Below are 271,551 nucleotides of genomic sequence, written 5' to 3'. Positions count from 1 at the left end.
AAGAAGTTAATAAAATTGAAATTTAAAAAATTATTGAATTAATAAATAAAATTAAGAGTTGGTTTTATGAAAAAACAACAAAATAGATAAACCTTTGGTAAATTTGATTGGAAAAAGAAAAGAAGAAAATCAAATTGTTAGTCTTAAAAATGAAAAGGTAGAACTTTCCTTCAATGAAGAGGAAATTAGAGCAATAATTAGGAGTTACTTTGCCCAACTTTATGCCAATACCAATGCCAAGGTTTTGATAACCTAAGTGAAATGGATGACTACCTTCAAAAATATAGGATACCCATATTAATAGATGAGGAAATAAATTGCTTAAATAGTCCCATTTCAGAAAAAGAAATAGAACAAACTATTAATCAACTCCCTAAGAAAAAATCCCCAGGACCAGATGGATTTACATGTGAATTCTACCAAACATTTAAAGAACAATTAACTCCAATGTTATATAAACTATTTGAAAAAATAAGGAATGAAGGACTTCTACCAAATTCTTTTTATGACACAGACATGGTACTGATACTTAAGCCAGGTTAAGTTGAAAACAGAGAAAGAAAATTATAAATTTCCCTAATGAATATTGATGCAAAAATCTTAAATAAAGCATTAGCAAAAAGATTACAGAAAATCATCCCCAGGATAATACACCATAAACAAGTAAGATTTATACCAGGAATGCAGGGCTGGTTCAATATTAGGAAAACTATTAGCATAATTGACTATATCATTAACCAAATTAACAAAAACCATATGATCATCTCAATAGATGCAGAAAAAGCATTTGATAAAATCCAACATCCATTCCTATTAAAAACACTTGAAAGTATAGGAATAAATGGGCCTTTCCTTAAAATAGTAAACATCACATGTAATGGGAATAAACTGGAACCATTCCCAATGTTGAAACAAGGAGTGAAACAAGGTTGCCCACTATTCAATATTGTATTAGAAATGCTATCTTCAGCAATAAGAGTTGAGAGAAAGAATAAAGGAATTAGAGTAGGTAATGAGGAAACCAAATTATCACTCTTTGCAGATGATATGATGGTATACTTAAAGAACCCTAGAGATTCTACTAAAAAGCTATTAGAAATAATCTACACCTTTAGCAAAGTTGCAGGATACAAAATAAACCCACATAAATTATCAGCATTCTTATATATCACTAACAAAATCCAACAGAGTTACAAAGAGAAATTCCATTTAAAGTAACTACTGATAGTATAAAATATTTGGGAATCTATCTGCCAAGGGAAAGTCAGGAATTATATGAGCAAAACTACAAAACACTTTCCACACAAATAAAGTCAGATCTAACCAATTGGAAAAATATTACATGCTCTTGGATAGGTCGAGCGAATAAAAGAAAGATGTTAATACTACCAAAACTAATCTATTTATTTAATGCTATACCAATCAGATTCCCAAAAAACTAATCCAGGAAAAATAACAATAAAATTCATATGGAAGAACAAAAGGTCAAGACTTTCAAGGGAACTAATGAAAAAAAAAAAAAATCAAATGAAGGTGGCCTAGCTGTACCTGATCTAAAACTATATTATAAAGCAGCGATCACCAAAATCATTTAGTATTGGCTAAGAAATAGACTAGCTGATCAGTGGAATAGGTTAGGTTCATAGGACAAAATAGTAATAACTATAGAAATCTAATGTTTTGCAAAAACAAAGACCCCAACTCTTGGAATAAGAATTCACTATTTGGAAAAAACTGCTGGGAAAATTGGAAATTAGTATGGCAGAAACTAGGCATTGACCCATACTTAACACTGTACACAAAGATAAGTTCAAAATGGGTTCATGATCTAAGTATAAAGAATAAGATTATAAATAAATTAGAGGAACATAGGGTTACCTTTCAGACCTGTGGAGGAAGCATTTTGTAAACAAAGAACTAGAGATCATTATTGATCACAAAATAGAAAACTTTGATTATATCAAATTAAAAAGCTTTTGTACAAACAAAACTAATGCAGAGAAGATTAGAAGGGAAGCAATAAACTGGGAAAACGTTTTTACAGCTAAAGGTTCTGATAAAGGCCTCATTTCCAAAATATATAGAGAATTGGCTCTAATTTATAAGAAATCAAGCCATTCTCCAATTGATAAATGGTCAAAAGATATGAACAGACAATTTTCAGATGAAGAAATAGAAACTATTTCTAGCCATATGAAAAGATGCTCCAAAAGTCATTATTAATTAGAGAAAAGAAAATTAAGACAACTCTGAGATACTACTACACACTTGTCAGATTGGCTAGAATGACAGGGAAAGACAATGCTGAATGTGGAGGGGATGCAGGAAAACTGGGACACTGATTGGTGGAATTGTGAACACATCCAGCCATTCTGGAGAGCAATTTGGAACTATGCTCAAAAAGTTATCAAACTGTGCATATCTTTTGATCTAGCAGTGCTACTACTGGCCTTATATCCCAAAGAGATCTTAAAGAAGGAAAGGGACCTGTATGTGCAAGAATGTTTATGGCAGCCCTTTTTGTAGTGGCCAGAAACTGGAAACTGAATGGATGTCCATCAATTGGAGAATGACTGAATAAGTTGTGGTATATGAATGTTATGGAATATTATTGTTCTGTAAGAAATGACCAGCAGGAGGATTTCAGAAAGGCCTGGAGACTCACATGAACTGATGATGAGTGAAATGAGCAGAACCAGGAGATCATTATATATACTTCAACAACAATACTATATGATGATCAATTCTAATGGACGTGACTTCAACAATAAGATGAACTAAATCAGTTCCATTTGTTCAATAATGAAGAGAACCAGCTACACCCAGTGAAAGAACTAATGAGTATGAACCACAACATTGTATTTTCACTCTTTCTTTATTGTTTGTTTGCATTTTTGATTTCCTTCTCAGGTTATTTTTACCTTATGTCTAAGCCCGATTTTTCTTGTGCAGCAAAATAACTATATGGATATGTATACATATATTGTATTTAACATATACTTTAACATATTTAACATGTATGGGTCTACCTGCCATCTAGGGGTGGGGGTAAGGGGAAGGAGAGGAAAAGCTGGAACAGAAGGTTTTTCAAGGGTCAATGCTGAAAAATTATCCATGCATATATCATGTAAATAAAAAGCTATAATAAAAAAAAAGAAAAAATCAGTCATTTTTTATAAGTCTTTTGTATTCCAAATTTTTCTCCCTCTTTCCCTTACCTCCCTTCTCCCCAAGATAGCAACCAATATGATATAGGTTAAGAATGTTCAATCCTTTTAAACATATTTCCATATTTTGTCATGTTGGGTAAGAAAAATCTGACCAAAAGGGGAAAAACTATGAGAAAGAAAAAAAAAATGAAAATAATATGTTTTGATCCACACTTAGTTTCTACAGTTCTATCTCTGGATATGGATGGTTGTAGTTTTTTCAATAAAATATGAGTTTTTAAAAATGAGTAAAAAAATTACTGAGGGGCTGAGAGGGTGGGGAAAGGAAGAATCATGGGAGATTTGAAGAGTGATGAAAAGATTTGAAAAAGCCATTGTGGAAAATGAGATAATGAATCATTTATAGAAGTGTAAAAGAATTGCTTTGTCAAAATAAGTTTATATACATAAAATTGTAGTAGACCTGTTTGCATACTTTTTGATTTTACTTTGGTTTGGTTCAGTGGCATATATAGCAAAGAAGGTGGATAGTGAGAGTAATCCAAAACTGAAGCTTGACAGTGTAAGAATGGTTATATGATAAAGCAATAGATTCAAGAGAAAACCTTGATGTAAAATTGAATTCACTCACTAAGATAAAGAAAGGACATAACTGCTCAAGTATTTGAAGGTTATAGAAGAGACTTTGGTTTCACAGCACAAAAAATGAAGGAAAGGGTAGAAACTTCAGTATCAAATTTATACAGTAACAGTAAAAACTCAACAACCCAGAAAGACTTAAGAACTAATTAATGCAATGACAATCATAATTCCAAAGTATTCCTAATGAAACATATGCTGTCATGCTCTCTTCCTCCTGACAGAGGGGGGCAACTCAGGATATAGCTGTACAAAATAAAATGTTAATTGAAAAACAGTTTTGTCTAAATCAAAACAGTCTTTAACACTAGGACACCTTCCCATTCTCCCTATTTCTTCAAAGATAATTAACACAAATTAGTAATCACATCTATAAATTATTTCCATTCCTCTAGGTTTTGTGACTTGAACTCAGTGAAGGAAGTTAGGTGTTCTTTCACAATCTCAATTTTCATGAGTTCCATTTCTCTGGTTAGCCATTTAACCACTTTTGTTCTGCCCTTTCCAGGTAGATTATTCTCCTTGGTAGTGTTAAACAGAAGTAAAATAGTTCATTAGTTTTGCATTCTTTTCATTACCTATTATCATAATCTAACCTTCCCCTCCTTCCAGACTTTCTATTTTCTTTCTTTATTTTTTTGCTGAGGCAATTGGGGTGACTTGCCCAGGGTCACACAACTAGGAACTATTAAGTGTCTGAGGTCACATTTGAACTCAGGTCCTCCTGACTTCAGGGGTGGTGCTCTATTCACTGCACCACCTAGCTGCCCTGCCTTATTTTTTAAATTAATTTTTTTTTCTGTAACATTTTAACTTGTTCTATCCCTTTAAAATTTTTTTCCTCCTGGCCATCATATACCTAAAAAAAGTCCTTTTGTTGTCTTTAGCATTTTTTTTTTTTTTTGCAAGATAGAACATCTAAAAAATGTCCTTTAGGTATTTAAAAATATGAAGCTTGAATGGAAAGCTAAATTTGGAATTAGGAGGTTTGGGAGCTATTAATATAGAGATAATACCTAAATGGGATAAATTCATCAAAGGAAGCCACTTTGAAAAGCTTCAGAATTCTGATCAATGTAGCGATCAATCATGATGTCAGAAGAGTGAAGAAAGAAGCCTCTTGCCAAACTTCTTTTAATCCTTATGCTTTCCTTTTTTTTTTTTTTGATAATTTCTTATTTATCCCGAATATCTTATTTGTACAGATTTGTTTGCTTATTGTCTTCCCCAATAAACTGTGAGCTCCTTGAAGGCAGTAGCTGTCTTTTTTTGCCCCTCTCCCTTTTTTTTGTAACCACAACACTTGGCACTGGACAGGTACTTAATAAATGCTTATATAAATAAATGCTTATATATCTTATATTAAAGTTATTGCCAGTAGCCTCGACTTTTGTCTCACCACTGAACTATGACTCTGTAGGAGAGACTGAGATTAATGACATTTTCAGCTCTGCCTCACTTAAATCCAATTCATTCCTAAGCCAAAACAACACCTTCATGATGTCTTTGGTCCTCCTCTCTGAGAACAAAGGACAAACAACAACAAAAATCAGCTAACAGTCAGAAGCAATGGAGTAGAGTTGCAGAATGAGATGTACCTTTTCAGACAAGACCAAAATGTTGACTTATTTTGCTTACCTATATTTATTTGTTTCAAGGAAAGTCTAGTGAGGACTTGAGGAAGAGGAGAAAGTTAGTAGAAAGTAACAGGCAAAAAAGAAAAGTAACAGGCAAAAAAGAAAACAAAACATCAACAAAACAAAAATTCAAAGAAGAAAAAAGAGTTCAGAAGGAGACACAAATAGGACAATTTTATTATTAAATTTAGAATATACATACAAATCTGTGTGTGTGTGTGTATATATATATATATATACACATATATTAAATTATATAATAACTTTTTTTAAATATTCAGGGTCTTATATACAATTTTCTTTTTTTGTTTTCTTTAAATTTTTTTTTCTTGATGTTTGCTAAATTAAAAACAAAATTTTTTTTTTTAAAGAACATGGAAGAACAACAAAGAAGAAAGCAAGAACTAAACCTGATTAAAAGCATTAATTGATTTTCCTGGTCTTCCTCTCAGGCTACAGGTTCCAGGAACTGAACCTGTTTCCTCACTTATTCCCTACTTGGTTCTTACAGACTCTATGTAAAACAAATTAAGGTGTATTTAAACACAGCTTGATCACTGTGACTAAACTGTAGAATCAGCTCAAGAAAACTGATTAATCTAGTTTAAAAAAAAATCAATAAAGTCTTTTGATGGATGAAATGAATTTCCACTCCAAATGCACAACTTTTCTCCACCCACCCACTCCCACCCTAAATTCCAGCTCTCCCTCTACCTTTTCCCCAGTTCAGTTTCTCTTAATAAACCCTATTGTTTGATGTGGAGGTTAAAATCAATATGGACTAGCAACAAAAAATCAAGCAAATAAGTAATTCGAAATTCTATATAACTTGCACATCTAGTAGTGAAGGTGAAGGTAGGCATATTTTTAGGTTAGGAAAACTCAATTGGAGCCCTGTCTTCAATATAAAAAAACCTTGTCTACACTAGCTTATCAAATGTGGTTGCTGCTAAATCAAATTTTTTGAAATGTAATCTTTTCCTCTTTCCTCATTACCAACTTAATATTATATTCACAAATCTGCCTGCAGCAATCTTCCATGCACCAGAAGACACACACACACACACATACACACATACACATACCCCTTGGTAGCCAGGCAACACTGACTTAAGGCAAAGGGAAGACAATTTCCAAATAAGTAAAACTCAAAACTGTACAATTCCCAGGCTGCTATTATTCATTAAAAATGGACTCACACTAAAATAATATACAATGATTATTGTTTTATTTTTAAATAAGAAAAACTCCCAGATCTGTTTGTTTGGGCTGTTGTTTGAACTTGTATTTTAATAATAATAATATAATAATGAGAAGTGAAGAAAACATATATCACAAAAGATAGATTGAAACAAAACAGATGTCCTTGAAGAAAGTACATGTTGCTTGCTTCTGAGACTTTTATGTTTCTTAGTACCTTTCCAATTTTTCCTTTTTTGGCTCATAACACTGTATTCTCCAATCTCTCCCAAAATCCACTGGGGATCAGCTTCTGTTTAGCTATTGGCTCCTATCCACTGTCCAGAGCCATTAGGACAATTCCTAATGTTTTATCCGTGGTGTACATAGGATACCAACAAAGCCCACAGAAAAGTTAAAAGAGAGTCAGCTTACAGTTCAATCTACACAGCAGCAAAAACTTGGTTTGACTTGTTAGCCCCACTCATGTGACTTTATTAAGATGATCTGTTTTGCAGTTATCCAAGTGGGGGTGTAGGAGTTAAGAGGGCTAATATGACACAGTCAATACTTCCCCTGTTAAGTATAAGGCTAATAATCAGAGACAAAGCAAAGCTTCCACTGATCCCACAAAGGACACAAATAGTCACCTCTGATTTATATCCAATTTGGGAAAAAAAACTTTCTCTCATCATCTTGCAATATTGTTGCCCTCTAGAGACTTGAAAAGAGATAACTATGTAGAATAAAATAACTGATGGGCTCAGGACATAAAAATACAATTCAAGGACTTAGGAAGAATGAGTTTGAAGAATAAATTTGACATTTAGAAAACAACTCTCAATGGGCAACAGTAAAACCAGGCATGATCTAAAAATAAAGGTAGGCATGTGTTACAAAATAGAGTAAACTTTTCTTCGTGTTCAGAGCAATCATACCCTCTAATTTACACAGAACTCTCATTCAGCCAGGGTCAAATTTTTTGATTGCAGCTTATCCGTTTCTTGTCCAATATTTCTTTCAACAGTGTCACACTGAGCTAGGAAGGCCTGTAAAAACAAAAAGACAAGGCAAAGTGAAACTAAATCAGGTTAGTCTATGTTTGGTACCAACTATTGCCAGCTGAGATCTCTGGTAGGCACTATCGTAGTCAGAGAAGTAACAAGAAATGATCCTCACCCTCAAGTATACATCCTAGTTGGAAGCCATAGTTAATATACATTAACAATATACCAATTAGGTAACATAAAATGGTGCAGGATTAAAGTGGGTCATTGTGTGGTATGGACTCCTAAATAGCACAAGGAGTTTTAATAAAGACCAACAATGGAGAGAAGAGAGATCATTCCAGGTTAGAGAAACAAAACCAAGCCTTGTCATGGAAGTACCAATTAAAATAGTAACACAAACTCCCAGAAGAAGGCTAGGAAGAGTCAGTCAAGAAGCATTTATTAGGTGCTTATTACACGTTAGACTTCATGCTTTATGCCCTGGGAACACACCCCAAAAAAGGCAAAAACACAAAACTTGCCCTCAAGCGGCTCACATTCTAAAAGGAAAGACAATTGGTAAATAACTATGCACTTAAAGATGTCCTCGTAAAGGTGGTGTAAAGATGTACATAAGATGTAAGGTGATCTCAGAAGGAAGGGACTAACAGTGGATGGGGGCAGGAGAAGATTGGGTAAAAGAGGAATAGGATTTCATCCAAGAGAATATCAATAATGAGGCAATATACCAAAATCTATGGGACTGAACCCAAAGCAGTACTTAGAGAAATCTTTACTTATAAGGAGTAAGTTCCAAGAGGGAGAAGAGAAATCTCTGTGTGTGTATGTGTGTCTCTCTCTCTCTTTTTCTCTCTGAATCTATCTTTACTCTCTCTCTTATATCTATTTCTCAACACCTATATATACATAATGTACATATATTTATATATGTCATAAATATAATATTTACTATTTATATATAAACATGTATATAGACATTCACACACATATTTTAATGTTATATACATGTTACACATATTAATATATGTGAGTAATATATACATATAGACTTATGTATATATAGGATAAATATAAGGAGAAGAAATAAAACTAGCACTTATCAGGACTGTTGTCATGGGGGCCTGTTCAGGTAGGGGCTGGACCAGATGGCTTTGAGATCCCTTCCAACTCTGAGGTTCTATTCTTGAAAGGACAAAGAAAAACAGAGAAGGGAAACCTTAGACTGGTAGACAGGGCACATGTTGGGCCCCGCTGCTCTCTGCCTGGCCTCATTGTCTACTACCAACCATGAGCCTTCAAGCAGTGCTGAGTCTTGCTGTGGTACAACACAGAGCATACTCTTAGGATAAACAACAAATGTGGCCCCAGACAAGTAGTGAAGCTCTGGGGAGACAGGATGAATCATCCAACAGTTAGCTTTTCAACAACCTATTTTCTTGCTGACCTACATCCACAATTCTCTGTTCCTGAGTGCCCTGCACATATCAGGTGGACACTTCTAGTACCTTTTGAATTCAGTTGTAACTGATTTCCTGCTTCCATTTCCGCCCTTTGAACCTTGGTGCTCCAAAGATATCCTGCCAGGTTGGCCTGGTCTTTTAACTGATGCTTCCTTGGGCCCTGCTTGGAAGCCTGCCCCTCTGCCCTCGGATTCCTTAGTCCTTTTTGGCACATGTGGCCCCACCCTACTTTCTCATCAATTAAATTTGCCTGGAAGACTGTGCCAAGGTCTTGTCTTCTATGAAGTTAATTCCCCTCCCTTCTCCCAGGGTAGATGAGAGCTCCTATTTCTCAACTCCCACCTCACCGCACTGTCTACATTTCAGGCGCTGGCCTCTATTAATAGGACAATAGATGAAGGTTTGCTTTTTTTTTTTTCATCATAGCTCCTCTGCAAAGAATTTTGTATCTGGAGGATATGTTAATCAAAGTAGCTCCATAAATTAGTCCGGTATAATAGATGTCTGGATTTTGAGTCAGAGTATGTGGATTCAAATGTCAGTTCTGCTGCTTGTGGGACACTGAGCAAGTTTCCCCGTCTCTAAAATGACAAAGACAGATTAGCATTCCTATAAGGTTCCTCCTAGCTCTAAATACATCCGTGACTTGTAAACAATCACGATATGTGTGAATCAATGAAAATGTCTCATCTTTTGGGGTCGCAGTCAAATCTCAATTAACTAATTATAAAGGGTAGTAACCAAAAAATGTGGATATTTTTCATAGGTTCAGGAAAGTTTTCCTTCCTAATAGGAGTCGGGACACACACCCAAATCATCTCTGTAACAGAACAGCTAAGAAAGAAAGAAATAAGCTCTAAGGAATTGGGTTTCCCTTCAGCTTCTCTTCTTCCCCACATAATTAACAAATCTAAGTATAGGAAAGTTATTGGCAGGTGTTTTCTAACATTTGCCCTGTGGCTAACCTTGAACAAAAGTCTTACTGAATTGTCGTCTTGTCAAGCATACAGAAAATGCCAAAGAAATCTGTTATCTTCTCCACAACTTACCTGAACCTTTTTCACCAACCCCTTTCTTTTCAGTCTACAGTCTCTGAAAGCTTCTGGAAGAGTCTGCAGAAATATAAAGTGACATATGAATAATGCTCAATAAAATTACCACAAAAAATAATAGTGTGTGTGAAAACAACCACTATGGGTGTTGAAGTCATGTGGTACAGAGGAAAAAGCACTGGTTCTCAAGTCAGAAGTCTCTGGATCAATTAAGACAACTCTGAGATACCACTACACACCTTTCAGATTGGCTAAGATGACAGGAAAAGATAATGACAAATGTTGGAGGGGATGTGGGAAAACTGGGACACTGATGCATTGTTGGTGGAATTGTGAATGAATCCAGCCATTCTGGAGAGTAATTTGGAACTATGCTCAAAAAGTTGTCAAACTGTGCATACCCTTTGATCCAGAAGTATTTCTACTGGGCTTATATCCCAAAGAGATCTTAAAGGAGGGATGTGTAAAAATGTTTGTGACAGCCCTCTTTGTAGTGGCAAGAAACGAGAAACTGAGTGGATGCCCATCAGTGGGAGAATGGCTGAATAAATTATGATATATGAAAGTTGTGGAATATTATAATTCTGTAAGAAATGGCCAGCAGGATAATTTTTGAAAGGCCTGGAGAGACTTACATGAACTGATGCTAAATGAAATGAGCAGAACCAGGAGATCATTATACACGGCAACAACAAGACTATATGATGATCAATTCTGATGGATGTGGCTCTCTTCAACAATGAGATGATTCAAAGTAGTTCCAATTGTTCAATGATGAAGAGAGCCATCTACACCCAGAGAGAGGCCTGTGGGAACTGAGTGTGGACCACAATATAGCATTCTCACTCTTTCTGTTGTTGCTTGCTTGAATTTTGTTTTCTTTCTCAGGATTTTTTTTTCCTTCTTGATCCGATTTTTCTCGTGCAGCAAGGTAACTGTATAAATATGTATACATATATTGGATTTAACATATATCTTAACATATTTAACATGTATTGGACTACTTGCCATCTAGGAGATGGAGTGGGGGGAAGGAGGGGATAATTTGGAACTGAAGGCTTTTGCAAGAGTCAATGTTGAAAAATTGCCCATGCATATGTTTTGTAAATAAAAAGCTTTAATAAAATAATTTTAAAAAGAAATCTCTGTATCTATTTTGGATGATGTTGGCAAGTCCTTTTATTTCCCTCAACCTCAGTTTTCTCATCTATAAAATGAGGGGAAGTTGCAATATAGTTGGTCTCTAAGGTTTCTTCTAATTCTACACCTCTGATCTTATGATTCTATTTTTAACAAACCTAGTTTATGTTAAAGGGTTTGTCATTTCATGAGGTGATAATTTTCTTCACAAATGTAAACTGCAACTATCTACAGTCTCTAAAAGTTGCCTATGTCCATACATATGACACACCATCTACTTGGCTACTCCAGCCCACATGATAAATCCCTTTTCTTGCTTTGCCTATACTATATAGGCAAACCCTATTAATACATGTCTCATTCTTCAACTGTTTTGTCTAGATATCTACACTATAAGCTCTATAAGTGCACTCCATCTTAAAACTATTTCAGGTTATTACACAATGATTCTCTGGGTTTCCACATTAACACCGTGACTTGCTTGACAGAACAGACTGTTACTGGTCAGAGCTGTGAGGAAAGAGTGAAAAATGATCCAACAGTCCCAGAAGTAGAGCAGGAGTAGTACCGAAGATGTGAGCCAGAATCCCATGTATAGCATATGTTGCTACAGAGCATGGGTAATTGTCACACAGAAAGCTGACTCAGGATGAAGCTCATTTTCCTAAAAGTCAATCAGTTGCTGCAACTGACGTTTCCCTTTTAATATCCTGTGGATTTCTTGGCTCCTGACTGCTCAAGTCCTATTACATTTTCTTATTTTCTTGGTCCTGTGTCTTTTTGATTCTTGACTGGTTAGCTGGATTCAATATACTGTTGTACTCTTTTTGTCAAAGAATCAGAAGCATTTTTGTTTAGAGGGGGCAGCTAGGTGGTTCGGTGAATAGAGAACCAGCCCTGGAGTCAGGGGGACTTGAAGAAGAAAGAAGAAGAGGAGAAAAAGAAGGAGGAGGAAGAAAGAAGAAGAAGAGGAGGAAAAAGAAGAGGAAGAAGAGAAGGAGGAAAAGGAAGAGGAAGAGGAGCAGAAAGGAGAAAGAGGAAGAAGGAGGGGATCATAAGGAGGAAGTCATGAGGAGGACAAGGAGAACATGAGGACAAGGAAAACATGAGGAGGACATGAGGAGGAGGACATGGATATAAGGAGGTCCAGGAGGAGGACATGAGAAGGAAGAGGAAGAAGAGAAGGACATGAGGAGGAAGACGTGAGGAGAGGAAGGAGAGGAGAAAGAGAAGAAGAGGAAAGAAACAGAGGAGGGGAGGAGGAATAGGAGGAAGAAGAATGGGGAAGAGGAAAAAAGAAGGCTCCAAGTATTGCTTTGGCTTAGGTCATTCCCATAACTGGCCTCTAATTTTCTGCTCTCAGCCTTATCTTAAATCTACCAAGCCCTGTACTATTATTGCCTCCATTCACTGCCACTCATTATCTTAATATGGATAGGCAGAAAAGAGAATGTCTTTTCTTTATTCCTTATTGTGAGATGAAGAGAAATTGTGTAGAAAAGAGGCTGTGGAAATAAGAATTTGACCAGTGGTTGGATATGTATGGTGGAAAGAAAAAAGTCAAGGTTGAGGCTGAGGCTCTAAACTTAGATGACTTCAAGGACAACAGTGAACTCAACAGAAATAGAGAAATTTGGAGGAGAGACAAATTTAGACCCCAAAATGGAGTTCTATTTGGGACATATTAAGTGTGAGATGTCCATAAGGCAGATGGAACTCTGGTTAGGAGAAATTCAGACTGAATATAAAGATGTGGGAGTCACCTACAAAAAGATGATAGTTTAACTGGTAAGAAATATGATAGTACACCAAGGGGGTATAGAGAAAGCAAATGAAAAGAATAGAAAGGATAGAAGAGAAGAGAATATTGAGGGCTACTCAGACTTGTGGAAAAAGAATTAGGTGATGAAGCAGCAGAAAGGACTAAAAAGGCATGGTTGTAGCACAGGAAAAAAAAAATCCATTTTTTTTCTCTGACATATTTTTTCTCTTGTGCAACAAGTTTGTCTGTTCTCCAGCTGTACCCTATCCTTCTACCTGATACCCCCTTTTCTCTGCTGTACTTCTTCTCTGGAATCCTCTGTATCCAGAATCTTCTATTCCAGGTTAGAAATTTGCAGTTAACTAGCTAAATTGTCAACTTCAACTGTGACTCCAGGCATGGGAAATGGATCAGGCCCACTATCATTATAGCTGCCTGCCTCCAATCCACAACTCTATTCCCTCTCAAAAATGAGCCTTTCCTTTTAACAAAAATAAGTACTGTCAAGCAAAACAAAGTTACACATTAGTTGTATCTGAAAATGTATGTCTCATTTTGCAGCTACAATCCACAATCTTTCTTCCAAGAGTTGAGAATCATGCTTCATCAAAGGTTTTCTGGTAACTGTTTTGAGAGTTCTGAAAATTATTTCCTTTTAGAGTACCATAGTTATTGAATGAATTCTTCTCTTGATTTTGCTCCTTTCACTCTAAATCAGTCCATAATCATGTTCTCAGGTCATGTATCTGACCCTTTTCTCATTTCTTAAAGTGCAATAATGTTTAATGATACTTTGTTCAGCTATTCCCTAATATTTTCTAATTGTTTTTTTTTTTTTGCTTACAATAGAAAATATCCCTACAGCCACTCCCTACTGTGTTTCTATTTTTTTGCTATAATAAAAAGAATTGCTATTTAAATTTTTGTACATGTTGGTCTTTTTCCTCTCTTTTTCTGATCCCTTTGGAATATATATCTAGTAATGATGTTGCTGGATCAAAGGGTATGCACCCTTTAACGAATTTTGGAGCATAGTTTGAAATTGCTTTCCAGAATGATTGAATCAATTCAAAATTCCACCAGCCGTGCATTAGGCCTTCCTTGGCTCCTCCAACAATTGTCATTTTCCATTTGTCTAATTCTCATCAATCTAATAGGTGAGATAGAATCTCAGAAATGTTTTAATATGATTTCTCTTACTAGAGATTTGGAACATTTTTTCAATTCATGACTTATAGTTTTCATTTCTTCTTTTGAAAATTGTCTTTAGGGATAGCTAGGTGGCTCAGTGGATAGAGAGCACCAGCCCTGAAATCAGGAGGACTTGAGTTCAAATCTGGCTTCAGATACTTAATCCTACCTAAATGTGTGACTCTGAGCAAGTCTCTTAACCCCAAATGCCTCAGCAAAAACAAACCCAAAATCCCCAAAATTGTCTGCAGTGATTCAAGGCAATTCCAATAGACTTGGGATGGTAAATGCCATCTGCATCCAGAGAGAGAATTATGGAGACTGAATGTGGATCAAAACCTAGTATTTTCACCTTTTTTCTTTTGTTTTGTTCTTGTGGTTTTTTTCTCCTTTTGGTCTGACTTTTCTTGTACAACATGACAAATATAGAAATATGTTTAAAAGAATTGCACATATTTAATTACTATTAGATTGCTTCTTGTCTTGGGAAGGTAAAAGTGGAAAGAAACAAGATTTGGAACACTAAATCTTAAAAAAGTGAATATTGAAAACTACATGAATTTAGAAAAATAAAATACTATTGGAACAAAAAGAAAATTATCTATTCAAAACCTTTGACCATTTATCATTGGAGAATTGATTTACATATTTACATCAATTCTCTACATATCTTAATAGCAGATTTCTATTAAAGAAATTTGTTACAAAGATTTTTTTTTGCCAGTCCACTATTTTCATCCTAATTCTAATTACCATTGATAACTGTTTCTACAAAACCTTTTCAATTTTATGTAACAACATTGCCTATTTTATCCCTGTCCCTTGAGTTAAATTTTTTCTCCTCTGTGTAGCTCTGAAATATGTCCTCCTCTTCTCTAGTTTGCTTATGATATGGCCTTTTATATTTAGGTCCTCAAATAATATCCTCAGAGATATGTACTATTATACAGCAAACTGTCTCCTTTCCCTGCATTTATATATCAAACTAATTCTTTATAGTTGGTTCCTTTCTTCATCCTGTTCACATATCTGGGCTGTATACTCATCTTGCCAACCCACGTCATGTACCAGCTCCCTTTCACTCCCAGTGCTTTGGTATTATATTTGTTTTTCACCAACACCTCTCAATTACCTTGAGTTCTGATCTCTGGATACCAAAACTATTAATGCAAAGTACACTATGACCATGGCTGGTTCTAGGATCGTGGGCCATTTTGGTTGGGCATTTACTATCCATATTCCACTGCTGTGTGGCAAAATGATAGAATGGACATTAGAGATAACCATTTCACTTTATAGTTGAGAAAACCCAGAGTGGGGAATAGGGGATGAAAGGAAAGGAACCCTCCTTAGGTGACTCTCTTAAGAGTTTAGGATGGAGTAGGTGATGTTCTGAGTCAGAGGAGTCAAATGTGTGGTCCCAAGTCAATCCCGAACTATATTAAAATGTAACTGAGAGATATTTAATAACATAAAGACAATAAAATATATATTATATTTGAAAAGGAAGTTGATATGCAATCTGCAGGGATCTTTATGTATGGAACAGTGCCCCTCTGCCCCATTTCTATTTGAATTTAACACCTACTGGCCTTGGTGATGACAGCTATTGGCAACATTATATGTATTATAGGTCAGCTCTAATAGTTATTTTTTAAAAAAAGTTTTATTGATTTTTTTTTTTTTTTACAAAGAAGAATCCCTCATTCCCTAATTGATAAGTGGTCAAAGGATATGAACAGACAATTTTCAGATGAAGAAATTAAAGCTGTTTCTAGTCATATAAAAAAAATGCTCTAAAAAATTACTGATTAGAGAAATGCAAATTAAGAAAACTCTGATAGCACACCGCTCAGATGTATGTCAGGCTAAGATGACAGGAAAAGATAATGTGGAATGTTGGAGGGAATGTGGGAAAACTGGGACACTGATACACTGTTGGTGGAGTAGTGAACAGATCCAGCCATTCTGAAAAGCAATTTAGAACCATACCCCAAAAGGCTATCAAACAGCATAGCCTTTGATCCAGCAGTGTCTACACTGGGCCTATATCCCAAAGAGAAAAGGAAGGAAAGGTACCCACATGTGCAAAAATATTTATAGCAGCCCTTTTTGTAGTTGACAAGGAACTGGAAACTGAGTGGATGCTCATCAATTGGGGAATGATTGAATACATTGTCGTATATGAAGGTAATGGAATATTATTGTTCTATAAGAAATAATCAGTAAATTGATTTCAGAAAAGCTTGGAAAGACATAGGAACTGATGCTGAGTGAAGTTAGCAGAACCAAAAAAAATTGTACATAGTAACAATATTAGGTGATGATCAACCATGATAGACTTGGCTCTTTTCAACAACGAGGTGATTCAAAACAATTCCAAAAGTATTGGGATGGAAAGAGTCCTCTGCATCCTGAGAGAGAACTATGGATCCACTGAATGTGGATCAAAACATAGTATTTTCACTTTTCTTTTGTTGTTGTTGTTTGCTTGTTGTTGTTTTTTTTCTTTCTTGGGTTTCTTCTCTTTTGGTGGTCTGATTTTTCTTGCACAACAAGACAAGTATGGAAATATGTTTAAAAGAAGTGTACATATTTAACCTATATCAGATTGCTTGCTGTTTGGGGAAAGGGAGAGGTAAGGGAGGGAGGGAGAGAGAAAAATTTGGAACACAAGGTTTTACAAAAATGAATTATTAAAACTATCTTTACATATATTTGGAAAAAACAAAATACTATTTTTAAAAAAGGGCTCCTCCCCACTTTGAAATGTTATGATTTCATTGCTTCTTAGAAAATCCATCTCATGGAGGTTGGAGAAAGCAAGAGAAAGTGGAACTAAAATCATTTTCATTCCTCAATGACTGTTTTCTCTTAAGTTTTATAGTGAAGCATTAAAGAATCACAAATTCATATATAGAAAGACCCTTAGAAATTCCAACCATCTCATTATAAAGAGAAAGAAATGATTTAAATTCCTCCTTCAGTTGCTGCCTTTGTACTTTCTGGACAGACCCTTTCAAATGCCCTATTTTATTGATGCCAATTTATATACAAAAAAACACTGGCAATTCTTATACTTAGAGAGCTTGTTTCTCCAGGAATGTACTCTTCCCTGATAACTGATATTGTAAATACTCTTGTAAGTTCTTCATGCTCACAATATTGAGTATAGCACCTAATATAATATAATGAAGTCATTTTTTAGTTTCTAAGCTCTTGATAAAGTTGAGAAGGGAAGTAACTTGTTAAAGGAAATCAAAAATCTGGGCAGCTAGATGGTACAATGGATAGATCATTAGTCGTGGAGTCAGGTGAACCTGAGTTCAAATCTGACCTCAGACATTTAACACATCCTAGCTGTGTGACCTTGGGCAAGTTGCTTAACTTTAATTGCCTCAAAAAAAAAAAAGAAGAAAAGAAAAGAAAAAGGAAAAAGAAAAAAATCTAAGATTATAGATTTAGACCTAAAAGGGAACTAAAAAATCCATCCAGTCTAAACCCTTCATTTTAGTTGGAGAAGTAGCTTTGCCCATGCTCATACAGGTACTAAGTGGTGGAGTTCAGATTTAGATTCGTGATTTCTGATATCAAATCTAACAACAATCAAATGGCTCTGTGGTTGGAGAGCTGGGTCTGAAGCCAGGAAAACCTGTGTTCAAATCTGATCTCTGGGAAGTCACTTAAGTAAGTTTGCTTTAATCTACTGGAGAATGAAATGAGATATTCCAGTATCTTTGCCAAGAAAACCCCATGGCCAACAGTGGTGTGCTGTAGTCCATGGGGTCATGAAGAATTGTTGTACATTGTTCCAACCACCATGTATGGCTCTAAACCTAGCATTTTTTCGACTATTCTAATCTGTATTTCATAGTGGGAAGAAAAAAAGAACTTTGCAACACCTGCCACAGACATGTCCTTGGAGAAATAGGCTTCTTCCAAAGATGGAAAAAAAGTCATAAAGTGATTTGTAAACCTTCCAGTGCCATATAAATATCATCAAGCATAAATGATATGATTATTATTATTATTTCTGGCAGCTGGTAACAGTAAGCAGTTATTTCAATAGTTGTCAGCTGGTGGCTGGACCCCCGAGGAGTCAGAGAGTGAGATCAAATATAGAATAGCCATTATCTGACTTCAAAACTGAGCTGAGATTCTCAGCAGGAAGCAGATCAAATAATGGTACTTTATGAGCACATGGAAGATGCCTTGAAATATTAGTGAAGTATCAGCTCTAAAAGCCACCACCATAGCTGACCTTCCCAGGATAAGCACCTCCAGTAAAATAAGGAAGTCCACTTTTCTAATGACAGAAAGGATACCTACCGTTGGGTATCCAGGTGAAACGCTTTCTGTCACTTTGGGACATATGCAGCAACGGAAGAAAGTTGGACAGGAGGGAGTTGAGGACTGCAAGTCCTGCTCAGCAAGAGGGGCCTGGCAGATATTGTAAGTCTACAAAGGCAGAGAAGGGATCAAGGTATGGGAACCTGAACCTTGGGGCACAGGGATAAAGGACCAGAAGCCTTGCAGGCACTCTGGTGGTTGGTGACCAGGAGCTGGTAAAGGCAAGATTATAACTAATAAGTTATAATCTTATTCCAGTGAGATAAGTGATTGATAGGACTACAGCCATGGTCAAGTGCAGATTCATTTTTGAAAGCTCTTAATTTTGAATATAATTTTTTGAGGGGCTCTAAAAAACAAACATCCCCAAATCCTTCACTAGCCCTTTAATTTGACATTCCCTCTTATCTGCAAATGTTTGCAACTGCTTAAGCAATAAATGTAGCTTCAGGTCTGCACAATAACTTGGTAACTGTTTGAGCTCCCTCTTTCATACCAACAATCAAAAGTGGGGATACAGACCTGGGATAGGGAATGAGGGGCAGGAGGATTGAAATGAGGTGGGCAGCATAAATTCCTTGAGGCTTGCTATTCATCCCTGGAGGCATTCATTATGGGTTTATAGTGCTATGACCAGGGAATGGACAAAACAGAAAAAAAAAAAAAAAAAAAAAAAGAATTTGAGAGCTATAAGGGACACGTTAGCCCCTTCAAATAAATAATAAGGATGAGAGAGAGAGGGTGGGGCAGGGAAAGGAGAAGGTGTTTTCCCTTGTATTGTTTGTGTCTAGACACAACTCACATTTTTTCTCCTATAAGCCTAGAAAAATCAAAAACATCTCATTTATGTTGTCTCATATATAAACACAGTCATTATCAAAATATTGCTGGAAATTACAAATCAAAAATATGTCTCTAACAATATTTACTCTGCTTATGTAACTACTCACTAATGAATCAATCTGTTCCAAGATCTTCATAAACTGCTCAACAGTTCCTTTTACTCTCTTGTCAAGTTTGTTGAGAGCTTCAGCTCGCAAGTCCTTGGCTAGAAAACCCTGCGTGAAGAAATATATTATTCCTAGGGATTTGCATGACTGTTTTAAATATACAACAGTTGGACAAGTCACTGGGCCAAGTGAAAGGCGATAACACCGGGCTTGATGAGAGTCAGAGAAGCTAAAACTGTGTCATCAGCAACCCTTCATTCTGACCCCAGGGCCTCTTCACACCAGGACCCAGGAAGCAAGTCAGTGAAACCAGTGTGGAAACCAGCCCCAAGGCACTGCAGGCTGAGAAATGGTCATGATCCTTTGCATCTCAGAATCCTTCCTCTTCAGGGAGGCTGTGGACTGGTCTCTAGGATGGTCATCCAGGAAGTTCAGAGGTTGATATTTGATTTGTCAAGGTGACTCTGAGATCTGTGATGACACTGACCCAATGGATAGACAAGAGTGCTAGACCAGAACTCAGAAATACCCAGGAGTCAAATCCTGCCTCTGATACATATATAATATGCCTCTGGCATATATGTGTAAGCTTTGAGTTTCAGTTTTCATAGTCATAGAAAGGAAATCGTAATAATTATAGCATCTACCTCACTGGATACTTTTAAGAATCAAAAGAGATGATGTATGTTAAGTACTTTGTAAGTTCTTGTTATTATTAAGAAAGTATATTATATAAATGATGGGTATTAAAATTCATATTTATTTCGTGACATGTTGGACTGATACCATCACCAAGTGAGTAAATCAGTTGAACCTGATTTGGTCATAGAAATGTTATTGTCCAGGCCTGTTCCCCACCTATCATGCTTTCTCTACTAAGTTAGCTAGCTGGTTGCAAGGGCTTTTGGAGTCAAGAAAACCTGAGTTTGAATCCTATTTCAAACACCTATTAGCGTGTGATCCTGGGCAAGTACCTTAACCACTCTCACCCTCAGTTTATTCATCTGTAAAAAATGGGAATAAGAATCAAATGAGGTAACATGTAAAGTTCTTCACAAACCTTAAAATGTTATAGAAATGATAGTAGTTATTACTACTTGAACCAATATCTCCATCTTCTCCAGGTAATATGGATTTCACCTCTAGGCCCCTTGGCTCTAAGAGATCTTTTTCTGGATCTAGCCCTCCCCATGACACACAATTCCTTCCCCTTCCTACCATATCCTTGCCCCTGTCTTTATTCCTCTTTATATGTGGTTGTCCTCCATTAGAATACAACCTTCTTGGTTATAGGAATGTTTTACTCCCTGATGCCTGTATCCCCAGATCTTAGCACAGTGCCTGGAATACAATAAGAGATTAATAAGTGCTTTTTCTGTTTAACCTAGATATCTATTATCCTAATAGATAACCTAATAGATAAGATAGATATCTATTTATCTATCACTGTTCAATTTTTTAGAAATTATCATACTAGTTCAATATAGTAGAAAGTGCATTGAAGCAATTGCCCCAAATGATCTCTAATCTTGCTTCCCCAACTGACTTTCAGATATCTCAAATTGCACGGCCAATAGACATCTTAAACTCAGTATGTCCAAAACAGAACTCAGTTATTTTTCCCACTAAATCATCCCTCTTCCTCCTCCCTCCTTTCCAATCTCTCTATACCTTACTCCCTTGGCAGATCCTTTTCCATATCTAGTAACACTGGCCTCCTAGCTGTTTTATACAAACATGGAGGTCCATCTCTCAGCATACCCATGTCTGTAATGCCATCCTTCCTCAGCTCTGCCTCCTAGCTTCCCTGACCACCTTAAATCTCAACTAAAATCCCAACTTCTACAGTGTACCTTTCCCAATTCCCCTTACTTCTAGTGCCTTCCAGTATTAATTATTTCTTCTTAATTCTGTACATAGCTAGTTTGCATATATTGGTTTATATGTTCTCGCCATTGGATTGTAAACTCTTTGAGGGCAAGGACCTTCTTTTGCCTCCTTTTATATCCCTGGTACTTGGCACAGTGTGGTACAAAACAGGTGCTTAGATGGAGTTTATAAATGCAAAAAATGAGACCTAGAGAGATTAAGTTACTCAATACTTATGGTCAAGCAGACAAGATACAGGATATAAATCTAGATCCTCTAATACTAAACTCATCCTTCTTTCCTTGCACCATTCTAGACTAATTGGGAGATGTTTTAGCCTGAAGAGGAGAGAATTTAGAGAACCCATCATAGTTATTTATAAATATATAAAGGCTTATCAAATGGAAAGATTAGACTTATTACAGGTGATCTGAGAAGGTAGAGCTAGGGCAAATGCATGCAAAATGTAGGAAATAACATTTTTTTCCCCAATATAAGGAAGAATTTCCTGAAAACTATAACCTTCAAAGACCCTTCCAATGGAGATTATCCTATTCTGTGAATTAGTGTGTTGTTTGAAAATGAAGTGAGCTCCCTATTACTGCATGTACTCAAGCAAAGATGAAAAGACAACCTATCTAAAATGCTGAAATGGGAGTCCCTACAAAGAGAAAACGTTTGAATTAAGTTACCTCCTTTCCAGTTTCTCTGAGATCTAACCCTCTCTACGCTCGTAGTCTCTGAACTCTAGGTGGCGCCAAAGACCGCCAGACTTCTTCCCCCCCAAGGACACACAGGAGTACCATTATCTCTTCCACTTGGCAGGGAGTGAGGAGTACCGGCCTCCGTGATCTGGAAAATCTGCCTAAAACTTTTGGGTCCTCCCTTTATAATAGAAGAAATGTGCATTTTTATGGTATTAAATGATAAAAGGTTTATATTATACGCTGTTATACATATATTTTGTACATTTCTGGGTTTCTGAACTTTTTCTCTGTGGTCTGCTGACCTTCCCATGTCATCTTTGGATACCAATAAACTCTCCAAATTCCCCCCCCCCCCAATCTTTTATGCTAATTCGTGATTATTGAAATCATGATGAGGAAAATCGCAATGTAGAAGGGATAATTGTAAGCTTAAGGACAGACACCTCCATCTCATCTATGACTGCTGACTTCCAAGGCAGCAACCCTACCATGTTGTTTCTGTCTGCCTGATTGTCTATTGGTCTCTTGGAATTTTTAAACTTCTTCTAGTCTACTTTTGGATAATACTCCTCAGAACTGGTATATCTTAAAATTGAACTCTCCATTGCAACAATAAAGGACAGTTAAGTAAAAATAACTGTTTCTACTCCAGTGGATTAAGGCAGCATGTAAGTGATTTGCCCAGGGTCAAACAGCTAGTGAGTGTTAGAGGCTGAATTTGAATTAACATTTTCCTGACTCCAGGTCCAGCACTCTATACACTAAGTCACCAAGGTGCCTCCTAATCTAACATCATATAATCATTTAAATAACTACCCCAACCCTAATTACCTTTCTCTAGATCTTGTTTCCTCCTCTTCTTAAAGCCTTCCTCAAAAAATATTTGACAAACTTTCACAAAATCTCAGAATTTCAGAGTTGGAAGGGAACTCAAAAGACTTCCAGCCCAAACTATACGTCTTATTGCTGTTACTCAAAGATTTAAGTGAGGCAGGAACCTATTACTTCCTAAAGTATCCTATTTCCCTTTTAGGCAGATCTAACTGTTTAAAGTACTGAAGTTAAAAAAAAAATTTTTAATTCTTCTTATATTGAGCCTAAATTCAACAACTGTCTCATGCTTAATTCTGAGCTAAGAAAAAAAAAAACTCATTTAAGCATAATAAAACCAACAAAAATAAAAGTTAGAATGGAGCTTTAGGCTCCCATGGAATTTGTGGTTACCCACTGAATATACAAGGAATGTTAGCCCCATATCAAAGGGATAATGGAAACTAATGTCCCTGAAGTCAAGTCATGGTAGAATAGGGGGCTACACTATCATGAATCTGAAAATCTTGGTCTAAGTCCCAATTTTGACACTTAAAAGCTTCATGATTCTGACTAAGTCATTTAACTTTCCTGAGTTTTAATTTCCTCATCTTTAAAACAGAGATGATAATACTTGCCCCAGAGGATTCCCTGGGAGACTCAAATGAGAAGCCATCCATATGGCTCAGGGTCCTTCCCTATTTGCTCTCTGCTCTTTCCCTGCCACTCAGACCCTCAGGCTGCTTCACTGCTCACAGAACTTGGGTAAGATGGGAATTCTCAGCTCTATTCCACATTTTACCATCTGCCCTGCTACTGCCCCCCAAGGTCCTCCAGATCTTAGCATGTACTCCACACAACTGTGCCTTCCAGACCTCCTGTATTTTCAAATGACCTCCTGACGATCTAAGGACCCCTGGTCCTTGGCATCCATCCTAAATTTTTTTTTGTGTTGTTTCCCTGTTAGAATGTGAGCTCTTTGAGAGCAGGGACTCAGTTTGTATACTCAGAACATAAAGCAAAGCTTGGCACAGGGTAAGCCCTTAACGAGTACATTTTCATTCATTCATTGACGAATGCATGCTGTGGTGGATTTTGTTTCCGCAGTCATTTCATCTTTCCCACACCACAATGTATGCATACAGTCACCCAGAGTTTAAACAAAAGTGCTTTGAAACCTTAAAGTCGTCTTCCTCCTTGACTCTATTAAGAATAAGCTTAGCATTTCTTCCCTCAATTTCAATTAAAAAAATTGATTCAAAAGTTCAAAACAAATGAATTACTTGGATCATCAAGTCACTTAATATCAACCTAATCCAATCCAGAATTTATTAAGCACCTAACTATGTGTGTCAGATCACTAGGTCACCAAAAAATTCTAAATGAAAATAAAAAACCATTCCAGCCCCCAAACACTTTCCATTTTCCTCAAAGAGATACATAGCAAGACATGAAAACAGATCAATATATGCATCGTTGTTTGAGGAGGTGTGAGAGAGAATGCTAACATCATCGAGATCAGGAAAGACTTCTGGAAGAAGAGGGCCCATAAGCTGAGACGTGAAAGAAGCTAGGTCCTCTAAGAGGTGAGGGGTGGAAAAACAGCGCGTTCCCAAGCTGTAGGAGAGCCAATGCAAAGGCTACAACACTGAGTTTGGGGAACACAGTGTGTGGTAGGAGATGTGGGGAGAAAAAAGAGAGAATGAGTAATGACGGTTCCAGATGAGGAAGAGTTTGAAAGGACAAAATGAGATTTTATCTTAGAGAAAACAGGAAATTGTTGAAGGTTCCAAAGCACAACAGTGACAAGGCCGGCTCTGTGCTTTAAGCTGATTTTGGCAGTGATGTCAAGAATTGTTAAAGAAGGAAGAGAATTGGGAGTTGGGATGGTGACAGTAAAGATGAGTCTCTGATCTGAGGTGAAGTGGGGGAAGGATGCCACATGATGCTAGAGGAGGAACATCATTAAGATCTGGCCACTGAGGGGCTGTCAGGGGAAGGAAGAGAGCCAGAATGAGTTGGAGGCTTCAAACCCAGTGACCGGAAGTATGAGAGTATCCTCAATAGAGAGAGGGGCATTAGGAGGAATGATGGGTTTGGAGTGAAGATAATGAGTTCTGTTCTGGACTCATCAAGTCTGAGAGTCCTAAGAGACATCTATTTTGAAATGTCCAATTGATAGATGATGAGACAGGACTGCATTTAGAAAAAGTAACGAGGACTTGATTTCTAACTCTGAGAACTGTCTATAGGGTGAGAACTGAAATACTGGTGGAAGCATGGAATGGAAATGAGATGTTCATTGGTAAGTATAAAAGGAAATGATAGGGTAGATTTTATCATCCTGAGATTGCCTCTCTGGAGAGTATTGATCAGGACATGGGCAAGAAAAAATGGGGATCTAAAGGTTTATTCCAAGAAGTTCCATAAGATCTAATACACTTAGTTCTAGAACCATCAAAGTCTACCTTTAGGGCTCCTCCCTCTTCTGGGAATAGAGGAAAAACTCCACAGAAGTCCCCCACAGAAAACACTTTACAGTGTTTTGCTGTTTCAGTCTAATGGGGGAGACTCCCCCATTGCTGTAATTGCTCAGGTCTGGGCAATTCCACAAATTGACTCCCCTGCTCTCATTTTTTATCATCCTGAAATTATGTCCCTCCACTCAAGATTCCTGCCTTCACAAAGTAGTACCTCAATACTCTGAGAAATGACCTCTAGCAGAATCCTCTGCCAGCCACAGTCTTTCAGCGATCAACACTCCCATAGGATATGTCATCCAAAAATGAAATGCTCCTCAACTCCAATAATAATCAAAGCGTGAGGGTATGCCTTGTCCAGAAAAGAATCCCATGTTTGTAGGTTAAAAACTAGCTAAACTCCATTAATAAACAATCAGAAACAAAAACACCATCATTTAACATAATAAGAAACAGCATTATGGAAATACCAAATTTGGAATCGAAAGACTTGGGTTTAAGTTCTACCTCCCCTTTATTTTCTGTCTGTATAATTCTTGGCAAAAATTTTATCCATCCTCAATGTCCTTGTCTTGAGAATGGGGACAACAAACACTGCACTGCCTCATGGAGTTAATGTGAAGAAATGATATGACATTATATGAAGTGCTAAAATCTTATGTAAATATGAGTTATTATTACCTGTTTCCTTATTTGGATCCCAAGACAGAGATATAAAGAATCTAAAAATGCTGGAAGGTAAAATACAGAAGCTGAAGCTTAAAACACTTTGGTCACATAATGAGAAGACAGAATTCATTGGAAGAGACCCTGATGTTGGGAAAGATTGAAGGTAAAAGGAATAGGAGGATGAGATAAGTGTCATGGAAACAATGAACATGAACTTGGACAGACCTTGAAAGAGTAGAGGATAACAGGAAGACCTGGTATGCTATGGTCCAGAAGGTCATGAAGAGTAGAACACAACTGAATAACTGAACAACACAAAAGCCAGATAAATCATAATAAAAAGCAAAACAACTTTCACCTACTGGAATTCTTTAACATTCAGTTTCAATAATTGTAGACTTTAGGCACCCAAACAATGATAATTTGACCACACAGAATTCTGTGAGAGATTTGCTAAATCTGACTGTTTCATGAAGCATTTTACCTAAAACATGTCGAATGGGCTGCTACTAATTTCTGAAACATAGCTCGAACAATATTAAGAAGTGACTGATATAATCCAACCATAAGAGGGTCTGTCTCTCTCAGTCTCTCTCTCACTCTCTTTCCCTCTCTATTCTCCATTTCTCTCTCCCTCCTTTCCCTCTCTTTCTTCCTCTCTCTCTCCTCCTCTTTCCCTCCCTTCCTTTCTCCTCTACCTCTCTCTCTCTTCTCACCCCTCCTCTCTTTGCTTCTTATTCTTATTCTCTTTCTCCTTCCCTCTTCTCTTTCCCTCCCTTTTCTCTTTCCCTCTCCTTTCCCTTTTTTCCTCTCCCTCTCTCCGTTCCCTTTCTCCCTTCCCTCTTTCTCTCATTCTGTCTCTCTCTCTTATTTGTTTGGGTCTGCTTGCCCCTCTCTCTCTTACTCGCTCTCTTTCTCTCTGTCTCTATATGAGTTTTTATTTGAACTCCTAACAATAATAATTTGGCAACATAAGGACTAGTTACACATCAATAAATCAAAGACCTATGATGTAGGAATTCTTTCCACTGATACAGATGGCAATCCAGTCTGTAAGTCTTAGAGGACTGCCTGAGGTTGAGAGATTAATTGGCTTACCTAAACTCACCCAGCTAGCAAGCATCTAGAGTTGGGAATTTCAACATAGGTCCTCCCAATTCTAAGTCTGACCCTCTAACTACTATGCCCTGCCAACTCTTTTTTAAAACACAGAAGTCTATGTGTATATATAAATTTATATTTATATGTGTATTTATATACACATATGCCCAATACATGTATATGCATACACATATACGTGTTTTCTCCAATTTCTCGTGTATACATTTTGTTTGTACCTAATTGTTTTCATGTTGTCTCCCCCATTAGACTGAAAGCACCTTAAGAGCAGGAACTTTTTGCATATATCCCCAGTGCTTGGTACAGTGCCTAGTACATAACAGGTGCTTACTATATGCTTATAGAATGATATGTGGAAACAGACAGATGCAGGCACAACTTAACTTTTTGATTATAGGTAGATAATCTATAGATGTAAAGAGCTAAATCTAGTTCTAAGATGTATATGGATAAAGATCTATAAATCAATAAAGTGCAATCTATAGATCTACCTATCTATAAAATGTCAAGCTGAAGCTACAAAGAACAATGGTGAGACATGTAGGTAGGAATAGGCTGCAATATATGACAAAGAAGAATGCATTTACATATATATTTAAAGAGGTGATTAACTGGCAAATGTTCTAAGAAAATCTGTAGTATAGATATTGAAAAGTATCTTTGCAATTTTGCTTGCCAAGAGTGGGAAACTTCAAATAGATAAGCTATATCCTTGTGTGTCAAATGCATATACAACGCTTGCCTAATATAAAACTGGCCTTTGTATTTCACATGTTATAGTCATACCACAGAACACAACTGAATGTTCATTGCAAAAATACAAAGACAAGAAACTTGTACTAAGAAAGTTTAATGAAAAATAAGGAAAGAGATTTACCTTCTGAATACCAAGGAGTTCTTCATTAACACCTACAAGTTGGTCAGCAATCTTTTCCACTGATTTCTCCAAGTCTCTTAATTTCTTTAATTCAGCCTCTTCCTCAGGACTGTTCTGAAAAATATTTAAAGAGAAATAAAGTAATTGTCAAGGACTACATACTTCATTGGAGGGACAATTCCAAGTGAGCCTGATCTAAACCACTAAGCTTCTAGAGGGAGGATCCTCCACTCTATGGCCACTTTGGAAAAATAAGTGTGACTAATGAAAAAGGTAACATTTGGAATTCCATGTGTAAAGATTGTGATCTAGAGAGGAAGTCAGGAAAACGTAGGGAAAATGGTTTAACCTTTCTAGGACAAAATCCAGAGCAAATCTCCAACAGGTATCCCATGCCTTAATCAGATCTGAGTAGCCTTCAGAAAATGAAGTTGTTTGTCAATAGAGAGCTGCTACTGTCACAAAGAGACAATCTATGGACAAATGGATTTGTGCATGTAATCATTCCTTCCAAAAACATTCATCAACTATTTCTATGTATACAGCACTGGAAAAGAGAGAGAGGTGAAATGAAACAAAGTGCTAATCCTCAAAAGACTCAGTTCCATAAGAGAATAAAACAGATAGAGGTAAAAACAAACTCAAATATGAGAAGTGCTTGGGGAGAGTACAAAGCTACATGAAATCAAATGAGGAAGAGATCACTTCTAGCTGAGTGATCACAGAAGACTTAATAGAAGAAAGGTCATTTGTTAAATGGGTAGGATTGTCAATAGATACAGATACCAGTGGCTGGAATGGTAGAAAAGAAGAAAGAGTAAGGGAGAATACTCCATAGATATTTTTTAAAAATCAAGCACTGGAGAATTCTAACATTTCTAAACAGATAGACATCAAATCCCTCTACTCTGCTTCTCCATCTTTACCCAATAGGAGATCTTCCTCTCTCTCTCCAGGAAATCTCCAATGAGATAGCCCACAATCCTATTCTTACATAAAGCAGATCTCTTTGTCCTTCCCAATATGCATCATTACACCTTGTACCTAAAATGTCATAGATGTTTATCTTTGACTCTGTCCCATACTTAGTAGCCAAAGCCTCCTCTACTTTGCTTGTTTTGTGATTTCATCTGTGTGAGCAAACGCCCAATGTGAAAACTCCCTCTATCTACATAGACTCATACTTCTACCTACAATTTGGGGAATCTTAGAGAATTGCTTTGAGACACTGAAAAGTTACATGATTTGGCCACAAGCACACAGATAGTATGTTCAAGGGGAGGACTTAAAATCCCCAGGAGGGGGGCCTTCACCTTTTAGACCCTCCCCTCCATCCACCATGCTTTCTTATTTGTAAAGTTTCTCAAATTCATTCTGGACCAAGATAAATTTCACAACTAGACTATTATAACCTCCATATTGCTATTACCTAGCATCTTCTAAGACACCTAGATGGTACTGTGGATAGAGCACTAGGCTTGGAGTCAGGAAGATTCATCTTCCTGAATTTATTTACATTTGGGTTCAAATACTTACTAGATGTATGATCCTGGACAAGTCACTTAACCCTGTTTGCCTTAGTTTCCTCATCTGTAAAATGAGCTGGAGAAGGAAATAGCAAACCACTCCAGTATCTCTGCCAGGAAAATCCCAACGGGGTCACAAAGAGTTGAACACAACTGACATGATCCAACAACAATAACAAAGCATCCCTCCCTACTCAAAGATGTTCTGTACACTAGAACTAAAATAATTTTTCATTCTCAACACTGTGATCATGCCATAATGCTCAAATATCAATAGATATTTGAAACAGGCCTCTTAAAAAAGATCTGCATATTAGTCTGCATTCACCTTTCCCTCTACCAAAGACACAAAAACACAAGACACAGAATACTATGCTCAGAAAAATGAGTCTCCTGGATTTGAATCCCAGTTCTGACATTTATTGTATGATTTAGGTTAAGTCTCTAAAGCATTATGAGCTTCAGTTTTCTCATCTGTAAAATTATAGTAATTGGATATATTAATACATTTGTGATCTTATGAACTTAGGTATTCTCACCAATGATACAGTTAAAAATACATTTAAGTATTTTCAACTTGTGTGATTCTTGACTATGTCCTGCACAGGGCCCCTAACCTACTGGAAGCCTTTCTCCAGATCTATTGACATATCAAAAGAATACAGTGGCCATTTCTAACTATTTGATCAGACCACCTTTTTTTGAAGAAATTCATCTCTAAGCTGCCTTTTATACTTATTCTGTTGTCCTTCAGGCATGACATAACTTTAATTTTCAAGCTACTGTATTTTTCCATGAATCACACCTGTAGAGCATAATTAAAAGACTAATAAATTTTAAAAGATGGGGATTTGTTTGAAGAAGAAACTCAGGGGTTATTAAAGGCAACAGGGTCCAGGACCTGGGATTTCATTACAACATACTAATTCTTGGACCATTAAAAGCACTGCATCTCAAAAACAATTCAGCCCTTCAATTCTTGACAGTTTCATTGTCTATCTGCATTTCATACTAATGAATCAGTTTTGAGTCTGTCTCAAGACAGCCCAATTGAATGGACTGTCCAACTATATATTTAATGTCTTGGACAACTCTTCCAACTTAATTTTTCCTGAGGGATGGGTAGGCCTGAACTCTGCTGAGTGATCATGGATCTCATTTTATAGGATCTGTGATGTTTCTGGACTTGATGCAATCAGAACAATGTCATTTATTAACAAGATAAAAAAAAAAAAACTTGTAAATATCTATCTAATGGGTTTGTAATGAGGGAAAAGAAAATCACAAAACTAATTCTACTCCACAAAATTACTCTAACTTGACAACTTTATTAAGTAAGAACATCTCATCTGAATCATCCAAACAATGAAAGGCATTAAATAAATATAATCCCTGTAGGTTTTTTCTATAAAATGGCAAGCCAATTTAAAATCTAGAGACTTCCAGCAAGAGAGAGAGAACCAATTGTTGGGGGCTGAGAAGAAGATAGAGAGAGAAGAATAATGCTTCCTCTCTTCCCATCCTGACCAGAGAATGACTTTGTGAATTTTGGAGGATTGGAAGATTTGGACTTCTCATCAGAATCCTAGCAGCGTCCCAGGAACGTCAGTGTGTGCAACAGGAGTCTAGCACAAACTAGACATACTAAGGATAGACAGGTTTAGGAGTCTACAAGGAGACCAGTAAGAAGCTATATCATACCCAAGAAGATCATATAAAGAACTTCATCTAGAGGATTTCCAGGAAGTAAGAGACGAATTATCCCCTTTGCCACATGTGAGCCCCATTTTCTTCTGTTCTCTATATGCACTGGTGGGAAAATGTAGCACAAATGGGGAGGAAGGGGTGGTATTTTATGTTCACTCCTCTTACTATACCATATAAGTAAACTATCTTTTTCTAAAAACTAATTAAATTTGGCTGACAGATGTCACTAACAATCATAGGGAGAAACACACTACTAGAAGCTAATGAATTATAGAACTTTTAAAAAATTACAACAGAAACACCCACAACCCTTCAGGGCTACCCCTAGACTCTAGGACCTAGAAGCCGAAGGGAGAAGTAGAAGCTGCCCTTTGGGGACTCAGGCTGCTCATACAAGTAGCCCCTTCATAAGTGGTTCCTTAAGCATGGGGTTTTGCAAGAATGAGTACTGAGGGTTATCTATGCATATGTTTTGAAGATGAAAAGCTTTAATAAAGGGGAAAGAAAGAAAGAAAAAGAAAAACTAGTTTCTTATAGATAACATGTGTTTTTGGAGAAACTTTGGAGAAATCGTTTCAACATAGGAGACATTCACAGTGGAATTCACAGTGATAGAGATTTACCTTCAAACAAAAATATACAAGCAAGGGCAGCCAGGCGGCGCAGTGGATAGTGTACCAGCCCTGAAATCAGGAGAACCTGAGTTCAAATGTGGCCTCAGACTTTTAACACTTCATAGCTGCGTGACCCTGGGAGAGTCAATTAACCCCAACTGCCTCAGCCAAACAACAACAACAACAAATATATAAACAAAGTTTAGTTATTCAATCATAAAAGACTCTTAAGAAATGTAAACCTACCTTCTTCCCAATCAACATCACTCTGCAACCATTTTTCACTCCAAGTGCTGACAATGGCTGTTCCATTTCTTTTAGAGACTTTCCTGAAAGGGAAAGAAAACTATTCCTTTGGCAAATACAATTTAAAAACATATTTTAGTAGTTATATAAATCTTCAGGAAGAAAAACTTTAGATGAAAGCAGAATGATAGTCCTAGAACTAAAAGTCAGAGTCATAGGATCTTAGGACTGAATGGAAAATTATAGAGCACAGTTACCATAGATATTAATATAGAGCTGGTGAGGGTGTGGGGAGGGAGCCAATGAATTTGAGTCAAATTCATAAAGAAATCTAACTACATGGAGTTGTGGGAGAATTCTAGTTCCCCTAGACAGCAAGCAATCCAATATAGGTTGAGCATATGCAATTCTTCTAAGCATTTCCATATTGATCATGCTGTGCAAAAAAAAAAAAGAAAGAAAAAGAAAAGAAAAAAGAAAGATCAAAAGGGGGGAAAAAACACGAGAAAAAAAAAAAGCAAACAACAACAAAAAGGTAAAAATACTATGCTTTGATCCATATTCAGTCTCCATAGTTCTCTCTCTGAATGCAGATGGCTCTTTCCATCTCAAATCTGTTGGAATTGCCTTGAATCTCTCCTCATTGTTGAAAAGAGGAGCAAGTACGCTAAGTCTATCTCACTTATCAAGGTTTGGGTTCCAATCCTATTCCTCACCAATTACCTGTGTTACTTCCTAGTCCCCTTCTTACCTTTCCAGTCCTCTTACACCTTACTCGCCCGCCATATACTCTTCCATCCAATGATACTGTAACTCCTGGCTGTTCTCCAAAAAAGTAACTCCAACTCTCAGCTCCTGGCATTTTCTCTGGCTTTCCCCAAGCCTGGAATGTTCTCTCTTCTCCTCTCAGCCTACTGGCTTTCCCTAACTTCTTTTAAGGACTAGCTGAAATCCCATTTCTTACAGACCACCTTTTTCCTCACCTACCTGATCCTAATGTCTTCCCCCTCCATTAATTATTTCCTATTTAACCTGCATTTAACTTGTTTGTACAAATGTCCTTGTTGTCTTCCCCATTAGATTATAAGTTTTTTGAGAGCAAGATCTGTCTTTTGCCTTTTTTTGTATCCCCAGTGTTTTGGCACAATTCTTGGCACAAAGCAAGTGTTTGACCAATGTTGACTGACTTATCTTGGACAAGTCAATCCCTATCTGCAGATCTGTTTCTTTATCTCTAAAATAAAGGGGTTGGATTAGATTTCAATGGACTCATCCAATTCTAAATCTGTAATTATGTGAGTATGCTTATTCTACAATAGGGCTTACTCTCCATCTCCCAGACAAAAACATTCAAGAGTGAGAAATTTACAGGCTTTATCATAGAAGATAGCTCTTTATAAATACCCAAATGTTATATAATACTTAAAGTTTGAAAAACATCTTACATACATGATCTCATTTGATTCCCATACCAATCCTTTGAAGTGAGTAACTGATCTCCATTTCACAGATAAGGAAACAGAAGCTGAGAATGGTAAAGTGGCCTCCCCACAGTTATATTAATAATTGTTTGAGGCAGGATTTGAATCTTTATCTTCTTGACTCCAAGACCAGTAACTGATTAGTTATGTTGTGCTACTTTTTAAAGGCTTTATCAAAAACCAGAGATAATTCCTTACAAATTATCTTGGAACTACAAAAGCTGCCATTCTTCACTATGACTTCTTCAATGCCAATAAAATATTGACTCCACTTGATTCTACCTTAATCAATCAGGCCTACAAAAGCCTTGAAATGCAAGGACTAATCAACGTGTCAACAAGTTTTTGAGCAACAACCTCTAATTTCCTAACTGGCCACCTTCAAAACCTAGGAACTCAATGTCATTGATATCAGCATGTCCTCTGTCTTCCAACATTTTATGAATGGAATGTTCCAGGGATTCCTGAACAACTGGATTCATCTTTTTTACCCAGATGACATTATAATTTATTTCTATAGCCCCCAGCAATACACCCTGCACACATCCAGTCTGTTAACCCAGCCACGGAAAAAACTTGTCTTTTCTGTGATATCCCATTATCTCCAGACCTTCCCTTTCTACCCAAAGCATCTGATAAGAGATTTGAAGCCTAAATGTAATGTTTTATTGGCCACACCCCAAAACTCTTTGTAAACCCATTTCACTTAATAATAATATAATATTCTTCATTTGAAAAATAGCAGTAGTATGGGCCTCCCAAATAGAGCAGTGGAGACAGGAAGACCTGAGTTTAAATCCTTCCTCCAACACATACCTGCTACTGACCACAGACAAGTCACTTATTTCTCAGTGCTCTAAGGTAACTCTATATAAGTTTATATAAGTCTATAAATTACAAATCAGTTGCTGAGCTTTGTGAATGAAGGGAATTTGCTTACTGAGGAGCTCTCCTCATCACTCTACATACAAGCCAGGATCAAAACAAAAACTTAAAAGCATTACCGCCCCCCCCTTCAATACACCACCTTACCAACCTCAGAAGGGGATATTCTCTCCAATTGCCTATTAAATGTATGGGGAATTCCCCCTAGAAACATGAATATCCAGGTCTCTAAGTTATGTCACAATTCATGAAATCATAGAATGTCAGCAATGTAAGGGCCTCTAAGATCATTTAGGGCAATCCCCCCATCTGATGACAAATGAACTGAAACCAGGTGAGATAAAGTGACAAACATAGAATTAAAACTCAGATCTTTGGTCTACTGCTCTTTCTGTCACTGCCATACCATGGGTCTAAACCATTCCTCCCTATGCCTGTCCACCATGGTGTTTATTTTGATTTAATTGGCATTGAATGGCATTCATGGCCGCCAACCTGATAATTCCCAGTGTCATGTTTCTGAAATAACTAACTTTTTTTTATTCCTTTAATTGGTCTGAGTAAAAGTGACTGATAGCACAAATCTCATCCATCTTTTTCTTTATAGCCTTTCTTATTTGTCATGTAGAGGGGCCATTAGCAAAAATGGACCTAAGGACTAAGGGAAGGTTTATTTCAAAGAATGTATTCACCTTCAATTTTTAGAGAATATAGTAAACCTAATCTTGTAGATAGTTCTAGGCAAATATAAAACAGACTTTCAGAGACTCTGATCCAAGTAACTAATGGGACCAGGGTAGAGAGCTATACTGTCTGGTCTGTGGTTTGCATAGTTAGAATAGCTACTAAATCACGAGATTATAGAATTTTAGAGTTTGAAAGATATTTTTTCTAGTCCAAACCCTTCATTTTACAGATGGAGAAAAAAGCACAAAGAAATGACATGACTCATCCTTATTTGTTCTGACATAGAGCTGTATTGGGAGAGGGAAGAACAGTTAAGCAGCACAGTGGATACTGGGCCTGGAGTCAGGAAGAATTATCTTCCTGCATTCAAATCCACTATTAGACAAGTACTAGAGCTGGGTAACCTTGGGCAAGTCACTTAACCCTGTTTGCCTCCGTTTCTTCATCTGTAAAATGAGATGGAAAAGGAAATGGCAAACCCTCCAGTATTTCTGCCAAGAAAATCCCAAATGGGCTCATGAAGAGTTGGGTACAACTGAAATGACTCAACAACAATTGGGAGAGGAAAATCCTCAGAAGAAATCAGGACCCATGAAATTATAAGATCAGTCAATTATGTGTGTATTTGTGCATATAAAATATGTACATATAACAAATGATATTTAATACTTTGATATATATATACATCTACATGCATATATATGCATATACATATCAACATACAGCATAATATACATATACACATAGATTCATGAATATGTTGCCATAATACTAGACATAATACACATACTTCTAGATAAATGTGTTATATATTCATACACCCAAATATATATGAACATATGTATATAGGCATGGAATCATATTTGCTGAAGTAGGCAGTTAATAAAAGAATCAAGAAATATATTAATTCCTAGTTCCAAATTCAGAACTGAAGAACAACATGCTAGGATCTTTCTGAAGACATATCTATTAGTAAATTGCCATAGCTATCTGCAAAAAGGCAAATGAGTCCTACGTAAGGAAGAATAAATTTCTTCCCCATCTTAGATCTGCCTATCCATGAATGGGAAACCTGCTCAAATGTGAACAACTTCTCATCTCTTGCTCAGCAGTTGTACTGTCTGTGTTAAGACAAAACAGCTTAAAGGTGGTTTTAAGGGAGGAGTTTATAAAAAGTTTTTATAAAAGAAAGCCAAATACCGCCCCACCCCCACAACATTTTCAAAGGATCATTCTAAGAATCTGGTGCATAGGAGAAAAAAGAAGGCTGGCCAATACTTACTCTATTATCTCCTCATGGCTTTTTTCCCCTCTAATTTACTTCTGTCTTTACCACTCAAGTAAAATTTTTATCAGTCATCAGTGACCTCTTGTCTTCAATATTCAATGTCTTTTTCTCAAGCTTTATCCTTGATTTCTCTGTATCATTTGACAGTAATGAGTCTATCTTTTTCTAAATTCTTTTTCCTCCCTTCCAAAGTGACAGGTAGGTCTTCATGTGGATATCTAGGCACTCAAACTTAAACTCAGCTAAATTTAAACTCTACTCAAAATCTTCAACTACTCTGACAGACCTATGATCTCATCAATGTGAGTATTGGCTTCAACAATGCAGAACATTACCTATTCATGCCTGCTCAGATGTCCATGTCTCTCCCATAACCACCATTGGTATCCAATCCTTTAGGAATGATGTTTGCTGAAAAAGGTGTGAGAAGGGGCCTTTGTATTCTCCCCAAAAAGATGCCAAAAGATGTATAGATCAAAGCCCTAGATGTTCTATTTGAGGTTCTGAAGCCCTACAGACTTGGGATCTCAGCTTTTCTAAACACAAGTTTTCCTTGTGGTTGCATGAATGAGACTTTTATACAAGATATTAAAGCTTATTAGAAAGCAGTTTCTATCACAGAGATCTCTCCATGCGTATTGGATAGAGTCATACTGTGACTCAAGAGAGATGCCAATATTCATGAGGATATTATACCAGAGTCTGTCCTTTCCCCCTATGATTGATGTGGTGCTGCATGATATGTCACCAAAATTGGCTGAAAAGCAGGAGATTGTTGGTGCCTTCAGGGAGACCTTGTGAGCCAGGGTTTGGTTTTTTAAATCTTCAAATTCTTTAGAATTTGAAGAAATACTTTCTCAAATCTCAGTTTCCCTTATAATGATCAGGAAGATACTAAATTTGGGGAAATGAAAATCCCCAGGAGCAAAGGTCAACTGCAGAAGCTTGAGATGGGCCTAAATCTTGCTCAGCCCTAAACCTTTTGTCTTGTTAATAGTCATCATTTAATTGTATTAGGAAGTTTACTGAATTGGGAGAAAGATCCTTCAAGCTTGGGAAATCATTTGTAATACATATTTGACTATATGATCTTAACAGATTAAAGGGGAATGGCTTTTTTGGGAATCCTTAAAGCTTCTTGTGTTCCAATAGTATCTTAACAGCTTTTTAACCTGGATAATGGAGCATCTTACTCATAAAGAACCAGTCATCTACAGTCAGCTATTAGAAATACCAAGGTAAAAAAGTAAGATCTTGGTTCCATATGTAGGTTGTAACACTTGCTGGAATTAATGCAGAGGTGTTCTAAATGAAATCTAAATCTAATACACACACACTAATATGGGGTTAGAGAAACTCAGCAGGTCGATTTACTGAGTACTTTTACTGTAACTCTGAATGACATACTGAATTAATTCCAAGAAGCAAAAAAAAAAAAAATATGAATGCAGAATGGTAGGTTAATTTTACCAATTCTCTGTGAAAGGAACAGTCCTGACTATTGTAGATTATAAGTACACCTTTGAAATTACAAAGACATAACTGTACTGTATTTGTTATTCTAGGTCTAAACTTAACCCAGGCTCCAAAAAGCATTGTAGGAAACTAGGCCCAATATAATTATGTATTTCTGGGGAGGCTCTAGCAACTCCTGAGTAAAAACAGAAAGCCTTCAGATAAAGAAACATGAGAAACTCCCAAAGAGAGAGAATGAAAATGAAGGTAGATGATTAGGCAGTTTCAGTGATATAAAATGTTACTTTCATCACATTATGCCCATGCCAAAAAACAACAAAAACTTCAATGGCTGCTGACATGATAAAATTTAGATGTTTTTGTTTTATTCAAATCCCTCTACAATCAAATTTCTACTTATCTTTCCAGAATCATTAAAAAAAAAAACAGATTTAGAAGGTCAATTTGTTCACTCTTTAGTTTGAATCTCTTTCATAATACTCATAATATTCCCTCAGCAAGTCCAGTGTCTGCTTGAATACAGTAAGAAGGAACTCATTTCCTAATGAGGCAAGCCAATTTCCTTTCACAGCTCCACTATTTGGCAAGTTCTACTGTATATTCTCTGCCAAAATCTGCTTCCCTATAATATCTATTCATTGGCCCTATGTTTTCCTTTTTTAATAATACATTTAATGGTCCTCCTATTGAGTGGTCTACAATAAGGTCTTCTAAAAATATCATTTCAGTCACAGGCATTAAATTTAGCACTAACATTTGTAATTCATATCTAATATTCTTTGCAAAATTTATATCGATATTTACAATCCTAGCTTGAGAATTGGAAAAAGAAAAAAAAAAGAAGTGACACACAACTTAAGTCTATACTTTTAATACTAGTACTCAAACTTGAACTTTAGGATTCTTTGAAAATATTAAAAGAAAAATTTCTACCTTTATATATTAATTTCTGAAAAGCAAGTGGAACTCCAGTAACTTGTTCAGTAAGAAGAGCCATGTCCTGAAGAGTAGGTTCACTGTTTCCTTGCTGTGCTACAACTTGAATGTTATGTTTTTCATTGTCTGAAAAGAAAGAATAATTGTCTGAAGCTAGAAAATAGTAATTCTTTAATGACAAAGTTCTAGACATCACACAGAAATTAAACAAATATTTCCAATTTCAAGAAATCTTATTTAAGTACTTACCAATGGCTGAGAACTTTGATGGGTAACAATAGAGGTGAAAAAATTAAAGGATAGCGCCTAACTCCCCAGGAATTTATTAGAATCATAGAATCTCAATTTCAAAAGGCTGCAGAAATTTAATTAATCTCCTGTCTAATTCAGTAATCTATTTTATAATACCGCCAATTGGAGCCTTTTCTGCTATTAGGTAAGTCTAAATCCTAGGAAAATATTGCCCAATGTTGAACTCAAATCTACTTCATTTTCATTATGATTTCTACTGATTATAGCTTTTCCCTCCAAAATTACACAAAATGAATCTAATTTTTCTTCCAAGTGCTACTCTTTTGAAATATTTGAAGACAGTAATTCCTAAGTCCTCTTCTAAAGATAAAATATCCCCCAAGAAACTCCATTCACTTTTGCATTTACTTTTTTTGGTGCCATACTCATGTTAACTCACTTGAGCACAAAGTTCATTAAAACTTCTAGATCTTATATAAACTAATTTCTTGCTATATATTCTCAGCTTGTATTTGTAAACTGATTTTTTTAGATCACAGATACAAGACCTTCAATTTGTCTTTATTAAATCTGGCCCTATTAGATTTAGCTCAACACTGTTAAGATCTTTTTGGATCCTGACTTTTGATCTAATATGTTAGCTATCTCATCTAGCCTCATGTCATATGCAACTTTGATAATACAGCCTGCAATCAATACTTTTATTCAAGTTGTTGATTAAAATGATAAATAACAGTACACAGATTCCTGAAGCAGCCAGTGGATGACATGTAGTCTTGAGAATTATACTTTGTGTATTCAGCTACCTGTTGTTCATTCATTTCAGTCACGTCTGAATCTTCATGACCCCATTTGGAGTTTCTTGGAAAAGATACTGGTGGGGGAGCAATTTCCTTCTCCAGCACATCTTACAGATGGGGAAACTGAGGCAGAGGTTAAGTGACTCACTCATGATCACTCAACTAAGGTCTGAGACTGTAGAGGGCCAGGAGTGAGTGCAAAAGCAATAAGAGATTGTTTTAGGTTTTACTTGAGACCAGCTCTCTCTTTCAGGGCTACCTCAGACTTTTGGCTCACCATTTCTTTCCAATGAACAATTGTAGAGACCGAACTGCCCAAAACTTGATAGAGAATGCCTGCGACTGGAACAAAAGCATTCTGGGCTGGACAATAAATCAAAGACATACCTGATGAACTTAGCCAGGAAAAGGCATTCCACTAGACAATAAATCAAAGACACTTTGATAAAATTTAGGACAGGAAAGAATCAAAGACATACTTGGGGTAAATACCCTGGTGCAATAATTTCTGCTCTGTAGTGATAAATGTCACAACTGCTTACAATTCTGTGGATAGGCTTTGATTGTTAAGGCAGATACAGGAATAGCAAAGTGTGGATTGTGTCTTGACTCGGAAAAGCTAGTGACAACAGACTCAAAGTATAAAGTACTGGCTCTCAGGTGAATCAGCTTAAAGACTGCACAGCATGTCTTAACACCTGGTCCTTGGTTTTTCATTCACAGTCTGAGCCTCTCACTGCAGCTGGACCTCGACATAAGTCATAAAAACTCAGGAAGATCCTCACTTCTGTATTGGACTCTTATCTACTGCATCCCCAAGCTGCCCTTTATTTCAGCCATCTAAGCAGGACTAAATGTACCCAGCAGGCCTATCTTTCTTTATCTTTTCCAAAAGGAGAATATAAAAAAATCTGATAAATGCTTTGCTATTATCATAGCAAATATCTGCAGCATTGCCCTGACATAGGAAACCTGACTTTTCATTTTCTTAAAATGTTTTTATGGGTATCTGCTGTTTCTCATATCCTCATAATGATCCCAAGTTTTTTGCCCTACTCCTACCAGAAAAATCATCCTATTTTAAGAATAATACTTTTTGGAGAGAAAAAAAAAATCAGCACAACTGATCTATACAGCAAAGAAATCCAAAAACATGTTGTGTAACACCTCTCGAGCTCCCTCACTCATAAAGGGAGGAGAGTATCTCTTCTCTTTATTTGAATCTTGCTTGATTTTCATATTTTGTTACATTACTCTTGATATTTTGTATGTGGCTGTTCTTTTCATTTACATATAGTAATTATGTATATTCTTTTCTTGGTTCTGCTTACTTCACTCAGCATCAGTTCATCTTTCCATGCTTCTCTGTTTTCATTATACACATCATTTCTTACAACACAGTAATATTCCATTATGTTCACATACCACAATTTGTTTTGTTCCCCAATGGATGTACATCTACTTTGTTTCCAATTCTTAGCTATCATAAAAAGTGTTACCATAAATATTCTGGATTTCTTCTTATCAATAGTTCCTTTAGGGTATAAACCCAGTAATTCAATCTTTAATTCAAAGGGTATGGACATTTTAGTCACCTTATTTGAATAATTTCAAAATGCTTTCCAAAATAGTTATAATATTTCACGATCTTAGTATGCCTATCATCCCACAATCCCGTCAACATTGAGCATTGTCATTTTTTGGTCTTTTATTTTTGCCAATTTGCCAGATAAAAGGTGAAATTTCAAGGTTGTTTTGATTTGTATTTCTCTTATTATTAGTGATTTGAAGCATTCTTTCATGTGATTGTGAATACTTTACATTTCTTCTTTTGAGAATTTAAGAATATTTTTAAACAATTTATCTACTGGAGAAACACTATTAATTTTATATCTAATAATATGTTTTGATTACAGGCATACCTTAGAAATACTGTGAATTTGATTCCACATTCCTGCAATAAAATGAATTTTTTCAATAAAGCAAATCACAGGAATTTTTTGGTTTCCTGGCACATAGAAAATGTTTATACTAAACTGTCTCTATTAAATATGCAACAGTATTGTGCCTAAAAATAATGTACATACCTTAATTTAAAAATATGTATATGTGTGTTATTTACACTTATGTATATATGTAAAAATATACACATACATGTTTACATGTTATTTTAGAATGCAAACTCCTTAAGATTAAGGATTCTTTTATTCTCTTTTGCCTCTTTTTGTAACCCCAGTGCTCAGCATAGTGCTTGGCACCTAGTACAGGCTTAATAAATCTTTATGACTGATTACTGATGGATTTTCTTCTGTTCAAGGTCTTTGAGTTGTTTTTTGTCCTTCATTCTTGAAGAGAACCATGACATGAGGGAGGTAACGCCTTGATATGCAAGTGAATTGTATTTAAGTGAGGGAGGGCTGTGCAGAGTCACCTATCTCACTTTCCCCTCCAGAATCATCTGGCAACAGTGTCCAGATATAGATCAAGAGGACTGAAGATTCATTGGAAACCCAGATGGATGTAGGAATGGGTTTTGTGGCAGGTCTGTGAAACTGGTCCTTGGATCCAATAGTGCCGGCTGCTGATAGCCTGGGAGGCTAGGGAGATGGGTACTGAGGTCAGGATAAGTTGAGTGTTAGCTCATAGGTTTGGGGGACTTATTTTTTTAAACCTTTTTTGGATTCTGGCTGGGCAGATAGATAAAGTGACTTTGGTGCATAATTTCTGTTTCTGGTTTGAAAGGTCACAGTGATCAGAGAAAATATTTAACTTTCTATTTTGTTGTTCACATGACCCAAAAGTCCCCCACCTAGTTTTTGATGAAAACATGATAGTTCTCCATAATGGTTACTTCTGGATATACAGAAGAATAAATATACTACCTTTTCCCTAACAAGTTCTAAAATTCTGATCTGAATTTGCCAACTTCTTTTTGAAAATTTGCCCTTGTGCATAATAGTATTTCTTGCCCAAAAACATAAGCAGAATTATGACCAAAACTTAGTTCTTCAGACTCCCAATCCAAATGTTCTTTTCCTTATGCTATCCTGCCTCTTATAAATTACCTCCAGGCAGGGATTTTGAATTCACCTTTATGGCAAATATAGTTCCAATACATAGCAGATTGTTGGATAAAACAGACCAACTTATATAGCCATATAACCCAAAACTTATGGCTGTCTAGAAAGCTCCCTGTAAACCTTAAAATTCACTACAACAGAAAACATGTAGTTGCCTCATTTTGTGTGAGGACCATATGAACACCCTGCCAGAGTCAGGATAAGCAAAAATCCTTAGTCTTTAAATAAAAGGAATGGACACAGGAATCTCCTCTTCCTCACTCCCGCCAGGCTCACTTATCTTACTCCACCCTCTAACCCCTCCTCCAAATCCCTCAATATACCAACAGATCAAGCCAGCACAGAATAATGGGGCAGGCCATTTTCCAAGCATATGCTAATAGAGTATTGTCCAATAAAGTAATTAGCCTTAAGTGCTTGGCTGTCCAAGTGCATCTGCTCTGCAGTCCAAGTGCATCTGCTCAGTTTCAGCCCATTACAATTCTGGAAGGGTAATAAAACCTAATCTCCTTATTGTTTAATTCAGTATTATAGCTCAATATTCTAGGAAAAAAGTATTTCACTTTGCAATCAAAGAACCGGGATTCAAGTCTCATCTCTGAAGGGTAATAAAACCTAATCTCCTTACTGTTTAATTCAGTATTATAGCTCAATATTCTAGGAAAAAAGTATTTCACTTTGCAATCAAAGAACCCGGATTCAAGTCTCATCTCTGAAGGGTAATAAAACCTAATCTCCTTACTGTTTAATTCAGTATTATAGCTCAATATTCTAGGAAAGAAGCATTTCACTTTGCAATCAAAGAACCCGGATTCAAATCTCATTTCTCACTTTATCTGTGTGACTTTGGGCAGTAACAACAATGATAGCTAACATTCATCTAGTGCTTGACATATACATAATCTCTTTTGATTTAACCTCTCTAAGACCCAGTTTACTCATTTATAAAATGAGGGAGTTGGATAGCCTCTGAGATCTCTATCAGCTCTAGACCTATGATCTTATAACTTTTGTGTGATAGTCATTTTGTAAACTGTTCCTGCTAAATAACTTGAGAAATTTAATTACTTTCCCAAGAAAATTAATTAATGTAGATCGTGCAATATCAAGTTCGCCTTTTTAAAGGTTAAGACTTCTTTGAAATCAGAACATCCTTTTTTTGGGGGGGGGAGTAAAGGGGATTGTCCGATTCCACATTCAGATTTGATTACAAGAGATCTGGTGGCATGGCGAGTTCCTGGCTGCTTTGGGACAGAATCACAACAGTTAAACCTAACTTTTTAGAAAGTGTAACTAAAAGAGGAGGCTGCCATGTTTAGGAATTTAAACCCTCTCAATATCCTTCCAGAAACCAAGGTAGTGATACTCAAATAGACAAATAAGTGGTTTATATTTAAATGTAATTACTGTTGTTGTAAAACGGAGCAATCTATAGGAAGCTGCTAATTCACGCAATCATGCGATCTCAGAGTTAGTGGGAAGAGATTTGTGACCCTTTAGGACTATTCCTCTTTATTCCTCCCAAACTGCCAGAACTGAGACAAAAGTCCCTAAAGTGAGGAGAAGGGAGGAAAAAAAGGAAAGGAAAATAAAAATACGAAAGAAAAAGGAAAAAACAAACTTAAAATGTATAAGTAGTACATGGCACATGGCTGAATCGGTGCTCGATGACTGCCTGACCTGGGGGTAAATAACAAGACTCTGCTCCTGGGGAGCGGCCACCGCAGTCCCCATCCTAACATGAATTTCAATGAGACCCTCCTCCCCGACTGTATCCTTGCCCAGGGAGAGTCAGGAGTCCGCCCTGCTCCCCCGACCCCGCTCACTTACTGTAGGTGACAGTGACGCTCACTGAGGGCCCTGACATTGCTGCTGAGGCCGCTCCCTCGGACTCCCCGAACCCCAGGCCTGACGATCATCCACCGGCCCCCCAGGGTCTGCCCCCTCCCCACGCTGCAGGGAAGAGACCCAACCTGCCAGGCGCCCAAACCTGTCCAGACTGCTGAGCATGCTCAATACAACTGTAAGAAAAGCCACGGACCAGAGGGCAAAGTCCGCCTCTCCGCAGTTTAGCAGCAGCCGGGGACCGTCTTGGACCCCAGTGGGAGGGAGGGTTGGAGAGAGGAATCACAACCATCGCTAATTTTTCTGTACTTTTCCACTTTTTTTTAATTTTTTTTAATTTTTTGCATATGTTCATTAATACCCTAGTCTTTATCCCACCCCGTTCCCTTGTCTATCTCCTGATCAAAATCCTAGCCATTCTTGGAGTCCCAATTCAACTGTCATCTCTTTAGAGTATTCTTTGAACATTACTTTCTCCTCATACCCACCGAATGGTTTTCCTGGTCTCGGCTAAAAGTCCATCTTTCTCAATCCCTTTAATGCTAATCCCTTCTCTCTAATATTGCCCTTACTTGTTTGGGATATATTTTTGTCCCTATATAGCTGTCTCCTTCTTGTCTAATCCATTCGGATGACCAGATTCATGAGAGCAGGGATTGGTTTTTCTTGTGACTTGGGGTCCCTTCTCACTTCTCTGGGTCTCAGTTTCCCTATTTAATTCAATAATACTAATTTAACTTAATAAATGATTACGCTCATCAAACACTGTGTCAGGTATTGTGTTAAGCAATAGGTATAGAATTTTTTAAAAATTACAATCAATGTTTTCAAGGAAGAGTAAGGAATAACAGGTACATTAGCAAATACCTTCAAATTATTTTTTTAAGAATTTATGTGCAAAAGAGGTAGGCCTTCTTCTCTTTCTGGGTCTTAATTTTTTTCATTTGTAAAATATAGGAAGTGGGAGAGGATGGCAAACATCTAAAGTTCTTTCCTACTTTTAACATCCCATGTTCTAATAGGAAACTTTTTATACCTGTTTATAAAATTTAGCTGATTAGGACCAGGAGATCATTATATACTTCAACAACAATACTAGATGATGACCAGTTCTGATGGATCAGGCCATCCTCAGCAACGAGATCAACCAAATCATTTCTAATGGAGCAGTAATGAACTGAACTAGCTATGCCCAGAAAAAGAACTCTGGGAGATGACTAAAAACCATTACATTAAATTCCCAATCCCTATATTTATGCACACATGCATTTCTGATTTCCTTCACAAGCTAATTGTACAATAATTCAGAGTCTGATTCTTTTTGTACAGCAAAATAATGTTTTGGTCATGTATACTTATTGTGTATCTAAGTTATATTTTAATATATTTAACATCTACTGGTCATCCTGCCATCTAGGGGAGGGGGTGGGGGGGTAAGAGGTGAAAAATTGGAACAAGAGGTTTGGCAATTGTTAATGCTGTAAAGTTACCCATGTATATATCCTGTAAATAAAAGGCTATTAAATAAAAATAAAAAAAATTAAAAAAAAATAAATAAAATAAAATTTAGCTGATTTATTTTATTTTAAGATTTTGAATTCCAAATTCTCTCTCCCATTCATTAAGAAGGGAAACAATAAAATGCCCATCATATATGGGAAGTAATGCAAAATATATTGCTTTGTTAATTATGTTGCTAGGGGAGCAGCATTTTCGTTTTGAAGCCTTTGGAACTTGATCAGAGGGACTAAAAGCAAGAATTTGTAACCTAGGATCCAGCAAAAAAAAAAAAAAAATTTGACATCCAGCAAAAAAAAAAAAAAAAAAAAATTAACATTTGGGCAACTAATATAATTGCTTTACTTTGTAATGTTCTGCAATTATTTCATACATTTAAAAACATTATTCTGAGAAATCTACAGGTTTCACCAAACTGCTAAAGGTGTTAAGGCATAAAAAGGTTTAAAAAAAAAAAAACAAAAAACTCCTGTCTCACGGGATGACTAAAGGTCTTTTCAGAGCAAAATTCTCTGAGCCCGAGACCAGGTGGAAGGAAGGTTTCATCTCTTCCAAGTTAACTTCTCTCTCCGCAATTCAGTTGTTAGCATCTCCAGGACTAGAGACGCCCAGATTCTGAGTAGCCTCGAAAACACGGACTAGAGAATCTTGCGGCTCCTGGATCGTCTCGAGCACTCGTACTGAGCATGCGTAGTAGGCACCCGGCGGGGCGGAAGCCCGAAGGAGGCGGGCACAGGGAGGCCGGAGTGCGGTGGGTGGAGGAAGTGTTGTAGTTTCGCTTCCGGTTTTGCCAGGAATTCTCTGTTGCCCCCAGCTTGGCCCGTCGGTAGCCGAGAAAAATGAACCGATTCTTCGGCAAAGCGAAGCCCAAGGCGCCGCCACCCAGCTTGACGGACTGCATCGGCACGGTGAGTTAGCGCTGCCCCTGGCAGAGCGGGACCCCCGATCCCCGCTGCCTTGTTTCCCCCGCCGGGGACCCCGGCCCGGCCCCCTTCCCGGGATTCCCGGGCGTGAATCTGCTGGAGAAGCCTGGAGGTCGGGCGGCGTTGAGGACCGGAGAGGCCGGTCTGCACCCCTTTCCCCGCCCCCCACTTAGCACCCGGAAGCGAATCTGCGCAAGGGTCGGGGAAAGGGGGGATACGACCGGTAGGAAGAAAGAGGCAAGAGCTTTTACATCTTAATGGTGGGGACCAAAAATAATGAGAGGGAGGGGACGAGGGGGAGAAGAACCCAGTGCCCCCGTGGGCAGTTGGTTGGAGATGCCATCCTGTATCCTCTCCTCCCATAAGGTCGGTGGGAGAGTTTTCTAGGTGCCCCCCACCGGCTCTTTTGGGAGCAGAAACCCGACTTGTCCTTCTAGAACGTAGAACCTTTCGTGTAGAATCTGATGACACTAATAGCTGATGATAATACGCATTTAGGTGGATGAAGACTTTCCCAGTGATTAATGCATTGAACAGGAGGACCCTGGGAGGAAGGTGTTATCCTCTTGCTACAGCAAAGGAAAACCGAGACGGACAAAATTTTAAGTAACTGGCCACAAGATTCACAGTAAATTATCTTAGACCCAGGTCTTGACATCAAGGCTAGCCTACTGTCCTTGGTCTTACCGATTCCCTGCTGCTGCTAAGCAAGAATTATTGTTTTCATCATTGGATTTCAGGATCTGGCCCACAGCACTCGCAGTTAAAATGTAGTAAGGACATATTTAACAAATTAGGTAAAAATTTAACGGAAACAAGTAATATTATACATAAAATAACAACAGAAATAAAATAAAACATAGATGATGTTGAAACTTGAGGCAGATGAGCGGTTATATGACTTGTCCCAAGAGCCACCTAGTAGAGTGTTGGATTTAAACTGTTCTTGCAAGATGAATACAGAGAAGCTTGGAGAGAATTACATGAACTGATGCTAAGTGAAATGAGCAGAACCAAGAGATCATTATATACGTCAACAACGATACTGTATGAAGATGTAATCTGATGGAGGTGGATTTCTTTGACAAAGAGACCTAATTCAGTTTCAGTTGATCAAGGATGGACAGAAGCAGCTACACCCAAAGAAAAAACACTGGGAAATGAATGTAAACTATTTGCATTTTTGTTTTTCTTCCCGGGTTATTTTTACCTTCTGAATCCAATTCTCCCTGTGCAACAAGAAAACTGTTTGGATCTGCACACATACATTGTATCTAGGATATACTGTGACATATTTAACATATATAGGACTGCTTGCCATCTAGGGGAGGGGGTGGAGGGTGGGAGGGAAAAATCGGAACAGAAGTGAGTGCAAGGGATAATGTTGTAAAAAAAAAAAATTTAACCCTGGCATGGATTCTGTCAATAAAAAGTTCTGTTCTTGCTGATCCTAAGTCCAGAGCTGGCTATCTAGCTGTCACTTAGAATCTAGAGTAGTTCTTAACTTAGAGCCCAAGGATTTCCCCTTCAATAAATAATACTTTTTAATTAATTAATAATAAACACTTATTAAATGCCTACTATGTGCTAGGCACTATGTAATCGATGGGTGTGTGTGTATATATATATATATAAAGTAAACAGTACCCGCCTTCAAGGTTATTACAGTTAATGGCCTACCCAATGTTGGTCATAGTGGAAAAGTTTGAGAAACCCCAAGATGTAAGCTAGGTGAGAAATGAAAAGATGTCTGACCTGAACTATCACTTCAGATGCAGGTTTGCAGTACAGACCGCTTGTCTCCAATCAGAGAGGTAGAAGGTAGTGGTGAGGTTTCCTGTAGAAACTTCAAGGGATTCCACCTTTAAGACTTCAGGGGATCAGTGAAGGTGGATCGGTGTTGGGGAAAGGAATAACATCTTTATTTTCACTTACCTCTATCTAACAACTATAATTCTTTTTTTTTTTAAACTATTTATTTATTTTGAAGGTTTGTGAAGCACTTTATTTATTTATTTATTTATTTATTTATTTATTTATTTATTTATTTTATTATAGTAACTTTTTGTTGACAGAATCCGTGCCAGGGTAATTTTTTTTACAACATTATCCCTTGCACTCACTTCTAACAAGTATAATTCTTAAACATTTTTTGTTTTTTTTGAGGTTTTTTTTCCTTTAAAAAATTTTTTTTCAATAGTATTTTGTTTTTCTAAATACATGTAAAGATAGTTTTTGTGTTCCAAATTTTTTCTCTCTTTCCCTCTGTACCTCCCCTCCCCAAGATATCAGGCAATCTGATACAGGTTAAATATATGCAATTCTTTTAAATGTATTTTCATATTTGTCATGTTGTGCAAGAAAAATCTATCCAAAAGGAGAAAAAAACCATGACAAAGGAAAAAACAAGCAAACAAAAAGAAAGTGAAGACATCATACTTCAATCCACATTCAGTCTCCATAGTTCTTTCTCTGGATGTGGGTGGCATTTTCCATCCCAAATTAATTGGATCACCAGTTTGTTTAATAGAGCCCAGTCCATCACAGATGATCGTCCCATAATTTTATTATTGTGTACAATGTTAAACAAATTATTCTAAGAAAGAGTCCATAGTTTTCACCAAAATTGTCAAAAATTGTATATAGTATGTCTCATGACATACTAAAAAAATTCAGAACCTTTGCTCTTACTACTTCTGGATAGGATCTAGAGTTCATCCCTTTTGATAAAGGAAGAAAATTATGCTGAGAGAGTGGATGTGGCTTTTATTGAATGGTAGTGCCAAATATAAATGCAGGTGTTCTGGCTTCAGATCTAATGCTAATCCTATGGAAAATATGATGACAATTGTTTTTCTTATTTTTGTACAAAGATCTAATTTCTTCAGTGTAGGGAACTCTCAACCAATGCAGATTAGCAATTATTTCTGTTTGAGTTTGACCCCACTGGACTTTTATAATACTGTTCATACACTTAAAAGACTTGTGACCCCATCAGGCTGGGTGGATATTACCTTCAGCAGATCTCAGTCTATTTATACCTTCTCATTCTGTGTCCTATGTCCAGGTCTTTAAATATTTCCTCCATTGAGGGGGACTGAGTGTTTATTAAGCTCTTTATAAATGGTTGTTTAAATGGGAAGGGTTAGTTATTATTGTATTCCGGACAAAACATATATTGTCTATAATCAATAATAATACAGTTATAACAAGGCTTTTGCAAAGGTGAATATTGAAAACTATCTTTGCATTTTTCTTATTTTGAAAAATAAAAAGTAGTATTAAAAAGAAAAACCTGAAAAACTTAAAAAAAAAAAAAAGCAGAGAACATGGAGGTTCAGAAACAAGATTTTTGTATTATTCCAATTTGTTCATCTCAAACTACTCATATGTTGTAATGATTGTTTAATTCTATAAACATTAAATTTCTTCTACCTGCAAAAAAAATCAATAAAGTGAGAAATTGGCCAAAAATATATAGTTGTGTATATATATATATATATAACATAGTATTACATTTTTTTGTTTTATTATAGGTTCATAATATTTAGCAGTATAAGGGATCTCAGAGGTCTAAATCTTGTTTGACATATGAGGAAACTTAGGTTTTGAGAGACCTGAATAGATAATTAGTAATAAAGTAACAACAAAAATTTGTACTCAAGATCCTTGATTCCAAATTCAGCCTTCTTCCTATTATATCTCACTACCTTCACAATAAACCTATAAAGTATATAGGGAAGAGATTTTTGTTACTATTGTTTGCTTCCTATAAGTGAGAAAATTGAGTCTTAAAAAGATGAAATGATTAAACTAGTTGGCTAAACAGAAATAGCATGGTCAGCTCTGGAACTCGGGTTTTCTGACTCTTGGCTATCATCTTTTACAATATAGTATGTTACCATTCATCCTTCTGAGATGTAATAATTGTACCAGTGTTCATTGAGAACCTCCACTAAAGTTCTACTCTCTGATGCCTTTTTGTAATTTGGAAGTTACTCTGTCTGGATTCTTAAAAATGACTGATCAAATGTTATGTTTTGTCACTTTCTACCAAGTTGGAAGGGCTTTAGCTACGGGCTTGATATCAGATTGAATGTGTTATGCCAGTATGAGTCTAAGCTCATGGCTACCATGAGATGATATTTTTCAATCACCTCAGTTCACAAAAACTGTCCACTAAACTTTAAAGGGTTTTACTGAACTGTAAGCTAAAAATTATTTAATCGAACAATAAAGAACCATAGACTTCCTTGAGAGTTCTCCTGTAGAAATCAGGAAAATAACACTCCTATTGTACTCTGATCTGGTCAAACCAAATTCTTGGGAGCATATTTAATTATGAATGCCTCATTTTAGGAGAGATGTTGATAACCTGGAGGGGTACCTGAAGTAGAATGATCAAGGTAGTAAAGAACCATGAGACCATTCCATATAAAGAATGTTTGAAGAGAAAACTTAGGGGAATAATAACTATCTACAGTACTTAAAGGGTTTTCATGTGGAAGAAAGATTTACAATTGTTCTGTTTGCCCCCTGACTAGAAATAGGAACCCAGCCATAGGACAAAGAGACATACTTAGTCTTGATATTTAGAAAATCTTCTTCACTATTAGTGCAATCCAAAAATGGAATGGGCTACCCTAGATGGTTGCCCTCAATGATCATCTTCAAGCAAAGGCAAGAAGACGGCTTATTGGGGATGTTATTGATGGGATTCTTGTCTATATATGGGCTATAGATCTTTCTCCTCATATTGAGATTTTTTGTTTCACTTCGTATTAGTAGATGAAAGAGCCAATTAAATAAAGCCTTTGAATCTTTAAAATATTGATTGACAATATTTCATTTGCATGACCTCTCCATAAAATTAGGAGGATTATCCTTGAATGCCCTAGTTCAAGTGTAGGGGTATAGCATCAAGGCAATAAAATGATAGCTTCATAATTTAAACAAATTATCTGTGGCTCCCTAGATAGGGAGAGGGCATTGAAATGGGAAGCAAAAAGCCGAGGTATCAGTAGTACTTTTGGTACTTAACTAGTCAATGTGGCCTCAAACAAGTCATTTAACTTATAAAATGGGCATAATAAGACTGGTCCTGCCTATCTCATTGAGTTGTTGTGTGGTTAAATGAAATGATATATGTGAAAACCTAAGGACTATACCAATATAAGATATTATTTACCACTCCTCACTAAAAGTACATGTTTTCTCGTCCCTTTTTCCTTTTCCCTCTTCTCTCCTACCTATGTGTGCCTGCATTACATAATTATGTATTAAATTGAAATAATTATTCTTTCTTTTTCCTTCTAAAGGTTGATAGCAGGGCAGAATCAATTGACAAGAAGATTTCTAGACTTGATTCAGAGCTAGTAAAGTATAAAGATCAGATAAAAAAGATGAGAGAAGGACCTGCAAAGGTAAGATGGAATGTACCTTAGAAGTTGCTTTATTATAAAAACTTTTAAACACTAAAGTGACTTAAATACCTTGTTTGGAGGGGAGGGAGGGAAGCCAGAGTATTGCAATAGGTGATATTGAAAATTACAATAGAAACACTATAAGGAGGACACAACTAAGTAAAATTTAGCATTTATTGAATGCCTATTAATGTGCAGGGAATTTTAGAGGCATTTAGCAGTGGATAAGATTTGATATATTCTGTGAAGGTGTTTGCAACCTAATAGTGGAGAAGTTAAGGGAACATAAATATAATAATAAAGTTCAAAGATAAATGAGCAATATAAAAGTGATGTTCTCTTGAGGTTCTTTTTTAGGCTTTCTTCTCTCCATACTCGGTAACCTCATCAGCTTATTTGTCATCTCTCTGCAGATAACTCCTAGATCCAGCCCCACTAACTTCATTGAGCTGATTCCTATCCCTTTTAGCCCTCATCTCAAAAAGTTCCAACCCAAATACCACATACTCCTTCCACTTTGCTCTCTGGAATGCCTGTTCCATAGGCAACAAATTTCTATTTGTCTCAAATCTTTTCCTTTCCCACTCCTTTGATCTTCCATTGTTTGTCTTTCATTCTCAAAAAGAACCTTAACATGAGGAGCTAATGTCATGACATGCAAATGAATTGGATTTGAGTGAGGAAGGGCTGTGCAAAGTCACCTACATCATTTTTCCCTCAGAGCCACCTGGGTAGATCAGGGTGACTGGAGATGACCCTGAATGCAATGGGAGACCTCGGCCTTTTTAAAGCTAAGGTCTTCCACAGGTCTCAACTTGACTAAGGCCCTACCCATTCTGTTTAAGGCTGGGTAGCAAGTGAGACAAAGAATCTCCTCGTTCATCTACTCCCCTCCACCCCCCCCCCCCCCCCCCCCCCAAAAAAAAAAAAAACAAACTAAATAAATAAATAAATCTGGGAGGGGAAGACCCTCATGGTTTCTGGCCAAAGCTGGAATGACGACTGTTTACATTCTATCTGAGTCAGTCAGGAGCAAACAATGATTAAATGAGGGGTTGGCTTAGGATCTATTGGTGGCCAATTAGAATCAGATTGGTTTTGATTTAAGGCCTGGTCCTTAGCCAATAAACCCCAAGATATTTTGGGAGGGTTCAGAGGTACAAAAAAGAGGGGGAAAAGGTGCTTTTAAAGGGTATTGAAACCTGGTTCCATTCAAATGATGCAGCCTTCCTTGGTCACCCTTTCTAGAAGTGGCTCTTGGCTCACTTGTCAAGGCAGAGGAGTTGAAATACTCTTTGCTTCCAGGTTCTTATCACTGCCACTTTCTTTCCTTTCCCCATTGCTCAGTAATTTCTCTTTTTTTTTTTTTTTGAGGAGAAAGAGGAAATATGCTATTCATATTTTACTACCCAATCAAAATAAAAGCTGTTAACCTACAGACTTTCAGGTCACTCCTTTTTCTCTCTTCCACAACTTTTTCCTTCATACTAGGAGATTTCAACATACATATTAACTCTCACTCAAAGATCCTAATTGTTCAATTCCTTAACTTGCTGGCTTCCCTCCCCCTAACCATATACAAAGATAATCATACCTTTGAGATTTCTATTATCTACAAATGTATCATCTCCATTTTCATGAATTCTGAAATCCCTTTATTTGACCATAATCTGTTGACTCAGCTCTCCCTACTGAATCCTACTTTTCTTCAACATTGTAATCTCAATCTCTTGACTCTTCAGTTCTTTCCTGGGCCATCTTCTGCACACTGTCAATCAATCTCTACCTTATGGCTTTATTGACTTCCTTTAAGTTCCTTATTTTCTATAGGAAGCTTTTCCCAACCTCTCTTTAACTCTAGTACCTTTTTTCCCCCTCTTAATTATTTCCTATTTATCCCACATATAATTTGTTTGTATATATTTATTTACTTGTTGTTCTCTCCTTTAGACTGTGACCTCCTTGAAGGTAGGGTCTGACTTTTGCCTCTTTTTGTATCTCCATGCTTATAGTATCTGGCACATATAAGCACTTAATAAAAGTTTATTAATTGAAATTTCAACATGTCTAAAAATGGATTCATTACCTTTGCTCCTCAACCCTCCCTTCTACCAAACTTCTTTTTTTCTATTAAAGATACTACCATCTTTCTGCTATTCTAGCTTTACAACCTCCATGTTATCCTTGATACCTTACTCTTCTTTATCCCACATATCAATAGTCAATAAACATTAAGCATCTGCTATATGCCAGGCTAAGCACTGGGGATACAAATTTTAAAAAAGGAAAGGTAGTCCCAGCTCTCAAGAAATTTAAAATCTAATTGGGAAAGAACACATATAAAAAGAAGGGAGAAAGGAGGAGAAGATAGCAGCTTGGGGCTGAGTATTGTAGCCAGGTGAGAAATAAAATATCAGAGCTGAAGTTTCTCCTTAAATGGAGATTTGAAGTTCCTGGCTCCATCCTCCAATCAGAGAAGCAGATGGTTGTAATGAGATGGAATACTAAGATTAGTGAGATCTTTCAGGATAATGAGCTTATCTCAATTATGGATCTCTTGATAGAAAAGTCAGAGAAGTTTTAAAGGACTGCAGCCAGATGAGAAATGAAGAGAAATAAATAACAACCTAATAAACTGTTAGAACAGTATTTAGGGAAGATATAGTTTAATGGGATCAACTTGTAATTTTGATTAGGAAGGTCCAGACACCATGCTGTGGGGATATAAAAAAATGAAACAATTCCTGTTTATAACAAGCTTACATTCTATTGGGGAAGACAAATACATATATATGTATATAGAAAATAAACATAAAGAAGATGAATTTGGTTTGGCGTCATGGGATCCAAGAACATTTAGAGATAAATTCCAGTGATAGATCTGGGCTGGAATCATAGCTTTCAACCTCTGCAGCTTAAGAAATGATAGTTGAACCTATGAATGGACTAATTCCAAGTATAAAGAGAGGCTATAAAGACATAGTCTTGATACAGCCCCAGGTTTATTGTGGAGAAAGAGCGAGGGTCACCACAGTTCTGCTAACAGAATGGGAATATGCTAAGTGAGTAAAATTGGGGCGTTTGTACCATTTAGGTAGATAAATTTTCACCTTCTTTAATTAAAGTATAATTTTCTTTTTGCTTTCAGAATATGGTAAAACAGAAAGCCTTGAGAGTGTTAAAGCAAAAGCGAATGTAAGTTATTGACATAATCTCCCTAAGTCAAACTTATATTTTACTTTCTATGTTTTAGCTAACATTTTGTGAACATTCTCAATTTACTAAATATTTACATACACAATTATATGAAACTAGTCACTTTGTTATCGTGCTCAATTTTCTTGTAAAACGAGAGGTTTGCACTAGATGATCTTCTGAGGTCCCTTCTAACTCTAAATTTTATGTTTCTATGGCTTGGTTGTTTTATTTCCCTGCAAAATTGTAAAGTGCAGAAAGTTTACTATCTCCATAATATTTGCCATTGTCTATATTGTACAAATCTTTACAAGGATTTTCTGCATTCCAAATGTATAGAATAGATATAAAATCCCCATATCTTCCTTATTTTCAGTAATGTCAGCATTTTATATAGAGTTAATTTTTAATTATAGTTTGAATGGATAATGCAGTTTATAAAAAAATTGTCCTTTCTTATCTTCATGTTATTGAACCTCTTTTGTGCCTGCTTTTTTCTGTTTAGTACCAAACAATGAAAAAGTGAAGTAAAATACAAAATCAGTATTACTCATTGTTAGCTAATTTCATATAAAAATTTCAAGAATACAATTGATGCAGAGAGTTAAAATAAAATAAAGATTGGGGATTATATAATGTAGCTTTTATTTTTTCCTGTGCTGTCCTTGTCTGCCTTTAGCATAAAGAGTAAAAAGAAAAAAACAAGAAATGTGTTTAGCTGATTGAATTGAAGTATTTGATAGTTTGAAGTTGAAGCGTTTTGTTCACAACTTACATGAACTTTTGCATTCCAAAAGTTCTTGTGTAAGTTAGTTGGTTGAAACTAAATAAGTGAAGTGGCAGTGAAGTGCCACAGTGGATAGAGCACAAGACAACCTCTGTTTGCTTCATTTTCCTCATTTGTAAAATAGAGATTATTGTTGTGAGAAACAAATAAGATAATTTTAAAATGCCTGACAAGTGATAAGCATTACATAGATGTTAACAGTTATTGTTATTAGAGTGAGGATTGATGGATTTGGGTAGGGTATTTTAGCAGTTGGTCGTGCATTTCAAATACTTTTTAGGAAGGGCCAGTACTCCATAGATGACAAAAGTAGGGAATAAGAAAGAGCCTAAAGAAGTCACTCCCACTGGATATGAGAAGAGTGAGGTAGGGACTTGAGCAAGGCACTTAAGTGGGCCAGCAGCAGTTTTTAAGGGCATCATTTTCCTTGGTCTACAGCAGTTCCAGAAATAGAAGGCAAAGTTTCCTTAAGATTCAAGGCAGGAGTAGAGAGGAATAAGATTGACTTCTGTGATTCAGGTTGAAGCTATGCAGACTATGAATTTGATGAATTGGATTATTTGATATATCTGACAGACAAGATCCTTTGACATTTGTGGGGAACTTTGCCAAATCTTATTGAATAACCTAGATAACCTGATGATTTCTCTTTCCAGCTTTGATGATAGCTGCTTTCAGCAGCATTCATTGTGATTTTTTTTTCTCTGTATCAATATTCACTCATGTTTAACATTCTCCCTTGAATGTGAATAGGTATGAACAACAACGAGACAATCTTTCACAACAGTCTTTTAATATGGAACAAGCAAATTATACTATCCAGTCATTGAAAGACACCAAAACAACGGTAATAAATAAAAATCCTGGTTTTTAAGTTTTAAAATCTATCAGAACCATCACATATACTTAAAATTTTTTTGTTTTTCTAGGTGGATGCTATGAAATTAGGTGTAAAAGAAATGAAGAAAGCATACAAGCAAGTCAAAATTGACCAAATTGAGGTGAGATCATATTGTTTTCTGTCAGAACATTTCAAACTAATGTTGAATATTTATATTTTTAACAAATTACTAAAATCAGATTTTATATCAAAAGAGATGGGGGAATTATGTTAACTCAAGTTGCTCTCAACCTTTTTCAGTTATTTTTCTTATCTGCCTGTAGGTTCCTTAACTATAGAGCTGCTGATTAGTTATTGGTACCTTTCCTGAGTGTTTGATAGATCTCTTTTCTAGCTTTCTCTCTATAATTTTCTTTACACAATCTTTTTCTTGTTCTTCGGCTTTGGCTACTTTGTTTATCTTTGTTATTAACTGTCTCTTTTATTTTTTCTCTTTCAATTTCTTTTACTTGGATGTTAACCAGTGTTTTTTTTGTTGTTGTTGTTGTTGTTTAGCAGACTTACCTCTCAGTAAAGGTGCAGAAATGTGGCTCTAGCAATTTTTTTTAAGTTGGTGTGTATTAATTTCTACCTTTTGAAAATTAAAAAAAAAACAAACACACATAAAAAGAAGCTTTGAAATATTTTGTATCACATCTCCAAAGGGTTAAACTGTCATCAGTTTCATACTTTTGATGAGGTCCTGAATGATGCGTGGGTTAAAGAGAAACTAAAGAATTGATCTCTGAAGCAAGCAGCAAGAAAGTACTGATAGAAATCAGTGTAGCTCCATGGTCCCACCCTCTGGAGAAGTCGTACATTCTGAAACCCACCCTCTGTGGAGGTCTTGAACAGTCTCACCTTGCCATATCCTGTGAAAAAATCTCATTCATATCCCTGAAGCTAAATTTTCCTTATAAAATCTATTTATGAGCCATCCCATGGCTGCTGCCTTCCTTTGATGTAATGTTCTTCTCTAAAATGTAATATTCTCTAGGAACAGGTTTCTTGGGGGGGGGGGCCTTCTGGAGGCAGCCTTTGTTTCAATTCTGAGTAATCACTCCAAATGCAACCAGGAGTTAAAAGTCCAAATTCTTTATTGTCTCCTTCAAAGTCTTGTGTCCTTCACTTGGGGTTTGGCTAGTTTTTCTTAGAGGCCTTCTGTAGTCTTGGTTCCGAGAGCTTAAGCTGCCTTCTCTGGCTTTTGAATCTCCTCGATTGAATCCTGGCTGAGGCTCCGAAAGCTTCTAGTGGGCTTCTCCTTTCTGGCTCTGACATCTCCTTATATATTCCACACTGACTATACACCAATCATTATATCACTAAGAAACCATTATTTGTTGTAGGATTAAATCATTGCTGAACTAGATTTAACCATTATGTCCTCAATTCCACTTACTTAGCACCTTGTAAGAATCCTAACACTTTGGGTCAATCCATCATGACACTGCTTTGTGGAGTCTTTCTTCTTCTCCTTCCCTTTCCCCATGCCATGTGGTATCTTCCCTTACTCCACTATGCTTCTCAAACCCGCTTTTCAAACCCACTTCTTCTACTTATAGCTAACTTAACTCTTTTAGGGTGCTAAGTTCCTTTCAGGATTTAGCCTGCCAGCTAAGGACATGCCCCAACCTCTTGGGGTACTTCCTTTCTACTGGAGAATTGTGAGTTCCACTGAGAAACTTGTCTTTTATATGCTCTCCCATTCTGTTTCGTATTTCCCATTCCTGGTGTCTGTTGTATCCCTTCACTTATTTATAACTTCTTCCCTAAATAAATCTATCTTTTGACAAAGAGAATGGCCATTGTGAATTCTTCTCATGACCAAACCTCAACTTTTGGTGCTTACCCTCATCTGGTGGCTATATCACCCACATCACTTTGATGTTAACAAGCATCATTGGAATTGGATAAATTAAAATAGGAAATAAGAAAGGAGTTTATGGGTACTCTTAAAAAGCTTCAAGATTGTATGCCATTCTTTTGAGCATAGCTACTAAAAACTTTCAGCAATTCTTAGTCTCTTGGGCAGGTTAAGAACAGATCTTAATGGAATAGTTCTTACATGTGTGGTATTCTTTGCTTAAATCTAAATTCAAGGACAGGTACAGGAAGGCTGTATTGTATGATCTTAAAGGGAATTTATTTTGCTTATTTCTCGAGTTCAGTGTTAAGAGTACTATCAGCTTCTGTATACACATACAGATCATTAAATTAGGGGTGATTCATTTCCTCTCAATGTTCATCACTATACCTTTCCTGCACCTGTTTATATCTATCCATCCAATATAGTTTTTCTTAACCTTGGGACTGTGATGATTTTCAAGGAATCTATGAATTTGTTCTTTTTGTTTTAATAACTATTTTAACACAATAAGTTTCCTTTGTAATCTTATGTATTTTATTTTTTGCATTTAAAAAAAATTATTTTGATATGGGGTCTCTAGTACAAAAAAGATTAAGAAGGCTTACCTAACAAGAATCTCACTTTCTGTCTTTTATAGTGCCATCCAGTAGAGCTTCATGCTTCTCCTTTGTCCTATAAAACAGGACTAATTTCCTTTCCTGATGCCTTCTCTAGTAGTGTGTGACTTTTTAGATTATTATTCACATCCTGCTTTCATCCATTAACAAAGATAATCAAGGGTTGCCAGTAAAGATGTTTACTTAATTTATATGTTTAATCTAAATCTGTTCTCCACATAAAGCTTGAAGAGGACACTTAAGTCTAAATGAAAAAATTACTATATTCACCCACACAATTATTGCCATTTTAAGTAGCTCTTTGTTACTAAAAACAGGGGGAATTAAGTGAATAAAGCTCTCTGCTGCTATTGTTTGTGACATTTCTTGCATTGTTAACAACTCTCTTTAAGTGTTTTCCTTTTTACTTTCTACCAACATCTTTTTCTGGGGCCTTGCTTCTCCCGTTTTCCCATTAAATATTTTCTTTCTTGACCATTTAATTTCTCTGAACAAACTGTTAGAATAACTCCTGTTTTTGCTAACATCTAAAGAACCCACTGGCAGAAGAAAGACTTGATCATTTCCTCAAAATTGCAGGTGAACAAAAAAAAAGAAAAAAGTAATATTTGAGTAAATGCTTTCTTAAAAAATTCATTTAGGATATCCAAGACCAATTGGAAGATATGATGGAAGATGCAAATGAAATCCAAGAGGCACTGAGCAGGAGTTATGGAACTCCAGAAATTGATGAAGATGATTTAGAGGCAGGTGAGTAACAAGAGAACTATGGTCCTTTACATACAAATTTTGGGGCTGCCAGTTTTCCATTAACAAAAATTATGAGATAATTTAAGGGAAAGAGAATATAAAACAATAATGTCAGGAATTTGAGTTATCTTTTCCATTTAGCAGCTTCTCATTAACTGAAACTCAAGAATAAGAATTAAGGAGGCAAATGTCTGAGAACCGTCAGGGTTGTTGTTTTCATGCACCTTCTATGGTTAGTCTTTTCCTGGCTTTTCTGGAACACATTTCCTTTTTCCTATCTCTTTTTGTTTGTTCAGTTCCCTTTTTTTTAGAATCAGTAAAACAGAAAGAAAAAAAAGAAATATTATGGAAAAGGCCAGGATGACCAGCCTCAGTCAAAGGGATCCCTCTATTGGACAGATGGTAAAAACTGAAATACTAGCCCTTTTGAATTCTATTATTTTAATGACTATTTTTCCTTCTCATTTCTTTGGATTCCCTTATCTACTTTACACCTCATTATTTCTCCTAACTTATTTTCCATAATTATTTTTTCACCCTTTCTTTATTCAAAACATGGAAAGTATGGAGTAATGGAAGGAATGAATGCTGTATCTGAAGGAAGAAAAGACCTGGATTTGAATCTCAATTCTAACATTAGCTATGTGATCTTGGCTATGTCACTTTATCTCTAAGCTTCAATTTCTTCACCATAAAACTATAAAATGAGGTGATAATAATACTTACGTTAACTGTTTCACAGGTTATATGAAGAAAGTATTTTATAAAATTCAAAACATTACACAAATATAATTTGTAATCATAGTTACGTAACTGTTACTTTTATTTCTTTCAAATGATTTTACATTTTCTTTATTCTCCTGAACCCTCCACCAGCTTCATGATCCCTTTTGCTGTCTCAGTTCATTTTGTTACCAGTAAATATAAAAACTTGAATTTTATTTAATCATATTTCAGTATTCAAACTTTTTAATTCTCTAAAACACAAATGAAGGAAAAGGTATTAAATCAATGCATTTAGAATTTTACAGTTTTGAAAACTATTAACAGTGTTGACAAGGGACAATGTAAAGCTGAAATTACAGTAGGATTTTATTCTCTTTTCTCTCTCTGTATAATATACCTGTACATATCTATATATATAGCACCTTTTTTTCTGAACAATTAAAAAAATTGTTGTGATATGGGAGCTACCTGCCAGTGGCTGCTGGAAGTCTAACTCAGACCTGTAGAATGGATCTCTTCATGTGAGAGGATGATGATGATTCAAGGAGACTGAGAGGCAGTCGCATTCTCTGATCTTTCTCCTCTTCCTTCTTGCCTCCAATTTATTTCATTCCCAATCCACAAGGAACATCTGTATTAATAAAAGCTGCTTTGCAACTCCTTCAAGTGTTATAATTCACAACTGTGGAGGCTGTCTGAGAATTGACCTGTCCCTTCACGTAGGCATGGTCCTTAACAAAAAATAATCACCATAAAGGAAAAAAGAAACTTTACTGATTATTTTTTCTTCTTTGGATTCTAATCTAAATCCAGTTCTAAAGAATAACAGTTGGCATTTTGCCACATATATAATAGAAACAATGTTCAGTGAAGTACCTTTTGGAAACCTTGTTTCCTTGTGTAATGAGTACCTTGAGGTGAGTGACAATTTAATGGATGATAACAAATCAACCTAGTACATGCATAAGTATTTGTTGTATTAAATTCGCTTAAATACTTGCTGTTTCTTAACTTAATAGAGCTACAGACCAAAAAGGGACTTTAAATTCATCTAATTTGAAGCTCATTTTATAGAAAAGAAAAGGTTACACAGCACAGTGGTGTGCAAATGAGCTTGAATAACATAAAATAAATATTATTGATATACAATAGACCATATAGTTTAGTTCTTAAAAACCCTTTCAAATGAAATTTAGCCTCCTTTTGCTGTAATCCCTTGTTTTACTTGATTTGGCATTAAATTCATAATATTTACACACTCATTATCAATTTCAGCAGTTTTATCACATTGCATATTAAATTTCCCTTTGACAAACAAATCCATTTTTCAAAGTCTGGCTTTGGATTGTATCCCAATGCTTTTGTTTGTTTGTTTGTTTGCTTTTTGAGGGAGGATTAACTTAATTGACTTGTTGTATTAGAGTGCTACATGATTGGTAGAGATTGGTTGGTTTCAAACTTTCTGACTCTTGCTTCTTTCTTCTTTAGCTTCTGTACCTCCTGGAACACCTTAATACAAAAAGCCTTCTTAGCCACCCACCTTTGGTGTGTGGGCCCATAATAGAGAGGGGGAAAGGTGTACTCAATGCCCAGTTCTTTACACATTTTTTCAAACACTTCCAAGTTTGTCTGCTGAAGTTTCTTCAGGAACTTCTTTCTCTGGTCATTCATGATAAGCAGGAATCGCTTGTGAGCCTTGTCCTTGTGATGCTTCTATCTGTGTTCTTGATAATTTTGTATCTGACTGTCAATCTTATAACTCAGATGTGTTATCTTCTGGGTTTATTGTGATCTTGTTTAACAACAGCTGTCTTTTATCCTCATTTTCTCCTTCTGGTTGGTCATTTTCAGAGACAAGTCTTTTTATAACATCATCAACCTGGGATTCCTGGGAAATTTTGATAATCTTTCAGCAGCATGGAGAAAGGCAGGTCATCCATCTGGCTGGACTGGGTGACTAGTATCTTATCTGATGCATAGTTTCGGGCTGCCTGCAGGAAGAGGCCATTTTCTGGAGGTCGCAGGGTGCATGGAGGACCTTCAGCTGCTCTGGCTGTCGGCCCCCAGGCCAAGGCTGAGGCCTGAGCTCGGCCCCACAGAAGTACCCTTTGTGCCATGCTCAGCATTTCGACCCCTGTCACTCCTGTTGCTCCGTGGCCTGGCCTAGAGCCTCATTCCAGCCGTCGCCAAATGCCCTAGCCTTTATGCTTTCAAATTGATTTAAATCAGATCATTTTCTAAGGTATTGAACTAAGTTTATCTCCATCTCTCAGATATGTTTCTTAACTTTTCCTGATGTGTAACGTGCTTCAAGGCTTTTTAGCAGTATTTGGTCTCCTTTTGTGAATTTCTGTAATTCTTAGACAGTTCTATTTCCCAGTGCCTCATCAACATATTTTCTCAGTAGAAACAAGATTTCCAAGTCCCATTGGAAAATTTTTTTAATTTCTTAAACTTTTTGTGGGGGTTGAGGGTGAAAGTTGGATTATATTTTAAAAGTTGCTTATACAGCTGCTCAGATCTCATAGTTTTACCTGAACTTCTTTCCCACAGCAGTTTTACTGTACTCTTGAATTAAAAAGTTAATTCAGCAGCAAAAATTATCCTTTTTTCCTTTCCTCTTCAAGATTTTGCTTTTTGTATTGTTTTGCTTACAACAAATGTTTTTTTCTTCATAGAAGTGATTAGCACTTTTTTTTCCCCCAATTTCAAGAAGCTTATGCCATACTTTAGAACTCCAGTTTTTACCTATTTGGAGCTTTTTGGCAACATGATGAAACTTATAAACTCAGAAAAGTGTTTTTAAATTCATAAAATAAGGAAACCAAATATACTGAAATTTTAAAATAATTTTTAATCAAATTTTAAAATTAAAATAATTTTTAAAATGAGATAATGGGCCTCAAATTAAGAAATTATGCTATAGAGAAATTAATACTCGTCTTTTTAACTTCTAGGCCCTTCAGAAAGGCCTTACTAGTTTTCTAAGGATTAATTAGACTTTTCGGCAACTTTTTTATTAGGTTTTGACATTGTTTCTGATCACTTTCTTTGTATTTCAAATGGTACTGTTTTCATCATAGATTTGATCTTTGAAATATTTGAGTTTATATTGAAGATATTTAAAGCTGCTGTAGAATCCTGATACAGTATTGGCTAAAAGTTGGAATGTGCTCTTTAAGTACTACAACTTTTATATGTTTCCTTAGTATGGTATCCATTCTTAAAGATCGTAGAATTTAAAAAACAACAAAAGACTAATGAAATACATGTATGGTACAAAATCCAACATTTGTCTAAAAGATAATTAAGGTGCAGAAACCAGCTTAATGCAGTTTCAATTGGTTCAGATATTGGAAGTAAGCCTAGTGTCAATAGAAGCACACATATATGATCTTTGTCATTATAAAATGAAACTATATCACAATTATTGCTTATTCCAAGCAATTCACACAGCACAGTAAGTGGCAGAGCTACACATTTAAATTAAAGTCCTGATTTCAAATTCCCAAGGTACTCACTATAAAAGATTACCATCTACTGGGGAGAGGGAAAAAATATACATGAAAAATAATCACAAGTGTAAAGATAGCCTCACTGACAATAATGACATCAGTTGAAACAATACTACAATGATTATTACTTAGTTCCATAAGAAATGTTATAAACATGAAGTACTTTCTTAAAAAATACAATCTTTACAAGAAACTTATATAAATATCTCATTCCTCCCCATAATTTTTCATTTCATTAGATTGGCAGATGAGAGTATTCTTGAGATCAGTGATGTCAAACTTGTACAGAAATGGAGGCCATTAAATTGTTTATAGCAATCCTCTTATTTATAATTGTTATATATTTATAGCAATCCTGCATATTAACAATTTTGAAACATAAAGTTATCCATGTTTTGCTGTATTTTTATTTTGTTAGATATTTTCCAATTACATTTTAATTAATTAATATAGTACAAACTGTATATATGGCAGTTTTGCTCAAGACTCTCCCATTCATCTCCTACCTTTGTAACATGGTCCCTCGCTGGAAAAGTGAGCAATATCCAATATGGAACACTTGTTTCAAGTCCTCTTTACTCAGGCAAAGAACAGAAAGGATTTGTATTTTCAATTGTATTATAAATGCATCAGTTCAGAGTTTAGTCATAATGTATGTCACATTGTGACTGGGCATACCATGTAATCTTCATGTCCTCAGTTTCCTCATTTGTAAATTGATTGGATTGAATTAGATGAAGTCTGAGGTCCTGCCAGCTATAAAATTGTGCTTAAGATCAACATGAATTATAATTTCATAGACTTAGAGCCCAAAGTAACCTGTTTGTCTAATATAGTGGTTCTGAAAGTTTTTGATCTCAGGACTCCCTTTACATTCTTAAAAATTATTAAAGAACTTCTTCCCTCCCCCCTCCCCCCTTCCTAAGAGCCTTTGTTCATGTGGGTTATATCCTGCAGTATTTACTATATTCAAAATGAAAACATTAGTATTATTATTAGGTTGGGGTTTTTTTTTGGTGAGGCAGTGGTGTTAAGTGACTTGCCTAAGGTTACATAGCTAGGAAGTATTAAGTGTCTGAAATCAGATTTGAACTCAGGTTCTCCTGACTCCAAGGCAGGTGCTCTAGCCACTGTACCATCTAGCTAACTTATCTTAGTATTATTATGAAAATAGTGTTGATGTCTCACATCTTCTGACAGGGTCTCTGGGACCCATAGGAGTTACCTGACCACACTCTGAGAACTTCTGGGCTAAGGTAACCTCATATTGCAGATGAGAGAGCAAAGACCATGTTAGATAAGTGAATTGTCTAAGATCACACAGAGAAAATGAGTTGCAAAAACTTGATTTGAACCTATGTTCTGTGATTCCACAAAGAACTCTTCCAAAAATGACTATATTTTCTCCTGTGTAGCTCAACTGACTGAGAGAACAAATAAGACAAAAGACACACACACAAACACAAACTGCTTTTAAATTCCGTTTCTTACAATCTAGTACAGAATTGTTCCTTCCTGGAAAAGAACCTCTTCTCTTCCAGAACCCCACTTCTTTCTGCTTCTTTACTAGAGCTTCTTATAAATATCTCTTGTGCAGATCCTTCCCACTCTCCAGCATGGAGATCTCCACACTCCAATGATCCTAAATCACTAATATTTACTCAACTCTAGTTTCCCTGACATTCCCTCTCTTGCAGGACTGCCTGAGAGGTATGTCCCAGGGGTTCCGACTCCTTAGTGCCATTAAATTCCCATTTTACTAATCTGTCTCACACCTCAGACCCCATGAGATGGCCCCAATCCCCAAAATCAATATTAGATAGTCTGCGTCCTTACCTTTAGTCTATGCATACATAGAGTTGTCTGGCTGCTGTAGAACCTACTGTTTCCAACCTTTCCTGGTTTCCTGGATTCATCAGCAGCCTTACCAACATGGTCCTAGGATCTTGGACAGTGTATGAGTGGGGGATGCTGGAGCCAAGCTACAAGGCTATTGAAATCAATGGGATGTGCCCTCTTGTCCTTCAACAGAGGCCACAGTCAACTCATAATGTCTGGATCTTGGATAGAGTCCCCATTTGTAAGAAACAAAATATCTTACCAAGAACTCCACTAACTCACTGATGAATGCAGAAAAGATTTATTTTACATTTTTGCAAGAACAGGTGTCTAGGTTATTAGATTCCAAATCTATATCCATAGCAATCTGCTGCTGGCCTCTCCATGGCTTTTTAATTTTTTCTCCTAAGAAGAAAGGTTTAACAAATTAATTGATGTATGAGTCAAAGGAATTTCTTATGGCTTTCCACGCTTTACTTCACACTTGCCAAAATGTCATAATTTTCTTGGCATTGGTTGTCTAATTTCTCAAATATATTATTCCTAGAAAACTGACCAGTTGATACAAAATTCAATGTTTGTTTTTTTCTTGTTGTTGTTACTGTTTTCAGAATTGGATGCACTGGGGGATGAGCTCTTAGCTGATGAAGACAGCTCTTACTTAGATGAGGCAGCATCTGCACCAGCAATTCCTGAAGGTGTTCCTACTGATGCAAAAAACAAGGTGGGAAGGTTGTTTTTTGATAGGAAAATAAGGTTTTATTCTTGACATTCAGCCATGAGAAAAGTACTTGGGGAGTATCTAAGCTCAGGTTCAAATTAATCAAGTTTTCCTACAGTAAAATATAAATGTAATCTAATAGATGATAGCACATTGATACAGAAGTACTCCTATCCAGTAAACATTGCAGTCCATATTATTGTAATGATTACACAAATTTTATAAGTTAACATAAAAGAGATGGCTGTGACATCTATTTTTATATTTTTCTCCATCTATTGATAAAATTTGTTTTAAAATACAATTGACTTTGCTTATTATTTCCCCACTATTCACTCATTCTTTTCATTATTTCCCCACTATTCACTCATTTTTCTTAACTGCAAATCCTTTACATAAGAACATAGATTTAAAGTTGGAAGAAACCTTAGGGTATCATCTACTCCTATTTGCTCATTTTGTAGGTGAGGAAATTGGCTTGGAGAGTTTAAATGACTTTCCCAGGCACATACAGATAATAAGTAGGAGAACCAAATTTGAACCTCGGGTTTTTGTCTCCAAATCATTAGTTCTCAAACTTTTGTTTTCAGTATCTTTATCCTATTAAAAATTATTGAGGATCTCTCCAAAGCGTTTTTGTTTCTCTGGATTATATTTATAGATATTTACCATATTGGAAATAAAAACTATTTTTGAATTTGTAGACCCTCTAAAAGGGTTTCAGAGATCTCCAGGATTCTCTCGACCATACTTTGAGAACCACTACTCCAAATCAATGCCTTTTCCTTTATTCATTATGCTTTCTCTTGTTTTATATCAGCCATTTACATTTACTGAATAGTGAAGAAATCCATTTAAGTATAAATGAATTCTCCATTAAAATGCTGTTTGTATGTGGTCTTTAATTTCTTACTGTATATTAAAAGGCTTTATTCCATATTGAAAGATGTCAAGGCATCACTCAGGTGGTGAAAATTGAGAAGGGGATAGAACATAGGAGGAATCTAATGTACTTTTTGAGTTTATTGTTTATTTTTTCTCAAGGGAAAGAGCCAAGAGGTCAGAAAGAATCTGTTTTTGAAAACATCTCATTCCTCCTCTTTAGATAGGATGAACTGGGGGGACTGACCCAGCTATGACTTCAAAAGACTTAATTCTTAATTAGGGAGAGAAAGCTCTGTCCTGGCATTTTCCAAGACCTAAAGCTTCCTCTGTTCTGGTATATGGATATCACATGCCTTCCTCCTCCTGACCTTTCCCGTTTCAACATTGTATACACTGGAATCTATGCTCATTAATAGAAGCATCAACAACAATATTCTCTACTGTGGTGTGTTAGTGAAGATAGCTTCAGTTTGAGTTAAGTCAGAATAATTCAAGAGACCCAAAAAAGAATATGCTTCATTTGCGAGTGGGATGTGTGTGTGCATACATAAAATATACTTATCTTAATATATACACATACATATATTTAAATTAAAAAGTATTACATTAGAAAAAAAGACTCTATCTCTCCCTAGTTTTTTCTTTTATATTATTATGCCGTCTTTTTAAACTATATCTCTTTTGTTTTCCTGCTTCCTTCTTTTTTCTCCTTTTCTCTGTTCTAACTTTCTCCATTTATTCTCCATCTTATTCTCCATTTCTCCCTTTATTCCTCATTACTTTTTTCCATTTCTCTTGTCATTTCTTTAAAAGCTTTCTCTTTTGTATCCCTCTTTATTAATAGATGGAGATTGTTTTATTTGATGAACTTTGGAAATAATTTTTTTAATGATTGGTTACACATTTTTTGTATGTGTGATAAAGAAATCTTTTTTCCCCAACAGGATGGTGTACTGGTGGATGAGTTTGGATTGCCACAGATTCCAGCTACATAGAGCTGTCTTTAACAGTATGTTATGTATAATAAACACAAATTATGGAAAACTGGGAAATATTTTGCCTTTACAAAGTCATCATAATGAATTTGCATATCCTTGTTCCTTTCCCTGAAAAAAAGTTTAGTACACTAATTTTTTTTTCATTTAGAGGACAGTTATTTAATAGGAACTTTCTTTACATAAGATTCTAAAATTCTTCCATATTTAAAAAAAAACTTGTAAAATTTTGGTGGTCATATAGGACTTCTGTTTTCATTTATTTGTATTATATTTCTGAAATAATTAAAACCAAGGATATGTGATTTCTTTAAATTCTTCAATTCCCTGATGGCTTGATAAAAGAAGTGATGCATTTATAACACTCCTACTTCCTTATCAAGATTACTAAACTATTTTGGACCATTCTTGTAATTCTTAAAATAGTTTAAATATATATACTATTGTAAAATCTAACACTAATTTAAGATGTCTTTAAATGAGATATAGGTTTTCTTGTGTCTTTATGTCAGTAAATCATCATTATCTTTAACATTTAAATTGGTTTTCTTTCTATGCTTTTTGTCTTAAACCTGGATAAAATTTTAATTCTCAAGGTTTCCTCCGTATTACAGTGATTACAATGAGTTGTAATCAATAATGAAATTATATCCTAACACTAAAAGTGTATTTATACTTAAATATTTTTCAAAAGGATATAATTTAATAACCTTTCCTTCAACCTAAAGACTCCACTAAAATACAAAATTTGCCAATGGCAATGTGTCATGGACAGTGAAAGTATGGTAGAAAGTGCACGATGTTGGGTTCTAGAAGACCTAGATCTTAAGTCTGTGTTTGCCAGTTGATTAGCTGGGTGACTTTGGATTAGTTATTTTATTTATATGAGCCTTTGTCATCTTCTTTGTAACAGAGTTAATCATAGTTTTCTTGCCTGTCTTACAGGGTTGTTGCAAAGATTAATATAGAATTGTAGGTTTTAAGCTGGAAGGGATCTTAGAGATTTTTTTAGTCTAATCCCATCATTTACAGATGAGAAAACTGATGCCTACAACAGTGAAGTGAGTTGCCCAAAGTCTCAGAGGTAATAATAAGTAGGAGAGTTGGAATTCAAATCTGGTTAAAGAGAAAGCTTTAACCACAATCCAGTATTCTTTCCATTGCTCTGTGTCACTTCACATATGTTCAGTAACATATGGACATACTCTTTGTAAAATACTATATAAGCATTATGTTTTTACACATTATAGATGCTCAATAAATATTTGTTGAATAAATATTGCTGGTGCGAATTGCATGTAATGTTTATCATTGAGGTATTGGTTAAAAGTTTTTACTATACAGTTCTATCTCATCTTATGTATTACATTACCTTAATCTCATCTCTGTTGATCTTTCCCTGATGCTTAGTAACAGAGACACGGGCAACAAAAAGTGACATTTTAGTTTTCTAGTCCTCTATTTTGGAAAAGTAATTATAGTACAACATTACTAACTAGAACACATGTATAGCAGCTTGCTTATTCTGTTTCTTAATTTTTCAAGGTAGGTATTGTGTTCTGAAAACATTGGATTAGCAATGACTTTCACACTGTCCTACATGTAAGTGGAGTTAAACTAAAATAGAAATTAATTGACTTAAAAATCACAAATTACCATTATGTTGTGTTGTATTTTCATACACATACATACATACATATATACCTTTATTTATTTATTTGTTTTGATTGGGGCAGCAAGGTGGCACAGTGGATAGAGCATTGGCCCTGAAGTCAGGAGGACCTGAGTTCAAATCTAGCCTCAAACACTTAATACTTCCTAGCTGTGTGACCCTGGCCAAGTCATTTAACCCCAATTGCCTCAGTTTAAAAAAAGGAAAAAAATTTATTTTAATCAGTTGAATCTAGCAGCAAATTTGACACCTCTGCTATACATAACCCAGAGAAGCCTTAGAATTAAATTCAAGATAGTTATTAAGTTTCTACTTATTATGTGCAATTCATTGTTGTAGGTGATTGAAAGTATACAAAGAAGAATGAAACTCCATATTTTTAGGTTATTTATATTAACGGGGGAACAGACAAGTATATAAATAATTATAACATTAAAAGGCCAAATACAATATACCATAAGGTGAGGTACACATAAAATCTTATGGAGATTCAAAGGGAACGAGCCTACCTAGTTAGAGAATGGATCAGGAAAGATTTCATGAAGGAAATGGCACTTCGCACAAAATAGCAGACACAGCAAAGGAACAGCTCTATCAGTATAGAGACCCAATAATTCATTGAAGACTATCAAGAAAAAGGTCAGTAATAATACTTACAGTCTAAGCTGCCTACCCAAAAAGAATACATTTGTAAATGAGTAATAAGGTAAACTAGAGACCTCAATGCAAAAAATTGCACTTCACAGCTATTCCAAAAGAGGGGGATATATCAAATATTTAAAAGAAATTGTGGCACCTCACGCCTCACCTCCTGGCATGAACTCCCAAATCTCTACGACCCTTGCCAGCTCGAAGCAGTTAAGAGGAGATCAGCGCCCCTTTTCCCACATGCCTTTAGAGGTGACTGCTTGAGGGGGGGATGAAGAGGGGACCCCTGAACTTGGAAAATCCTGGAAGGAGAAAATCTTCAATTCTGTCTCAATAACTGACTTTGCCCCATGTCTTTTTCCTTAAATGAATTTAAGTTCCAACTGCTTGAGGGGGGAATGATGCTGCGGGAAAGATTCCAATCTTTGATTCCCAACCCCCCTAGCTAATGTAAATTACCCTTTGACTCACAAATCCTGGTCCCTTTGAATTCCAATAGAAGGTCCCAGCCCCACCCGAAGCTGAGCCAACTCTGGGGCTATACCCCAAAGCCCCTTGAGCTAAGTCTCCGACTTAAAAGGACCACACTGGGAACCCCTCTTTGCAGAGATTCCAAACATGGTCACCATGTGAGGACCCTCTGTCCACTGGACCCTCTGTCCAGTGCCCTCTTTATCTCTACCTTCACCTATCTCCTACTTCTAGACTCAATAATAAACCTCTTTTATTTAAAAAAAAAAATTGTGGGCCTTTTTATCAAAAGAAAGGTACCAAGAAAATTCAGTAATTACAAAGTCCTGTGCCTACTTTGCCATCTTTGTAAAGTCTTTATAAATTTGTATTCATATGAAGTCATGTTTGAAGAAAAATTGAAAATAAGCAAACCTTTGCATACAATGTTCTATAGCAGATTATATCTTTATAGTCACAACTGACTGAAAAATAGAATATAAAGTCTACTGCTTCTTGATGACTTTTTAAAAATTTATTTGATTTGCAGAGCAAATTTTAAGGCTTTCCCCCCCAACAAAGTGTCTCTCATTAATATAAAAAAAAATCATAAAAATTTCTTGAAACGTTTTTACCTTTTAATATCAAGTGATGTTAAATGGAGATATATGTTTACCAAAGATGTTTGTAACTGTCATAAAAGCTGTTCAGCACAAAATCCAAACAGAAAAGGATTCCTTGTATAACTGATAATGGTTTTCTAAATGCTCCTTTTCACAAAATATCAGCACATCCTGAAACAGACTTCTTTTACCATTAATTGCCTTTCTTAGTTTCAACTTCACAAAAATTCTACCCACACTCTGGATACCATCTAGTCACTCCCCTCTCCCCTTCAGCTTCTTTTTCTGTATTGTTTTCCATTAGACTGTAAGCTTCTTGAGAGCAGATTGTCTTTCTTTTTTGTAGGTGCTTTGTGAATATTTATTCACTTCTATGGCTCATAAGTTCTCAGCCTAACTAGTCACACAAAAGAAATCTAATAATGAAGAATGAATTAATGTCAGCAATAAGCATCTAATAACCACATATGAATATGCCAAGTGCTATGCCATGCACTTGGGTTACAGAGACAAAAATAAAATAGTCTGCTGTCAAGAAACTTACACTCTGTTGGGAGAGACAATGTATAACTCTATAACTATATATATAACAACATATAAATATGTACAAATTACATTTTCTATAAATCAGGAAAGGTCTCAGGTAAGAGACCTCCATCTGAACTGAGCTTTGCAGGGAACTAGGAATTCTAAAAAATGAAAGTGAGGAAAGAATGCATTCCAGGCATGAGGAGCAGTCTGGAAAAGTAAAAGAAGGATCAATAGTCTCATGACTAGACCGAAGAAGGCATGGAAAATAATGGATAATGATGACTAAAAAGAGTTTTTAAGTCAGGTTGTGAAGAAGAGGATTTCTAGTATCAAACAGAAGAGTTTATATTAAAGCCTAGAGATAATTGGGGGAAGCACTGAGGAAGGGAGGGATAAAGTCAGACCTCTGCCTTGAGAATATAACTTCCATAGCTAGGTGGAGGATGGATTGGAGACGAGAGAGACTATTGTAGTGGTCTAGTTGAGAGGTGATGAGGGCCTGAACTAGGCTGGTGTCCGTGGGAGTAGAGAATATGGTTGGGAAAGATGTTGGGGAGGTGAAATCAATAAGAGAATGCATGGAAGCAATGAGGGGGAACAGCCTGTGCAAAGACCGGGAGGCAGGAAATAAAAGACATTTATTAAGCTCTTACTTACTTTGCCAGGCACTCAGAATACAAGAAGTCAAAAGAATTCCTGGTCTCAAAGAGTTTGTAGTTGAATGGAAATACACATGAAAGATGGTTTGGCTGAGCCGTTAAGTAAATAACTTGCAATGAAAAATTTCCATCAAAATGTCAGAATATAACTGGCACTTGTGACTCATGGAATTACAGCAGTAAAAGGGTACGCTTTATTCAGAAGCTACAAATTGGGTAAAAGGATTATTGGGAGTAAGTAGTATTGTATGCAAAAATAGATTATAGTTATCTATCTATCTATCTATATGTCTATATTTGTATATATCCATTGCTCTAAGGAGATGAATACCTAGGAGAGGAAAGGTATGAGTATTTCTCTCTCTTTCTCTCTGTGCTAGTAAATTCTTGATTTGTCATGAAGACAAGTTCTTAAAGTTCTTCCATGTTCTTAAGGTGAAGGTGATAAGAACTACTGCTCTGGATCCAGTTCTGACTAATGTGAAGCAATCAGTAGCCAAAGTAGAAATAATGGGACTCTTTAAGAAGAGCATAGAGTTCTTGGTAGAAAAGAAGAGGAAAAGTTAGACCTAGTTGAAGGATGAAAAATTTCAAAGGATCTTAGACTACCGTGGGCTAAGGTTCTACAGAAGATAGCTTAGGAGAGTTGAGATACTCTTTTTAAATATTAGAATTTTGGTGACAAACACAAACAATTCTAATGAAAAAAGTGGAATCTTGTCAAAAGAGACACAGGGAACTTATCAAATTAACTTTTTTTTTTCTCGGTAATATTTCATTTCTGCAAGATCCTGTATTCTCTTTTAATCCTCACCCCACACACACAAGACAACAAGCAATCTCCTACAGGTTAAACATATACAGTCCTTCCAAACATGTCCCAACACTTTTTATGTCATGCAAGAAAAATCAGACCAAAAGGGGAAAAAAAAACAAGAAAAAGCAAACAAACAATAAAGGTGAAAATACCATGCCTTGATCCACATTCAGTCCCCTTATTTTGGATCCAGTTATTTCTGGCTGTGGCACCTTCCATCCCAAGTGTACTGGAATTTCAACTAACATTTTTTAAAGGACATACCCAAGAGACAGAAACAAGGACAGGTAAATGAAGATGAACACTGTCCCATAAAAATAATGTCAAGGGCATATATAAAGAAGCCAGGAAAAAAAGATAGTTAAATGAAAATGAGCTTATGGGTCCTGTAAGAATAATATCAGAAACACTAAACCCCAAAATAAGGTGAGGTTTAAGGAAAAACCTTAAATATAATAGGGGCTAAGAGAATTTCATAAAAGAAAAAGAATCACTGATTGTGAAGAAAGTAGAATTACTTAATTTTTTTTTTTAAGCAAGAATGATCTTCATATTGGGAAGTACAAAAAAAAAAAGAATTACAGGGACTTGAAATCTAAGAAAAATGAAAGGCTAAGAATCTACTTGTGGCAGCTACATGGCATGTGGATAGAGTACTGGCACTGAAGTTGGGAGAACAGAAGTTCAAATCTGACCTCAAACATTTAACACTTAGCAGTTGTGTGACCTTGGACAAGTTACTTAACTTCAATTGCCTCACTAGAAAGACATATTTTAGGAAGTATCTACTTGCCTTCAAGTCATTGCCAGACAAAATAAAAGATTTTAGATATGTGATTGCCATCACTATCTTTCAAAAACTGGAAAATTCTAAAAGCGTAAGGACAGGGAAATGTCCCATCTTTTGTAATGAGAAAAAAAAGTTGGATGCTTTTAAATTTAACTTAATTCATAGCCAAAAAGTCTCATTCAATCCCATGATTTATAAACACTGAGGAAAGTGATATTCTATAGAATCAAAAATAGGTTTATCAATACAATAATATCAGATTGATAATTGTGATCTTTTTTTATTACTCATTGTTTTAATCATAAGATTACAAACAAGTTATTTAGGCTAAGTGGTGGCAAATGCCCATAAAACATGTAAGCAAAGACAGAGTGGTACTTTTCTGCTAATCTGACCTATATTAACTGTCAAATAGTTAATGCTTACTGTTTCTAATTGTGACCAATTGTGGTAGTCTCTCGAGTCACATTTCTTCTTTTTTAGGTAAGTCAACCCAAACCTTCTTCTAGTTTTTAATCCCAATAAAGAAACTTTTCCCCTACCTAAGCCTCATCTAAGCTTGTTATAATCAGTGATTCCCTCAAAAAAACTTCATCATATGTCTCCTCTCACATTTGACACTGATTATTCACCAACCTCATTTTTAAGATATATAACTTCACTACTTGAACTCTCAACACTGAGTGTTTTCTCCCTGACACATCTTCCTCCCCCTTGTGCTAGGTAAGTTTTTTCCTTTGGGAAATGAACTTCTGTTTAATTGTCATATGGGGGTTGTGTGTGTGTGTGTGTGTGTGTGTGTGTGTGTGTGTATTTTGCCTTCTTGTTGCACCACAGAATAATAAAGTATTCTTGGTTGTATCAGCTAAACATCCATTTCCTGTAAATTCCTGGAACTAGGTGAAAGATAAAGGTATAAGGATAAGATACTGTAGGCCTCAGCCCTTAGCTTCCCTCCATGTCCATAGGATAATTACAGTATAGTGAACTATTATGTTTTGCAGCTGCTGAATAACCCTGGAAACAAATATAGTTTAAAGAACACCATCCTGGGTGGATTCCAGCCAAATCCACCAAGGACCTGTTATCTATATATTGGAACTAACCACTGCAGGAATAAAGCTTCACTCTTGACAGACTCTAGCAGGACTGGCTCCCCTTCTGGATTCACTCAAGAAAGTGAAGTCAGTATTGCTGGCAATTAGCCACCTTTGTTTCCTGGGCTAGATCAATACCCAAATTGGAATCTCACCCATAGAGAGAACACTCTGCCTGGGACCCTCCCAGTCAGACTTGCAGGGGTGTGATCCAGGATTCCCCAGCCTGAGGTCTACAATGTTGGTGCTTCCCCAAATTGGTGATGCATTCTTTCTTCTCTCTTCCTTTAGTCTATCTCTGTATTGTACTAGTTATCCTATTCTTAGGATGCATTAAGTGCTTTTGTTATAAGAACTGCACTGTCCAGTTTTGTTTTCCTTTTTTATAATTCAATGTTAATTAAACATTTACACACAACCTGGAATCTCAGGTCTTGTGGGAGTGAGCCATTCTGTAGGAGCAAATCAATCATAAACCTTAACCTAACACTAGGTCTTTGCTTTAATCCATAAGATTGAAGCCAGATAAAGCACAGAGCATTTTTTTTCTCTCTTTTGACTGATAGAGCAGAGAGGGGATGCCATAAATATAGTGTACTTGGAATTCATCAAGGCATAATGACAATCTTGCAGTAAATAATCTGATAGACAAGATAGAGAAATCAAAGCTAGATAATGGCATAGTTAGGTGAATTTAGAACTGTTTGAGTGACCAAATCCAAAGGGTGGTTGAAATTAACCTAGAAAGAAAGTACTTAATACACTGTCACAAGTACTTTGTCACTGACCCTATTTTATTCAGAATTTTTTTATCATTGACTTGAATAAAGAGATAGGTGTTATGATTACCAAATTTATTGATGACATAAAGTAGAATAAGTAACATTGAGTAACTAATGTGTTGGACAAAAGAATTATGGTCTAGAAGGACTCTACAGACTAAAATCCTAGGCTGAATCTAAAATGCCATTTTATATGGATAAATATAAATTTGTATACTTTGGTTCAAAAATTAATCTCACAAATACAAGATAGGAGAGGTGTGGCTAGATAACATCTTGCTCATATAAAAAGATCCAAGGGTTTTAGCTAAATTACAAGCTCAATATGAGGCAACAATGTGATATGGAATCCAAACTCATGTAATCCCAAAATGCATGAATGGAAGTAAAGTATCCACAACAAGCAACCTATATGCTTAAAATAATAAAATAAGGCAAATGAACTCAAGTATTCAAATATGTCTATAATTTCGTTGATTCGGAAATTTCTCCCAACAACAGAGTTTGCAACCTTTTGTGTCTATCATTCCCGCATGATTCTTGTCTTATGTTCTCCCATAAATTTGCTACAGAGGCCTCACCCAGTGTGCCAAAGACCTTCTATTCTTCTGAATACCAGTGAAATACTCTGGCTGTCAACTTGTCATCCCTCACCATGTGATTAATACATTTTCTCTTCCTAGCATACATTTCCCTGATATTTCTTAGTCTTACTCTTCTTAGAATTTCCTCATTGGTTATATGTTATAATCTTTTTACATCAAGTACTTCTCTATTATCCTCTGTATGATATTTAATTCAAGAATTAATGAATCATGAAAGCATGTGCTTTTCTTTTTTAAAAAAAGAATTCACACTTTCTTGTTTAAAGTACACAAAAATCTCACATGAAGTCTTTTTAAAGTACCAGGCCTTTATCTCTTCCCTCTGTCCTTCATTATAGTCCAGATGGCAAATCTGAGTGAAGCTTGAATATTCTGGTGAAAACATTAATGGTGTTATTTATGAACACTTTTTATAACATTTTACCACTTGTGGGTTTTATGCCTGGGCGATGGGAAACAGCTTCTTTAATGGAAACTTGGAAAATAATAAAAATGTCTTTATGAATAGCTTTGCTCTGTCAGTAAAGCTGAAGAGGCTGATAGAATTTTAAAAAACAATGACACATTTGCATATGCCTAAAGTTTTCTGAGTTATTGGCACTTGGTCAGAATCTTCTCAATGTATAAATAACTCCATGTGTCACCACCATACAGTAATACTGGTAGAATGTTAGTGAAAAAGGATGCAGTAAAATTGCATGACTTTTAAGTATCTGGGTCTCTTTCCATGGGAAGGTTGGTATCATTAAAGGAACTCTACAATATCCATAAGATAATCCAGAGATCTCTCTTCCTGTTCAACTTTGGGTGTAAATCATTGTTCATTTATCTGTATTGCGTGTTTCAAATACACCTACTGATGGACAAACGTCATAAATTGTCCACAAATTTTCCTGTCATAACTAGGCCACAGATATTTTTCCATTTACTTGAGCTCTCCTATGTAGATGGTTATTTTTTGAGTGTTTCTCACCTAGGAGGTTCTGCAATATTTCAGGGCTGCTTGTAACCTGCACAATATTATCCACAAATAGGAGTATGGGGAGGACATTACAAAATAATCCTCTTCAACCTGTATTCTGTACTATCTTTCTAAAAATGTGGCAAGCATAATTGGAATGTATTTCCTTATTATATACTTTGCCTCATGTTTATGTTATTACCAGAAAGGATTATTTCTAATCATGTGTCTTTCAAGGAATTTTGAGTGATATTGACATATGACTGACTTTTTTTGGAAAAGTATTTAAAGGAAATATTTTATTAAATATTTTATCATAGTCAACAAAAAATTAAGTACAATGAGATTATATATTCTCTTTCAGTTTATTGTGAATCACTTTGACATATGAAGTAAAAAAAGCTAGGTAACTTATGCCACAGTTTCCTTTGATTGTTCTACCTCAGTTTCCCTAATTGTTCTACCTCAATTTCCCTAAATGGTTCTGCCTCAGTCCCCTTGGTTGCAACACACATATCCCCTCCTGACAATTAGGACTGATATAACTTAAGGCTGGCTACTCTAAGGTTATAAATTGTAAATGTTTAATCCCAGATAAGGAGAAGACCTTTCTTAAACATCATGACTCCAAACCTTCCTAACTTATCAGAATAACCATTGTTCTTCTTTATCACTAAAATCCTATAAAGAATCTCTGGAATCTCACATTCAATACTGGATACTTGGAGATGAGAGTCCGATCTAGTCAATTAATTAAGCTCTCCAATAAATAAAATGTAATTCTAATCTCTGTCTTGCCTCAGCTTCTTAGGCATTACAGTAACAGGCATTTATTAAATGTTTACTATTTGCCAGGTATTGTGCTCAGTGTTGGGGATATAAACACAACCAAAAAAAAGAGACAGTTCCTGCCCTGAAGAAGGTTACATTCTAATGGGGGAAGATAACATACAAATGGGAGAAGGGGTGGGATGGGGTTGAAAGTGGAAAAGTACCTACATAGGAACTTAGGATCAAAGAGTTAGGAGTAGAACTTTGGAGGGGAATGAAGAAAAGCTGCCTGGGTCTCTCCCTGAAAAGAAGGCCCAAAAGGAAATCACTGTTAGAAGTGACCAGCGTATTAGAGAAGATTATAGACACTTAGGAAAGTTCCAGGATGATATGACATCTGAGGCAAAGTTTGGAGTGTCAGAAGAGGAGGTGAGAGGTGAATGAGAACTAGCCTAAGCCCTTCCACAAGGTGGAAGCCCCAGGAAGAACTCACCAGTGGAATTGGAGAACTTCCATGGTGATATGGCAGCAATGAGATAAAAGAACTGTGAGAAGTAAAATTGTGAGGTTTTGTTTCCACAATTGAAAAGTTTCAGAGTCTTACAACTTCCCGTTCTGTTGCCATGGTAGAAAAGAATGTGATATAAATTTTAGGGTCAATACACCCTGACTGAGGAAAATTAAAAAATGTCTTAAAAGTCAACAGAAGTAGCTAAAAGTAGTTTGTTGAGTGCAAACAATCAGGGTTTATGTCCTGGACAAACAAAATTTTTTAATTGAGCATGTTTAATAAGCCTCATGTATATTAACTTCTCCCTAAAGAAGACATCCACCATTTTTGAATATATGATGATGTGGCAAGGGTAGGGGGGAACCATGGAAACATATCAAAGTGTATATATATATAGAGGGAGTGTCATGAAATACTAGATTTTGGAAAAATCTCCAATGAAAATTCTAAGGAAAGGTATAAGGAGGCAGGGTAAGATTATGGAATAAAACTGTAGGTTCTGGCTTCTGTAGACTGCGTGTGTGCTGAAAAGTTTTTCAAGAGTGAAGGGTTCCTTCAGGGAGCTTGTATTCTAAAGAGAGAGATAATATGTCATACACATTGTATATGCACATGTGTACACACATAAATGTATATGTAACGAGTAATTTTGGAGGAAAGACACTAGCAGCTGTTGATATTAGTAATAAATTAGTAAGATACCTCTTTCAGGAGATGTCCTGAAATTAAAGGAAACTAAGAATTCTGATTAGAAAAAGTGAGGATAGAAATATATTGGACTTATGGAACCTAGGTTCTAAGTGGGGATCTACTACCAATTATGACTCTGAGCAAGTTACTTAACCTTTCTGGGCTTCATTTTCCTTATCTTTAAAAGGGAACGGCCACATAAATCATCCACATTTCTATATGTTATCAACCAAGTCCAACGGGAAAAAATAAAAAGAGAAACTGTATTTACAATTACTTGAGACAACAGGAAATACTTAGGAATTTTCCTGACGGACAAACCAGGAACTATATGAACTATACTTTTCACACAAATAAAGAGATTTAAACAATAGACATATTTCAAAGGTAAACCAAACCAATTAATAAAGATGACAATTCTACCTATGTTTATTTATTCCATGCAATACCACACTACCAAAAATTATTTTATGAACCCAAATATAAAATACTTTTCACAAAAATAGAGATATAAACAATAGACATACTTCAAAGGTAAACCAAACCAATATAATAAAAGTGACAATTCTACCTATTTATTTATTCCATGCAATACCATACTACCAAAAATTCTTTTGTACATTTAGAAAAAAAAAATAAAATTAATCTGGAAGAACAAAACAGGAATATCAAGGGAATTAGTTGATTCCCTGGTACTGGCTAAGAAATAGAGTAGTGAATCACTGCAATAGATTAGGTACCCAAGACATAGTAAATGACCATAGTAATCTAGTCTTTGATAAACTCAAGGATGCCAGCTTCTGAGACAAGAACACACTATTTGACAAAAACTTCTGGGACAACTGGAAAAAAGTATGACAGAAACTAAATATAGAGCAATCACTTATACCATATACCAAGATAAGTTCAAAATGAGTGCAAGATTACACATAAAGGATGATATCCTAAACAAATTAAGAGAAGCAAGGAATAGGTTACCTGTCAGATCTATGGTGAAAGGAAGAATTTATGACTGACAAGAGCTAGAGAGCATTACAAGACGTAAAATGGATAATCTTAATTATATCAAATTTAAAAGATTTTGTACAAACAAAACAATGCAACCCAAAGAGATTTGGGGAAAGAAAGGAAAAGGACCTATTTGTACAAAAATATAGCAATTCTTGGGGCAGCTAGATGATGCAGTGGCTAGAGTACCAGCCCTGGAATCAAGAGGACCTGTTAAAGTGTCTGAGGCCAGAATTGAACAGGAGGACCTGAGTTCAATTCTGGCCTCAGACACTTAACACTTCCCAGCTGTGTGACCCTGGGCAAGTCACTTAATTGCCATTCCAAACCAAAAAAAAAAAAAAATCAACTCAACAAAAATATAGTAACTCTTTGTGGAACTGGAAATTGAGAGGATATCCACCAATTGGAGAATGGCTAAACAAGTTGTGGCATGCAATTATAATGGAATACTATTGTGTTATAAGAAGAAACAGGCAGATGGATTTCAGAAAAATCTGGAAAGACATACGAACTGATGCAAAATAGAGAACACAGTAAAAACAACAATGTGCAATGATAAACTATGACTTCATATTTTCAGCAATGCAAGGATCCAACAAAATTTCAAAGGACTCATAATGAAAAATACTATTCACATCCAGAGAAACAACAATCTGGATGCTGATTGAAGCATAAATTTTTCACGAATATTTGTCTTTTGGTCTCCTGCTGCTTCCACAACATGACTAATTCAGAAATATGTTTTACATCTTCTTCTTTTTGTTTGTCCTTTGTTCTTGAAGAAGACCATGGAATCAGGGAGGTGATGCCTGACATACAAATCAATTGAATTTAAGTGGGGGAGGACTGTGCAAGGTCATCTGCTTCATTTCCTCTCCAGAGCCATCTGGGTTCAGTGGCCAGATATAGATCAAGACCATTAGAGATGGCCCTGAATGCAGTGGGAGAACCTGGCCTTTTTAAGCTAAGGTCTTCACTAGGTCTCAGTTTGACTGAGGCCACACTTTTCAGTTATTAAGGATAAGAAGCAATTGAAGCAAAGAATCTCTTTTTTCATCAAATTTTTGTCTTAAGAATGGGAGGTGAAGAAAGGGGAAAATTTGAAACTCAAAAAAAAATTTTTAATGAATCTCAAATCTTGTTTTTACATGTAATTAAAAAAAAACTTTAAAAAAAATCAAAGCTAACTATAGTCATATAAAATTCTATATTGCTACTGATTAGAAAAATGCAAATTAAGACAATTCTGAGATGCTTCACATCTATCATATTCACTAATATGACAAAAAGAAATTGACAATGATGGAAGAGATGTGGAAAAAGATATTAATACATTGTTGGTGGAGTTGTAAACTGATCCAACCATTCAGGAGCGTTATTTGGAACTGTACAAAGGGTTATAAAACTGCATAACCTTTGAATCAGCAATATTATTACTAAGTCAATGTCCCAAAGAGACCAAAAATAAAAGGAGAGTAAAGGACTTAAATCTACAAAAATAGTTATAGTGGCTTTTTTTTTAAAGTGGTAAAAAAAAGTTGTAGTTTATGATTATGATGGAATACTATTGTACTGTAAAAAATGATAAGCAAGAAGGTTTTAGAAAAACCTGGGAAGACTCGTGTGAACTGATACAAATGAAGTAAACAGAACCAGAACACTGTACATAGTAACAACAATACTGTAAGGAAGATCAACTGTGAATGAGTTAGCTAGCTATTCTGATCAATACAATAATCCATGACAATTCTGAAGGACTCATGATGAAAAATGCTATTTATCTTCAGAGAAAGATCTAATGATATATGAATGTAAATTGAAGTATGTTTTTTCACTTTATTTTTCTTGGGTTTTTTTTTTCAAACAACATGATTAAAATGTGTTTTGCATGATTTTACAAGTGTAAATGATGTCACAATTATTGCCTTAGTAGCCAAGAAAATTAGGTTTAGTATACATTATAAAACTGAATCTGTCATTCTATGTGATAACTTGATATTATGTGTTTTTATCTCAAGTTTGGTAATATCCATGACAAAACTTGACCAAATATCACTACTATTCTTTTGGTGGGTTGTTATGGCTGTGAATCATGAACCACTATAATCTCTCGAGAACTGAAGTTGAGGATCACTCAAAGGGCAAGAGAGAGATATATGATGGGTATAAGTAGGCTCTAATACATTAGAAAGAGAACAATGCAAAAATGATAAGAGGCCATCAGAAAAATAAAAAATCAAAAAAGTGCTTGGACATGTGGCAAGAGGGAAGGATAAAATATGAATAGCTTGTGTTCTCCATTGCTATCCTTAAGATACAAGTAGAACTTAATCAAGAGCAGGGTAGGATGGATAGATCTGTTGTGGCAAACTTATTGTAGTGTTGAGGGTTCAAGGGGGATTCCCAAAATATTGGGGTTCTGGACCTGCATCACAAGGTGTAACAAAAGAATTTGCAGGCTTGGACACATCTCCAAGTCACAGGGCAAAATTTATTATAATTGTAATGCCAATTAAAGCAAGCTAAGTTCCAAAAGAAGGAGCAAAGAACCAGGAACAAGAAGATAAATTTATAGGGAAAAGTTAGAGAAACCAGGTGCTTCATGTCACTGATAAACCAATTTTATGGCTTAGAGGTGGAGCTGAGGAATGGTCTGGTTCTGACTTTATGTGCAAGTGCAGTACCCATAATTCTCTGGGCAGAACTGGGGGGTAGATAGAGGAGAAGAGGACTTTCCAGAGGTGTGTTTTTAGGTTTGAAACACTAGGTCAAGTGGTGAGCACCCAATTTTGTTCTGTGCCTGTATTAACTTTAAGCATGTTATTATTGTTGCCCTTTAGTCTCAGAAACTTTTTTTAATCACTGACCAACAGGTTGTTATCTGACAGCTAGCAATCTTTGTGGCTTTAGAATCCTGGTCATATAGAGTAAACTAGAGCAGGATATGTTGCCTAAGGGAAGAAATACATCATTTCCAACTACATCACTCCCAAGGCCTTCGGATTATTGCTCCTTAGGAGCCGCACCATATCACTAGGGCATAAACAAGTGTTTCATGGGATAGGTAGGCTTGGGTAAGCTATTATATACATTATTGGAAGGGATACCTACCTTAATAAGATGATCCACCAAGATATTGGAAGACATTAAACACTTAGAACAAAATGTTATATCAGTGGGGTAAAAAATGCTCAAGATGTACCAAGACATATAGTAGTATATAATTTGGCACTTAATTTTCTTTAATTGGTCTCTGTAGTTAATTCAGCAAACACTAAGCATCTCCCAATTCAAGATACTGGAGTAAACTGCTGGAACTAAGAAGATGAAAAATGATATAGAGCCCTCTTCTAGAAGAGCCTAAAATTTATTGGGAGTATTAGATATAACAATGAGACTAGTTTGTGTATATATAATAACATCTTACAAAGTAAGTCTTTCACAACATTTTGTGAGGTCAGTAGTACAATATTACTATTCCCATGTCAGAGAAAAGGCAACAGTCTCTGAAAGTAATTTGTCCCTGGTCAACAGACTACACAGAGCCAAAAGTTAAATCTCTGGTCTTCCAACTTTTGAAGTTCATCATGTCATCCTGAGCAGGGAATTGGACTTAATACAAATTAGGAAGTTCTGCACCTGGGCAAGCACTTTAACCTTTCTGAGCCTCAGATTCCTCAAATGTAAAATGGAAGGGCTGCACTCTTTGTTCATTAAGATCTCTTCCAGCTCTAGATCTATGATCCTATGATTCAACGATTGATGTGTTTTATATAAAACCACACTATCCTTGCACATGCAAAAACATTAACATTATACTGGCTATACTATATTATACACGTATAGACTTGCAAAGGCACAATCAAAGGGAATGATATGAGATTCAAGAAAGATGGGGTCTCTTCTCAGGAGAGGGAATCAAGGATAGCTTCATGGAAGTGAAGGATTTGCCTTAAAAGGTGAAGAGACAGGGAACAATCTGCACAAATATATATGTGAGGACAAAGGAAGCAAGGAAAGTGCAGGAATCTGCAAATTAGATGAACCTGGGCAAGTCATTTTACTCCTTTAAACTTGTTTTCTCCTCTGTGTAAAATGAGGACATTGAATCCTAGAGTCTTATGTGGAATTTGTATTTTATTGAGCATGTTAATTCTCTTAGTTCCGGGGAATAAAATCAGAACAGTGGGGTAGTAAGGGCAAAGAAATAGATTAGGTTTGATGTAATTGATGAAGATTAGTGTTCTTTTTTTTTTTATTATTATTAAAGCTTTTTTATTTTCAAACTATATACATAGATAATTTTTGACATTCACTCCTACAAAACTGTGTTCTAATTTTTTTCCCTCCCTTCCCTCACCCAATCCGCAAGTGATCCAATATATGTTGAACATGTGCAGTTCCTCCATACATATTCCTACAAATATTGAGGAAGATTAGTATTATAAAGGATACAGTGGGCTATCCTGCAAAAAGTGAGATACCCTAGGGTTGAAGTCTTCACAAAAAGGGTGAGGATGGTGTTGCATTTGGTGGAGATGGTGCAGAGGAAATTCTACTCTAATAATCACTTCTACAACTTTAATTCCTGGAATATTCAGCTTTAGTCTCTCTCCTGACCTCCAGTTACAGATCACCAAGTACTGTATTAGATATTTCAAACTGTGAACCACTCAGACTTAATCATGTACAAAACAGTAGTCACTATCTTTCCCTTCAAATCTTTTTTTTTTTTTTTTTTTTTCACTGCTCAATTTCCTTTAGGATTTATTAGTTTCTTTTTTTTTTTTTTTTTAATTTAATAGCCTTTTATTTACAGGATATATACATGTTTCCCTTCAAATCTATCCCACTTCCAAACTTCTCATCTTTCCATTCACCCAGGTTGTAATTTTGGAATCCCCCTAAACTCTCCATATTCTTTCTCCTCCTACTTACCCAAGCAATTTCCAACTTTTGATTTTACCTCTACAACATCTCCCATAATTCACCCTTTTCTCCTTACACGCAACTATTACGCTACTTCAAGCCCCCACCATCCCTTGCACTGCTATTTGTCATCCTTTCTCTTTTTTTCCTTCCCCATCCATCCTTCACAAGCTGCTAATGATATTCTTAAACCACAGACCTGACCCTATCATCATCATACGCAACAAACACCAACAGCTCCTTTTACTACCTGTAAAATTAAATAGAAGTTCCTATTTGGTAATTCATGGCTCTTCATAATCTACCTCAACCTACCTTTCTAAGCCTAACCTCACGTCAAATCACGCCCTCTCCGGCCTGGCCCAACTCCGTCCTCACCCGTAACATTTCATCTCTTGCCTCCTTGCCTTTGCACAAGCCGTTCCTCCCTTCCCCCCCCCACCCCCCTACCAGAACTCCTTCGTCACTTCCGCATTCAGAATACGGGGTCTTCCCAATCTGAGCGCAAACATGACCTCATCTTTCCCAGGCTTCCTTTAAGCTTCCGCGGAAGTCTAACCTCCTAAGAAGGCTTTCCTAATCCACCTCCTAATCTTAATGTCTTTGTGCTGACATCATCCATTTAGACCGCGTATCTTGTTTGTCCCGAGGTAGTTAGTTACACGTTGTCTCTCTGAGTCACTGAGCCTGGATTTTTTCCCCTTTTCTTTGCATCTCTAGCGCTCAAAGGCCCAATGACTGCAAATCATCAGCATTTAATAAATTCTTAACTCGCGAATCCCTATTAGTTTATTTTGTTCAGACTTCTTTTTTTTCCCCTGTTTGTTTGTTTGTTTGTTTGTTTATTCATTCATTTATTTATTTATTTTAAATAGCCTTTTATTTACAGGTTATATGCATGGGTAACTTTACAGCATTAACAATTGCCAAACCTCTTGTTCCAATTTTTCACCTCTTACCCCCTCACCCCCTCCCCTAGATGGCAGGATGACCAGCAGATGTTAAAGAAGTGTATTTAGTTATTTTTTAGTCCAGCTTAATTCGGGAATCTGTGAGCCCCAAGGGGAGAAACGGCAAGAGCGCCACTCGGTTCCGAGCCTGGGAACTCCAGATGAATCTCTTTTCCCTAAATCTCTCAATGGAACCAGAGAGTGGCAGAAAGGGCCGTCAGAGGCACGACGTCACACCACGCTTCGTCCTCATTGGTCAGGAGCCTCCCCCTGCCTCCCTTCCGTTCACTAAACCCGCCCCGCTCCGGAAACTTGGAGCCACGTGACGGGGCCCTGCCTCGCTCCGCCGTCGTCAGTGTCCGCTCGCGAGAGGGAATGGCGGAGGCGCCGCCTGTTTCAGGTAGAGTTCTGCCCGGGTCCGCGAACTTTTCCTTTCCCACTCTCATCCCTCCCTCCCCCCGCCTCAGAGCGTGGGGCTGCCCTGTTTGTGCTTCTTTCCCGAGAGCGCAAGTTGGGTCGCAGAATCTGACCGAATTGCTCGCTCGGCTCGCGGCGGCTCCAAGCGGTTAATGTCGCGAGAGGGGATGGCCGGGTCCCTGGGGACAGCTCTTGCTGGGCTCAGGTGGGGGTTGGGGACGGAGGCTTGAGTTGGCAAGCGGAGCCAAGGTGGGCTTTCATTAGCGTCCTTCTTTCCCTACCTGGAAATCCCCGGACCTCTCTCACAGCTCAACCTTCTCAGCCCCAACTCTTAATGCTGCCTCCTCCACGAAGTCCTCTCAGATTTTTTCGTTTTCTCACCCCCCCCCAAAAAAAAAAATGCGATTTTCCCGTTCTCTAGAATTTTCGTGCGGTACAGTTTTGTTTCTATTAGCGTTATTGCCGGAGTGCAGGGACTGTCTTAGGCTTTTTAGTAACTACTAGCGCAATGCTTGTCACCAGGTTAGACTCTTAGCGGGTATTTTACTAATTAGAGGAAAGGGGAGATATTTAGGCAGTGATATCATGGAGAACCTGCGAGATAAAGCATGTACACGGTATGTATGTGCTTTTTAAATATTAAGGAGATTTCATAATGCCCCTTTGCCTAAAATAGACGCTGCCCGTTCCATCCCATCCCAGCTCCTTGAGAGCAGATAAGGTTCCCTTCCCCCACATCACCTTTGGTTTTCAGTGTATATTACATTGCCTTTCATGTCGGTTCTTAATATTTGTTGAATTGAATTTGAATCCCCTCCCTTAAATTCCCCAGTTTAGATGCTTTCTCCATGACAACTTTTTCCTGATCTGATCTTTTCTTTTCTCCTACCTGAAAGTAAGTGATCTCTTTATTCAAGCCCACACCTTTGCATTTTTCACTTCACTTGTCTCCAAATTTTGTGCCTGTCTCAACCCTCATCCTCATCCCCATTAGAGTATAATTGAAAGCAAGGTTCTTAGAAGCACATCTATCTTTGTATGCTTCGCTAGTTCTTAATAAATATTGAATTGAATTGAATCCTAATGAGTATGTCCTTTTCCTCATCTGTCTTTTTAATATCTTTCTGGATCTGTGCTTTGAGGCATACCATTAACATGCTCTCCAGTGATTATGATTTTGTTGTTTTACTAACTAGATCATTTTACAAATTATTTCCTTCTACCTGATTTTCCCTTAATCAGGTAATTCTGTTCAATACTCTTTGGCCCAAAACACTAATGGATTTTGTCAGCCCGTTTTGGTCTCAGGCTAAACTTGATCATTCTTTTGGCTGCATCCTGTATTTGTCAAACTGATTGTCTTGTTCTGGCAGCTCCTGGAATCTACCCTTGTAAAAATTTCCTTACCTCTCAAGGCAGCCCATTCCATTTTGGATCAAACTCTAAGTAAAAATCTTCCTCCATCTAGTAGCTTTTATTATTATTATTGGCTGGTATTATTCTTTGGAACCATGCAGAAGGGATTTGATACCTTTCTATTTGACAACTTCAGATACTAGAAAATAGCTTTCATATCCCCTGGTAAGCTGTCTTTTTCAGGCTAATAATTTATATGTTCCCTGCATAACATAATTCTGAGTTCCTCATTCCCATGTCACCTTTCTCTACCTCCCCCCACCTCCCCCAATCTGTACTCCACTATGTTAATATCTCTTCTCAATTGTGGTGTTCAGAATTGGGCATGGAACTTGAGACTTGATCATTTTGAGCATTGAATGCAGCAAGACCATTTCTTTTTCTTGTTTTGGATACTATGTCATAATGCTGCCCAAGATTTCAATAGGTCTCTGGCTGCTGCATTTCACTGCTGATTCATTGAATTGGCAGTATACTAAAACTCCTGTATTTCTTTAATGTGAATTGCTTTCTAGATGTCTTCATTTTATGCAGTGAGTTTTTTTTTTCTTGTATGCTAGCTATGCCTGTTAATTTGATCATATTTGCTTCCATTCACCTATTAGGATCTTTTGGAAGCCAAATTCTGGCATGCCATCTAGTTCAGCTTTGTGTTACCTGACATTTCTTTCTTTAGTCAGATGTCTTTATCCAAGTCATTAATTTTTATTAAATGCTTACCAAATGGAAAACATTATAATGGAGATACAAAGGTAGATATAAAGAAAAACAGTCCTTCCTGTTGAGGAACTTGCATTCTACTGGAAAATTTACCATGCACATAAATAAATATAAAATAATTTAAGGAGAAGTCAGAGGGTTTTGATTTAGAGGTGGTCATTGAATCCAACTCTCTAATTTTTACAAGAGGAAACCGAACCACAGAGAGGTTAAATATTTTGTCCAGGCTCACAAGCTAATAAATGCCTGAGATAGGACTGGAGCAAATTTTTCCTTATTTGAAGTCCAGCACTCTAATTACTTATATTTAGATTACTTCTCTTATAGGGAGAAAGCACTGATGACTGAATTAGATGAGAATTATGAGAGGTGGAGTTGAGGAAGAAGTGTATTCCAGGATGGAAAGCATTCTTATATAAAACAGAGAGCCAAAAAACTGAATCCTAAGTTCAAGGAATAAATAGCTCATTATTCATTTTGGTACAAAGATAATATGTGTAAAGAGGATTTACATGAAATAAAGTGGGAAAAGTATCTCGAGCCAGTTTGTGGATGACTTTAAATTTTAGACTGAAGAATTTATATTTTATAGTTGGGACAACAAGAAGCTTTTAAGTTGAACCAAATAGGACCAAAAACAAGCCTTTAGAATTCAATTAGAGGCCTCTGTCCTCATAGACATCTATTATTAACCAATAGTCTTGGAGCTAGAGGTTCAACCATTTCAAAATGACTTTACTGCATTAACATCCATTTGTATTTCTTCATCTTCTTTATGAGGAGACTTTGCTAGATACTATCCTGAAATTTAGGTTTATCATGTTCCTGATATTTCCTTGATCCACCACTATTTGGCAATGGGAGGGACTAAAAGGTTAGAATAAACAAGGATGGGATAAGCTACTAATGTCACTGAGGCACTATTACATGATAAGTATAGTTGAGAGACTACAAAATGACTTTCTGGAGGAGGTAGACTTTAAAGGATGGATAAGTATTAAGTAAGCAGAGATGTTGAGGAAGGACATTTCAGACATAGAAGACAGTCTAAACCTTAGGGTTGGAAGCATGCAAACACTGCATAATTAAGGTCTTGGAGTATGGAGTGCATAGAAACTATGGGAAGGCATTAGGGAACCACTGAGGACTTTTGATAACATGATGGAGAGGAGAATTATAGACAGTCTGATTTTTGATTTGTTGAAACGAACCAACATTTCCCAGCAGAGAAGATAACATCCATCAGACTGGATATTCAGAGAATGTTGTGGCAGTTCTCAAGAAATACTGAGTAATAATATATACGTGTGTATTCATTTATTAGGACCTCAAAAAATACCTGCCCTATTAGTTCACAGAGATTTTGTACCCAAAATATGACTTGTATACAAGTATGGCCTGTTGCCATACTCTTAAATTCAACAAATGTGTCTTAATCCTTTCCAGTGACCTGCTGCTCTTGTTGCCAAGGGAGTGAGACAAATCCTACCTACCATTTCTTCCCCAAAACCTAATGTTTACCCATCAGCTCTGCCATTTTCCCCTACTCTACCCTCCACCCTCTCTCAGAGGTGGTGTCAGAGTGGAAAAGGGTAGTAGCTGAGAAGGTATCCCCAGGAATGTTCAATTGGAAAGAGTGTGTACTCTGTCTTTGAGCTCAGGTTCTGGTGTAAACTTTTAAATAGCTAGCTTCTTAGAGCTTGATGTCATGAAGGAAAAAAGGCAGCAGAAAAAGAGACTTAAGCTGATAAATCCTAGCAGTAAGTTGTTTTTCCAAACAATAATCCTGTGAGGAACTGCCTAAAAATTGAGTGGGGAAAATGGAAATTGTTAATCTATTCCCTATCCTTGGGGGAGGGATCTAATTGGTTAGTTATTCTAAAATGTCTTATTTTCATAGATTTCCTTTAATTCATTCTAATGCCCTACATTATTGTTTAGCATTTATTTATTTTTTGGTGGGAAGAATCATACAGTAATTTTGTGTAATTATTTTTCAGTTTATACATATATATATATATTTTTTCCTTTCAGAGACATCTCATTTTAGGGGTATGGCCTATATTCAGACCAGTATGGCCTGGCTCAGATTCTCCTGGACCTTCACTGGTAACTAATTTAGTGACTGACATGTCAATTTTTCATCTAATAGGTACTTTAAGTGTCAGTACAGACACAGCTGATTTCATTCCACATGAAAGACAAAATCCTGAGCTAAATTGCAGAATTCAAAGAAGACTGGAATCTAGTAGAATTCACAGTAGAAGTAATAATTCATCACCTTTTTGTCAGCTTTCTAGTCAAGATCTTCACCATGATGATTCACCAAATCAACATAATTACAATAATCAAGGAAACAAGTATAAGGGCAAGCAAAGTTCTTTTCAGACTTCTAGTAAAACACCAAAGAACCATGGCTTTCAAAACCAACAGTGGCATAAATGGAGAAGTGACAGGAATTATACCAGAGCCCAGGCAGTCCAGGTTTCTTCTGACCAAGGAACAGGAAGAGGAGTCTTAGAAACAGCAGGGTCAGAATGTGAAGCAAACCCTAGTGAACCCAGCAATGTATACTCTTCAGAGAGTGAGAAAGAAGTAGCTAGTATGGATCACAAAGGTGCAAAGCCCAAAAAAATGGCATATATGACATCTGTTTCAGGACGGGGCCCAAAATCAAAGGGAGGGAAACCAAGGTATGAAGGGACTAACAGAACGACACCTAAACAGAAAGATAGGGTGTCTGAGAACATGAGACCTGTAGGTGCTATCCAGGCTGACTCTTCAGAAACAGTCACAGAAAAATTGGCTGTTGATGTATCTAGAAACAATGAACATAAAAGATATATAAATAGAAGTTATCCCTGGGAGGCTGTATGGAATAAGCCACAGCCAGATAGAGAGAGTCAGAAAATACATGAGAGTCAGAAGAATAAAAGTACAAGACTTAGAAATTCTCTTTCCTATATTGCAAAAGACAAGCTTAATGAAAGACCTAAAAAATCTGGTGGTGATGATCGGAACTTGGCAACCACAAGCAAATCTCATAAAAGGTTTGAAATGGAGAAATGCTCTGGAAGACGGCTCCAGAAAGAATCTAAAGCAGCTTCTCCACTCATTTGGAACAAGCAGAATGATGTGCCAAAAAATAAAGAAACACATACAGGTAATTCAACTAAAGGAAGTATGTTTTTTTTTTTTTAATTAAATTTTATTTTTTTCCAGTTTAAAAAGTCTATTTAATCTTCCTCCCATCCTTCCCAAATAGAACAAAAGATCAGTTTAGACATTTAGCTTTGCAGTCTTTATAGGGCCTAAATTATAGTGACCATAGAGGAACAGGACAAGCAGATAAGTCCATCAGGAGATGTTGTAAAGGCAACAAAAGGGAGGAGGTACAGGGAAATGGATGAATCATTGTATCTTACATTTACATAGTATTTTAAGCTTTATAAAACACTTAACATGAAATTATTATTAGTCTCATTTTATAGGCAATGAAACAGGCTCAGAGAAAGTTATTTATATAAGGTAACATGACTGACAAATGGAAGAACTAGAATTCAAACACAAACCTAAAATCTCTTGAGATTGAAAAGTCCTCAGAGGTCATCTAGTCCATCATTTGTCTAAACAAAAATTCCTTATAAAGATTCTCTGTCCAATAGCCCTTCCCAGTCAAGTGAACAAGCATTTTATTAAGCACTTACTATAGTTGGTGCTACAGTGTTAAGAGCTAGAAATACAAATATAAATAGAACCAAGAGGTCTTCCCTTCAGTGAACTTGGTTACTATAGGGGTAAGATAACACAAGAAGGGAAAGAGAAGGTATCTACCTCTGGGCATTGTAGAGGGCAGTGCAGCATGAAGACGATTGAAGATGTGTTTGGCCTGAGCCTCTGAAATGGAGGTTTTAAGAGAAACAAACCAATCAGAGGGAGAGATAACAAGTAAGAAAGTATTTCCAATGTGAGAAGTAGTCCTTTTGTCTTCAGTGGTACAGAACCTTATACTTCCAGAAACAGCTTATTCTCTTTTGTACAGCTCTGTTTGTCAGTAGGTTTATCCTTAAACTGAGCGTAAATTGCCCTCTTTGTAACTTCTGATTGACCTTGATACTCTCCTCCCTATAATTAGAATCAGTGAGAGGCTTTCAAAGATATGACTAGCCCTTAGCTTGAAAGATTAGATGTTCAGTTACTCCTCACACCTGATAGTTCCTGACAATAAAAAATTGTCATTCAGTGTAACCCAAAGTCTAATTTTATTGTTATATGTAACAAATTTTAGCTTTGGCTTCCATGACTGCTAAGTTCTCTTTAGTAAATATAAAGTGCTTTCTATGTATAAGGCACTAGTGCTAGATGTTGGGAATACAAAAGACAAAAAATTCCCCAGCTCAGAAAATAAATCTTTCTTACCCTTCTAGAGATCCTCTAGATGTCTAGCTGAGAAGGCCTCTTGAAGTCCACCAAGCCAATCAAATATTTACTGATAATTATAATTTTACAACCCCCCCCCCCCCCCCCCCCCCACCCCCCCCCACACACACACACACACATTCAGTTACAAGACCTCATATGAGGTTATGAGCCATAGTTTGAGAAGCTGGGCTCTGAGGACCTATAATTTTAGGGTAGTTTCAGAATTTCCTATTCTCCTGAGATGGGGGTGGGGAATCCCTATAGTAGCTAAGTATTACAATAAATGTTCTTTTGCTGCAGGAATTGCTTCAGCCTTGCCACTAAATATAAAAAGTGGTTGGTTACTAAGCAACCTCTAGGCAATGTTCATTTAGCCATGAAAATATATACCTGTGAGTGTCCTTTTTCTAAAAGCTCCATTTCAAAATATTCCTTGGCTTCATATTCTTGCCACCAAATTTGGAATCATTTCATTTTCAAAATACCTTAAATTTATTTGTTAATACCTTCAGATTGAATTTTATGTAATTTAATGTTTGGAACTAAGATACATTTAATAACTTGTTCTCTATATGTGTATGTGTTTTTTAAGGGTCTTTAATAGAACAGTTAACCACAGAGAAATACGAATGTATGGTATGTTGTGAAGTTGTTCGAATGATGGCACCAGTTTGGAGTTGTCAGAGCTGTTATCATGTATTTCATTTGAACTGCATTAAGAAATGGGCAAGATCACCAGCTTCACAAGCAGAAGGTCTGTTTTCTACTATGACATTGATTTCACCACTTTGTTTATATTTGCAAGTCTGAAATTCAAACTACTTTATTTCCTCTTAGGTGTTTTGCTTGCAATTAGGAGTATACCTGGTGGTTGTCCTTCATTCTCAAAGAGGACCAAAATGACATCACTATGTTAGAGTCAAATTACAGTTGCTCAACTGTGGCTGATCAGATCAATATGAGCTTGCAATGCTCCGCCACAGGTCTCACACAAATAGTCCTTAGGAACATTTGGGGTAGAGTCTCTTCGTTTGCACAGCCTTCATTTCTTCTGAACTAATTTCATCTGCACTGTTAAGATTAAATCAAACCAAAGTATTGATATAAATCTTGATTAAAATGGTTAAACATAGTAACATTAGCAAATATTTTATTAAAAGATGAGACTAATAGAGATTTAAGGAAATTAAAGCCTTGCCTAGGTATTATTTGGTACCTTTCTGATCGATCCATAATTGGAAAATTCCATCTTAATGTAATCCCTGGTCCTGTTCCCAGAACTGATTAGATACCTCTTTATAATTCATTTCAAATCTTTATTTTGAAATTAAATTCCTTCTGGGACCTAGCACAAGCTACCAAAGTTTTAGGTTTCAAAAGCTCTTGAGCTTTATTAACTGCCAGTGTTCTTCCTGTCTCTGGTAGCATCTGAAGTGGTTGTTGTTAAGACTATTAGAATTAAAGGGATACCCTTCCATTTTCCATCTTGAATGAGGTTATTTTTCTTCCAAATGCTTATATCAAGAGAGCTGAAATTCTTGTAGTCAGATCTCCATTTCAGCAGCATGAAACATGCACAAATGTCTTCCAACAGAAATATTTTCTATTTATTAATAAATTGAGAAACTCCTCCAAACATCTTTCTAATTGTATTTAGTACTTGTTTAAATTTAAATCTAGTAGTAAGGGTTACACTTAAGTGGTAATTTAAACTTACAAACCTAATTCAGAATCTGCTTTCTTTTATAAAATTTCCAGATATACTTGAACAGATTTAAAATGTTTTTATGTATGACATTGATCACATCTGTAGGAAAGTAAGTTTAATTATTCTTAGAAGAAAAAAGTTGATTTTCAGTCATACAGAATTGAATTATCCCTATAGCAGATGATTATTATAGAACCTGGCTTTTTAATTAGAAAAGGCTATTATTTTTCTATACTTTCAGAGAACCAATTTAGTTAGGGATTTATTTTGAGGTTGACTACAACAAGATTATGTCTTTTTTTTTTAGCATTTTATTTTCAAAATACTTGCATAGTTTTCAACACTCTTGCCAAACCTTGTGTTTCAAATTTTTTCTCCCTCCCTTCCCCCACCCCCTCCCTTAGATAGCAAGTAATCCAAAATATGTTAAACATATGTAATTCTTCTATTCATATTTCCACAATTACATGCTATACACACACACAAAAAAGAAAAAACAGATCAAAAGTCAGATCTAATCAATTGGAAAAATATCAAGTGTTCATGGGTAGGTGAGCAAATATAAAAAAGACAATACTACCTAAATTAACCTACTTATTTAGTGCCGTACCAGTCAAACTCCCAAGAAATTATTTTACAGATCTAGAAAAAATAGTAATAAAGTTCATCTGAAAGTACAAAAGGCCAAGCATTTCAAGGGAATTTATCAAAAAGTTTATAAGAATTCAAGCCATTCTCCAATTGCTCTAAGAATATGAACAGACAGTTTTCAGATGAAGAAATTGAAACCATCTCTAGTTATACAAAAAGGTGCTCTAAATCACTATTGATCAGAGAATTGCAAATTAAGACAACTCTTAAGATACTACTACAAATCTCTGAGATTGACTAAGATGACAGGAAAAGATAATTATGAATGTTGAGGGGGACGTGGGAAAACTGGGACACTACTGGTGGAATTGTGAACTAATCCAACCATTCTGGAAAGCAATATGGAACTATGCCCAAAAAGGCAATCAAACTGTGCATTCCCTTTGACCCAGCAGTGTTTCTACTGGGCTTGTATCCCAAAGAGATCATATAAGAGAGAAAGAGACCCACATGTGCAAAAATGTTTATGGCAGTTCTTTTTGTAGTGGCAAGAAATTGGAAGCTGAGTAGATGCTCATCAGTTGGAGAATGGCTGAATAAGTTATGATATATGAATGTTATAGAATACTATTATTCTATAAGAAACGATCAGCAGGATAATTTCAGAGAGGCATGGAGAGACTTACATGAACTGATCGTAAATGAAATGAGCAGAACCAGGAGATCATTGTACATGGCAACAGCAAGATTATATGATGATCAATTTTCATGGATGTGGTTCTTCTCAAAAATGGGATGATTCAGGCCAATCTTAATAGACTTGTGATGGAGAGAGCCATTTACACTGTGGGGACTGATTGTGGATCACAACATACCATTTTCACTTTTGTTGTTGTTTTTTGCTTGATTTTTATTTTCTTATTTTTCTTTTTTGATCTGATATTTCTTGTTCAGCAAGATAATTGTATACATATGTATGCCTGTATTCGATTTGCATATGTTTTTACCATATTAAACATATATTCGATTACTTACCATCTAGGGCAGGGGATGGGGGGAAGAGGAGGAAAATTGGAACACAAGGTTTTGCAAAGGTCAATGTTGAAAAATTTTCCCTACATATGTTTTGAAAATAAAAAGCTGAAAAAAAAAATCAAATCAAAAAGAAAAAAATGAGAAAAAACAAAAAGCAAGCAAACAACAAAAAAAGGTCAAAGTACTATTATTGTGATACACATTCAGTCCCCACAGTCCCCTCTCTGGATTACAACAATTCTCAAAAACCATTTACTGAGTTACAGAAGGGGTGCAGTTGTCACTGGTGGAAGTTGTATTCATACTAAAGAAATTATAGTTCCTTGAAGTACTGTAATACTCTGTGTAAAGGATTCATTATAACCAGATCAGGAAATACTGTTGTCAAAGAAAGAATCCACATAGCTAGAGCAGGCAATGTTTCTTTTATTAGTTATATAGGAGAGACCCACTGAAGTTGGGGGATGGGAGGCTTAGCATTTATATAGTTTCTACTATATGCCTGATTACTTGATTCTCCAATCCTGTGGGATAGGTATTATTATCCCTATTTTACACTTATAGAAATTGAGGCAAATAACAGTTAAGTGACTTATTTAGAGTCACATAGCTATTGTCTGTAGTTGGATTTGGACTTCAGTCTGACTCCAGACCCAGGACTCTATGCAGTATAGCCAAATCTGATCTGGATAGAACTCTCTTAATAAATGCTGTAAAGTAGAATTTTTTTATATATTTTGGAGAAATGGTAGATATGGTACAGAAAAGGGAAAGCACTGGAATTATGGAAGATTGGTGAATCTGTAGAACTATACATGAATCAGGTTTTTAGCAGACTTTTCCAGCATATTCAGAGAAAGGAAAAATAATGATAAATAACCTTTTTTTTTTTTTTAACATCTAAAGCAGTATCACAAATCTCTCATTTTTCTACATGAAAGTAAAAAGATTTTCCATAGTTTCTTCATGTGAACAATACTCAAATCTAACCATGGACTTGTAACTGGATTTTTTGGTGGGAAAGGGGAAAGGTTTGATGAGGCACTCAGGGTTAAGTGACTTGTCTAGAGTCACACAGCTAGTAAGTATCAAGTGTCTGAGACAGAATTTGAACTCAGGTCCTTCTGACTTCAGGGCCACAATGTCTAGCAAATTCTAACCATAAACTTTTTCTGTAAATGTCAAAAGCTCTCTAGATGTACAACAGAAGTGAGATAACTACTGGGATTTTGGAATTCCTTTGTTTTATTAGAATGCTTTATTGCAATTAAAAGTTATAAAATATTTTCTCAAAATTTGTTCACTTTTGTGCATAAAGCAAATCCTATTGGTGTTTGAACTGTATGTTCTTCAATCACAAATTTTAACTTTTCTACCTTATTCAATCGCATTCTGAAGATTGTTCTTGTTTTTTTACTTTGATAGTAAAAATAAGATAGAAATTGATGCTTACTTTGCATTTTTACTGTGCTTCTGAAAAGATAAATGTATCCTTTACAAATATTTGTATATTATATTTTATGAATATTTAAAATAAAACACATTTAATGTGGAAAATGTTTTAATTAGTCACAGTTCAATTTTGTGATTTATTAAATACTTTTGAAAGAAAAGAAATTAATTTTACTTAATACTTTCTTTGACAGATGCTCATAGAGGCTGGCGATGTCCAGCTTGTCAGAATGTTTCAGCACAAGTTCCTAGTACATATACTTGCTTCTGTGGTGAGTATTGATTATATATAATACACGCCTTTGAATAAGTTACACCTAAGCCAGTTTTGTAGCCCAGACTATAGAACAATATTCTCACATTATCCAATCAAAGGAAGTTCATGGACTTTTTTGGTTTTGGGGATCCCTACAGTTCTTTTCAAGATAGACCTGAATATGAGGAAGTGGTCCCAATGGGCCAACCTTGATTTTGTTCTGATTATTAAGCACATGCAACTTCTTGCTTCTTAGTTACTATTTTTATTCCTAAACATTGGCACAGTTCTGACCTGGGTTCTAGAGGGTGGTTAGGTTTATTTGCCCACAGTGCTAGCCTATATCCTGAAGTTAAAGAATTCTGGTTGTTGTCATAATTCTTCAACTCATCAATACTTAGGACTAATGATAGATTGCCTTGAAAATGCAGGAATGGTTAATTAGCCATTGTAATGAAGAAAGATTATACCTACTGTGATGCTGCAAAACCAAAACTTTCAAAGGTGACCAGTAACTTAATTGCCACTGTCTACTCTCTCCAACTTAATAGCTCCATCTTCCTTTTCTTCAGCAGTATCAAACTCAGTGATTCTCCTCTAATTGCTTCTTCTCTAGTCTGTTGCCTACTTTCTGACCTAATATGACTATTCTTATACATAATCATCTTTTCTCGTTAGACAATGTCATTCCTTCCCATGGTTTAGCTGTCATCTTGATATAGCTTTTTACATATAAACCATATTTGGAAGCAAAGGAAATAGTAAAAGGTACTTTACTGTTTTACTTATAGTTCACCTTACTTTTTTCCTGGGCATTTAAGAAAAGTTTACTGAGCAACTACTACATAGTAAGCATTGGGCTTAGGGTGTAAAATGGTAGCCTCAAGGAATCTGCCTATTATATAGGAAACATTGTATCATTCTGCCTTGAATTCCAATTGTTTGTAACTGATTAAAAGGTACTAAACATACAGTATTACTTCCACCTGGGATGGTCAGGGAATGCTTTGTGAAGGAGGTAGCATTTGAGCATGACTTTGAAGAACAGGCATAAATTTGGGAGATGAGGACGAGAGAGCATGAATAAAAGTACAGAGGTAGGAAAATTTGAGGCATGTTGGGGAATAGCAAGAAGCTTAATGTGATTGGAACGTTTATAATACAAGTTAGGGCTACAGTAGGAGAAAAAATTAGAAAGATATATGGGCCATAGATGTCAAGGACCTTGCTTACCAGAGCCAATAAGTTTATACTGAATGTACTTGGAAAGAAGAGTACTTGAAAGTTTCAAACAGCAAAGGGACATCCTTTCCCTTTTAAAAAAGATTAATTTGGCTATGTTGTCCAAATGAAATGACAGGCAGGGAGATTGTTAAAAGGGTAATTTAGGCATGAGATGACAGTAGGGTTGGGAGAATGGAGGGATAGAACAAAACTTTAAAAAGTTTAAAAGAAAGAAATGGGAGTGCCCTGGTGACTCATGGCAGAGTGGAAAGGAGGAACTGGTTCAGGAAAGAAGATTTATTTTGAACTTGTTTCATGTCAGGTTATGATCCAGGTAGAAGTGCCAGGTAACTCCCGAAACCTAGCCTACATAATAAACTAATGCCTAATATGCATTAGGATGAAGATGTGTTTTCTTCTTATAATAGCAATCTAATTAATTGACTATTATAATTCATAGCTATGAATAGGTAATAGGCTCCTAGAAATTTAAAAAAAGAAATTCCTCAACCCAAATGAATCTCTCATTTGTAAGCTATGTTTAGGATTTTTTTTAAGATCTTCCCCCAAGTCTCTTTGCCACTGGGCAGTATTTTGGGACTATCTCTTACCTGGATTTTCCTAAGAGAACAAAACTCCTTTTTTTCTTTTTAAAGATCTTTGATTTTTGTTCACCATATCATTTCACAATTAAACTTCTAGAACATTGACACTTCCATTTCATTTCAACTCCTCATAAATTTGGCTTCTCCCTTGCTCATTCATTTGAAACTGCTTTTTCATAGTTCATGTAATTGTCAATGTATTTGGCCTCTGTTTCCAGTTTTAACCTTGACCTTTTTGTAGCACTTGATATTTAGAGACCACTTTATAAAAATCTCTCTCTCTTTGACTTCCCAGCCTATTACTCAACCTTGTTCTCTCTCTTTTTTTTCCCTGAGACAATTGGGGTTAAGTGACTTGCCCAGGGTTACACAGCTAGGAAGTGTTAAGTGTATGAGATCACATTTTTTTTTTAATAGCCTTTTATTTACAGGTTATATGTATGGATACTTTATAGCATTTGACAATTGCCAAACTGAGGTCACATTTGAACTCAGGTCCTCCTGACTTCAGGGCACCACCTAGTTGCCCCACCTAGTTGCCCCACCCATCCTTGTTCTCAACTTACTTTAGACTGACTCCTCTGTTAGTTCTTTTTGCTGCTACTAAATATTGCTGTTTGCCAAAGTTCTCTGTTCCTTTCTTTATCTGTGCTCTTTAATCTCATTAGCTATCATGGCATTGACCATTGAGTCCAAAGAGAGTACTTCTAATCATTATTATTATTATTATTAACAACTCCATTTCTTTCCTTTTTTTGTGTGTATGTGTGTAAAGCATTTGGAGTTAAGTGACTTACCCAGGGTCACACAGCTAAGACAAGTTAAGTATCTGAGGATAGATTTGAATTCAGGTCCTCTTGACTAAGGCTGGTACTTTATCCACTGAACCATCTAGCTACCTCTATTTAACTCCATTTCTAATCTCTCACTCAAGTACCAGGTATATATTTTTAATCTGTGTACTAGACTGCTTCGTTTAGATTCCCCACTAGAAATTCAACCTCGGTGTATTTAAAACAAAATTTATTGTCTTCTTTGTGCTCTCTCTTACTACTCCTACCAAACCATCTTTTAATTTCCCATTAAGCCACTTCTTTTCATGCCTGCTGCTATCAGATTAATCTTCCTCATACAAAATTTTTCATTGGATCACTTCTCAAAAGTTGAATTCCATTTTAAAATTTCTTTTTTTATGACTAATAAACACAAATATTTCTTTATACAAATAAAATAAGCCAAAAGGAATGGTATACAAAATGGTAAGTCTCTATGATAGCTAGTTTTGTTTAAAGTATGTATTATATTGGACTTGATAATACCAATACTGCTTTGCTTGTCTGTATCCTTTTCTGAATTTTCCTCTATTTTTAAAATACTTCATTGGTATACTTTTCTTTCTTGCATCAGTGTCTTCTATATTTCATGCAAGAAAACTTTTTTATTTCCAGTTTTTCAGTCCCCAAATAGTGATCTGAGTTTCAAGAAGAGCATATCCTTTTCCAAGTATTCCTATTTTTTTCTCCCTTATTCAAATATTTCCCTTCCTATAAATTTGTACCTTCCTTCTTTGAGTCATGTCTTTTTTTTCTTGGAAGCATGTTGCAATGTAAGGAGCATTGCACCATTTTAATGTAGATCCCTCTTCAAATCTGTATGACTTTGGCCAAGTTAATGGGTCTCACTTTGTTTATCTGTTAAATTCTGAGGAAGGAGTAGTCTCGGTGGCTTCAGAGGACCTTAAGGTCTTAGGATAAATAAAATTGGTGGTGAATCATGTAGGAAAAGGCTATGGGATGTATTAAACAAATTGGATACTGTTTTAACTTTTTAATCAAATATAACCATTATTCAAAGATGGCTGTTGCCTGAATAAATATATTGTCCTGGTCAAGGGACTTTATTTCATGAATATAATTGCATTAATCTACTTTTGAATCTTAAATGCAAAAGTATTTAATCAATGAAAGCTAATGCCAATGTTTCTCATTGTTTCCATAACTGCTTTGTGATGTTAAAAATGAAAGTGTTTAAATTTCTGTAATTTATTTTATGATCTTTAATTTATAGGTAAAGTAAAGAATCCTGAATGGAACAGAAATGAAATACCACATAGTTGTGGCGAGGTTTGTAGAAGAAAGCAACCTGGCCAGGACTGTCCACATTCATGTAATCTGTAAGTTTAAATTATAGAAATCCAAAGAATATTAAGGAGTATTTGTGGTTGTTAATCTTAGATCTTTGTGTTGAGGAAATAGAAATCTTCTATTAAGTAAAATCAACCTGTTTGACTTTTGGTTTGCAGATGCTATTGGGTTTTTTGTTTTTGTTTTTAAATGAGGACATTTGTCCTTTTTCACCAGTACCACTCATTATTTTGCTGTATTCCTTCCAGCAACTCTTATAAAACTTGGAGCCAGGATATTATTTTTTTTTTTTGAAGCTGTATTTGTATTTATTATAGAATTATTCTTTTCTTTATTTACTTCTTGGATTTTATTTAACACAGTTTTCCTTTTTCGTAGTTGAAATTTTCTCCCCTCAACTTATATCTCTAGTCTTGGTTCTTTAATTAGAATTTTGTTTTAGGACTAGGTTATGCCTTTTCTTCCACACATGGAGGTTGAAGTTGCTAGCCCTTAATCTTATTCCTTCTACAGTCTAGATACTTCTATGAACTATAGTTTTGGAAGGGACTGGCTAGTTCTAGAGACCAAGGGACTACCTACATCCCTACCTGTCTTCTGCTTCCATGTTCTATTGTCTTAACAGAGCTACTAGGCCCTGCTCCATCTTTCTTCTTCACAACTGTCCTCAACTTAGAATTTGCCTTTTTTCCTTTGTCTCCTGACAGGTACAGGACTGGATGCTGAACAGCTAGCTGGTTTCAGGTCTCTTGGAGGACTGCTGGGCATGTCTGGCTCACTTGTCTTCTTGATCCCTTGCTTCAGTCACAGTATCACAATGGCCCTGCCTTCAGACAAATGCTCCTATCATTGCGCTCGAAAGCATGAGCTGCTTTTGAGAATGGATTATTTCCTTTTCCTTGTATCCCCAGGGTCTAGCACAGTGCTTGACAAATAAGCGTTTAACATGTGCTTGTTGATTAAGTACTTCTGCCCTGTTTCTTTTTTCAGACTTCTGTTAAGAACTGATTTTTGTCTCCTGCTGGATTTTTGACAGATGGGCATTAAACTCTTGTTGGCTTCAGACTCTTTACTAGTGATTGCATTGGTTTTGGGCCCATAATCCTTTAACTATCTTGTACAACTCTGGATGGATATACAGATGGAGGAACTTGTTAGTGTTTCTCTTTCATTTTATTGATTATTGTTTGGTGTGGCACTCTTTAAAATTTATAGTGTAGTGTTTTAAAGGAAATGGGCTTGACTGTAACCCTTCCTATCTTCATCTTTATTGGAAGTCTGCTCTCATCCTTCAGGATGAGGATTTTACCCTGAGTGGCTCCATGATTACATTTACTCAGTAGTCACATCTACAATGACTTTGAGAACCCAAAGATGTCATTTTCTGGTCCTGGGATTGTGAATTCATCAAGGCTGTTTTCTGTTTTTCTCCTTATCCATTGTGGGTTATCAACTCTTTAGTAGTCTCTTTTGTTCTCTTTCTCTTTCCAGTGAAGATCATTCTTCTTGATAGATAAAACAGAAGCAGTATAAGAATTGGACAGCTCCTCATTTTTTCCATCATATCCTCTCCAGGGATTTCAGTTCTTTTTTTCCCTCAAGAAACTTTTTTGAAAAACTTTTTTTTTTTTTTTTTTTTTTTTTTAAATCTTTCCTCTCCAGCTCCATGTCATTTTGGTCTTTAGAATTCAAGAATTGCTTATTACAGGACAGTGCCACCCTAAGGTCTTTATCCTCCTGACTCCCACCTTTTGTGTCTTTCAAAAATCTAAATTGGTTGGTAGTTCCCTCTGTATAGACTTTATTCTTTTTAAAGAGTTGCCCTTTTTTTCTCATGGAAATTGTTTTTCTTTATGTTCTTATAATATCATTCTTGAGAAATCCCCTTCCTTCCTGATGTGATCTCCCCAACAGAATTTTTTTTCATTGCATCCTATTCTATTTTTCTATAATCTTTGAAATCTGTTTTCCTAATATTTAGGCAGCATGTCCATCTGTCATTAGCTTACTCCATTTTTACTAATTCCAAAATGTGTAGCCACTATCATCCTGACTTCTCACCATTTCCAACATAGTATCTGATTTATTCTTGTTGATGAGAATTTGATTTGAAAGTCCACTTCATTTGTTTCTTTGCCTTTTGAAGGAGGGAAGTATTAGCAAAATGATGAAAAAATTACTTACTTTTATGTTTTAGCAAAGCACCAGCATTTCTTCTAGATAACAAAAGTCCCTGTTTCTGTTTTGCTATGATTCTGTACCAGTCTTATAATCTGTTCTTCATACTCTTCATCTTTTTCTTGTTTTATCAAAGTGGTCAATAGTATGCTCTGATAACTGTTACTTTTCTTTCTACAGCTTTTATCTGTCACATATTCTCCATCTTGTTTACCCCATTTTGGTTTCTGTCTTCCCTCACATTAATGCTACTACTCCTCCATTTTTAACCTCTCCTGTTGGTAAAGGAATAATATCATGTAATATATTCTATCCCAGAAAGCCTCAGGTAGCTATAAGATCAAATTTGCTTCCATTATCAGGATGTTTAGTTTCTCTTGTTTGTCATTCATACTTTTGTGCATTTTGTATATTGACATGGGTTTTATTTTTATTTCTTTTCTTGGATTTGTTTCCTGTGAACTTCTGGAGATCTATATTGGTATTCTTCTTACATTGTAGCCAGTCTCTATGGTATCTGACTGACTTGGATATATGTGGGAAGCTTTTTCTCTTCTCCTTCCTTTTTAGTTTAAAACCCTTTTAATTAGTTTTTCAAGATATCAGGCAAATATATTTTTAGATATACTTCATCTTTACCCAGAAGCCTGCCATTTCTATATTTGTCTAGAACAGGAGTTCTTAACCTGGGGCCTCTAAACTTTTTTTTTTGTTGTTGGGGGGGGGGTGGAGTTAATAGCTGTATTTCAGTATAATCAATTTTTTCTGTAATCCTATTTATTTGATATTATGCATTTACAAACACTATTCTGAGAAGGACTCCATAGGTGTCACTAGACTATGCAAAAGGTCCATGACATAAAAATGCTTAAGAACCCCTGCTCCAGGACAAGCCCCACATCCAGACTCAGCTTCTAAATTAAGCTGTTCACTTCCCAAATTTGTGTTTATATTTTGAAATTTAGACTTTGTATGACAACAGTAAATTAATTTTTAGCTGCACATCATATTTTTAAGCAAAAAAAGACTATTAGACAAACTTGGTTCTTATAGCCTGTTTATAAAAATCAAAGCCACCTCAGAGGACAAAGATCCTCCTATTTGGGAGGATATTCAGAAAAAATATTCCAAGACCAATTCCAAAAAATGTGTTTTGAATAATTATAATCTTGATGTTTCCTATTTAGAAGAAGAAAGCATAGCATATCCTTGAGCATATTAATTTTAGAAATCATTCTCATTTAGTATCATATCTCATATGTAAAATAGTTAAACTAGAGGTTCAAATTTTGATGTTATAGCATAATAACACCAGTCTTCTTTCCTTGAGCTCTTTTTTCCCCCCCACTATGACCCACCTGTTATTGACCACTGTTGTCACTTCAACTATTAATCCCTTGTTTGGTCTTAGCATCTGTGGTAACAACTCATCTGTTAAGTCTTCCCTTCACTTCCTGGTTGAGTTAATGACCAGTAAGAGGTTTTATGTTGTATAAAGTATCCCCAATTTTGAACAGGCTTAAAATGATTCATTGATCACCCAGAAAGCTGAGAGAATCTTGTTTTTATGGTCACGGACCTCTGTGATATTGACAATGCATTTCTTGTTTAAACAGGAATCCAAAGGAGACAAATTCTGATTGATTTGTGTGATTTGCTAAAAGGATATTGGGAGAGGGGGAATTGTTATTGAGTTAACTATATGTGTATAATCCTTTATTCATTGAAGTGTTTCTGTTTAAGTCTTTGTCATCCAGGACCTTGTCCATCATGCCCTGCCTTTATGACTAAGACATGTGAATGTGGACGAACAAGGTAAGATTAGAACTTTGCTTTATGGGGGAAAAAAATTGCTACTTGTAATTTTAGGCTATATAGTAAAATATTAATGGGTAATGAGGGCAGTCTGCTTATAAAGAGTAAATTGCTTATTCGTTTCACTCTTAATTTTTATAACAGCAAAACATACTTTGGATGTTTTTGAGCACTGGTTCAGTAAGCCAGCAAAAATATGTGGACAAATATATATATTCATACATATTCATAAGTAGTCAGTAAGTTGGTCTGTTTTTATGTTTTTATACTCTTGTTCACAAATCATTTGAGTATGTCTAGGATCTGTGATTTTATAGTTATAGGAACTTTTGGTTGGGGAATTGTCTCCAGTACTACACTTTTAACCTGAGAATACCTCACTGGAGGCTCAGAGATTTTAAGTGGCTTATCTCTAACTGTTAAGTGGGAGAGGAGTATTTGAACCCAGAGCTTTCTGACTTCATGTACTGCACTTTTCTTCCAAGACTATATTATAAACTATTCATGTGTAGTACTTTTTAAAATGTCCCCAGTGTTAAACACCAGTAATAGTTGACTTTGGAGTATAAAATATTGTCAGAATGATTGATCATTTTCCTATGCATATAACTCACATTTATATGACATTTTCTGATTGTATTATCTGACTCAGTACTCTTGTGGGTGAGTGGTACAATTATTATCTGCATTTTACAGATAAAGAAATAGGCTCAGATAAGTGACTTGTCTAGGTAAATGGCAGAGCTTGTTCTCAATCTCAGTTATTTCAAGTTCATATCAAAAGTAAAGTTTTTTTCCTATGAAACTGTGTTATCTCTAATAACTATCAGTTGATTTTAACAAAATCCATGGATACAAGTATTGTTTGCTGAGGCTTTTTTTCCCCTTATCAATAGACATTAAATAGTTGACAGATATTTGCTATAAGACCTGAAGGACATTAAGCACATTTAAATATCATTTTACTCTTTATTCAGTAAAAGGATACATCCCTATGATCCTGGTCTGAATAAGTTTTATCCAACAACACCTATAACAGATTTAATTGAGGGTATCTTCAAGATCTATAAGGATATGTATCCTTTATAACTTTGTTGAGAGTGAGTACATATGGTTCAAATTCAGAAGAATAATTAAATCTTTGAATGAGCACTTTCTCTAGCTCTTTGAAGCTAGGTGAGTCATTAAACCTCTGTGGGCCTCACGCGTCCTCCTGAGAGTTATATGTTAGGTCCTGTTATATAAGCATTATGTAAGCCTTATACAAAGTAACATCCTTACATGATATGTTATAAAGGGAATTCTTTACAAAAGGATAATAACAAATAGTTCACTGGGGAGGTTAGATATTGTGAAGATGGAATTCGAGGAATTAAAAATAATTAAGAGCTAAAGTATCTGCAATCTCTAAAGCAGGGGTCCTCAGATTTTTTAAATAGGGGGCCAGTTCACTGTCCCTCAGACTGTTGGAGGGCTGGACTATATTAAAAACAAAAACTTTGTTTTGTGGGCCTTTAAATAAAGAAACTTCATAGCCTTGGGTGAGGGGGATAATTGTCCTCAGCTGCTGCATCTGGCCCTTGGGCTGTAGTGTGAGGACCCCTGCTCTAGAATATTTCATACAAGCAGCATTCAGATAATTGGTACTCACAATCCTATCTCTTTTATTTATTAATTTTCTCAAAGATTATATATCACAAAGAAACTTTGACTGACTCAGAATTGAGTAAGGAGAAAGTGCCATCAATGTAAATAACATAGAGGAGCTGCCACAAGCATCTGCATTCTTTGAGCCTGAAGAATTTGGACTGGCTAAAGGAACAGTTTGCTGTAGTTGAACTTCCCAGAGAGTGATGAGAATCAGGGCTTGACTTGTGATTCCATTGATATAAAGAATTTTTGTATATGGAAATCTTCTGTAGTAATACAGGTCAGCACCTTCTCTGCAACATACAGTCTTAAGATAATTGTTTACTGAGAGGTTAATTGACTTGCCTAGGGTCAGTCAGCCAGTATGTCAGAGGTCAAACTTGAACCCAGCTCTTTTCTGGCATTTCTTCATTTATTTCACCACACTGCCTCTTCACCTTCACACAAGACATTTTAAATACATGTAGCTTAATTTAAGCAAAACTAATACACAAAAATCCAAACATGAGATAGATTGATTAGGGAGTTATTACTTTAAGAGAATTATTTATTTCTCTGAAGAATCAGAAAATCCCAGAATTGGAAAGGGCATTTGGATCTGTCTCTTAGCAACTCTACACTTCAATATCTTTGCCAAATTGTCCAACTTCTACTTAAACACTTCCATTGATGGGGAAATATATTTATGAAGAAATGTACAGTTTTTTTGGACAACTCTAATTCCTATCTTATATTGAGCAGAAATCTGCTTCTTTGTAATTTTTACCCATTGTTCCTAGTTCTTCTAGAACTAAAGAGATTGTTCATCTTCCAAATTATATTTCTTAAGATATTGGAAGTCAACTATTAAATTTCCCTTAAGATGTCTTTTTTTTTTAAAGCTTAACATCCCTATTTCCTCTAACTATTCCTCTAACACATATGATATGGTTTTAAGCTCCTTACTATTCTAATGGGCCTCCCAGATAAAATTTACAGAACTGAAAAATAATATTCATTACACAATATAGTGGTATTCTTACTTTCCTTTTGGTGGATAGTATGTCATTTAATGTGGCCTCATTATTCCTTTTAGCAGCTACTTCATACTGCTGACTTTTTTAGATTGCTATCAAGTCAACAACACACATACATTCTTTTCTATATAAACGGCTTTCTAGTTATATCTCCCCTTCCCTGTGCTTTTTTTAAGTTTAGAGATATTCTGTATATTAACAGTTATCCTTTCTAGCAAACCAGGACTATTTAATTGGGAAAGTATGTAGTCAGTACCTTCATTTATTGAACCGAACATTTAATAGAGTCAAAAATAGTATCTTATATCATGGTTACTAAAAATCTCTGTCCAGATGAACATCAGTTTTCTAATAAGTACAAATCAACCATTTTCATTCATTTTTTTTAACTGTGGCCATGAAGATATACAAGACTTGCCAAATGCTTTGCTATAATACAGGCATTATAAGCATGTGGGATGCCCACCCTGATCATCTTCAGTCTAGGACTTAAGGATGGACTTATTTTGGGCAGGGTGGACTTCCCTTAACCAGAACAAATCACATCCTTCATACCTTCTCTAGGCTTTTCATCTTTATTGCTGTATCCTCTTGCAAAGGAGAACCATCCAACATCCTGGTTCTGTTAATATCTTAGGAAACCCCCCCTCAGGCTATTTATTTGGTACCATGTGACTAACCAGCCTCCTTTTCTAGTCATACATGTTCTTGACTTAGGCCACTTTTTAAACACATGTTCTTGTTAGAACAGGCTGCTGCTTGCTTTCCCCCATGAGGGACTGACCTTTCTTCTAGTAACTCTTGGTTCACCTGCAACTTTTAGGTTCTAGATCCTCATGTTCCATGATTCACATTCATACAGCTTTCCTTGAAAACTAAGGCAGCAAGTGTTTACTTAGGCTACCTGTTGGCTATTACATCCTAGTTGCTTCCCTCCATGGGAATGCTATGCTATCATGGTTACAAGTATGGAGAAGGTATACTTTTGTAGGTGCAATTAGTATTTGGTGTAAAAACACAAAAATATACAATTTAAAAAATACATATTGTGTAAATTACAAGTTCACCAAGAGATAGTTGGTGCTATGGGGAAAAGTACCATGTTAGCTGTCAGAGGCTTTGAGTCAGTTCTATTATTTACTAACCTTTTGGCTCTGGCATATCACTAAAGTCTCTTGGAATTAAAATTGATGAACTCTCAGGTTCCTTTCAGTTCTTGATCTGTGGTGTATTGATCTTTTAAGTTGAATAATGAGATGTGATAGGGTAAGTTGGTAAAGAGAGAAAATGCAGACATGGCAAGACTCTAAAGACAGGATTAGGAAGGGAGCTGCTAAGATTTTTGATAAATGCTACATCTTGTTCACTTTGTAATTCTTAAGTGGTATCAATCAGATATGAGTTGTCTGCTAATGTGATATTTGTTATATTCACAGTCATTCAGTTCGTTGTGGTCAATCTAACTCAATTCACTGTTCTAATGTGTGTGGCAATATTTTGAATTGTGGTAAGCACAACTGTGCCGAACTTTGCCATGCAGGTGAATGCCAACCATGCCATCTTATAGTACGTCAGGGTAAGCATTTTTATTCTCTTACTATCTTAATATTAATAGCACATAATTTTCTGAGAATGCCACATAATCATTGTTCTGTTATTAAGGTTTTTCCATTACTTTCTGTCAAAAATTTGTCAGGATTACAAAATAGAATGAATTCTGTTTATTTATCCAGAAAATGCTATTTATGGCTTTTTATTTTTATCATATTCTTAATCGAATAATATTTGCACTTTTTCTTTATTAAACCCAAAGAATGAAATTTTTTTTTAAATTCTTAAAGTCCCAATAGCCACATTTCTTTAAAAAGACATATAAGCTGTTATTACAAATTTGTATATTAAATTTTTAAAAATATTAATATTTAGGATCAGAACTTATCAGGTTCATGTACTTTTTGTTGAGACAGCTAGATTGAAAAGGTAGATAAGTTGATGGAACAGATTAATTCCCAGTAGAGTCACATAACATTATATCATGTCACTATATATAATATCATCAGGAACATAAGTCCTTTAACATGAAAAAATTAATTGCTAGATGCAAGAAACTGAAATTTAATTTCTTGAGTCTATAGCATTAAAAATAATTTTAGACTGGATTCATATTATTATATGCAACTAGGAGCATTTTAAATTTTTTTTTAATTCATTGGAAACACATGTGACTATGTGAAATTAGGATTTAATAAAGTAGAAATGAATGAGATTTTATATCAGTGTTTAGTATATTTATCACCATAATAACATGATTAGAACATATTGTCATGAGTGATGTGTTGGCCTCTTACTGTATTGCTGTCCTTGAGAACTCTTTTATTGATGAAAGTATTATGTAGCATGGCCAATTTAATATTGCTAGTAATTTTGTTCTTAAACTAGGCCAGTGAGTTTATCATTGTAGAAAGTTACTAAAAAGTAACTTTCTTTACCAAAGTACCTTCTGTGCAACTTAAATTGTATTTCTAGTTGTGAACTCTTTAAACACAGGAGACTAAGAACTCTATAGTTCTACTGTAAAAAAGAAAAAAACAATAAATATTTCTTATGTGTTTTTCTGGGTAACAAGATTTTCTGCATCTGCTTTAAAATTTTTTTTCTTGTTCTATTTATTGTATTTTTGAACTTATTTTTGAAATTATTTTGTTAGTGTGTTACTGTGGGGCCACTTCTCAAGATGTATTATGTGGAACTGATGTAGGACAGTCTGATGAATTCGGAGACTTCAGCTGTTTAAAGATATGTGGCAAGTAAGGCTTTATTTCATCTTATATGTAAATACTAAGAATGTATCTTATTAATAGTCTTGTAACATTTTGTTCTTTTTCTTAACAGGAAATTGAAATGTGGGAACCATACATGTTCACAATTATGCCACCCCCAGGCCTGCCAGTTATGTCCACGACTTCCACAGTTAGTGCAAACTTGCCCTTGTGGTCAGACTCCACTTAGCAAATTGCTAGAGCTTGGATGTGTTGAACGCAAAACATGTTTGGATCCTATACCATCATGTGGGAAAATATGTGGCAAACCTCTGTCTTGTGGCTCCTTTGGTAACTAAGTGAAATTCATTTAAATATGTGGCAATATGAAATATCCAGGGGAAATAACACATTTTAGTAGATAGATGTTTCTATAAGTATTTGAAAGAAATTGTCAAGGTATCATTTTCTTTCCAAACACACGATTTTCTAAGTTGTATCCCGTTTACTCAAATAATTTCCCTTTTTTATTCATCTATGTTTTACCTATAAAATTGAGTACTTATGCTATGATAATGTTCCAGAGTGAACCAAAATTTCCGCAAACTGCATTGTTATAAGCTCTTCTGATTACGAGACCTCAAGTTTCCTTGGTTAATTAGTCTTTTAGAAGATTGAAGATAATTGAATTTTGGGCAGAATGGCTCTGGACATTTTTTGAACAAATGTAAATCCCAGACACTGTCTGCTTCCAACAGAGACATTGTAAAAAGATTCTCAAAGTCAAGGTTGATATAGTTTGTGTTCTGTAAATCATAGAAAAGATAGATAAGAGATACAGAGTCTCATAGCCTTAGATTTCAGCAAAGAACCACATGCTTCTTTTTTTCTTTTTTTTTTTTTAATTATAGCTTTTTATTTACAAGTTATATGCATGGGTAATTTTACAGCATCGACAAATGCCAAGCCTTTTGTTCCAATTTTTCCCCTCCTTCCCTCCACCCCCTCGCCAGATGGCAGGTTGACCAATACATGTTAAATATGTTAAAGTATAAATTAAATACAATATTAGTATACATGTCCAAACAGTTATTTTGCTGTTCAAAAAGAATTGGACTTTGGAGTAGTGTATCATTAGCCTGTGAAGGAAATCAAAAATGCAGGTGGACAAGGGTAGAGGAATTGGAAATTCTATGTAGTGGTCCATAGTCATCTCCCAGAGTTCTTTCCCAGACCTTTGTTTTTATTGCTGTCTGGACTACATCAATAAAGTACATTTTGTTCTTGTGGAAATTCTCTGCAGTGATGCAAGACTGTCAGTTCATCTATAATTTATAATCTTAGAGAATTATAGAAACAGTGTAGCTGTTTCAATTCATTACTGCTCTATTGGAGCTGATTTAGAACCACATGTTTCTTAAAGCATTTCCAGGGGAGGTAAAACAAATTGAATTGGGAGAAATAACTGAAGTGTTATCCAAACTTTTCTTTATGTGTCATCCTGATAGGGAAATAGAACAGGTTTGAGATGGATATAGGTAAGTAAGTTTGTGGGTGTATGAATAGGATTTATTTTTAATTGTGGGGTATTGAGGTTTGGGGGAATTATTGTATTCTATAGGATTATAAAATTATAGATTTAGAGCTAGAAGAGATCTTGTAGTCCTACTTTGATTTTACAGAAAACTTACATGAAAACTTAAACTCAATAAAAGAAATTGATTGTCTTAGGTTTACACGCATAGGATTTATTTATTCCTAATGTTTTATTTATTTCCTTTGTCTACATGTTGTATCTCTTCTCCAAGAACCTTTATCTTGGTAAAGAAAAAGATAAGAAAAAAAAACTAATGTAGTGACTTCATCTATCCATGAAGACAGTATTTTCTAATAATCCCTCTTATCACTATGAAGGAATAGGCATTATTTTTTCTCTTTTTTTGAAAAAACAGTTTGACTTCTATACACAGCAGTTAGATGACTGAACTAATAGTTTAAAAAGAAGTTTAATGTGAGATTTTAATTTTTATTAGATTTCATTCATACATGTGAAAATCTTTGCCACGAAGGAGAATGTGGACCCTGTTCTCGCACATCCATTATTTCCTGCAGATGTACTTTCAGAACAAAGGTAAATTCAAAAGCACTAATTTCAGATTATTGCTGCAGGTTTATTTTCAGTCTTTGAACCAAGGTAATGAGGAATTTATTATTTTTCAAAATGTGATTTTAAAATAATTTTTAGGGTATCTTATCAGCAAAACTTATTATCATTTGCTTTTTACTATATCAATAAGGAATAGGATTTGAAAAGTCCTGTCAGAATTTTCAGATAATCAAGTCAGTATTCTTTATTATTGAAATTTTTACTTTTTAGTGTTCTTTTCCAAGGGAAATATAGTAATTTTTATTTTGTATATAGAAGAGAAGGTAATGGTTGTTTTCTCATTTTGCTATATGGTCAAAATATGTGGGACATCTCAGATATGGTGAATGATTATAGGAGATGCTCCATCCAGTTTGTGTCTTGGGCAGTCCTCTTAAGGTCTTCCTGCTACTTACACTACCAGACTGATACAGAGGTAAAGACACAATTTAAGTCTGTTGACTTTGTCTTGTTCAAAAAATCTGGTGCAGTAGAAAGATTAACTAAAAAAAGTAGTAGTTGATACTAAAAGTCTAGGCTTATAAGATTATAGATTTAGAATTGAAAAGAGGAATCTCAGAAACTCACATTACATATGAGGAAATAAGGAACAAAGAGATTAAATAGTTTGGTGGAATGTCAGAGATGACAAAATCAGGATTTACATTTAGACCCTTTCTCTGTTCCAGTTCCTTAGTAGCCCTGAGCTATTCCTTGTTACCACCACTAATCTTTTTTTTTTTTTAATGCCAGACCTTTGTTTTTATTGCTGTCTGGACCATATCAATAAAACGCATTTTGTTCCTGTGGAAATTCTCTGCAGTGATGTAGACTGGCAATTCATCTTTAATTTATAATCTTAGAGAATCAACTGGGAGCATTAGCATTTTATTGTCCTTGCAATTACCAAAGTTCAAAACCTTTGTGTAATCCTCAATCTTTCTTCCCCATTATATTTCAGTCTGTAAATATTGTATTCTACTCCTATGATGTCTCCCATTTACTCCTTTCCTCCACTTACGCTGTTTCCACCCTAACTGGGGCCCTTATTACCTCTCAAAATAAGGTGGTACAGGGCTTAGAATACTAAACCTGAAAGATGTGAGTTCAAATTCAGCTTTCCTCAGTTCTGGGCATAATAATAGTGCCTGCCTACCTACTTAATAGGAATATAATAGCACCTACCTCCCAGAATTATTTTAACAGTCAAATGAGATCATATTTATAAAGCACTTAGCATTTGTAAAGCACTGGTATGTAGTAGAGAGGTAGCTTAGGTGACTCAGAGGATAGAACACTGGCCTACAATCAAGAGAAACTGAATTCAAATCCAGTCTCAAACATTAGCTATCATCCTGTGTCACCCTTGGCGCAAGTCACTTAACCTTTGCTTTAATCCACTGGAGAAGGAAATGGCAAACTCCACCGGTATCCTTGCCAAGAAAACCTTATGGATAGTATTGGCCTAGTAGGGTCCAAAAATTTGGATGACTAAATGACTGAATAGCAATAACATATCCTTGATATAATATAATATAGTTGACATAATAGATGCTTAATAATTGCTTGTTTCCTTTCTCCGGGCACCTCTATACATCTTTGTGAGTCACAATCTTTATCATTAGAGTATTCTCGTAGGTAGGGACTGACTTGCCTGCCTTTGTGTTTCTAGTGCTTGACACTGCCTAATGTATAGTAGATGCTTAATTCATGTTTACTGACTGGCTGCGTATTATAATTATCTTCTTATTGACCTCCCTGTCTTACATCTATTCTTTATGGGATTTCATCTTTCTCATTTTTGAAATCCACCTTTGTCCATATCACTCCTGCTCAGGAAGCTTCTGTGATTTTCTTTTTCCTCTGACTTAAATGCAAAATCTTTTTTCATTTAAGGCTCTTCATGACCTGGCTACAGCTTGTTTTTGTAGCCTTATTTCACATTCTTCCCTTTCACATACTTGATGATACCATGAGAATCCATTGTCTTTGTTTAGATTGTCTCTATGTGTGGGGAGCACTGCTTCCTTACTTCTCTCCCATAGAATTCCTAATTTCCCACGAAATTCATTGATGAGGTCATTTCCTATATGAGATGTTTTCCTGATCACCCTCCTCAATTCTGCCAGTTCTCAGTTTCTTCCATATCCTGTATGCTTATAAATTTTCTGGGATGTGAGAAAATAGGAACACTAATGCACTGTTAGTGAAGTTATGGACTGATCCAATTCCTCTGAAGAAAAATATGAAACTGTGCCTACAGATCTAACAAACTGCATTTAGATTTATAGTTCAAGGAGATGAAAGAAAAAGGAAAAGGATTCCTATGTACAAAAATATTTTTAACAGTTCTTTTTCTGGTGTGAAAGAAATGGAAACTTGAGGGAATGTCTGTCAATTGGGGAATGGCTAAACAAGTTATGGTATATGAATGTGATAGAATACTGTAAATAATGTAATGAGTAAGTATGATGAGAGTGATGCTTTCAAAAAAAGACATGAACTGCTACAAAGTAAAGTGAGCAGAACCAGGAGAACATTGTACATAGTAGCAGTAATATTATTAAGATAATTAATTGTGATCATCACAGTGATCCATTTAACTCTGAAGGATTCATAAATCTCAAAGTAACAATTGAAGCATACTTTTTCCCCTTTTAATATTTTCCTTGTTTTTTTCTTGAAGGGAGAGACTCTTGCCTTTTTGTTTTTGTACCTCCGTCTATCTAGCACAGAACTTGGCACATACTATGCTCTTAACAAATACTGACTGCCACCAAGAAAAAAGTTGCTATAGATACTTATTTACATGTGAATCCTTTTCTTTTTTTGATCTTGTACTGGTATTGTTGGATCAAAGGATACATAGTTTAATGACCTTTGGGGCAAAGTTCTAAATTGTTTTCTAGATTGTCTGGACTGATGCAGATTAATGTCTGCATTAATAATATATTCTTTTTCCCACAGCCCTCAAACATTTATAATTTTCTTTTAAGGGATCGTACTTACAACATCTTCCCCAGAAAAACAAACTTTCAAAGCATATCTAAAAGTGTCATCAATTGCATCTATGGAGGAGTCTCATGGCTTAGTAGCTAGGGTGCAAAGTCAAAAAGACCTGGGTTTGGATCCTGTCTCTGACATTTAGCAGCTCTGTGAGATTGTAAACAAGTTAGTTAACCTCTCTAAGACTCAGTTTTTATATGATATGCAAAATGGTGATAATACCTCCTTCCTTACAAGAGAGCCTTTACCAAAATAAAATATTGTACAAAAAGCATTTTTTAAGCTTTAAAATGCTGTATAAATTATAGCTGATTGTTAATAAAGTACATGAATTTTGTAATGTCTACTCTGGCCATTTTAGAAGATTTTGGGGGAAGCTTATTTTCTGGTTTTTACCTATGCTCTTGTTTATTGAAAGTTCACATATAAATAAAATGTTTAGTATTATATATCTTGTTTCAAATATGACTACCAATAATTATTATATCTTTATTTTCTAGGAGCTGCCGTGTGCTAGTCTCAAAACAGAAGGTAAATAATATAATGAAACACTTTTTACTACCTGAATGGGCAGGAAAATTCTTTTTAGGTTCAGAGGCTATTCAGTTTAGATTAAGTGTCATGAATCAATCTGATCAATATCAATAATAATTAAAATTTAAGGTGAATTAAATATTCTGTACCTAGGTGTTTGGATTTCTTGAAATCTTGTTTTAAATTGTCTTTTACTAATACATTTCTAAGAAAAGTTTGTAGTTAGATTCTAAAATGAATTTGTCTTCTCATCAAGTTCTTTTCATTGATACAGTACATAAACTATCCTTATCTTACTCAGCTATTGTTTAAATTCACCATAATGCCTTCATCCAACATGTCAGAATCCTGTCTCACTTTCTACTGCCATTCTGAGGGTACAAGAAAATGTAATGGCTGCTGTGTATGTGACAGTTTATCATTTGAGATATATGACCAATTTGTCTTTTCTTCCTTTGATATATTGTTCTCCTCTAAAGTTCTTCTTGGTTATGTTTCATTCCACTCATAGCCATCTTGTGCCTCTCCATTGTCCTGTGTATAATATTCATCTTAAATTCTTCAAAGACTATGTAACTATATTGTTTCACCATGATAGAGGAGCTCATTAAATCTTCTAGGACATCTTTTATTGCAACACAGATAGATTGTTAGTATTTAATAGATTGGCCTTTGTTTTCTTAAGAATTTGAGTCATTAAGAGAGCTTTCCAGTTTGCTAAGATTGTCAATCTGCTGTTTTTGTCCTATATTAACATACTTATGAAGAGATGATCTATAGGTTACATCCAAATGCATGTTGTAATCTGGGCAATATATAGTATTTTTTTTCCCAAATTACATAGAAAGATAACTTTTAATATTCTTTTAGAAAAATTTTGAGTTTCAGGTTTTTTCCCCTCTAAAACAGTAAGCAGTTTAATATAGATTCTATACATACATACATATATATACACACACACACACGTCATGTACATACAGTTTAATAGATTTATATATATATATATATATATATATATATATATATACACAGTCACATTGTAAAAGAAGAAATAGCAAAAAACGAAAAAAATAGTGAAATAATTTGAAATTATCAAGTGAAAATAATTTGCTTCAATCTTCATTCAGACTCCCATTGGTTCTTTCTCTGGATATGGATAGCATTTTCCATCATGAATCCTTGGGAATTGTCTTGGGTCGTTGCATTACTGAGAAGTACTACATTATTCACAGTTAATCATCAAACAATGTTGCTATTACTGTATTCAGTGTTTTCCTGGTTCTGCTTATTTCACTTTGCATCAGTTCATTTAGGTCTAAGTTCTTCTGAAATCCTTGTATTCTTTGTGTTCATCATTGCTCATAACACAATAGTATTCTCTTACATTCATCTAACACAACTTCTTGAGCCATTCCCCAATTGATGGCCATCTCTTCAATTTCCTGTCACAAGAAGAATTAGGCAATACATATTCTTCATCCACTTGGCCACATCCATTTCCTGTGTGGATTGTCAGATCTATCTCTTTTGAGTAGGTATGAACTTCTTCCTGGCAACTTCATAGTGTTCTGGGACTTACACAACCAGCATACTGCTATTTGCAAACAGGGTGCATTGAGGAGTTTTTCTTCAACTTTGACTTTATGTTAGATCTCCATCACAGTGATGAATACCTTTTGTTTTTTAACTCCCTTGATATTTAAAGGGATATCCTCCCTTCTGTAGCTCTTATGTATTGTTTGTCCGAACATCTTTGTAGTTGTTACCTTTAGCACGATTATACACTTAAGTAGTCCAGTATGTTGTTTTTTAAAAATGTGTCACACTAGTGCCATTTCTGCCTATAATCCTATAATCATGTCTAGATCTGTAAGGTTAAGGTGCAGACATGTTGGTTCTACTGTTCTTGATGCTGAAAAGAATTTTATTTAAATAATTGTTGCAGATCTTTTCCATGTGTCTTTTATTTGTTTGTTCTAGTTGGACAAAAGTCTTACTTACCAGACTTTCCCTACTGTGATTTTGCCCTTGCCCTTCATTGCTTCTCTCTGGTTTATGAGATAATACTGCTTATAGTCATTTATATTATCATTTTCTGTATGATTTTACATATTTTAAATTGGTGTTGCCTTTGGTTATCTTTCTCAGCTTGTCAAATAAGTCATAGGCTGAATGTGGTGAGGTGATTTTCGGGGCATTTTTGTGGATTTATTTCAGTTGAGCTTCTGAATAAAATTTATAGTAAATCAGTATTCATGTCATTTCTTGTGTTCATTTTCCATTTGTTTTAATAAAGTTAGTTTAGTATATAGTTTAAGAATGAATTTCACTTATACTATCTGTTTTTTTCTGATTATTACTTTGCTTTCTCAAGTCAGTGGTCTGATTATACAGTTGCTTTTCTGTCATATTAGCCAATTTGATAGGTATGAATCAGAGTTGTTTAATTTGCATTTCTCTAACTAATAGTAATTTAGAGCATTTTTTCATATATTTATAGGTAGCTTTATTTTCTTCATCTGAAAACTATTTTTTCATATCCCTTAGCGATTTATCAGTTGGGGAATGCCTGGTAGTCTTATAAATTTGACTCAGTTTTCTATATATTTTGGAAGTGAGATCTTTATCAGAAACACTGGCTATAAAAAATCTTTTACATCTTTCTGCTTTCCTTTTAATTTTGGTTGTCATTGGTTTTGTTTGTGCAAAACCTTTTTAATTTAATGTAATCAAAATTACCCATTTTGTATTTCATAATGTTCTCTTTTTCATGTTTGGTCGTAAATTCTCTTCTCAATGGGTCAGATAGGTAAACTAATTTGCTTATGGGATCAGTATTTATGTCTAAATCATGTATACATTTTGACCTTATCTTGATATAGGGTGTGAGATGTTGGTCTTTGCCTAGTTTCCTCCAGTTTTCTCAAAAGTTTTTGTCAAATAGTGAGTTCTTAGCTTATGATCATTTTTTAGAAGTGTTTCAATTGCCTTTTTATTTTTGGCATCACTGTTATAAAATCCCTACCTCCCACTGAAACCAAAGGAAAAGTTTTTTTTTTTTTTTAAAAAACAAGAATAGTCAAGCAGAATGAATGCAAACATCACTGACAATATATGTCACTTAGTGCACCCTATGTCCACTATTTATCGGGAGTAGGTAACAATTCGTTGTAAGAAGTCATGGTTAATTGGTCCTTATGTTCTGGATTCTCAAGTGTTTCAAAGTTGTTGTTTTTTTCCATGTGTTGCTATCCTTAAATTGATATCCTGGTTTTACTCACTTCAATTTGCATCTCTTCATAGTACTCGGAGATCTCCCAAGTCATCTTCTAATTCTAATTTCTTGCTGCATAATAATATTACATAAGTTACAGTTTATTCAGCCATTTCCTGGTTGTCGTAAGGTTTAAAATCAATCCAAGGCTTCCTGTTTGGAGATTTGTTCATTTCTTTTATTCCCTTTTTACTCTTCAGTATTGGAAGTTTGTTTTGCTTGTAATTATTTTCTTCCTATTTCCCTTCTTTACCCTCTTGCTTCTCTATTGAGTTTTTATGTATTTTAGCATCAAACTGTGTTGCTTGTGTTTGATCCTCCTTTGTTCATTTCAAAGAAGAGTGAGTTCTTTTATGTCCCTTTTCTATTCCTTTATTAATGTTTGCATGCTTTTCTTGCACATCCTGATTATGAAAAAATATGAAGTAAATCAATATATATGGTGGGAAATATGAAAAATACCAAATTCTATCTCCTGTCTATACTTATACATACCTTTCCCCTTCTCTTCCTTTCATTTTTCTCTATCCTTTTCTTGTATTCACACTCTCAGCACAGAACCAGTTCACCTGCAGGACCTTGCTTTTTCTTAATTTCCTCAGTACCCTTTGAAGATATTGGGTTCTGAAAGGATCCTTGTTTCTTCTCTTCCTGTTAGAATACTAATTTTATATCATTGCGTAGCTCCTTCCCATTGCTGAAATAATTTAGTTTTCTGATTTTCTCTGGACCTCTTATATAGTTCAAATTCCCCACTGAGTTCTGATCTTTTCATTCAAATGGCTTGAAAGTCCTCTGTTCCATTCTATTTTTCTTTTGGAATATTATACTAAGCCTTGCAGAGTGAATGTGATTATAAATCTATCTCTTTTGCCTTTTGGGATATTGTCTTCCACAGTTTCCTCTCATTCCTAGTAGAAAGTTTCAGGTCTTATATAATGCTGTTTCAGTTTCTGGATGTTTAGTATTTTTCTTTTTCTAAATTTGGGAACTCTGGATTTTGATTATCAATTTCATAAGATGTTTTTTTTTTTTCCTTTTTTTGCAATTTGGGATTTCTTTGAGGATGTAATTGGTAGTAGTCTGTCTTTACTTTGTCCTCTGGTTCTTATTGATTTGGGCAGTTTTAATTTCTAATTTTGTAAAATATAGTGTCCAGGCTTTATAGTTTTTTTTAAACGATGGTTTTCAGGAATCTGACAATTCTCTTAATTATCTATCCTTCACCTCGTTTTCACATCAATTTTTAAAATATCATCAAGTTTACATAATATTTTTTCAGTCTTTTGATTTTATTCTAGTACTTGTTGCTATCTCCCAGAGAAAATTGATTTCTATTTAGTCTGTTTTATTTAATAGGATTCCATCACTTGGTAAAGTTTGCCACTTACTTATAAACTATTCTTCCAATTCTTCCCTGTATAGATTTTTTTTTAAAGAGGTTTTATTTTTTAATCTCTTTTTCCATTTCTTCTAGGTTTATGCAGTTATTATGGAAAATCCATTTTTTTTTTTCTTTTAAGTCACTGCTTGTAGTTCTGACGGTTACTACAGCCATATATTAACTATGTGATCCTGGGCAAGTCATTTAACTGCTATTTGCCTCAGTTTCCTCATATGTAAAATGGAAATAATAATAGCACTTATCTCCCAGGGTGGTTGTGAGAAACAAACAGAATAATAATTGCAAAGCACTTCCCACAGTGTCTGACCCATAAGTAAGTGCTAGGTAAATGTTAGCTATAATTTTTAAATACTTGGTGGTAGCCACTAAAATTACAGAAAAAGGACACAGAGGAGATAATCACTGGATCAGGAAATTCAGACCATCTGGTCCAACACCCTCATTTTACAGATGAAGCTCAGGACAAGTAACTGACCTGTCCAGTGTCACAGTAGCTAATAAGAATCAGAGAATTGATTTAAGCACAGGTCTTCCAGAGCTCTCTACTACTCCATTCTGCATCTACTCATATGCTGTAGTGCTATTCTGTTTATTTGTGAATATAACTTAATGTTAATCACTATCCAAATGCAGCATTTTAAGTATTAATAAGTGACTTTTTTTTCTTTTTAATTTGACAATAGCTGACGCTACATTTTTGTGTGACAAGCGATGTAATAAGAAACGATTGTGTGGAAGACACAAGTGTAATGAAATATGTTGTGTGGTAAGTTTACATAATTGTAAAGTATGATAAACATTTTACTAGGAGGTCATAGACATCCATTCCAATAAACATTGTACTTCCTATATGCTAGGCACTGTGCCAAGTGCTGGGAATCCAGTTAAAAATAACAACAGTCCCTGTCCTCAAGCAGTTTAAAATCTAAGCGGTGGGTGGAAGACAATACACAAAAGGAGGCAGGAAATTAGATGGAGGGAAGGGGTGACAAGGAAGTACCTTGCTTGGAGGCCTTATCTTCCTTGGAGTTGAAACAAGGCTACAGATGAGCTAAGAATTGTTTTTCCCCTGTATAAAGAAAGGCATTGGGAGTAATTTGGTACTTTACCCTCCAGGCCTCTGACCTGAGGGGAAGGGGTGGTGAAAGTGATGTCAGTCAAGGCTTACCACTATGGTGGTAAGATTAGAGGTGAAGTGCTCTTCTTTGTAGTTCAGCAGCAGATGCAGACTGGAATGAGCAGACAAAAGCAATTGATACATTAGCCTTTTGTTGAAGACATGTCTTCATGTTTTACCACATGTTTACATGTCTTCACTATTTTACACCACAGTGGACAGTAATAATGATTGCTGCATTAAACAAAATTCTGAAATTTTTAGTGTTTTCCCTTATGTTATTATAGACACTGTGAAATGTTTTAGTTCTACTTTTATTTGGTAAATTTACAGAAATTTGCCCATATTTTTCAAAATTCTTCTTATTCAGCTGTTTTTCTGAGGTTATATTTATTAGTCAGATACCACAATTTGTTTAGTTCTTCTATTGATTGACAATTGGTTTCCAGTTTTTTTTAAAAAAAGATCTAGTTTATTTGTAATAGTCTTAGGTTTGTTCATTAAGCATTTATAATAACAATGACAACTTTTGCTCAAAAAGATCTATAAATTAAAATTTATATAATTATAAAATACATTTTATTCTTCTGATAATTATGAAAATTCTGAATATAAAATTATAAAACCAGTTATAAATACCCATGAAAACTTTATTTTGGATATTCTGTATACAAATTTGAATAAATGTTCATTTGAATGAAGATTTATAATTTATGGTGCAATCACCAAATATCGTTAAATCTGATTCTATATCAAGCATATATAAAACAAGAATAAAGCAAAAACGCTCATTTGCACAAATATGTCATAGAAAATAGTATTTTGTAAATTCTTTTGAGAATGAGGATATATGTCTGATCATCCATTGCGAAATACTTTGTACTCAAATATTGAACTTTCGGTTTTAGTTTGTAAATATTTGATTATAGCTTGAGAAACTACACGAATGTTGCAATTACTAAGACAGTGGTTAATTGGTTGTAATTTCTGCATGAACATCAGAATTATGCACATGATCATGACTGTTTTGAATTGCTGCAGAAATAAACTTGCAGTGTTTCAATCATGTATGGACTTTAAAAATACTTATATTTAGGCAGCTTTTTTTTTTTATTACTTAAAATGTCATTAAAGAACTTTTAGTGGAATCCCACCAAATGAGAACCATTTAAGTCGAGCGATGTAGTCAGACTACAGAGAGTTGAAATGTGAGGCAGAGAAAAGTGGAGGCAACTAGTATAGATAAATTTTTCAAGGTGTTTGGCAATGAAAAGAAGAATTTAAGAGGATAGATTGAGAGAATGGCAGAGGAAAAATGATTTTTTTTCCTTTTAAAAATTTTTTCTGATCTTAGCAAGACCAAATTAAGACAGAGCATTTTCATACAAAGCAGAATAAAAGAAAGAATTTTATGTGAAGCCACTTACCTGTATTATGAACAGCTTGCTTTTCTCTTTAAGTAATACTTGTTTAAGTATGTAATAACCTGTTTTCCCTATGGCTGTTATGGTTGTCTGTTCTATTACCATCATTAACCCTGTAGCAACTAGTTCTCGGTTAGTGAGAACTAGAAGTAAAATAGAAATTCTTTTTGGTCCTTTTCCCATTTTAAGAATGAAATTTTTGCTAATGTAAGTCAGGAAGATACTACCAATTCTCCTTTAGGCAAAGAGAGAACTCTAGCAGACATCTGAATAATTAAAGTCCACCATTACAGCTAAATCTTGGCTTTCAAGTGCACATTTTTAATCTACATTGGATTGCTTGCTGTCTAGGGGAGTAGGGAGAAGGGAAGGAGGGAAAACATTTTGAACACAAGGTTTTATGTGGGTAAATGTTGAAAATTATCTTTGCATGTATTTTTGAAAAATAAAAAGCTATTGTTATAAAAAAATCATATCTTTGCAAGTCTTTTTTCCCTTTTTTCTTTTATCTTTTGTATAAGATATACCCATCTACAGTCACATTCCAAGCATAGTTTTAATCCTACCCAAGTCTTGGTGAAACCTCTAAGATCAAATTTTGTTTTTGTAGTTGAATCATTTCTGTTTTGTTTGACTCTTTATGACCCCATTTGGGGTATTCTTGGCAAAAACATTGAACTACCTTTTTATTAATTGCAACATGTTATTGCTGTTCCATAAAATGTTAATAAGCTATCACCCAAGGTTCAGTATTTGAGTATAAAACATTTCCTCATGGGTGGTCAGGCACATGCACATACCCTCATTTTCAAATGAACTTATAAAATCTTTCTCTTGCTATTTTCTTTGATATATATGTGCAAGTAAGCATTTTCACTTTATTCTTGTTTTATGTAAACTTAATGTAGAACCAGATTTAACTATGTTTGTCTGGTATTGTACAAAACATTGCAGTTTCCTTCTCCAGCTTATTTTATAAATAAAGAACTGAGGCAGAAAGGGTTGAGTGATTTTCCCCAGGTCATACAACTAGAAGTATCTCAGGCCATATTTGAACTCCGAAAGATGAGTTTTCTTAATTCCAGGCCTGGTGCTCTATCCACTGCATACCTACCTTCTCAAGATTAAATTTGCTTCCTTGCATATTAGATGACTTCTAAGGGTTTATGTTGCTTGATATCTATGCTTTTATTTGCCATGGATTTTACTGTTTATTTTTTATTGGAATTTATTTTTTGTTTTCTGGTCAGTTCACTCTTTTTTTTTTTCCTTTATTGTAACTACCCTCTATTGTATCTAACATAAACAGTTTTGTCCTTCTCTCATCCTCTTTAAGTGTTCCTTGATTAAGGATACAGTGCACCAGGTATTACTGGTTTTTGCTATGTGCACTCCATCTATGACCAGGAGCATTTTATTATAGTCAGTCTCAGACACCTTTGTTTATTTCCTTCTGTATCCCTTAAACTTCAGTAACCAACAGTGAGAAAAATGCTACCTGTACACTTGTGATTCCTTACAAAAGACTTTGTAATCTTGACAACTGCTTTCTAGGTTCCTTCTGGTACCATCCACTGTTAAGTTACCAGAGTGTAAGTAGTAGTCATCTATTTTTATAAGTCTTGGGAGTTCTCTGTTATATCTTGAATATGTGAACTCAGAAAACAACAAACCTCTCTGTTTTTATTTTGGTAAATAGCTTTAAGCAAATTTACTAATTACTACTTACTCACTTTTGCCTTTATTGTGTATTTTCTCACCTGAAAATTTCTGTAGCTCTGCTTTATTGCTTTTTTAAGTATATTCAGTTAGCTAAGTGCTTCTCAACCTCATGACTGTCTGTTATTTGGCCATGTCAATCTCAATTCTAAATATCAGTGCCAGTTCATATAAACGGTCAATTTGTGCCCCACAATATATAGTATTTCTTAAAATTCTTCAATGATTTTATACAAGAAATAGAATTTTCTTGTTTCTTTTTGTGCACTTAAAGCCCTTTACAATCATTCTGTAGCCTATTTTTCTAGACTGATTTAGGTTATTCCATATCACATGCTGTGAATTCCAGGAGCCAAATTGGCCTATTTGTTTCCTATATTTAATGTTTCACATTTTTGCCCTATGCCTTGGCATGTGCCTGAAATACTTTCCTTCCTTTCTTTTTCCTGATGGAGCCTGTTGCTTCCCTCTCAAGGCTCAGTTCAAATATTTCCTCCTTCCTATCAGTATGTATTTGTTTTGTATATATCTAGAATTGGCTTATCTGTGTACCTATTACTTTTAATACAAGTTTTTCAAAACATATGCGTACATAATTCTGAAACATTAGCCCTTGTAAAACCTTGTGTTCCAGCCCCCCCCCCCCTTTCTCCCACCTCTCCCCCTAGATGGCAAGTAGTCCAATATATGTTAAATATGGTAGAAATATATGCTAAATCTAATATATGCATACATATTTATGCAATTATCTTATGAACAAGAAAAATCAAATCAAACCAGAAAAGAAAATGATGAAGAAAATAAAATGGAAGGAAACAACAATAAAAAGAGTGAGAATGCTATGTTGTGAAACACACTCAGTTCCCACAGTCCTCTCTTTGGGTGTAAATGGCTCTTTTGATCACAAGACTGTTGGAACTGATCTGAATCATCTCATTGTTGAAGAGAGCCATGTACATCACAATTGATTGTCGTATAGTCTTGATGCTATGTACAGTGATCTACTGGTCCTGCTCATTTCACTCAGCATCAGTTCATGCAAGTCTTTCCAGGTCTCTCTGAAATGATCCTGTTGGTCATTTCTTATAGAATAATATTCCATAGCATTCATATACCATAACTTATTCAGCCATTCTCCAATTGATGAGCAACTACTCAGTTTCTACTTTCTGGCCACTACAAAAAGGGTTGCCACAAATATTTTTTCACATGTGGTTCTCTTTCCCTACTTTAAGATCCCAGTAGTAACACTGCTGGATCAAAGGGTAAGTACAGTTTGATAATTCTTTGGCCATAGTTCCAAATTACTTTCCAGAATGGTTGGATCCATTCACAATTCCTTTAACAATGTATCAGTGTTCCAGTTTTCCTTCTGTGGACCTGTTTTATGCTCTAGGAAAATGTAAACCACTTTAAGACAAGTATTGTCTCATTTTTGTCTTCATATCCTCAGTACTTAGCATAGTACTTCCACAGATTAGGTAAATAATAAAAACTTGTTGATTCCCCTGTGGAAAGTATCAGTTGGTTAATTTAGTTCATTAGAATCTAATTCTGTCTTTCCTAGGATAAAGAGCATAGGTGTTCCTTAATTTGTGGACGAAAACTTAACTGTGGACTTCATAGGTGTGAGGAGCCTTGTCACCGGGGAAACTGTCAGACATGCTGGCAAACAAGTGAGTGCTGCACTAACATTTCTTTTTTTTTTTTTTTAATTATAGCTTTTTATAAGTTATATGCATGAATAATTTTACAGTATTGACAATTGCCAAACCTTTTGTCCCAATTTTTCCCCTCCTTTCCCCCATCCCCTCCCCAAGATGGCAGGTTGACCAACACATGTTAAATATGTTAAAGTATAAATTAAATATAATATAAGTATATATGTGCAAACAGTTATTTTGCTGTACAGAAAGAATCAGACTCTGAAATAGTGTATAATTAGCTTGTGAAAGAAATCAAAACTGCAGGGAGACAAAAATAGAGGGATTGGGAATTCTATGTAATGGTTCATAGTTATCTCCCAGAGTTCTTTCACTGGGTGTAGCTGGTTCAGTTCATTACTGCTCTATTGGAACTGATTTGGTTCATCTCATTGCTGAAGATGGCCTGGTCCATCAGAATTGATCATCATATAATATTGTTGTTGAAGTATATAGTGATCTCCTGGTCCTGCTCATTTCACTCAGTATCAGTTCAAGTAAGTCTCTCCAGTTCTTTCTGAAATCATCCTGCTGGTCATTTCTTACCGAAAAATAATATTCCATAATATTCATATGCCACAATTTATTCAGCCGTTCTCCAATTGATGGGCATCCACTCAGTTGCCATGCACTAACATTTCTAATTCATCATTTTTATAAGTGGTTTACTTGAATGTAGACATTGGAAACTTGATTTTTGACTTTTATTTAGTTCACATTCCTTTAGGTTGAATTTTGCTGCTCTGTGTGTGTGTGTATACATGTGTTTATTTTCACTTTTTGGATTTTTTAATATCACTTTTTTTTTCAAGATCAGCTTCTTTTTTATTTTATTTTTTTATTTTTTTATTTAATAGCCTTTTATTTACAGGTTATATGTATGGGTAACTTTACAGCATTAACAATTGCCAAACCTCTTGTTCCAATTTTTCATCTCTTACTCCCACCTCCTCCCCCAGATGGCAGGATGACCAGTAGATGTTAAATATATTAAAATATAAATTAGATACACAATAAGTATACATGACCAAACCGTTATTTTGCTGTACAAAAAGAATCAGACTCTGAAATATTGTACAATTAGCTTGTGAAGGAAATCAAAACTGCAGGGGGGCATAAATATAGGGATTGGGAATTCAATGTAATGGTTTTTAGTCATCTCCTAGAGTTCTTTCTCTGGGCGTAGCTGGTTCAGTTCATTACTGCTCCATTGGAAATGATTTGGTTGATCTCATTCCTGAGGATGGCCTGGTCCAACAGAATAGTATTGTTGCTGAAGTATATAATGATCTCCTGGCCCTGCTCATTTCACTCAGCATCAGTTCGTGTAAGTCTCTCCAGGCCTTTCTGAAATCATCCTGTTGGTCATTTCTTACAGAACAATAATATTCCATAATATTCATATACCACAATTTATTCAGCCATTCTCCAACTGATGGGCATCCACTCAGTTTCCAGTTTCTGGCCACTACAAAGAGGGCTGCCACAAACATTCGTGCACATACAGGTCCCTTTCCCTTCTTTATGATCTCTTTGGGATATAAGCCCAGTAGTAACACTGCTGGATCAAAGGGTATGCACAGTTTGATAACTTTTTGATCAGCTCCTTTTTTAATAACAAATAACTTACTTGTCTTTATAATAGTTCAGTTTTATTTTTACTTTGTTCAATTGTTTCTTATTGTCTCATGGAATCATTGAACTCCATTTGCACCTTACTGTTTTTCAGAATCCCCAACTTGGGTAAAAGTTTCACCTTTTGTTCTAGGCTAATGATTCCCTCTCTGATTCTTTCCTTGAGTGCTCTAACTTTATTTTTGTATCTCTTATTAATTTCTTAAGGATTAGGAGGAAGAAGAAAGGAAAGTCCCTACTATGTATCAGTTACTGTGCTAATTGCTTTACAAATATAATTTCATTTATCTCAATCCTCATTTCCTAGATAGGAATTTTGTGCCAGGGTTGTACTCTATCTCTTGGTGGAGGAGTATACATGTTCTTTGCAGTACTGTCCTCCTTAGTCTAAAAGTTGCTGAATTGCATTATTGAATGAGGTGCCTGGTATTAGGGACTGCCTGCCCTCTGATACCATTCATGGTTTTGACTTCCTCTTCTGGTAATCTGATTTATTTGCTGGCCTGGGCCTCATTTCCATCTGCTGCTTCTTGCATGATCCCCGGTCACAGTTGATTCCATTCCTTGCTCTGGCTCTGACTTTCCTTAATTCTAATTCTGGTATTTCCTTGGCTCTGCTGGCCAGAGCCCTGGGTTCTGGATGTAAGGCACCGGACTAGTTTCATGTTTCTCTGGTGTCTTTCAGTTCAGTGTTTCCACAGTTGTTGAAATCACCTGTCTTTGACCTCCCCTAGCATGAACTTTCTCCGAATCTCTACAGGCTTTTGACCATCATCTTTCTCTCCCACCTATCCCCCTACTCTGAAATAATTGAGGTTAAATGACTTGCCCAGGGTCACAGAGCAAGGACATGTTAAGTGCTGAGGTCAAATTTGAACTCAATTCCTCCTGACTTCACGGCTGGTATTCTATCCATTGCACCAACTAGCTGCCCCTTGACCATCATCTTGCCAGAGCCCTGGGCTAAGTAGAGGAACTTACGTTCCATGAGTTAGGCCAAAACGAGAAGAGGTGATGTTTATAAAATATTGTTTTCAACTTTTGTAGTATTGTGTGGTAGAATAATTTTGGCATGGGTCCTTGCTTCTGTAGCTCTAGTAGGTTCTCCTATCACTTTAATTAAAGACTTTACTAAGGCCATGAATTAGAGAACTGACTTTCCCTAAGTTGAGAAACCGCGTTCAGACTGTAACTTTTCAAAAGAAGAAAAGGCTTAAGTGAGTGTCATTATAGGCAGGTAACAGCTTTACAATTTTTTTTTTTTTTTTAAATTTAATAGCCTTTTATTTACAGGATATATACATGGGTAACTTTACAGCATTAACAATTGCCAAACCTCTTGTTCCAATTTTTCACCTCTTACCCCCCCACCCCCTCCCCTAAATGGCAGGATGACCAGTAGATGTTAAATATATTAAAATATAACTTAGATACATAATAAGTATACATGACCAAAACATTATTTTGCTGTACAAAAAGAATCAGACTCTGAATTATTGTACAATTAGCTTGTGAAGGAAATCAAAAATGCATGTGTGCATAAATATAGGGATTGGGAATTCAATGTAATGGTTTTTAGTCATCTCCCAGAGTTCTTTTTCTGGGTATAGCCGGTTCAGTTCATTACTGCTCCATTAGAAATGATTTGGTTGATCTTGTTGAACAGCTTTACAATTTGGCAATAATGCTTCTTGAAGCATATGTGTGTTTTGATCTGAAATATACTAAATTAAAATGTCATTAAAACTGAGAAATATGGTTATACTTCTCATTTCTGCAATAAAAAAGTAACTTTTATATTTCAAAATTTAAATTGATGCAAAAGTCCAATCTCAAATGTGATTTGTTTATTAATTACTTCTCAAAGAAAATAATATTATTTCATGTACTCCAGGCAAAAGTCTGTCAAGAACAAATTTTTTTAACATTCTAAATCTATGGATTTCTGACCTAGAGAGGAAATGTCCAAACTGACATAGTCTTTCCTGATGTCCTCAAACATCTCTCTACCCCAAGACAATTTGAGGTAACATTTATAGAAATCTTAAACAAGGAAAAGGTCACAATATATTAAAATACAGTTTTGGGATCATCATTCTAGAATAATATTCACTTAATCTTCTACTAAAATAATTCTACCTACTGAATTCCCTTTGTATTTGATAGGACTTCCTCTTTATGAACAATATTCTAATCATTTCTGAATATGGAAGGGTATTGCCCTTAGGTAGGTCATACGTATATTCAGATGGTGAAGAGATTAATCTTAATAAACAAAATAACAACTTTTGATTCCAAGTTTGGTTACCTCCTGGAATCCATTTTTCTAAAGACTTCATTTGTTTTTTCATTCTTGGTCTACAGTTTCGTAAACTCCATATACTTTCACTGGAAAAGACTTATTTCTTAATGTTTTCAGTTGAACAAAGGAAGTTTTTTTAAATGCTTCTGTAGTATGATTTGAATTAATTATTCATCATTTTTGTGGAGGCCTCGTTTTACCGTGTTTATGAAATAATTTAGGCATACATTTATTTTTTGCCAAATACATTGGAAAGAATGATTAATTACCTGGATAAAATTTATGATAGAACACATTTTTAACTCAGTCTGCTGGTTGATTTATTCCCTTAACATTCAGAACACCCTTTAAAAAAAAAATTTACCACAAACTATATGAATCACGCTGTCATAATAGTTGTTTTATTTTTCTGCTGCTTCAGGTTTTGATGAATTAACATGCTATTGTGGAGAGTCTGTGATTTTCCCTCCAGTTCCTTGTGGTACTAAGCCCCCAGAGTGTAAAAACACATGTACAAGATTACATGAATGTGATCATCCTGGTGAGTTCCTATAAATTTATTTTTTTTTAACTTTATGAACTATAAATGAATTATTTTTCCCTATTACCTTTATGTGTTAATTGCTCTTGACAATTGCCACTTAACACAATGACAGATTGTGTAGTCTATTCTACATTAGACATATTTAAACATTGTTGTTTATTTTAGAACTCTAAAATGTTGTTAGTGGAATATGTTGAAATTTATTTCTCCCAACTCTTAGGCTGTCTGAGTTCTACTGGAAAAAAAAAAATTGCCAGTCCTTAAAATGTTCCTTTACAAGTTGGTCTATGCTACTATAGTTTCTCAGTGGACTGTTCCTTTGCTATCATGTTTTTAAAAGATGGTCAGCTTTAAAATGTTTTTGCTTTCTTTCTATCAATACTTAAACTCTTTCAGGCTAGTTTATAGAGCAGAATTTAGTATATCAGTGGTACTGGTTTGGGAGTGAAAACACCTATGTTTCAGATCCTACCTAGTTTTTTAGTTACTCTAGATAGTCATGAAGACTCTTTATCCTCAGTTTCCTCATCTGTAAAATAGAGTTGATAATACTTAAACTACCTACTTTGTAGAGAAGAATATGCTTAGTAATGATGAGCTACTCTCTGTTCTTGTCCCTCATAGTCACCCTTGAGAAACATTTATATAAGATGCATTTCTTTAAATTAAAAAAAAAAAAAAAAAAAAAAAAGATGCATTTCTAAAGCTTGAACACACAGCCCTGCTCATAGGTCCACAATTTAACTCTTGACTAGGATTCTTCCACATTAATCTTCCTAGTTAATCTACATGGTAAGAGAAGAATACTTTGTGAATTGTTTTGGTTTACTCTTTTTTCTTCAACTATTCAATAAGATATTGAATGAAATACCTAATCTTGTGATAGGTATACTTAATGTATACCTAGACTTATGATGGGCATTGAATTGGAAAACTTAAAAAAGATACTGTGGCCCTTGCCCTTGAGGCCAGCTCAGTCTTCCTTGGGTAGAGGGGTACAAAATATATACATATCATTTGACAAAATTTAATAGCATGGTACAGTAAAGAAGAATAACAGATGTGGAGTTAGGCATTCATTTTGGAATTTATCTACATACTGACCTATTTGACTTTGAATAAGAGGAAACTTTCCTTTCCTCATCTATAAAATGAGGCATTTGAACTCTGAGGTCCCTTCCAGATCTGAATATGTGATTTTCTGAATACATTAAGACAATTTATATGTAGCTGAGAATTCATGGGGCACAAGCTAATAAGAATATTCAAGCAAACAGCAAAAATTTATTAAGTGCCCAATGTATATTAAGCACTGCGGACACAAAGACATCATCTCCTTTCCCTTCCTTTACTCCCCATCTCCTAGAAACTATCTCCAACTAAATTCCCTGTTACTATTGAGTCTCTCAGCCAAAAAGTCATTCTCACTCACCACTCTCTCACTCTGCTAGTGTCACTCACTGGTTAAGCCCTATCCATTTTACCTTCATAAGATCTCTCACATATGCCTCCTTCACTCCTTTGAGTCTGCCACTACCTTTGTGTAAACACTTACCACTTCATGCCTAGATTATTGCAGTATTCTCTGGCTGGTCTCCTTGCCTCAGATCTTCCCCCACTCTAATCCATGCAACTTGCCTATCAGATTGAGCTTCCTAAAATGCTGGTTTGACCTTCTTGCCTCTCCTTTTTGGTAAATTCCAATGGCTCCCTATTACACTCTCAGAATAAAATCTGGGTGGTTTTCAAAACATTTCCTAATCTGATTTCATGCTACCTTTTCAGGCTTTTTATCATTCCCTGTTTAGTAACCTGATAGAGAGTTGGAAAAGAGGAAATGGGAACAATAATTCCTTCATTGCCTTATTTTTTCATCTCTCCAGATAAATTAGAGTGGATGTTGTCTTTCTCTGTACTCCTTTCCCCTTTAAAGTAAGGTTTTTTTCTTATTTATATGATATTTATTGGTAGCTTTATATAATTATTCTTTTATGAGAAAATAACTTAAAACCTGTTTTTAAAAGCTATAAAACTATGTACAGGATTTGTGTGTGTAATTCTTTTTATAAAAATCTTTTCTTATTTTCTCTTTATTTTACTACAGTATTCCATTCTTGTCACAGTGAGGTGAAATGCCCCCCTTGTACTTACCTTACTCAGAAGTGGTGCATGGGCAAACATGAGGTAAGTTTTATCTTCCCAATTGTTGATAGTAGTTAATAATGGTTGTTGCCAGAAACACTGATCTAAAGTCCAATTATTTATTCTAGCTCAACTATTTAAAATCTGTGTGGTTTTAGACAATTCATTTTTATGGGCCTTGTTTTTTTTTTATTTTAAAAAGCATGACTTCTGAGGTTCTTTTCAACTATAAATCTATGATCCTTTGATTTATTCATATTCTATATTTTATCTTCTGATAGTTCTAGCTGCTTTTAGGTTCTCTCTTCAAATTGCTGTCCCTTCCAGCTTGTGTCATGTGCAAATTTGATAAATATGCCACCATCTGTGATGTTTTTTTTTCCTGAGTCAGCAACAAAAATGGTAATGTAACTCATGGCTAAAGACATAGAGGCGTCTTTCTATTGTTTGTGCAAAACATAAGAAAAAAGTATATTATTCTTAAGCACCTCACTATAGTGCTAAATTTGGAGTCAGGAAGATCTAAGTTCAAATCCTGCCTTACACACTTCTTAGTTATGTGAATCTTGGCAAGTCACTTAACCTCTCTCAGCCTTGGTTTCCTCCACTCCAAAGTGAGAGTAAGAGTAGTGCCTACCTCCGGTTGTTGGAATATCATATAAAAATAACATGTAAACATTTAGCAAACCTTAAAATGCTTTATAAATAATCACTATTAGTAACCTTTCCAAAAAAAGTTATGAGGTTGTTTTGGTATATTCTTGATGAAAGCCATACTTACTCTTTTTGAATTTACCAGTTTCTTTCCAAACTTAGAACTCCCCTAAAGTCTTGTCATAGCAGTCTTGGTCTATAAGAGAGAGTGTATAAAACATTCTAAAATGTTTGCCCCTTGCTCATGGTGACAAATTTTTTTAAAAAGCATTCTAAGTAATGCTTCATTGCTGGTCACTTCTGCTACAACCATATGGATCAGACTACCACCACCACATCCCTCAAGACCTTAGTGGTGATGCCTTGGATGATGTATCTAAGAGCCCTGTAAATAGCAGCCCTCCCCTAGCTAATGTCCATGCTTGAGTCTTATGTCTACAGCTTTCATTCAAGGGAGCTGCTCTTGTGGAAGCATGACCTTGGTATCTGCCTTCTCAGCAGCCACAGCTTTGGGCGACACAGGGAAAAAACCCCACAAAATTCCTTAACATTGTCAAGATTTTCAGCATCAGAAACTGATATGGTTTTTATCAGTAGTAATGATACCTATGAAGATGCATTATCTCATGCTTTGGCAGTGTTCCATAAGGACCTTTTTATTCTTGTATTACTTGCACATATGAAAAATTTTAAATCTTTTAAAAATTTTTATCCATTGAAAAGGAACAGAATAGCTATTCCTAAAGGGGAGTGATAGAGCAGTATTATAATTTATTAAGGGGGCAACTAGGGTAGTGGCAGTGACAGCAGTGGATAAGAGTGCCAGGTTCAAAGTCAAGTCAAATTCAGCCTTCGGCTCTAGCTGTGTGAATCTAGATAAGTCACTTAACCCTGCTTGCCTCAGTTTCCTCATCAGTAAAATGAGTTGTGGAAAAGAAAATGGCAAACTACTCCCATATTTTTGCCAAGAAAACCCTAAATGGGGTCACAAAGAAGCAGACATGACTGAACAACAAATGTTAAGAGGATATGCTTAGCTCAGGGCATCTAGGGACTCACCAATCTTAATTTTGGCTTTAGCTTTCTGACACTCTTCTTATAGAACACTGCCATACTTCTCTGTTAATTTTCCACTACTACCCACTACCCACACATGCTTCTGTTTTTCTTACGTGACAAGACTTTTAAAGTGTAAGGCAAAATTTAAAGTGCATCAAAAGCAGTCTTTCTAAACAAGTCTCTTCATCTTTGTGTCTTTGTAAAAGGTTTCTATTTGAGAGATTTCTATTCCTCTTGATCCGATTTTTTTTTTTCCTGTAGAATTTTAGTCCTTAGGTTTTTGCTTATTCATCTACCAAACCTTTTAAAATTTGCTTTCTTAAAATTAAGAATGCCCAGATTTCCTTCCTTCTATCACAGTTTCTAAAATGGCATAGTAACTTTTTTTTTAAGTGTCCAATCATTTCTTTTTCAACAACCAGTTCTTCCTTGAATGTGAGAATCAGATCCAGAAGTATGGAGGAAGTTTTTAAGGCAAGTTATTAATTCAACTGATATGCTTTTGACAATAAAGTTTGAGAAGATGTTGAAACCAGTACTCTTCAGACTTTGAGGTTGCATCCCTATCTGTAAAACAGTGTTTGTGTACATAAACATTTCTTCCCTACCCCCAGCTTCCTTCACACCACTTCTTTCATTTTTGTCTTTTAATTCCCAGAGTCTAATATAGTTCTAGGGACATAGTCATTTAATAAATGTTTTTTGATTGATTATCATCTTCCACTAACCCATGGGACCTAATGCCTTGGGTTTTAGATTCTTTTTCCTGAATTTTAGCTTTCATTTGTCCCTGCCACTATCAGGTTGCCCTGATGTGACTCCCTATACCACACTACCAAAAATGGCCACCATTTTTTCTTTAATAATATCAACCTCTTTCCATTCTTTTTATCCTCCTCACACATGTTAAAACAATTTGATAGTTTAAAAAAAAAAAGTTTTGGGGCAGCTAGGTGGTGCAATGAATAAAGCAGTAGTCCTGAAGTCAGGGGGACTTGACTTCAAATCTAATCTCAGACATTTAACATTGTCTAGGTGTGTGACATTGAGCAAGTCACTTAACCCCAATTACCTCAGCAAAAAAAAAAAAAAAGTTTTGAGTTCTAAATTCTACCCTCCTCTCTTCCTTTCCTCTTCCCTCTCTAAGTTGAGAAACAATCAAATATAGTTTATACTTGTACAGTTATGTAAAACATTCATGTTAATCATTTTAACCAAGAAGACTCACATAAGAGGAAAAAATGAAAAAAGAAGTGCAAAATATCATGCTTCAATCTATTCAAACAATATCAGATCTTTCTGTGGAGATGAATATTATGCTTCATCATTAGTCCTTTGGGATTGTCTTAGATCATTGTATTGCTGAGAATAAGGTACTAACAGTTCTTCATCAAACAGTATTGATATTACTGCATATTACATTCTATTGGTTCTGTTCACTTCATTATGCATCAGTTCATATCAGTCTTTCCAAATTTTTTGAAATCATCCTGCTTTGTCATTTCTTATAGCACAATTTTATTCCATTATATTCATATACCACAGTTGTTCATCAGTTCCCTGGTTGATAGGTATACCATCAATTTCCAATTCTTAGCCACCACAAAAAGAGCTGCTGTAAATATTTTTGTACACATAGGTCCTTTTCCCTTTTTGGGGGGTGTGGGGGGGGTTGTCTTTGGGATATAGACCTAGCAGTTTTGCCAGATCAAAGGGTATATCTAGTTCCAAATTGCTTTCCAGTATGGTTGAATGAGTTCACAACTCCACCAACAATGCATTAGTTTCCCAGTTTTTCCACATCCCCTCTGTGTTTAACATTTTCTCTTTTTGTCATATTAATCAAACTGATAGGTGTGAGGTGATAACCTCAACTTCTTGAAGACTCCCACAAGCCCTGAACATGGTGGTTTTGGTTGTGCTGTTGTTTCTAGGCAGTTTTTTCCAAGCTCCTGGCTCAGCCCTATTCTGTTCATACCTACTTAGGCTCTATTTTCTAAACCCTTCATCTCTTTCTTCCTTCTGTTCAGATGTTCTATAGTAAAATCTGATGTTAATCGCTTCTCTTCCTCTACTTATTTTCATTTACTGTCTTCACACCATACTTCAGCCCCTGTGATTCCTAGATACAAGGGCTTAATAAATGCTTATTGATTGACTTGAGTATGTCATATTTTTCATCTTGTGTCTTTTGAATGAGGTCTGTCTTTTTCACAGTCATAATCTAGTCACGGAGCTAATCCCACTGAGTCTCAATGATAATTAGTAGGAATTACTTCCTTTCCTTAGAATCTTCAGTTACTTCTGTTACTACTGTTTTTTCATCCTTTGAATGTGGATATCTGAGGCCATGGGTTTTATTGATGGCTTCTTAGATTTTGTCTTCTATGAATTATGGAGCATGTCTTCTTGTACATTTTAATTGTTCCCTATATTATTGAGCTTGGTAGATATTTCTAATCAGTTTTCTCCTTTATTCTCCCTTTTCAGTTTTTTAAAGTACCTTTGTTTATTTTTGTCAGACACTAAGCAAAAGTTATATGCATTCCCCTCCTTGAACTCATTATTCCTTTATTTTAAACTATGATTCCACTGTCTTTCTTTTCCTGGTCAAAACAGATTGATTTATATCACTGTGTTATACTATGTTGAAGGATGGTGTTAAGATATCTGTTTGTTTATGTGAATAGACAAATTGTTATTTCCTCCCTAGCCCCCTAAGCCACCTCATTTTATAAGTAATGGAAGGATAGGCATGTCATATAATAATATTACAGATAGTCTTGGAGATGGATACCTGTACTAACTTTAGATACCATTAAGTTGGCCTTGCTGAGTATTGGAGCTTTTGGTCTGTCTTGGCAAATAGAAAAGAAAGAAAACATTAACCTATTGTTTATCTAGGTTTATATTGAAATGGGAGATTTGCTTTGGTAATGGCAATTCTTAAAGTCTCAAAAAATAATTTCTTCATTCAGCCTTGATAATTGGTCCACTTTTGAAAGATTATGACCCAAATTACATGGACTTTTCTTTTTAAAATTAATTTTCCATTTCAGCATAACTTTTGTGTCCTTTTTAGATACGCTACAACATTCCTTGTCATCTAACTGAAATCTCTTGTGGACTTCTCTGCAATCAAATGTTAAAATGTGGAATGCATAAATGTAAAAGGATTTGTCACAAAGGAGAGTGTCTTATAGATGAAGTCTGCAAACAGCCTTGTACAATCGCTAGAATCGACTGTAATCATCCTTGTATGGCTTTGTGCCATCCGTCATCACCTTGCCCTATGAATTCTTGTAAAGCAAAGGTGGGTAAGCCAATTAATAGAAAAAACTTTGTTAGCAGTTGTACTACTACTTTATTATCCTAAATTAGTCATCCACCATAACACTATCTATTTTGGTGTTTTTTTAAACACCATTTTAAATGGTGACCATTTTAAAAATGCTTCTGTGTTTGCCTACTTCCATCAGCACACACTTATTTAGGTTCTTCTCTTCCTCTTCTAGTTTGTAATTTCCCCAACTGTTTTTTGTCAAAATTCAATGTCTTCTTGTCTTTCCGTATACCTGAATGAAGATGTCTTCTTTATACTTGATAGGCATAGAAATGGGAATGAGCAGGTTTTATGGGTAAGGACACTGAACTGAATAAAATGAAAGGGATGCTTTGGAGAATGTCAAAAGATAAGTTAGAAAAACTATGGGGAAAAAAATCTCTTCATCTTAGGATTTTTTTCTTTTTTTCCTTTGATGAGTCACAGGGTTATGTCAAGTCCAACATGTCCACAGTTAAGCTTCTTATTTTTTTCTGCTAAGCCACTTCTTTTAACCATTTTTTCCCATTGCTGTCAGTGATACTACTATTTCAATCTCCCAAACCAAACATTTGACTCAACTCTTCCAGAATTGTGGACCATTCTGTTGTTAGAACATGATCTAGGAAAACTTGTTCTGTCTAAAACAAATGGATGATCCATCTAGTTAACTAGTCTAAATTTTTTTCTGATTATAAATAAATTTCATTTCGGATTTGATGGAGGGACTAGATTAACTATCATTAGGACCTTTCAGCAGGCGCAGGAAAGATCAGTATTTTATAGACTGAGGATCTAGTTTCTGAAATTCATGAGCATCTTTGCCTTCTAAAAGAAAAAAAGGAAAGTGCTGAATAGGTTTGAACTGTAAATTAGTGGAGAAAGATTCATTCATATTTTAGGGAAGAACAAAGATAATTGTATCACTGCAGGGTTAAGATTGCCGATTCTTACTATTACCCCCTAATTGTAAAAATTGTACTATTACCCCCTAATTGTAAAAACCTTTAGAAAATTTAATTGAGAATTGTTGCTTCTTTAAGGTCAAAAGGGCTAGAAGAGAAGCAAAAAAATTATTGGGCCTGGGAGGAGAAGAACTTAGATAGGCATTGGGTGATCATTGACTCATGGGCTCATCTCTCTTCCTTTTTTTAATGTTGTTCAGATTTGCTCATTTCCTTTTATTCTCAATACCACTACACTAATCTAAACTTTGATGATTAGATCTTTCACTACTGTGACATTTCTAGCTAGTCTTACTACTTCTTGTGTCTCCTTTTTTCAGCTTATTACTCTTCTGCCCAAGAACCTATGGTGGGTGGCCTTCTGTATCAAGTTCCAGTTCTTCCTGACTTTCAAAGTCTTTTATAACCTATGTATCTAACTTTATCTTGTATTCAGGTTTTTATAGTGTTGTAACAGACCTTAAGGGTCATAAAATCCAGTTTCTTCACTTTATAAGTGAAGAAACAGAGGACTCAAGAGGTAAAGTTATTTTTCCAAATATTTACAGCCAGTTAATAGCAAGCTTTCAGATTTCTTATTCCCATTGTTTTTTCTACTATATCAGACTGTCTTCTTTTATTTTATTTATAGCATCTTCCAGATCTTTTTGTAACTGTCAGAAGCACTGCCATCCTTAACAGTAAATTCATTTTTACATCCTCTGATTCATCCTTATCTCGCTATCACTGTCCCTCACATCATATAGCTAATTTTCATTGATTCTACCTCTCCATCATTTCATTCAACTCCTCTCCTTCTAAAGTATTGCTGTTTCCTCCGTATTAGCTTTTGTGCCACAATTATGATTCTGTTTTCATCAATCTAGCCTCTACGTATCTGCCAAAATGGTATTTCTAAAGCACAAGCATGAGAATATCACTCCCTTGCTGAAGTAAACTTCAGTGGCTCCCTCTTGCCTCTTAAGATCAAAAACAAATTATTTGATATTTTATAGCTTTTACAACTGTACAGCCTAGATTTTAGCAAAACTGGCCTTGCTGTTCTTCATTTATGGCATTTCATTGTCCATCCTTATACTGTTGCACAGATTTTCTTTCTTTCTCTCTCTCTCTCTCTTCCCCTCCTCTCCCCCCCCCAACCTCGCTTCTCCTCCCTCCCCTCCCCTAATTATTTCTGGAGTGCACTTCTTTCTCACATCTGTGCTTCATATTTGTATGTTTCCCTTCCAAGCTTACATTCTGCTAAAAGCTACTAAAGATATAGCCACAAGTGTCTCCCATGCTGAAGTTAAGTTGCATTTATATTGTTTGTATTTTGAATTTGCTGTTCTATGTACATTATGTTTCCCTTGTTAGATTGTAAGCAGTTTGTGAGCAGGGATAGTTTCATTTTTGTTTCTGTATCCCCAGATACCTAACATAGCACCTTGGGCTCATAGTGGGTATTTAATGCTTGTTGGTTGATTTGTTTACATTTGTTCATCTTATCTTACCAGTTAAATGAGATTTGGGGTCAGTGACTATCTTTTGTGTGTTTTCCATGTTCCATTCCACAATATTGGGAATTACTCAGTATATATGTATAATGGGAGTTTCATTTACTGATGTGGAGTGAACTAAAGTTAAAATTTTATATCAAGGAGATTTCCTCAATCCAGTTATTTTTAAAGCAATTTTAAATCTTATAGGAAGTGCAGTTTTCCTTAAAATCATCAATCCCCATTTTGCAAGTGAAGAAACTGAAGATCCAGGACAAGGAGATTTTGCATGGTTAAAAACGACAAATGTAGTGTCTTAAAACTAAGCTAGAGAGGGGTAAAGTCCAAAAACTGTGATTACAGTGTTCAGGCTGCTGCTGATGTCAACTCTGGCTTTGTGCTGACAACTGATGAGTTGTAATATAATTATAGGTGGAACTACAGTGTGAATGTGGAAGAAGAAAAGAGACCATGGTTTGCTCTGAGGCATCTAGTACCTATCAGAGGTTGGTGCTGTTAAGCTTTTCTTTCTCCCCAAATTTTCACTATCTGAATAATAGCTCTCAGTTTTCACAGTGGTTTCTATCATTTCATTTTATTGTCATAAAACTGATAGTATCCTACTTTACCAATGAGAGTGAGGGCTAGACAAAATAAGTGACTTTAAAATCCCACTGCTCTTTGGTGACAAAGATGGGACTGAGACTTTGGCTTTTGGACTTCACACTCTGTGTCATCTGCCATATTAAAGCCCCAGCCAGCCATGGATAAAGGGGAAGAGGCCTTCATTCTCTCTCTCAGGCTTTAGAAACTTTTAGGCAAGGAAGATAAAAATGATGAAAGTGAAGTCCTTGAGCAAAGCTGGAGAGACAAGTGAGGCAGGAATGGGATTGGCTGGATAAGGCTTCAACATCTAACAATAGACACCAATCTTTTGGCTAATGGTTTGTTGTTTTGTTTTTTTTTTTAACTTAATAGTATTTTATTTTCCTAATTATATATAAAGATAGTTTTCAACATTCATTTGTGAAAGATTATGACTTCCAATTTTTTTTTCCTTCCCTCCTCCCCAAGACAGCAAGTAATCTTGCTTGGTTATAGGATATACATGTACAGTAATTTTAAACATATTTCCATTGTGAATGTGTGGGAAAGAGTGGGTCTGTGCATGATTTTTGAGAGTTGAGAGTAAAAATAATGTGGAATATAAGTTTGTAGTGTATTATCTTTGTTATTCTAATGAAAATGAATCATGACCTCTGTGTATGAGATTGACTTGAAATGGAAATATTTTCTTTAAGCCGACAGCATTTTTTTAGGTGTCCTTTACAAATACACAGTTACATATTACTAATCTTTTTGCTTCTCTACCTGACTGTTGAAACATGGAAAGTCTAGAAAGAGAATTTTAGTTAGAAGGTGATTTTGAAATAACTTAGTCTACCTTTCTTGCTGTTACATGGATCTATTACATCCCTAGCAGATCGTCTCCAGCTTTTAAAAACTTCCAATAATGTTTTGCTCACTACCTCACAAAAGTCGCTAATTTCATTGTTTCATAACTGTACTTGTTAGAAATTTCTGTTTTTTACTAATTCTTCCTTTGCCTTCTAGAAAATGTCTAATTCCACTACTGCATAAAACAGGAAGACCTGAGTTCAGATCCTCACTCAGACACTAACTAGTCATGCAGTCCCAGACAAGTCACGTCACCTCTTGGCCTGAATTTCCTTATTTGTAAAATGGGGATAATAATAGTACTCACCTCAAAGAATTGTTGTGAGGATTCAGTGAGATATATATCACTTTGTATTGTACAAATGTAGGCTGTTATTATGTGAAGTTACTCTTCTGCATTGATTCAGTTAATTTTGAACTTTTAAGATTTTACTTTTGACCTTATTGGTTTTCATCTCCATAAATCTGATCTTATAATTATTTCATTCATTATATTAGCCATTCTTCTTAGCTTGGTGGCATATGCAGATTTGATGGATATATCTTTAAGATCCATCCGAGTTAGTGATTTAAAAAAAAAGGCTGAACAGGAAAGGATTAGGAACAGAACCTAGCGGCATACCCTAGTGCCTTTCCTCTAGAATAACATTGTTATTAATCAATATTCTTTGTTTATGGTTATTCAATTAATTAAAAATCTCTCTGTATTATCATCTGTTCTTTCCCCATCTCATTCACAAGGGTATTTTGGAAAACTATGTTACATAAGTTTTTATAATCAAGATTCAGTAGAGAGACAACATTCCCTTAGTATACTAAACAATATTTACTCTCAATGCTTCAGGGATCCATCAATGTGAATATTCTTATTAAAAAAAATTATTTTATTTTTTTCAATGAGCAAAAAATCCATCTTCTCTCCCCCTCTTTTAACTGCTCTTCTCACTCCATTTCACCATTGAGAGTGAAGAAAAGACAAAAATCTTGTTACAAACACCTAAAGGCAAATAAAATAAATTTCTAAATTGACCATGACCAAAAAATATACGTCTCATTCTGTATTCTCAATTGAGTTCTTCACCTCTCCATCTAGAGATAGGTAACCATATTTCATCATTACTCCTCTGGAACTGTGGGCTGGTTATTACATTGATTAGAGTTTAGAGTTGTTTGTCTTTACATTTTGTTGCCTCTGCATGAATCATTCTCATGATTCTGTTCACTTCATTCTGCATCAATTCTTATAAAGTTTTTCCATCCCTATTCTTTCTTACAGCACAATATATTCCATTACATTTATATACCATCACTTATTCAACCATTTCCCAATTGATAGGTGCTTTTATTTTGGTTCTAAGTCTGTGACCACTCCTTGCCTTAGTTCATAGCATCTTTCTGGATACCAGTGCATGTTGCATAGGTCCTGGTATACTGTTCCCAGTGTCCTCAAATCTCTCTAAATCCCTATGCTGACTTGGGCAAGAAAGTAACTCATGACTTTTTCTTGGATTTCTCTGTCAGGATTCAGTTTAATGTATTTTCTAGATTTGTTTGGGGGCATTTTAAATTGGTGAGGGGTTTCTTGCTGCATTGTTTCCTACTGCTGCTGCACTACTCCACCATTTTGTCTCCATCAGTATTCTTTCCTTAGTAGATAATTTTGGTGAATTTCTAAGACCAGAGACATTTTTTATCTAGTCTATAACTCTGTGGTGTTGAAACATTCTGCACTTAGTTTTATCTCCGTAACACTCTGCTTAATTACAAGGCCATAGCTGAAATTTTCCCAGCTTGGCACATAACTTGCCAGAGTTTATACTCATTTGGCATAGCCTTTGAGAGCCAAGATCAGCAATAAAGCATAAAGGTTGCACTTTAGTGAAAGATCAGGCTTTAATCTTATAAAAATAGGAAATGTAGTTAATTTGGCATAACTTTGTTAATGAAGATCATATTAGGCATGTGATCCCAGAAGATTTCCTATAATTTAGTTCAATTCATTCTGGCTACACAGTGCCAGAACCAAAGTCTCCAGGCTTTTTAGATGTTTCATCTTTTGAGTCCCCAGAATTGCACACTAAATTCTGTCCTTATTTATCATATCTAGGTTTTATTTCTTTTTTTGGATTGAAATAGGAAATGAGTTTTAGTATCAAGGGAAATTATGATATTGAACAGAATAAATATTAGCAACCAAAATGATTTTCCAAAAGTGCAAATCTATTTGTCAAGTTTTTATTTTCAAAACATATGCATGGATGATTTGACAACATTGATCCTTACATAGCCTTGTGTTTTAGATTTTTTCCTCCCCCCCCCATCCCCTCCCCTAGATGGCAAGTAATTCAATATATGTTAAACATGTTAAAATATATGTTAAATCCAATATGTATAAACATTTACATAATTCTCTTGCTGCACAAGAGAAATCAGATCAAAAAAAGAAAGTAAATGAATAAGAAAACAAAATGCAAGTGAACAGCAACAAAAAGAGTAAGAATGTTATGTTGTGATCCACATTCAGTTCCGACAGTCTTTTCTCTGGGTGTAAGATGGCTCTCTTCATCACAAGATCATTGGAACTGGCATCAATCATCTCATTGTTGGAAAGAGTCATGTTCATCAGAATCGTATAATACTGATGTTGTCATGTACAATGGTCTCCTGGTTCTGCTCATTTCATTTAGCATTAGTTCATGTAAGTCTCTCCAGGCCTTTTTAAAATCCTCCTCCTGGTCACTTCTTATAGAACAATAATATTCCATAACATTTATATACCATCACCTATTCAGACATTCTCCAATAGGTTTTATTTCTAAGCATCTGGAGATCCAAAGACTATTGAGCTGAGAATCACAAAGTTGGAATGATGATAGGAGCTCTGAATTTTCCTTTCCTTTCAATGAGATTTACCCCCTTTAATTATATCTCTGTTTTTAGACCTGGTTTGAAATATTTGTTTTTGAGCTATCATCTGGCAGACTTAGCAGGTTTTTGCCATATGTTGCACATAAATATGAGAATGTAATTTTGTAATAAGGCATTTTAGGACTATATAAATGATGAAGAGAAGCACCATGGCATAAAGAATACAGAGATGGCCTTGGAGTGGGTAAGACCTGCATTCACGTGCTGCCTCTGACACAGTTACTGGGTTTACCTCTTTTTCCCCAGCTAACACTTTTAAGGCATTAAGTTGCAGATCTGCATTTAAAGAGTGACTTTTCCTTATTAGAAGTTTTCTATATCAATGAAGTAATAGATCTGGTCCTAAATAAATAAATTATCAATAAATAAACAAATTGTACCTATTAGGGAAGATTTTCTAAAATCATTAATTTGGTCAAATTCCTTTTTTTTTTTTTTTTTCCTTATCACATTAATATTTTTTCTATTCTCAGGATTGCTGCTATTTCTATGGCTACTAAAATAACTGATTTACAGCTTGGAGACTCGGTGGAAATAAGCAATTTGATTACTAAAAAAGAAATTCACCAAACCAGGTAATTTTTTAAAAGGAAATAAACATAGAGACAATCTCAAATAATTTTCAAAAGTAGAAAATAGCTTAATGCTACAAAAATTGTGAAACAGATACATTAGGTGAATATTTTTAGATGCTTTTCTTCTTTTGACTTTTTAGTCAGATTGTTTTCCCTCTATATTACTGCTGAGATTAGCATCACATTAAGAAATTGATATTTTTGGTGGATAAAAAGACTGTAATTTTGAAGCATGTGGTATAATAAATGGGAAGGAATAGTTTTGATGGGAAGCTACAATTAAAGACTTTGGATAACATTTGAACATTGGACATTGGCAAGTAAAGCTGGGAGAGAGCCAGATAAATTTTTTCTCAATGCGCTGTGCCCTTTCTCTTACTTCTAAGGACCAGAAAAATGAATTCCACTACTTTGACACACCCTACTACCTTGACTTATCTAAGAAGACAGAATAAATTGGTTTCTCTAATCTGGGGACATTCCTGCTTCTCAATGAAGGATCTGGATCCCGGATTCCATGATTAAGGGGAAGGTTGTACAGAGAATGACTTAAGGATACTAAGACATGCTTAGATGGCGACAGATCAGTTATTATATTATAAAACTTAGCCCTTATGAAAAACAAGATTACTATTTTAAAAGTCTTTTGGAGCAGAGTTCTTGAATTCTACTTTTAAAAAATATACTATATCGATACACTTCATGGCTTAAATAAAACCTAAACTTTGTGAATATTTCACAATATTTAATAGCTACATTAAATTATTTGTACTTTGCACTGTTTTTAGTTTTCATGATAAAAGTATACTGAGAAGCATTTATTCTGTTTTTTTTTTTTTTTTTCTTATGCTGATCAAGGCTTCAGTGTGATGAAGAATGTTTAGCCCTAGAAAGGAAAAGGTAAGTTATATGTCTTATCTACTTGAAATAGGTTTTATGGAATTAACATTTAAATCTTTAAAATAGGGATGTGGGAAAGGAGTATACTAGATCATGCTTTCCCATTTTAAATCCTATAAACTCTTTAAAGAAAATAGTTATCTATCAGATCATCAAGTATTTTATTCAACAACTCTTATGTGCTTAACATTGTTGTAGGCATCATAGGGGCTACAAGAGAAACATTGGTAAACTCTGTATATTTAAATAAGCAATAAACATGACTTATTTCCTTAATGTAGTCCAGCTGTCCACAGTATAGTAATTTCAGATGAGCACTCTTGATTCCATCTGAGAGGTTATATACAAAGAAGATAGCTAATTTTGCAGCAGACTTCTACACTGTGTGTGATCCACCTCCCCAGTCTATATGCTCCACTGAACTTCCAGAGCATTGTTGAATATTCCACAGAGGAAAAATCAAGATGCGTAGCGATAAATAATAATTCTCAAATTGTAAACATGTTCTATGATGAATTTCACTTGGATTAATCCTTCCTCATAGTTTAAAAAAAATATATAATTTTTAAGTTCAGCATCAGTGTCATCTCAAAGAACAGCTGGCAACATTAGAAATTATTAACTTTACATTATAAAAAGGAATGGGACATGTTCAGAGAAGCAGTAGGGAGAGTATAAACCATAAACATAATATTAGTGAATGAATATTTGCCCTAGATAAAATACTATTGATTTCATTTGTATTTCCATTTTTATTCTATTTAAATTCACCTTAATTATTTAACTCTTCTCTCAGCCTTAGACATGATTTAATACACTTCACTGCACAACTATCCTTATACTTGTACTTCAGCGTAATTTAAACTGCTCTCAATGAAAATGAACAATTCAACCCTTGTTACTTCCTTAGCCTTCTCTTTTAAGCTAAATAAGTAATTCATTTTTAGCATATATTTTGCGTTTTTCATTCATATTTGCAAAAAAATTATTAATCTCCATTTACTATTTGTCCTGTATTTTCCCGGGTTTTGTTTGTTTATTTTTTGCTTATATTTAACAACCAGTTACTGTAATTTCTTTCTTAATTTCAGGCGACTAGCAGAGGCTCTTAATATCAGTGAAAGTTCTGACCCTTTTAATGTACGGTCTGGTTCAAGATACAGTGATAGCCTGAAAGAAGATGCTAGGTATGTGGCTTGTGGTGCTTTGGGGCAAGTACTTTACAAAACAAAAGATCTATTAGATCATTTAAAATTTATGATTATTTGTGAAGTTACTAATAAAAATTCTGTTTAATTTCTTTTCTAACAAATTCTGTTATTTTTAAAATATTTTTCACTGTCTTAAAATTGTTCAGGAAAGTGACAAGAGATTAAAACTCATTAAATTTTACCACATTATCTCAGTTAAGTTACAAGAGGTATGGGAGTCATCCGTAACTTCTAGAAACTAAAGAATAGAGAGATTATAGCTGTATTAGACACAACAGGATTCTTAAAACTTCATTGTGGCATTTAAAAATGGCAGAGAAAAAGCTGAATGAAGAAAATGTCTTCTCTCATCTTGTAAAGATAACTGTAGAATGATTCTGATCTTCTCTAATTCTGAAGGTTAGCCCAGAGGCAGTTAATTCAGATAGTGTTTATAAACTAGTTAATTTTTAGGTGCTTACTTAAATAAGTTAATATCTGTAATTTCTCATCTATACAGAGATTTCCCTCAAAGATTCATTTTGTTAGCCTGACCATACCTTCTCATTTTATGCTACTCTTGTCCATAAAACCTCTATAAAGAATACATTGGTTGCTAGATGCTTTTCTTGGTTTCTTTTAATATTAAGGTGGGCATCAGTGAATACAAACTCTCTCTCCATTGATCATAGATATCTTTTGTGCTGATTTTTGCAAGCAGTTCAACTTAGGTAATGTGCTGCAGCCTGTTAATACACACTGGTATATATTGCTTGATTAATCCATAACTTTGATTCTTTGAAGTTGTCAAGGAATTTGAAGAATATTCTAAAAAAGATGATTTTCTTGTTTCAAGGAGAAGCCTGGGATTGTTGAAAGCACTCTGCAATTTCCTAAATACAATTTGACCTTTTTCACTCTGGGAGTTTTTGTCCATCTACATTGTCTATCCAGTAGATATATACTAATGGGCCATTCAGTGTCTGTCCATCCAACTACATTGTATAGTTGACACAGTAAACCTTGTTTATTCATCTATTGTTTTTTCCCCTTTTTAGATTATTAGGCTGACCCTCTATAGTGATTTCAGATCTAATTTAGGCATCTCTCTAAAATTATAGTTCTTGTGCAATCAACAAAATGTTTGAAAGGACCTCACTATCCCTAGAGAAATTCTTTTTTTTTTTTAAATTTTTATTTGTTTTTAATAAATTATTTTATTTCTTTAAATATTTCCCAGTTCCATGTAAAAACATTTTAACAATTATTTTAAAAAATTTTACTTTCCAAATTTTCTCCTCCTTTTCTTGAGAAGGCAAGCATTTTGATTTCAGTTATACTTGTGAATTCATGTAAACCCTATTGCCATATTATCCATGTCACAAAAGAAAACAATAAAAATAAATGTAAAAAACAAGTATACTTTCATATGTTTTCCATTTATTCATTCAGAGTCTTTCTCTGAAAGTGGATAGAAATTTTCATCATGGGTCCTTTGAATTATCTTGGACAGTTATCTTTTTTTTTTTTTTTTTAGGTTCTTTTAAAAAAGTAAGTTTTTTTTTTCCTGGTTATACATGTATATTAACTTTTTAATGCACATTTCTTTATGAATCATTGGGAGAGAAAAATCAAAACAAAAGGAAAAAAACCACAAGAGGAAAACAAAAACAAAATGAACTATAGCATGTGGTTCATAGAATATGTTGATTTATATTCAAAATCCATACGCTTTCTGAATGCAGATGGTATTTTCTATTGGACAGTTGTCTTAATCAGAATAGATGAATCTTTCACAATTGATCATCCTTGCAATATTGTTGTAATTGTGAACAATATTCTCCTCTCGTTTCATTTTGTCCAAGTTCATTTTTCTAAAATGTTCCTGCTTGTTTTCTTATGCTAATATGTTCCATTACAATCTCATATACTACAACTTGATCATTCCTCAGCTGATGAACGATCTGTCAATTTTCAGTTCTATACCACAAAAAGCTCCTTTAAATACTTTTATACAAATGGGTCCTTTTGTCTTTTCTTGTATCTCTTTGGGATACAAATCCTAAGTCAAAAAATATATATAGTTTTATAGTCCTTTGGGCATGGTTCCAAATTGTTCTCCATAATGGTTAGACCAGTTTATAACTCTACCAACAGTATATTAGTGTCCCAATTTTTCTATATCCCTTCCAATATTCATCATTTTCTTTTTCTGTCATGATAATCAGACTGATAGATTTGAGGTGGTATCTTAGAGTGCTTTAATTTGCCTTAATTAAGGCAATTTAATGCCTTAATTAATCAACTAATGATTTATTAGCTAATAAATCATTATTTGTTAATAATGATTTATTATTAATCAATAGTGATTTAGAATGTTTTTTCATATGTAGATATGAATAAATAGCTTTGGTTTCCTTCTCGATTTTAAAATTTTTTAAGTTTTATTTTTTCAATGGTATTTTATTTTTCCAAATACACATAAAGTTTTCAACATTCACTTTTGTAAAACTTTGTGTTCCAAATTTTTCTTCTCCCTTTCCCAAGACAGCAAGTAATCTAATATAGGTTAAATATGTGCAATTCTCTTAAACATTTCTACATTTCTGTGATGCAAGAAAAAAATCACACCAAAAGAGGAAAAAAACCATGAGAAAGAATACAAACAAAAAGGTGAAAATAACCATGTTGTGATCCACATTCAGTCTCCATAATTCTCTCTCTGGATACAATTGTCATTTTCCATCCCAATCTGTTAGAATTACCTTGAATCTCTTCATTGTCCATCACAGTTGATCATTGCATGATCATGTTCTTCCGTTTCTGCTCACTTCACACAGCATCAGTTCATATAGGTCTTTCCAGGCTTTTCTGAAATCAGTGTGCTAATCATTTCTAATAGAACAATAATATTCTATTACCTTCATATACCATAACTTATTGAGCTATTCCTAACTGATGGGTGTCCATTCAATTTCCAATTCCTTACCATAACAAAAACTGCTGCTACAAACAATTTTTGCACATTTGGGTCCTTTTTTCCTTTTTTTATTATCTCTTTGTAATACAGACCCAGTAGTGAGACTGCTAGATCAAAAGTTATGCCCAATAGCCCTCTTTGTAGTGGCCAGAAACTGGAAACTGAGTACATGCCCATAATTGGAGAATGGCTGAATAAATTGTGGTATATGAATATTATGGAATATTATTGTTCGGTAAGAAATGACCAGCAGGATTATTTCAGAAGGGCCTGGAGAGACTTACATGAATTGATGCTGAGTGAAATGAGCAGGGCCAGGAGATCATTATATATTTCAACAACAATACTATGTGATGATCTCTTCTGATGGACCTGGCCATCTTAAGCCATGAGATGAACCAAATCAGTTCCAATGGAGCAGTAATGAACTGAGCCAGCTACACCCAGTGAAAGAACTCTGGGAGATGACTAAGAACCATTACATTTAATTCCCAATCCCTATATTTTTACCTGCCTGCATTTTGGATTTCCTTCACAGGCTAATTGTACAATATTTCAGAGTCTGATTTGTTTTGTACAGCAAAATAATGGTTTGGTCATGTATACTTATTGTGTATCTAATTTATACTTTAATATATTTAACATCTACTAGTCATCTAGGGGAGGGAGTGGGGGGAAGGAGAGGAAAAATTGGAACAAAAGGTTTGGCAATTGTCAATGCTGTAAAATTACCCATACATATAACTTGTAAATAAAAAGCTATTAAAAAAAAATTATGCCCAATTTTATAGTCATTTGGACGTAGTTCCAAATTGCTTTCCAGAATGATTGATCATTATAATACTCTACCAGTAGTGCATTAGTGTCCCAATTCCTTCTATTCCTTCTAGCATTTATTATCTTTTCCTATCATCTTAGCCAATCTGAAGAGTGTGAGGTGGTATTTCAGAGTTTTCTTAATTTGCATTTCTTCATTCAATAGTGATTTAGAGCATTTTTTTCATGTAACTAGGAATTAATTTCTTCATCTAAAAATTGTTCGTGCCCAATTGTTCTTTGACTGTTTATCAGTTGAGGAATGATTTGTATTCTTATCAATTTGAGTCAGTTCTCTATATATTTTAGAAATGAAGCCTTTATCAGAAACACTGGGTATAAAAATTTTTTCCCAGAATATCTTTGATTTCTTCTGAAAACTGCCTGTTTATATCCTTGACCATTTATCAGGTGGGGAATGGCTCTTTTATAAATTAGACTTGGTTCTGTACTCAGTATATATTTGAGAGGAGGCCTTGAAAAACTTGCTATAAAATTTTTTGATATTATTTCATTATCTGTCCCACCTTTTTTAACCCTAGGTTGCAATTCAATCTAGGATTTTATAACTAAATGTGGAGGTCTCAAAATTATGATTTATTATCAGTAAATGTTTGATTTGTATACCTGTTTTATATACCTATATACTCAGGGTTGCTTAAAAATTTCTTGGATGAAAAAGGGTCAGTAGTGGAAAAAGTTTTAAAAGCTATTGATACCTTGTAGCAAAATGTAGTTTCTCTGATTATCCTTTTTAGTTAGGTTGATTTTTGTTTTTGCTTTGTCAGAGATCGCAATTGTTACCCACCCCCTGCCTTTTTTAAATAAGTTCAGCTGAAGCATATTAGATTTTGCTCCAGCCCCTTATTTTGTGTGTGTCTTTCTGTTTCAAGTCTCTCTTGTAAACAATATATTACTAGATTCTATTTTCTAATCTATTTTGCTATCTGCTCTTAGTTTATGGATGAGTTCCTCCCATTCACTTTCATAGTTATGACAACTAACTGTGTATTTCTCTCCATTCCACTTTCTTATTTTTATCTTGTCCCTCTTTGAAAGTGTTTTGGTTCCAGCTCCAGCCTTTGTTAATCTTTCTTACCTTTTGTCATCTTCTCTGCCCTCTCCCCACTTTTCTCTTGTACCCTTCTCTTCCTTTCCCTAGGGAATAAGTTATATTTCTGTACAAAACTAAGTATTTACACATTCTTCAATCCTTCAAGAAATTCAGCTAAGAGTGAAGGTCAAGAGTTGGCATCTACCACCATTTTCTTCTTCACTGTAAAAGCTCTTCTTTGCTTATCTCTTTTATGTGAGAAAATTTTTCTCATTCTACCTTTCCCTTTCTCCTTTTCCCAGTACATCCCTCTTTGTTAACCTTCTTTCTTTTTGGAGATCATTACAATATAATTGTTGTACATGCATGCCACTATCTATGTAGAGTCCTTTTAACTATTCTAATAATGATTAAGTTCTTAGGAGCTGTATGTATCATCTTCCCATCTAGAAATGTAAACATTTGAAACCTTGTGATTACCCTTTCATGAGTTTTTTTTTTTTTTTTTACTATTCTTGAGACTTGTATTTGAAAGTCAGATTTTCTATTCAGCTATGGTCTTTTCATCAAGAGTGTTTGAAAGTCCTGTATGTCATTAAAAGTCCATGGAAAAATGCCCCTTGAACTTTTGCTAGGTAGATTATTCTTGATTGTAATCCTAGTTCCTTTTTTCCTAGGATATCATAATCTCAGCCTTCTATTCCTTTAAGATGGAAGCTACTAAATCTGTGTGATCTTGACTGTGGCTCCAAAATATTTCAATTGTTTTTTTCTATCTTGAAGTCATTTTCTTTTTAACCTGGGAGCTCTGGAATTGGTCTATAATATTCCTGAGAGTTTTCTTTTGGGAATATTTTTCAGGTGGTGATCAGTATATTCTTTCCATTTCTAGGACAAATTTTGTTTTGTTTTCTTTATAATTTCTTGAATGGTGGTGTCTAGGCTCTATCGGGCTTTCAGGTAGTCCATTAATTCTTAATGTTTCAGAGTCAATAGTTTCCATTTGCCAATTCTGATTTTATCTCTTTATTTAACTCTTGCAGAAAATCTTATTGATCCAATTAGTATTTTTCTTTCAGGTTTTATTTGTAGCTGTTTTCACATTGTTCTTTTCTTCTGTTTATATATCTTAATTTTCCCAGTCACTGTAATAGCTTTTCATGGTAGGTTCTTTTTATTATTATTTTCTTTTTTCCCATTTGTTTCTCAACTTTGAACTTTATGTTCAAGTTGGACTCTGCTCACACTGGGGGTAGAGAGGCACTATCCCGAACTTTTGTCTTTTTGAGGCTACTTTTTGAGTTGTACTATAACTACATATAGGCAGTAGAGTTGTCCAAGAGTGCCAGCTGAACCCAATGCCAGTAGAGTTGTAATTTCTTTCTGACCAATTTTATGACCCCCTTAACATCTCTGAGCTGAAAGCTCCTGAAGATGGTGCTGTGACAGCCATTGCTGCAGTGGCAGCATGTGTAGGCTCCAGACATCCTTTTACTCTGTTGTTACAAACTTCTGCTGATCCCCTAAGTTTTCTTAGGCTAGAAAAATGTCTTGTCTTGACCCTTTTGTTAGCTTTGCTGCTCCAAAATTGTATTTGATTGATTATTTTAAAGTTGTTTGGTGAAAGACAATGTTGAGAGTTCAGCCAAGTTGCTGCTAATCCACCATCTTGGCTCTGTCCCTTGCTTTCTGCTTTTCTAGGAGTCCCCTAGACAATCAAGTCTGAGAAAAAGCTGAGAAAAACCATGGTAAAGATAGTTCTTTCCTCAAACTCCTCCCTACACAGCTGTCTACATTTTACTGAACCTTTGCACCCTTTGCCCTCTTTGCTCTGCACCTTCCTCTCATTTTTCCTCTTTCATTCTATCCTTTCTCCAATCTCCAATAATTCTCAAGTATCTGATCATGTAATATTCAGTTTTTCCCTCTTAGTTTTCCTTCCTCTTGTCCTTTTCATATATGTTGGCTAGGGTTGGGAAGGTTATTGTAAACAAAACCACATTTGTTAGAAAAAATAAATGGTAAGATAATTAAAATGATTTCTAATTGCAGGAAAGACTTAAGATTTGTCAGTGACGTTGAGAAGGAAATGAAAGCCTTGGTGGAAGCTGTAAATAAGGTTGGTAGCCAAAAATGTGAACCAGTGCCAAAACTTCAATTTGTAATGCAAAAATAAATTTTACCTGCATGGGAAGTGATGCAACAATCTTGTAAAAAAAAAAAAGTGGAAATAGAGAAGGAATGATTCCATTGCTAGTAAGCATTTATTAAGTTTCTACTATGTGCCAGGCACTATTAGTCCTTCGGGACACAAATTCAAGGAATGAAACAAGTCCTGCAGTAACAACCAAAGTGTGGACCGGAAGTTGCCGTTTAAAAAATTATAAGCAGCCCTGAGGATCAAAAGACAAAACATAGTTTTGTATATGTAGTATTTAACTCCTGATTTTAAAGTTAATTATACAATCTAGATTTCTTGGTTAAATATAAGTAATTTCCTGAAATCTTAATCAAAGGTTATTTATTTGCATTAGGAGTAATATTAAGAGTTTTAATATATGAGTGATTTAAATTCTCTCTCTTCCTTTCTCAATACAGGGAAAAAATGTTAAAAAAAGTCATTGCTATCCTCCTATGAATAGAGACCATCGAAAGCTCATCTATGAGTTGGCCCAAATTTATGGTATTGAGAGTGTGAGTTATGACAGTGAACCAAAGCGTAATGTTGTTATCACTGCAGTGAGGTATGTTATGTTTTGCTTTCCTGTTTTGAGTTGTAGAAAAACTAATAGTAGTTTTAAGGTTTTGAATATTTTTCTCAGAAATAGATTTGCTTTTGCATGGCAGCCTTATTATGTAAAAATTCTAAATTCTGATTTAGCATTTTGCTTCACTTAGTGAAACTGAATTACCCCAGTATGTTTGAATGCTTGGAGAAATAGTAGCAGTTTGAAACTGTAGTTTCTGTTTTAATCAGATGTTTTCCAGTGTCAGATGGGCTTTCCTGTCTGGAGGTGTACAGGCACATTTAGATTTGGGAGGATGCACCTCCCAACTTTAACCCAAACCTACCCTAAATGCCACACAGTGGAATGCTGCTTTGCAAACAAAGAGAACATAGGACTACTCCCACTTAGTCTTCCAATCCAAGATTTTGCAAAACAACACTGTTCTTATTATATATAAGCATATATTTCCCCAAGGCCTACATCTCTTTTGAAATTTAGCTTAGATGCAAGTAGTTGTTTATTATTTCTATGGAGAACTGGGATAGCTAGGTAACACACTGGATAGAGCACTGGACCTGGAATCTGAAAGACTCATCTTCCCGAGTTCAGATCTGGCTTAAGAAACTAACTAGAGAACCCTGAACAAGTTACTTAATCCTGTTTGACTCAGTTTCTTTATCTGTAAAAGTGATCTGGAGAAGGAAATAGGAAACTACTCTGGTGTTTTTGCTAGGAAAATCCTAAAAGGGGTCACAAAGAATTGGACATGATTGAAAATGACTGAACAATAAGAAAGAATTTACTACTCAGAGACTCATAGATTGCTTCTGACTTGAAGGTATATGGTCTTTCTATTATGGCTAATAGAAACTTTCTCTCTGCAAAGAGATTATTGTTTGGTGCTGTTCAAAGATATCCTGGCCTATGTGGCATGCAATTAATAATTGTTCCTTAGTCACCAGTCTTTAAAAAAGTCAGAATCACCAATGAAGCAATTAATACAGTTTTTGTTCATCCTTAAATCTTAAATTATAGCTTTACATATTCAATACTTGTTCAAAAACATTAATGGTAACAATTGCTCATTCCCTAGTAATCTTTAATTGGATACATTAAAATCTTGTGATAATATATATTCCAAAATTGTAACTCGCAATTTCCCTTTCCCAGCTCACCTTTTTACCCCAATTTTATCATATACTTCTTGTTCTTGTGGGTTGATTGATTTGTTTTTAGCAGCTTGTTTTCCTGTCATCAGTAAGTCAGAATGACCTTTGCAGATATTACCTCATCTGCCATACCTTCAGCATCTAAAACAAATTCTCTTGGAGACTTATTTTCCTGTCTTACTCTTCTCTTTGATATCTTAGAATTCATTTCAGGCCATTTCAAGGCATTAGGAGAACCAAAACAAAGTGTTCCCTTCTTATTCCATTTCTTACTGGCATTTCCCCAAGAAATTAGTCAGGAAACCAAAAGAGAACCAAAACTTATTAAAAAGGAAACTGAGTCAGTGGTTGAAAAATCAAACAGAAATACGGAATGCCTAATTTTGAAGTTAAATTATCAATCTTTAAGTAATTAGAATGAAGAAAATGGAAATTTTCAGGTGAATAAACATTAGGTATAATAGTCAGACTGTGTATTTATTAGGCAACTCCTTTGAGCCAGGTCCTGGGAATATGGAGACAAAAATGCCCCTGGAAAACTTAAATTCTATCAAGAGAAATATGTGCATACATGTGTATATGTATATACATATATGTGCATGATTTGTAAATTTTAAAACCAGACCTATGATTTTTATCAGTGTAGGGAATGTGCAGTGTAGAACTTCCTCTACCAATGAAGATTAAGACTTTTTCCCTACAGTCTTTTTGTGGGAGTGGGCCACTGGAAGCTTGAGTGATTTGTCCAAAGTCATAGAAGGTAATTTGCGTCAGAGGGAAAACTCGATCTGAGATTTCCTTGATTTGCATAGAAAATACATACATACACACATACACACACGCTAAACAAAAAGCAAAGTCTAAAAGGATCATGAAATACCTTCGTTAGAAAACAGGTAGTGTTGAGGGGGATATTTACATATTGTCTATCCTATTAGAATATATGCTTTTCTTTTTTCTTTTTTTTTTTAGAATATAAATATTCTGAGTTCATTTATTCAGTTCAAAAGCTAACCATATAAATATATACACACACAAACAGTGGGATGGCAAGAGTCAAGATGGTTTTTACTTTAACCTCACATCAAGACAATATATTGGCATATAATAGATGAATTGATTTCTATATTCCAAATAAAAAGATCATACATTGACAAAATTCACAATTCCTACCAATACTGCCAGAATCTAAAGGATAAGCAATTAGAAAAGAAACATTATTCTAATAGCCAGTAATTATAAGCATATGCAAAAGTACCTTTTCTATTTACATTGCTTTACATAAAATATATAAATTTTCTATGTAATTTTTGTCCTCTAATTACATGATGCTATATTAATGGTGATTTTAGTCAAAATCTAAATAAGATCATGAAAAGGATCTGCAGACAGTTGACTTTTAAAACAAGATGAATATTTATAAATTACTGGATATAATACTAACCATAAAGATTCAATCAAAAGCAATAAAATATCCAGGAGCTAAGGTGAGAAAAATACCAAAGTCAATGAGGGTCATTTAAAGACTGAATAGAGTAGACATGAATCCATGCTATTACACTAAAGCCAGAAAAACACACACACACACACACTCTCACTCTCTCTCCCTCTCCCTCTCCCTCTCCCTCTCCCTCTCTCCTCAAATTTACATCATTTAATGGGAAAAATAAAGAAGGAAATCAGCCAGAAAGCATTTTGATAAGAAAAAAATTGCTGAGCTATAGGTGGTATCCAAAACTATAATGATACTTTTAAGTGGAAAATTACATTTAGAGTTCTAATTCAGATTATGTAAAATATCTAATAAAAACCTAATAAGAAAGATTGGGACTCCTTTGATATGAACCCCCCAAAAAATGAATTAGACTTTAGAAGGCAAAGAAAAAGCAACTGTTAATCTCAAAATAAGAACTGTTTTAACAAGAGCCCATGTATTCTTTAATAAAAAAAAAAAAAAAAACTGAGAATGCTGAATATTGATGACTTTTCTTTAGCAATTATTTAGAGCACACCTACATTATAGGTATGTACGAATACTCTGCTAAGGTTTCTGAGAAGGGATATATTATTTCCTAAGAAGCTTACAATCTTATTGATACAAAATATGCTTAAAATGAATGTACACATATAACCAGAAAAAATAAAGCTATGATTAAAAAAATGGAAAATGCTTGATTATATGTATTATATTTGTTGTATTGCAAAATTTCAGAAAAGAACAGTTAAGTCTGTGGGTTAAAATATGGTTTTTGGAGAAAACTAAATCATGAGCTAAATTTTAACAGGGCATTTGGATTATAGATGAGAATGAGATTCTTGGCCAGAGGATCAAAGTAATGATGTGCCCATGGAACCATGGTCATAGTGTATCTATATGAAGAGTAGATTTGTCAGAACTGTGTTATTAGCATAGAGAAAAAAATTGTATAGGTAGGATGGCAATAGACTATTGCTATATTAAATCATTTGCATTAGTAGTGTTATTCTCAAGTAGAAAGAGGGGCTACTATTCAGTACATAAGGATAACTACTTTTAAAATGTAATGTTATCTATATTTTATTGTGTTTTTGTTTATTTTGTTAAATATTACCAAATTACACTTTACTCTGAGAATATATGCTTTTCAAAGGCAGAAACAGCTCCTTCATATAGTAAGTACTGAATAAATGCTTGCTAACTAACTGCTTTTTAATATTTTGTGTTTTCTTTTATTAGGGGGAAGTCTCTTTGTCCTCCTACCACTCTCACAGATATACTGGAGAGGGAAATGCAGTCACGCCCACCACCACCAATTCCTCATCACAAACAACAAACAGATAAGTAAGAATTCTTTATTTGTGCTAATAGAAGTAAAGAATTATACAAAGCCTTCTAAAGGTACACTTCAGTTTTGGAGTCTGATGACTTTACATGTTTTTGTTCCACTATGCCTACAACATAAAATAGCTATTGTCAAGAGAACTGCAGAATGTTAAAGCTATAGAAGACCCCAAATATGTTTTGACCTCATTTGTATAGATGAGGAAACAGTGGCCCAAAGAGGTAAAAAGAAAAGCAGGGATTAGATTCCTAGTCCACTTTGTTATGATGTTATTAGAATATTCTAATTATTAGAAACATATTTAGAATGGTTTTTTAGAAAAATTATTAGAAATGTTTCAAAAAGAGACCATTCTTTGTCCACATCCTTTTTGAAAGAACTACTTAATGTGGTAGGGCTTTCCTCTTGATCTCTGAATGTTATATAAATACCAGTGGAGTTTCTGAACTCCAGTTTTCCCTTGCTCTCACTATATAGCTCCTTGATAATATCCTTTACACTACATCCAAGAAATTCTCACTGGTAAATGTTGCAATAACACATCCTCTCCATTAACCTTTAAGTGACCCATTTAGAGATTAGCATTTTGTGATTTGAAGCTATACAGCATCACTGAAAGAGTATTGATTACATATTTATAAATGGACCATTGTTTCATGGAGAAGCTGCACAATTTTGAAAAGTAACACAAGTCACTTTTTCTTGCTTTTATTCCATTCTGGGCCAAGCTCTTTGGGTATCTGCAGCCATTGTCCAACTGATGGACCACTTTCATGGTCTTCCCCTCCTCCCCCCAGTTGCTTTTGTCCGAACTTCTTATTCTTTATCTACTTAGTGTTTCTGTTGAATTTTTAGGCCACATTCTTAACTGTTTATCCGTTAGTAGGTTTATCATTGTTCCAGGAATTAATACAATCAATCCAGTGTCTTAATGCAAATACGGGCATACCTGCTGATGGTGCCTTCTCTTAGAGTACTCTTCTATCTATGCTGTATATTTCTTTGGAATTTCTGTAAATTTCCTTGGAGTACCTTACTAAATATAGGAAAACCCATTTCCATTTGAACTCAGCACTGGAAAACATCTACAGCTCTAGCAAGTATATTTACTTCTCTCTGATTTCCTTGCTAGGTATTAATAATTAGTGAGTCTTCAAAGTCATATCTTTTAAAGGAATCTTAAGTGATTTTACTATGTATACCAGTAGACCCCTTAAGGCAGCTTTTTCCTGTACTAAATCGAATGTTTTTATAATCAGCAAACAATAAGCAGTGAAAACTGATAATTTCTGCGTCTTTCAGGCAATGGTGATCATGCTATCTCCTGAAGGCATCATTAAAAAAGCCTCTGTATCATTCCTTCATCAAAATGTCCTAAATATATATTTTTAGATTCCTATGTAGAAATAGAATAGTGAGAGTATAATTACTGATAATTTCTCTGCCCCCTTTCTCCTCCTCTTCCCCCAAACAATATCTATTTTTGAAGGAGTATCATCCCTTTTCCAGGTATGGAGAAATGAGCCCTCAAAGGCTCCAAAATGTTACATCTCCTAATTGTATATATATGTAGTCTAGTCCAGCTTTTCTCATCCTTTCTTTGGTGTAATTTCTGCTTCATCTTATAGAAAGCAGGACTGTGATGTTAGATTTCATATATAATGGTTCTTTTGTCACAATTTGTTATAGACATCTTGACAATCTTTTCCATTTTTCATACATTCTACTGTCTTTATCTTTAATGATTTAAAGCTTTATAGTTTAATTGGGTCCATCAATAAGCCTTCTATAAGTCATTTTCTGTCTACTACTTATTTTTTTATGAGGCATTACTGCTTATAATCTTATATTTCTTCTGTAAGATTTTACAAACTAGTTTACATTTTGAACTGATACAGTCCCTAGCTACCATATCTTCTCCAGTTGGCAAGGATATCAGTGGTTCTCAACTAAGATTATTGTCTCTTTTTACCCCTTCTTAATTGGCAGCTGATATATGATGGTTAAACTTAACTTAGGAAATACTGTTAATGTTGATTAAGTCAGGGCAGCTAGATGGCTCAGTGGAAAGAGCACCACCAGCTCTGAAGTCAGAAGGATCTAAGTTCAAATATGGCCTCAGACACTTAACACTTCCTAGCTGTGTGACCCTGGGAAAATCATTTAAGCCCAATTGACTTAGCAAAAATAAAATAAATTCTTAAAAAATATTGATTAAGTGCTGGGTGTTTTTTTTTAATCAGTTTCCCATTTTCCTTGTCCATTGTTCATAGGTTTAAGTTGCCTCATTTTTATGCTATATTTTATTTTTCTTCTAATTTTAGATGATTCTGATCTTTTTCTATCAAGTCTTCCTGTGTAAAGAGCAGTTTTAGAAGTGACTCCCACATAGAATTTTCCTGTCATTATATAATTAATTTTATTTTTTATGATATTAATGTGATATTTGCTGTGTCTAATACCTCCCAGTGCTTTTTTTTTTTTTTTTAAATTTAATAGCCTTTTATTTACAGGATATATGCATGGGTAACTTTACAGCATTAACAATTGCCAAACCTCTTGTTCCAGTTTTTCACCTCTTACCCCCCCCCACCCCTCCTCTAGATGGCAGGATGACCAGTAGATGTTAAATACATTAAAATATAAATTAGATACACAATAAGTATACATGACCAAAACATTATTTTGTTGTACAAAAAGAATCAGACTCTGAAATATTGTACAATTAGCTTGTGAAGGAAATCAAAAATGCATGTGTGCATAAATATAGGGATTGGGAATTCAATGTAATGGTTTTTAGTCATCTCCCAGAGTTCTTTTTCTGGGCATAGCTGGTTCAGTTCATTACTGCTCCATTGGAAATAATTTGGTTGATCTCTTTGCTGAGGATGGTCCCAGTGCTTTTCTTGAAAAGAATATTCAGATCCTTGTATGGTCCACAAAATTATGGCTTTTCTCATTTCTCTCTTAAATCATGTTTTCCAAGATTGTTTTGTTTTCCCCCATGCCTGCTTTTGCACTTAAGTTACTAAGTAATTAGGTGGTTCGTTATGTAATAGAATACTGGACTTGGAGTCATTAAGACCTGAATGCAACTGAGACTCACGTGCTTTGAAAATTTTAAAGCATAATATAAATGTTAGCAAATATTATTGTTGATGTTGGATATATTCATATAATGAAAAACCTTACTGAATTCTTGATTTTCTCTTCCACTTTATTCTCTACAATATATATGTCATAAAAGTCAGATATTTTCTTGATAGGTTTTTTTTGCAAGTGTTTATCATGAACCCTGCAATATAAGATAACCAAGTATCTCACTAAATAAAGCTAATTGTTGCCCTTGGATCAATAGAAAACTGACTCCATCGGCTCCTCTATTTGTCTTTCCAAGGAGAATGGGGTTAGCCATATTTCCATTTAACTCTAATTCTTTTGTTTAAATACTTGAAAAGATATAAAATGTGAAATAATTATCCTTTTTTTAAAAGTGCAGTCATTTGAGCACTGGCCCTAAAGACAGGAGTATCTGAGTTCAAATCCAGCCCCAGATACTTCCTAGCTGTGTAACCCTGGGCAAGTCACTTAACCCCAATTGCCTCCAAAAAAAAAAAGGGCATTCATTTGAGATTTGGGAGACATTTTGTTATTAGTTTTTTTAATGCACATTGCATGCTGGAACATTGATGTTTTATATCCTTTGTTTACATTGAATTTAATTTTTATTAAAATACTATGGAGTGGGAGCTATATTTTCTTCCTGCCTTTCCCTCTTCCCCTCCCATGACTTTAGGCAAGTAAGTTAACTTTAGAAATTTAGTTTCCTTAAAGGTAACTGGGCCTTGCCTCTTTGGCAATGTGGTGTATAATTAAATGAGATAATGGATTTTAAAAAGCTTTGTTATTATGCTAATATTGTTACCATTTAATGCATTAGCCATGTAGTGTGGTTGTAAATTGATGAAACAATTCTCATAAGTCATATACAAATATCTTATAATCATATTTTGTACATATTAAATAGTCTAGTGATTCTGATATATTGAAACCATTTTATAAAGTTTGTCAAATAATAAATTAATAAACTTCCAGAAAATATACAAATCTTCCAAAACATTATTTTTCTCTAAAATGTAATTCTCATAATATTATCATTTTTATTGCAGGAATTCTGGTAGCAGTGGATTGCACAAAGTAGCAAAGGAACCAGTGATTGACTACTTTGATGTTCAAGATTAAGGAAAATAATGAGCCAGTCAGAAGTGTAGAAGTCTTTAGGTGTAATGCAAAGATTGATTCATGTACCAACTGACACAATCATCGTGCAAGTTTTTAACTCCCATATAATCAGTGTTTAGCACACTGTTTTGTACTGCTAAGAGCATGAGTGTGCTCAGAAATTTGTTGACTTTTATTCCTGCCTGTACAGAGTTTCAATGTAATTTAAACTGAGTACCGTACTATCCTCCCCACAACCGCCTTTTCTTTTCTTTTCTTTTTTTCCTTTTTTTTTGGCAACTTGCTATACTTTAGTACTTGCTGTACAATCACAGTGCTAATTAGAAAGGGGAAGGGGAAGGGAAAGTGTTGATTTTGAATTTTTTTTTTTTTAAGAAACCAGAACTGCCGTTTGTTTTTATTATTTGTTGCATTATTGTAATTTTAATGGAATTGTAATATCTTAACTACTTGTGGTGAAAATGAGATTTATAGTTTTCACTGGAACATCAACTTTGCAAATTGCATTCAACTTTAATTTGTGGTTTTTTAATGCTAATTTATCTGGAAATAATTATTACCATTATAGTTTATTCATCTAGTTCAATAAGTTATCAATTTTAGTAACTTTTAGAAAATAGTGAGTTTTCCAGTGCATAGAATAAGACATTATTAGTATTCTTTATCTGAGAGGGATGGGGGAAAGGTGGAGTCTTCATCTAAAACGTCATGAAATTTGCTGAAGAATTTGTCAGACTTACAGCTGCTGCACTTGACACACTTAATATAATTACATAAATCTTGGTCAGAGAAAGCATCAGATTTCTAGGATTTATTTTTCTACAATCTACATAGAATCTAATTGTATCACTTAATTCATTTCAGTCACAAACTTTATTAAATGGCCCCTTTTAAGTCATTATGCTATATACTCTAAGGGTGCTGAGACATAAACAAAAGAGCCAACACTAAACGTTTTAAGGGGAAAGAAAAGGACTTCCAAAGAATCCCACAATATCCCAGGGTAAGAACTGACTGCTAGTCAGTTTGAACTTCCAAGGAAAAAAAAAAGTTTGTTAGATATTTTCTTTGATGGTAAGGAGTTTAAGGGTATGGCTTATTTGCAATATTGATTAGCATCAGGCAGTACTATTTAGTTATTTATAATTATCATTTTGATTTCTTTAGTCTATTCTTCTTGCCAAAATCAGAATTCTGCATTGAGCCTTTGGAAAAGATTCTTTCCTATTTAGGTTTAGGCTTAAACTGCACAGACAATATCTTCATCCTCATCGCTTTCAGGGTCCCTCTAGTTCTAGCCTCATAAGTTTACTGCTGTTTGGAACTCGGGTTCTTATTAAAGAACTACATTGCCTTCCTTTCCCAAACTTAAATACTGAGCATTTTTATAGTAATAAGAAGTCAAAAAACCAATGTAGGCAAAGAGATTGAAAAAGAAAGAGAATAATGATGGAAGGAAAGACGGCACCTCAAGAGAGAGAGAAAATGGAGATAAAGAAATTTTGAATTGTGGAGGCAGAAATTTGTGGAAGCTCATAACTCATTACTGAAGTTTCATAGGAGAAGTGACACAGGAGAAGTCGTTTAAATCTTCATTGTCTCAGACAGCTCTCTACAGATGAGGTGCTAGTCTGCATCAGTGAATCTGTATGTATTACAATAAAATCACAGGGATAGATTTTTCCTCCACTCTCAGCCTCCACAGTGGAGTGGTCGGCAGCAATGTGGAGTGATGGCTCTGAGTTGTGCATTTGATTTGGGGCAGAAGACTTGCATTCAAATCCTGGTTCTGTCCCCTATGACCTTTTGTTGCTGTTAAAACCATTTGAGGTTTTCTTGGCAAAGATACTGGAATGATTTGCTATTTCCTTCTCCAAGTCATTTTATAGATGAGGAAACTGAGGCAAATAATGACTTGCCCAAAGTCTCACAGCTAGTGAGTGTCTGAAGTCAGATTTAAACTCAGGTCTTCCTGACTGCAGAACCAATACTCTTATCCCCTGTGCCACTGAGCTTCCCTCTCTTTAAGCCTTGTTTCCTAATTTCTCCTGATAATTCTGGAATTTAGCTACATATCCCTTGGAGTTTTCCTTTTGGGGTCTCTTTTAGGGGGTGATCTGTGGATTCTTTCAATAGCTATCTTATCCTCTGGTTCTAGGACATCAGAGCAGTTTTCCTTTATTTCTTGAAAGTGTTGTCTAGACTCTTTTTTTATTGTGGTTTTCAGGTCTAGTAATTCTTAGATTTTCTCTCCTAAATCTGTTTTCCAGGTCAGTTGTTTTTCCAATGAGGTATTTTACATCTTCTATCTTACTTTTTTTTGTTTTATTTTGTTTGACTGATTCTTGATGTCTCATTGAGTCACTCACTTCCATTTGTCCTAATTTGTTGTGAATTATTTTTTTCACTTTTTTTTAACCTCCTTTTTCATTTGGCCAGTTGGACTTTTAAAGGAGTTATTTTATTCATTGAAATTTCTTTCCATTTTACTAATTCTATTTTTTAGGGGGTTGTTTTCTTCAATTAATTTTTGTTTCCTTTTCCAAACTCCTGCAAAGCTCTCATTTGCTTTCCTGATTTTTCTTCTCTCTTTTAAGATTCTTTTTGATCAAGAGAGCCTTTTGAGATGGAGACCAGTTCATATCTCCTTTGAAATTTCATATAGAGGCATTTTGCCTTTAGTTTCCTCAAGATTTCAGTTCCCTGCCTCCATAATGGCTATCTGTGGGCAGAACTCTTTTTGCTTTTTTGCTTACTTTTAAAGATTGAAGTTTGCTCCTAGGGCACAGGGGAGATTGTCCTGAATTTCCTCTACAGAGCAACAAGAGCTTCTATGGGCTTTTCCACTGCACTCAGTGGGCCTGGCCAAATCTTACCTGTTTTGCTGGGATTTGGGAGCTCATTCTTTGCCTTCTGTACTTATGTTGGAGGTCTCACAGCTAATCTGCTGATCCACTGGTCTTCTGAACAAGGAAAGAGCAGCCAATGCTCCTGTATTTTGGCTAAGAGCCTCCTATTATGTTTTCCCATGCGGGGCCTTTGCTCTCCTTGCACTGGGCAACATCCCCCTCTGCCCAATTGAGACAGACTTCTTCTGAAGTCCTTCCAAAATATCTTCTGTTGGAAATTTGTTACACTCCAAATATTTGTGGGTTCTGTCACTCCAAAATTTGTTCAAAGGCTTGATCTAATGTTGATTCTGAGGGAAGTCAGAAAGAACCAAAGCAAAATCCTGTCTACTCTGTGCCATCTTAGCTCTGCCTCAGTTTCCTCATTTTTCAAATGAGTGGGCTGAACTGCATAATTTCTAAAATCCCTTCCAATTCTAAGTCAATTACCCAATGAGAGCTGCTGGCAAAAAAAATCCATTGAAAGGGGAATTGGGAAGATCCAAGCATTATTGTATTTTTTTTCCCCTTTTCGGGGGAGGTAGTAATAGCTTTTTCCTTTTTTTAATAATAGCTTTTTCTTTTTCAAAATACATGCAAAGACAGTTTTCAACATTCACCCTTGCAAAACCTTGTGTTCTAATATTTTTCTTTCTCCCTCCTCCTTTAGACAGCAAGTGATGCAATATAGGTTAAACATGTACAATTCTTCTAAACATGTCTACATTTATCATACTGCACAAAAAAAATCAGATTAAACAGAGGAGGAAAAAAAGACAAGCAAACAACAACAAACAGGGAAAGACTATATTGTGAACCACTTGCAGTCCCCATTGTCTTCTGTCTGGGTGCAGATGGCTCTCTCCATCACAAAGTGTATTGGAATTGACCTGAATCACTTCATTGTTGAAAAGAGCTAAGTCCATTACAGTTGATCATGTATTTTTGTTGTCATGAACAATGTTCTCTTAGTTATGCTCATTTATTTAGCATCAGTTCATGTAGAGACCTCTAAAATCAGTCTGCTGATTATTTCTCATAAAACAATAATATTCCATAACATTCATATACCATAACTTATTCAGCCATTCCCCAATTGATGGGCATTTACTTAGTTTCCAGTTTCTTGCAATTATTAAAAGGCCTGCTACAAACATTTTTGCACATGTAGATCCTTTTCCCTTTTTTATGATATTTGGGATACAGACTCAGGAGAGACACTGCTGGACTCAAGTATTATTCTAGCATGACTGGAGGCCTAAAATAGGCCCAGAATTATATGTAGATGCTTCCATTTCTTACAGAAACTAAGAAAAAGGTAACAGTAACAACTTGGTTTAAGTTCTTTCTTTTTGGTGGCTAGCTGGAGAACCCATCCCGTTCATCCTATTTCTTTCCTTTCTCAGGGGTCATAATACCTTTTTTTTTTTTACTCTAAACAACTGGAAAGAAGTCTTAACACTTCTCAGAGTATTTAAGGAAATCAGGCTGTTCTGGGATATAGCTATGATTAGATGATGGGTGAGCAAAAAGTTTAGGATCAGGAAATGCTACCTACAAAACCAACCTTAGAGAAGCCAACATTTTGAGGGCAAAGGAGGAAATAGTCCAAAGCAATTATTAGAGAGGAGGAAGAAAACCCTTTCTGGTTTCTAGAGGAAAAGGAAGGAGGTTTTGTTTTGTGGATGGTGTTACTGCTACTGCAGTGTCTTGGAGTCTAAATCAGGATATGGTAAAATGTTATTATACCAATACTGGCTTGCAGTAAATATGACTAAACAAATGGACAGTGAAAACTCAAAAGTCAATAGGGGAAATCCAAAGATTAAGAGTAAGAAGGAACTTTAAAGGGTATGTATACCAACCCCTTCATTTTATAGATCAGGAAATTTAAGTAACTTGTTCTGGCTCACACAGCTAGTAAATTTCAAAGGATTTGACCTTACATTTTTTGGACTTGAAGCAAGTGTTCCATCCACTATCTGCCTCAAAAAAAAAAAAACAAAAAAAACACTAGATGGAGGATTTGATTTCCTACCTCTTCCTGACTTCCTATCCAATACCCTATTCTTTATACTACTCAGCTGCCACAAAGAGCTAAAAGACCAGGGAATCCTCCATGTAATCCAAAGAATCCAAAATAATTCCATAATTTCTAAATCTTAAGAGTCATTCCTGAATGGCCAGGGTTAACTAAGGTTTAAGTTGCTCACCCTGGTCACTTATTTTGGAAGTGTCTCAGAGGCTACATTTGAACCCAATTTTTTCAAAGCTAGTCCTCTCCACCATATCCCAACACTTCTCAAGAAGATTGCGATTTGGTTTAGTGTCTTATTTGATTTGACCTAGACCCAATGCTAATTTGGAGATTGATTAGTGCTTCAGGGGAGATGTCATAGTTTAGCTGTGTAGTTATTATTGTAAGCATGTTAATTTATGTTATCTGATCATCCACTTATTAAAACCCTTCTCCCTTGAAATTTGCACTCTTTTTGTTCTGCCTTCTGCCGCCTTTCACTGCCTCAAATCTGGCTATTCCCCAATACTCGGTGTACTTAGCCCTCTCCTATTTTTTTCTGCATTCCCTTGGTGAACTGATTCTCCTAATTTCCAACATAACCTCTGTAAAAGACGATGTACATCTGACAGAGTTCTGGTCTTTTCCTTCCTTTGCAGTAAAATCTTAATGTTTTACCATCACTTTAATTTTAAAATGCCTCAAAAAGAAATTGCCATTTCCCCCTGGAACCTTAATTTTCCTATTTCTATCAATAAATGCCAGCATTCTTCCAATCACTGAAATACTTTATTATAATGGGCTTTACTGTCTTGTGACCTAGACCTAGGCACCAAGTCTTAAAAATTGTTCCTCTGAAATATATCACATCTAGCCCTTCACCATTCATTCTTGCTGTTACTTCATCCAGACACTTGTCACCTAAAGCTAACTTCTCCCTGTTTCTTACCCTTTTTCCCATTCCATTCATCTTCACTACTACCTAATATAATCTGATTTTAGCCTCATGTCACCACTATGCTTGAAAATCTTTAAAGGATCAGGAATGTTGGCGGATATCTGGTCCCTGCAACTCCTGAAGAAGCTAAAGCTGATTTGTGAGTTCTAAAGAGAGAGTTAGAGTTAAAGCTAATCAGATATCAAATAATCAAATAAAGAGAGTTAAAGCTAATCAAAGCAACAGAGTTAAAGCTAATCAAATATCCTCACTAATCTTAGCAACAATATGGTGAGTTTCCTGGGAGAGGAGGGTCACCAGAGCTGTCTAAGAAGGGGTAAATAGGTCTAGGTAAGAAAAGAGAACAGATTAAACCTTCCTTAGTAATCAGGATTGGTACTGGGTCAGTAAGTGACCCTTGCTTACACTTGCAGCCTGAGTGATATAGGGAGGATATCATTTAAGACTTGGAGGAGTTGGCATCTGAATTCAAAGCACTGGAGAAAGCTAAGAATTATATTAGAGGTTGGAGCAGGAAAAGCAAGTTCCCAGAATAAGGAGCAGCCTGTGCCAGGCCTAGAATACCAAGTTCTAGGAAATAGCCAGTAGGCCAGTCATATGAAATAAGTCTGGAAAGGAGCCCAAAATATGAAGGGTTTTAAAGGAGAAACTATTTTATTGTAGAGCAGGGGTTCTCAATGTTTTTGTCATCATAGATTATTTTGGTGAAGCCTACAAACTCCTCGGAAAAAATGTTTTTAAGTGTATAAAATACAATAGGATTATAAAGGAAACCAATTGTATGAAAATAGTTATCAAAATATTTTTTTTTAATGTTCAAGGAGTTCCAGAATGTTTTTAAATACATAAAACGCACAGGATTATAAAAGGAAACAAAGCTATTGAAATTTTTTAATAGCTTTTTATTTTTCAAATCCATCTTTGCAAAAGCTTGTGTTTCAAATTTTTGTTCCTCTCTCATCTAACCTCCTCCTAGATAGTGAGTAGTCCAATATAGGTTAAACGTGTACAATTGTTCTAAACATTTCTACATTTATCATGCTATGCAAGAAAAATCAGATATTGAAATTTTGTTTAAAAGTTAAAGGAGTTAACAAAGAAAACCATTTATACTGAAGTACTTTAAAAATACCTTTAAAGCATCCCAATGTTTTTATAAAGCACAAAGAATTGCAAAGGAAACTAATTTATATTGAAGTAGTTTTAAATGGACCGCTAGGTGGTGCAGTAGCTAGAAAGCCCAGCCTAGTTAGGAAAACTTCAACTCAAATTCGACCTGACACTTAATAGTTGTATGACCCTGAGCTAGAGAAAGTCAAGGCAAACGATTATCTTTGCCAAGAAAACCCCAAATGGGGTCACAAAGTGTCGGACGCGACTGAAACGAATATTTAAAAAAAAAATTCAAGGACTTTAAAAGTTTTTTTAAAACAAAACATTAAAAAGAATCTCACCTAAGTATATTGTTGGAAATGCTGAAATATATTTTTAAATTGAACATTTTAAAATTATTTTTTAAGTTACACAGCAATAGCCTAAGGGCCCCGGTTGCTAACGTCTCGGGAGTTTTTGTTTCGGAGGAAGTCCTTGCATGAAGGACGCAAGCGAGAACCCCATTCTTGGAAGGCCCACGTCTCTGCCCAGAGCTGGAGGCCTTCGTGCCTTCTAACTGGCTCGGCAGCTAGCTGACGCCCCTGCTCATAGAACTGGATAGTCTCAAGGATCCCCCAAATTTCCATTTCCAAAGCCTCGAGACGCGCCCATCGCCAGGCTCGCCTCTCTTTAGCTCCACTGCCACAAGTGTTGCCCTCTGCCCCCCGCCCCCCATCCCCTGGTCTGAGAGCCGCGGAGAAGGGGCTCCTGGGAATTGTTACTCTCAGACGTGCGGGAGGTAGTGGAAACTCGCATTCCCATGCGCCATCGGCCGCCTCACTTCCAGTCCTCTCTTCCAATCAGCGTCAGCGAGTCTGCAAGAACTACAACTCCCGATAGACTACCGGGCACCGGGCTTGTTGTCTGGGCTCGGGGCGTTTGGGGAGGTTCCTCCTGCACCTTCCCCCCCCACAACGGCCGGGTGGGACGCGGAGCCAGGGGTAGGTGGGGGGTGGGTACGAGCCATGGACGAGAAAGTGCTGCCCTCTTTGGGCAACACCAAGCCGCACCTGGAGAAACTGACCCTCGGGATCACCCGTATCTTGGGTATGGAGGGAGCGGAGGGAGGAGAAAGGTGGGGCGGGCGGGGCGCGGGGAGCTGGGTTAGATGGAGGAGGGTGGGAAGCTTTGGAGAAGATGCACTTGGCAGTCACGTGATAGTGTCTGTGCCTGCAGGTGACAGAGGGAGGAGCAGAAGGCCTGGGCCGTGGGGTTCCCAGCTCCGGCTGCCGCAATATCGGGGTTCCAGGCTCTTAACCCAAGCGGAAATCCAGCCTTGTTTTAGGCGGCCATCCCGGCCGTGGGGAATAGCCAGCCGAGGCTTTGTCCCAGGACTGAGAGAGAACCCGGAGCTGTCGCGCTCGGTCCTGTGTTCGAGAGCTCCGAGAGTGGAACTCCGGCCTCCCCTGTTCCTGCGTCATTGTCAGGCTGCCAGTGCGGAGGCTAGGGCTAGAGGCGACGTTCTCGGAGCAGGGACACCGGTGTAACATCACTAATTATAATAATAGCTAGCGTTTATATAGTGCTTACTATGTGTCAGGCACTGGGCTAATCTCTTTACAATCAATAATAGCGAGTGACGTTTATGTAGCACTTATCGTGGGTTAGGTACTGTGTTAAACCCTTTACAGTTAATCCTAGCAACTGACATTTATACAGCACGTAGGGGCCAGACACTGCTAATCGCTTTGCAACTAATAATCATGACTAACGTTGGTGTAGCGCTTTCCGTGGGTCAGGCACTCTATTACGTGTTTTACAATTATTAGTAATAGCTAGCATTTATATAGCACTTAGAATACGCCAGCATTCTAAGCATTTTAAGCAATTTGCAATGAACGATAATAGTAACAGTGAACATTTTTCTAGAGCTTACTATGCTCTGTGTTAAGCACTTTACAGTTATTATTAATAATAGTTGACATTTATATAGTACTTGTGTGCCAAGTACTTTGCTAAGGACTTCACAATTATTATTTAATTTAATCCTCACAATTTAATCCCACCCTGGGAGTTAAAGTGTTTTTTATTATCCCCATTTTGCAGATGAGAAAAATAAGGCCAGTAGTTGGGTTTTTGTTGTTTTTTTAAGTGAGTTACCCAAAGTCACGCAACTATTTTGTGAGCTCAGGTATTCCTGAAACAAGGCCCAGTGTTCTATCTGCTTCAACATCTAACTGCTTGTTTGTGTGGCAATATATACATTGTATGTATCTGTTTGCATACATAAAGGCACATAACATACACATTAACATATGTAGACAGTTACATTTATTCATAGTGTCCCAAAAGTCTGTGCGGTTTTAAGCTATAGGAACTCCTCCCTGGAAGAGCTGTTTACAGTCTATGAAATCATAGGCATGGTACAAATAGATATAGATAATATGCTTATATTATATACATACATCTACAATGTTTCAAAAGTCTTCATGCAGTTTAAATTATTAAAGCTTTAAACTGCACAAAGACTTGAGACATTCCACATATGTGTATGCCTATGGCTGTATATATACATAAATATATTATGTGTGTGTGTGCTGTGCACACACACACACATGTATCCAGACTATATATTTTTGGACCAGACTATCATTTTACAGGTTGTAGGGAGCTCCCTGGAACTCCCTCTTATCAATCATATCTATAGCTTCTCTACCACTTATAGTCTTATTGAGATAGTTTCTTGAGGCACTGAGAGGCAGTTAATTAGCCCAGTGGCACACAGCCAGTAGATGTTAGAGATGGGAACCAGAGCTTGAACATAATGTCTTCCTGATTAAGAAACTGGCTCTCTATCCACTTAAACAATACTGCCTCTTCTATATGTTATATAACAATTAGTGTTATGTTCTAAATGTTCTAAGAATGTCCTTAAAACTTCTGACCTTGTAGATTATGAGTTTTTCTTAATGAATGATTTTTCTGTGGCCCATTCCAGTTTGATCCTCACAATAATCTAATGAATAAGTGCTGCAGATATTATTGTCTTGGTTTTATAGATGAAGAAACAGTCCAAGGGGGTGTGAAGTGGCTTATCCAGGGTCACACAGTTTAAGAATGACTTCGTGAGGATTCAATCCAGGTTTTCCCTAATTCCAGGTTTTGTTGACTAGATGTGCTGCCTTTCAGCTTTATGCACCTTCTATGCTAATGGGTGAACTGATCTCAATCACTGATTGAGAAAATACTTGATGATATTAATTCAGTAAGGTTTAAGAAATGAGTATTAATATGCTTTCAGTTCATTAAATGATGTATTTACAATAATATTTACTTATATTTGAAATATAGTAATACATAATATATATGTATTACTATATATGTAATGCTATGTATAGCACAGAGCCTTACATGTAGTAAGCACTTAAATATGTTTATTAGGTAGAATCAAATATGCAAGAGATACTTTATTTAATCTAAGTTATGCTCCCATATTTATTAGATTGAATCATTTAATGCAATAAAAGCTAGGTGTCCTCAGCTCACAGCCATCTACCCTAGAAGAGCCTCCAAGTTGCCAGAAAATCTTCTATTTTCTATTCCTTTCCTCTCCATCCCCCTTTTCCTAATACTTAGTATAGGCCTTTGCAAGCAATTAGAGATCATTGTTGTTCATTTTCTTACAAAGTATAGGAATGATCGGTATGATGCTAGTGGCTAAGCATGCCATTGTCCCTATTTGAAATTGCTCCCTGCTACTTGGCCAAAATGTTGTTGGTCATTATCTAAAACAGGCAACCCAACATGAAGTTCTTCTGTAGTCTTATGTGGTTCCAACTGCTATAAACTCATAGCCTGTACAATAACTCCCAACTATACAATAGTTATACAATGTCCTAATTGCTACAAGCTCATAATAGCCTGTACAATAAGAAAATGTTATTAATTCTCTGAGTGCATGAGTTGTAGCCCTTCAGTACCTCCTATTTTACACTGGGGCTTTAGTGAAGTGGCATCAACTAATCAGGTTTACCCTTTTCAAATCACAGAGAAAAACATTTATTAAGTACCTACAGTGTGCTAAGCTTGGACTTACAAATGCAAGCAAACTAGTCCCTGTTTAACTCTCCTAGGTTGGAATTCTTAATCTAGGGTTTATGAACTTTAAAAAATATATTTTGAAAATTATTTTTGGCATAATCGGTTTTCTTTTAATCCTATGTATTTTGTTCCTTTAAAAAAAAAAAAATCTGTGAAAAAGGTACACAGGCTTCCTCAAACTGCTGAAGGGGTCAGTGACACACACACAAAAGTGAAAAATCCCTATACTAGGGGAATGTTCACAAATAATTAATTAATTAAAGGATATATACACCAAAAACAATACACACTGATGGATAATGGGACTAACCCCAAAGAATGAAAAAAGAGTCTTTTGAAGGAAGTGACACTAAACTGAGCCTAGAAGTGATCTAGGAGTTCAGTAGGTGGAGGTGAAGAGGGAGACCACTCCAGGTGTGGGAATAACCTTTACAGGTTGGTGGTGGGAGATAGGATATCATGTATGGAGCACAAGATGGAGGCCAATTTGACTGGAGTATAAAGTTTGAGAGTAGAAATAATATGTAATCAGCCTGGGTAGAATTAGACGGAAGCCTGGAGAGGATTAGGCTGGCTTAGGTATTTATGAGAGTAGGAAATGGTGGCCAGGAAACAGCTTTGGTCTAGATAGTCTTTAACCTAAAATCACAGGGGATTCTGTGGGGAGCCATAGGATAATATAGGACCATGTCTTTTCTAGGTGTAATGGTGATGTCAACTTGATATGATAACAAGAAAAATAATAAATTATCACCTTCAAGGCATTTGACAAGATAAGATGCCAGCATTGGTTGCCAAGCTTAGCTGGTGTCCTTTTGGGATGACTAGCTGAGGCAAAGCTCGTCTTCCGGTCTTCTAGGCATAGAGGGTCTCAGGTGAGGTTTTAATACCCTTTAGTCCACACGGGGGCAGCTGTGTCCCAGGATGAATCCCAGAATTGAGAGGATTCACTTCCCCTAACTGAGGGGCAGGCTCTCAGCAATACACCAGTCTTGTTGGTGAGGGGCAGGACAATACTTGGCAAGATATTGCTACTTTTTAGTCCTTGGTATCCAATCAGCTGGGTGATTGGATATTTAAGTAAAGTTTCAAGTGCATTACCCTAGTATAGGGAACACTAAATTGGGTTGAATGATAACTGACTAGTAGAAGATCAGACACTAGTGTGATTCTATTAAGAATTTGACAAATCAGGGCAGCTGGGTGATGCAGTGGATAGAACACCAGCTCTAAAGTCAGGAGGACCTGAGTTCAAATCTGGCCTCATACACTTAACACTTCTTACCTGTGTGACTCTGGGCAAGTCACTTAACTCCAATTGCTTCAGGGAAAAAAAAAAAGAATTTGAAAAATCTACACATTTTGGAAATGCAGTAGGTGGGATCACATCTCCAAAGAACAGCCAGGTATCTGCTCAAGGCAACACAGATGGGAAGTGTCAGGTTCTGTGAATCCAAATTCGCCACCTGGTATGGGAAATTATTTGAGTGTTAGATTTCTGAAGTACTATTAAGCAATCCAAAAGCATTTGTAAATCACCTAATAAAGACTAGGCAAAGCTTTAAGCACTGAAGATTCAAAGAAAAGTGAAACAACTAGTTCCTTGAGAAACTAATATTTAATGGGGGGGAGGGGGGAAATAGCACAGATATATCTGAGCATATAGAAAACATATAATAATAACTTGGGAAGGAGTCTCGGGCATTCTGAGAAGTAAAGGAATGGAGGGAGAACATTCCAGATTTGGGAGGCAAATAACAGACATAGATCATGAGGTATCATGTGAGCAAGAGCCAGGAAACTAATGTGACAGCAGTTAAGGTCATGAGGAGAGTAAACCAGAAGATTAAAAGGGAATTTAGTAACTTCATTTAACACTCTCCCCAATAACAAATTAAACATCATGATTCCTTCTTTGAAGTAGTAAAGGTGGGAATAGATGATTTCCTGAATCTCTCCTGCCTTCTACGATATATGAAGATTATTTATTTTGATTTCAAATATATTCATTTGTAAAACAGACAAACTTTTGGAACAATACTGTTTCTAAATTCCTGTTCTTAGAAGGTAGAAGCTTATTTAAGAACATTTATGGTTCTGGGAATGGTGACATATGCCTCTGCTATTTGACATTGGGAAGCCTGAGGCTGGTGGAAGGCTTAGGCTGAGGGTGATTTGAGCTGCCAGAAGTCCAGAGCTTATTGACTATCTATACTAAGTCCAGTATGGAGAAAAGTGCCAAAAGCTACTCAAAAGGGATCCAATTAGTCCAATTTGGGAAAGGAGCAGATTACAATATCCTTGCTAATAAGTAAGGGAATAGAGCCTGTAAATGGCCACTATACTTCCTATCTGAGTAAGATAGGGAGAAAGACACAGTCTCAAAAAAAAAAAAAAAATTGGTGGCTGAAATGAAAAAACATGGTGCAATAGAAAGAAGCCTGGGATTAGAATATGAGCAGAGATATAAATTCAAATCCTGCTTCTGACACTTCTAGCTTCTAAGCTGACACTTACATTTACTTTTCCAACCTTTACAATGAGGTGAAATCTCAAAGAAACTAAGTGGGAAATGACTGAATAAACTATGAATGTAATGGAATATTACTTTGCAGTAAGGAATGACAAATATGAAGAATTCAGAGGAAAATGGAAAGATTTGTGTAGAGTGATGCAGAATGAAGAGAGGAGATCCAAAAGAACAACAGGCACAATGACCACAACAGTGTATATAAGGTCAGCCCTGTAAGACAACAGAAATAGGGGTCAAATATAATAGACAGTGTTTTGTTTTGATTTGGCGTTAAAAATATATATATTTTGTTTCCCAGTTACATGTAATAATTCTTAATATTCATTTTCTTAAGATTTTGAATTCCAAATTCTCCCCCTTCCTTTTCTCCCCCCCTTTGAGAAGACAATTTTTTATAGATTATACATGTGTAGTCATGCAAAATATTTCCATGTTAGCCATGTTGCAAAAGAAAATAGAGAGACTATTTTTAAAAAACAAGAAAAATAAAGTTTTTAAAAGTATACATCAGCCTGCATTCAGATTCCATTAATTCTTCTTCTGGAGGTGGATAGCATCTTTCATTACAAGTCTTTTATAATTAGCTTGGATCATTGTATTGCTGAGAATGACTAAGTCATTTTCACAGTTGATCATCATACAGTATTGCTGTTACTATATCCAATGCTCTCTTGATTCTGCTCACTTCACTTTGCATCAGTTCATGTCAGTCTTTCCAGATTTTTCTGAAATTATCCTGCTTGTCATTTTTTATAGTATAGTAGTATTCCATTACAATTATATACCACAACTGCCATTCCCTATTGATGGACATCCCCCTCAATTTCCAGTTCTTTGCCACCACAAAAAGATCTGCCATAAATATTCTTATATTTGTAGGTCCTTTACCTTTTAAAAAAAATCTCTTTGGGACACAGATCTTGTAGTGGTATTCCTGGATCAAATGATATGTAGTTTTATAGTCCTTTGGGCATAGTATGAACAAGTATTTTTACCAAACTATTAAAGTTAGAACATGCAACCTTTTTGTTAATTTATTTATTAATACAACACAAGTACAAATTGACATGCATTATCCTTCACAATCATGGTGAAGGATATTCTTCATGGAGATCAATTAAACAGACAGATTTTATTTGCTAAGTACTTAACTATATTCCAACCACTGTCTTAAGTACTAGATACAAAGAATTAAAAAAAAAAAAAGCTTCTCAAGGAGCTTACATTTAAATGTGGAGAAAACACACATATATATGTATGTACATCTATAACATCTATATGTACATATACATACATTTACATAAAAGATACAAAAAAGATATAAGTGGACAATATATTCCACAATAAATTCAAAATCGATATGCAACCTAAATATAAAAGGTTCTGTAACAAAAAAATTAGAAGAGAACAAGTTTAGGTATCTTTTGCAAGTATGACTAGGAAAAGAATTCTTAATCAAACTAGGGGCTGAGCAGATAACAAAAGATAAAACATAATTTTGATACAAAAAATAGAAAAATTTTTGCTTTTCAGCAAAGTCAAAGACTTCAAAGGATATGAACAAATACATTTCAGAAAATTATGAATTATTAACAACTTAATGAAAAATTAAACCAAAACATTATTAAGAGAAATATAAATTCTTTTAAAAGTTTACGACTTCATTTACACCCAGCAAATTAATAAATATGATAAGAGAAGGAATCAGTCAATGTTGGAGGGGTTGTGGAAAGATGATTGCTCCAATGTATGTTGTTGGAGCTGTAAATTGGTTGGCTCTGGAAAGCAATTTGGCATTATGCTAAGAAAGTAATTAGGGTATCTTTGACTCCAAGATCTTGGTACTAGAAATATACCCCAAGGAGGTAAAAATAGAAAGGTTCTACACCTTACTACTATACATTGATACATATGTATCAATAGTAGCACTTTCTGTGGTAAGCCAAGAACTGGAGGAAAAGTAGATGGTCTTTGACTATAGAGTAAATAAACAAATTGTAGCACGAGTGTAGAAGAATATCATTGCTCTCTAAGAATATGAAAAATTCAGACAAGCTAAAAAACATAAACACAAGCAAGTAAGCAGAATCAGGAAAATAGACATGATAGCTACGATGATGCAAATAGGAACATTTTGTGGTTCAATAAATTCCCCTTTGGTGTCCACCTTTCATCCAACTCTCATCTCTGACTTCAAAAAGCTATAGCATGTACAGTGACCTCACCTTAGTAAAATAGTCTGGGCAGAAGAGTTAAACTAAGTTTAGAGTTACCAACAAGGGGGGATGTCTACCCCAAGCATGTGAAGACTTCCCCTGGTGACATGGGCAGATGAGAACAAATTTGTGGTATGAAGACAGCTGAAGCAGGTGGAGCACTTTGGGTTGAGCACTTAGATGCTAAAGTCATCTACTGCATCCCAGGCTATCACCAGTTATCCTGATTTTTGTCTTGCTATTGGACTTTAGTGATTCTGGAAGCGAAAGTGATCTTGACAGCATTTGTGCAACTCTGCCTCACTTAAGTCCAATTCATGTTCAAGTCATGTCCAAATCATGTGCAATGGTCCTCTTCAAAGTGAAAGATGACAAGGTAAATGGAGATTAAATGACTTCCCAGGATCACTAGCTAATAAATGTCTGAGACCATATTTGAACTCACTAACGAGTCTTCCTGAGGTCTGGTACTCCAACTACTGCACCATCTAGCTGCCTCAATCAGAATGATGTATGTAGATTCTAGTAGCTTGAAGAAACTCCTCAAAATACAACTCTTATGCCCCAAAGTGTCCTGGGGTGACCCTGACGCATATTCAAATGTTATGGCAGCAGAGAAGAACTCTGCTAAGTTATAGCCTGCTGGCAAGACTTCAAATATGGTCTTGGCATCAAAGCATGTTGACTTTTTGAGAATCAGCATAGTTAAATATAGAGATGCTCATCAAAAATAGACTGTTATCACTTGATGATGTTTCTTCCCTGGCAATCTATGAAGCAAAGCAATTGTTAAGATGTGCCTATTGTCTCAAAACAAAATATATAAATAAATTTTAGGAAGAAAAGGAAAAGTAGAAGATATGTTAAGCAAATTACTTTCTTTCCTGAAGTCTTGGAAGGCAGTATTTTTTTTTTTTTAAGTAGCAAAGTATTCAATAGCAAACTGGGCAGTGGTAGCCACTAAGTAGCTACATAGCTCTCACTTCTTTTTCTGGAAAATGTGGTAATCTGACATGTTATGTTGCTGAGTATTGAACCCAGCAGTGTAGGCTAGTGCATAACCAACAACTTTTGCCACACTAATGGAGGCAGGGAAAAGAGGACTGGATTTGATTCCCAGGTCTGCTACTTACTGCCTGTACTTTAGGCCACTGTGTACTTTAGACACTTGTACTTAACCTCACTGTGCCTCAGTTCTTCATCTACAAAATGCAATATTTATAACTACATGGTCTCACCTTCCAATAATAGATCTATGATCGTATGATTAGATGACCTTTAACATCTCCCTAATCTTTTATCCTAATATTTTAATTGCAAGGAGTGAAATTCACAGAACACTATGATTTCTGTAAAGCAGTCTGGAAAAATGTGTTGTCAGAAAAAAAATGCTAGAAAGAGAAATTTCACTCAAAATAACTATAAAATGCTTGATATAACTGAGGATTAATTAACCTATTTATATTTAAGACATAAAATTCAACTATAAAACATTATTTTTAGAAAAAATATAAATAATGTTGAGAGATTTTTTATTCATGATTTGACTTCACAAATATAAAAATGAGCCCTCACTCCCAGCTTAGTGGGTGGCCCCTGTGTCATCTTAATGAAACTACATTGAAAACAGTTAGACAAAATAAGTACACATGGATAGAGTACCATCTGCATTATCGGAGGGAACACCTACACTGATGACATCACAAATCTATTTGAGTCTGTTACCTAAATCAAGGTGTAGACTAAATAATAACAAAATTCATTTGGAGAAACCAGAAAGTTTTGAATCTTCAGGAAAATAATGAAAAGGGGGAAGAAGCAGAAATGAAGAGGATATAAAACAAATCTTAGACTGTATTTCTGAGCCCAGCTAGGTGACACAGTAGAACAAAGTGCTGGGCCTAGTCTCAGGGCCTTATCTTCCTGATCAGGTTCAAAAAGAGCTTCAGATATTTACTAGCTTTTTGTCACTGGACAAGCCCTATTTGCCTCAGTCTTTTCACATGTAAAATGAGCTGGAAAAGAAAAGGGCAAAGCACGCTATTATCTTTGCCAAGAAAACCCTAAATGTGGTCACAAAGAGGCAGACATGACTGAAACAGCTCAACAACAACTATGTTCTAGGTAGATAGAAACTTAAATATAAAAGATCATGTAAAAACCTAGAAGACACTGGGACGAAGGACCCTTTTTACCAAGCTGGAAAATGTAATGGGAACATGTAAGGAAAATCTAAGATCTTTTGCAGAAACAAAATCTATACAGCTAGGATAAATGAAGCTATCAATTGGGGGAAATGTTTAATCAAATATATCTGATAAAACTTAATATCCAAGATAGAGAGGGAACTGATAAGCCTAATCCTCTCATTTTACAAATGAGAAAAAAATCCCTAGATTCTTAACTCTAAAACTGGGCACTTTGCCCTCCATCACACTTCTTTTGGAAGGATCAATGAATTACTTATTAGATTCATTTTTTTTTAGGTGTAATCTCTAATTTGGAAATGTCCCTGAGCAATAAGTAGCCATATAATCCCAGAGAGAACTATTTATCACTGTAACAAAATTCCCTCTTTCTTTTCCAGAAGCATCTCCAGGAGTGACAAAAGTGAGGATCATTGAAAAGGAGCCTGCTGAGCGCCATATGATTGCTTCATGGGAACTAGTTGGTATCTGCTACTTCAAGATTATTACCTCCCCCTCCCAAAAAGAGAATAACTTCATAGAGAAAAAGGCAATCAGTGATCCAGAGTACACCCATGTCCCTCCCCATTAATTCACAGGGGAATTAAGTCTCACCCTGTAATAGGAATTTTCAAATTTCAGAGAGTTTTCTAGGAAAGTATCTTATCTTTGAAATTCCCTTCTGATCTATCCAGGTCTAGTTTGAGAATTGCTGTATTAGCATTTATCCAGGATTGTGTATCCAGGATTTATGATGACGATTGTACAGATGAAAAAAAATTTTTAGGAGATCACTCATACTCCTTTGTGGCCCCTGAGAGGATATTGTGGGGAGCACTGGTTTGAGGCTAGCCTTGTAAAAGGGTTGAATCTTATCTTCAGTGACTGGGAGAAACAGAATATATGTCTTAGAAATGCCTGCAGGCCCATGAAAACAGAAGAGTAGGGAGGGAAGTAATCTGAGCTGGCAAATCATTACTTCCTATCATTTTTCTTTAATTTCCCTCCCCCCTCCCCCATTCCTACCATCTAGCACCACACCAAGGAGTTATTACCCCTAAGGAATACTTGTTTGCCATACTACCTATACAAAATATCAATAGAATTTTATTCTACATACATAGAATATTATAATAGAGACCTTAAAGATTGTTTAGTCAATCCCTTCATTTTACTGATAAAGTGAAGCTCAGAAAAATTAAATTGTTTATGACTTGTTAAAGATCACACACAGTAAGGCCCAGAATTAGTAGACTAGAAATCTGAAGTTCTAACTATTAGACTCACTACTCTTCCTGCTCTGTCCAAATAAGCTGTCATTTTAGCTCTAAGCACTTGTTAAACAGCTCCTTTGTATTACATTCTAGCAGAGGCATGAAGTTTAACTAATGCAGAAAATATTCACAAGTGTCTACTATTTATAAGACATGATGCTGGGGGAGAAGTGAAGAAGTAGGGGCTGGAACTACAAGGACAAAATAATTTTTGCCCCTAAGAGTTTACATTCTATTGAACAGATAAATAAGAAGCAATCAATGCCCTTGTGCACTTATATTAGAATAAGTGACAAAAATAAACAAAAATAATTAGTAATGCATTATTAGTACATTAGAAATGTACTGATCTAAATTTTTTTTCCCAATTAACAAGCATTTTGTTTTTCCCCCTAAGGAAAGAAAGAAAGAAAAAACCCCTTATAAAACCATATACATAGTCAAACAAAGCAAATTATGTGAGAGGTATGACATCCTTAGCAAAAAAGATATCATAGAAAAAATGGAACTAGAATTGGGCTTTAAAGAATAAATATTAATTCAATAAGTGAAAGATCACAAAGTGATCAACAAAGTGGAAGAACATTTTAGACAAAAGAAATATGCAAAACCAAAGAATAGAGGCCAGAATGCATAGTCTGTGTTTGGGGCCCAAAAGATGGTCTACTTTGGCTGGAGCAGAGTGTAGAGAAGTAAGAAATCTGGAAGAATAGATTACCAGCAGCTTTGGTGCTACTGCAATAGTCCAGGGCCATTGTAGGGCATTAAGATCAGAGAGGAGGCTGTGTTTAAAAAAAAAAAAAGTAGCTTGGTTAATGACTGAATAGGAAAAGGGAGAGGTGATATCAGAGTTTCAAACAAGTTGCCCAGTGATGCCTCTGACAGTATTAGAAAATTAATAGAAACAGAAAGGAGCTGGTTTAAGGGGAAGGATAACAAGAAAACCAAGAAGTTTAAAGTGCCAATGGGAATGTCCACTTGGGGCCTCAGTCTGGAGCTTAGGGGAGAGTACTGGACTAAGAAAATAGATAATAGTAATGATTATAATAGTAATAGCTTATTGATAAAGTACTTTCAATATTACGGAGTGCTATACAATAACCCTGTGAATTAGGAATTATTATCATACTAGATGGTATGGTGGATAGAATATCAACACTGGAATCAAGAGAACCTTAGTTCAAGTTGGACCTCAGACACTTAACAGTTAATAGCTGTATGACCCTGGGCAAATAACTTAACTTCGTTTGCCTTGGGGGGAAAAAAAAGACATGAATTGGAAGAATTATTATTATTGCCATTTTGAAAATGAGACAACTGAAGCTCAAAGAAGTTTGATGATTTGCCCAGCGTCATATAGCTAATAAGTTTCTGAGGCTAGATTTGAACTCATATCTTCCTGATTTTAATTAAAAGTAACCTAAGCAAATATATTTCTAAAATACTCCCTTCACTACTCACCTTTCCAGGCTATTGTGAGGAGTAAATTAGTGAGATAACATCTGCATGTAAGTATTTTATTTATAACTTTAAGGAATTATAGAATGTGAGCCATTCCCTATCATGACTTATAAAGTAGAACAATCTCCGTCAATATGAAGACTCTTTCTTTAGTAGCCACTAATAAAGCCAAGCAGAGGAGTCCTTTCTCCAAGCAAGCATCTCCTGTGCCCATTTTTCAAGTAGACAAGATCTCTGATGATACAATCCCAGAAATATCTTAATTCTGCTTCTGTCTCTCACTGTCTTTCTTTGGTCCTGGATTATTACCATCGGCCAGAACTGAATCAAGCCGGTCTCAGTTCAGTTTCAGAATTGGAATGTCCAGGTTCAGTGTTGACTGACAAACCTTTGACAAACTTGCACTTAAGGAACAACCATTATCTCATATCTAGAAGATTCAGCAAGAGGTTTAATCTTGCACTTACTTACATTCTGGTACTTTTATTTCTTAGTGTCCTCCCCATCAGAAGTAGCCCTCAAAAGGAACGCAACAAAGAACTCCATCTTCTGTTGATACCAGCAACTGAAATCCTTTAATGTTGGATTGGAAGAATTAGTTAAGACATATGGCTGAACTTAAGATGCATCCCATGTTTCTTATCTGCTTTCCTTTATGGATTTATTTATCTTTGTTAAATGTCTGTTAATTCCCTGCCTTGTGCTTTCTAATCACTTCCAGTACAGACTTAATATGTTTAAAATAGTTTAAGCACTTTGGTTATTAACATTCTAAATTTTTTTTTTTTTAAATCTTATCATTTCTCTAGTGGTGTAGTTCCCTGGAATGACTCAGAAACATGGAACTGAAATTATTGGCATTGTCTGTTTTTACTATACATGTCAGGCCTTATGTAGAGCCTGTTTCTTATCATTTAGCTATTCCTCTTTCATCATGTCCTATTTAGTTTCCTTTGCATTTAATTCTTTTTTGAGTTTTTTTTTTCTCTATCCCCTCCAGATGAGTGAAACCATGAGAAGAGCTGATTAATTCTCTCTAACTGGTGCTAAAGGCCTGAGCTTGTAAACCAGAAGGAGTTTTCTATGAGAGAAGAGAGAAAATCAGTCATTTTTTCAACTATGTCATTGTTACTCTCTCCTTTATAAGCTATTTCACATCCATTCATCCATCCATCCATTCCTCAAATACTTATTAAGAGCTTCCTATGCACAAGTGTTAGAAGGTGCTGTGTGAAGTGCTAAGGTTAATTGGGGAAGGGGGAGATATGGAGAACACATAAGATGAATATATTGCAGTCTCTGTCCACAAGGAACTTACAGTCTAATACTGGGAATGAGAAGTCTAATACTGGGAACAAGAAAAATACACTAACTACTGATTAGAATTACAATTAGAATACAAAAAGTGCTTAAGAAAAATATGAAGTATTAGGAGTTCAAATGATGAAAAGCTACCCCTGACCAGAGATGGGAAAATTACAGAGTAGAAATTGCATATTTGGAATGATATAGAGGAATTGGAAGGATTAAAAAAAACAAGGCCTAGGAAATTGAGAAAGATTTACCAATTTCTGATATGCTTCTTACTTAGCATATTATATCTTCTATCAAGATTAAGATAGGAAGTGGCACTTTAGTTCTGACTGCCTTGCTCCACAATAAGAATTTTTTTATTATTATAGCTTTTTATTGACAGAACATATACATGGGTAATTTTTCAACATTGTCCCTTGCAATCACTTCTGTTTCAACTTTTCCCTTTCTTCCCTCCATCCCCTCTCCTGAGTGGCAGGCAGTCTCATACATGTTAAAATTGTTAAAACATGTTTTAAATACAATATATGTGTACATATTTGTACAGTTCTTTTGTTACACAAGAAAAATCAGATTCAGAAAGGTAAAAATAACCTGGGAAGAAAAACAAAAATGCAAGCAGTCCACATTTATTTCCCAGTGTTCCTTCTCTGGGTGTAGCTGGTTCTGTTCATCATTGATCATTTGGAACTGAATTGGATCTTCTCATTGCCAAAGATATCCACTTCCATCAGAATGCATCCTTATATGGTATTGTTGTTGAAGTGTATAATGATCTCCTGGTTCTGCTCATTTCACTCAGCATCAGTTCATGTAAGTCTCTCCAAGCCTTTCTGTATTCATCCTGCTGGTCATGTCTTACAGAACAAATATCATTGTTACATTCATATACCACAATGTACTCAACCATTCTCCAAATGATGGGCATCCATTCAATTTCCAGTTTCTAGCCACTACGAAAAGGGCTGCCACAAACATTTTTCCACAATAAAAATTTGAAGGACATAGTAAGAAGAAATGTTTTAGGGAAGAAAATGCCTTCTAAATATCCTTGGGTATTCAGCCAAGAGTTTTCCAGAACTGAGCCTAGATGAAGTCATAAATTTCATTGTCCATTAACTAACATGGAACCAAGTCCATGATAGTTGGGAGTTTATTTTCGAAAATACCCTTTGGAGTAATTTGAGCAATGATCAATTGGTGCCTGGGTTTAGGAGATAGGAAGTGGTAAACAACATTCCCTGTTGCTCACTCATCTTCTAGTTTGAGACACAGACTTATCCTTTACTTACCCCATCCTCATGCTTTCCTGTTTTGTGATTACAGAAAAATGACTGTGTAATGCCAGAGGATTTGAAGAACTTTTACCTGATGACAAATGGTTTTCATATGGTGTGGAGTGTGAAACTTGATGGTAAGTTGGCCTCTTGTCCATTGTCACTTGCCTTGGCTACACTGTGCCCCCCTCTGAAATGTCTCATAGCAGAAATGTACTTTCCCTGAAACTAATCAGTGTTTAACTTGAGCCTCCCTCTCCTTGCACAGAAATTGCAGCATTGATTTTGGTGGTTTCTGACCTTATTTGGAATAAGTCACAAGATAGAACTACCCAGAAAAGTCGAAAGATTTTTTTTTCAATAATAATTCAAAATTTCAAGATTTTCCCACCAAGTCTTACTATACTACCTCACTAAAAGTTGAAGGTGACCCTGGGTTTTTTTTAAAGGCCTGTAAGTTCTGGATAAGTTCTACCATGTTGAACACATATAGAATGCAGATCTGTCAACAGACCAAATCTGGTTTCAGAAGATGAACCTAGCTAAGTTTGAAGGGAATTATCACCAGTGGGCTGGCTATTTGGTGTTGAATTTTTGTCCATGGCTGCCTATAAAACAAAGAAAAATATAAAATGGCACCCAGTCTTGTGGGCCCCTTTTTGCTTCTATAGTAACTGTGTCAGTGGTGAGGAAGAAGGCAGAAGGTACTAAGAATGATAACATTTTAATTTGACTATTAGTACTCCAAATGTGAGATTATTGCTGAAGGGACAAATTGCTGAAGCAGCTAAATCCTATAATCTTAACATTCCTACTATAAATGAAACCAGAAGAAAGAAGGAAATTGCATCCAAATGGAAGGATGGCTCTTACATCCATAAAGAAAGGATTTGAAAAAATAAATTTCCCAAGAAATATAATTTTACAGGATATTGGATTATCCCATATTATAACACTAATTATAAATATTTTTAGGGAAACAACCTACCATTAAAATAATTGGATTTTCTATCCTAAAATCTTTTGCTAATAATGAAGAGATAGAAATTCTTTGAAGAAGTTGATAAAACTCTTCAAATTAAATCAACATATATTTTGATACTTCGTGACTTCAGTACAGAGAAGGAAAAGATTAGTTTAGGGAAAAACATGGGGAAGCAGAGTACAGGAGGAAGGATTGAGAGATGCCAAAGGTCTCACACAAAATCGAGTATCAAGATCATTTTCTTTGAGAAACAAATTGGTTGGCACTAGACATGGTGAGAAACAAATAACATTGCAAAAACGAAATGGATTGTATCATAAAAAGACAACATTTTTTACTAATCTGGCAATTATCTCTAAATCAGCTGTCTCTGTAAAATCAGACCACAGACTGATTATCAGAATTAAGATCAGAAATATTTATGGAGAAAAAAAGCAAGAAAAAATAATCATAATGATAAAATGGCACAATAAAGAACATAAAAGCCCAGAAAGTAGCTTAATGCACAAATATCTGACTTACTTGCCAAACAGAAAGATAACTAACAAAGGCAACACTAAATTAAAATATAAACTTTTTGTAAAATCTTACCAAAAAAAAGATGATGAACAATTATTAGCAGTATTGTTTTGTAAAACAGGAAAACAATTGAAAGGCAAAAATCAGTTTTAAAAAGTTTGGTAAGATGTCCAACTAAGCAGTCATTCCAATAGCATTGGGAACATAAACAAAAGAAAATGAACAGTATTTATAAAAATTATGATTACAAATTTCTCTATCAAGGACAATGGAATTTGCACAATTGGACTGTAATGTCACAGTCTTGGACATGGATATAGGAGCAGAAGAAATGGTCCTTAAAAGAACAAAGATCAAAAAAAACAAAAAAAACCCAGCAAGATTGTACCAAGTGCATCTAGAAGAGATCTATGCAAAAGACAAAATTATTGTGAAGTCTTTGAGGTATCAAATATGCAAGTTATCTAAAGAAAGAGAAGATGCCAAAGACGGGGGGGGGGGGGGGGGGGGGGGGGGGGGGGGAGGGGAGGGGAATCTAAAACTATACTAAAAAACTATCCTATTTCTGCCTACCAATATGCCTACTTTCCCTTCTATGTAAAATCTTAATGAAAGTCATCTATATGCAAATCAAGAGCACTCTCAATGAAGGCCTTAGCAGGGAACAAAAGTGACTTTTTTTCAAGTAATACTGAACAATTGACTGAAAAATTTAAAGAATATAAAATCCCACTGTATTGTTGGTTTCTAGGGTATGAAAAGGTATTTGATTTGGTAAAGTCAGCCAATAAGTATTTATTAGACTCTTATTTAACAAGATGTCCCTCATCTGTACAGCAAATTCACTGAAGATTTATTGAAATCTATAACATCAGATGATGAACGTCAAGTAAGGCATAAAATAGGAACTGTATGTAAACCTAAGATATGCCTCTTGTGAACATCTGGAAAAGATCCAGCATAATTCAAATTGAAAAAGGATTCCATGTAGTTAGTGTGGTATTCCAGATGCTCTTGCTTCCATCTGCTCCTTGGAGATGACTTTGTAGTGATCACATCAAAGCCAAAGACATTGCAGTATCTTCTGGAAAAGGTCTCTAATCAGTCAAAGGAATTAGGCATTATCAAAAAAAAAAAAAAAAAAAAAAAAAAAAACAGTGGATGAAGATTATCCGTTATCCAAATTACAGTAGGCTTATAAATGGAAAACTTACAGAACTTTTCCATTGATATATTTATCTGAGATGGACAAGTTGAGCCCAGAGTTGAATAGGAAGAGAAGATTAGGCTACATTATTTTCAGGAAATTTTAAAGCTCCTTTGATGAACTCAAGCTTTACATGAAAATGTAGTTCCATCTTTTTGATACTAACATTTTACTAATATTGCTATATAACAGTGAAACATGGAATATAACAGGCTCTGAAAAATTAAAAAGTAATGTAGCACAGAGATCTGTGTGAATATGAGCAGTCTATCACATATAACCAATGAGGAACTTTAAGGAGGATGAAAGTAAAAGAAGTCATTAAAAAATTGTATGATAGGAAAAGATATTTATATGGTAAAAGATGAATGAGAAAGTGTTCATTTGTTAAGTATTTACCCTTAGCTAAGATCCAAATTTGGATGGCCTGAAGCCAACTGAGAGTACTTCAGTGATGGTGAACCATCTTATATGATTTCATGATGTACCACAACTACCCTCATAGTGTCAGAGGAAAGACATAAATAAAGTCAAGAAAACCTCTTGCATTGTGGAGTTGGTTCTCTATGATGAACTTCTAGAAAGATGTGAACAAAAGTATCACTGGGCAAATAGGCACAAATGTTGTGATCAGCATTGTTGGAGGAAACTTCCCTCTTCATGACATCTCAGATCTATTTGGGTTTCTAAGTTGGAAACATAAGAGGACTCTGCATGACAAGCTACAAGAGGGTGCTTGTCAGTCCTTGCAGTAGTCCTGCAGAAAAAACAAACAAACAAACAAAAAAAACAATTATTCAGGATGATGTTAAGACTCATTTTCAGTGACATCCAGTTATTTTTAATAGTATTCTATTTTTCCAAATACATGCAAAGATAGTTTTCACATTAACCTTTGCAGAATCTTGTGTTCCAAATTTTTCTCCCTCTCTCCCTCCTTCACTCTCCCCAAGACAGCAAGCAATCTGATATAAGTTAAACATTTGCAGTTCTTCTAAACATATTTTCATATTTGTCATGAATAGCCAGTTATTATGGGACTATGCTTCCTCCAGATTTCCTCTTGGTTTCCTAAGGCTTCTAAATCATTTTGTTTTCTTGACTCTTTACAGTAGAAATAATGTTTGTAAGTGTTTGAGTTTTATTACTCCGAATAAGAAGAAATAAAGCCAAACCATCTTCTTTTCAAAGGGTCCTGACTCAGGAAACTAGTGCCTAGTGGGCCTTCCTTTTTTAACTAGTTGGGTAGCCCTCAGTGCCTTTCTCTACTTCCTTATTGTTTATCCAGTGTAACTTAAATTTTTAAAAGATCTGAAATGTCACCCACATGAATACTCTTTTTTTTTTTTTTTTTTAATTTAATAGCCTTTTATTTACAGGATTTATACATGGGTAACTTTACAGCATTAACAATTGCCAAACCTCTTGTTCCAATTTTTCACCTCTTACCCCCCCCCCACCCCCTCCCCTAGATGGCAGGATGACCAGTAGATGTTAAATATATTAAAATATAACTTAGATACACAATAAGTATACATGACCAAAACATTATTTTGCTGTACAAAAAGAATCAGACTCTGAATTATTGTACAATTAGCTTGTGAAGGAAATCAAAAATGCAGGTGTGCATAAATATAGGGATTGGGAATTTAATGTAATGGTTTTTAGTCATCTCCCAGAGTTATTTTTCTGGGCATAGCTAGCTCAGTTCATTACTGCTCCATTAGAAATGATTTGGTTGATCTCGTTGCTGAGGATGGCCTGATCCATCAGAACTGGTCATCATCTAGTATTGTTGTTGAAGTATATAATGATCTCCTGGTCCTGCTCATTTCACTCAGCATCAGTCACATGAATACTCTTTACTAATGCAGATCAATCATAAGCCTTCCATGACACAGTAGACCATGTCATGCATTGTTATGGCCAAAAGAATGAACATATCATTGGTGCCCAAGCTTCAATTGACGGGCCTCTTCAAATTTAGCAAAGCTGGTCTTTGCACACCAATAGTCTATCACTAAGCCTGTTTTAGAACATTTTCAGCTTCACAGAAATGGCCTAGTGTGGCTCTGGAGAGTTCACTGTCACCTCCACACAGTAGGGAAACATGGAAATAGAATTTTAGTGAACTAAATTTAATGCAAGTATCTTCCTCCTCCTTCTCTAGTTATAGAGGTGGCAGAATGAAAGTTGAACTCTGAGAGTCTTTCAGAAAAAATCCAACAAGTGTATTAACCATAATTTTGTCTGCACCAGTTTCCCATACACAAACATTAAATTATGTTACAGTTACAGTTTTAAATCCTTCAAGTAAATTTGCCTCTCTGAAAAATTGTTTGCCTGGAGTTTCTTTTTGGAAGAAAATTCCCAGGGAATGCAATTAAAAAGATGCAGTCACATTTTTAAGATTTAACCAAGTTGCCAGCCTTCCCCAGTATATGATTGATCTCATATCAGATTCCCCTTTTTCACTACCAACATTTTCATGAGTTTTGTTTCACAACTCATGATATGTCCTCAATAGCAATACACTTTTAGTCTAATGAACTTGAGTGAAACAAGTCACTCTATTACAGATATGATGATTTTTTCAAGCTACAGATAAAAGGCAGCTTCCTGTTTTGTAGATGGCCGACTTGGGACTCAAGAAAATTCAGGTCCTAGAATATACAAAGTTAAGTTGCTTCTAAGGGGTCCCTGGCAACCAATGATTTGTAAATTACAGATGAATTGCTGATCTACTTCAGTGAAGGGAATTTTTACACTTAGAGTTTTCAATAATGCCAAAATCATAGTTTTGGACCAAAAATAAGCTACCTGTGAGACAATAACTCGAGGAATAATAGAGTTCTCTGGTTGGAAAAGTTCTTGGGGGCCATTTTGTCCAAACTCCTAATAACACAGATGACCTCAGAGGTCCAGGGATGGGGATTTGTTCAAAGTCAGAGAGATAGTAACTGATTAACCCAACATTTAGACCCTTCAACTCTAAATCCATGATCCTTTTTACTGGTTTTCAACTTCTTCACCATCATCCCAGTTTATCTCTGCATTCACCTCGTTTTATCAGGGTCCTTTTGAAAATATGATACCTACTACTGAAGATCTAGTCTGATCAGCATAGAGTAGAGTCAGGAGTGTGCTGATAAATGTTTAACAACAAGGTCTCCAGCTGGAGAGGGTAAGGAAGGAGACACATATGTACAATACACTTTTAAGTTTAATCTGCATTACTAAAATTTTGTCATTCTCTAAATTTTTGAAAATTAACAAAATAATAGATCAAGCTGTGATTTGTAGGGTTTGCAAGTTTCAAAAGTGAATACACTCACACTAAAATTTTAACTTTTGAGCCTGTACAAACGATGTGCTTCCTTTGTCCTGGGTATTTGACTTCTGTTAATGCAACCTGAGATGATGTTACTTTTTTTGGTTAGCCTTGTCATACTCTTGGCTCACTAAACTGATATCAAAGCCCATAGGTCTTTTTCATATAAAGTGCTCCTATGTACAAGGAGTTCAATTTTATCCTGCTTAGGTAGCAAATCTTATTGAGAACTCTTTTCTAAGTATTTTAATTAAGTTATCAGAATCCAGTCCCTTTCTGAACCATGTCTTTCTCTCTTCCCAGATCCCTGAAAAGTCTATTATGTCTGTTCCCCTTCCCTGCTTCTACACTATCCAAGCTGACCTATCTCTGACCTTTTCTGTCCCCTGAGAAAACAGTATATCATCTGATCTCTGCCCAGCCTCAGGGATATTTCTGAACAAGATACCCTTAGTATCCAAAGTAGATATAACTTGGTTCTCAGCTCCTAAGAGAAACAAATTTTTTTCATTAATAGTCCTTGGCCTTGTTTTCCTTTTGATCTGCCATTCAATTTGGAATCCAGAGCCCTCCAGTTTTTGCTATCAGTACCAGAGGCATCTCTTGTTTATCTGTTGCCTCTTAAGCCATCATTCTTTTTGACTGTGACATTCTTTATCCAGGTCACACAAAAGGCAGCTGGAGGAATATAGCATAGAGCCACCTATTTTATGCCTACATGGGGACAGTTACCGAGAGACAGTTCCTTAGGATTCTATGGTGTAATGGGAAGAGAGTGGTAATTGGAGTCAGGAAAAACCTGAGTTCAAGTTTCACCTGTGACTGAATGCTTACATATTCATTGGTGAATGAGGACTCATAGAGTTGTTTTGAGGTTCAGATGAGCCTTAGAGCAAATTAGTAATGGTAATGATGATGGCTCCAGTTGCCATTTGTCAATGGCATTCTGGTGCTCAAAGGAAGTTGCTAGGACAGTCCTCAGAAGGTGAGTGGCTTTACCCACCAAAGTGCACCCATCCTTCTCCTTTGAGGATGATTGCTAACACCTTGCTCCTTCTCTCAATGCTCTTACAGATCAGCCTGTGCCTTTGGGCTGCCTGGTGATTAACAGCATCGCAAACTTGACTCAACTCACCCAGTCGGCTGTGTACACACTTCCCAATTCACCAACTCTAGAGGATCTAGATGACGAGGAGGATGAAGGTATTGTGAGTGCCCACAGGGGATTGTTGTCTGAACACAGACTGGTTCCTTCCTGTAAACAGTACTGAAAACACAAGGTGTTCTTGCAGCATTTCACTTTTAATGCATCTGTAGAACCTTGGAGATCTCTTTCACCTTTCTTTTCTTCTAAGCCTTGTAATTTCTAGTTTGGAAAGATATCTTTACTTTTACTTTTCCATTTCACTCTCACTTCTAACATCCAACTGGCTCCCTTCAACTGGTCTTTCCTTTTAGACCATCACACACACCACCCCCAGGCCAGGTTTCGTAAGACAGTACCCAGATATCAAGTAACTCCTACTCTGGAGCCTCAAGTGATCTCTACATGCTTCCAGGATAAAACCCAAGCAGCTCAAGATGACTTTAAGGTCCTCCATAATTTTCCTCTCTTCAGCCTAGACAGTACACACCTCCCACTCTAGCAAAGCCAATTTCAGTAAATTTACCACTCTCATGACCCATTCCCTTCTCTGTCCCATCTTGGAACATTACCACTTCCTTTACATTCCTTCCGAAACGAATGTGTTTCACCTCTTCCACAAAACCCTTCTCTGAATTCCCACAGCACTTACTGTTTTAGGCCAATAAACTCCAAACTTTTTTTTTTAGGGAGGTAATTGGGGTTAAGTGATTTGCCCAGGATCACACAACTAGTAAATATCTGAGGCCAGATTTGAATGCAAGTACTCCTGACTCTTGTGCTCTATCCATTGTGCCACGTAGTTGTCCTAATTGTATCTCAAAATTTTTTTAATCCCTTTTAGTAAAAAAAAAAATTTTTAGAATGCTTACTCAATATGTGTGGATTTATTTATTTTAGAGGGATAATTTTGTTTTTTGTTGGGTTTTTGTTTTTTTTTTTTTTTGAATGAGGAGTATTGAGTGCTTTTTTGAACCAATTGAATTTGAGATATCTCTAGGACATCAAGTTCTGAATGTTTAAGAAGTATTTAATGATGTAAGTCTGGACCTCAGGAGAGACAAAGACTGAATATAAAGAATTTGAAATTTATGAATGTGGTCATTAAAACCACGGGAACTGATGAAGTCACCAAATTAAGGAATGTACATAAAGAAAGGAAGAGCCTGGGACAGATTTTAGGGTCATGCTCCCCATTATAGAGCATAACTATGAATGATGGTCTAGCGCAGAGGGCTGAGAAGGAGCAGTCAAGTCAGATAGCTAGGAGGGAAACCCAGAGAGGAAGAAGTATCCAAGAGCAGACATCAAAATGTGACAGATCCTGCAAAGGGGTCAGGCAGGATGAGGCAAAATATTTCTAAGCTGCTTAGGAAGCATGCTATTCTCTACTCCATTCCTCCTGGCATCATCCCTTTAAAATTATATGTTAGCATTCAGACCCTGTCTCCTTAAGTTAATTGTGTGTTGGCTGATCTTTCAACGTTATTAATTTCTGGATTTGCAGGTAATGAAGATCAGCCAGAGAAGCCCCACTTTGATTCTCGTAGTATAATATTTGAGCTGGATTCCTGCAGTGGGAATGGCAAAGTATGCCTTGTCTACAAAAGGACTTCACCAGGTAAAATACAATGGAGAAGGATACAGTAGAGGTCTTAATTGGGATTCTGGGGCCCCCAACAAATTACTTCTCCTCCACCACCTCTCTTTCATTAGTATCTTTTGTTTCCTTCTCTGAATTTATAAGTCCCTTGGTAGGCCTTCCCTAAGAGTAGTCTTTAGACCAGTTTATGGTTTCATTTAAAATCATATTAACATGACTCTAAAAATATTTGATTTCATACAGTAGTCAGTCAATAAACATTTATTAAATGCCTATTATGTTCCAGGCACTGTAGGAATCCCAAAGGCATTGATTTGAACAAGTTAGATGTATTGTCTGGGCTCCCTGTGGAAGAACAGCAGTTTACAGTTCACTATATTAAAATATAGTGATTGAAATATTTTTAAAAAACAAGTTCACACACCTCAAGTTAAGAACTACTGCAGGATTATTCATAGAAGACAAAGTGTATTTCTTTTATGTTTAGTTTAAATCTTTTATATGTATGTGTGTGTGTGTGTGTGTACTCCCCAGATAGATAGATATGGATATATACGTATCAGTGTATAAAATGGGCATTCTTCAGAAGCTATTTCTTTTTTTTTTTTCCCTATTCTATCAGTGGCCAAAGAAAGCAAGATCTGGTTCCTGGACAGAGCTTTATATTGGCACTTTCTGACAGACAGCTTCACAGCCTACTACCGCCTGCTGATCACCCACTTGGGCCTTCCCCAGTGGCAATACGCCTTTACCAGCTATGGTATTAGCCCACAGGCCAAGGTAAGAGAAGAGGATTTAAAGTGCCTCGGGCCTTTCTGGTTCTTATCTTATCTTATGCCATTTCTAGTCTTCTGAAAAATATGCTGCACTTAGAGAAATTGTTTCTGGCTTTGCCCTGTACTTGCTGAAATAACTTTAAGCAATTCACTTGACCTCTCCAGATTTCTCTTTCCTTGTCTCTCCATTAATAATTCCTGCCATTCCTATCCCTATGTTCATATCTTGTGAGGATCCCAGTTATTCCAGTGAGTAGCCATTCAGTCAAGCAATCTGCTGTGAGAATTTACAGGAGAAGTAGCTTCCAATTATAAGCTTGATATGTCCTATTGACTTTTAGGAATTGTATAGTGTTAGTTTTCCTACAAAGGTAAAAAGAATTATATATACATGAGTCTCTGTGATTGAAGAGAAGTGATCTAGATTTAAGGAATGCCTCTCTAGCACCATGCTTATTAGGAAGAATAAAGATTTAACAATATGGAAGAATGATCCAGGAGGTAAAATATTGAGAGGTAACAAAGAGAAATTGGAGCTAGGATCAAAAAGTTGGCATATGAAAGAATATGACACAAGAGAGAAAGAGAACAAATTGAACTATTCAAGTTCTGTGTCGGTCCACTCTAACTTGCTCTCATACTCATGGGTTTGGTCTCCAGACAGTGGTTGCTACCCCAGGTAATAGTGTGCCTTGTGAGTCAGGACAGTATAGCTTATAAGCCCCCACCAGTGTGCTTCCTGTCAACAGGCTGGCAGAAGATAGTTTTTAGCAAAAACATTTGCTAAAATGAAATAGTACTAAATTTGCAAAGTGAAATACAACAGTACAGACATAAAGTTAGATAACAGTAGTGAGACACACATGTAGATAACACATGACTACTCACATCTTCAGCCTTAATTCATTTCAATAAATATTTACTAAGTGACTTCTATCTATAAGATAATGTCCTTGGCAGTGGGATGCAAATTTTTTAAATGACATAATCCCTGCCCTTAATGAGATGATGTTCTCCTGGGGTGGATATAATATGTATAGCAATAAGCATATCAATATAAGATAATCTGAGAAAGAAGAGAGCAATAAAAAGTGATGGCATCAAAGAAGGCTTCATCAATGAGATATCTGCCTCCCAAGCCTTAAAGGAAGATAAGGATTTTGAGAGGCAGAGATGAGGAGAAAGGGAATTTTAATCTTGGAAGAGTCTTGTAAAAACTTACAGAGTCAGGAGATTGAATGCCAACTTCAGGGAAAGCTAATAGAATATTGTGGCTCTAAAATGAAACAAGTCTGGGAGCCAGTTTTATGAGTTTTGTTTTAGAGATCATATGGAGCCACTGAGATTTTTGAGGAGAATGACTTGGTTATATTATTTTGGCAGCCATATGGAGAGTGAACTGGGAAATACTGGAAGCAGAAATGCCAATTTAGAAGATAGTTACAACTGTTTAGATGAACAATAAAGAGGAACTGAAATAGAATCACAGTAAGGCAGCGGATGTGGAAGTAAGAACAGTAAGACCTGAAAGCTGCTCTATAAGTACCCTAATTCCAGAGTAGGTTCAGCAAGTATCATGTATCAGTGATATAATGAAGAGTATTAGTACATTGGGTAGGAATTGGACTAGACAGAAGCCCTCAGGATCATTTCTAACTCTGATTTTGTGAAATGTTCACAGATGAGTAATATAGAATATATAAAAAATACACAACTGACTCCTAGAGGAGGTGACATCTGAGCTAAGCTTTGAAAGGAACTAGAGTAACAAGAAGAGCAACAAGATGGCATAGTAGATAATAACAAGAAGAGCAACAAGATGGCATAGTAGATAATGTGTCAAATCTGGAGTCGGGAAGATTCTACTTTCAAGGCACTAGCTGTGTGGCCCTGGACAAGTTACTTAAGCCTATTTGCCTCAGTTCCTCATCTGTAAAATGAGTTAAGAGAAAGAAATGACAAACCACCACCAGTGTCTCTGCCAAAAAAAAAAAAAAAAACCCAGCTGTCACAGAGTTGGACACAACTGAATGATTAAACAACAAAAAGGGTTCCAAGTGGAGGTAAATAAGAACAACATTCCAGGCATGTAAGCCAGACTGGGCAAAGGCAAGGAGGCAGGAAGTCTAGACTGGAATTAGATTGTAACAGTCTTTAAAAGCCAAATAGAGGAGTTTGTCCTTTATTCTAAAGGCAATTGGGAGCCACTGATGCTTCTTGAGCAAAAGAATTCATGGTCATGCCTGTACTTTAGAACCGCCAGTTTGTAGCTTTGGGATGTAGGGTTGCCACTCAGGAAGCTCTTCCAATAGTCCTAGTAAAAGATTGTCTGGATCCTTCGTCTTTACAGATGAGAAACCTAAGCCCCAGAGAAGGCAAGTGACTTACCTGGTGGATAATGGGCAAGAGAAATGAAAGCTTTTTAAAGAGTCACAAGTGCTTTCCAAGAGGAGGCAGACAGTTAGGCCCCCAGCTCCCCAGAGCCCAGAGGGAGCAGCTTTCTGCATAGAGTCCTTTTGAATGGAAAAGGAGTGAGTGCTGAGGTAGAGATCTCAGGACAGAGAGTTGGGCCGGGGGTCGAGGAGCAGAGCTCCTGCTTGTCCCAGTGCCCTAGGGCATGGCCAACGTGCCGGGCAATACTGAGGACAGATGGGGCTTGTCCTCATACCTTCGCACAGAGAGGAGTGGGTCCTACGCTGCTGGTTTTCATCCTCCCTTCTCTGCCTCTGTGCCCCCAGCCCCTCCTTCTCCCTTGCTGAGCTGGCAGAGGACAATTTCTCAAACTCTGATCGATGTGTTTCTCTCTCTGTCCTCCTTCATGCAGCAATGGTTCAACATGTATAAACCCATCACCTACAATACCCAAGTGCTCACAGAAGAGACTGACTACTTTATAAACAAGCTAGATCCCAGCAAAGTGTTCAAGAATAAGACCAAAACCTTGGCCCCCACCAAGAGAGGAGGGACACCGCAGCCTCCGGTCTCCCAGAAAGGATCGTCAGGTTCCTCTTCCAACAAGTCCTCCTCTGCCTCTGGAAACCCTGTCAGGAAGTGAGCAGCCCCAGCCAGATGGGCTCTTCCTTCTGCACTGGGAGAGCGCCAAGGCTCTTGCCTTTCTCTTTTCTACAGGGACCCAAATCTTGAGAGCCTGGGTCCCTCCTGAGTACCCAGAACTGTGCAACCTAGATAGTAGTGGTGTTACATTGTTCTCCCGACCTTGCAAAGTGTCTGATGAAACTCAGGGCACTGATCAGAGAAGTCCCCCATGTTCCTTTTCCTGCAGCACTCATTAAAATCCATCCTAAATCACGCTGAAGTGTTAATAATGTTCCATCATCCTCCACAATAGCAGAGACCATACTCATTTGCATTCTACCATCTCTGCTTTTTTCCCTGCATGGAAGTGGACCTAGCACAGAGGAATATCCATTAAATAACATGTTACTTAACTGAAGTATTGCTGGGTAAAAGCTTTGACAACTGCTGAAAAACCCCAGATACTTTTCTTCTAGAATTGCCAGAATCATTGGAAAGCCAAAAAAAAACCCTCTGCATTTAATGCCCTGATTGTTTTTCATTATCAATGGAGCCAAACCAAGAAATGTATTCTTCCCTAGTCTGGAGGTGTTTCTACCTCTAGTGTCTCAAAGGATTTTCATTTCTGCTAAATATGAAATGTTTTCCTCCAGAAAATTCTTTCAGAATAAAAATTAACCTTCCTGGCCATTTTTAACTCCCTTTTTTTTGATTGTTTGGAAGAACTCTCTGGATTTTAACTTCTTTATTGCACTGAGTTAATAATCCCTGAACCTGGAGCAGATTTATATCAGGATAAGGAATGGCCATCTGAGTTCAGAGAACAATTCATCATAGGTGTTTTTGTGGCAGGAAGTGGGATGCATTCATCTCCCAGATAGTAAAATATAATAATATAGTACTTATGCTCTGTTAAAAGTTTTCAAAACATATATTTTATCTTATTTGATTCCCACAACAGTCTTGCCAGTTAGGTGCTATCCCCATTTTACAGATGAGGTAAACAATCTGACAAGGTCAAACAACTAGTAAATGTCTAAGGCAATATTTGAACTCAAGTCTTATTGACCATAAATCTAGCTTTCTATCTATTAAGCCATCTCATTTTACATTTAGCCCAGAGAGGGGATCAAATGACAAGAGCCAGGATTCTTTTTCTTTTATTAAAATTTAATTCTTTATTTTCCCCCATATCCTTTATTTCCCCCCAATTACATGTAAAAACAATTTTAATGTTCTCTTTTTCAAGTTTTGAGTTCCAGATTCTCTCCCTCTCTCTCTGCTTAATTTCTCAAAATCAAGCAATTTAATATGGGTTATACAGGCAAAATACATTCCATGTATTTCATTCTGTGAAAGAAAATACAGAAACTCCCCACCTCAAAAAAATAAAAGTATGTTCAATCTGTATTTAGGCTTTAACAGTTCTTTGTCTGGATATGAACTGTGTCTTTCATCATGAGTCTTTCAGAATTGTCTTGGATCATTATATTGCTGACATTAGCTGTATGTCATTCACAATTGTTTTATCATAAAAAATTGCTGTTACTCCTGGTTCTGCTCACTTCACTTTGCGTCAGTTAATGTAAGCCTTTCCAGGTTTTTCTGAGAGCATCATGCTTGTCATTTTTTATAGCACAATAATGTTCCATCACAATCATATGCCACAGTTTGTTTAACCATTCCCCAACTAATGGGCATCCCCTTAATTTCCAGTTCTTTGTCACCAAAAAAAAAAAAAAAAGCTGCTAGAAATATTTTTGTATACTGTTTTTTCTCTTTGGGATATAGACCTAATAGTTTTATTGCTATGTCAAAGAGTATGCAGTTATATAATCCTTTGGGCATAATTCCAAATTGAAAAGCCAAGATTTTAATCTAGGTTCTCAGGTCCGAATCCAGTCCTTTTCCATTATGTTGTCCTATCTTAATCTTGGATGTGGTTGGATGGTATTTTGGGTTAACAACTATTTCCCTACTTGTTTGGCTCAGCTAATTATTCAGAGCATTTTTTAGATTTCTAGCCTACTGTGTTCATTAGGAGGATAAGGGTGTGTGTAGGAGAAAAAATCACTACTTGAAAAGGCTTAAAAAACTCTTAAAGTTTAAAAAATGTTTTCAACAAATAAGTATTTGTTTTCTCTTTCTTTCATCTTCTTCCTTCAATTTAAAAGGGAAAAAAAAGGAAATAAAAAAATGCAACTTTTGTAATAAGTTTAGTGAAGAAGAAAAAAAGTTCCCCCAAAAGTGTGTCATGAACCTGGAGTCAGGAATTAGGTAAACCTGCTTCATTCTCAATCCTCTTGAATTATAGTTGATCAATACAGAGATCAAATTCCGCCCTAGACACTCACTAGCTATGTGAGACTGGGCATGTCACTTAATCTCTGCTTTAATCCACTGGAAAAGGAAATGACAAATTACTCCAGTGTCTTTGCCAAGAAAACCACATACAATTGGACACGACTGAATGAACAACCACCCCGATCAGAGTTCTTAAGACTTTCAAAGGTTATTTTTCTTGACCATGGATGGGCCACAAGCTAGAATCAGTCTACCTCATCAGTTATCTCTAATTATCAGCCATCACCTGGCTCCCTACAGATGATTCCCCCTCCCCCAATCATCTTTGCAAGTTGTGTGCCAGAGACCTGAAGAGTTTCCAAAACAAGTCACATCCTTCAGCAGCATGACCTTTCCTCCTGGTTGAGGAAGGCTGGTATAGAGGGTGTTGCAAAGAATTTCCACCTTGCAAGGAGGAGAAATTCAAAGTGATGAGAAAGAAAAGAGGAGAAATGAAAAATACTAGTATCTTTTGTATCTAGCAAAAAAAAAAAATTTTTTTTTCTTTACAATGATAACTGTATAAATTGTTCTCCTGGTTTCACTTACTTTATCTGCATCACTTTATACAAGTGTTTTTAGATTTCTCTGAACCTATCCTTTTAGCATCATTGCTTATGGCACAATAATATTCCTTTACATTTACATATTTTCATTTAAAACCCACCTAGAATTAAAAAGTGGCTGGAGATTACTAGTTAGTGTTTAATCTACTCCAAAATGTTGAGATTTGATTTTATTCCAACTTTACATTAAAAGTTTACGAAGCATTTTCCTCACAATTCTGTAAATTAGGTTGAACTGATGTTCCTTTTTTACATATGGGAGAGGCAGCTTGGCATTATGCCTAGCAAGTTGGTCTTGGAACCAAGAAGACTAGCATTCTAGTTCTGCCTTTAAACATTTTCCCAGTTATATTTTAATTTAGTTCTTCACTTTCTGGAATTTTTACCCTAGGCAGAGCTTTCTTTAAGTCCCCACTAATAGCCCATCTTCTACTGTAACCTTTCCTCTTAATTCCTGTGCTTTCCTTTTTTTTTTTTTTCTTTTTTGCAAGCTAATTGGGGTATAGTGACTTACTCAGGGTCACACAGCTAGGAAATGCTAAGTGTCTGAGGTCAAATTTGAACTCAGATCCTCCTGACTTCAGGGCTGGTACTCTCTCCACTACACCAACTAGATTTCCCTTTTTAAATTATTTTCTATTTAACCTGTATATAGTTTGCTTAGGGCAGATAGGTGGTACAGTGGACAAAGAATGCTAGGCCAGGAAAACAGGAAAACTCATCTTCCTAAATTCAGATCTGGCCTCACCCTGGGCAAGTCACACAATCCTGTTTGCCTCTGTTTCCTCATCTGTAAAATGAGTTAAAGGAGGAAATAAGAAACCACTATAGTATTTTTGCCAAAGCACTATGCTAAGCACAAAAAAAAAAAAAAAAAGACAAAAGGCGGTCCTTCAGGGAACTTACAGTCCAACTGAGGAGACAAAATGCAGGTATATCCATATGTATACACACTCATATACACCTACTCTTACAGAAAGCTATTGTTCTGATCCCATTTAGGATTTTCTTGGCAAAGATATTAAATTGGTTTGTCATTTTCTTCTCCAGTTCATATTATCCCTATCTTAGATATAAGGAAACAGGTTCAGAAAAATGAAGTGACTAGGGTAATTATTAGGGTTGAAGACTGGGTATCCAAGCTCACTGCTCTTAGAAGAAATAATATCTTTTTATACAGGGTTCTTAGACCAGCTTCTAGAGAAATGTTTCCTCTTTATCCACTACAAGTAAATGTGTAATTTTTAACAGAGCACAGAACTGGAACCCAGAGTTCTATAAAGAACAGCTGTCTAGAGCTAGGTGGTGGCCCCTTTACCCCAAGGCATGGAATTTCACAGAGAAAGACCAAGAACAAGTGAGTCCCAAGATCGAGGAGTAAAGTTCATGTGGCGCCAAACAGAGCATGTTAAAATGGTTAAGCGCTTAATGACAATTGTGTGAATTTTCTTTCTTCCTCTCAGCTTCCTTCCTCCATTTTCATTAATAGAGCAGCTGGCTGAGTAACTAACTCCCAGCTTCATCACTTCTACCAAAAGAAGCATTGTCTCAGCCTAAACTCTCCCCTGTGGCCCAAAGCCAGGAATCTAGGCATCAGCTGATTTCCTTAAGATTTTTGCTCTGTTGACCAATGAGTTTAAATTTATTCAATTTTTCCTCTTGAGTAAAGGTGTGGGGAGGGAAGATAGGAAAGACTGTTTACTAAGTCCTTTTTAAATTAAGAAGCTTAAAGCACTGTGTTTAAAAATTTATGGAATAAACCCCACCCCCCTCCTCTTCTCCATCTTCACCCTTTATCCCTAACACGCTTGGATTTGAAATCAAGCAACTTGGACTCAAATCCCAACACATATACTTGCCATGTGATCTTGGGCAAGTCAAATGAACCCAAACTTCTGTTTCTTTATCTGTAAAATGAAAGAATAATTCTTGAATTATCTAGCTTACAAATAATAAATGCTTTATAAATCCGAATCATAATTAATGTCATTATTATTATACAGATTAAGGAGCAGTACCCACAGTCCCATGCTTCCCTGACCATACCTCCTTTTCCCTCCCTATCCTCCCCTCACACTAGTACCTGAAGGGGAAAGTTCTTAGAATTACTAGGGTAATCCAAAAATCTTTTCTGATTTGAGGAGCCTAGTCTTATTTGTTGCAGTCTGGATCTACCTTATCTTCCTACTTAAAAATCCCTTCTTCCTTCTTTTCTGAAAACTTTCATATTTTATACCTGTCCCCAGCACCCCCTAGTCTGTAACACCTAAAATGCAAAACCAGTCTTTCACTTACTAGAGATTCCCTATTTTTGCCTTTTGCCTTGTGCTTTTTTTTTTTTTTTTTTTTTAATCAGTAGTCATTTACTAAATTCCTACAGCATGCTAAGAATTATACTGAACTGTGGGGCTACAAAGACAGACAAAAACAGTCCCGGCCCCAAAGGAACTCACAATCCAACAAGGAAGGTGGTATGCAAACCACAATTATATACAGAATTAGGGATCCTCACAGAAGCAAGGCACTAGCATTAAGGGGGACCAGGAAAGGCTTTCTATAAAGTTTGAAATTTTAGCTGATACTTCCAAGAGAGCCAGGGAAGCCAGAAGGCAGAGATAAGGAGGGAGAACTTTCCAAGCATGTCCTAAATCAGTAGAGGGAGGGTCTTCTTGAACAAGGAACAGAGAAAAGAAAATATTTGATGGTGGTGAGAGTGGGAAATAGGGAGAAGGGCAGGGATTGAAGCAGAAAAGATTAGTGCAGAGGTAATTTGGTTTAGTGGCCAAGTGATAGATAAGGAGCATCTATATAGCCTTCTATCTGTGGAAGAGAGCTTTTCTGGGAATTAGCTCTTAGGTAACCTGAGATCCTAAATTTGGGAAGTCAGGAATCAGACCTTCAAGTGGGGTTTGGGAGGTGGCAGAGAGACAGTGAGAGAGACAAAGAAGAAGAGAAGAGAGACACAGAGAGAGGAGAGAGACAGCAAGAGATGTAGTGGGATCAGGGAGAAGAGGAGGAAAAATGAAAGAGAAACAGAAACAGAAATACAAAGGAGAAGAGAGAGACAGAAAGAGACAGTGAAAGACTTTGGAGAGTAGGAGGAAAGAGACACAGACCAAAAGAAAGCATTTTTGGTGGTGAAAGAATAATAATTTGGACATAGTAGTTGTATAGTACCCTGGTTGGAAAGCAAAGCCTTTTTTTTTATTTTCAGTAGAATGAAATAAAAGCCATCCCATAAACAGTATTTGTACTTTACATTTAGGAGAGGAAATTCCTACATTTGGGGAAAACTTGAACAAAAGGTAAAACTATGAACTTTATTCTGGAGATGATCCTGGAATTTCTACATATGGGAGAAATGGGCAAGACCCCGGGGCAGGGGGAGTGGAATGGGGGTGGGAAAGGTCTATCTACCTCCAAAATTGTACCCAGTTTCTGTGAGCCCAGAATTCCAGAGGTAACCTCATTCATACATCACATTAACAATATGTATTTTTATTTGACTAAATAGACATCTATTAATTGCCTACCAAATACAAAACATTGTGCTAGGGCTGAGTTTATTTCATAATCAAGGACTACCTCCAAGAAGCCTCCCTTGAACTGCTTGCCCCCTTCCTTCATGGGATCATAGATTCAGTATTGGCTTAGAAAACATGGCGTCCAACCCCTCACTTTACAAACAAGGAAACTGAGACAGATTAAATCACTTGCCCAGAGTCACAGGGCTAGTAAATGTCTGAGGCCAAAAGACCAGATCTTGACTCCAAGTCTAGCCTTCTACCCATTAGACCAAGCTGCCTCTATAAAAACCTTTCTCATTTCAATGCAGTAAAACTTTTTAAAACCTTTATTTATTGGGGACAACTAGTTGATGCACTTAAAGGACCAGCCCTGGAGTCAGGAGGACCTGAATTCAAATCTAGTCTCAGCACTTAATACTTCTTAGCTGTGTAACCCTGAGCAAGTCACTTAACCCCAATTGCCTCAGCCAAAAAAAACCAAAACCCCAAAACAAAACAAAAATAAAACAAAAAACAACTTATATTTATCCTGGAATTTACTACACTCACTGGGGCATTTCTGTATTTGTGTAAAAATAAGGGACTGGGCATAGCAGTCCAGTCTTTAGAAAATGTACAATCCATGTTTCGCTTCTATTGGATTGCTTTTTGTTTTGGAAAAGGAGGGAGGATAGGACAGGGAGAAAAATTTGGAATACAAGGTTTTGCAGAGGTGAATGTTGAAAATTATCTGTGAATGTATTTAGAAAAATAAAAAACTATTAAAAAAAAAAAGAAAAGAAAATGTGCAACCAATATTCTTTCTGGAAGCCATGCATGTGAAGGATTGGGGCACCTGCATCTGGGACCATATGACAGCACATGGTTGAAAGTCCCCCCTCCCCCCCCCTTCAGAGAATATTCAGGTATTCTGTGAATGTTTTGTCAGCTAACTTCATAATGTCAGGTGATCTTCAAAAGGTCATAAAAGTCACCCCCAGAAGTACAGTGATGGGAACCTATGGCAGAATTGCCAGTAACTAAGCCTGACATGGTGAATGAGCTGCTTCATCCACTCCAGCAGTAGCTTGCCCAGGCAGCAAGTGATCCTACCCTAGGTCTTTCTTAGGAGGGCTCAGGCTAGCTCACAGGACCTTATCTTCTGCTGCCCTTCTGTTGAAGGGTTGCTCTGGAACAGGAAACAACCAGATCTGAGGACATATCAAGAGCCTATTCCTAGACTGAACTTCATTTTCCCAATTCCCCTGGAATAGGATCAGGATCACACATCAATTCTTCATCCTTTAACACTCAAGGTATGAACTATGAGCAATGTGGGATAATGGGTAGAGCACTGTGGACTAGAATCCACAGAATACCTGGCTTAGAATCTCATCTCAGACATTTATCATTCCCTATTTTCACAATTATCTTCAAACTCTAATGGTTTGCTTCCTACTTCCAACAAATGTGCCTGTTTCCCCCCCCGCCATCCTCATAAAATTCATACTGGACCCATCCTTCCCTGCTAGATATCCTTCCATATCTCTTCTCTTAATGAGACTAGACTATATCTACAATATATAGAAAAAGTCATCTACAATAGGTATTTCCTCTCTTCTTACCTCTCTACAGTTTGACTTCATAATTCAACTGAAACTGCCCTCTCCAGAGTCAACAATGATCTATTTTTTTTTTAAAGTCCATCAGGGTTAAGTGACTTGAGCAGGGTCACACAGCTAGCTAGTAAGTTTTTGAGGCTGAATTTGAATACAGATCCTTCAATTCCAGGACCAGTGCTCTATTCACTGTACCACCTACACACGTCTAAGATAATCTCTGAAATCACGAATCCTATGGCCTTTTCTTAGTCCTCTTTCTCCATCTTTCTGCAGACTTTGACACTGTCAATCACCCTCTTCTCCTTGATACTCTCTCACTTCTCTAAGGTTTTTTGCTGTTTTTAATGATTCTGGTTCTCCTCCTATTTGTCTATCCATTCCTTCTTGGTGCCTTCACTGAAACTTCATCTAGGTCATCTTCACAAACTGTGGGTTGTCCTCCAGGGCTTGTCCTGGGCCTCACCTATGTACTATTTTGCTTGGTGATCTCATCCATTCCCATAGATTCAATTATGTTCTCTGTGCTGATGATTCTCATATCTATTTATCCAATCCTACATTCTCTCCTAACGTCCAGATCACATCTCCATTTGCCTATTGAATATCTCAAACTGGATATGAATTAAATATTTTAAATTCAACATATCCAAGACAATTCATCTTTCTTGCCCAACCCTTCCCCTCTTAGTAACTTTCCTATTTTTGTTGAGAGCACCGTCATCCTCCCCATCACTCATGTTCACAATCTAGATGTCATCCCCAAATCCTTACTCATATCCAGTGATCAGATCAAGTACTCTCAATTTTATCTTCATAATCTCCTTCTCTACTCTGACACTGCAACCATTCCAGCAAAGGCCCTTAAAAGTTATTTTATGGATGCAAAGGTCCTTAAAAGTTACCTACTTTATGGATGCCCACTAGTTGGGGAATGGGTGAATAAGTTATGCTATATGAATGTAATGGGAATATTACTGTTCTGGAAAAAATGAGGAGCAGGCTGATTTCAGGGAAACTTGGGAAAACTTACAGGAACTGATGCTGAGTGAAGTGAGCAGAACCAGGAGATCATTATGTGATGGACTTGGCTCTTTTCAACAAAGGATTGATTCAAGGCAATTCCAAAAAACTTGTGATAAGAAATGCCTTCTGCATTCAGAGAGAGAATTATGGAGACTGAATGTGGATCAAAACATAGTTTTTCAACCTTTTTGTTGTTTTCTCTCCTGCATTTTTTTCCCTTTTGATCTGATTTTTCTTATATAGCTTGACAAATATGGAAATGTGTTTAGAAGAATTGCACATGTTTAACCTATATCAGATTGCACACTGTTTTGGGGAGGGGGGAAGGAGAAGGAGAAAAATCTGGAATGCAAAGTTTTACAAAGGTGAATGTTGAAAAAATTATCTTTGCATATATTTGGAAAAATAAAATATTTTAAATAAGTTGGGCTAGGAAGTCCTCTCATGTTATCTACAAAATATCATTTGGATATTGACAACTTGGCTTCAACCATTTTCCACTTTGATCACCCTGGCTAGGTGATTTAAACTCTCTGGGTCTTAGTTTCATCTATAAAATGAGAGGGTTGAACTAGGTTGACCCTTACACAATAATCAAGCTCTATATATATCCGTGACACTAGAATCCCCTAATCTCCCATTGTGCTCCAAATTCCACCATTGGAGAGTTAATGGAGGCATTTATACAGCGCCTGGCTGACCCTTTGCAGGGATGATTCCTGTGATCACTTTAAAAAAAAATCTAAAACTATGATTCAGTCCTTTGGTTTGAAGCTTTGATTTCTTAAGTATCCTCTTCTAAATTTCAAAGTTCCCTGGAAGAAAGACCAACCTTCAGTCCCCAGTACCTCAAGATGTATGAATTTTATTAGACACTTTTTCTCCATGCCAAAAGGTTGCAATATTGGGACTCCTAGGTGGAAGACTGAAGGGTCTGAAGGATACAGAAAAAAGAAAGCAGTTTTAGGGATTGCTCTTTGGGGAAAGAGTGTTCTAGTCCAACAACACTCAAGGAAGAGAAGCTTCCATGGGAGGACTTTGTCTCCTTGTCACATAAACGTCTCATCTTCCTCTTGGACTTTTTGAGAAATATTCTTATGTAAAACAATAAGAGAGGGAGCCGCAAGGGGATGGCCAACACGAGGAGATGGGGGATCATCCATGTTTGAGTGAGAAGACAGGGGAAACATAGATGAATGATGAGACGAGGGCACAATCACCTTCTGCTTCAGGGACTGCTGGGGCTGCAGTGACTGCAGGACTCGAGGAGGCTTAGGTGTCGTTGCAACCTCTGCATTTCGGTCGTTCTGATGTCGATGACTGGATCCAATAAGGAGTAGGTAGACAATAGCTCCCATGAGGGAGCCTAATGGCGGGGCAACCACAGGGACCCACCACCAGCTCTCTGCTGCTCTGCATAGGAGACAGAAAAGTCAAGAATGAGACTGAGACAGGTGAAAGGACCCCAGGGTCCTCAAGAGTCAGATCACATTTAACCCCACACACATCCCTAACACATCCCAGTCAGAGTCCTCAATTTTATATGCAACAGAAGTGGCCCTACTCTAAACATGGAATGATCCCATGGGGTGAGGAGGAAAGAGAAATCTATCATAGCTGGGAAGGAGCTTAGAAATTGAGTCTGTGTTCTTTTTTTTACAGATAGGAGAATTGAGGATGGAAGAGAGCAAAAAAGTACCTGCCTATAGTTATATGACTAATTACTCCAATGGCTAACTTAGTAGCAATTTTCAAGCCCATTACACTAGGATGGGAACATACTCGAGCATACAAATGCAGAAATCAGGGGAGGAGAAATCCCCACCACACTGGAGGAAAAACATTTGTTGCTGTATAATTTCAATGTGGATAACAGAGAGGTGTGTTTCTTACACCTCTCTCAGGCTAATTTTGATATAATGCCTTGTCTAAGAAAATCTGCACGTTATATACTCTTTCATGTATCTTCACACACAACTTCCTAATGCCACCTAAGGTCTGCAAGAATGAAAAATCTAGTAACTCCTCCATCAGTCTGCTTCTGGTCAATATTTCGTATTAATACAACTCCAGACATCTGAAATTCTTCCTTCCATGTCAGAATATCCAGACAATGCCAGACATCCCTTGGTCTCCCAGTCATCTCAGGACCTGAAAGTTGACATTTGGTTTTCCTGACCAAATTGGCCCTTGCTCTATTATATAATATATTCTACTCTGTCTCTTATGTGACAGGAGCTTCATGGACCAAGTCATTGTGGGGTAAAGAGTTTGGCTGAGGGAAACTAAGTCTGTGTCTAAATGAATAGAGAGAAGCCAGTCTTGTAATGAGGAAGAATTGAGTCCTTTTTCTGACATATGTGAGCTATGTAACCATGAGAAAATCATTTAAACTCTCAGAACCCCAGGCAAGTTTTGAAGTTGAGGCATTGGCAGGGGAGGGGAGGCTGCTCAGGAAATGTTTATTACATTGAACTGAATTGAATGAAATTTAATTACGTAAAGACTTCATTTCCCCAGCCTGCTATGCTTGTAAAGATCCTTGGTGGCAGGTCTCTGGATGGATTGATGGCATAACCAGTGTTCATGCCCAGTGACAATCCTATTGTAATCACAAGGACACCTATGACCAAAGGATGGGTCCCTTGCAGAGCCGGGCAGTTCTTCTTGTCATTGATGGCCAACAGGCATACCTGGAGTATCCCAGTTAAGAATATCTATGGAAAACAAAAAAAGAGAAAACCTTACTTCAGGGAGTACCTGAAAGAACCTGACCAGAGAAGCAGCATAGCAAACTTGGGGCTATCATTTCCACTTGCAGTGCTGAGCACTAAGAACATGCTAGGGATTAGAACGAGAATTTAGTAAGGGGTTAAGAACTCACAAATGAAATCTCAGCACAAATATCATTTATTCATTCATTCATTTCTTCATTTTTCATTTGTTCATTCATTCAGCAAACATTTGTTAAACACCTACTAGGTATAGATAAAGGACCATGCTAGGGAAAAAGAAAATAAATGACACACTAGGAGCTTATAATCTAGTATAAGAGATGGAACAGTATATATAAACATGATTCAAATTTGAATATGATTAGTTCCTAGAAGAAAACTGTGGTTTAGTGGAAAGAACACCAAACTTGGGGTCAGAAGATCTGTGTTCAAATTCAGGCTCTTCCACTTAATATCTCTGTTCCCTTAGACAAATAATTTCATCTTTGTAAGATTGAGTTTCTTCATTTGTAAAATAAGAAGGTTGAGCAAAATGATCTTTGAAGTCCCTGCTGCTAGTCCTAAATTGTGTTATTTCATTTCTCAGAACCTCAGTTTCCCAATTTGTAAAATGGGGATAATAGTATCTGCCCTGCCAGCCTCATAAGATAGTTCTAAGAATCAATGAGATAAGGTATGTGTAAGTGCTTTGCAAATTATAAATCACTATGTAAATTTAAGCTATTAGCATTACTATGAGAAATAGTTTCACCAAGAGAATAGAGAGATGTATTAAGTTATGATTATTAACCTAGGTGCATAAAGACCTGGGATTCAGGTTCCACCTCTGACATGGACTTCAGACAACAGTCTAAGAGCATAGATTATAGAATACTTACAGATTTGCATTAGGAGGGGGAATTTCAGAACATGTGTTCTGAAACACACACACACACACACACACACACACACACACACACACACACAATGTGCCATGAAAGATTTAAGAAAGAAGAGATCGCTTCCCAATGAGGGTATTAGGGAAGACTTCTGTGAGGCGATAATATCTCAAAATAAAGGAAGGTAGTTTCAGAAAAACCTAGAAAGACTTGTATGAACTGATACAAAATGAAGTAAGCAAAACCAGAGAACACCGTAACAGCAATACTGTACAATGATCAACTGTGAATGACTTAGCTATTATTCTGATCAGTCAATCCAATCTGATCCAATCTCTTCCCAATACAAGATAAAAGCACTATTCATGTGGGTATTTAATACATGTACCTGCCATGTACAGGGCATTGCACTAGGGGCAAGGGATATAGAAACCAAATTAAAATAGTCCCGGCATTTACATTCTACTTGAGATATCCTATGTAAATATTTATTTGAAGGGGAATCGGGAAGACTTCCTGGGAAATGTGATGCATGATATACAGAAGCACAAATGAGAAGAAAGTCAATTCCAGGGATGGGACACAGAGAGAAGAGATGGAATAGTAAGTTTTAGGGGAAAGTAAATAAATAGGACAGCCAGCTTGAAATAGAGATTGTATAAAAGAGAATAATATGAATTAAACTTAGACAGACTGAAGTCAGCTTGTGAAGGACTTTAAAAACTAGACAGAAAAGTTTGTAGTTTATTCCTAAAAGTAATAGGGCAATGACTAAAGGTTTTTGAGCAACTGATGCTTTAGGAATATCAGTTTGGTGAGACATTAATACACTGCTGGTGGAGTTGTAAACTGATTCAACCATTCTGTAGGGCAATTTGGAACTATGCCCAAAGGACTATAAAATCATGCATATCCTTTAACCTGTCAATGCCCCTACTAGGTTTGTATCCATAAGAGATTGATTTTAAAAGGGGAGGTGGGGGGAAGAAACATATGTATACAAAATATTTATAGCAATTCTCTTCAAATGGCCAAGAATTGGAAATTAAGGGGATGCTAATTCGACATCAGACACAATCTATTATCTGGGTGATCTAGCAAGTCACTTAATCTCAGTTTCCTAAACTGTAAAGTAGAGGATAATAACAGCACCTACTTCCTAGGGTGTGGTTATTAGGATCAAATGACATAATTTTTCTAAAGCATTTAGCACAGTGCCTGGCACATAGTAGGTGTTAAATATTTGTATCCTTCCTTCTTTCTTTCCGTCCTGGGCCAGACTCTTGGAGAACACCTATAGTGGAACATAGATGACCCTTCTCTTACTACCCAGATACTACCCATGATTTTCTTGATCTAACTCAAGTGCTAGTCATTAGTTACTCTCAAAACAGTCTCCCTCATTGATTGTCTTTTTCTCTAATTTCTTCCAAGCTCCCAAACTCAGATTCTTGATGATATGCCAATATGCAGTGCTCTTTGTTCTGAGGATGTAAATCCTGTCTCCCCTTCTGTACAGTATGGATGAAGACCACATGACCTCCAAACTCCTTCTCGTCTGCCCAGAACCAGGAAGGGCTCAGTTTACTTATTTCCTTCTAATAGAGGACTGAGCAGTGTGTGAAAATTAATGAAAGAATTTCAGTCACGGTGATAAACAAGTAAATGAATAGATATTTCAGGGTCAGAGGGCTTCTTGGGACTTCCTGGATGATATACTTTCTCTGCTTTTATACAGAGACAATTTTATTCAGTGGACAGCAGTGTTGCCCCTCTGTGCACATGTTTAGAAGAGGATTAGAGTTGAGCCTCCAAATGGGCAGATTTGGTTTTGAGGGTAACTTCTTTTAAATACTCCCCCCCTTCCCAGACTCCAACCTCATTACCAATGGACACATTAACACAGTAGAGAATACAACAAGCCAAGTTCTCTGTGTCCAGAAGACCCAATATTATACGTGTGAAATTGTTCTAGGAGAATCCTTAAACTTCTCCCATTAGCACTTGAAGGTTCCCTGATGCCCTTAATTCCCACCCCACTCTATCACTTCCCCCAACTAGATTCTGAACCCCTCACTCACCACTGACCTCATCTACGAATCCCCTCCACAGAGTCATATAGGAGGCAGGGTAAGTAGCAAAGATGCCTGCAGTTGCCCGGGGACCGGTTACTGTCAGATTCCCATCTGTGTACCGTAGGAGTGCCTCTGGGAAGGGAGAGTAAAAATCAAACCCGTTAGCCTTGGACTGTTATTGACCCAAAGCAACTAAAACTCTAAGACTCATGACCTTTCCCCTACCACAACATCACCCTCCTTTTCCCCCCAAAGTCAGCTAAGAAACTAGGGTTTAGCAAGCAGAAGGAAATGAGACAGTGGGTAGCCTGAGTCATTTTCTTTTCTATGTTACCCCCATAGTATTGGGGGCATACAACTTGAAAGATGTAGAATATATTACAAGAATCATCTATCTGGGAGTGAAGGAAGCAAATAGAACCTTTTAAGAAGTGAATGCTCTCTTTAAATCAGGGCAGCCCGATACCATCCATTTCAAGATGGAGACACAGAGGTGAATGGAAAAGAATTGATTTAGAATTCTTGAATATCAGAACTTGAAAGGAATTTAGAGTTAGAGAATGGGACATAGATCTACCCTTCTCTTATAACCCAGATCCTACCCGTGATTTTCTTGAATTAACTCAAGTGCTAGTCATTAGTCAACCAAACTGATATTCCTAAAGCACAAGTTGTTCAAAAACCTTTAGTCACTTCCCTATTACTTTTTAGGAATAAAATACAAACTTTTCTGTCTGGTTTTTAAAGTCTTTCACAATCTGGCTTCAAAGCAGTTCTCTTCTCAGGGCAAAAAAATTGGAAATTGAGAGGATGCCCATCAATTGGGGAATGGCTCAAAAAATTCTGGTATGTGTTTGTGATGGAATATTATTGTTCTATGGGAAATGATAAGCAGGATGCTCTCAGAAAAGGACTTGGAAAGTCCTCTATGAACTCAAGCAAAATGAAATGTTCCATATACAAAGTAATAGCAATGTTCTGGTATGACCAGCTGTAAATGACTTTGCTATTCTCAGCAGTACAATGATTCACAACTATTTGTATTATGAAGGACCTGTGTTGAAAAATCCTACCCATAACCAGAGAAGGAACTGATTGTGTCTGAATACAAACTGAAGAATTCTCTCTCTCTCCCTTTCTTTCTCTCTCTCTTTTCCTCTTTCTCTCTCTCTCTCTCATCACACACACTCACATATACATTCTCTCTGACTCGGTCTCTCTGTCTCTCTATCTCTGTCTTTGTCTCTGTGTGTGTGTGTGTGTATGTCTCTCTCTTTTTCTCTCGCTCTCGCTCTTTCCCCTTTATTTTTCTTGAGAACTCTTCTTTCACAACATGACTTTTATGAAAGTGTATTGTATAACTTCACATGTAGTTTCTTAATTGTGAGTGAGAATAAAAGAGAGAACCTAGAATTCAAAAATTTTAAAAAATATATAAAAATTTTATATATAACTGGGGAAAATATTAAACAAACCAAATAAAAAACCCCCACCAAATTTCTAAAAAAACATACAACTCCCCCCCTAGTAGATCCCAAATCTTCCCACCTGGTTCACATCTGCAAAAAGTCATAGAGAAATATATACCAGACTAAGACCCTAGTGCTCTGTCCATAGGACTTCTAGATTCTACTCATGTGTCACTTACGATAGAAAAGACCATATATGGTAGCTGCTGCTAAAAAGGATCCAAAGCACTGTGCCACTGTGTAGACAGGAAACTTCTTCCAGGGCATCTGACCCAGGACACAGCTTGTGAAGGTAAGCGCACTGTTCATATGGGCACCTAGAGAAAAGAGAATAAACAATGGGGCTTGAGGAGAAGGGGAGCTTGGTCTGAAATACCTCCCTAATGTCAATCAACCCAGATTGATGAAGTGGGTTGGAACACTTTTCCAAAAGGTCATGTGATATAGGTCCCAGACTGGGGGAAGGGGGGAAAGGAGGTGCAGAAAACTGAGGAGGAAATTTAGGAAAGAGATCTAGGGGTAGAACCTTCAAAGAAATTGGTGAGGGGGAAGGGGAAGGAGAATTTAGGAAGGTGATAGTGGGCTACCTGAAATTACTGGCAGTCATTAAGGAGGTATAGGTTTTTTGGGTGGGCTGAGAGGTCCTTAGAATTCTTACTTTGGACCTGAAAATGGTTTAGTTTTGGAGGAAAGAAAAGGGAATAGTTTGTGTAAACAACTAAGACAAGGGATGGGGTGTGTGTGTGTGAGAGAGAGAGAGAGACAGAGAGAGAGTGAGAGAGAGAGAGAGAGAGAGAGACAGAGACAGACAGACAAAGAGAGAGACAGAGAGATGTTTTAGGAGCAGATCTGATGTCCCAGATACTTACCAGAGATTCCCCCAGCCACATGGACCCCCATTACAACACCAAAGCCAAATCCCAAGTTGATGCTGAGATATGTCCCATAATTATTCTCCCCAAGAACTTGTTGGGCCACAGATCCCAAACCAAACACCTGGTTCAAAAAAAAGAAGAGGAAAAACTTGAGGCCTCTTGATCCTGATGTCAATCCCAAACCCAAGATTGTGCTGTATACAGGTTCCACCCCCCCCTTAAGGAGCTCCAAGATTGAATGGCCCAAAAGGGATAACCCAGAGAGCTTTAGGAGGACAGGACTTACTCATGTCCCTCTTCATCCATCTTCATCCCACCTACATTCCAATACACTGCTACCACCTTGCCATGCCCTTAGCAGTGTCTAAACACTTAGATTTTGATTGTGATCTCAACAATCCCATCTCTATACAGCCCACCTCAAATCCAGTTCCTTTTTTTCCAATGGTGACCCCTTTAGGCCACCATGCCTTCTCTCCTTTCCTTCCCACTACCAAGGTAGCAAGATAAGGAAGAGCTTTTCAGGGAAAGCACATAGGAGATGATGAATAAATATGTATTTGTTATTGAAAAGAGGAAAAAAGCTAGGAACAGGAAAAGATCATCCCCTTCCATAGAAATAGCCACCAAGCCTGAACCCTTTTATATGCCCTCTGCTCAGAATCCCCATAAGCCTAAGGGGAATTGTCTTTCCCCTTATCGGACCCCTATTGGACATAAAAGAAACTAGTTGGTGGGGAAAAAGAAACAAGACAGTACCTTCCATTTTACTAACCCAACCAAAACTCCTTCATCTGAAGGGGCCTTGGATTCATTTCTAAACTTAATCAAAACACAGTAAGTACATCAGACCTGCTCTGACCAAGCAATGAAACCAAGGAGGGAGCTAAGGGGGAAAGTGATGATCTACATAGGGTTTGAAAATTTGCCTCTATTTGGTATAATAACCCATGAGAGAATTTGCACCTTCATTGTACATATGTATACATGCACTTATCATGAAATATATATGCCTTTGCCTAAGAGTAGACTTTTTTTTCAATTGACATTTATTCCTAATTCAATTTCATCTTCTTAAGTTCAACTCATCATCATATCCCATAAAGAACTTTTTTGGAGGGCTTGTTAATTCAGTCCTTCAACATAATAATTCTCTTTCCCAACTTTAGAACAGCTATAAATTTGATGAGCATGCAGGTTTTCAAATTAAGTGGAAAAAAAAGTAGGCTAAGGTAGTTAGAAAATCACAGAATCTAGTATGATTCTTATGAGTTTGAGATGGGAAAACAGAAGGGAGAAGAACTAATTTTTTTCCCAAAGAGCAATAGAAAAAAGGCAGATCCGAAAGGCATATTCTGTACCTTAGGTTCCAAGGTTAACAGCCCCCATGGGACTGAAATTCTTTAGTATCAATGAGTAACTCCCCCTTGATGGTGGAAATGTCAGAGAGGATTTAAATCTGAGAGAGAGAGAAAGTAGGGACGAGATTGGATCCAGTGCCCATCAATTGGAGAATGGCTGAATAAATTATGATTTATGAATGTTATAGAATATTATTGTTCTATAAAAGAAATGACCAGAACAGGATGATTTCAGAGAGGCCTGGAGAGACTTACATGAACTGATGCTCAGTGAAATGAACAGAACCAGATCATTATACACAGCATTAACAAGACTATACCACAATCAGTTCTGATGGATGGGCTCTCTTCAACAATGAAATGATTCAAAGCAGCTCCAATTGTTCAGTGATGAATAGAGCCATCTACACTCAAAGAGAGGACAATGGGAGCTGGGTGTGGACCACCCAATAGCATTCTCACTCTTTATGTTGTTGTTTGCTTGCATTTTGTTTTCTTTCCCAGATTTTTTTTCCTTCTTGATTTTTCTTGTGCAGCAAGATAACTGTATAAATATGTATACATATATTGGATTTAACATATACTTTAACATATTTAACATGTATTGGACTACCTGTCATCTAAGGGAGAGGGTGAGGGGAAGGAGGGAATAATTTGGAACAGAAGGCTTTGAAAGGGTCAATATTGAAAAATTACTCGTGCATATGCTTTGTAAATAAAAAGCTTTAATTTTAAAAAATTTAAAAAAAAAAAAAAAAAGAGGATTGGATCCAGACACACTCCTTGATAAGCCTCATCTTCCTGGGGGATTTAGTATGGGTGGAGATGACTGGTTAACCTAGCTCCTCTCTCTCTCTCTTTTCTTAGCCTTAAATAACAAGAGGGAACAGCTAGGTGATATGGTAAATTGAGCCATAGGTTTGAATTCAGGAAATTCAAATCCAAATGCAGATACTTACTACCCTGTGGATTCATCACAAAGAATTGGACACAGCTGAACAACAACAAAGAGGAAGAAGAGATAAAGGGAATTTTTTCTCCCATTTGCAAAAATTTCAAGGAAATATGACAGCTGCTATCCATTATCTTAATCAGTGCCTGCTGACCATTAGACCAGTGAATTGTCTGGGGACAGTAGCTCCTCCCCCCCCCCCCCCCCCCCCCCCACCTGATTCTGTACAAGATGTGCAAGAACACTGATTTGGTGTCCAAAGATGTGAGTTTGAAATGTTGCTTCCTATCTATGAGTTCTGGATCATGTCAGTCAATTTTTTTTTTCTGTCTGCCTCTATTTCCTCATCTGTTAAAAGGAGATAAATGTCCTGCCTACTTTACAGGATTATTGAAGCTCTGATGAGATGAGATGAGAAAACTTTTTTGAAGAAATATATGTTGATCTTCTTCCCTTTTTTTTTCTTCCCTTGCCTACCACTTTCAGGAATATTGATTCAGAAAGGAAACACTGCTTTTTGGAAGCAATGCCATGTATTGTGAACTATTTTGTGTTCCAATTCATGAAATTCTAAATCTAGATCTCCACTCCAAAAGTCAGTTTTTACTATTTTTAATTTTATGATATCCCTATTACCCTGGATGCTGATTGCTTTTGAGGACTCAAAAATCCTTCTCCTAGGATGGGATACACTTCTAGAAGGGAGAAATCTTTATCTCCAAGAAAGTAGTCTTCTAATAAGCAAAATCTCCCCACTCCAAATTCATTATAAGGCCCCACTCTTACCCCAGTCACCTTACCCTTCCTTTCTTCCCAAGGCTCCTTTCTACTCCCTGCCCCAAGTCACTTCTTTTGTTTTGTTTTGTTTTGTTTTTTTCATTCTGTTCTCTGACTGACTCTACTCTTGTTGAGAAACTAAAGAAATTACTATTTCTTTACGGTTCACCTAGGGATTGGATGTAATGCATCTCCAATATCCCTACATCTATTACCTCCTGTCTTCACATTCCAATAACTTCCCATATTCTTTACTATAAAAAATATGATTTATATAAAGTGGGTCATAGAATTTAGTCCATGAGTAACGAGAACTATTAAAGCACTACATTATTAATGCCTTACATTTGTATAAGCATTTTATAGCTAAAGAAACAGACTTATCCAAAGTCACAGAGTATAAGAACAAGGACTCCAATTCAACTCATGAGTGCTATAGTTACTATTGTTCTTCCTTCTTGAAGATCACCTTAGGAGGTGATGCCATCCTATACAAGTGAATTGAATTTAATGATGGAGGGCTATGCAAAGTTACCTGCGCCTCACTTTCCCTTCTGGAGGCATGGATATAGATATAGACCTTGGGGGGGAAAAAAAGAAAGTTCCACTAGATGGTTTGCCAACGATTGGAATTCATTATGCCCAAAACTACACTCATCATCATATTTTCCTCATCAAATAGTTGCTTTACTTGGATTTTCTGGATCTATTTATAGCATCACCATTGTAACCATATCAGTCACCCAGACCTGGGTGCTCATTCATCCTTGACTATTCCCTCTGACTAATCTCTCCTATTTAATAACCAAGTAGCCAAATCCTGGTGTCTACCTCCAAAAAATTTCTCTCATTAGTCCCAACTTTTTTCTATTCACACTATCACCAGATAATGTGATTTCATACAGACCCTCATTACCTTTTGACCATACTATCGCAGTAGCAAACCAATTAAATAATGTCCAGGCCTCCAATCTGAATTCCTCTCAACTCATCTGTCATATCACCATTAGACTAATCTTCCCAATGGATGGATTTCTCCATTGCTCAACAAATAAAATCCAGTATCAAGTCTGTTCTGGCCAGTAACCAGTTTTTCTGGCCTCAACAGACTTTTTCAACCTTATCTTCCAATGATTGCCAGTCATCAGATTCCTCATCTAGGTCAATCTCACATTTCCATCATGTGTTCTCCTGCCTTGAACTTTTTGCTCGATCCTTCCCTCATTAAGTACACCCTTCACTCCTCCTATTTGTTCATCTAAATGCTATACATTTTGTGTATACTACAAGTCCAAGTACAATTCTGCACTATCATTCAGGATAACTTTTTGAAATAATTGTTGGATTGGTTTTATTCATTTGACATTGAATGATTTTTATTTTGTTGGAATGGACTAGAATTAATAATATACTTTTTGTTCATATGCATTACCAATAATGCTTCAGAAAAAATAAAGAAATCATACTAAGTGTTCAGAAATGTAAGCTTTTAAAACTATACTTGATTATGATTTGACTATACAGATTTACACTATAACTTAATAAAAATATATTACATAATATTTAATAAAAGTAAATATATAAAAACAAACTTTTCAACATTCTATGCAAACCCTTAAAAAATAAATAAATGCTATACATTCTATTCATTCAAGCCTAAGCTCACATTTAATTCTTCAGGAAAGCTCTCTATTACTATACCCAACTAATACTGACCCTTCTATTATCAGAACTTTTATAGCAGGGACCCACATTCTAGACATTGTTCACATATTAGCTTATGGTGTACTCTAAATTTCAAATGCATGAGTCTTATCTCCCCCATCAGGCTGTGAGTTTCCCTTGGACTATGTTATGTCCTACATTAGACTAAACTTGTGTCTTTTTTTTCTCAGCATTGTGAACTCTGTTTTCAAAGATACCAATGCTCCCTTGCGGTATCTTTCCTTCTTCTGAAGCTACAGGGACAGTACCCACAGCTCTCATCTTGTTTCCCCACACCTCTTAGCCCTCTTTTTCATTGGAGATAAGAAAATGACTATTACCACTGCCCCCTTTCCTGTGACCAAGATGGTTCCCTCTCCCCTGGCTAAGGCAGAAAAAAAGAAGGAAGAATGGTTCCCTCCTTCAGCATTGGCTTCTCACCATCATGACATATGTACTTATGAATTCAGCCAAAAATTCTCGCATCATGTCTCCCCGCAAAGCATCTTGCATGCGCTGCATCATATCGCTAGATGTTTGTAGTCTCCTTAAGGGTTGGTGTCTGGGTTGAATTCTGGAGAAGCAGAGAGAGAAAGAGGAATTAGGTGCAAATCCCTGTATTAGTGTTCTTTGCCCTCTCAGACTCTCTTTTAAGTTCTTTTCCTGCTTTACACCCATCCAGTTAAAGCTTAACCTTCCCCACCCCCACCCACCTCCAGAGTCATTCCCCCCCACATATGTTTGGGGCGCTCTTGTGCAACAGACAAGCTAGAGTATTGTCCAGCTCTGTGTCCAGCAGAGTCTCTGGAAAGAACAATAGAGAGATCATGGGAAAAAGTTAAGGACTGTTGCTGAGACTTAGTCAAGATTTACCTCCCTCCTGTTTACATAGTATGGTCCTAGAGTAAAGAAGAAAAGTTTTAGCCATACCCATTTGGCAGAGGAGAAGGATAAGATGGAGGGTAGCTAGGTAGTGCAGTGGATAGTGTGCCAGGCCTGAAGTTAGGAAGACTTATCTTCTGAGTTCAATCCAACTTCAGACACTTTCTAAATAATGTAACCCTGGGCATACCTAATCCCATTTGCCTCAGTTTCCTCATCTGTAAAATGAGCTGGAAAAGGAAATGGCAAATCACTCCAGTATCTTTAGAAAACCCCAAATGGGGTCACAAAGAATCAGACCGCATAAGACTGGGCAGAAATTCTGGAGTCAGCTAAGAAAAATAAGAAAAATCTCAAAAGATATGTGGGAGACCTAGAAGGAAGAGGAGGTAGTGGAGGGCAGTAGGTAGTGAAATAGGGTCTCCTATCTGATTGTCTGACCATCTGATTGAGTGGCTTGCATGTCATGCTATACTTAGCATGACATAAACTATAACTTTACACTATAGTTTAATAAAAATATATTGTGTAATATTTAATAAAAGTAAACACATAAAACAAACAACACAACACTGTGCAAACCCTTAAAAATAATCTTGCCTGATTCTTCAGCCTCCTCTCTGAAGAGGAATATTGATTTTTGCTCAACGCTGAATTTTCTCATCCCTGATCAAATCTAATATTCTCTAAACTCCATTCCCCATTCCTCATCACACAATTCTTTATTCACATCCACCTCAACCCAAATGCCATCCATTCCTTCCATACTGTGCCCTTGGGAATGCCTATTCCATAAGGAACATATTTCCCTTCATTCTAAATCTTTTCATCTTCTAGCCATCATTGAAACCTGACTCCTCTCCAAGGACACCTTCTACTATGGTTCTTCTAAACTTTTTCATTTTTTCTAAAATCTTCTATGGTTTCCCTTACTCCACCCTCTCAATTGAGAACTTTTATTTCATATTTAACAGAAAAAAAAATTGAGGATGTTCACTATAAACTCCCTCTTCTCCCCTTTTCTCAGATGACTCAGATGCCTTTGTACTTGTCTTAGTTTATTTTGTTTGCTGAGGAGAACTGAATCAGTCATAGTTGATCATCACACAATGTTGCTGGTACTGTGTACAATGTTTTCCTGGTTCTGTTCATTTCATTTTATGTCAGTTCATACAAATCTTTCCAGGTTTTTCTGAAGTCTGCCTTTTCATAATTTCTTATTGTACAATAGTATTCCATTATAATCATATACCACAGCTTGTTCAGCCATTCCCCAATTGAAGGGCATCCCCTCAGTTTCCAATATTTTGTCATCACAAAAAGAGCTGTTATAAATATTTTGCACATGTAGGTTCTATCCTTTTTATGATCTCTTTGGGATACAGAGTTTAGTAGTGCATTATTAGTTCAAAGGCTATGCACAGTATGGGTGGCCCTGTGCTCTTCAGAATAATTGGATCAATTCACAACTTCACCAATAATGTATTGGTGTCCGAATTTTTCCACATCCTCTCCTATCACTTTCCTTTTTGGTCATATTGACCAATTTGATAGGCATGAGGTAGTATCTCAGAGTTGTTAAATTTTCATTTCTCTAATCAAAAGTGGTTTAGAGCACTTCTTTATGTGCCTATAGATAACTTTGATTTCTTCATCTGAAAACTGCCTGTTCATATCCTTTGACCATTTATCAATTTGGAAAATAGCTTATATTCTTATGAATTTGACTCAGTTCTCTATATATTTGAGAAATGAGGCCTTCATCAGAGACACTTGCTAAAAAGATTATTTCCCAGATTTTTTCTTTCCCTCTAATCATGGTTGCATTGGTTTTGTTGGTATAAAACCTTTTAAATTTAAATAAAAATTATTTGCTCTGTATTTTGTAATGTTCTCTCTCTTGTTTGGTCATGAAATTTTTCCCTTTCCATTGATCTGAAAGGTATACTATTCCTTGTTCTTCTAAATGCTTATGGTATCTCATATTCTATTTACTTCCTTTGTTTGTTTCTTATTTACTTTTTTGGTTGATCAAGTTCTGAGAGAGGAAGTTGAAATCCCCCAACTAAAATAGTTTTGCTTTCTATTTTCTTCTTGTAACTCACTTAACTTCTTTAAGAATTTGGAGGCTAGTGTTTCTAACTGGGTCTATATACCAAAGAAACCTTAAAAGAAGGAAAGGGACTGACTCTCATGGGCAAAAATGTTTGTGGCATCCCTTTCTGTAGTGGCAAGAAACTGGAAACTGAATGGATGCCCATCAATTAGAGTATGGTTGAATAAGTTATGGTATATGAATGTTATGGAATATTATTGTTCTATAAGAAAAGATCAGGAGAATGATTTTAGAAAGGCCTGGAGAGACTTACATGAATTTATGCTGAGTGAAATGAGCAGAATCAAGAGATCATTGTACATGGCAACATCAATATTATACAATAATCAATTCTGATAAATTTGATTCCTTCCAACAATGAGATGATTGATGCCAGCTCCAATGATCTTGTGATGAAGAGAGCCATCTAAAGAGAGGACAGTGGGAACTGAATATGGATCACAACACAACATTCTCACTTTATTTGATGTTGTTCACTTGCATTTTGTTTTCTTACTCATTTTTTTTTCCTTTTTGAGCTGTACAGCAAAAGAATTGTATAAATATGTTTACACGTATTGGATTTAACATATATTTTAACATGTGCTTGCCATCTAGGAGGGGATGGGGGAAGGAGGGGAAAATCTGAAACACAGGGCTATGCAAAGGTCAATGTTGAAAAATTATCTGTGCATATGTTTTGAAAATAAAAAGCTTGGGGCAGCTAGGTGGCACAGTGGATAGAGCACCAGCCCTGAAATCAGGAGGACCTGAATTCAAATTTGACCTCAGACACTTAACACTTCCTAGCTATGTGACCTTGAGCAAGTCACTTAGCTGCAATTACATCAGCAAAAATAAAAATAAAGTAAAAAGCTTTTAAAAAAGGAATTTGGATACTATAGGACTGTGGGGACTGAACATGTATCACAATATACTATTTTCACCTTTTTGGGTTTTGTTTGTTTGCTGGGGGGGTTTTCCCCTTTTTGATTTGATATTTCTTATACAGCATGATAATTGTGAAACTATGTATAGAGGAATTGCATATTTAACATATAATAAATTACTTTCTGTCTAGGGGAAGGGGTGAGAGGAAGGGAGATAAAATTTGGAACACCAGGTTTTGCAAGGGTGAATGTTGAAAACTATCTTTGAATATATTTTGAAAATAGAAAGCTATTATTTAAAAAAAAGAATTTGAATGCTATGATGCTAGGTAGAAATATGTAAAGAAGAATTGCACATGTTTAAACTATATTGGATTGCTTAGTGTCCAGAGGAGAGGGGGAGGGAGAGAGAAAAAATTGAAACATAAGGTTCTGCAAAAATGAATATTGAAAACTATCTGCATATATTTGGAAAAATGAAAAGCTATTCAAACTGTTTTTAAAAATAGGATAAATATTCTCTTTCAAAAAATTAAATTTAACTTTAAACATAAAAGGGGGAAAGAAGAATTTGGATGCTACACCATTTGGTACATATATGGTAACTACTGATATTGCTTCATTGCCTATGAAGATATAGTTTCCTTCCTTATCTCTTTTAATAAGATCTATTTTTGCTATTACTTTGTCTGAGGATCAGGATTTTTACCCCTGTTTTTTGTTTTGTTTTGTTTTGCTTTACTTCAGCTGAAGCATAATGCATACTGCTTCATCCCTTTGCCTTTACTCTGTGTGTGTCTATCTACTTCAAGTCTGTTTCTTGTCAACAATATTTTGTATGATTCTGGTTTTTGATCCACTCTGTTATCCAGTTCTGTTTTATGGGAGAGTTCATTCCATTCACATTCAGTTTTCATTACTAAAGTATTTCCCTCCATCCTATGCTTCCTCCTGTTTGTCTTCTCTTTTCTTTCAATTCTTCCCTCCTCTCACCAATATTTTTTTTCCTATCTACCACCTCCTTTGATCTACCCTCCCTTCTGTCAGTCCCTTCCATTCTTGCAACCTTTTACTTAATCTCCTCACTCCTTCTCTCTATCTTCCCTATCAGCTTAGATTTTTATATTCAACTGATTGGGTATATTACTCCTCCTTTAAGTTAATACTGATGAGAGTAGAGTTCAGGATATTCATCACCTACCATCCCATCTCCCCATCTACTCCGATAGGCTTGTCTTCCTCGCCTCCTTCAGGTGAAATAATTTACACCAATCTACCTCTTCTTTCTGTACCCACAGTACTCTTCTTTCTCATTCCTTAATTTAAAAAAAAAAATCTTTCCCTCAAATTCACTTTATACCCATGCCCCCTCTGACTATATATATTTCTTCTAAGTGTACTATTAGTGATACAATTTTTAATTATAAATGTCATCTTTTTTATAATAGCTCTTTATTTTTCTGAATATATGCAAAGACAGTTTTCAACATTCACCTTTTCCAAAAACTTGAGGTCCGATTTTTTCTTCCTTTGTTCTCCTTCCCCCATTCCCTAGACAGCAAGGAATTCAATATATGTCAAATTTATGCAATTCTTCTAAACATATTTCCATATTCATCATGCTACACAAGAAAAATCAGATCAAAAGGGAAAGAAAAACATGAAAAAGAAAAACAAGAAGCAAACAAACAACAAAGGTGAAAATACTGTGCTTTAATCCATATTCAGTTTCCATAGCTCTCTCTCTGAATGTGGATGGTTCTTTTCTTTCTAACCCAAGTCTATTGGAATTGCCTTGAATCACCAGCAAATATCACCTTCTTCTATATGGATGTAAACAGTTTAACTCTATTGAATCCCTTGTGTTTTCTTTTTCCTGTTTACCTGTTTATGTTTCTCTTGGGTCTTGATTTTGGAGGTCAATTTTTTTAAAAATTCTGGTCTTTTTCTCATGAAAATTTGAAATCCTTATACTTCACTAAATGACATTTCTCCCCCTCCCCCTTCCTTATTATACTTAATTTTGCCAGGTAAGTTATTCTTGGTTGTAGTTCTAGCTCCTTTGCTTTCTGGAATATCATGTTCCATGACCTTCAGTCCTTTAATGCTGCAGTTGCCAACTCCTATGTAATCCTGATTGTGACTTCCTGATAGTTGAATTGTTTCTTTCTAGCCGCTTTGTAGTATTTTTTACTTGACCTGATAGTTCTGAAATTTGGCTATAATGTTCCTCAAGAGTTTTTATTTTGTAGTCTTTTTCCTAGGGTTATATGTGGATTCTTTCAATGCTTATTTTGCCCTTTGGTTCCAAGACATCAGAATAGTTTTCCTTGATAATTTCTTAAAAGATACTATTCAAATCCTCCTTGTGATTATGATTTTCAACTAGTCCAATTATTCTGATATTGTCTCTTCTGAATTTATTTTCTAGATGAGTTTTTTCCCATGAGGTATTTTACATTTTCTTCCATTTTTAAAATTCTCTTGAACTTGTTTGATTGCTTTTTGATTTTTCATAGTCATTAGCTTCAATTGTCCAATTCTAACTTATAAGGTGTTGTTTTCTTCAATTAGCTTTTGTACTTTCTTTTCTATTTAGCCAATTGTATTCTTTAAAAGCAATTATTTTCTTCAGTGAAGTTTTGTATCTTCTTCTCTACTTGGCCAATTTTACTTTTTAAACAGTTTTCCAAGCTGTTGTCTCTTTTTTCTTTTCTTTTTTTGGTCAAAAAAGGATTTTTATTTTGACATCTGAATAAGTGTTGACTCCTCAGGACCCAGCCTTTGGCATCTTTCCCAACTTATTCATCAGCTTGTTGCACTGTGTCTTTCTCAGAAACATAAATACCATCCAACATTTTCTGATATCCTTGTTTTTGACTGTGATGACTTGTTGGATCATGACAGCTAAATCTGATGCAAATTCAAAATCAATTCCTTCAAGAATTAACTCATCTTTTTAGACTTGGGAAATAGCACAAGTATCACCTAATCTCATGTGCAATCTTTGAATATATTTTTCACAGAAAAAATTTCTGATTTCTACAAGCAAGCCATTCTTGTCAGTAAAACTTTGATGAGAAAATGAGCATTCACGGACCTCATCTTGTAACGAAAACCCAGGGTAACACCTTTGGTTATGTTTTGTACATAACTATAGATTGTGCACATGATTGAAAGTTCTTTTTGCTTTTCCTGCTACTTGTCTACCTACCTGGAGTCTTTTTTCCTTCTCCCTAAGAAGACTGAGTTCCCCAATGATACAATTGAAATTCTTCCAGAGGATTCCTCTGACCCTCTTCTCTCTCTCTCTCTTTTTTTAAATTTAATTTATTTTGTTAAAATGTTTTATTTTCAAAATATATGCATGGATAATTTTTAACATTGACCCTTGCATAGCCTTGTGTTCCAAATTTTCCCCTCCTTCCCTCCATCTCCTCCCCTAGATGGTAAGCAATCCAATATATATTATACATGTTAAAATATATGTTTATATATTTATATCCAATATATGTATATAAATCCAATATATGTATATATGTAATATATATTTCCACAATTATCTTGCTGCACAAGAAAAATTAGATTAAAAAGGAAAAGAAAATAAATAAGAATACAAAATGCAAGTGAACAGCAGCAAAAAGAGTGAAAATGCTACCTTGTGAACCACACTCAGTTCCCACAGTCCTCTCTCTGGGTTGTAGATAGTTCTCTTCATCATAAGATCTTTGAAACCTGTTTCCTCTTTTTTCATAATTCTCTTACATTCACTATCATTTCTTTTCCCAATTTTTCTTCTACCTCTCTTATACAATTTTAAGCTTCTTTTTCAGCTCTTACATGAGTTCTCTCTGGTCTTGAAATCACTTTCCAGTTTTCTTTGGGGTTTTGCCCATAGGTGTTTTGACATTGTTGTCCTCTTTCTAGTTGTGTTTTTGTCTTCCCTGTCACCATAATAACTTTCTATGGAAAGATTCTTTTTTGTTGTTGTTCTTATTTTTGAGGTAGGGTTGGGGAATTTTTTTTTTTTCTTTTAAATTTGAGCTCTGCTCTCAATGTGGAAGGAGTACTGTTCTCAGGCTTCTTGTGCTAGTGGCTGCAATCCTGACTGTTTATCTAGTGCTGATGTTACCCTGAAGCCCCAGGAAGCCCTTATGTCTGATCCTGTGCTGAGGGATGGGGTGGGGATTGGGGGTGATTATTGCTGCTAGAGGTTGTAGGGATCTTACAGCTTGCTTGGTTCTGAGCTGGGGGTCCTAGTACTGGCGACTGCTGTGTGCAGGGACTTAATGGGATATTTCCACATTTCCCTGGAGCTACACTGAGACACATGATGATCTGGCAGCTGAAGGATGCTTGCTTACCTGGAATTGTGCTAATGCACATTCTCTCACTCACTTCTTAAGCTTTTACAATTCAGCTTCTGACTTCATCATCGACCAAAACTTCTCTCTCCAAAGTTACACGTGATCTCTTAATTGTCAAACTCAATGGTCTGTTCTTAATCCTCCTCCTTCTTGACCTCTCTGCAGCCTTTGACACTGTTGATCACTCTTCTGCTTGATACTTTCTTCTTTCTAGGTTTTCAGAAAATCATTTTCTTTTGGTTCTCCTACCTAGCAGATCAGTCCTCCTCAGTATCTTTTGTTGGATTCTTCTCCAGGTCACTCTCCCCCACCCTTCCACAGGATTCTGCCTGGGCCCCCTTCTCTTTCTTTGCTTCTCTTCTCTTCTCTTCTCTTTTCCCTCTATGCTCCTGGTGATCTCATCAGCTTCCATGGATTTAATTAACATTTCTCATCTGATTAGGATAGTAGTATCCTAACATTTTTGCTAACCTCTAAAAATAAGTCTTTTTTATCTTGGTAGGACAAAACTGAGATTGTATGCTACTAACATAACCTTTGACATTCCAGGACCATATCTAGGACACAATGATTATTGATGCCATTATCAAAATTTTATTCAATTCAACAAGTATTCATTAATTTAGGCACCAAACAAATTCTATATTCTAAATGCCAATTTGGGATATGAAGTTATTAATAAAATCTTATGAAGAAAGATAGTGAACGATTAGAATGATTTATAAAAGAAATCGTGAAGAAGAAAGTGAGTTTATAGAGAACGAGGCAAGAGAGAAAACCAGCCCCAGTGCATTTAATGATAAAACCAGAAAAAAAAAATAATGGCTATGACAAAGGTAAAAAAATTTGTCAATTTCCATAACAAATAATTCTTTCCATCAGGAGAGTGGAGCCACCAAACTAAGTCTCAGGACAGTCCCATATACAGTGCATGAGGAAATGGAAATGGCATTCAAAAGCAAAGAAAGACACACACAAACAAAACCAAAAATGGAACAAGCACATGGAAAACAAATACCCATGGAGGAGGGCCACAATGGAAACAAAATGATTTCAAGGATGCTGAGGAATCATTTCTCTCAATTCCCATGAAAAGGGAGGACATGTTAAATTCTTGGAAAAATTATTGTAAACAATTGAGAAAATTCCAGTAACTATATGCCTTCTTTCTGATTTATTCTTATGGAAATAAATCAGATATTTATCAAGGGCATCCTTGACAAAAAAAATATAGGAAAACAGTAAATTTTCACAAAGGATATTCTAGACCAGACTGCATCTTTATAGTCACACAATTGCCCCCAAAATACAAAGAATAGGACTTTTCTATTCCACTAATTCCACTGTACTCGTTTTTGGTGGACTAAATAAAAAACTATTTGATTCAATGGTTAAAGGTTAGTGTCCTCTGACAAAGTGTCTCCCATGCATAGGTTTAAATACACACTTCCTTCATGCATGAAATGACTTCTTTTAGCATTCCCCTGATTATTCACATCAAGTGAGACATATAAGTCAGTGAGACATGCCCTACCAAAGGTCTTTGCCACTGTGAAGGATGTCTAACACAGAATGCAAATAAAAAGACTCTCTTTAGAGATTGTGAAATTCTCCAAAGATCCTTATCTATGAATTTCTGAAACATGGTAGAGCATTCTTAAATGAGATCATAACCACTCCAAAATATTTGGCCTAATTGTTCACATGGACGAAACAGTAATAAAAGTAGAAGAATCTCTATGATAGCCATTTAGGTAGATAATTGTAAGGATTATTATTGGTGGTGATGATGGCGATGTGTTATGTTGTGTCCAGAATATTCATGTCCCCATTTGGGGATTTTTTTTGATAAAGACACTAGAGGTTTGTGATTTCTTTCTCCAATGTTACAGGTAAGGAAACTGAGGCAAACATGATTAGGTGATTTGCCCAGGATCACATAGCTTATGATGTGTCTGAGGCTGAACTGAATTCAGGAAGATGGGTCTTCTTGACTCCAGGCCCAGCTGAACAGGCCCTCTATCCACTTCAACACCTGGTTGCCTGATTGTAAGAATAGATAACTATGATTTTATTGCTATAGGGAACTCCCAGGTCAAAAATTTGCATGTACCAATGCAGGCCAGAACTTTCTGGACAATTTAAAGAATCTTTGAGAATTGCTTGTGGGCAATTAAGTGGTCCAGTTGTTAGAGCACTGGCCCTAAAGTTAGGACACTTCCTAGATGTGTGACCCTGGACAAGTCACTTAACCCCAATTGCCTCAGCAAAAAAAGAGAGACAGAGACAGAGACACAAAGACAGAAATACAGAGACAGAGACACAGAGAGACAGAGATAGACAGAGACACAGAGAGAGAATTGCTCAGGACACAGAGGTTAAGTCCAGTATCAGTCAAAGATGAGATTTAAACCTAGGCTTCTCAAGCTTTGAAGCCAGCTCTCTATCCATGATGACAGTTTTCCTTTCATGGATTTACAGGCTTATTAGTATATACATCTTAGAGGATCACTGCAAAAGGGCAAAGAGCTGGGTCCAAAATTCAACAGTAGGAGAAAGGGAACTTTGATGGCATCTGGGGAATTGTGCAGTGTTGTTAATCTTTCCAACTTCCTCCTTGAAACAAGGGCCCAACTTTGTAACAATAATAATCTTCCAGTAAGGCTGTATTACTATGAATCATGGAATACAAGAAGTTGAAGGTCATATAAAATGCAGGGGGTGGGACGCATGCATGGTCTGGCAAGGGACTATTCACTGTAACCTTAGATGAAGTGTACAAATAAAGTGGCATAAACTATCAAAGAAGTGCATTACCAGAAGAGGATGCAGTCCAGTCTTGCATCAAAAACAAGGCATTGACCACTTTTCAACAAGTTTGAAGTGCTAATTGGATATCTTTTCCTCCATAAAATGAGAGATTTAACTGATGGCATCTGGAATTCCTTCTGGCTCTACATTTTTAAGCTTAAGAATCTTTATCTCCTGTGGGCCTTAGTCTTCCTCATCTGTGCAAGAAGTTTCCTGGAGGATAACTCCCCCAAGAGACCACTAGATTTTTGTCCAAAAATTGATAACAAGCCAAGGATGAAATAGAAATGGAAGTTCGTAGCTAGAGATTAAAATTTGGGGCCATCTGAACAAAGGAGCTCATTCAAGAAGATCCAGAGAGAGAAAACTAGATCACTTGTACTACAAACTAGATCACTTGTACTACCAAAGGAAAAAATGGGGAACCACATACAGAATTTGTCAACCAGATGAAAAACTAAGCACTTCATTTCATCTATGAGTTCACAAGTAAGTCTTTACTGAACCCTTCTCTGCACCCACTCCCACTCTCTGCTACTCTTTGGATAAAATATCAAAAAAAGACAAACCTATTCCTTATTCTGAGGGACTCATGGTCCATTTGGAGAAAAGAGATTCACACCCAGTGAAGAGATATTATAACAATTCAGTTCAAAACCATGTGACCAAACTAACCAAGGTCAATGAAAGAGGGGGAGTGGGGAAGAAGGAAGAAGAAAAAGATCAAAGTGGAAGAGGGGCCAGCATGGACCCTTTCCTCTAAAAGAAGGTTAAAATTCGGGGAGAAAAGAGGCTGATGACACATAGACCCAGGATGATAATAGCAGCCCACATTTCTATATTGCTTTAAGGTTTCCAAGGCACTTTACATATATTATCTCATTTCATCCTTACAATAGCCCTAGGAGGTAGTTTGATATTAATATTATCCCCATTTCACATAACAGGATGTTGAGACTGAGAAAGATAAAATGGTTAAATTGGCCAAGGTCATACAGCAGGATTTGAAATGGGGATTTTCTTGACTCCCAGTCCAGTGCTCCATCTACTAAATCACCTAGCTGTCAAACAAACCATTATGAAACATGCCTTTTCTCACACTTCCCCCTGTTATCCTATTCTTCTTCAGTTCCTCTCAGATCTATTAAAAGTGAAAGGGGATGGAGAAGAAATGGGAAAGATGAGGGACAATTAAGAAGACTCACCGTCTTTGTTGAGTGTTGGAATCCATAGTGAGTTATTTTCAGTCTGCAAGGACAGAAAAGAAAAAAAAGAACATTAATTTGGGAGCCTTCAAAGAGCCTTGGTGGTCCTTCATCTCCATCCCACCCTCACCTCATTACCCATTTTTGAGCAAAATCTAGTGGTCTCCTGGAGGAATTGACTTCCAGGAAGCTTATTGCACAGATGAGAAAGTCATTAAGACTAGCAGAGGATCAGCTCTTATATTCCCAAGCACCTGAGGTCATCAGGTTAGAACCATTCCCTCAAGGCCTCCCTTCTAAATTCTCTACCAGTCTCCAAAGACATGGATACACATTATACTCTGGATTCTTTTCCTGGACTCTCCATGAGCTTCATCCCCCCTAAGCTTTCCTAACAAGGCTGCCTTGGGAACTTATACTAAAAAGATAACAAGATAGGACTCTTGGAATTGTATTCTGCTCATGGAAAAATGACTTTAGGGTTTGGTCTGTGGGAGTAAGGTTTGAAGGAGATTGCTTTTCCCATCCATGGGGCAAGAAATCCTCTTTTTAATATAACTTCAATTTCTCTTGCTGCTAAACTGCTAAATCTTCAATCTTCCTCCCTTTCCCCTAGTAAACTGATGGGCTGGAATCTATGCCCTTGCCTCAAGACAGTATCACCTTCACTCCCTTCTAAAGAGCTACAATCCCACTATTTTCCTCCCAAATCTACCAGGACAGCAGACCATCCAACCCTTCTTCAAGACTTGCATAATTCTCTTAAACTGTGCAGTGAATCACATCCCTCAAACTCTGGGCCCAAGGCCCTTCCCTTCCCTAACATCCTCAGTCTATTAAAAGCTATCCTAGGTGAAGCTCCTCTTTAAAAAGTTTCTTTTTCCCTTTCTCTATCCAGATCATTACCACCCTCAAAATCATAACTCCTTAAAGAGAGGTAATTTAGATGGTCTAATTCCTCTTCAGTCATCTCTTTCATGTCTGAACAATTCCCATACCCCCTTTTTTTCTATGGATCCAGGGGACCAGAGGACTGGAAATTCTGGTTACCCACCCTTTAATAATAACACCTCACACTTGTAGAAACTTCATACTTTCCAAATACTGTAAAACCTATTATCTCATCCAATCTTTATGATAACCCAACATGGTAAGTAGATTACTAGCCCCATTTTACAGATAGAACACAGAGGTTAAGTTTTTCAATCAGTGAAAAGGTCTAGAACACAAATATCCTGTTTCCTAATCAGGTATCTTTCCTCTATACCTCACATACCCTATATTTTTGTGTACTTAGGTAAGAATTATTTTCTTTTCATTATCTATTTTTTTTTAAAATGATCCACATCTGGTACATATAATGGAGAAATAAGCATAATTTGCTTCTTTTTTGCACCTCCTTTTGCCCAAGAAATAGGCACACATAAATCCCGCAAGAGATATCTAACTCAAAACAACTTTCACTAACCCTTCTCTGCCCCTGGCTTACCTTATAGGCCTGGGTTTGGGCCTGCTTCTAGTTTAGTTCCAGTTTCTTTCTTCTGTATTCTTAATTCCCGTAAAAAATAATTCTGGAGATATAACTGGTACCCCCAGAAATGGATCTTCCATAGAGAGGGCTCTCCCTGATGTACCTTAGCCTATGACTCTTAGGCTCAGGAAATCAGAGGAGGTTTGGTCCTTCCTGTCTCCTGTCCTGTTTTGATACTTGCCCAGGGTCCAGTGCGTCTTAGACACACAAAGAAGAGGGAGGCTGTGTCCTAGCTGCCTCTCTGGGGGAGAGGTCAGTGAGACAGAGGTATTAATAGTTGCTCTTGAGACACATTAAAAAGCCAGGCAGGCAAAATAACATGGCTCTGAGACCTAGCTGTTCCACTTTTTCCCCCAAGAGGGGGTCCAGGTACTGTGAAAACAAAATGCCCAGGGAAACAGTTTACCTCATCTCCCTTTGTGAGGTCAGTATGATAGTCTCATGCAAAGGCTGAGGTCATAAAATCACAGCATTTGAGCCCTCAGGGACCTCAGGGGTCAAGTCCATCCTACACAGAAACAAAAATATCCTCTATAAATTTCTGTTCAGACTGTTTGAAGACCTCTGGTCAAAAGAAAACCATTATTCCCTGAGATGGTCCATTTCATTTTTGAATAGCTCTAAGTATTAGGAAAATTAAATAGCCCTAATTATTTGGGGGGCAGATGCAGTAGAGAGAGTGCCGGGCCTAGAATCAGGAAGGTTCCTGTTGTGAATTCAAATCTGGCCTCAGACATTTACTAGCTATGTGACCCTGGAAAAATTATTTAACACTGTTTGACTAGTTTCTTCATTTGTAAAATGAACTGGGGGAGGAAACTGCAAATCCTTTAATATATTTGTTGAGAAAACCCCAAATGGAGCAGGTAGATGGCAGAGTGGATAACTTTCTGGCCCTGGAATCAGGAGTTCAAATCTGGTCTCAGAAGCTTGATATTTACTGGCTCTGAGATCCTGAGCAAGTCACTTAACCTCAGTTGCCTCAGGGGAAAAAGAAAGAAAAAAAAAAAAATCCAAATGAGTTGGAAATGACTGAAATGAATGAGCCATAGCAATGTTATTTATTTTTTTCTTTACATCAAGCTAAAATCTGCCTCTTTATAATTTTTTCCTTTTCCCTGGGACCAATCAAATAATCTTATCAATCAACATTTTATTTTATTAAGTGCCCTGGGGATTCAAACACAAGAAAATAAAACTTTTTCCCAACTTCAAGGAGCCAATTGGGAAGAAACAATGTAGATATTTATGTAAATATGTGCATTTTTACATACAAGCTTATATACATATTTATACACATATATACATTTATAAAATGCAAAGTAATTTAGGGAGAAGATGAGGAAAGACATTAGAAACTGAAGGAAAGGTCTCATATAGCAGACGATATTTCAGTTGACTTTGAAGGAAGTTAGAGGTCTTAAAAGGTCAAGGTAAATAGGGAGTGTCTTCCAGACCTGGGAAACAGCCAGTGAAAGCACACAATGTCCTATGTGAAAAAGAGCAGCAAGGGGGCCAGTTTAGCTAGACTGGAGAGTACATGAGAGGGAGTAAAACTGACCACACTTAGAAAATAAATGCTACCCAGAGAAACTCGTATTTGATCCTAGGGGTTATAGAGAGCCACTGGAGCTTCCTGAAGAGTGAGTCAGACTTGTGCTGTATGAATGTCACTTTGAAGCAATGTGGAAGATAAATGTGAGGTGGGGAAAACTTGAGTCAGGAAGACAAATCAGGGACATCATCTAACCCCTGCCTTCCTTGTTTCCACACCTGTAAAAACAAGGATAATAATAGCACCTGCTCCCAAGTTTGTTGTGAAGATAAAATGAGGTATTTATAAAATGCTTAACATTGTGATAATTATTAATATTAACAGCATGGATGGTGATCATGTGATAGGACAAAAAAGGATGGATTTGTAGAATGTTGTTGAGATAGAATCACCAAGAATTGGAAGCCCAGAGAAATCAAGGATTCTAGCATAGGTGACTGGAAGTGGGATGGTGCCCTCTACAGAAAAGAGGAAGCTCAGAAGAATATTAGGCATAGAAGGAAAGATAATGAACTTTGTACAAGCTACATTGTACACAGATGGTCGAGACATCCAGGTGGATATAGTGAACTATATAGCTCAGGAGAGAGGCCTCAGAGAAATCACAGAGTCATCTGTGTAGAGACAATAATTGAACTCACAGAAGATGATGAGATCAATGAGAACGAGAAAGTAGAAAAAGGATACAGAACAAAGCTTTGGGGAACTTCCACAGTTAGAGTAGGACAGAGGAACCTGAGAGGGATGGGTCAGATAGCAGAACCAAGAAAAAGCAGTGTAATAAAGCCCCAGAGGAGAGAGGGGGGCGGGGGGGGGGGTTAATAAAAATAACCAGCATTTACGTTTGCAAAGTCCTTTACTATATTACCTCATTTAATCCCTTAACATCCCTTCAAAGTAGGTGCTATCATTATATCCATTTTACAGATGAGGAAACTGAGAATAAGTGATTTGTGCAGGGTCCCACATCCTCTCTATCAGAGGCTGTATTTCAACTGAAATCAGGTCTTCCTAACTCCAGGTGCAGTGATCTCTCCACCATTCCATCTTACTGCCTTTTGCAGAGTTAAATACTATTTAAAAAGTTCAAGAAAGATGGAAATTGAGAAAAGGCATTAGATTTGTCAATTGAGAGATCATTGGCTCATCACACCCAAATATAGAAAGATCAATGCCATTACATATTTTCTGTAGTACCAAAAGACTAAAAAATAAATTCCCATCACAATTACAAAATGATTAAACAAATTATGGTAATGAATTAATGAAATGTTACTGCTTTGTAAAAAACAAACAAAAAAAAAATGCAAAGATCCATGGGAAGACTGATGGAAAATGAAGTAAAGAGAACCAGAAAAACAACATACACAATAACTACCACAAAGTAAAGTTAAAGGAAAAAAAGTCTGAAACTGAACACAATTGAATTGTAATGACCAAGATTTTCCTTGATGATGAGATGAGAAAATTTATCTCTATCTTTTTTGCAGGAGTGGAGGGCTATGAATATGGAACACTACATTCAGTTATATTCAACTGCTTGATTTTATTTCTTCTTTTTTCTTTGATTATTTATTTATTTTTAAAACATTCTTTTATTTTTAAATAATAGCTTTTTATTTTCAAAATACATGCAAAGATAGTTTTCAACATTGACTCTTGCAAAACTTTGTGTTCCAGATTTTTCTGCCTGTCTTCCCTCTATCCCCTCCCCTAGACAGCAAGTAATCCAATATACATTAAACATGTTTAATTCTTCTATATATATTTCCACATTTATCATGATGCATGAGAAAAATCAGATCAAAAAGGGAAAAAATGAGAAGAAAAAAACAAGCAAATAACAACAAAAGGTGAAAATACTATGTTGTGATCCACATTCAGTCCCCACAATCCTCTTTCTGGATGAAGATCACTCTCTCTATCTCTAGTCTGTTAGAACTGGAGTTGCTTAATTTTTAAAGAATTGGTTTTCCTTCTCTTTTTTATTCTTTGTTACAACTGATGACTCCCTGGGCAGGAGATGGAGAGCTATATTTGGAAATTAAGGAAATGAGAGAACAAAATATATCAATAAAACTTTTTTTTGATATATTTTATTTTCCCCAGTTACATGTAAAACAAATATCTTACATTTGTTTTTAAAACTTTGAGTTCCACACTCTCTCCCTTCCTCCAGCTCTAATCCTTCCTTGCCCCCATTGAGAAGGCATATGTGAAGTTATGCAAAACATTTCTATAAAAGTCATGTTGCAAAAGAAAGCATAGATCCCTCCCCCTCAAAAGAAAAAACCTCTCAAGAAAAATTAAAAGTTAAAAAAATGTGCTTCAGGGCAGCTAGGTGGCACAGTGGATAGAGCACCAGCCCTGAAGTCAGGACCTGAGTTCAAATTTGATCTCAGACACTTTATACTTCCAAGCTGTGTGACCCTGGGCAAGTCACTTAACCCCAATTGCCTCAGCAAAAAAAAAAAAAAAAAAAGCTTCAATCTGTATTCAGACACAATCAATTATTTCTCTGGATGTAAATAACATTTTTTATTAATAAAAATTAAAACTCAAAAATCTCCCCATGTAACTTTAGAAAGATTACTTCCAGTTGAATGATGAAATCTAATCCTTCTCTCACATGATTAGATTTCAAATATTTAGGCCTGTAGGCCTCGTGTATAGAGCACAATGAACCTGAGATCAAATCCAGCCTCAGACAATTACTAGATATGTGACCCTGGGCAATAACTTCTGTCTGCCTCAGTTTCCCCCAGTGGAAAATGAGGATAATAATAGCATCCACTTTCTAGGGTTGCTTTGAAGATCAAATGAGATAATACTTGTAAAGTACTTACTTACATCAGTGACTGACACCTAGTAGGCACTTAATAAATACTTGTTCCTTCCCTCTTCCACTTGCAGTCAATTAATCTATTCTCCTCTTTAGTCTAAATAGCTATAGTTTCTTCAGCCAAAATTGTGGCCTGACCTGGAGAACCATGCCAGCTTGGTCACCTCCTCTGAACACTTCTAACTTTCATAGTTTTTTCTCAAAGATGGTTTTCAGGACCCATCACATTAATGCCTCAATGGCCTGAAGAAAGGCAGAGTAACAAGGGCTATCACTTCCTCACTCACATTTAAACATTGAAAGGACCTTACAGATATCTAGTTCTAAGTGGTGCAGTTATATGGCGTGCTGGGCCTGAAATCAGGAAAGCCTAAGTTTAAAATCAGTCTTAGCCCTACTTACTAGTTGTGTGAACTTGAGCAAATGATTTAATTTTGGCTTCCTCATCTGTAGATTGGGGATAATAATAGCATTTACCTCCCAGGATTGTTTTGAAGACCAAACAAGATCATAGTTGTAAAGTGCTTAGAAAATTGCTTAAGACATAGTAAGCACAATATAAATGTTAGCTGTTATCATCATAAGCCCTTCTTTGTATATGACCAGCCAACCTCTTTCTCTTGTTATACTTCTCTTGGATAATAGATACTTATGCTGTTTTCAGTGAAACATCTTTGTGACTTCTCAGAGATGGTATTATTGGATGTCTTTTAAGATTATCTGGATTTTAATTTCACATTTATTATGTTATCTAATCCTTTGTGTTTCTATGCAAATTTAATAAGCACAACCATTTATGCTTTTAGTTAAATCTTTTTGGGGGAGGGGACAGAATGAGAGAGGCACCATGGTAGAATGAAAAAATGTTGAATTTTGAAGTCCAAAAATTGAAGTTTGAGGCTCATCCCTGCCATTTATCTAGTGGTGTTACTTTGAATAAATCACTTATTTTAAGCTTCAGTTTCTATCTCTGGATAAAGAGATACTGGAAAAAATGCCCTCAAAGTCAAAATCAAGGGCCAGTCATACATTCCTGGGGCACTCAATTAGATGACCTCTTTGAGGTTGGCATGGAACCAATGATAACTGTTTTTTGAGTTAACCATTTCTAAATCCCCCTAGCCCTAATATCATCTGGTTCACATTTCTGTGAATGTGAACCATTCACAGAATGGTTGTAATAGAAGCATGGACCAGTAATTTCACTGGAATAGGATCTCCTACATAAGGAAACTCTACCAACACAGATTAGTCCCTTCTTTGCAACATATAATCTTAGAAAACTTTCAAGTACATGTCAGAAACATGCAGATCTTGGCTTTGAGGCTCTCTCTATTATGCCATTTGGCTTTTTGAGAAACTTTTGTCATGAAATACTTTGCCAAATGCTTTGTTATAAGCCAATATCTTAGTTAACTACACGTGTAGTATTCCTCTGATTTGTTAATCTTGTAATACTGTTAGAAAAGGAATTGAGATTAATTCATCATAATTTGTTCTTGAAGACTTCTTGGCTCTTAATGATTGCTACTGCTTTTTCCTGAATCTTCACTGACCATCCCTTTAATGACACCTTTTTTAATTCAGTCAGAAACTGAAATCAGACTGACTGGTCTATGATTTTCAGACTTTACTCATTCCTTTTTTCTTTTTTGAAAAAATTTCATTTTGAAATAATTTTATTTTCAAAATACATGAAGATAGTTTTCAACATTCACTCTTGCAAAACCTTGTGCTCTAAATTTTTCTCCATTCTTTCTCCCCATCCCTTTCCCCTAGATAGCAAGTAATCCAATATTGGTTAAACATATGCAATTGTTCTAAGCATATTTCCACATTTATTATGCTGTACAAGAAAAATCAGATCAAAAAAGGAAAAAATAAGAAAAAAGCAAAAAGCAAGAAAACAACAAAAATGTAAAAATACTATGTTGTTATCCATATTTATATTCCCATAGTCCCATAGTCCTCTTTCTGGACACAGATGGCTCTTATATCACAAGTCTTGGAATTGGCTTGAATTACTTCCTTATTGAAAAGAGCTAAATCCATCATAGTTGATCATCACATAATCTCGTTGCTGATACAATGTTCTCTTGATTCTATTCACTTCACTTAGTATCTGTTTATGTAAGTCTCTCCAGGCCTTTCTGAAATCATCCTGCTAATCATTTCTTATAGAACAATGATATTCTATAACATTCATATACCATAACTTATTTAGTCATTTTCCACTGATGGGCAACCACTCTGTTTTCAATTCTTTCCACCACAAAAAGAGCTACTACAAATATTCCTGTACATGTAGGTCCCCCTCCCTTTTTTATGATTTCCTTAGGATACAGGTCCAGCAGAGACACTGCTGGATCAAAGGGTATACACAGTTTGACAGCCCTTTGGGTATAGTCCCAAACCACTCTCCATCTAGCAATATTGTTTTAAGGACAACTTTGAGCAAACAATTATTATTGAGCAAACAAACCCAAATTAACTATAAAGGATATATGAAGAAAGATGGTATCAGCATCCAGAGAAAGAACTGATGAATAGAAATATGTATAAAATAATTTTACATATATATTTATTTGTGTCTAAAAATAGCTATCTCTAGGGATGGTTGGAAAGGGAAAGAAAAAACAGAAATTTACATGATAATTTTGTTGTTTATTTGAAAGGAATAGCAAAATGTACAGAGTAGATTTACAGTTTTATGCAATCATTTTTTGGTACTATGTTATGGAAATTTTGTTTTATTCTATAAATTAAATATTTTTTAATTGGCACATTTGTCCTTCTACAATCCTATAACATCTCTCCCACTCTTCATAAATTTCCAAAGACCATTGACACTTTAATGAGTAATTACAGTGAGTAATCAATCCCTTCTTCAGCCTGCTAGAAGAGATTGCCTGGACTAGGTCATTTGAATTTATCAATGGCATCTAAGTACTTCCTTACTGTCTTTTTATTTATTCAGTATTAAGGACCATGGAGGTATCCATGGATAGATTTCAGAAAGCCCATGAACTCTGATGAGGAAAAAAATTACCTTTTTATTTTCATTTACTTCTAACTAAAATAGTTTATTTCTCGTGAGCAGAATCAGGAAAATATTATACACAAAAATGTCAAGATTGTGTGATGATCAACTATGATAGACTTAGCTCTTCTCAATAACTCAGTTATTGAAGTCAATTCCAATAAACCTTGGGTAGAAGATGCCATTTGCATCCAGAGAGAAAACTATGGAGATTTCAGATTGAAGCATACTGTTTTTACCTATTATTTTTCTTCTGGTTTTTTTTTTCTCTCTTGTGTTTTTTTCCTTTTTGTTCTGTTTTTTATCTCCCAATATGACTCATGTGGAAATGTATAAATAATGAAGGTGCTTGTATAACCTAAAAAAATTAGTTCACTTCTTTCAGTTACTTAAGAACATTATTCTGAGAAGTCCAGTCTGTAGGCTTCACCAGACTAATAACAGTCTTGATTCACAAAAAAAAATTAAAAACTCCTGAACTAGAGAATATCCAGAGAATGGTGACAAACAAATCATAGCTTTGTGATTCAGAAAGTTCATTTCTTCTGTTCATGGGGTACTCAAAAAATTCCCTGCAAACATAAGACATCTGTATTTAGTTTGCCCTTGGTTCCAAATGCAGACATTTCAATATTGCAGGTTACCTTGCGATGCTATTTAGGATACAGATGGCAAGTCTAATATCTTCTGGATCCTTTGAAACTGGAAGCTCCACACAACATAGTATTTTCACCTTTTTTATTGTTGTTTGCTTGGTTTTTTTTCTTTCTCATTTTTTTCCTTTTTGATCTGATTTTTCTTGTGCAGCATAAATGTGGAAATATGTTTTTTAATTATTAAATTCTTTTCTTAAATTTTTAAACTTTTCATTTTCAAAATATATTCATAGTTTTCAACATTCACCCTTGCATTCACCCCTTTGTGTTCCAAAAATTTTTTTTCATCCATTAAATAGTAAGTAATCCAATATAGGTTAAACATCTGCAATTCTTCATTAATGTGTGGAAATATGTTTAGAAGAATTGCACATGTTTAACCTATATTGGACCATTTGCTATCTAGAGGAAGGAGGAGGGAGAAAAATTTGGAACAAAAGGTTTTGAAAGGGTGAATGTTGAAAAATATCTTTGCATGTATTTTGAAAAATAAAAAGTTATTCTTATAAAAAAAAAAAAGAAACTGGAAGCTCCAGTTTAAAAATGAGGAAAAAAAATACATGCCCAACATTTAAATCAATGTCTCCCTTTCCTTCAGGGCAGTTCTCACTCAAGGATGTGCTAGAAAGTCAAGTGCTCCAATTTCTGAAAGTTTATTTCTTTAAAAGTCATTTGATAATTTACAGATAGTCCCTGGGGCATGGGTTTTTTCTCTTTTACAAATGCAATTCTTACACAATGTTATTATAGTTCAAAAGCCTCTCTGATTTAGTTTAAGGTTTTTTCATTGATTGATGTATATTCTCACCTGGATGGGTTAGACAGGGCTTTACATAAAGATGATAAGGAAAATAATAACTAAAAGAGATATAAGAGATCATGTAGCCCAACTCCTGGCATTTGACCCATGAGATTTAGAACCCTGGGCACTAAAGGCAGACACCAAGTTTGCAAGAAAAGTAGACCCAAGAGGGATGGAAAACTCTTAAAGTAAAATTCTGAAGACACAACTTCTATTTAAAAAAAAGGAAAAGAAAATAAAAACAATTCCACTGAAGATAGGGATGTGGGGAAGACAAGTATGATAGAGAAATGGAAGATTAAAAACAGGATGGATATAAATTTGGAAAGAACCTCTAAGGTCATCTAATCTAATCCCCTTGTTTTAGTGTTGAAGGCCCAAGAAGATTGACTTGTCCATCAGAGGTGAAATTTGAACCCAAGTCCTCTGACTCTGGAGTTAGTGCTCAAAAGAGCACTGTCATCTCACCTGGTCCTGTTATATCAGTGTGGACACAAACTATAACTTATACAACTTGCCCAAAATCAAGTCCATCCTGAGCTTCCATGCATTTGCCCAGAACACAAACTGAATAAGAGGATGGCAATGAGGGGTTAAGTGGATGCTATACTATGTTGGGGGAAAAAAGCAGATCAAAGAGAGGTTAGGGTCACTTCCCAGGTGGATGGAACAGGGTGAAAAGATAAGAAAAAACTACTTAATATATACTTTTATTTCCTTTACCAAGATGAACTTTCTTCAGGTAGATGACTAAGTGGATAGCCTAGAAGACATCTTCCTGAATTAAAATCTGGCCTCTACCATCTAATAGCTGTATAACCCTGGACAAATTACTTAACCCTGTTTGTCTCAGTTGCCTCATCTGTAAAATGAGTTGGAGAAGGAGATAATAAAGAACTCCAGTATCTTTGCTAAGAAAACCCAGATCATGAAGGGTCAAACACATGATTGAACAACAATTTCTTTTACCAAGAAGTTTCTTCAGATGGGAAAGGATAGAACAAATTAATTAAATTATTTTTAAATTTAATTAAATGCCAAGTTGAATAAATAGTTGAATATTGCTTTTAAAGAGTAAAATCACCAGCCCTCGATAAAGTGAATCTCAGAGTACTGAAAGAACTGGTAGATGTGATTACTTAACTGTTATTGATGATCTTTGAAAAATTCTTTTTAAAAAAGAGAAATACTACAGGAAACAGGAAAGATGCCATGAAACTAGAGACAGGGATATGTCTCAGTTTAAGAAAAAAAAGGGGAGTAAGAAAAAGGAGTCTTCAAACTAGATTGGTGAGGTTGACCATTTGCTGGAAAAATTCTAGATTATTAAAGTTAGGCTTTATGAGTATTTAGAAAAGGACTTGGTAATCATAAAGAGTCAGTACGCCTTCTTCAGGAACAGGTCATACCACTCTGAAGTTTCACTTTACACCTAGCAAACCAGCAAAGCTATCTAAAGATGGAAAAACTCAGGGTGTTGTGGAAAAACTCAGGGTGTTGTGGAAAGACAGGCATACTAATGCTCTGCTAGATGAACTAAACTGTGAATTGCTCTAATCACTCTGGAAAGAAATGTATAATGATGCAAAGAAAGTGACGTGTCCAAACTCTTTGATTCAAAGATGCCATTGGTAGGCATATGCCCTAAGGAGGTAAATGGATTAAAAAAAAAAAAAAAAAAAAAGACCCCATATGTATCAAAATATCTAGAGCAACACTTTACATTAGCAAAAAACTGGATAAAAGTAGATGTTCCTCAATTGGAAAATGATTGAATAAATTGTGCTACATTAACATAATGAAATCTAATCTGGGAACACCTCCATGGTTCTGTCCTGGGCCCTTTTCTCCTTTCAGCCTATAGCATCTCAACGAGTGAGCTCAATCATTCCTATGGGCTCCATGTAGACTTCTGGGTGTGGTGGCCAACAAGATGGAAGACTAGACATTTTCTGATGTCCCTACTAACACTTGTGGAAAAAAAGAGGACAACAAAGGAGGAATTGTGAACAAAAGTAATTATTAAGTGTCTCCTAAAGTTGAAAAGACAAAAAGCCCATTAAGGTAACAATATCCTATTAACTAACAGTAGAGAAAATAGATCCCTAGCACTCACTCAGTTTTATTTCCCTATGCTCCTCTAGGGCACACAAAACTTCCTACTAGTCTGTACTCTGGAACTCATTCAAGGAATTCCTTTCCAAAGTCTCTAAGACATATGCAACCCCTGCCCTATTGTCATGATCCTGTTGCAACAAGCATCGAGCTTAAACTCTACCCAGATACTTAATAGAAAACAGAAAGGTATAGGAAGAAGGAACCTTTATCTACTTGGGGAAATATTTAGGTTATGGACATCCCCAGAGTGACAGAAACTGTCCAGAATACTCATTCGGCTGTCCTCAAAGCTTATATTAAGTGGCAGACACTAATTCAGCCTAGCAAGGAAACTAAAGAATGTCAGGAAAGAGGATGGGGTCCTTCCCCAAGAAATTTGTCATTGGGAATCTTATTATCCAGCAAAATTGAATGTACCTATTACTCAACTCACTTGTCATAAGAACCTTCTATCCCTCTGATTAGACCCACTAACCAGAGGACAAGACTTGTGTTCCAGGACTTCTACTTGAAGATTAGTCTCAGTACAGTTTATCCTCTACATTTTTAACTAGTTACACTGCTTTTGAGCTTCTTTGGAACTCTGTCATATCCTCTTGCCAAAAACCTTTACTCTACTCCTTTTTCCTTCTTTTCATTTTTTAGCTTCCTTTTGTGTGTTGTATTCTAAGTTTAGATTGTAAGTTTATCGAAGTCAGTAACCATCTCTATTTTATTTGTATTTATACCTCCAGCACATAGTACCATGCCTGACACGTGGTAGACATTTAATAAATGTTTGTTAACTTGATGTAATGGGACTCTGTGTCTCCCTAATCTTTGTGGAGGGTGGGCCACCTGGCCTGGGGAAATTCCTAAAAATGATCCCCATCCACCTGAATGTCCCTTTTGGGAAAGCTACATGATTTCCCACAGGAATCTCCCACTTCGAAATTGATCTCGGAATCACTTTGGTCTTGGAAACAATCACCACCCTTTATTGATTTGGAAATTAGTTCCTAATTGTTCCCTAGCCCCAAACCAGAGAAGGCTAATAAAAGATAAGATTCTGGACCCAAACCTTTGCTAATTCCTAACGAGAACTAGCCCACTGGGTAGCTTCTCAATGTAATAAACCCTTTTTTTTTTTTTTTTTTTTTTTTTTTGCCAAAAACCTCACCCAGGGATGTGGACTGTGAATTCTGTCACAAAAACCTGCTACACCAGCCTAGTGGCCCCATCACTGTTAGGGAATCTCTCACTCCTCATCTCTCACCCCTCAACAAACTGACTGATAACATGTGGTCTTACATCAAGACTGACCAAAAGAGGACTATCCTCCCTACAAGTTACATGAAATATGGATCAGGGCCAGAGAAAAGTGAATTTCCTAACATGGAATTGAGAGTAAGAGATCCCCTCTGGTCGATGTCTAAGATCCCTTTCGAAAGAATTTGCAAACCTGAAATCTGTGTGGCAAAAGGGGATTTATTTACAGAAAGAAGACAGACAGCTTTTCTTAATGGGCAGGGTCTTGTTTGGAAATTAGCAAAGGTGCATTTATACTGAGAAGAAAATATCTTCATCAGTGGACCAAGTCCAGAAAGGCAAATAGCTCCTGAGTAAGAATTTGGCAAAGGTGGGTTAACAAACCCTTGATTATATCGGGTAAATCTTGGCCTGGGGACTGGGGGTGGTTTGAGCCACTCAATAGAGGACTATTTACTATGCTCCAGGCAGAGATCTCCAATTGAATGAGATTACTTAATTTGAGAAGGGTGTTGCTGCTCCTAGGGTCTGGGAGAGTGAGACTCAGGAATTCCCCCCAAAAGAGGATGCAGTTTCAGGGCCCCCCCAAAGGTTAAAAGGGTCACAATTTACATCAGAAGGAGGCTGAAACAAATTTAGCTGCAGTCTGTAAGGATAAACTCACCATCAAAGATGATAGGGGAAATATAACCAAAAGAAAACAAAAACCATCAAAGATCTCAGGAGAAAGAAAATTCAATTAAAAATCTAGAGCACAAGCAAATAAGTCAATAAATCAGCCTGGAGGACAAGAAATAAGGGAGAGGGGGTGAACGAGATGAGGTGAGATCTTTCAAGACAGTTGTGAAAATCGAGTAAGGCTTTATCTATTTCACAGTTTGAGTAGGCCTGAAGGACTTTAAGCATTAAGTCAAGGGCATACTTAAGCCCCCTCCCTGCTATCCTCCTATACTTCTTGTTATCCTCCATATTTCAATCAAATATGGGCAACTATGTACTTATTGGTCAAGTTCAATTTCTTGGGTAGTTCCCGAATTTAGAATGTAAGATCCTCAGCCGATAAGGATGAGGGTCAGTGGTGGGAGGGGGTATTTGCGTTAGGGATAAAAAGTGTTGACCCTGGCCCCTACGGTGCCTCCTCCCTTTGATTGTCTGCTCAATGGGTGAGACGCCTGATTCTTGCAACAACGTATAATAAACTTTGCTTTGCTTCTAGATATCTCTCCAGCTTTTTTTATTAAATGCTGTCTGAACCACACAGGGGGAAGGAATAATATATTCTGAAAAGCAAAGATATATAATCCAAAATGACGTACCCTAAAATAAGTGGGGGGGGAGGGATGAGTTACAAGATGTCTAATAGATTATATATCTCTCTAAATAAAATTGCAAAACAAAGGAAATTGAACCAAAGCCTGATGAAACAGAATCCTGTGGATTCCCAAGATAGCATGGAACAACAAGCAAGATATTCCAGAATAGTTTAAGAGAAGAATAAGAAATTTAAGAGAAGAAAATAGACAAGAACAAATGGTAGAATACAATAAACTGAAGTAAAGGACAATCTGAAAGATGAGAAGTGAAAAGTAATAACATGAAAAGAACAAATGATTTCTATACCAATAAACATTTTGATTTTAAAGGCCATATGCATAGAGACAATTTATTCATAGACCTTCCAGAATAGGACAAATTTAAAAAATTGAACATCACAATGCAAGAAATAATATAAGAAAACTGTCCAGACTACAGAAATCAAAGCACCAATCTAAAAGATTTGCAAAGAGCCTCTAGGAAAAAAAAAAAAAAAAAAAAAACAAACTAGTCTTCAAGCTCCACATAGGAGATATAGATATTAAATCAAATTGTGTTGAAGTCCAGCTCCAATGAATACCAAGAGTGTGAATGAATATCCAAGGCCAGGTGGAAGATATGCTTTTTAATCACCATCTATTAATCTGAGTATCAGCTTTTATATACCTTTTAGGCTAGTGTTACAAAATTACTACCTACCATTATATACCTTCCCGGGCATTTCTGTATCTACCTTAACTATCAATACCAAGATGCTTATCAACACAGACTTGTAAATAGCATAGTTATGGTGCTCATCAACAGCAACAGAATTGTAAATAGTTGTGATATTTATCAATACAGAATAGTAAATAGCATAAATTATCATATTTATGTATTAACCTTATGTATTAACCAAAGTATGTCTTTGATTCATTGTATAGTTAAAATGCCTTGTTCCTGTCCCATGCATTCTCCATCAAGATTATCCTAAATTTTCCAAATATGTCTTTACAATTGTTAGAGAGATGATGAGCCAACAGTATTCAAAATTCAAAACTGGCCCTCTACAGAACAGTTCCAATGACAAAGAATAAATCCTGTGAGTGACTTGGAGAAATGCCTTTAAATTTAAGGGAAAGTTCATTTGAATAACACAAAACTATTCTTCATGGAGGAAGGAAGAAATAATATATTCTGAAATACAAAGGAGCTTAAGATATGTAATCCAAGATGATCTACCCCAAAAATTGAGCCTAAAAATCAGTGGGAAAAAAAGATGGACATTCCATAAAAGAAAGACATTTAAAGTATTCCTGAGGGAGAAAAGATGTGAATAGATTATTTGACCTGAAAACACTCCAAGCAACAGAAATAGAACTTAGATAAATACAGATAAATTGTTCCATCTCTAGAAATTGGTAAAAGGAAAAAAAAAACTAAAAAAATTGATACCTCTGGCAGTAAGAGGTGTAAAGAGAGAGGAAAGATGACTAAGAGATTTCTTTTTAAAAGATGACTAAGAGATTTCTTTAAAAAAAAAAAAAAAAGAGAGATTTCTTTTTGGCAGCTAGGTGGCGTAGTGGATAGAACACCAGTTCTGAAGTCAGTATGACCTGAATTCAAATGTGATCTCAAGACACTTAACACTTCTTAGTTGTGTGACCCTGAGCAAGTCACTTAACCCCAATTGCCTCAGGAAAAAAATAGGATAAAGATGAAAGTGGAATTTAAAGAAAAAGTAAAAATCACCATAGAGGAACAGATATTAAGCACAAGGACTAAACTCCATATAACCTGCCCTCCAGGGCAATCAATGAATGTGAGATCAAATAGGAGAGTGCATAAAATGGAAAGGGGAGGTATATTGTATGCTCATCAAATCCATGATAAACAATATCTCTCATGTATGTGAACTGATGCTAAGTGAAATGAACAGAAACAGGACATTATTATGCACAGCAACAGCAAGATTATATGATGATCAATTCTAATAGGCATGGCTTTCATCAACAATGAGGTGATTCAGACTGGTTCCAATGATTTTATGATGAAGACAGCCATCTGCACCCAGAGAGAAGACTGTGGGAACTGAATGTGCACCACAACACAGTATTTTCACTTTTTGTTGTTGTTTGCTTGCATTTTGTTTTCTTTTTCTTTTTTTTTTTTCACTTTTGATCTGATTCTTCTTGTGCAGCATGTTATTTGTGGAAATATATAGAGACAAATTGGACATGTTTAACATATATTGATTCACTTGCCATCTAGGGGAGGGAGTGGGAGGAAAGAAGGAAAAACATTTGGAATGAATGTTGAAGATTATCCATGCATATATATTTATTTTCTTTATCTTTTTTTTTTTCTTTTTGCTGAAGCAACTGGGGTCAAGTGACTTGCCCAGGGTCACACAGCTAGGAAGTGTTAAGTGTCTGAGGTCAAATTTGAACTCAGGTCCTCCTGATTTCAGGGTTGCTGCTCTATTCGCTGCACCACCTAGCTGTCCCCTCCATGCATATATTTTGAAAATAAAAGAAGAAAGAGGAAAAAAACTGGAATACAAGGTTTTTCAAGGATGAATTGAAATTGCAATTGAAAACTATTTTTGCATATATTTTGAAAATAAAGGGCTATTATTTTTTAAATTAAGAAATAATTAGTAACTTTGGAGAAAAGTTTTAGCTCCTCTTCCTGAGTAAAGCTGTGTGAACCTGAGCAAATCACTTAACTCTGTTTGCCTCACTTTCCTCATCTGTAAATTGAGTTGCAAAAGGAAAAAACAAACCATTTTTGTATCTATGGAAAGAAAACCCCCAAATGAGGTCACAAAGAGTCAGACATGATTGAACAAGTAGCTTTGGAGAGTAATTTCAGTTGAAAGATTGCATGGAGGTCAGGATGAAGAATTTAAAACGGAGGAAGAGGAAAGGAAGAGGAGGTATTCATTATTGGTAGATTTCTTAAGGCCAGTTATGAAAGGAAAGAGATATGGGATTAAAAGAAGCCCTAATCACTTTCTTGATCTTCAGTTATGCATTTCTACTACCCATTCAGATATCACAAACTGAATGCCCTAAGTACATTTCAGATTCGACATGAACAAAACAGAACTTAATATCATTTCCCCTAATGCATCAAAAATTCAAAATTTCCATAAATTAAAGACACTATCATTTACCCACCTCCCCACCTTCCTGCCCTAGATGCTATTGTTCAATCATGTCTAATTCTTCATGAGCCCATTTGGGAGTTTTTTTGGCAAACACACTAGAGTGGTTTCTTATTTCCTTCTTTAATTCATTTTACAGATGAGGAAACTGAGATAAATAAGGTTAAGTATCTGAGGCCAGATTTGAAGACATGAAGATGATATCTTCTTGATTCCAAGTTTGGCCACCTCGTTGCCCATATTTACCCAATTACCCAGGTTCAAAAACGCAGCATCTTGCTCAACTCTTCATTCTCATTCACCCAACTTAGCTAATCAATCGTTAAATCTTGTCATTTTCTAATTTCCTAATGTCTCTCAAATGTGTCCCTTACCCTCCATGATGTAACTACAACCCCTTTTTAGGCCCTCAAATTCTTATTGCAATGGCCTTCTGACTGATTCCCCTATTTCAAATCTCTCCCCACTTCACTGGATGGAGCTCCCAACATGAATTTTCTCCTTCTCCAGCTCATTATATAGATGAGGAAACTGAGGCAAATAGGGGTAAATTGTCCACTATTAAGTATCTAAAGGCCAGATTTCAGCTCAGGAAGAAAAGTCTTCCTGACTCAGGATCCAGCACTCTGTGCACTAGGGTATTACTTAGTAGCCCTTCTAAAGTATAAATATAACCATGTTACCCCTCTACTCGGTGAGCTCCAGTAGCAATCTATACCTCCCAAATCAAATATCTTTGGCATTTATAGTTCTTTATTACTTAGTCCCTTCCTATCTTTCTAGTCTTCTCACACTTTATTCCCCACTAGGGACTCCATGATCTAGCTACACTGGTCTACTTGCAATTTCTCTAAACAGCACTCTCCATGTCTTTGTATTATTGTTCCCCCTAGCCTGAAACACACACACACACACACACACACACACACACACACACTCCCTTCCCCACTCTAAAAGTTGTACTGGAGCTTGTTTATGCTAACTTGGGAGAATCAATTGTTAAATTTGTAGTGTGAATATTAATACCTAGGAAAATGGAAAATGCCTCAAATTGGGCAGGGCTTGATTGTTTTGCTGGTTATCTAGATGGAGAAAATGCTAATTATGTATACACTTTCCCCCTAGAATTCCAGTTGTTAAACATTTACCAGCATCTATCTCTCTACCCCTTTCTCAATTTCCTTCATTTCCTTCAAGACTCAGCTCAAAGCTCCATTTCTGCATGAGTCATTTCTCAGTACTCACCAATCTCACAGCTGCTACCCTTTTCAAATTACTTTGTGTCTATTATATATGTATCTTGTATGTATCTCAGTTGTATGTATGCTCAATTACATGGTATCACCTCTAGTAGAAAGTACTGTCCTTAAAGATTTTTTTTGTTGTTGTTGTTTTGTTTTGGCCTTTCTTTGTATCCCCAATGCTTAGCACAATGCCTGGTAAATAGTAAGTACTTAATAAATCTTTCAGAAATTTCATGCCTGTCTAACTCTTTGTGACTCCATTTGGGGTTTTTTGGGTTTTTTTTTTTTTTTTGGGGGGGGGAGGTTGGCAAAGATACTGGAGTGGTTTGTCATTGCCTTCTCTGACTGGAATATTACTATGCTACTAAAAACAAAGAATATAAATACTGAGAAGCATAGAAAGATAATAACTACATGATTACTCCAAAAGTGGAAACAGAAAGAAAAAAAAAAAACCCCAGCAACAAAACAATCAAAATTGAATGGTTTAAAATTATAATGGCCAAATTTGATCTCAAAGAAGAGATATAAAAAGACACACCCCATCTCCTTTGCAGAAGTGCAGGTTCACTATATTGCATATAATGCTAGACCATAACAATTTAAAAGGAAGTAAAGAAAAAATGGCCATTCTTGAATATAATTTCTTCTAATATATATAGTTTCTTGATTTGGTAATTTATTGTTATATATTTTGAAAACTCCTTGATGTTCTGCTGGGCACATGACAATGTTCTCTTTTGTTTTGCTTCATTCTGTTTTGGCTTTCTTTTCTGTTTTCCTTTTTTTCTTACTCTCTTTTTCAAATAAAAAGAAAATTTAAAAGTTTTTTTAAATATATATTTTAAAAAAGAAAGGATGAATAAGATGATTATAGAAATGCTTAGATGAGAGGAGGCTTATATGAATTGATGTAAAGTAAGTAAAAAGGACCAGAAAAATGATAAACACAATGAGTATAACAATATAAATGGAAAGAACAAACACCACAAAATAAATTGAAACTGAATGCTATGAAGTGATAAGGCTCAAACTGTTCTCCAGAGAAGAAATATAAGAATCCATCTCCCTTTTAAAAAAATTAATTCTCCTGTCACATTTTAAGTTCCAAACTGTCTCCCTTCCTCCCCACATCATACTAGAGAGGGCCACCTCACATACTCACATACCTACATACATGTAAAAATATACTTTTATTTATTAGTTCTCTAAAACTGGATAGCATCTTCCTCCATAGGTCCTTTGTAGTTCACCTTAATATTTATAATATTCAGAATAACTTATTCAGTTATTCTTTGAACAATATTGCTGTTACAGTTTATAATGTTGTCTTGGTTCTGCTCATTTCATTCTTCATTATTTCATGCAAATCTTTCTATAGTTTTATAAAATCAACCAGCTCATTCTTTCTTTCTTTTTTCTTTTTTTACTGAGGCAATTGGGGTTAAGTGACTTGCTCAGGGTCACACAGCTAGGAAGTGTTAAGTGTCTAAGGTCAAATTTGAACTCAGGTCCTACTGACTTCGGGGGGGGGGGGCTGGTGCTCTATTAACTGTACCACCTAACTGCCCCCCAGATCCTTATTCTTACAGCACAATAGTATTCCATTACAAACCTATACCACAATTTGTTTTAACTATTCCTCAATTGATGGGCCACCCTTCCATTTCAAGCTCTCTACCACCATTAAAAAAAAAAAAAAAAAAAAAAAAAAGCTAGTGTAAGCATTTTAAAACAAATATTTTAGAAGAAATAGGTTAAAAGAACATTGGGAAACAATAATAGTGGTATTGCTAGGTCAAAGGGTATACATAGTTTTATAACTCTTCAGGCATACTTCCAGATTGTTCTCCAAAAAAATTAGATTAATTCATAGTTCCATCAATGGTGAATTTAACTGTCCCACTTTTCCCACTTCCCCTGCAAAATTTTTCATTTCCCCTTATATTATTCTAACCAATCTGATAAGCATGAGATGATCTCTCAGAATTGTTTTAATTTGCATTGTTCTAATCAATATTGATTTAGAGCACTTTTAAAAGATGACTATGTATAGTTTTGATTTATTTACTGAGAAACTGCCTATTCATATCCCTTGACTATTTATCAGTTGAGGATCCATTTTCCTTTTTTGCAGAAAAAGGGGACCTATGGGCATAGAATCTGTATATAATTGATAGACTCAATTGATGTATTGGTTAGTCTTAATGAACGATTCTTTCCCTATCTTTTTTATTCTTCTGGGAGGAGAGAGGAAGAAAGTATATATATTGGGAAATGTAGATAATATAATAACCAAAGATATCAGTAATTTTTAAAGTGTATTCTACCTCTCAAGTTTTCCAGGTGCATTGAAACACTACCAGGTCACTCACTCCTTTGAAGAGAGCATTATCCTTTTAAAAATTGTACTTCACTGAGGACAACAAAGGTCAGTCCCCAGGCCTTCAAGGAGAGTAGGTTTATGAGAGATTTTCCACCAGAGACTAGGGGTTGAGGAAATAGGGAAAGGTGATAAGCCCCTAGGTAGAGGTTGGGGGTATGAAAAGAAGGAGGGGGAAGGAAACTGTTTAGGTATTCCAGAATGACACTTCTTCTCAAGACATCCCTGTCCTCCACATCCACTTCCCTTTCCCAAAGGGGCACTTATTAAACCTAGGACTTTCCCTAGGATAGCTCAGAGCAATAGAAATCAGAAAATGGTGAAGCAAGAGGATAGCATCCTATCGCAAGGTCACCTTATCCTGCTCCCTGCCGCTAGGCTGGGCAGTTTCTAATACATTTCCAATCTTGAATCACTGTTCTTTCTTTTATCCACATTCCTAGCCCATGTAAATCACACCTTGGTCCAGGTTTGATCAATTCTACCTCCTACTTTATGCAAACCTCATGCTTTTGCCTTTGTCTAGAATAAATGAGTTTGAGAGAGGATATCTGTCGGTGTGTGTGTATGTGCGTGTATGTATATATGTGCATGCTTGTATATATATGGAGGTGTTTATATTTACATGTATGTGTGTGGGAATATAAATATGCATGTATGATAATGTATTGAACAAATACTTGTGTACCTGTGTGGATGTATGAGTTTATCTTTTGCATGAGTTTGAATGCATAAATTTATAAGAGAACATGTAGATCTGTAGATCTATTGCTTCTTGAGAGTATCCTTTTGTCTTTATTCCAAGGAAATCATAAAGGAGGGAAAAGGACCCACATGTGCAAAAATGTTTATAGCAGCTCTTTTTGTGGTAGCAAAGAATTGGAAAAGGAGTGGATGTCTATCCACTGGAAAATGGCAGAACAAGCTGGGGTACATGAAGATAATGGAATATTATTGTTCTTTTTAAAATGATAAACAAGATGATTATAGAAAGACCTGGAAAGATTTACATGACCTGATGCTGAGTAAAACAAGCAGAACGAGGAATACAATGGAGACAGTAACAGCAAGAATGTATGATGATCAACTATGAAATGCTTGGTTCTTCTCAGTAGTTCAGTGATCCAAAGCAATCCTAGTAGACTTTGGACAGAAATGCCATCTGCATCCAGAAAAAGAACTAAGGAGACTGAATGTAAATCAACACATTCTGTGTTCATTTCTTTTTTCTGGTTTTTTTTTTTTTTTTTTTTAATCTCTCCCATGTCTTTTCCCTTTTGCTCTTATTTTTCTCTCCCAGCATGATTCGTAAAGCAATGTGTATTAAAAATAAATAAACTTACTACAATAAAAAAAGAAAGTGTACTTTTTCATTGCTCCTGTTCATCATGTAAGTGTTTGCCTTGTATGCATTCTCCATAAAATAGTCTTTTGGGCAAGAATTGACATTCAAACAGTGTGGCCAGTCCATTGGAGTTGGTCTCTCTGAAGAACTTTGGAATGGGTTACATGCCATGAAAGACACTGGCATAAGACTTCCCAGCATGCCTTGCCTGTATCAGAGAAGTTGCTGTAATCTATGATCAAAGCAGAACTGGAGTACCTCCAAAGATATGTGATATGTGCAAATTTAGAAAATCCATTCCAAATATTCACATAACCTATTTGTGCTTGACCCATGGGAGAGCATTCCAAGCTCATATTGGTCTGATCAACTAAATTAGACACACTGTAATTTGACTCTTAAATAGTGATTTCACTTTGGTCACAGGAATGAAGAACAACAACCAAATTTGTATCTATGTTTATGAATGTCAGTTTGTGTATTCTAAAAATAATAAATTTTACTTGTATATCGCTTTCTTCACAATAAATTTGGATACTACTCTAATAGATATTGTCCTCTTTACAAATAAAGAAACTAAGACCTAGTAGATAGTGTGATGTAAGAAAATACTGGACTTTGAGTCAGGAGAAACCCATATTCAAATGGAAAACTCTTTGTAAATCTGTACCACATAATATCAATCATTACAATTAAGTGATTTTTCCAATCACATAGCTAGGAAGCCTTAGCTCTAGCATTTGAATACTTAATTTTTTTTAATAGTGTTTTATTTTTCCAAATATATGTAAAGAGAGTTTTCAATATTTATTTTTGTAAGACTTTACGTTCCAAATTTTTCTCCCTTCCTTCTTTACCTCCCCCCTCCCCAAGACAGCAAAAAATCTGATATAGGTTAAATATGTGCAATTTTTAAAAACATATTTTCATATTGGTCATGTTGTGCAAAAAAAAAAAAAAAAATCAGACCAAAAGGGGTGGGGGAAGCATTAGAAAGAAAAAATAATCAACCAATTTTTAAAAAGAGGTTGAAAATATTATGCTTCAATCCACATTAAGTCTCCATGGTTCTCTGTCTAGATGGAGTTGTCTTGAAAAATCACATTGTTGAGCAATCAAGTGCATCACAGTTGATCATCAAATAATCCTATTGTTGCTGTGTACAGTGTTCTCATTTTGCTCACTTCATTCAGTATCAATTCATGTAAATCTTCCCAGGCTTTTCTGAAATCAGTCTGCTTATCATTCGTTATAGAACAATAATATTCCATTACCTTCACATATTATAACCCTCAGCCATTACCCAACTGATGGACATCTACTCAATTTCCAGTTTCTTGCACTACAAAAAGAACTGCTTGCAGATATTTTTGCTCATGCATCAAACACTTTCTATTCCATCATGCTTGTCTCTGTGTATGTGACTATGTACATGTGTAAGTAAGGGAAGACAGGGAAAGGGACAAATTATAATCTAGTTATAATCTAATTATAATCAGAATTATAATCTAGTTAAAGAGACAAGTTAAGTCATGATATGAAACATAAGATAATAGAAGATATGATGTTTCATTTTATGTGGTGCTCTAAAAAACACATCTTAACTTACAGATGTTGGTGCCTTCTAGGCAGTACATCACCCCCACTCCCACCCCTATTCCTATCCTACACCAACCACTGATTCTATTAATGACATCCTAAATGAGTTAAAATGAAATAAATTATGTTCTAGGATCTTCCTTCAAAATCAAAAGTCTGTTCTTATTCCTGTCCATAGCAGCAAGCCTTCATCCACTTAAAGTGAACGTGATATTAGGAGACAGTCAAAAGTCATTCAAAAACAATTCAGTGAATGAGGTTTGGGTTAGGTTGTGGGGTGCCTTTAAAAATTATTAGATGCAGTATTAAAAATGTAATATTTTTCATCAACGCAACCAGTTAGATGACTTACATTTAAATTCATTCTAATATATCAAAGCACAGTAACTAGTTTCAATCACTCCCTCTAAGATCCTTCCTTAGGATTCTTTGTCTATTCGTTCTTCTTTACTTGTCTTCATTATGAATGGAGTTAGTATGCATTCTGTTTCTCCATTTCTGCCTTTGTTGACTAGTGTACTCTGCTTCTCCCTATTAGTTTGTAAGCTGCTCCTTGAGGGTAAGGGCTATCTTTTGCTTTTTTTTTTTCTGTCCCCATCGTCACTTAGCACAGTGCCTGACATATGGTAGAGACTTAATAAATGCTTATTGATTTTGAATTTTTAAAAAATCTTTTCAGATTTCTTTACACTTTTCATATTTGGCAGTCTTAATGAGAGTTAATTTTTTTCCAATCTAAAGTGATGTGATTATACAGCAAGAAGTCAGATTCCAGTGTATATCTTGAACAGTCTCTGTGAAATAATGGAGCAGCCCCCCTAGAAAACAGTGTTGAAATATATAGAATAAGGGGCAGCTAGTTGGTGTAGTGGATAGAGCAACCCTGAAGTCAGGAGGACCTGAGTTCAAATCTGGCCTCAGTCACTTAACACATCTTGAATAAGTTATGGCATATGAATGTTATGGAATATTATTGTTCTACAAATTCTACAAAATGACGAATGGTATGATTTCAGAGAAACCTGGAAAGACTTACATGAACTGATACTGAGTGTAGTGAGCAGAACATGGAGAACAGTGTACATAGTAATAACAAGATTATATGATGATCAGCAGGAATTCAAGGCAATTCCAATAGACTTGAGACAGAAAATGCCATCCACACCCACAGAGAGAAGTATGGAGACTGAATATGGATCAAAGCATAATATTTTCACTTTTTGTTAGTTGCTTTGTTTTCTTTCTCGTGCTTTTCCCCCTTTTGGTCTGATTTTTTTTTTTTTTTTTGCATATGACAAATATGGAAATATGTTTAGAAGGATTGTACATATTTAACTATTTGCTGTCTTGGGAAGAGGGTAGATGAAGGAGGGAGAAAATTTTGGAGCACAAAGTTTTACAAAAATGAATGTTGGAAACTATCATATAAAGATATATATATAATATTTGGAAAATAAAATACTATTGAGGAAAAAAAATGCATCTTTTTTTGCTTGTCATCTATCAAATGCACTAAGTACATAAGTTTGACCCTGTGAGCATCCCTGTGTTTTTCTTTGCTTGTGTAGAGTGTAAGTCTGTATAAGTTTCTCTCCATGTGCACATGTAGACGTGTATATACATGCACACATCTGTGTTGTTGAGTTAATATTTTCCTTTCTGCATCAGCAGAGACATATTAACTGAACACCATTGCAGGAACGTGCCCTATCTGATCTTGTGACATGCAGATAGGGGGTGGGGATTTGTGGGCAGTGAGCCCATCTGAACTCCCTGGGGCCCCTCCCTCTGGCCCCTCTCCCAGCACAGCCTGAACCAGGATCAGACCAAGATTAGGAAGACATAGGCACCTTGGGGGTCTTAGATAAAAAACCATTTTTAGGGCTTCAGGATGCCATGAAAAAGTGGTGGAGCCAGAATCAGATAATGGCATCTGCCTATTTGTACTTGGATGACCTTAGGCAACACAGTTCTTCCCTCTGACTTTCAGTCTCCTCATCTGTAAAGTACACTAATCACATTTGCACTATATTCCTCGCAGGAATGTGGTAAGGAAAATACTTTGTAAGCCTGAAAGTACTGTATAAATTCTGAGGCATAATTATTAGTCCCAGGGCACTGGAGGATGACACTTGGGTACTCTGTTCCCCTCAGTGCCCAGGAATGGGCCTTTCACCACAAGAGGTGTGAGCTGATGTTTCCATGTGAATATGCAATGAGCAAGGAACCAGAAGAAATATGAGTTGCCTCAACTGGAAAGGATTTTTTGACTCTCATCATTAGGTTGGGAGTTCTAGAGCAACAAGGGATGGTTAAGGAACTGGGCTGGGGAACCATCTATGGAACTGGACACCCCTGGTCATTCTGTTTGCCATTAAAGACCCACGCTTGGCCTGCCTTGTGTCTCAGGACACAGTAATCCTACGTGGCTAGCAGCTGGTCTGAGAGCAAAAGTCTTTATTTTATTTTTTTCCAATTTTGGAACTCTTTGGCAGTCTAGTAGATATCTTCTCAAAATATTTTTAAATACTTGAAGAAAATGATAAATTTCAGTTACAGGTGAATGAAAATAAGGACATACGTTTTTAGTTTTTCCATCCCAATTCATAACCTCCCTGAAATCAATCCCAGTTTTAAAGGCAGGCTGGCATGGAGACAGGAGGATGGACACTATGACTTCTCCTCACTCCCTGACCAAACTGTATCATTCACTCCCTGGCTTTTCACTACATGTTGTTTTAACTGAGCTGGAACCCCAGATTTTCAGTTCTTGTCCCAGCTGTAGCTGAGGATTATAAGCACAGACTTCAATAAAGACATTACTATTCTCCAAATGAAAACCCCTCCCACCACTTCCACCCCTTGTTTTGCCTCATTTTTCACTAACAAACCACTTTATATTAGACCTTTTTCCTCTCTTGCTCATTTATCTTCTGGAACTCATGAAGTTGTAGGTCATTCTCAGAAGACTGGTCTTCTGGGTTATCCTCTCCATTTTTGGTCATGCCTTCTTTCATGTCCCCCAATATAATGAAATAAAAGTAGAAAACATAACACTTGCTCTCCACTTCTACTTCCACACCATCTGTCACCATCCCTCAGAAAGTTTTATTTTTAGTTTTGTTCTATGCAGATCATTATCAATTGACTCCTACATCATTCCTTCTTTTTAATCAGCCCCCATGGATTTAATTATCATCTTTATGTTGATTTCCTACCTTTTCTGCCCCAATCTCTCTGCTGACCTCCAATCTTGCGTCTCCAAATGCCTTTCAGACATTTCAAACTAGATATCTAGTAGACATCTTAAACTCAATATGTTCAAAATGGAACTCCCTATCTTTTTCATTATCTTTCCTTAAAACCCACCTATCCCCTTCTTCCTTCCTTATTATTGCAGAGGGCAATACCATACTCTTAGTCCTTCAGGTTTGCAGCTTAGAAGTCGTCCTGGTTTCCTCACTATCTCTTACCCTCTATATTCAATCTGTTGTCAAAGCTTGTTGATTTCATTTTTTGCAGCATCTCTCCAATACTCCCCATTCTTTTCTCTGACTTCAGGTGGTAGAATTGCTGGCTCTAATCTTTCCCCGTTCCAATCCATTCTTCATTTAGCCACTAAAATAATTTTTCTAAAACACAAGTCTGATCATGTCATTCTCCTATTCAATAAACTTCAGTAGCTTCTTATCGCCTCCAGGTGTGAATACAAAATAACCTTTTTGGTACTTAAAGCCCTTCATAGCCTAGTCCCCTCCAATCTTTCCAGTCTTCTTACACTTTATTCTCCAACACAGATTCTTCAATTCATGACATTGATTTCTTGGCTGATCTATGAGCAAGATATTCCATCTTGTGATTCTGGTTATTCTTTCTGACTATCCTTCATGTCTGGAATGCTCTCCTTCCTCCATTCCTATTACTGACCTCCCCAGTTTCCTTTAAGTCCCAACTGAAATCCTGCCTTCTACATGGAAGTTTTCCCTAACTCCTCCTTAATTCCAGTGCCTTCCCTCTTTTAATTATTTCTTATTTATTGTGTATGTAGCTTGCTTATGTACATATTTTTTCCATGTTATCTCCTCCTTTAAATTGTAAACTCCTTGAGGAAAGGGACTATCATTTGTCCCTTTTTATATCCCCACTGCTTAGCACACTACTTAGCACATGGTAAGTGCTTAATTGATTGATTTTTCTCAAAGAGCTCAATGTCAGCTTACAATCTTTCCTTCTTCACTCCCCTCCAAATCTTTGCCATATGCTAGGGTTTTCTTTATTTTAATAATAATAATAGATTTTTATTTTTCAAAATACATGCAAAATGTGGGAAAACTGGGACATTGATTCATTGTTGGTGGAGTTGTGAACGAATCCAACCATTTTGGAGAGTAGTTTGGAACTATGCTCAAAAAGTTATCAAACTGTGCATACCCTTTGATCCAGCAGTGTTACTACTGGGATTATATCCCAAAGAGATTATAAAGAAGGGAAAGGGACCTGTATGTGCACGAATGTTTGTGGCAGCCCTTTTTGTAGTGGCTAGAAACTGGAAACTGAATGGATGTCCATCAGTTGGAGAATGGCTGAATAAATTGTGGTATATGAAAATTATGGAATATTACTGTTCTGTAAGAAATGACCAACAGGATGATTTCAGAAAGGCCTGGAGAGACTTACACGAACTGATGCTGAGTGAAATGAGCAGGACCAGGAGATCATTATATACTTCAACAACAATACTAGATGATGACCAGTTCTGATGGATCAGGCCATCCTCAGCAACGAGATCAACCAAATCATTTCTAATGGAGCAGTAATGAACTGAACTAGCTATACCCAGAAAAAGAACTCTGGGAGATGACTAAAAACCATTACATTGAATTCCCAATCCCTATATTTATGCACACCTGCATTTTTGATTTCCTTCACAAGCTAATTGTACAATAATTCAGAGTCTGATTCTTTTTGTACAGCAAAATAATGTTTTGGTCATGTATACTTATTGTGTATCTAAGTTATATTTTAATATATTTAACATCTACTGGTCATCCTGCCATTTAGGGGAGGGGGTGGGGGGGTAAGAGGTGAAAAATTGGAACAAGAGGTTTGGCAATTGTTAATGCTGTAAAGTTACCCATGTATATATCCTGTAAATAAAAGGCTATTAAATTAAAAAAAAAATAAAAAAATAAATATGTGTGTATATATAGATATAGGATTTAACATATACTTTAACATATTTAACATGTATTAGACTACCTGCCATCTAGGAGACGGGGTGGGAAGGAAGGAGAGGAAAAATTGGAACAGAAGGTTTTGCATGGGTCAGTGTTGAAAAATTACCCATGCATATGTTTTGTAAATAAAAAGCTATAATAATAAAATAAAATTTTTTTAAAAACAATGAGATGATTCAAACCAGTTCCAAGTGTTCAGTGATGAAAAGAGCCATCTACACCCAAAGAGAGGACCATGGGAGCTGAGTGTGGAGCACAACATAGCATTCTCATTCTTTCTGTTGTTTGCTTGCATTTTGTTTTCTTTCCTAGTTTTTTTTTCTTCTTGATCCAATTTTTCTTGTGCAGCAAGATAACTGTATAATATATATACATATATTGGATTTAACATATGTAACATGTATTGGACTACCTGTTGTTTAAGAGAGGGGGTGGGAGGAAGAAGGGGATAATTTGGAACAGAAGGCTTTGTAAGGATCAATGTTGAAAAATTATCCATGCATATGTTTTGTAAATAAAAAGTTTTAACTTAAAAAAAAAAGATTATATGATGACCAATTCTGATGGATGTGGCTCTTTTCAACAATGAGATGATTCAGGCCAGTTCAATGATTTTTGTGATGAAGAGAGCCATCTCCACCTAGAGAGAGCACTGTGGGAACTGAGTATAGATCACAATATAGTATTTTCATTCTTTTTGTTGTTGTTTGCTTGCATTTTGTTTTCTTTCTCATTTTTTTCCTTTTTTGATCTGATTTTTCTTCTGCAGCATGATATTTGTGGAAATATATAGAGACGAATTGCACATGTTTAACATATATTGGATTACTTGCCATCTAAAGGAAGTGATGAGAGGAAGGAAGGGAAAAAATTTGTAACACAAGGTTTTGCAAGAGGGAATGTTGAAGATTATCCATGTATTTATTTTAAAAATAAAAAGCTTTTTGACCCACACTTAACACCGTGCATCAAGATAAGATCAAAATGGGTTCATGATGTAGACATAAAGAATGAGATTATAAATTAGAAGAATGTAATGGGCTGAGGTTTGAGTTGATGCACTGAGGTCCCAAGTACGTGAGGCTAAATAGTAATTGGGCTATACTCTATTAATATACATGATTGGATAAAGAATGGTCCCTGCCCACTCTCTGTGCAAGTCCTGATATGTTGTATAGGAAATGACGATTTTGGTGGGTGGAGGCAGAGAGAGACAGGAAGAGAAGCTGGGAGAGATTGACCTTGGTTCCATACTCCTACCTGCTGGTCGTGTGGCTGCTGGTCTAGCTGGCTTCTTGACTCAGCTACACACATTGCTATCACCGATTCTCTTCCACCTCCAATCCTTCTTCACTGAGAATAAAGACTGACGATTTTCCCCTAAACTGAATTCCTGACTCCTGCTGATTTAAAAATACGCGGTCTTCACAGAAGAACATAGGATAATTTACCTCTCAGACCTGTGGAGGAGGAAGGAATTTGTGACTAAAGAAGAACTAGAGATCACTATTGATCACAAAATGAAAAATGTTCATTATATCAAATTAAAAAGCTTTTGTACAAACAAAACTAATGCAGACAAAATTAAAGGGGATACAATAAACTGGGAAAACATTTTTACAGTCAAAGGTTCTGATAAAGGCCTCATTTCCAAAATATATAGAGAATTGACTTAGTACCTTGTTTCAAGTTCTAGCCCAAAATATGTCCTTCTAAGATCAAATCAATCATATTGAACCATGCTTAATTAGATAATTATTGTCTCTATTAACACTAATGGCTTAACAGTTTGTAAAGATTCCAACACTAATTTATAAGAAATCAAGCCATTCTCCAGTTGATAAATGGTCAAAGGATATGAACAGACAATTTTCAAATAAAGAAATTGAAACTATTTCTAGCCATATGAAAAGATGCTCCAAGTCAACTCTGAAATACCACTACATACCTCTTAGATTGGCTAGGATGATAGGAAAAGATAATGATGAATTTGGAGAGGATGCAGGAAAACTGGGACACTGATGCATTGTTGGTGGAATTGTGAATACATACAGCCATTCTGGAGAGCAATTTGGAACTATGCTCAAAAAGTTATCAAACTGTGCATACCCTTTGATCCAGCAGTGTTACCACTGGGCTTACATCCCAAAGAGATCTTAAAGAAGGAAAATGCAAATGTGCAAAAATGTTTGTGGCAGCCCTTTTTTGTAGTGGCCAAAAACTGGAAACTGAATGGATGCCCATCAATTGGAGAATGGTTGGGTAAATTGTGGTATATGAATGTTATGGAACATTATTGTTCTGTAAGAAATGACCAGCAGGATGATTTCAGAAAGGCCTGGAAAACTTTTCCTTAAAATAATCCGTAGCATCTATTTAAAACCAGCAGTAAGCATCATATGTAATGGGGACAAACTGCAACCATTCCCAATAAGATCAGGAGTGAAACAAGGTTGCCCACTATCACCATTACTATTTAATATCGTATTAGAAATGCTAGCTATGGCAATAAGAGCTGAGAAAGATATTAAAGGAATAAGAATAGGCAATGAGGAAACCAAATTATCACTCTTTGCTGATGATATGATGGTATACTTAGAGAACCCCAGAGATTCTACTAAAAAGTTATTAGAAATAATCCACAATTTTAGCAAAGTTGCTGATTATAAAATAAACCCACATAAGTCATCAGCATTCTTATATATCACTAACAAAATCCAACAGTCAGAGTTACAAAGAGAAATCCCATTTAAAGTAACTACTGATAGTATAAAATATTTAGGAATCTATCTGCCAAGGGAAAATCAGAAACTTTATGAGCAAAACTACAAATTTCCACACTTTCCACACAAATTAAGTCTGATCTAACTAACTGGAAAAATATTAAATGCTCTTGGATTGGGCGAGAAATTTAATGACAATACTACCTAAACTAATCTATTTATTTAGCGGTATACCAATCAGACTTCCCAAAAACTATTTTGATGACCTAGAAAAAATAACAACAAAGTTCATATGGAAAAACAAAAGGTCAAGAATTTCAAGGGAATTAATAAAAAAAAAAAAATCAAATGAAGGTGGCCTAACTGTACCAGATCTAAAATTGTATTATAAGGCAGCTGTTACTAAAACTATCTGGTATTGGCTAAGAAATAGACTAATTGATCAATGGAATAGGTTAGGTTCAAAGGACAAACAGCCAATAACCTTAATTATCTAGTGTTTGACAAACCCAAAGACCCAAGTTTTTGGGATAAGAATGCATTATTTGACAAAAATTGCTGGGAAAATTGGAAATTAGTATGGCAGAAACTAGGCATTGACCCACACTTAACACCGTACACCAAGATAAAGTCAAAATGGGTTCATGATCTAGGCATAAAGAATGAGATCATAAATAAATTGGAAGAGCATAGGATAGTTTACCTCTCAGACCTGTGGAAGAGGAAGGAATTTATGACCAAAGAAGAACTAGAGATCACTATTGACTACAAAATTGAAAATTTTGATTATATCAAATTGAAAAGTTTTTGTACAAACAAAACTAATGCAGAAAGGCCTGGAGAGACTTACTTGAACTGATGCCGAGTGAAATGAGCAGAACCAAGACATCATTATATACTTCAACAACAATACTATATGATGATCAATTCTGATGGACATGGCTCTCTTCAATAATGAGATGAACCAAATCAGTTCCATTTGTTCAATGAAGAGAACCAGCTACATCCAGTGAAAGAACTATGAGAAATGAGTGTGAATCACAACATAGCATTTCCAATCCCTCTGTTTTTGTCCTCTTGCATTTTTTATTTCCTTCTCAGGTTAATTTTACCTTATTTCTAATTCCTATTTTTCTTGTGCAGCAAAATAACTGTATGGATATGCATACATATATTGTATTTAACATATTAGACATGTATTGATCTACTTGCCATCTAGGAGAGGGGGTGGGGAGAAGAAGGGGAAAAGTTGGAACAGAAGGTTTTGCAAGGGTCAATGCTGAAAAATTACCCATGCATATATCTTGTAAATAAAAAGCTATTAAAAAAAAAAAGTTTTAATTTAAAAAAAAAAAAAAAAAGCTTTTAAAAATCCCGTTAGTCCAAATTTTTCTCCCTCCCCTAGACATATGCTAGGGGATTCAATACACATAGTGATGTTCTCTCAAATACCTGATTTCCTAGATCACCAACCTCCTCAATTCTCATGACTTTCATTTTCATTTTTGCCTTACCTTTTCACAAGAAGGGTCATGTCCTTGATCTCAACATCACTCGCTAATGTTCTACTTTCATAATCAAGAACTCCATAATGTCTTATCTGACTATAAACTTCTGTCCTTTCATCTTTCGCTGTACCTTACTCTTCCTCAAGCTATTATTTGTCTTTAGAATGAACTCCAATTCCCCTTTCCTTCCCAATCATAACTCTACGGTAACTAGAGTATTTAAATTGTATTTAAATTAAATAATTAAATACTAGTATTTAAATATATTAATACCATTATATATATAAAATATATAATTATTATATATACTATCCTCAGCTCCTGAATTCCTTGTCTTTTTGTCCTATTGCTATTAATATCTTGCCAAAACCCAATCTTAGATTCTCTCTAGCATCTACCTTTGCCACTTTCACTCAACTGCTGCTCTCTGTGTGAAAGTCATATAATCCTTCTGACTAAACCATTACAAATT

The 271,551-nt window shown here is 35.9% G+C and overlaps 5 protein-coding genes across 18 annotated transcripts; 3 read left to right on the top strand and 2 right to left on the bottom strand.

Moving 5' to 3' along the window:
- Positions 1-6,652: 6,652 nt before the first annotated feature.
- On the bottom strand, positions 6,653-45,085 carry BAG1 (BAG cochaperone 1). 5 transcript variants are annotated; one of them, XM_023497265.2, is made up of 8 exons: positions 44,880-45,085; positions 38,915-39,043; positions 32,165-32,247; positions 28,072-28,185; positions 19,541-19,648; positions 18,570-18,698; positions 10,145-10,207; positions 6,653-7,674 (listed from the first exon to the last, which is right to left on the bottom strand). In XM_023497265.2, the coding sequence occupies exons 1-8, from the start codon at positions 44,914-44,916 to the stop codon at positions 7,585-7,587; spliced, it is 753 nt and encodes a 250-aa protein (XP_023353033.1). In that variant the 5' UTR covers positions 44,917-45,085; the 3' UTR covers positions 6,653-7,584. The 5 variants fall into 5 exon arrangements, with proteins under 5 accessions (XP_023353033.1, XP_003761337.1, XP_031794015.1 ...); XM_003761289.3 differs by lacking the exon at positions 18,570-18,698; XM_031938155.1 differs by lacking the exons at positions 38,915-39,043; positions 44,880-45,085 and adding an exon at positions 36,500-36,808.
- A 2,027-nt stretch (positions 45,086-47,112) lies between these two features.
- Positions 47,113-69,835, top strand: CHMP5 (charged multivesicular body protein 5). Its single transcript, XM_003761290.3, has 8 exons — positions 47,113-47,320; positions 52,654-52,758; positions 55,907-55,953; positions 57,494-57,587; positions 57,670-57,741; positions 60,746-60,854; positions 67,546-67,658; positions 69,485-69,835. Exons 1-8 carry the CDS (start codon positions 47,252-47,254, stop codon positions 69,533-69,535), a joined length of 660 nt encoding a protein of 219 aa, XP_003761338.1. The 5' UTR covers positions 47,113-47,251; the 3' UTR covers positions 69,536-69,835.
- An 18,509-nt stretch (positions 69,836-88,344) lies between these two features.
- Positions 88,345-167,525, top strand: NFX1 (nuclear transcription factor, X-box binding 1). Of its 2 annotated transcripts, XM_012542629.3 has the most exons (24): positions 88,345-88,432; positions 92,738-93,748; positions 95,600-95,761; positions 99,988-100,065; positions 103,946-104,051; positions 107,944-108,015; positions 112,118-112,257; positions 113,389-113,488; positions 113,574-113,791; positions 115,474-115,571; positions 119,093-119,123; positions 124,489-124,571; positions 129,633-129,741; positions 134,127-134,246; positions 136,354-136,433; positions 141,187-141,417; positions 144,302-144,375; positions 148,729-148,830; positions 149,689-149,730; positions 150,822-150,917; positions 157,823-157,889; positions 158,369-158,514; positions 162,385-162,489; positions 166,660-167,525. In XM_012542629.3, exons 1-24 carry the CDS (start codon positions 88,408-88,410, stop codon positions 166,730-166,732), a joined length of 3,369 nt encoding a protein of 1,122 aa, XP_012398083.1. In that variant the 5' UTR covers positions 88,345-88,407; the 3' UTR covers positions 166,733-167,525. The 2 variants fall into 2 exon arrangements, with proteins under 2 accessions (XP_012398083.1, XP_012398085.1); XM_012542631.3 differs by lacking the exons at positions 149,689-149,730; positions 150,822-150,917; positions 157,823-157,889; ... (1 more) ...; positions 162,385-162,489; positions 166,660-167,525 and adding an exon at positions 149,217-149,657.
- A 7,039-nt stretch (positions 167,526-174,564) lies between these two features.
- LOC100928951 (tubulin polyglutamylase complex subunit 2) lies at positions 174,565-203,528 on the top strand. Of its 2 annotated transcripts, XM_003761292.4 has the most exons (7): positions 174,570-174,794; positions 185,125-185,204; positions 190,099-190,186; positions 197,166-197,294; positions 198,743-198,856; positions 199,461-199,618; positions 202,439-203,528. In XM_003761292.4, exons 1-7 carry the CDS (start codon positions 174,713-174,715, stop codon positions 202,667-202,669), a joined length of 882 nt encoding a protein of 293 aa, XP_003761340.1. In that variant the 5' UTR covers positions 174,570-174,712; the 3' UTR covers positions 202,670-203,528. The 2 variants fall into 2 exon arrangements, with proteins under 2 accessions (XP_023353036.1, XP_003761340.1); XM_023497268.2 differs by lacking the exon at positions 198,743-198,856 and having other exon boundaries at positions 174,565-174,794.
- Positions 203,529-212,555: 9,027 nt separating this feature from the next.
- On the bottom strand, positions 212,556-238,700 carry AQP7 (aquaporin 7). Of its 8 annotated transcripts, none has more exons than XR_004229478.1 (10): positions 238,276-238,700; positions 236,787-236,829; positions 229,898-229,954; positions 224,978-225,110; positions 219,737-219,863; positions 219,047-219,184; positions 217,412-217,530; positions 214,210-214,427; positions 212,931-213,118; positions 212,556-212,644 (listed from the first exon to the last, which is right to left on the bottom strand). XR_004229478.1 is itself a non-coding variant. In XM_031938078.1 (10 exons), exons 2-10 carry the CDS (start codon positions 236,810-236,812, stop codon positions 212,624-212,626), a joined length of 1,032 nt encoding a protein of 343 aa, XP_031793938.1. In that variant the 5' UTR covers positions 236,813-236,829; positions 238,276-238,700; the 3' UTR covers positions 212,556-212,623. The 8 variants fall into 8 exon arrangements, 7 of the variants coding, with proteins under 7 accessions (XP_031793938.1, XP_003761344.1, XP_031793926.1 ...); XM_031938078.1 differs by having other exon boundaries at positions 212,931-213,123; XM_003761296.3 differs by having other exon boundaries at positions 212,556-213,123.
- Between the last annotated feature and the right edge of the window lie 32,851 nt (positions 238,701-271,551).

The sequence above is a fragment of the Sarcophilus harrisii genome, chromosome 1 (assembly GCF_902635505.1).
Source record: "Sarcophilus harrisii chromosome 1, mSarHar1.11, whole genome shotgun sequence".
Taxonomy (NCBI): Eukaryota; Metazoa; Chordata; class Mammalia; order Dasyuromorphia; family Dasyuridae; genus Sarcophilus; species Sarcophilus harrisii.
This window is presented reverse-complemented; position numbering and strand designations above follow the sequence as displayed.

What these genes read in the sequence shown, in the direction of transcription:
- BAG1 (XM_023497265.2), bottom strand. Translation starts at nt 44,916, where the DNA reads ATGTCAGGGCCCTCAGTGAGCGTCACTGTCACCTACA. An exon ending in TTTCACCTGGATACCCAACG is followed by an intron (nt 10,208 to 18,569) that starts GTAGGTATCCTT and finishes ATATTTCTGCAG; the next exon opens with ACTCTTCCAGAAGCTTTCAG. An exon ending in GGTTGGTGAAAAAGGTTCAG is followed by an intron (nt 7,675 to 10,144) that starts GTAAGTTGTGGA and finishes TTGTTTTTACAG; the next exon opens with GCCTTCCTAGCTCAGTGTGA.
- CHMP5 (XM_003761290.3), top strand. Translation starts at nt 47,252, where the DNA reads ATGAACCGATTCTTCGGCAAAGCGAAGCCCAAGGCGCCGCCACCCAGC. An exon ending in TGAGAGAAGGACCTGCAAAG is followed by an intron (nt 52,759 to 55,906) that starts GTAAGATGGAAT and finishes TTTTGCTTTCAG; the next exon opens with AATATGGTAAAACAGAAAGC. An exon ending in TGAAGATGATTTAGAGGCAG is followed by an intron (nt 60,855 to 67,545) that starts GTGAGTAACAAG and finishes TACTGTTTTCAG; the next exon opens with AATTGGATGCACTGGGGGAT.
- NFX1 (XM_012542629.3), top strand. Translation starts at nt 88,408, where the DNA reads ATGGCGGAGGCGCCGCCTGTTTCAG. An exon ending in ACATGAATGTGATCATCCTG is followed by an intron (nt 134,247 to 136,353) that starts GTGAGTTCCTAT and finishes ATTTTACTACAG; the next exon opens with TATTCCATTCTTGTCACAGT. An exon ending in CACAAACAACAAACAGATAA is followed by an intron (nt 162,490 to 166,659) that starts GTAAGAATTCTT and finishes TTTTTATTGCAG; the next exon opens with GAATTCTGGTAGCAGTGGAT.
- LOC100928951 (XM_003761292.4), top strand. Translation starts at nt 174,713, where the DNA reads ATGGACGAGAAAGTGCTGCCCTCTTTGGGCAACACCAAGCCGCACCTG. An exon ending in GTGGAGTGTGAAACTTGATG is followed by an intron (nt 190,187 to 197,165) that starts GTAAGTTGGCCT and finishes ATGCTCTTACAG; the next exon opens with ATCAGCCTGTGCCTTTGGGC. An exon ending in GTATTAGCCCACAGGCCAAG is followed by an intron (nt 199,619 to 202,438) that starts GTAAGAGAAGAG and finishes TCCTTCATGCAG; the next exon opens with CAATGGTTCAACATGTATAA.
- AQP7 (XM_003761296.3), bottom strand. Translation starts at nt 236,812, where the DNA reads ATGGATTCCAACACTCAACAAAGACG. An exon ending in ACCTCAAGTTTTTGGAAAAG is followed by an intron (nt 225,111 to 229,897) that starts GTGAATGTTGAA and finishes CTGCTTCTCCAG; the next exon opens with AATTCAACCCAGACACCAAC. An exon ending in TGGGGAAATGAAGTCTTTAC is followed by an intron (nt 213,124 to 214,209) that starts GTAATTAAATTT and finishes TCTCCTATGCAG; the next exon opens with AGCAGCAGAGAGCTGGTGGT.